The 273566-nt window shown below is 33.3% G+C and overlaps 3 protein-coding genes across 3 annotated transcripts; 1 reads left to right on the top strand and 2 right to left on the bottom strand.

The window, feature by feature from the left end:
* Positions 1-30462: 30462 nt before the first annotated feature.
* On the bottom strand, positions 30463-65833 carry LOC131846159 (innexin shaking-B-like). The gene is made up of 4 exons (XM_059195397.1): positions 65462-65833; positions 39008-39227; positions 33071-33194; positions 30463-31793 (listed from the first exon to the last, which is right to left on the bottom strand). Exons 1-4 carry the CDS (start codon positions 65831-65833, stop codon positions 31388-31390), a joined length of 1122 nt encoding a protein of 373 aa, XP_059051380.1. The 3' UTR covers positions 30463-31387.
* A 251-nt stretch (positions 65834-66084) lies between these two features.
* Positions 66085-194113, bottom strand: LOC131846160 (uncharacterized). Its single transcript, XM_059195398.1, has 6 exons — positions 193878-194113; positions 157848-157965; positions 145628-145802; positions 142128-142264; positions 140935-141097; positions 66085-66195 (listed from the first exon to the last, which is right to left on the bottom strand). Exons 2-6 carry the CDS (start codon positions 157910-157912, stop codon positions 66097-66099), a joined length of 639 nt encoding a protein of 212 aa, XP_059051381.1. The 5' UTR covers positions 157913-157965; positions 193878-194113; the 3' UTR covers positions 66085-66096.
* On the top strand, positions 167056-176167 carry LOC131846171 (uncharacterized). The gene is made up of 6 exons (XM_059195412.1): positions 167056-167121; positions 168006-168160; positions 170561-170651; positions 171545-171691; positions 172815-172934; positions 175937-176167. Exons 1-6 carry the CDS (start codon positions 167056-167058, stop codon positions 176165-176167), a joined length of 810 nt encoding a protein of 269 aa, XP_059051395.1.
* Positions 194114-273566: the final 79453 nt, after the last annotated feature.

Genomic DNA, 273566 nt, shown 5'->3' on the forward strand with positions numbered 1-273566 from the left:
ATGTAGATATTAATTTCTAAAATCCCAAACTTGCTTGTACGGGAATTTACAACAAATATAAGTAAGATATCCCAAACCTAGGATTAACTCAGAAATTACTTTAGAAAATATACTCTAAAGTAGTAACTTTAAAGTCTAATTTACAAAAATTGAAATTTTTGAGTTAATTCATTATTGTTCTAGGTATGCGGTATGAACGATTGTTAGTAAGTGATAACAAGACTACTGTGAATTGTAGTTATATTATGTATATATAACTACAACACTTACTATATATATATAATTAAAGAGTTCACTGAAAACTCGTCTGATTTTTTAAATCTCATAAAACAACAGACTTGTTTTTGTACAATACTATAAGTAGCTATAAAAGCTCCTATGAAATTGTTTTTGATAATTTACACAGAACGTAAAAACGAGATTTCGATAAGTTCTTTAAGTGTGTCTATATAAGACTATATCCATTATAACAATTTCTGCAGCCGACGAAAATAGTTAGGTACACTCGGGTGTACTTTTAATAGTTTTCAATACACTCAGGAACATTCAGTTTAGTATTTTATGACAATTGCAATGCAGTTTTATATTTTATTTCAATGGTATAAAGATCATTTTTGTTATGACGTAAGAACTACAGTTTTGTAAAAAGATTCTGACTAATTGGCTTAAAATGAATAGAAAATACTGAAGCTGTATAAACCAAATATATACAGTAGATTCTTTTGTATACAAGACAAGACAAATGTGAAGAGGTTATTGATATTTGATATGAAATTCACCCTCTAATATAATATAGCAAGGGCTAAAAGTTGTAGTATATGACAGTCCTTCAACTTTGAATTTTTTACTCCAGATAAGATAGTATATGTGTTTGAATATTCTTTGAATTGTCGTCCGTAAAAAACCGGGAACCGAACTCGTAAAGTTAAGCCACTAAAACGTATGATAACGAAACCACCTGCGGTAGTCGGAATGGATACTAATTTACATACAAAAATTAATGCAATCGATGTTTCCTGTCGACTCACATGAATCTATACCTCATACAAATTTACAAAGTTGGTATTATACCCGAATAATTTTAGTATATGTGATGTATCGAATTGTTTAAAATTTAATAGCGTAGAATTTTTAACGATCAATTTAATCGCCATCAACGTTACGCTACATTTTTTGCCGCTCGGTAAAAAGAGTTATTTCATATATATATATCATCTCATATATTCAATATATGAGATCTCTTTTTACCTTTTTTATATATATACATATATCAATAATGAAATAATTCTATATATTATTTCTAAATGTAATGTAGACCTCTACACTGCCTTTTTAAATTACTGTACAATTATTATCATAGAATCTTATGAATTATATCTGCAAACTTAGGCAGCAATATCATGGTTGTATTTTAACAATATGTTCCTTATATATAATTGTTATACATTTATATATAGACCGAAGAAAGTGGGTTGGTAGTAACTTTAAAAACCCAACTAAAAAATTCTTTCAGATTCACATATATATATATATATATAAGTTTTTTCACGATACTACAGCATGGGGTTTTTTAAGAAGGGTATATTAAGGTTTCTTAAGGGTCGGCAACGCGCACACCTGATGTTTCATGCGTCCAAAGGCTACGATAACCATATACCATAAGATGAGCCGCACGCTTGTTTGCCACCACAGTGGTCTAAAAAAAGTTGAATATTGTTATCTATATAACCCATTTTCAACTTTCTTTCTCTTACTACATGAGTTATGAATTTTTGAAACAATTTTTTTGGCTCGGGTATAAAATTGGGTTTGCAAGTTACGATAATGCCGTTTTCTTCCGTCTAGAATTATGTATATATTTATACATAATTTTTGTGAAATTAAACAAAGTAGATCGCTTGGGACCTCTTTAAAATACGTACTGCTTATATTCCTTAATTATGAAGGGATAGACAGCGCCATCTAGTTTCAAAGTCAGCATTTCACATACACTGTGTACTATTTCTGCAATTAAGAGATGTTATGAGTGGTCTGTAGAAACGACTTGATATAAAGTCTCTCAGATACGGTGTAGTTTTTGTCTTGAATTCTCCTATGGATGGCGTTGGGCTGTATCAGATGTTTGACACTAGAAACACTAATGACACTGTCTCATTTTCCATTTCTTGTGAGCTCGATCGCCGTATAATTGTTATTGCATGTGGTTTTTCTTAAATATTTATTGTTATTGTGCTTAGTTTTGGACTAGATGGCGCTGAGTAAGGTTATTATATATTTTATTTATAGCTTAAATGCATTTTGTTTATGTAAGCCTGAATGCCATGCTGACATATCAATCTAGGCAATTTTTCTATTCTATTCTGCTTAATCTTTATAATAATAATCTTAATAATAATTATTCTTTTTTTATGCGTACATATTTTATCGAAGGTCCTACAGACATGGTTAATATATAATATTTCTTAGTATATAAAGTGTTTTAAAGTGCCAAGATGATATACAGTTGTTTGTATAGCATCTATATATATTAGTTCTCGAATATTGTAACAATCTCTAAAAGACATATGTGTACATTTATAATTATATCGTCTACATCAATCGTATAGTTTTACATTTTTTGTATTAGCACAAAATATTTTACTACTATTTTGGTAGGAATCTCAGTGACTGGTAACACTTAAGTGTAAAATGAACGGACTCGAATAGGACTGTCGGACTGCCTTGTTTTTTAATATTGACAAGTTTTGTTAACACTGAAAGTAACATGGTGGATATTATTGACATTTTCGTTAATATTCAAATGTGTATGTATAAATAATATTAGGATTTGAACATTTATATAGTGGTATTGATAGTTTGTATAAGAAAAGAGAATACTGTAATGACATCGGATATAGCTTGCATCGAGGCTGAGTTATATATATAGTATTATAATTATATTATGTATAAAATGGAAAATTCATTGACAGATTGATCAACGCACAGATGAAACTGTGAAAAATATTTTCTCCTATTGGAGATTTAACAGTACTTTGGAAATGGTAGAAATATTCTTAATAGACTATTAAGACATGTATTTAATTTTACAACGATTTTTGTAGTGTTTCTGAAAAAAAAAATATTGATTATTATTGCAATTTAACTATAATTTCTGCTACATTTTGTGTAAAATAAAATGCATGATTATGACTTGAAATACAAAATGGTAAATTTGTGATATATTGCGTATGAAGTAGTTATAGGAAACTGTTAGTGATGGATCGCGTTTATCTCTTTTTAGAGAACAATTTGTGTCTTTTATGATTGATCTATGTTTATAATCAAAGTGATTGGTGAAGTCTTGTGATTGCAACAAGCAGACTCGAATAGTAATTTTTATATTGACGAAGTGGCAATTCTATTTTGAAAATGAAACAACATAATTTAACTTTCTCAAAATGGCTGCCAGTAATAAAATAAAGTTGTAACTTCTTTCTCAAGTGATAGTGTTCATTTTTAGTAGATTTCTCTCTTTGTAGTGTTTGAATGTTGTAAAGATGAATGTTGGTTTCTTGTTTTAAAGAAATTAACATGTGATTAATGGACTATTATAATTAAAAATTTGACAGTGTTGCAAGTTTGTAAAATGACAATCTGTGTTTTTATATACTACTATTTTAGTAGAATATTCATGTCTCTCTGATGAGTGTGAAATTGGTATTTTGATATTATTTCTTTAATTGACCTGCCCTTTTGTATGAATTGCGTTAATTTCTCTTTTATTTTAATAGTACTGTTATGTCTACTGTGAAAGTAAATAATTAATTATCTAATACTAAGTATATTACATTATTTTTAATGAAGGAATACTTTTTAAAAAGTTTTCGATATTATACATGGATAAAGACATCGTAAGCAAATAACGTAAGGTTGTGGCATGCCAAGTTTATTGTTATACTCATTGCAATGTTTGTCTGTTTGTGAGTATTTGTCATGTCTGGGAAATTAAATAGTGCTGATCGAAAACGAACATTATCGTCATGTCTTATAAATGGTTATTTTATAATAGTTAATATATTTAATTAATAATTTGACGTTCATAAGCGGCTAAAATGTCCTACATGAATAAATGATTTTTTAATTGGAATTTGAATATAAGAACATTTTTCAGCAATACATACAGGTTTTTATGTTTTCTTTAATAGAATATGAATCTTTTTGATATAAAGAGTCTTATACGTTTTTTAATTATAATTTATTTACAACAATTATGTTTCTGTCATATTCATATAAAATTATGTAATGAATTTTGAATGTTTTTTGGTGTGTGAGGTATATAAAGAAAATCATTAATATATTGCTCAATTATAATATCGAATCATTGTTGAACTAGCCATCGTAATTTTTCTAATGTTATTTTGTGTTATACATTAAAAAATGTTAATGAACTAAAATTTGTTAATGACATTTATCATTTTTTCAACCAATACTTTTCATTAAATCATTAATTGGCATTCAATCATTAATTTTCAGAATATCGTTACCACAATAGATTCTAAGAGATGATTAATGATAAATTAAACATAAAGGTTCCTAATACATTAATTTTAGTTCACAAAATTCCCAGTTATGACACAATTTACAAGAAGTGATCAGTTTTTCAAAGCACTTATGAATTTTAATCAAGGATTTCATTTCGTTATGAATGTTGATTGAATGATGCGTATGTATGCGTATACGCGAGACACTAGTGGAAATGGAATGATAGAATGAGAATGAAGATATGTCAGATTTTGTTTTTTTTTTATTGATGATAATGGAATTATGCGCACACTTGCGCTAACGGTATAGACTGGTTGGGCACCAGTAGTGGATGTTAATATGAACATGTCAGGACAGTTAGCCTATAGTGATAAGTTCACCAGGAATTTATAATATTGGTTTCGAAAGGAACCGCGTAGAGGTCAACCTGGCATGGTACATTGCTAGCAATGGGGACAACAGTCCATATTAATAACAATCCCCTTTCACCGACTTTGGTGAAGTTGGGACTGTGGAAAATTTACTAATTACGTTATTAGTTAATGGTTTACAGCTTACAGTAATGTTTCTAGAATGGAAGGGGGTTGTTAGTAACGGGAGACGAATGCTATTAATCCCCTCTCTCCATAGGACTCACACTAGAGTGGGTCCTATGGAGAGCGGGGATTATGGTGTCTCCACGTTACTAACAACACCCCTCTTGGGTTGTTAGTAACGTGGAGACAAATACTAATCCACTCCCTCTACAGGACTCAGTTTCTGCCCATCCCTTACTCTAGGTTAATAAGGGATGTTAATATTAAATTAACATTTATAATTATTTAAATTATTAACCGGGTCTTAACACGAATAATTTTATGGCAAATAAAGGTATTTACCTCTATTTGCCACGTTTCGACGTTTCGACTAGTGCACGGCTAGTGCAACCTAGTCGAAACGTCGAGACTACCGTGTTAAGACCTGGTTAATAATTTAAATAATGTATATTATGCACGAAAGTTTAAAATTAACATTTATAATTTGTATATAATGACATTATGAATTTGAGTTGTTTATGATTTAACTTTTTAATAAACTGACGCCTCTGAGTGATAATGATACATATGCTCTGATGACATGTGCCTATGATTTTTTTTTTATTTTCTTAGTTATAATAAATTATGATGGTCTTTGAAAACTGGTCACTGCGAAGACGTTATTTTAAGTATTTAGAAGTTAATTGTATAGATATATAAACTGATATCGCATTTATTTTATTTTGTTAAGTGATTTTTAGATTATTGGAGGCGAGTGAAGAAGTGAGAGAGATTCCGCGATTTGTATTTTATGTATTGGTTATAAAGTTGTATATTGTATACGTTACAATTTTCATTATCAAAGAATATTTTGACATCTCGTATTGTAAGAAAATTGATACGTATATTCTCTGTCTATCATTTCGACGGGTGGAGCGATTTAGCGAATTTTAAAATGTATTTTATTATTTATTACAAAAAAGCCATTATTGCTACTTGATATTTCGTAAGTTTACTGTAATTTTATTATGAAATTATATATTACTTTGATTTTTTTAAAGAGTTTTTTATTTTTTACTCCGAATTATTATCTTTTATCGGTATCAAACTTAATATCTCCAAACCTAATACCCTATTGCTCCAGTCAACAACAGAGAAACGGCGGTCCGTGCGGATGGCGAAAGTCGAACCTCGGACCACCCAATATGTGAAACATCTTTCTCAAAGATGATTTTTTTTGTTACAAATATCGTTCGCGATTTTCGGTGGCTCACGTAGAAAATACCCACACATTGTTTCATTGATAACATATAAACATGGGTAATTAATATTAATTTATTTATTTAGTTATATAACTTAATGCATACAGTACAAAATGTAACAGTACATTTGGCGGACTTAACACCGTGCGGTATTTTCTACCAGTCAACCATAGGTAATGGTAATAATTGTTGGCGGTGGAAATATAAGTACAGATTTAAATATACATCCCGGTATATATTCTGATAACATCGGTAATGTCAAATTTGTCTCGGGTAACATCGGTAATGAAAAACAGACTAGGTATAGTGCACACAGTCTTACTTCCGATGGTTGGTTCGATTCCTCGCACAGTACAAAGATTGTATATTCATAAATATGTTAATATCGGTCGGGGTGTATTCTTTGTATATTATGTATGTATTTACAAAAACAGTGTACATATATATTTATATCAGTTGTCTAGTACCCATATTATAAGCTCATCTTAGCTTGGGACTTTTTGTATGTGATAATGAAATGGTGCACCCGCCTGCGCTAACGGTTTACGCTGGCGGGGCACCAGTGGAGGGTGATAATATGAGCATGAGGTCAGGCAGCCCATCGTGACAAATTACCAGGAATTTAACACGATTATTTTCAGGCAGATCGCCTGAAAATAATAAAAATCTCGTACTCACATTTCAAACTGGATGACCGCTGGTCTGTCTTATCCTAAGTAGGTCTATCTATACGTGAATATTATAAAGACATTTCGATTACGAACAAAATGATTTGGAAATAAAATATTAGGGCGTAATTGCTATAGTATTGCACAATACCCGTAGAATTATTAAAATTTGATAATATAGCGCTTTATTATGAAACAATTACAAGCATATATGTATATATCACGGTTCTCGCCGTCAGTTCTCATTCGTAAAAAAGATATCAACCACACAAGATATTGGCGCGTCGTTTGAAGCAAATAAATTAGAAATTAAAACTCCAGTGTTATTCACTGTTATAGGTCGCCGATCGAGCAATTTCTTAAAGCAGAACCAGAGATGGAGACGTAGCTCGTCGCCAAAATCGGTGACATAGATTCTTTAATTGGTAAAGGTAAAGGTGAGATTTTGAAAGAAGCAGTAGTCGATTCTGATAACGCAGTTGAATTAAGAGAGTCCCGACGTTGCGAGAGGAATAGGGATCCTTCATGCTCTTGGGTCAAGTCCAGAAAACGTTCTAGAAGCAGGTCCAGAGGAAAATCCAGAAGTCGTTCAAGAGACACATCCAGATTGATCCAGTCCAGAGGACATTGTCGAGGCAGATCTAGGGATCGTTCTAGAGGTAGGACCAGAGGACGTTCCCGAGGCGGTTCAGGAAGTCGTAGAGGTCGCTCGAAACTATAATCAAAATTATTTTAACTATGAAGCAACGCAAAACAAAAGATAAAGGAAAGGAAATTTCTATATATTCTTACTTTCCTTACCTTTTATACTTATAACAATAATTAAAATTATCTACTTATCAAGAATATTTGTATAATGGCAAAATAGGTGAGACAGAGGTACCCATAACAAAATGTTTGCCATCTATTCACTTTATCTTAATATTATCTTACACTTATTCGTTTGCCTATTTTGTTAGTGTTACAAATTTTCTTGTAGCTAATGTAAGTAAGTAGTAAGTAAATAAGTAATTTATTTGCTTTACAACAGATAAACAATTATACAAATATAAATATAAATATAAATATAAATATAAATATAAATATAAATATAAATATAAATATAAATATAAATATAAATATAAATATAAATATAAATATAAATATAAATATAAATATAAATGTGAGTAAGTGATATAAGTAATTTGACTGCAGATTTAAACTGCTAACAAAGACAAAGGGAAAGCAATTAGAATTGGTAATTGTTCATCAGAACATACAAAGTTTTCCCGGCAGTGAATTAATTATACAATTATTTTTGGAAAAATACAATATTGACATTATCTGTTTCACTGAACATTGGCTTAAAGAAAGCAATATGATGTTCAGTTTAAATAATTATAATGTTGTCAGCTGCTTCAATAGAAAGTCAGTTAACAGAGGTGGGTCTATGATAATTGCAAGAAATAATATTAAAGTAAAGGAACGTGCTGACATTGTTAGACTTTCTATTGAGTGTTGTACAGAAATCTCATGTATAGAACTAGATAATTATATACTTATATGTGTTTATAGGCCTCCTAATAGTGATTATAATGTATTTGAAGAGGTGATGGAGGATATATTAAAAAAAGTATTTAATAGCAGTAAAAAAATCATTGTGTGTGGTGATTTTAACGTTGATATTCTTTGTGATACACCCACATGTACAAAAATTATTAGTTTATTTCAGTCTTTTAATTTGAGTAATGTCTTTCAGGAACCCACTCGTGTAACCGCTACGACTGCTACTTGTCTTGACAATGTTTTTTGTAACTGTGAGTATATTGAAAAATTAATAATAAATAAACTTCCTTCGGATCACTGTGGTCAAGTTGTTAAGTTTAGTAATCAGACTAAAAAAAATACCAATAATAAAAGATCAAAAAGACAAATAAATGCTTACAATATTAATAAATACAAAAGCACGGTTAAATATAAATTAGACTTAGAGTTACAATCTGTCAGTCTTAATAATCCTGATATTCTTTACACCAAGTTAATTAGTCTTTTGTCAAAAGAATACCAGAATATTTTCAAGAAAAGAGAATATTGTGTTAAATCTAAATTTACAGAATGGGCAACAGTAGGAATACTTAAAAGTAGAAACATTTTATTTGATTTATATGATCAAAAAAAATATAGATTTGATGACAAATTTACAACTTATGTGAGAAATTACTCTAAAATTTTCAAACAAGTTTGTATTGCAGCTAAATCTAATTTTATAAATAAACAAATTAATCAGTCCTCTGACAAAATTAAGACCATCTGGGGAATTATAAACAAAGAAACTGGACGGTCTGAAAAAACCTGCAATCAATTCTCATTAAATTATGACAATAAGTTAATAACAGCAACAAAAGATATAGTTCATATTTTTCAAGATTTTTTTGCTAATATTCCGATTGATATTACATCTTCTCTAGACTCATCTCCAATTCGAGCAAAAACATTACTGGAGGCTAATGTCAGCCCTTGCTCTTTAACATTTAAATTTTCACATGTCAGCCCTTTTCATGTCATAAAAATATTCAAACAGTTAAATTTAAAAAATACGGAAGATCTCTGGGACATGTCAGTTAAAGTAGTTAGTACATTCATAGATATTGTTGCTCCTTATCTAGCTACTATTTTCAATAAATGTGTTAATAATGGCGTGTTTCCTCAATTAATGAAATTTAGCAAATTAATTCCACTCTTTAAATCTGGAGATAGATTTGAGCTAGGCAACTATAGACCAATTTCTATTTTGCCAGTTCTAAGTAAAGTATTTGAAAAGATTATGTTTAACCAAATGTTAAAATACTTCAGGGATAACGGACTGCTTCACAGTCAGCAATATGGTTTCACTGCCGGCAAGTCTACTACTGATGCAGGCGTAGCGCTTATTACACATATATTCGAATCATGGGAAAACTCACAGGATGCTCTCGGCGTTTTTTGTGACTTGTCGAAGGCGTTTGATTGCGTAGATCATGAAACACTTTTGTACAAGCTCAAACATTATGGTATTAGAGATAATGACCTAAGTCTAATGAAAACTTATCTAGAGGATAGGGTGCAAACTGTAGATATTGATGGTGTAAAGTCTAAGGGAACTAATATAAAAATGGGCGTTCCTCAAGGTTCAATATTAGGCCCGTTTCTCTTTTTAATTTATATAAATGACCTTCCCTACATGGTAGAGAAAGTTGCAGATATAGTGTTATTTGCGGATGATACTTCGTTAGTGTTTAAAATTGGTCGCCAATGTAATCAATTAGACGATGTAAATTATGCTATCTCTGCTATACTAAATTGGTTCACATGTAATAATCTATTATTGAACTCCAACAAAACTAAGTGCATTAAATTCACGCTGCCTAATGTAAAACAAGTAAATACGCAGCTATTGCTTAATGATGAAATAGTAAATTTTGTTAATGATACAGTTTTTTTAGGAATAACAGTGGACTCGAAGTTACAATGGGGGCCCCATATTTCAAAATTAGCCAGTAGACTTAGTTCTGCTGCTTATGCAATTAGAAGGATAAGGCAATTAACAGACGTGGCGACGGCAAAACTTGTATATTTTAGTTATTTCCATAGCATTATGTCATATGGCATACTGCTATGGGGTAAAGCTGCCGATATAAATACTATATTTATTTTACAAAAGAGAGCCATACGTTCTATTTATGGTATGGGTTCTAGAGAGTCATTACGTCAATGCTTTAAACAATCAAATATCCTCACCGTTGCCTCACAGTACATTTATGAAAATATTATGTATACAAGGAAAAACTTAGATAGTTTCAAGAAACTTAAAGACTGTACAAGTAGAAACTTACGCAATAAAAATAAGCTAATTTTACCTAAATGCCGTCTACACAAAGTTAGTAATTCATTTTATGGTAATTGCGTAAGATTCTATAATAAACTGCCAGAGTCTACGCTAAATCTTACAGAGAGGCAATTCAAATCTTATATTAAACAAATGTTATGTAAAAAAGCCTATTATAAGATAGATGAATTTATAGATGATAGCAATATATAGCAAGAATAAGTTTATTTGCGGACAACGTTATGATTTTAATTTTCATACTGCTTTCTTGATATATGATAGCGTAGCGGCTTTTGTATTGATTGCCGCATGCATCCTTATGTAAAGTGCGAATACTGTAACTACCATATAGTAATTTTTGTAGCTGTGACGTGGTCGTGTGGAATGAGTAGTCATGCTCACTAAAATGTCCAGACATGTGGCGGCGTGGTGGGCCGGGTTAATGGGCTCCCTAAAATATGGTCGAGCGCAGTGATGGCTGGCTCATCCGTCATACTCGTGAACGAGTGCTGCTTGTAGGGACTGGTCTGCTCTTATCACTACGACTGATTTAATCTTATTGCATATTTATATTTGACCCAAAAATTAGTGCTTGTTGGTAGTTTGTATTCACACGTTTCGACTTGTAAATGTAAACTTACAAGGATTATTTAAAAGAGCAACACACAAGTTTCTTGCTCGTTCTTCTTGTGGTGAGACAGCTTTCCGAACGAGTGGTAGATAAAAAACAAATTGTTATGACTATTCAAAAGTGCTTAAATTAAGTTTATTTGAATAAATGATTTTCTATTCTATTCTATTCTATTCTATTAATATAAATATAAATATAAATATATTTATAAATATAAATATAAATATAAATATAAATATAAATATAAATATAAATATAAATATAAATATAAATATAAATATAAAATATTAACAATAAAAACCCTCACGTCGACAAACTAAATCGACGTGAACTATTTCCTGAGACTGAAGGTTGCATGCTTGCAATACAAGACGAAGTAATACCAACTCGTAATTACAGAAAATATATTATACGAGACCCTAATCAATCTAATGACACATGCAACAGTGCAACTGAAACTATTCAACATATAAATTTTACAGGATATTGCAAAAATATTGCTCAAACTGATTACTATAAATACAATCCCGAAACCGTTCTAGAAAATCACAATTGTAAACTATACTGGGATAGGACTATTCTCACAGATAAGACAGTACACTTCAATAGACCAGATATCACATTACATGACAAAAACTCTAATATCTTATAGATATAGCTGTACCTAATACACACAATATACAAACTACCATTTCAGATAAAGTTACAAAATATAAGGATCTTGCAATATAGGTAAGAACACAATGGCGAGCTGATAACAGTATCAGCTCGCCATTGTGTTCTTACCTATATATAGAAGAAAGTACAATAGGTACAGTATGTACAGACATGTCTGTACATACTGTACCTATTGTACTTTCTTCTACGGGTATTGTACCCAAAACACTTTAAAATAGTCTGCAAACATTAAATATTCACCCTTCCAAAACATATCTCCTACAAAAAGCCACAATATTAAATATCTGTCGCATAACCCGAAAATTCTTAACCTCCTCAACAATATCTTTACCCAGCACAACTTCTCCCACACTTGGCTTTTAAATGTATAAAAGAGAAAAAAAAAGAAAAATAATAATAATAATAATAATCCACGCTTGGCAAGGCCTGCGTGTTTGAACATATTATCCCCCTAAAAAGGTAGCTATATAAAACATATACAAAATAATGATAATATAGTGTGGTACACACAAAAGGCCAGAGAAGGCGTCAATAGTAAAAATAATAATAAATAAATAAAGCTGTGAAAATAAAACATAACAATAATAATGTTTCTTTTTTGCTCTATTTAACTTATCTTCTGCCTCATACATGAGTAATTTTTCCTGTATCTAAATATATAATCCAAGTATATATATCTATAATATTTATTTATGTGTCGTATGTAAATATGTATGTCTAATAATATATAATAATAGTTTGTAAACTAAAATACGCCGCTTATTAACTTCTCAGTTTGCCTTATGGTTGACTGGTAGGGAACGTCCTTAGGTATTAAGTTCGGCATATGTACATTTATATATTGTATTTGTGCATTAAAGTTTATTTATATTTATTTTTATTTAAATAACTTTAATGCACGTCATACACAGGTACATATGGCGGACTTAACTCCTAATGGCATTTTCATTTTCAGTTTAAATAAAAAATATTCCATTCCATTATTAGTAGTCACATTTTTTTAAATAATAAATATCTTGTAAATATAACAATATAAGAGAATGTAACGGAACCTGTACTAGAAAAACCTGTGTGAGAATATTCTCTTCTTCCCTAAGGATGGCTGGTTGGTCTGTAATATTTGAAACGTGTGTAACTTGTAGCACAAAAAATATAACACTTGTCTGCTGTGTTAATGATCTTTCGATCTTAATCGGCTTAAGGTTGGCGTAAATTGTTTATAATCCTATTGTTTTATGAATATTATTTAAATGATCCGTTTCACCACAGATAACATAATAGTTTTACTCTCCTTTCTCCTACAATTTGTTTTCAAAAGATAATCAATTGAGATTTTTGTTAATTTTCGGTCGTTACTGCATTTCAAACTGGATGGAATCTGTCGAAGATTTGATTTATCATAAGTAAGTAATCCGTAAATATTAAAAAGATATTTTGATTTCGATTAAATTGATTTGAGAATTATTATAGAGAAATTGCAGGAGTATTGCATAATATTAGTAGAAATGTTGAAATGTGATATCAAATATTGTGAAATTATTATGAAACTATTGCACGCTTATAAGTCTTAGTTCTTGCCGGCAGTTCTCATTCGAAAAAACGATATCAACTAGACAAGACATTGGCGCGACGTTTGTATCAAGTAAATTAGAAATTAAAACTCCAGTGTTACTTATTCTGTTTTACAGATTACAGATCGTGCAATATCTTGAAGCTGCAAACAGAGATGGAGGCGCTGCTTGTCGCCAAAGTTCGTGACATCGAATCTTTAATTGGTAAAGAGGTGATTTTGAAAGAAGCGGTTGATGCTGATAACGCAGTCGAATCAAGAAACTCTCAACGTTGCGAGAGGTGTAGGGATCGTTCACGTTCTAGGGGCAGGATCAGAGAAAAATGCAGAAGTCGTTCAAGAGGCAGATCCAGAGGTAGATCCAGAGGCAGATCCAGAGGTAGATCCAGAGGTAGATCCAGAGGTAGATCCAGAGGTAGATCCAGAGGTAGATCCAGAGGTAGATCCAGAGGAAGATCCAGAGGGGGGGGGGGGGGGGGGGGGGGGGGAGATCCAGAGGCAGATCACGAGGCAAGTCCAGAGGTAGGTCCAGAGAACGTTCCAGAAGCGGGTCAGGAGGTCACAGAAGCCGGTCGAAACATTAATCAAAATGTTTTAAGTATGGATCATTAGATAAAGAAAAGGAATTACCTATATACCGTTCCTTGACGTTTATACTTATAACAACAATGGAAATCATCTACTAATCAAGAATGTTTATATTGTAGCGACATATATAAAATATCAATAATCTTTAAATATAATAATCCATCATGTAACATTACTAACTGGACCTAATAACTAACACTGTATATTTAAATAAATACTGAAAAATAAACCCTAATTATTTGTCTTATAGAATTCATTTTAAGTAGACATAAGTACTTATCAGTGACATCGTGATATTCAGATATGTGTACTCACAGTATATGATAAGGGTACATAGAATACATATATACTTTTGTACCCATTTTGTATAGATAGTTAATATGTTTCTCACATATCACTGGCCGACCTCAGTGGTCTAGCGGTTTCACCACTTTAGTTTCCACGGTCGCCGCTTCGATTCCTGGCACAGTACAAACATTTGTATTCCTGAGATTGTTTGTATCGGACATGTTGTTTTCTACGTATTTTAGTTACAATCGTACATAGTTGCTATAGAAAAATGTTGTGTTGTCTAACATTTTAGTTTCATTTTTTTGCAACGGTAACACCGTTTATCATCACGTAGTCGTGCACTTTAATCTGATTAATTAATTTAATTTGACTAATCGCCTGACAATAGAAAACAAATTAATCCAAGATAGTGATAGGTTGACTTTGGATTCAAGTCCTAATGCCTTTACCAACCCTATATAAAATTACAGCCATGAAGGTAAATAAACGTAAACACGAAAAACTTTAAACTAATAATCAGGGATGTTAGGGAAGCTCCGTAACCGTAACCGAAACTATCGGATATCCGATATAAAAATTATTCGTAACCGTAACCGAATCCGAAATAAAACTTTCGGACAATATCGGATAAGGGCGGAGCCTAATTGAGACACGTTATGTAACCATTTTATTAGCTGTTTGTATTTTACTTTTGTAATTCCTTAAAAAAATAATATCCGTAACCGAAACTAACGGATAATCTGAAATAATTTCATATCCGCATCCGTATCCGTATCCGGTATAATAATCATTCCTGTATCCGAAACCTATCCGTATCCGAAATTTCATATCCATAACATCCTTGTTAGGCGCCAAGGCAATAGGCGCGCCGCCTTCCTATTATTTTTTTAGTTGAAGCCTACAAAAGTAGCAAAATCCTATTCAGACCATATGCCATCCATTAAAGATATTTATCAAATTATTGTTTTCTATTTTTAAATAATTAAACTGAATAGCAAAAACTATAGCAAATAGCAACACATGAACATACCCACAGTAGGTTTTGTTATTAAATAAATCATTACAAAGTCTCGTATTTGAAATTATTCTCTTAAATCCATTAAATTGACAACATTATATGGCAAACGTGCAAATTCGTAACAAAAGTCCTGCCAAAAATATACTAATCGACATATTGCAGTACTATTTACCGGCCTCGGTAGTCTAGTGGCATAGCAGACCGCCTCATTTCCGAAGGTCGGGGCTTCGATTCTAAATTTACATTACAAACATTATACATGAGGTTTTTTTAATGAATTTTTTTTAAATAAGGTCAAAATAATATAGGGAATGAGTTTGTATCGAAAGTCGTTATTCGTTGTCTATTCCACTCAAAAAAATGGTTTCAGTATATTAATATTTACAACGCCAACTGGTTTAATTTTCATGTATTTCACAAATTGATAGCATATTGAAACGTAAACGATTACCGTTGCGTTAACTAGATGGCGTTGTAAACATTATAGGTTTGGAAATAAAAATAAAAAAAAATTTCATTGCATGTTCTTTTTGGATAATGGAAAGAAGCACTCGCATCTGCTAACCGTATACGCTGGCGGGGCACCAGTGGAGTATGATAAAATGAGCGTGAAATCAGGCCAGTTGGCACATCTTGTCAAGTGAAAATATTCCACGATGGTTTCCAGGGGGAACTGCGTGGAGGTCAACCTGACATGTTACAATGCTAGTATTAAGTCATATTAAAAAATGAGAGTAATCAGTCCACATTACTAAAAATTCCCTTACTCCTAGTCATGAGAACTGGTGGTCATCAACAGTCATCAATGTTTACTCTGGGAATTAAATCAGTATATGAAAAAATGTGTAAAGAATATATTGACGACCTCGGTGGTTTAGCGGTCAAGCACACCGCTTTACGACCGATGGTCGTGGGTTCGATTCCTCGCACGGCAAAAACATTTGTATACATGAGTATGATTGTTTGTGTCGGTCTGGGTGTTTTCTATGTATAACATGTATGTATTTACAAAAAAAAAATATCTATGTATATGTATCAGTTATCTAGTACCCATAACACAAGCTCTAGCTAGCTTAACTTGGGTCTAGATGGCTCTGTGTGAATTGTCCTGAGATTATTATAATATTATTATATATACAAATAATAATAATAATAAATTATTTTATAGAAAACTAGCTACTCACCCCGGCTTCGCCCGGGTGTACATGTATTATACATATATACTTTCCTCTAGAATCAATCTATCTATTTAAAAAAACCGCTTCAAAATCCGTTGCGTAGTTTTAAATGCGTACATAAGGACGGACTGACAGCGACAGTTTTAACGTTCGTATGAAGAACGAAATGAAACGATACGTCAAGTCACATGTTTTGGAGCGACGAGATACTAGGATCGCATATTCCTGTAAGAGATACGCTTAATATAATTTTTCTATTTCATTTTCTTTATCACATTCATCTCTGTAGCTGTTTGTTTTTAGAAGCTGCAAATTTAAGACATTTTCTTCTTTATTGTTTCTACTTTTGCAAAGAAAAGATTCTTTCCCTTTTTTAACGCTTCTCCTTACCTTCGTTCTCTCGCCTTCAAGAGTTACTATGGAAAGATTAATATAGAATGGTGTACCCGCCTGCACCTGGCGTCAGTGGAGCTTGATAAAATAATGATGAAGTCAGGTCAGTCAGCCCATTGTGGTCAAGATAGTTTCAGGGCCCTGACACAACATTGCTGGTAATGGAGTCACTAATTCCTATTACTAACAATCCCTCCTTCCCTAACGAATTTGCCAGAACCACTTGAGGAAGCTTCCTAGTATTTAATATATGGGTACATGTCCTGCTCTACAGCTTAGGAATAAACTTTGCAAATTCGAACATCAAACGTCACGTGTTTTCTAGCGACATGGGATACTAGGAGTGCAGATTCCCGCAAGAGATGTTCCCGTACAGAAGCGCAGTGAATGCGATGTTGTTAACGTGCATAAGGATAGCTTTCACTTTTATTGTGTTTATGTCCCTTTCATCGACTTCAAATAAAAGGAGATAAAGAATTTCCAAAGGTTCTTTAAAAAAGAAAAATTTTAGTATATATAATCTTTGGTACGATCTATGTCTAAGATATTATAATAGAGTATAATATAATCTATGATGTTTATAACGTACTCTGTGCAGTTCATAGAGTCTGTATTGTAAAATGGCGGGAATAAATATATAATAAATCAATATTTAAATACAATACAATTATATTTTCTATAAATTAATACATAGATAGATATAAAAGTGAGCGATCAATTTTTTACATTGTGATCCGAGAATTTTATTGCGCAGGTCATATAATGTTTTCATCATACACGGCCATTCTCATTTCAGATTTTTTCAGTGAAAATTCTACTATGACAACTTTATACAACAAAACTAAACACTTTTGAATCAAATGTCTGAAAATAAAATAAAATAAAAAGTTTTACATATATAAAATGTAACTAAACATACTTTTGCAACTTGTGTCAAAATTAAATATCGGTAAACGGTACAGTGTATTTTCCGTCCCTTTCTTCGAGTTGAAAAGAGATAGGAAAGAGATAGATGTCACTAGTGTAAATATATCGTTAGGGCAGGTCCATACGTACAATATTTTCATCATACGCAGTTTCATATATTCTTGTCGTTTTTTTTCAGTAAACGATTGATAAAAATTTTTAAACCCTTTTTGGGGATGTACGAAACATTTTAGGTATGTAAGAATGAATAAATAAATCAGGTTGATAGAAATTTCTAATATTTTTTTCGTTTGTAATTAACAAACAGATTTATTAATTAAAATAATACGAAAGGCAAAATACGGCATATATATATGTCGATACTTCCATACAACCTTCCATTCCCTTACAACGTTTTTTTCGCATTTAATGCCTATGTCCTTTCTTAGAGGGTCTATATTCCTTTATACGTGTATTCTTTCGTATTATTTAATTAGAAGTTTGAAACTTATTTTTTAGGTTGGCATGTTTTTTTAATCTGCTTATTTCGCGTTCGTGTGTGTCTGGGGCTAGAAGAAAATCAAACGTTTTACGCCAGGTCACCTGTTTTCCAGCGACGTGATACTAGGACTGCATATTCCTGTAAGAGATGTTCCCACATAGGAGCGCTGTGAATGTGGCCGTCGGCCACGTGATTAACGAATACGGTTACCAGGAGTACATAAAGTGGCATGGATTGGCATGGCAGATATGGCCTTTGGATTTTAATTATAGAGACTGGATGATCATGATGGCTTGGTAATGCGTGGGATGTATTTGAGAAGCCACGGGTTCTAAGTGTAGGGAGGGGACTTTGATACGTGGATTGTTGAATTGAATTGGTTTAATGACCTGGCTTCATTCTCGTCCTATCACTTTCTACTACTAGTGTATAGCATCGTACGTAGTTTTACACATTTTTCCCGCGTCTTTACAGTAAAAATTCTATACTATGATACAACAAAACTAAAGACTAAATTTGTACTAAATCTCTACAACTATTTTCGGAATATACGAAACATATTATGTATATATACAAAAAAAATAAAACAGAATGAAAGAAATTTGTAATTATTAATTAATTAAACACAATTTATAATAATTTATTAATTATAATATTAAATAAGAATACGAAAGTAAAAATTAGATGAAAGGTCTTTTTAGCCTTAAGAGTCCGGCCGTACCCGCTTCCTTCCCCGAAGCGGGCGTGTCTCCATGAGCATTTTCCCCAAGTTAAAAAAAGAGAAAGATTGTATGGAAGTATCGTCATATTTAAAGTTAGAGCTTGAAACTTATTTTTTAAGCTGATCTGTTCGGACATCGTCGGCTCGCCAGGCTGGAGTCCGCGAGCGGTGCTGCGGGGCGCGGCTCGAAGGGGCTGCGAATAGCACCGGACCCACCGGCCCTCACCTCTGATCTCGCCACCGATTACGACACGCGCACTCAATATTCTATCATTCTTTGTATTTCATATTTAAATAATTACATCTAATTTAAAAGTCCTTAGTTTAGGACCCTACAATAATGATCCATTTGGTCTTTTGCTGTAGTAGACAAACATATTCCAAATGAAACCTTTTCCAAAAATGCTGCTTGATTTGCTCGACCCTTTGGTAGCGTTCGAGCTGAGTGATGCGGACATCGGTTACCTGTGGGTGAGGAACTGACAGATATGTTTTTTAATCTTCTTATTTCGTTCGTGTCTGACTAGAAAATCAATCGCTGCGCTAGGTCACATGTTTTCCAATGATGGGATACTAGGACTGCATATTCCTGTGAGATGTTCCTACACAGGAGCACTGTGAATAGAGCGGGGCTTCGCCGCGTCGGCCACGTGTTTAACGAATACGGTTACCAGGAGCACATAAAGTAACATGGATTGGCATGGCACATGTACTGGATGATCATGATGGCTTGGTAATGCGTGGGTTCTAAGTGTAGGAGGAGACTTTAACGTGCGGTTTGTTGGAATGAAAATAAAATATATCCAGACTAATAGGACTAACACAGTTTTAAAAATATATTTTCATTATTCTATAATAAACTATAGAAAGGACATCACAGGCTTATTATTGCGAAAAAAGGGTTGTAAGGGGTTGTAAGGGATTGAAAGGGGAGGCTATAGCTTGAAACTTATTCTTTAGGTTGGTATGTTTTTTATTCTTCCTATTTCGCGTTCGAGTCTGACTACAAAATCAAACGCTTCGCCAGGTCACATGTTTTTCAACGACGGGATACTAGGACTGCATATTCCTGTAAGAGTTCAGATTCCTGTAAGAGATATGAAAGATTTTTTTAGCCTTAAGAGCCCGGCAGTACCTGCTACCTTCTCCGGGGCGGGAGGGCCTCCATGAGCATTTTCCCCAAGTTAAAAAAAGGGGAGAGGAAAGGTTGTATGGAAGTATCGTAAAATTATTGAAACTTAATTTTTAAGCTGATATGTTTTTTTAATCTTCTTTCTTATTTCGCGTTCGTGTCTGACTACAAAATCAATGCTACGCCAGGTCACATGTTTTCCAATGATAGGATACTAGGACTGCATATTCCTGTGAGATGTTCCCACACAGGAGCACTGTGAATAGAGCGGGGCTTCGCCGCGTCGGCCACGTGTTTAACGAATACGGTCACCAGGAGCACATAAAGTAGCATGGATTGGCATGGCAGATATACTGCATGATCATGATGGCTTGGTAATGCGTGGGTTCTAAGTGTAGGAGAAGACTTTGACGTGTGGTTTGTTGGAATAAAATAAATCTATCCAGAGTTGGAATAACCATGCTTAAAAATATATTTTCCATAAAAGTATATGTATAGTAAAGGAATATAGACCCTGAGAATGACATATGCCTTTTAATTCGAAAAATGGGTTGTAAGGGGTTGAAAGGGGAGATAAAAGGTTGTATTGAAGTATCGTCATATTTAAAGCTAGAAAAGCTTGAAACTTATTTCGCTAATATGCTTTCTTAATATTTTAATTTCGCCAAACGCTACGCCAGGTCACATGTTTTCCAGCGACGGGATACTAGGACCACATATATCTGTAAGAGATATTCTCACACAGAAGCACTATGAATCGAGCAGGACGTGGCCACGTGATTAACGAATACGGTTACCAGGAGCACATAAAGTGTCATGGGCTTTTGGATTTTAATCACAGATACTGGATGGTCATGATGGCTTGGTAGTGCGTGGGTTGTATTTGAGGTAGGGAAGGGGTCTTTGACGCGTGGTTTGTTGTAATGAAAAAAATAATATTTTATGTCCATATAAGAATCGGTTACTATCTATTCTTAATACCCCTAAGTGAAGTAAGTGGGTAGACTTAATTTTTTTTTTAATTTTGACAATTTTGTTAAATGTGGCATTAAAAAATATATACAACCCTAAATTTTACCCCATCTATCACCAATCCATATCTTTTAATAGCAATTTTCATTTATATGGTGAAACAACTTTTCGGGGTCAGCTAGAAAATGTATAGATACAAATAGCAGTGAGAAATCTTTTGTCAATACTTATTTTATACCATAGAACCCGAGAATAAGATTGCGGCGATGCCGGTGGGCTCACTGACCTGACTTCATTCTCGTTCTATCAAATTCGAATTCAAAAATCATTTATTCATGTAGGACATTTTAGCCGCTTATGAACGTCAAGTTTTTACATTATATTTTTTTTTCCCTACCGTCCAGTTCGGTATATAGATCCAATTGAGAACAACTGGCTACTAGTCATTTTCTCCTAGTGTATATCATCATACACAGTCTTACTCATTTTTCCTGCGTTTTTCACTAAAAAATCTATTATATTACGACAAATGTATATAACAAAACGAAAGACAAATTTGTTCCAAATCTCTACAACCATTTTCGGGATATACGAAACATTGTGTACAATAATTATTACTAATAATGGATAAAACAGATTAAAAGAAGTTTGTAATGATTAATTTATTAAAAACAAATTTTAATTATTTATTAAAAAAATATCATCATCATTACATAGTATAAAACAAAGTCGCTGTTGCTGTCTGTCCCTATGTATGCTTAAGTCATTAAATCTACGCAACGAATTTTGAAGCAGATTTTTTAATAGATATAGGGATTGTAGAGGAAGATTTATATATAATAAATGTACACCCGTGCGAAGCCAGGGCGAGTAGCTAGTATAATATATAATATGAAAGAATAGAAGTATAAAGGAACTTCTTATTTAGTTAAAACGTTCTGAAAGTTACGGTACTCCTATCCAGGTCACATGTTTTCCAGCGACGGGATACTAGGACTGCATGTTCCTGTAAGAGATGTTCCCATACAAGTGCTGTCGATCGAGCGGGCCGTCGGCCACGTGATTAACGAATACGGTTACCAGGAGCGCATAAAGTGGCATGTGGCTTTTGATATTAATTGCAGATACTGCATGATCCTGATGGCTTGGTAATGCGTGGATTGTATTTGGGTTCTAAGTGTAAGTAAGTAAGGGCCCTATTGCTTTAAAACTATTGAGCGCTATATCCCCATACGGAACCCACTTAGGGTATGCTTTTTCAAGCAGCTCTGAAACGTTTACTTGTTTTATGACACTACCAGGATTTAAATTAGCCACGAAGATACTTCTTCATTGTAACAGCTTTTCAATGATTTAAAAAACGATAGATACTTTGAACCGTGGTCTGAAGAATGAAAATAAATTTATTTAAATACTTTTTTTTTCTAAAATAAAAGATTTATTCTGAAATCAAAGAAGGTTACTCCTTATTGCACAAGCTACCTGCCAAAAAATGCCCGTCAAATTCGGTCCCGCCATTTCAGAGATTAGCCGGAACAAACAGACAGGCAGACAGACAAAAATTGTAAAAATGTTATTTTGGTGTATGTACTACCATATTTATATTCATATGCATGTAGTAAAAAACGGTTATTTCAATATTATAAAAAGACACTCCAATTTTATTAAATGTGTATTATATATTCGTTATAATATTTATCCAGAATTTATAATATTTGAAGACTATGTTTATTTTTATGTAACTGGTATGTCAAATAAGCTGATAGCAGTAGTAGTTCACTTGGTGATAATATACATGAACATCAGATTCAATTAATGCAGTGCATTCTGGAGGACTGAGATGTCATCAATGTAAAAGAGAAGGAGCAGTGAATTTCAATTAATCTGAAATTTCACTACCTTAACTCGCCTTTCAACTGAAAAACATTACAAAGCAAGGAGTTTGACGGCAAATTTAGCGAGCTAGAGATACAATAAAATGTTTGTAATCTGTGATTATTATCTCATATACGAGTATATGCCTCTGGAAAACTTTATACTGATTCTTTGCCAACAAACGTACAGATAATAAGTATTTCTATTAAATACATTAGTTCCTTTACTCGTTTCCATATAATGGCGAAAACGTGCTACTTGGAAGCAAGAGTGTCCTGCCAAAAATGTGTTAAACACAACACTTTTGTAAAATTTCGCAGCTGAAATGTCGGAGTAGTTAATGATACAAAATATTGTAGCTTCAAGATAATGTTACATTTGCATGTTGTATATTTTTTATGAAATTCGAAAAGCAGAAATGCTGATGATCCATGTCCAACACCCTTGATGTCAGTCATGCTTTATCAATCCAGATAGATAAGATGGAATACATCTTGTCCTATAATTTCACTGCCAAATCGCTCCTTACAATTGGAACACTACATACAGAGCAAGTTGCTTGGCAGCTGGAAAAGGTGAGACTGAGATACACACGCAGACGACTTTTTATAGTCTACCTCTTATATAGGGATGGCTGGCTGGCATATTTGGGAACGCGTGTTGTACGTAGCACAGAAAAAGAAAATATGACGTACTTATAGAAAGTGTATGCGGTCTGTTGGGTTCATTATCTTCCTGGCTTGATCCATCGTTTTGGTGTCAGAATAATATGTTTTTTAATGTTATTGTTTTATCAATATTACTTAAATGGTCAGTTTTACTATCCTTTCTTCTACAATTTGTTTTCAAAATACAAACAACCAAGATTTTTGGTATTTTCAGTCGATAGTACATTTCAAACTGGATGGCGATAGATTTGTCTTATCATAAGTAGGTAGTACGTGAATATTATAAAGACATTTTGATTTAGATCAAATTTATTTGATCATGAGATAATGGAAATAAGTCTAATGTGCTAGATAAAATGTTAAGGAGAAATTGCAGTAGTAATGCGTAATATTCGTAGAAATGTTGAAATTTTATAATATGATGTGTTATCAAATATTGCGCAATATTGTGAAACCATTGTGAAACATTACACGCATATAAGTCTCGATTCTTGCCGGCATTTCTCATTCGGAAAAACAATATCAACCACACAAGTTATTGGCGCGAAATTTGCATCCAGTAAATTAGATATTAAAACTCCAGCGTTATTCTGTGTTACAGATTCCAGATCGTGAAATTTCTTAAAGCTACAACCAGAGATGGAGGCGCTGCTTGTCGCCAAAATTCGTGACATCGAGTCTTTAATTGGTAAAGGTGCAGTTGAATCAAGAAAGTCCCGACGTTGCGAGAGGAGTAGGGATCGTTCACGTTCTAGGGGCAGGTCCAGAGAAAATCCAGGAGTCGTTCAAGAGGCAGATCCAGAGGTAGATCCAGAGGTCGATCCAGAGGTAGATCTCGAGGTAGATCCAGAGGAAGATCTAGAGGCCGGTCCAGAGGGAGATCTCGAGGCACATCTAGAGGTAGATCACGAGGCAAGTCTAGAGGACATTCTCGAGGGAGATTTAGGGATCGATCCAGAGGTAGGTCCAGAGAACGTTCCAGAAGCAGGTCAGGAGGTCGCAGAGGCCGGTCAAAACATTGATCAAAATGTTCTAAGTATGGACAAAGGGATGCTAAGTATAGATAAAAAAAAGGAATTAAAGGAACCGTTTCTTGACTAGAAGTTTTAATTCTAACAACAATGGGAATCACCTACTAATCAAGAATGTTTATATTGTAGCGACATATATAAAATAAGAATAATCTTTAAATTTAATAATCTATCATATAACATTACTAACTAGACCTAATAACTAACACAATGTATGATTTAATAAACACTGAAAAATAAACCCTAATTGTTTGTATTATAGAATTCATTTTAAATAGAGTTTAAGTACCTACTTATCAGAGATGCGTCATGTTCTTGTGTGTACTTGCAGTCTTTGATAATGCTAGAATAAATATTATTATATATAGTAGATAGTAGATTTGTTTCATCATATCGTCAACTGGTACTGCACTGTACTGTCTAATATTATATTTTGGCAGGATTGTTGTATCGAATTTGCACGTTTGCAGCATAATGTTGCCACTTTAATAGATTTAAGAGAATTTCTACAAAAACGGGACTCCGTAATGATTGATTTATTAAGAAAACATACTGTAAGTACGTTTATTGCATTATTGAAGGTATGTTTATATACATTCCAGGTTGTAATTGCAGATAGGGTAGTTATATTTAGTCCAAGAAAAATTAAGGTGGGACATCCTAATCACTTAGGGGTATAAAAACCTAGTCTCAGATCTTTTGATCAAATTTTACATGTATACTCACATGTCAAAGTTTGATCAAAATCGGCTAAGCCGTTTCGGAGAAGTATAACACAGGGTTACGAGAATTTAAATATAAACTAGCTGTCCCGGCTAACGTTGTTTTGCCTTAAAATAAAAAATAAAAATTTAGGAGTGGACTACCCCTAATTTAGGGGATGAAAAAATAGATATTGGCCGATTCTCAGACCTACTCAATACGCTCACAAAATTTCATGAGAATCGGTCAAGCCGTTTCGGAGGAGTACGGGAACGAAAACTGTGACACGAGAATGTTATATATAAGATGTCATTTCGATGTATAATTACTTGATAAGAGGATTGAATATTAGTCCTCCAGTTTGGAAACACATGACTGTTATCACGGGTGCCTCATGATAACATTGATACTGCTTTTCATGTAAATAGGCGACGATTACCACTTACCATCACGTGGGCCGATGGTTGATATTCCAAATATATAACAAAATATACTAGATGTCATGAAACCTTCATGAAGGAAGCCTGAAGGGAGTGTACCGGCGCTAACTTAGCAGATTGCTGTAGTCAGTATGGTAATCACAGAAACAATATATATATATATATTGTTATATACACATGTTAGTCCTTAAGGTATATATAATATGTGCCAATATTGTTATATAAATAATATTAAGTTGTCTGAAGGAAATAAAAAAAGTAAATAAATAATAATTAAACAGGAAGTAGGTATTTTGTGACTGTCAACGAGATGCATGGGTGTTATCGTTGAAAACAATTAGAAAGCACCATATTGTAATTTAAATTGTAATTATATATTTTTATATAATCAACGATGTAACAAATATTCAAGAAGAACAGAAACAAAAGAATCCTAATCTTGAGAACACAGCGTTCTCTACTTGAAAATTATGAAATTAATTATTAAAGAGGTTGTAACAATTATTTTTGTTGGAGTTTCCAACAGGTATAACAGAAATATTCATAATTAAATATCGGTAGTGCTATTTGACGGCAATTTAAATTTATTAGTTAAATGTGTGAATACATTAAGTTCTGAGTCAGAACCGCAATTTTTATAGAATGTGTTATACTAGCTATTCGATCCGGCTGCGTACGGGTGTACATGTATTATATATTCCTCTTGAATCACTCTATGTTTAAAAAAAAAACCGCTTCAAAATCCGTTCGGACGGACTGTCTGTATGGACGGACAGACAACGACAGCGACTTTGTTTTATACTATGTAGTGAGTGATTTATTTATTTTCCATTGTTAGTTAAATATCTGTATGCTCGTAGACATCGTAACTGCAGAGTGCATTTCAAAGGCCTGCCACTACTGTGTAGCTTATAAAGTACCAGGAATACAGAAAGCACTGCAATTTCGTTCCCACACGACACCCCTCGAAGGTCTATGAAAATGGACATCAATCGAGTATTTCATACAAATATTGAACTGTCCACTTAATGAAGAGCTCAGGTGCATAAACTGTAAAGAGTGAATGACCAGACTGTGCATCAATTGTCGCGTATTGATGTTGGAAGAAGATAGTCATATCCTTCAATAGTGGATCATAAATCACACTCACACTAAGAAATGTTTTTGTACTCACTGGGGTAATAGTAAATCTATGAACAACCATGTAGCTATAGAATACTGTTGAAGTAGCAACTGCACTGCGATATTTGACATATTTTCACTTATGCAGTTTCTGATGTGTGAGAAGAGATTGGATATACAGGTAATTATTAGAGTATTGCGGTGCTTCACACTTATGGATTCCTATTATTTTGAATGTGAAAAGTGACGCCCAAACTTAGCCCGCGTTTTTTTGCATAAACAGTGAAATTATTAAAGTTTTGGATCGCTATTTTCTTGGGAAGGCAAAGATTGGCAATCGGACAAACTGTCTTACTAATTATGAAGCATATCCCAAAACCAATAATTACTCTGCAAAATACGGGCAAAACTATATGAGGACTTTGGCGTCGAAAATTAACTGATCTGACTTCACATAATTTCTATTATTTACCAGTAGTGTCACGCTAGCGCAGCAGCAGGAGCATATAGTGTTAAAGAAAGATAAAAGAGTCATCATAATTTGAGAAGCAGAGTATCTCAATAATCTTAGCATGTATCCAACCTTTCATCAGTAGATATAGATCATATAGCATTCATAAATGAATGTTATTAGAATATGGAAACCAACATCTTACCGCCTATAGAAAATATGAGAAAAATGATTAATATAATTTTTCTCATTTGCATGACAATAATGATAAGAAGTATAGCTCTTTTTCTACAGTAACTAGAATAGCAGAGTGGCCGTAACGTTCCACCTAATGGAGAATGTCTATATACATACATGAACAACACACAGGACATCACGTCATCAAGATGCGCGGGATACCACCCATGCATTGCTCCTTGGAATAGTTATGCTTCCAAATTCTGTAATTTCATAATTTTATGATTGAAGGATGAGATAAGACATCTCATCTTTCAATCGAAATATAGCTTACAAAGCAAGCTGCTAACTGAAACTGAGGTACTTCCGCAGACAGTTTTTTTACAGTCTCTGTTAAGGTATAGTATTTAATCTCTTGTGATCTTTATTGCTTTATATCCTTAGGATATTGAAGAGTCGACCAGGAGAACAAACACAAATATATCAATGCGAGAATAGGAGATTCTAAATAAAACGTTTGTAAATTTTTTGCTCAAGACTATATCCTCTTATCAGAAGAAACCCATGTCTAACATTTAAAGTCCTATGACAAACCGCCAAACAGCATTAAATCCTAATTAGTAGAGATCTATGGCGAATAATTAAGTTATTTATGGGTTAATACTATACTATATTAATAATTTTAAGCATCCTTGAAGTTAGCAATCTAGACGAAACTTATTAAAATTTTTTCTCATATCCCTTCTGATCGATCCCCTATACTATTCGGATGGGAATCGAAAATGTATCGGCCTGAGCTCCTATGTTAATCCCTTGTCCCAATGATGATTGAAATTACAAGAGCCTGAGTAGTTTCTTAAAAGTGGGAGTACTCTTTTTTTTCACAATTCACATAGCGCCATCTAGACCCAAGTTAGTTAGCTAAAGCTTGTGTTATGGGTACTAAATAACTGATACATATACATAGATATTTTTTTGTAAATAAATCCCTATTATATATAGAAAACACCCAGACCGATACCAACAATCATACTCATGAATACAAATGTTTGTGCCGTGCGAGGAATCGAACCCGCGACCATCGGTCGTAAAGCGGTGTGCTAAACCGCTAGGTCAGCCGCCACCGAGGTCGTCAAACTCTTGGACTATAGTTTTATGCATTAAAAATGCATATAGCTGCTCTATAAGTCATTCTGCGGATTTCAAAACGGAAATGTAAGCGAGGTCAGAGATAACTCGCTCCCGTTTTCGTTCATTGAAGCTATAAAAGTGCGGGCGTTGGAGTTATTAAAAAAAAAAAAATTTTTCATCATATGTACTATGCCCTCTAGAATAGGCAAACAAAGTCCATCTCATAGAAATCTACATTGCAAACGGTTTATTTGGTTTATATCCACGAAATTAACTGTTTTGGATTGGGGGATTGGAATGGTGCTTAATAACTTAATTGCTATATACCATGTTAGGTTGACCTCTATGTGGTTGTCTCTGATAACCATCGTGAAAAGTTCCTGGTTAATCCAGGACGGGTTAACTGACCTGATATCATGCTCATCTTATCATCCTCCACTGGCACCTCGACAGCGTATAACGTTAGCGCGCATTCATTAAAAAAACAGTTTGGGATTGAAATCAATATGATTGATACACACTTAGGCAGACAGTTTCGGACTTCGATTCTGTCGGTACTTCTTTATATGAAGTATAGTGTACTAGATTCTTTTGGATTCTTTTTTTGCAAACTCAATTTCATATAAACCAATCTAATTAAGGTATTCTGCATTCTCTAATATGCTTTTCAGAGTTTCTATTTGATTAGGACATTAAATAAAATACATAATACTTCCATTATTATTTATTCGATGTCTCCCATGGTAACTTTCTCATTTCGCATAATCCATTCACTAAAGTATTAATTTTTGGCACGATATTTGGCATTTATAAGAAGTAACTACAATACTGAATATTATCGTGATATTGTGGTGATTAATTATCTGGAATTTTGTGTGTAATTAGGACGTGTATAGAAATAACATTTAAATAAATTAGTTAGGTATATATAATTTTGTAGGGTAATTGTTGGAATATTTCAATATCGACAGCGTTCAAGTAACGCATCGACGTACAAAACTTTTACTTTATTTAAACAGTCAAAAGCAAATAAAATTGGACATTAACATTTTTCGTATCCCAAACCAAATACGGCTGTATGTTCTCATTTCTTTGTTATTTTAGTCAACAAGTTAGAATAATAAATTAGAACTAAAATGATACAAGCCGATTGATTCAGCATTACGGTTAAATACTATTCATATAAACACAACAATAGTTCCAACATTTCATAATCATCTAGCACGAGATAACGAATCAGACACAACAAAGATTTCTTCTCATAATATTTCGATCGAATCTAGACATTAAATTTAGAATTTGGCCCAATTGGTCCTTATCGGCCTTTAATTTTAGTAATAAGATTAGAATTTTAGAAAACAACGGCCAATTTGCACTAACACACTATGCCACTAAACGTGGTCTAGATTCTAACTACTCAATCCTAGTTGATAATACTTTATTTCTTCATTTAGAGAAACTAAAACACTCGTTCGCTCGTTTTTAAAACACAAGCCCCAATTTTGTTACACTTATTCAAAGCATACTTGAACGAGGATTACATTATAAAGTTCACTTAGGATTCTACAGGAAATATTATTAATCCATTAACACCTATAAGTACAGCTTTAATTAATGTAACTGACTCGCTCAAAAATGCTCTGGAAAATAACGTAAAATGTCTTTTGGCACGCAAAGTGATTTTGGTCTGTCCAAATCATAGATATCTGTACGAACTTGAGTAATCCTAACAGTTTAAGGAACTTTTTATTCTCCAACTAGAAAATTTCCCAGTATCTACTATGCTACGTTACATATATTAACCATTAGTTATTGCGTTTATAATTGTTATTGCTTTTATATTTGTTTATTATTTGGTCTGTCAAATCTTTTTGTGAGAAATTGTGTAAAAAAGATAAAGTTGTGTGCCTTATTTGTGTGCTTACATTCAATTTATATCTAGAATAGAGAAAAGATAGCGGTTTGAATTAACTACGAGCAGCAAAACTATGAGTAAAATATTTCTAAAAGTTGAACACTAGTAACTCTAACGGGATAGCCGTCATCACTGACATTTAAAAGGCCTTCGATAGGATTCATCCTGAGATCACGTTCTTAAAGATTAAGTACAAACTATTATTGCGTGTTTAGAATTGCACTGTTACGATTCTTATAATTACAGATAGTATCGCATTAAAGAAGTCTTTGATACACTCCGTAGTATTGTCTATATCAGGCGTGGGGTGCTTCAGGGCAGCCGACTAGGTCCGCTTGTCACGTCTCCGAATTGAACAAAGAGTTTCTTCTCTTTGACTCATTACGCACTTATTTAGTGGTTTCGAGCGTGACTCACACGGGCGGGTCCATGTCGCGCTGCAACGACGTCAGTCACGTGTGGAATACCCACCCGGGGATCGGAGGTCACGCGTCCGGAACACCGTGGATATGATGCTGATAGTTGTGATTCAGTTTGTTGGCAAACTCGTGCATTATATCTCTGAATATCACCGAGTCGAGATTCTCTCCGAGTATGTACAATAAGTACCAATCGCCCATCTTGCTTCTCCTTACTATCGTGTCGACATTGTCGCGTCTGACCAGTCTGAATCTCATGCGCATCATGTAGACACGCATTCTTGGGGAGAAAATGATCACAAGCCTGTACAACAACGTGATGAAGGTAAGGAACCCGAGGATGACGAACCAAAACCAGAGGAAGACGTAGATCTTCTCGTTGACCACATTCAACGGTAGAATACAGAGAGCATCGTGCCGCTCGACTTCGCCTGACGAGCCGAATTTGTTGAATAGCGTGCATTTCACCATTCTGTAATAGATAAAAGATTGCTTATTAATTACAAAATATGGCATGAGTTTTATTGTTTTACTTATTTTAAAATAAATAAAGAGTCTGAAAGAGACTTAACTGCATGAGATCTTTAAATAATTTAAAATTCTGCTGTCAAATCTCCATCCAGTGGCTGCCTAATATATATTAATAGCAGTGTTAAAGAATATGATAACAGGTTTATGTATGATATTATTGCGACTGAAGGAATGTGCATCCATGGCATCCACCGATGAGCGTCCTTTTTATTTTCTAATAATTGGAATAACAGTGAAGCTTACACCAGAATGTCACTGACAGTATCAATACCACGTAAATCACAATACACATTCTGTCAATTACCATTCCTTTAGAGCCATTCTGTAAGCATCACATACGAATTCAAAATTAGAATCTGCGGTAAGATTACATTACAATACATTGGTTTTCTGTAAAACTTAATAGCGTCTGCAGTGCCACACGCTCGAGAGCGGGATCGAGGCACTAGTGTTTTTTTCAGAAATATAGGCAAACTCGATAGCTCAGTAGAAACTTTATATTTGGGAATGGATACGGGTGCCTTGAGTGAAGCGATGACTGAAATGTTGATAAAACGTTTACTGAATACAAATGTTGGTCTCAGGTATGGCTCTGTACCAGTGTCGACTCTGTACCAGTGTCGAAAACAACAACTTGCGCTATCCTTCATTCATTTCCTTTCCGAAGGGCCAAGTGTAAGTTGTCATGCCTCTTTATCATGTAATGTCACTGACATATTTCATTCACTCTTCTATCGAAAGAATCATCTGGAGCTTGAAAAAAGCAAGCGGCTTGCTTTGTTTTCTAGGCAGACTAGCTTTTGCTCGCGGCTTCGCTCGCGTTAATTTATCCCTTTAGGGGTAGAATTTATCAAAATCTTTTCTTAGGGGATGCCTACGTCATAGTAGCTTTATGCATGCAAAATCTCAGCCCGATCGGTTTAAAATTGACAAAGTTTCATACCCTATTTTATCCCCTTGAGGGTAGAATTAATCAAAATCCTTTCTTAACGGATGCCTACGTCATAACATCTGCATGCCAAATTTCAGCCCGATCCATCCAGTGGTTTGGACTGTGCGTTGATAGATCACTACGTCAGTCACCTTTGAGTTATATATTAATATATTTTAAATTTAGATTTAGAAGTCAGTGACTGTTCATAAATCATGGACTTGTTTTAGAATTAATATTGCGAGTAATGCTATAATAGAAGTTGGAGTGTAAAATACTATATTTACCTTGGAAATATGTAAATCATGGGATCCACACGATCCTCCTGGTCCGACTCCATATACGCTATCACGTCTAGTCCGAACGTCATGAACTCGCCGTCGAAGAAACGGTTCATCAGGAACATTTGCCCTGTGGAATAAATGCAGTATATTAATAACAAAAAATGTGTTAATTTATATTTCCGGCGAGGGAAAGATCTGTAAAGAATGAATTTCGAAACACAGATGGGAAGAACGAAGGTACCAATTTATTTTCTTGCCAGATCTTCTCAACTAAAGTAGCCAAACGAACTAGACAATATGGATACTGATAAAAAAAATACATGCGTAAATTTGAATTGTTACACTCGTGAAAGTGACGTGCTCGTGGGGACTGATCTATTCAAGTCAGAGCAGAGATTTAATATATTTTTATTATTCATTCATTGCCTTGCCTTTATCCCATTATTTGGGGTCGGTGCAGTATGTCATTCTCTTCCACTGCTCTGTGTCGGTCGTCATATCTAAACATACTCTTCTTTTATTCATATCATCTTTCACACAATCTATCCATCTTTTCTTAGGGCATCCCCTCCCTTTACATTATTATTTATTATTATTATATTTATATGCAGGTAATTGCTTCTTCAAAGTGTTTCCGCCAATTTTAACGGCGTGGGGTACAAGCTTATTATTCTGTGGGTATAACGCAACTTCCGGTCGCGTTTCCAATAACAAAAACGGGTGCGTTCAGTGCGATCGAAATTTGCTGTCTCCGTTGTCCTTACACGTGTGCGGGCAGGAAAACGGCGGATATGAATTTTCATACTTCTTCACTATATAGTACAAAACAATATCGCTGTCTGTCTGTCTCTATATATGCTTAAATCTTTAAAACTACGCAATGGATTTTGAAGCGGGTTTTTTTTAATAGTTACAGTGATTCTAGAGGAGGTTTTGTATAAATATAATACATGTACAACCGCGCGAAGCCGGAGCGAGTAGGTAATAATCTATTAATGGTATAATGCAAAGTCTCTGTTTTCGCCCATCTCTTTCTACGCTTATTTACAGCTAAGTATCGCTAAAACACGAGAATGACTGAATCGATTTGGCTAATTTTAGTCTTGAAATATTCGTGGAAGTACAGAGAAGATTTAAACGGCGATGTAATATGAAGAAATTGCATGTAAAATAGTAAAATCAACAATTTCATATTCTCATATTCTATTACCTGTCAAACAGGGTGCGTTTAGAAATTTATTGCGCAACTAAACTTCTATAATATTTAATATTGAGGCAGAACGCAGTTCGTGATGTCAGTTAATTGTATTATATATAATTGTCGCCATATTGTAACGATACATTTGCCGTTTGATATATTGTTTGTGCCTCTTCTTTACTATATGTTGCAAACAAAGTATATTCTATCTATTGTTTATTAATAATTTTAATACGCAGAGTAGCAAAAATAGGGGATGAAACTTAGTCAATTTTAAACCGATCGGGCAGAGACTTTGCATGCATAAATTTGCTATGACGTAGGCACCCCCTAAGAAAGTATTTTGAAAGTCCACCCCTAAGGGAATAAATTAACGCGAGCGAAGACGCGGGCAAAAGCTAGTTTGTTTATAAATACATATATTTTCTTCTGTTTGCATCGTTTATCTTAATTATATTTGTTTCGGCATTAAAAAATATATACAACCCTAAATTGCCACTCTTCCACTGTCTCTTCTATTTACCTCTATTTTTTAGTAGTGATAATAATTTATCTGATAAAACAACGTTTGCCGGGTTAGTCGTAACATATATAACTGACAGCAACGTAGCTGAGAATTAAGATAATTTGGTAGCACCTTTACCGCTACGTTAGTATGCAACTATAATAAGTAACAATGGACAATTAACACAGCGCCATCTAATCCCACGGCAAGCAGACCTTGTGTTGGGGACTAGACAACCTACATAAAGACTTAGAATTTTTTTTTTGTAAATACATACATAATATATGTAGAAAACACCCAGACCGATACAAACAATCATACTTATGAGTTTGCACCGTGCGAGGAATCAAACCCGCGACCATCGGAATTAAAGCGGTCTGTTAAACCGCTAGACCACCGAGGCCGTTCCAAACTCAAGTCCAACGAGTTCTTGACGCACTTTTTATGGCCAAACGAGTCCGTAAACATCTTCTTACTGAAATATCAGCGGCACATCTGCCGCGCGCCCGCTCTGAATCGCCAACTAGCCCTCTCTTGTACCGTCCATTGTAAATCATAACATATTGAATTAAAAAGAAACATAAAAACAACATTTACTGCGACAACTTCTAATACCCGATATTGTTGACGTGTGCGATTAAAAATATGCGAGCGTGTTTTGTTTTGGATAGCTTTAATGGCTCATACAGATATCATTCTAAAACTACTCGCACCAATAGAAAAATAAGCACTTTCTATTTATATGTATATTATGTATGTATTGACAAACAAAACATATTTAAGTATACAAGCTAGTAACATCTTTATCATAGCACTTACTTGATATATATCATTATATTTCGCCCAATTTACATAATATCGTGGTAGATTATACTGTGTTTTTTATGATCAATAAGTTACTAGCTGTCCCCACCACTTTGTCCGAGTGGAATAAGTGACGAATGACGAATTTCCATATAAACTTTCACTTTCAAGTTTCTAGCTTTAAAAATGACGATGCAAAGGCCTATACCACTTTATGTGCTCCTGGTAACCGTATTCGTTAATCACGTGGCCGACGTCCCACTCGATTGACAGCACTTCTGTATGGGAACATCTCCTACAGGAATATACAGTCCTAGTATCCCGTCGCTGGAAAACACGTGACCTGGCGTAGCGTTTGACTTGACTCGAACGCGAAATAAGAAGAATGTACTAACCTAAAAAATAAGTTTATACTTCCATACAACCTTTCACCTCCCCTTTCAACCCCTTACAACCCTTTTTCGGATTAAAAAGCCTATGATGTTCTTTCTCAGGGTCTATTTTTTTTTACTAATATACAATAATGGAAAATATTATTTTAAAACTGGGTTAATTCTACAATACTCTGGATAAATATTTTATTTTCATTCCAACAAAACTACACGTCAAAGTCCCTCCTACACTTAGAACCCACGCATTACCAAGCCATCATGATCATTCAGTATCTGCAATTAAAATCCAAAGGCCATATCAACCATGCCAATCCATGCCACTTTATGTACTCCTAGTAACCGTATTCGTTAATCACGTGGCTGACGCCTCGCTCTATTCACAGCGCTCTTGTGTGGAAACATCTCTTACAGGATATGCAGTCCTAGTATCCCATCGCTGAAAAACATGTGACCTGGCGTACCGATTGATTCTAGTCAGAAACACGACGCCAATTTGAAGATAAAAAATAAGTTTCAAGCTATAAATATTACGTTATTTCCATACTACCTTTCACCTCTCCTTTCAATCCCTTACAACCCCTTACAACCCTTTTTTAGCATTAAAAAGCCAATGATGTCCTTTCTATAATTTGTTACTGTAATCCATATTTTATTTTCATTCCAACAAACCGCACGTTAAAGTCTCCTCCTACACTTAGAACCCACGCATTACCAAGCCATCATGATCATCCAGTATATCTGCCATGCCAATCCATGCCACTTTATGTGCTCCTGGTAACCGTATTCGTTAAACACGTGGCCGACGCGGCGAAGCCCCGCTCTATTCACAGTGCTCCTGTGTGGGAACATCTCACAGGAATATGTAGTCCTAGTATTCCGTCGCTGGAAAACATGTGACCTGGCGTAGCGATTGATTTTCTAGTCAGACACGAACGTGAAATATGAAGAAAAAAAAAATACGTACCTAAAAAGTAAGTTTCAAGCTTTAATTATAACAACTTCTATACAAGCTTTCATCTCCACTTTAAACCGCTTACAATCGTTTTAAAAAGTCTATGTACTTTCTTAGAGTAAAGACTATATCTGTACCAATTTTCATGTAAGGTTCAGTACTTTTGGTGTGAAAGCGCGACAGACAGACAGGCAGACAAAGTTGCTTTCGCATTTGTAATATTAGTAAAGAAGTAAGGATTAGTAAGAATAATACTGTAAAGTATATTCAATATTTCAGTACTTTTTGTATGAAATAGTAACAAACATCCATCGATCCATCCATATCCAGTCGATCAATATCTATAGTACAAAACAAACTCTGCTTAGTTTAGGGCCAGCCGGTAAGAAATGGGAGGTACGCGTATCGAAGTCTCTTGTGCTGTGCATGAGTATAGGCCACAGTTACTATCACTTACTATCAGGCGGTCTTCAGCTTTTAAGCCATTGTAGTTACCTAAATAATGTCATGATTATTACCTTATAATTTCTCTACCATTTCTCATCTTTCAAACCAAAAATATAGTTAGGAACGATGCTTGGCGTCTGAAATACTCGTTAGTAAGACAGACGAACCCACTTTGATGACTTTGCAAACTACATATTTATGATTTTCTAATTTTTCCGAAAATTGTTTGAATACTGGTAACACACCCACAATTTGTTTACAATATTACAGATATAACGGACACATACAGAATCAGGAGAGACGTAGTCACACAAACGACTTTTCTAGACCTTTCTAGATGTTTATTACCCCCAATTTGTTTACAATATTACAGATATATACAAATAATGGACGCGTTTCGGAATCGGTGTAGTGTCACAGAAAATGACTTTTCTAGACGTTTCTAGATGTTTATTACCCACAATTTGTTTACAATATTGCAGATATATACAAATAATGAACGAATTTCAGAATCACAGGAGACTTTGTCACACAAAACGACTTTTCTAGACGTTTCTAGATGATTATTACCCACAATTTGTTTACAATATTTCAGATATAATAAAATAATGAACGCATCTCAGAATCAGTGTAGACGTTGTCACAGAAAATTACTTTTCTAGACGTTTCTAGATGTTTATTATCCACAATTTGTTTACAATATTACAGATATAATGGACGCATACAGAATCAGGAGAGGCGTAGTCACACAAACGACTTTTCTAGACCTTTCTAGATGTTTATTACCCACAATTTGTTTACAATATTACAGATATATACAAATAATGGACGCGTTTCAGAATCGGTGTAGACGTTGTCAAACAAACGACTTTTCTAGACGTTTCTAGATGTTTCTATTTTAGCGAACATAGTCGTTTAACTAAAATTGAATATCCTGCGAGGCAGCGGCGGTGAATGTAAGTGGGACGGGAGACGCGGCCATTTCGCTGTAGTGCGACAAAATAGAAAACACGTTTTGTGTATCTATTTGTGTTGTTCTATATGGTATTGAATATTTAAGAGAGTGGAGACAAATTTGTACATTATTTCTACTTCCAAGCAGTTTTACTGTGTGATTTTTCATTGGGTTAATCAATTTTCTGGCATTTAGTTAATTTTTGTCGTTATATCTTTAATTTAAATGTTGTAATTTCAACGACCTCGGTTATCTAGCGATTTAGTGCACCGCTTTACTTCCGATGACCGCGGGTTCGATACCTCGCACGGTGCAAACTTTTGTATACATGAGTATGATTGTTTGTATCTGTCTGGATGTTTTCTATGTATGTATTTATGAACAAAAATATCTATGTTATTGTATCAATTATCTAGTGCCCATAACACAAGCTTTAACTAGCTTAATTTGAGTCTAGATGGCGCTATGTAAATTGTCCTGAGATTATTCATATTATTATTATAATATATATAAACTTTAATTTGAACACTTTTGTATACTCATCTTTTATTTTTAATCTACCGATCATTCGGAAAGCTGTCTTATCACAAGATGAACGAGTAACAAACAGGCGTGTTACATGTTTGAATAAATCTTGTAATTTTACATTTTCTAATTGAAATGTATAAGCCATAAGAACATACTCACCTATAACATTTACAAGAGCAAGTCCCTCGCACAGGTAGTACCTGTACGCCCACCAGTTGTGGTATCTCAGGTTCTCCCACAAGTAGTCCAGGATCAGTTTCTTCTTCGTCTTCTTCTCTATCTCGGTGCACACGCCCACGTCCAAGTCCATCATGAGGGCGCGGATCTTGCCACCCTCCCATGACTTCCACAGCCATCGGGGAGCGTAAAACAACATCGCCTGCAACAACCGATAAAAAAAAATTAATTACTAGCTGTGCCCGTTTTACCCGCGTGTTTATAGCCTATGCCTTATTCTGATGTATAAGTTATAATTACCATAAAGTTTCATCAAAATCCGTTCAGTAGTTTTTGTGTGAAAGAATAACAAAAATACTCACAAACTTTCGCGTTTATAATAAAAATAAGATTATTATACCTTAATATTAGATATTAGGTTATCAATAAAAATAGAAATAGAAATAATCTTTATTCAAATAAACTCATTACAAGCACTTTTGAATAGTCATATTTTGATTCTACCACTCATTCGGAATGCAGGTTCATCACAAGAAGAATGAGCAAGAAACTTGTGTGTTGCTCTTTTTAATAGATGTTTTTTATATAAATACGTATAATATATAAATACGTCAAGCAAACACTTGGTATCCCTCTTTACGGAAATTATCCGGACAGAAGAGTATGTAATTTCGCAAAGTAAACAAAACAAAATAGTTTATATAAAGAAGGAGTGCCGAACGATAGTATTGTTTTATAATTATGCATAAAAATACATTAAATCAAAAACAAAAACGTTACTTGACACACACACGCTTATATACTCCTTTGTTTATTGTCTGTTCTACTATCAGTGCCTGTGATTATAGAAGTATATGACACGAACCTTAATAATCTTCAAACTTGTAATTTAAATCAATTATGGTAGAATTTCGAACACCTAGCGTGCACAAGTTATTTTAAATATGCCAAAAAGGGCAGTCAAACTCAAGAAAAGGTGTTTCACAACCAACTGATATTATAGGTATAGAGATAAACACGTTCAAACATACACTTATGTATAAATAAGTATAGATTGCGAATCCGAAGATAGAATCAGGGAAAATGAAATAGCGAATATAAACTGTTTTATTCAAATGCAAATTATTTTTATTTCATCCTACGTGCACCTGAATCTAGGGCATGATGTATGTTCTAAAATTTATTCACTATTTGGCCGTGATTGATTTACAGACGTCCAAACATTTAACCATACGTACGTCAAAACATTTTCCGAAACTTTCTCATTATATATATATATACCAATATAATATTGGTGAAGAGTTTATTTGTTTGATCGTGCTAATCTCTGGAATTATCGGTTGGATTTGAGAAATTCTTTTTGTATTTGATAATGCAACTGTTATAAATGGAGCTGGTCGGGGCACTTAGCGCGATACAGAGACAAGAGATGGACAAATGTAACGACAAAATGGCAGGGCCCGACAGGCAAGCGAACAGTAGGACGGCAGAGAAAAAGATGGGCAGATGACATAAAAAATATAGCAGGAATAGACTCGATGAGAGCTGCTATGGATAGAGAGGGGTGGTGGAAGATGGAGGAGGCTTTTACCCGAGGGGGGCCACATAATAAGCCACAAAATAATAATAACAATAAACCAAAAGTATAATGTTGGAGGAATATAATGTGGAAGTTTAAGCTATAATAGATAAATAAATAAATGCAACTATTAAAGATGATGATGATGATGTTTTAGAGTGATCCATAAAAATCCCTACATTTTATGGATCACTCCATTCTCATAAATTTGAATTTATAATGAATCTGTATTATTATAAACATGTATTGCTTTAGCACTAGCATATGCTCACTCTATTCTACCAAATCTGAATTTATAAATGAATCTGTATTATTGTAAACATGTACAACATTTATTTGAAGAGAATACGAGCTGAGTTTCTCTTCAGTTCTTCTCATCTCGAAATCATTCCGAACCGACGGTAGTTTTGACATACTATATCATAAGAGTCTGTAATAGACCTACATGAATGAAGATATTTTGAATTTGATGATAGTGAAATGTTAAACCCGCTTCCGCCAATGGTTTATGCTGGAGGGATACCAGTGGAGGATGACAAAATGATCATGCTCATTTTGTCATCCTCCACTGGACATGTCAGTCAGTCCATCCTGGCAAATGGCATTTTCCACAATAGTTTTTAAGACGGACGGTGGTCAATCTGACATGGTACATTGTTAGCAATAGGGTTATTAGTCCGCATTTCGAATATTCCTTTCACTCCTTTTTAGGGTATTTAATATCTCGCTACCATCTTTAGGAGCATAGTAAAAAGAAAAAGTCTGAAGGATATCGCTAAGTGAAAATTAAATAGCGTAGCTTAATCGGGCGATATGATGCCTTCCGATTACTTGTGAATTAAACCGTGGTTGAAAATGCAGGGTTCAGATAGTTTAAATGTTAGTTTGTAGTCAGGTGACACTGTGTCTGTCCCGATTAAAACTGATTGCAAAAACATTGAATGGAGTTTTCGTTTCTATAAGTAAACCTATATAATTTAAACTTAGACAATTACAAATAGACGTATATATATATGCTTATTAACATAAACATTTGTCTTCTTCGGGTTTCGAATCAAGAACCGTCGGTAGGTAAGACAGTGTAATACTACTAAACAATTTTTTATCCAAGATATACATATTTACATCGGAAATAAGAATATCAATCCATTTGAAACGTGGGTGAATTTTATTGAAACCATAAAATTTGACAATAACTGCTGTAAAATCAACAAGCAGATTTTCTTGTCTCAACTTTTTAAAACAATCCTACACGTTTTGTAATAAGTGCAAGCGTTCGGTTAACCGAAAATGCATCTGCGTGCGCGGACATAAAGTTCTAAATTGCAACTGCACGGTTATCAGACGTCAATAAATTCATCGGGCTAGACAGTATCGTAAAGTTGGTGTATGGACATAAACTATTATGAGCGCTTTCATCGGGGATGTTAAATGGTTATATATTTGAGCCGATCTATGAAATCGAATCGTCCACAGATATCTTTGTAAGGTAGGGTGGCCGCGCGTCGGTAGTAAAACGATATTTATTAGCGGAAGCTGACAGATTTGTAATATTATTATTATTTTTATGACTAGAAAAGTACATCAATCTTGAAGAAAAGAAATATTTGACGGTACATTTTGACATTTTATTAAATATCTTTCCATAATGATAACATTTCTTTCAAGTACTTTTACAATATCATCATTGAATTGACTTTATCTCACTATTTTGGTTCGGCATATGTCATCTTCTTCCACTGGTCCCTATCTGAGCTTACTCTTCTATAATGCCTATCATCTTAGACACAATTCATCCTTTTTTTTGTTGACCTCTCACTTTACATCCATACAATCATGTTAATTCGATCTTTCCCCCGTCCAAAACAAACGGGGATGCCGTCAGGCGGGAGTTGGCCTTCAGCCGCTCCATAAGTCCTACCGCGGGTTTGGAGTGCCATCTGCACTCGCCCCTATCGTCCAGTGAAGCTTTAAAGGTCAGCTGTGCCCTTAGAGGAGTCCGAAAAAAAATGTAAACCATTTCCTTTAAGTCATGGTCCGAGAATTTGAAATTTAATCCTTCAACAACATAATTGTTGGTAAACCTAATTGAATACAAGAAGCCAAATCATACAGATAGTTCTCCAAATGACGACAAGATGGCGCTGCTTGTCTGTTTTATAGTTCCACGCACATATTGCAGTGTAAGCGGATTTTATATAGTTTGTATCGAAAATAAAAATGCTACTTGATGTTTTATTACAAAACAACATAAGCTTGAAAGTGTTATTGTAATAGACATATATCTTATTTTATTGAGAATTTTATTACAATGTTTTGTTTATAAAATAAATGCGAGAATGTTGGCGTTATGATAAGAGAGAAAGGGAAAGAGAAAAAGAGAGAAAGCGAGAGATTAATATATAGAAGTTGATACAATAATATAATATAACGAGTTTATCAGAAAATTGGTATTAAGAAGATATATAATATAAGCCTTTAGATTTTCCGCAAGGCCATCTAATGCCAAGCTAAGCAGAGCTTGTGTTATGAGTACTAGACAACTATATACTAGACTAGCTGTGCCCGCGGTTTCATCTGCCTAAAATATATACCCATATATATATGTGTTATTCTAATGCTTATAAGTTATATTACTGTAAAATTTGATCAAGATCCGTTCAGTAGTTTTTGCGTGAAAGAGTAAAAACATATATCTATCTATCTATCTATACTCACAAACTTCCGCATTTATAATATTAGTAAGATAATTAATACTTAGACACATTTTTTTTTGTAAGTACATACATAATATACATAGAAATCACCCAAAACGATATAAACAAGCATACTCAAATATATTTGTACAGTGCGAGGAGTCGAACCCACGACCATCGGAAGTAAAGCAAAGTACTAAATCGCTAGACCACAGAGACCGTCAAGTCAATAATATTTTTATATAGAACTTCCCGCGGCTGTTCTTGACGGAGTAACGAGGGTTAGATGCCGTAAGTCAGTTGATACATATTGAAGAAATGGGCTATAATTAAATTTATTTACTCGAACATTTTACTAAAATAGAAATAGAAATAATTTTAATTCAAATAAACTCAACTAATTGTTATACCTCGACCAGACATAGTCCATCCTAAGGTTGCTTGGATGAAATCGCTATTTAGCGATAAGCCCATTGTTATCTCCATATTGTAATTATGTTGTTTTTTTACTTTTGGTGTACATATTAATTTATGTAATTGTTATATTCTTTCTCTGAGAAGAACAATAAAGAGAATTTCATTCATTCATCCATTACAAGCACTTTATAATAGTCATTTTTTTCTTCAGTAATTTTAACTGTATATAGGATTCTGCTTTCCATATGTAGTATTTGATTTGGCTGTGCGTAAAGCCGACTCTACAAGAGTAGCCAGCTCCTTCTAGAAACGCAGATGTGTTCTAAAATCTTCACATTTGTCTCCGAAAGACCTTAGTGTTCCGAGGATTTAGGTACGTTGGAAAGCCGCTTTTCTTCAGCTTCAAAGCAGCCTCGATATCGAGGACTTTTGTTTTTTCTGTGGTCTAGAATATAACATGTCATATAGACTCTTTAGTATATATTGGATTGGTATTTCCGAACTGATACGATATTGAAGCCTTCAAGACAAAAGCTTCTTATTTCTTCTTAAGCTTTCAAGTGCTAGCTGTCAAAATAACACTTGAACCCCATCTGTGAGACCAATTATAGGACTTCTCACCGATATAGTGTCCGGGTCCAATAATTGGCTCCTCCTCAGACGAGAAGATAAAAGGCTGGCAACGCATTTGCAATCTCCCTGGTACTGCGGGTGATCATTTGCGGCGGTAATCACTTACCATCAGGTGAGCCGCAAATTAATATTATAAATGCGAAAGTAACTCTATCTATCTGTTTGTAGCGCTTTCACGCCAAAAGTACTGAACCCATTTAAATGAAATTTGGTACACAGATATTCTAGACCCTTTTTTGCCATTCAAAAGAAGTCTATGAAGGACATATGTCGGTTGTAAGGGGTTGAAAGTGGAGATGCAAGGTTGTATGGGAGTATCGTCATTTTTAAGGTTAGAAATCTGAAACTTATTATTTAGGCTGTTGAAATTTTTGAAATTCATCATATTTGAAGCAAGAACGATGAAATTTTTTTATTCGGCTTTTATTCGGTCAGATTACTAAATATTTTTTCATTATTTGGTCAAGGCCACGTTTTTATGCGGACGAAGTCTCGGATACAAATTACATATATATATATATATAAGTGTTTGTCAATCTGTGGTCTAGAATACACCAAGTCATAAAGATGTTGTCAGACTTGGCATATGTAAAACTGTATGCAACAAGTGCTTTGACTATATCAGTTTACGCTTGCTCGCTCTGATCGTTCGCGTGTAAAGATATCGATGTCTCGACGAAAGCAGACACTTATGCATTCTGATAAAGGTTTTAAAATTTTGTAGCCAATTTTTAACAAAGTCTAATGTAACGGCAACGGAACGATATTTCGAGGAAATTCTTAGAGTCTCCGTAAAATGGCGGTAATTTGTTATTTGGAAACGAATCCTTTTGCCCTCATGGTTTCTGATAATATTATTCATCGATAATACTAACACATGTATTTTATAATTATAGTAGTATAGAATATATCTCTTTGTAATAAGAGAGAGAGATCGAATATTGTTATGAGGAATAAAAACTCTGGAACCACTACATCAATTTGAGAAATTCTTTCATAGTTTGAAAGGTACATATTACGTTAATACAAGAGTCTGATCTCTGCTTGACATATTATAAAGATACCGCTGTTTAGATGAATTATACATAAAACTTATATACATAGCTGATTTCTTTTTTATTAATCAAATATTACGCATATAGAAAACAGTATAAAGCGGATTTCAACTGTCAGCTGTACTATATTACAGGGCATGGAGTATAGTCAGATTTTTACGTGAACTATTATAATAATAATAATTATTGGAGGACGCTGATTGCATGATGAGATTTAAGGTTTAATCTATAATATATCTTTAACTTCCATTGTCCCACTACGGTCAGCTGACTTAGCACACATAGGTGTCCATATTCAGAGACAGCACCCCAAATAAATGGCCCTGGAGGGTGTAGGCGTGTACCCTCATGCTTCTACAATTGAGTAGGGTGGTCCGTCTACCAACGAGATGGGATCTGCCCTACGCCATCTACAGGGCTGGTCAACGCCACCAGAGTCGAAGTGGATGTTAACGCGACTTCGCAACTCCGGCAATGGTGCTGGTAAGTACACCAAGTGGTGTTTTAGTGAGGAAGAATTCTCCCTGAGCTAGTTCCAGGACTTAGGAAGAATTCATTTTGTTAGTAACAATTACTTAAACTATGTTAGTGAAGAAATGTCTGTCTCACCTACATTTCTTCACTAACATGTCAGAATGGGACAGTCCATTTTACAAGAAAGATTTTGTTTCTTGTTTACAATATATATAAATTGATGGTGAATGTGTCATGATAGTATGAAGTGACCTGACATCATGTTCCATTGGTGTCCCAGCATCAACCGTTAACACAGGCGAGTGCATTCAAAAAAAAAACATAGTCATTAATTATAATTATTCTACAGTATCCAAGGTCCAAGTACACGATAATGACTCACTTGGCACAGGACGGCGGTCAACGGCGCTACGCGTGGTACAAGTGAAAGCGGGTAGCGATTTGAGTAATCAATTCAAACGGGGATCGAAATTATGACGGCCTGAGCCCAGTCGTATCCGTCAAGTAGGAGTTGGCCTTCAGTCACTCCATGAGTCCTTCCGCGGGTTTGGAGTGTCATCTGCACTCGCCCTCTATCGTCCGGTGAACCCGTAAAGGCCAGCTGAGACCAACAACATTAAAGTATTCCGACAAAAAACCATATGTCGACTTTGTTCAAAGTTGTCTACACGGATAAGACTATCTCACTCATTTCAAAGTGTAGAAAAGCAGATTCTTTGTAAGCTGAGTTTTGGAGAGTGAGATATGGTAATAAAATGACAGAGGCATAAGATCTTGATATTCTGAAATGGTAACGCATGAGGGGTTGCCATTGTCCGTGCACCAGTGGGTCGGTAGCTCGTTTGCGAATGGCAAAGTGCATACAAAAATATATCGTCATTTTTCATTTGTATAGTCAATAATTCATCATATTCACCGTAGCTGAAATAAAATATTTATTAAATATTTAAATATATTGAAGGTTTCTTCATTTAATTACTTTTTTACTGCGTCGTAAAAACGACGTAGTGGCAGTTTTTCCAGTTCACATAATTTTTATGTGTAATGTTATTATTACTTTATTTCTAAAAAGCATATTTTTTTCAAAGTAACAAAACTTTTCCGTGAGAAAAATTGTTTTATAACAGGAATATAAATACATATTTAAGATTTTTTCATAGAATGTTGTTCTAATATAATTGTTCTTTTAAATACATTTCAGTAAATTTCTTTTTACTAAAATTTTCTTTCTTTTTACGTATAAAATAATACATATACCTATGTATTAAACAATACATTGCAAAACATAACTGATTGGTCCAAGAACACTACACATCTCAGTAAATCCGTTACTCGCTATAAGTTTATAACTTGACGGTATCATTGTATGTCACATTTCTATGTGTGACTCGTGCCTTTTCAGGGTCACCACAATACGTGCGCGCGCGCATGCAATATGCAAGTGCAGGGGTGTGAATTATTGGGCAGCGTGAGTGAGATTTATTTGGGCGGGCAACATTGAAGTGCGTGCTAGAAATGTTTTGAACATATCAGATAAAATCAAAATATATTAACAACATACAACAACAACACCTGAGATCGGATTGAGATTAAATTTATTAAATTTAACAATTTATGGACACTTAAAAGGCCTGGGATGTTATTATAAGTTTTGTTATTCGCCGGTTCGCATCAAGCAATGCCTTTATCAACTTCAACAGGCCTTCCCGAGGGTGGTGCATCTTTGACATCAAAATTGCCGGATCGAAATTCTGCGAACCAGTTCTGGCACTGGCGTACTGTTAACACACTTCTCCACACACATCGGTCAGTTTCTTTCTGGCTTGAACGGCATTTTTGCCCTTTCTGTAGTAAAACAGTAAGATATGTCGAAAATGCTGCTTATGGCTCTCCATATTTAAAAGGGCACAAACCAAAAACTATTGCGTAGAATTAATTGGAATTTCACACACATAAACCTTGCTATATGAGCTCTCAAAGCATATAAAAATTATGCGGCTTAAGTGTGAAGTTGAGTGCAAAAAATACAATTAAATCCTCAGTCAGGAAGAAACGAAATTACTTTCCGAACAACCTAATATTTATATTATAGGTACTAGATAACTGACAGAATACTTAAAACATGTTTTTATAAATCAAAAATATATTTAGAAAATACCAAGACAATTACAAGCAATTATACTCGTGAATACAAATTATTGTATAGAGCAAGGAATCAAATCCACGACAGTCGGAAGTAAACCAGAGTGCTAAACCATTGAGATCATCAAGCTATTGATTCGAAAATTACAAGTGTACATGAATCAATAGAAGTGATTTAAAAGGTTTCAAATCAAATCAAAAAGGAAAGGAGGTACGTGGCGTACTAACAACTAACACATTCACAATGTAAACTCCCATAAAACTCAAAACATCAATGTACAATCCCGAAAGGGGATCAAATAAGCACGTCCAATAAATCATAGCAGTATGGCAATGTTGCTACGACAAATGACAAGTGTTCCGTACAAATGATGAATGCAATCTGTCACAAAGTGGAACTGTTGCAGTTTGACGGTTTGTACAAGGATAGCTGTTTGCTCATGTTATAGTAGATACCTACTATCTACCTTGATCATGTAGATGTTTGTTTTCTTGATGCCATTGGTGAACTGCTCAATAAAATGGAACGTCTCCGAAACATGTGCATTCGCTTTACTTATCATTTGCTTAAGTTTGACCATATATCTCAACACCGTAACCAGTTAAAATAGTTGCCCGTTCATTTTCGACTGAATGTTTACACTCTCAGTCTTCTGTACAACACCTTGCATAATACTTCTGCACCTTCCTATCTCCGCTAACGTTTTAGTTTTCTCCATCCGACAGAAATGAAAGAAAGAAAGAAAGAAAGAAAGAAAGAAAGAAAGAAAGAAAGAAAGAAAGAAAGAAAGAAAGAAAGAAAGAAAGAAAGAAAGAAAGAAAGAAAGAAAGAAAGAAAGAAAAACATTTAATGTCAACCATTATTACATATACACATTTGACAATATGTATATGTAATAATGGTTGACAATAAATGTTTTTCATATACGTATATACATACATACACACTTAGAACAATTACAATAATTCAATTACAACACTTAGAACAATTACATTAACTCTATCTCAAAATAAATTACTCTTACAGACTCCATTACACTCTGGGCTGGCATATTCTAACTCTTCTTTTAATATCTCTTATGTTATGTATTTCTAATATCTATATCTAACATTTATTTAAAAAAAAAATACGAGCTGAGCTTCTTTTCAGTTCTTCTTATCTCGAAATAATTCCGAACTGACGGTAGATTTGACGTATCATAAGAGTCTGTAATAGACCGATATGAATAAAGATATTTTGAATTTGAATTTTAGAATTAAATTTAGTTTTACTTATAATTGTTTTTTTTGGGTCTTCCGCCAGTGACTTCAATAACTCTCACAAATACAAGTTACAAATGTTTGTATTGTCCGGAATCAATCTAAAATGAAATAAAAATCTATGCTTAGTGAGTATTACAGTGTATCGAAACATGGCCTTGATGGTTTAGCGGTTTAGCACACCGTCTTACTTCTGATGGTAGCGGGTTCGATTCCTGGCACAATACAAACATTTGTATTTATGAATATGATTGTTGTTATCGGTCTGAGAGTTTTCTATGTATATTATGTATAGACATTTTTATGTATCTATGTATTTATATCAATTGTCTCGTATTCTGATAAGCGTGAGACTAGAAGACACAAGCTTGGTGAGAATTGTCCTGAGACAGTATTATTGTTATAAACCCTACGCCACAATCGATGACCTCCAAAATGTCTTCAAGTTTCCATAAATTTAACGATTTATTTGTCATTTCGTTTAGTATGAACAGCCGAAGTACAAGCAATATTTTACCCGTACCGTGATAATAAAAGTGACTTTAAATGACAATTAACTGCTTAATTGCGAAGGTTGCGCACTACTTTTGTTGAATTCGATACTAGTTCTCGGAACACAGAGTAATGTTTGCGCTATTACTCTGGACTTCTTCCCCTCCGATCGATCCCCCGTCCAATTCAAACGGGGATCGATATTACGACGGCCTGAGCCGAGGTTCGAACCCCTAGTGGTGCCTAAAGTCGTATCCGTCAGGCAGGTGTTGGCCTTCATCCGCTTCAGTCCTTCCTTGGTTTGGAGTGCCATCTGCACTCGCCCCCTAACGTCCGGTGAAGCTGTAAAGGCCAGCTGCGGCCAACAGCATTAGAGTAGTCCGAAAAAAAAATCTGTACTTCAAATCGTAGCACTGCGGCCTGCAGAGTGAGATCTGTTATGCTCGATGTATAGAGTTCGCTGCCTAGGCCCGTCATGGATAAGAATTGAAGGATATTCTCAGGAGTGACAGTTATTTCTCCTCAGGATAGGGTGTACTTCCCAAACTTCAAGCTATGTTTCGAATGATATTTTATCAGTGAAAATACTTATTTAATAAAATAATGCTATTTATATATTTATATGTATATATATATAATTTGTAATATTGAAATAACAGGTTTTTTACTACATGCATATGAATATAAATACGGTGCATACGAATATAAAATAATACACCAAAATAACATTATTTGCAATTTCTGTCTGTCTGTCTATCTGTTTCGGGTAATATCTAAAGTGGCTGAACCGATTTTGACGGGACTTTTAGGCTACTTATACCTGTATAATACATGTGTGTTATAGTTAACAACAAGCCGAGAAATTCAGAGATCTGTAATGTACCCGTGCGAAGCCGGGCCGGGCCGGCCGCTAGTTATTATTATAAATATTAGTCATTCAACAATTTATTATCGTTTTCTACGAATTGCAATGCCAAAACGTATACTTTAACACTAAAGGAAGCTTGTAAGTATTGAGTACATTCAATATTGTTGCAACTGATCTGGGATTACGTGTTCAGGAATAAACTCACCTCAATGACGTATATGTACAGACGGTCGGATTTCACCAAAGAAACTGATCGCGTTTACTTCAAACTGATCGCCATTAAAACGTTTAAATATGTTCAATGCTTCATTTTGCATTTCAGCACTACAAATTTCGCTAAACACGTTTATAAATTCTGAACGCTCGATTTCCTACAGTTAACTCTTTAAACGTATTTAAAGCAGCTGTCAGTTGTCAAACAGTCATCAATCAAATTTTTGACAATACAATAACGGGGATAAAAAAAAATTATCGGTAGTGTAAAAGAAATCCTCAATAAAATAATGTTTCATTTTGTTTATAGGTAAAGGTTGTTGTTATATATTTTGTAGTCGACTGTACTTATTAAATTAAAAGCTAAAGAGCTAAAATTATCACATGATTGAATTACAAATATACAATCTAATATATCGTATCGTATATATATCGTATCAATCTAATATATCATAATAGATAAGTAAATCAAGTATCATTTTTTATAAATGCTAAAGAGCTAAAATTATCACATGATTGAATTACAAATATTTTAGTTAAATTATCCATTACATCAAATATTATTTTATGAACGTGTAACACTGTGAACGAATGAAAATCTAAACTTCACTTTGGTAAACGCGATCTAAGTATATGTATATCGTTGGCGAATTCCATTACCCCTCCGATCGATCACCCTCCAATTCAAACGGGGATCGAAATTACGACGGCCTGAGCCGAGGTTCGAACCCCTAGTGGTGCCCTCAGACTAAAGTCGTATCCGTCAGGCAGGAGTTGGCCTTCAGCCGCTCTATATGTCCTTCCGCGGGTTTGGAGTGCCATCTATACTCGCCCCCTAACGTCCGGTGAAGCTGTAAAGGCCAGCTACGGCCAACAGCATTAGAGTAGTCCGAAAAAAAAAAGAATTCCATTTAAAGTAAAACGAGATCAACGTCGTTGTTTTTATCGAGTTTACGCTGAACCGCTCCGATTAAACTGTTTATGTATACTATGATTGGTGAAAAGTTATATTAAATACTGGCAGCATGTACAAATATTATACGCGTTAATGTTTCTATATATATTATGTACGTATAAATCTTATCTAATCTTACGTTGAGAGGGATCTCGGCAAATAACACGTAATTTTTTTCTGATTGAATAAAAAAAATATACTATTTTGGTCCATTTAAGCCAGATTATACATGCTTATTACACTTACAGCAATTTTGATTACTAGTCATAACTCGTCGTAAATAAAAGTACGAAATATATATTTTTACTTTTTACAATAACAATCCAACACGTTTACGTAAGAAACCCACATTTTGAAAAATCCTACATGAGATGGGGGATGGGGGAGGGGTTTGAATAAAATCTCACGACATCTCACCAGGGGGGGGGGGGGGACAGAAAATTCAAGAAAACACTGCACGTAATTTATGACTGATATAAGGGGTTATATCAGTCGTCAAGTACCCATAACACAAGCATTACTTAACTTGGGTCTAGATAGCGCTATGTGAATTGTCGTGAATTGTTATTATTGGAATCCTGGATGCCTACGTCATAGTAGCATTATGCATGCAAAGTCTCAGCCCGATCGGTTTAAAATTGACAAAGTTGCATACAAACTTTCATCCCCTATTTTATCTCCATGGGGGTAGAATTAATCAGAATCCTTTCTTAGCAGATGCCTACGTCATAACATCTACCTGCATGCCAAATTTCAGCCCGATCCGTCCAGTGGTTTGGCTGTGTGTTGATAGATCACTATGTCAGACCTTTGAGTTATATATATTTAGATATATATATATATATATAAATATATCTTCGTTTAATGGGGTGAATAGACTTATTATTAACGTAGTAGATAGCAAATTTCCACAGTATATAAACTTTAAGCAGCATACCCTGATAATATCTAGACTACTACTAAATTCTACAACACAATTCGCGGCTTCATTTCGCAATTTCGCTATCAGCTAGTATATATTGTGTGCACACAATTTACTAGCATCGAGCCACGGTGCCCGCGGGACCCGGGTTCTAATCCCGGCAAGTGTACTCGTAAATAATGTGCGTGCAATATGGACTGGCTGTAATATTGATTGGCTGTAGAAATGGTTCGATACAATATGATATTGGATTGTGCTTTTAATACTACAGCCTGATCTGTATACATGAAACTCTTTATGGTAGCGAATACTATGCAACTCATGATTGATTTGAAAACACCTCGATTATGGACGTTCAATTATACAGAAGTGATATGAACCTACAAATAATAATGATGATAAACAAGAAATGTATGCTAATATGTATTTAATTACATACTTTTAAAGCGTCTTTCTGAAATGAATGTAAAATTATACCACTTGGAATAGCTGTTAAAATCAATCTATGAAAGTAACATAACAGTTGCACTTACTGTGTAATGTGGTAAAGTTTACATTGACACGTGTATATTATTATATTGATACAGTGTGTACACACTGCCTTTCAAATGGTTGTGTGTTCGATTCTCAGGTTAATACAACTTGTGCTTGCGATTTCACCCGCGTGAAATTTGTAGCCCACGTGTTATTTTGAATTCGTCCAATAATTTTTGCGTGAAAGTGTAAAAAACATACATCCATACTCACTAACTTTCGCATTTAATAAAATAATAAATAATATTAAAAAAGATTCATAAGAATGTTCATTTCTATAGGGCTAGTTGTGTATCTACGCATATTGTGTATGTATTTACAAAAAATTAAGTATATATATAAATTTCGTGTTACGTACAGTATTTGTCCGCGATGTGATTCTAAACTACTGAACTGATTTTGATAAAATTTTATACGTATAAGAAACATCTTCTATTTGTTTTACTTACGATAAGTATTCAATCTAATATATCGTATCGTATATATATCGTATCAATCTAATATATCATAATAGATAAGTAAATCAAGTATCATAAAAAAAACTTCAATTCACATAATAACAATATCAACCTTCTGAAAGTAATTAATTTTACGTAACTAAATAGGGTGGCCAGTATTAAAACTAATCTGAACATAACATTAGTATTTAAAAATATATTTCTTTCTTGTACCTATCTAAATCAGCTGCTAGAAAAAAGTCTAAAAATTCTCGACATCGACTATGGTGTGCTTGTGAATGAAATGCGGTTCAAACGAGAAGTCTGGCTATTGTCTATGACTCATCTAACAATATTCCTTTTATTACCAACAACCTCATTATAACCCACTTACTCATACATTCTCAAGGAAACCCCGCGGATGAAAACAACTCGAAGTAAACTATATTTTTAGTACTATTCACTATAAATTAAGATATATGTAATATACAATATTGATACATGTTACAGCTACTAATTAAATTAAATACTTGAGTTATTAACTAATTATATCATTTACATAACTTAATTATAGAATTACTACCTAAAATTAAAAAGCTTAAAATATATAATACAATAACTAAAATATTGTAGTGATTGAGATTCTATACTGGAATTAATATAATTTGATATCTGTAAAATAATTAATAAATAAAAATTCACTATTAGTTACTGATTTGACATAAGTATTATGCTAGACATAGGAAAATATTACTTATTTTTACTGTATCTTGGTATAAATTTCTTTGTGTGAAACTATATGGACAATATTACCTATACCTACATACATAATATACATATAAAACACTCATACATTACAAACAATCATCTAAATATAAATACGTGACGCAAAAACTTTGTACATCTTTTTACGAAAATTGCGCGAATGGAGAAGTATGAAATTTCGCAGACATATAGTTTATATAGAGAAGGAAAATGGCAAATATTTTTTAAAAATTGTTTACTGGAAGAATATTGCAATGTTTAATTTGTTTTAATTGAAATAAAAAAATATATTTAGAATATATTATACACAGATTTTAATAATGACGCCACGGAATGTTCGAGAAGGAGTGCAAAATTGTATATAAAATAACATCGATGTTCTGTGCCTGATGTTCCAAATTTGAATTTTTATAATTTTATTTTTAAATATATTAAATGGCTATTTGCGATCGCAGACAAAAATAATGCATAAAAAAAACAGAAATAATAAAAAAAAATATTACACACGCTACAGTTTATTTAAAACATACACGCATATATACTCTTTTGTTTATTGTTAACTAGTTACCTGCCCCGGCTTTGCACGGCTGTATATGTATCATATAAACCTTTCTCTTGAATCACTCTATCTATTTAAATAAACCGCTTCAAAAAACGTAGTTTTAAATATTTAAGCATATATAGGGATGGACGGACAGCGACATTGTTTTATAGTATTTAATGAAGTCTGTGGTCAAATTGAGAATAGATAGTTTGTCTATAGTATTATTTCTCTGTAATTTTACAGATATCAAATTGTATTGATTATAGTTGAATGTCAACCACTAGGCGATCACTACAACTCATAAATATGTATAAACTTTACTTTGTGCGAGGAATCAAACCCGCGAACATCGGAAGTTAAACGTGTTAAACTGCTAAACCATCGACACTGATGTACTGAGAATTTAATACTATATTTATATTTTCCATGATATTTCCCATATGTGACACGTAAACACGCTAGGGTTGTCAACAATACAAAACAGGCTGTAAAACTAGTGGCCTAGGTCGGCAGGGTTGCCATCAAGCTTATTAAGTGTCGAAGAGCTGATTATGTATGGGCACGACCCACCCGCTCCCAAGTACCTGCCTCTAAGTGTAATTATTACACTGTGTACGCACTTACGACGTGTAACGTATGGGCATGAAATTCTTGCAAGTGTATGACGTAAGGACATATTCATGATTTGTACTGATATAATATTATTAATATTATAAACGCATATATATATATATATATATATATGTAGGAGAAAATAATAATTTTGACATTATTTAAACATTAGTGCAACAACTTGCACTAACCGTGGTCACGAGCTGACTACTAGCTTTATTTGTCATAAAATTATTCGTGTTAAGACCCGGGTAATAATTTAATTTATAATATTAGCAAGGATAGATCCTCTGTCTGTCTAAAGAGAACTCCTTCACTGAATGATATTTTTACATTCCAATTAAACAAACACCTGGCAATGACTCAGACTCATCAAATTACTCATTAAACAAACTCCTTGATTTGTATCCGTACAGCAGAGAAAATATTGCTGAACCGCACTGAATAAATACACTCGAAGTAATCGGAAACGTGTTATGATTAGTTGCACGCAGATAACAATGTTCTAGACTAGCTGTGAACGTGTTTAACCCACGTGATATTTATGACCTATGTGTTATTCTGATGTATAAGCTATAATCCATTGAGTAGATTTTAGGTGAAAGAGAATAGAATAGAATATATGTTTATTGCTGTGTGGGTACATTTTTTTGTAGTTGGTATAACAATATATATAGTATATGTATCAATAGTTACACCCTATCGTTACAAACATCCATTCATCTGTACATACATACTCACAAACTTTCGTATTTATAATATTAGTAATATAATAATCTCAGGACAATTCACACAGCGCTATCTAGACCCAAGTTAAGATAGCTAAAACTTATGCATTGTACTGGACAACTGATACAAATACATAGATTCTTTTTTCGAAAATACATATATATTATACATAGAAAAAACCCAGACCGATACAAATCATCATACGCATGAATACAGGTGTTTATGCCGTACGAGGAATCGAACCCGCGACCATCGGACGTAAAGCGGTGATAAATTACAGCGGTGATATTATATCTTACTAATATTATAAACGGATGTTTGTTACCCTTTCACGCAAAAACTACTAAACTGATTTTGATGAAACTTTACAGTAATATAGCTTTTTTTCAATATTTACCATTGCTTTTATAAGCAGTGGTAAATGTTGATATATCGGTAAAATAAAATAAGATAAGTCGGTATTATGAAACTCAATCGTTCGTTGATTAAACTTATTAACGTGCACGTCAGAACATGTAGAGTCAACACTAGAATCCCGCTAATTTGATCTCAACGAAATGCTTCAAATGAGTAATACTTTCAGTTTTTAACAGATGATGATGAAGCAATGAATAATATTAATACATAATTCATTAACTTAGCAATATTTTGGTATTCTTACTTCACCTATTAACCGATGATGAAGCAATGAATAAATAAATACATACATATTATACATAGAAACTACCAATACAAACAATAATACTCTTGATAACAAATATTTGTGCCGTGCGAGGAATCGAACCGGCGACCATAGGAAGAAAAGCGCTGTTCTATGGCGCTAGACCACCGACGCCGTCAATATATGCAAACTCTCTCCGTAAACTGTCCAACAACTAAATTACCCAATCTAATTGTATAATATTAAAAAATAATAAGCAAATTACTGAACCGTATGTAAAGCGCTGTCGCTGCTCGTACTACCAACATTTTATAAACAAACGAAGGTTTTCATTTTGTCTTGTATACTTGCAATATCCGAATAGCAACGACTATTAGGAAGCAACTCGCCGATAAGGACGAATAAACTGAAAATTAGGTCGCGTTTAATACCCAAGTACGGGAGGTCGGGATGGCTGGCGACCAACAGTCGAATGCTAATCAACCGATATTAAGACACAAACGCTCGTGTTCTTTGTGAACATTTTTATACTGATGATTCCTGTTAAGGTCTCGTTCCGGTGGTGCGATTTTAAAATCGTAGGTACATAGTTTCAACGTCTTCAGTTGATGACTCGTACTGACATTATTTTTTAAATTTCTTATATTTATAACGATTCAGGCTACTATATCTATATCATTATTCTTTTTTAGGAGAAAATTGACAAAGTTAAACAGAGATATACTACTACATTTTTTTTTATAAAATGTAACGAATTTTACGTAGGTCTTTGCTTTGTAGGTATGAGAGAATTATTTAATTTCGTATATAATTAAGAGGTACAATATTCCTGCAATAGTATCATTAAATTACGCAAGTAAACCTTTTTTATTTTGTTATTTTTATAAAATTTTATAATCAACAATATAAATCATGTATACTTTAACAGAATTATTAGCATATTAATTGGAAAGCTAACAATTTTAGTTTCTTAACATGAGTCCACTCATATGCCACCTACTTTATGTTTTAAATACTCTCTTTCTCTCTTGCAGAGATTGCATTAGCGATAAGACCGCCTTTTGTACTATTATTTTATTCATATCCTTTCAATGTTCGTACAATAAAGTAGCTAAATTCGATTCATAATTTCATATATTTCCCTTCTATCCTTAATAGTTATACCGTTAGCCATGTAAGCAATATTAGGTTAGGTTACTCATTCCATCCAGTATAATCTTTGTGTTTTATCTACGATACTGTTTATTTACAAACTATAATTACCATTTTCTCTTAGGCCTCTTTTTCTAGGGCCAACATCATATCTGCCACTTCATGCAAGGTAGTTAAACGAATAGAGTTTTTCTTGTTTTTTTTCCGAGAAAAATAGAAGAAAAATAATTGTGCGATTTGTCGTAACGTAAAATCGAGCCACGGAAACCGCACCCTACAGTGGGAGTCAGCGAGGCAGCATTATCATGTTGTAAGAATTTGCATAGATTCCGCACGACTTCCGTCCGGGACACTAATAAAAACAATAGCCGTTGCCAAAATTAAACATTGCCACTATCGCAACCCACTACAAGGCGATTTTAAGTAGAAAAATACATTTTTACATGCAAAATGTAGTGTTATTACCGTATATCTTTGTGGGAAAGAGAAGGAAACAATCAAGGAAGAGATACGCTTAAATAAGCGGAAAAGATACAATTTATGATCTTTGCATTCAAATTGGACATTCTTTGATATCTTGAAATTTTATTTTGCTCATGTTTGTCCACTTCATTTTGTTGTAAATCAAATATGACTGGCAATCAGGTGTAGATATGCAGAAAATATTTTAGAAAAAAAATAAACTGTGAGTTAATACATGTCTTGATGGGCGAGATAATCCAGAGACAAAATAAAAGGCATGAGATCTTAGTTCTCTGGAGTATCTATGTGTATAACTGTTTTAAACTGTCTCGGTGATTTCTATGAATGTATATACAAAAAACATCTATGTATTTATAGTTCAGTAAAAAGGCACTATCAGTTGTCTAATGTCTAGTGTAGCTCTGCTTAGGTTTGGAACTAGATGGCGCTGAAGGAATTGTTTTTAGATATCATTATATTATACATAAATATAAATCTATTTTTTATACTATTTACTGCACCAATTATAATTACAATTAAAACAAAAAAAAACAATAATACGTTGTAAATAAATACGTTAATAATTATTTATTTTTCTGTTTATTGGTTGATAAACAGAAAAATAAATTTCTTGAAATCTAAAATACCAGAGATTGACAAGAAAATATTTCAAAGTTCCATTGTAATGGTGATATTAGCTCACATACATGTTGATGTAACATGAAACGTATGGAAATTGTATCAAAACCAAGATATGCGGTCATCGACAACATCAAAACAATTCTTGTCTCATTAGGAATTCCTGGAACGGGCTTCCCCGCGTACCCATAACTAACCTGACCCAAAGCTATTCCCGCCCAAAGGTGACCGTTTGTACAGCCAAATATTTTCATTACCCCAAATTCCGGATTCCGTTTTGATTAACGGCCCAGTTTAACGTGAGTTTAACGGATCATTAAAGCGGTACACATAATAAAAATTGTGAAACGGGTCGCGTATATGGCTAATTATAGTGGGTAGCTTTGTTTTAGTTGCGTTTTGTTTATGCTCGCGCGCAGCGTAAGTTGCGACACGGCTGTCGCTCCGTTTTGTTTTACCTGTTGTTACGCGTAGACATAATAAACACGTTATACGCTTGGTAACCGTAAAGTAGGTGAGTTACAGGTAAATGTTAATTTTAGAGATTAAATTTTACAAATTCTGAGATGCGCCGGTGTGTGTGAAAGTGCGTGTTTTTTTTTGCAATTTATTTATTTATTTAGGGATTGTTTTATATGTTACTAATCATATTAATTATATAATTATTGTCCGTGACCGCTGTAGGCACGAACTTTGAAAAAAGGGCGAGCACAGTAGATCTATGTAGGTCGCAGAGTTACAGATCCAAGCACCTGACAATAACCCAAATAACCAAATTCGTACATTATGCTCATTGTACAACCCAACACTAAACTCTGGACTACTACAGCGTCCTCCGGTGTTAATAAATAAAACAAACAGCGATGTTGGATTGTTGAACTTAAAAAGGTGCTTATTTTTAAAAAATGGCGTACATATATACACAGTAATACAACGAAACCTTATCGACGTCTACTTTTAACACAGCGCCATCTAGTATGTAGCGCGAGTACTAAAGCTTCTATATAAAATAACAAACTTATACACTCATCATGACTACTCAAAAATGTTTAAAAAGTTTATTTGTTGAAAGAATTGTCTATTCTATTCTAAGATGTCACGCCTCTTGTCCTATATATCACTGCCTAATCACACCTTACAACGGAAACATCTTACAAAGGAAGCTGATTGGCGTCCGAAAAAGGTGACTGTGGACAAATTAAATAAATAATTATCTACTATAAAAATTTACCAGAGGTAGTCTAGCAGTTAGCATACCACTTTACTTCCGATAATCGCAGGTTCGATACTTCGGAGGGTGCATTTGTATTCGTAATTGTATGAGTATGATTGTTCATATCATTGTCTTGCTGATTTATATGTAGCTTATGTATGTATTTACAAAAAAAATCTATGTATTTATATCAGTTGTTTAGGTCTTAGTACCCACAATACAAGCTTTGAGGTGTGTCCAGGGTTATTTTTTTATTATTTATTTATTTAATTTATAAAAACTTTTTACAGACTACCTCTAGATTTTTTTTATAGTATATTATTATTTATTTATAATCATATCTTACTAGTGTTGCTAGCTGACCCGCTCTTTGTTGTTTGCGTCATTTTTACCCCGGTTTTAGCTACATTTTACACTGCTGCTCTCCCGAAATAGGTGAAACTGAGGTGCCCACGCAGACTGCTTTTACAGTCAACCTCTGGCAATAGAAAAAAGAAAAGATATGTCAGAATATAACTGGCGTCGGCCTGATGGAAAATCGTAAATATCGCAAATAGCTGGGTGACTTTTACAAACAAATGAATCATTACACATCAAAGTCTTGTATTCAAAACTCAACAGCGCATCTCTAAATGTTTGTTTATTTATTTAGAAAGCTTTATTGTACAGAACAAAAGGTATATTTTACATACACAATATTTCAGACACGTCTAATATTCGAGGAACAACGCCTACAGGTAAATTCTACACTGACTTGGTAGTCTAGTGGTTTAGAATATCATATATACTTTCGATGGTCGCGGGTTCAATTCCTCGCATGATTTTGTATACAAGAGTATGATTATTTATTTTGATTTGGTCGTTTTCTATGTACAGTATGTATGTATTTCCAAAAAAAAATTATATGTCATACAATTATCTAGTAGCTACCTACAGCACAAGCTCCGCTTAGATTGGGGTTAGATGGCGCTGTGTGAATTGTTAAGGGTTATTATTGTTATATATGAATTTTCTTGGTAAAGTCTATGGTCAAGCGCATTATATTCTATGTATATTATGTATTTACAAAAAATCAAATCATAGTATCTACTATATTACATAGTATAAAACAAAGTCGCTGTCGCTATCTGTCCATCCCTATATGTATGCTTAAATCTTTAAAACTACGCAACAGATTTTGAAGCGGTTTTTTTTTAATAGAGAGTGATATTATATATAAACCTTCATCTGGAGGTTTATATATAATACAAGTAAACCCGTGCGAAACCGAAGTGAGTAGCTAGTTATTTATATTATTTTTTTTAATTACACACTCTTATGATATGTCAAATCTACCATCAATTCGAAATGCTTTTGAACTAAGAAGAACTCAGCTCTTATTCTTTTCAAATGAACTTGTATACTTGATTTCAAAAACAGATTCATTTTTAACTTCAATTACAGAGACTGTAATGACCTCTATCATATGTTATTGAATTTTTGTCAAAAGGAAATCATTTAATCAATAACCATAACCCGAACAGTTCAGTTCCTACCCAGTTCTATCTTGAACACGATGATCAATGTTCATAAAAGGCCACGATCGATCACGGCGATCGTGATGCAATCGTCACGCGTCATGACCAATGTGACCATTATTCTTTGGCTCAAAATGGGACATTGGTTTGTATAGGTCAATTAATAAAAGAAATAGAAATAATCTTTATTCAAATAAACTCATTACAAGCACTTTTGATTAATCACATTTTGATTCTACCACTCATTCGGAACGCAGATGACGCACAAGAAGAGATAAACAAGAAACTTGTGTGTTGCTCTTTTGAATAGATTTTTTGTTATATAAATAATCAGATAATGTCAACACTATGGATTTTAATTTTAACAGATAGTTAATGAAAGCGCCAGCGCCAGCGCCATCTTGGGACTACATTTTGAGCTAAGCAGAGCTTGTGTTATGGGTACTAGACAACTGATATAAATACATGGATACATTTTTTTTGTAAATAAATACATATTATACTTAGAAAACGTCCAGACCGATACAAACAATCATACTCATGAATACAAATGTTTGTGCCGTGTAATATAAATGCAACTAAATATTTATCTTAATAATATTATAAATGCGAAAGTTTGTATGTATGTATGGATGGATGGATGTTTGTTATTATTTCATGCAAAAACTACTGAACGGATTTTCATGACACTTCATATTAATACAGCTTTATATATTAGAATAACACATAGGGTACAATTTAAAAAGATATTATGTAAATTGAGTAAAATATAATAAATGTCAAGTAAGTGTGATGCAGAAGAATTTACGCGAGAAAGCTTGTTTAGTTATTTATATTTATAGGAGAGAGAGACAAATTTACATTAAAGTAGCTGGTGAAGATTTTAATTAAGAATGAAACTCACAGCACGTTTTTTTATATTCATGTTCGATACAATTATCATCATCACAACCAGCCGGCTCCACTACTCAAATTTGAGAAAATTCGCGTGAATCACTCCACTGAAAATCAGCTTTTTTTTTAGACTACTCTAATGCTGTTGGCCGCAGCTGGCCTTTACAGCTTCACCGGACGTTAGGGGGCGAGTATAGATGGCACTCCAAACCCGCGGAAGGACTTATGGAGCGGCCAACTCCCGCGTGACGGATACGACTTTAGTCTGAGGGCACCACTAGGGGTTCGAACCTCGGCTCAGGCCATCGTAACATCGATCCGCGTTAAATTGGACTATCGGAGGGGCGACCAGCGATGAAAATCAGCGTCGTGGCTTTTGTCACGGTATAATGCTGAGATGGGGGCCCATCTCAGTATTCTACCCACGCATCAGTACACAGTGACGTGGTGACGATGCTCCACAGTGGTGGATATGCATTTTTTTGATTTGTTATTATTGTTTATATCTTATTGTTGATCCTAATAAATTAGTGCTGTCTGGTAGTTTGTATTCACACGTTTCGACTTGTAAATGTAAACTTACAAGGATTATTTAAAAGAGCAACACACAAGTTTCTTGCTCGTTCTTCTTGTGATGAGACAGCTTTCCGAATGATGGTAGATAATAAGAAAAATTGTTATGCCTATTCAAAAGTGCTTAAATTAAGTTTATTTGACTAATTTGAATTCTATTCTCTTTTGTATTGTTATTTCTATTTATATGATATAATAATTTATATGCTGCTGTGAGCATCACTACTGTTATTGTTGTGATTGTAATAAATATTAATCTATTCTATTTAATTTATTTCTGGGACACCGGGACAATCAATTATAAAAAAGGACTGTCCTGTTCAATACGGGACGTCTGGTCACATTAGTCATGACATGTCCAGATGGGTCCAATGACGCCCGTACCATTCATATGCCGGTTTCCCATTTGAGCCGGTATTTACAAATATTTATACTACTTTGATCTGCTGTGCTGAGTAATAAGAAGATTTTTTATATGTAACTAGGCGAAATTGACGGCCACCTGATGGATAGTGACAATAATCACTTATATCACGGTGTGAAGGATGGAGACCAAGATGACGAGCAAAAAGTAAAACGGCACCGTTATAGTTGTAGAATATTTTTGTATTGAATTGACTTATGTTATATAAAAACAATATAATAATTAAAAAAATATAGACAATATAAAGGTATATAAAATAGTTTCCAATACACGGATTTACATGAACATCACTACGGACATCACGTCATCATGTAAGCTTGTGACGCCTCTTATTAACGATGAGATTTTGGTGCCATACCTCGGCCTCGGTGGTCTAGTGGTTTAGCACACCGCTTTACAACCGATAGTCGCGGGTTCTATTCCTCGCAGGGTACAAACATTTGTATTCATGAGTATGATTGTTTTCTATGTATATTATATATGTATTTACAAAAAAATCTAAGTATTTGTTATTATTATTCTTCTGGAGGTCTAAGATGACATGGCTCTTATCCTGAAATTTCACAGACTTCTCCACCCTTCAAGCTAACAATTTAAAATGTGAGTTGCTTTGTGACTGATATACCCACTCAGATTACTTGTAGTAATTTAAAATGGATAAATATAACAATAGATGAAATTAATCTACTAATTTTAAATGTTCTCCATTTAAAAGAGATTCCATTCATAAGAAGAGAGTTATCTTCTTATATATAATATAAAAATGAATCGCTAAATGTGTTGGTAAGCGCTAATCTCGAGAACTACAGAACCGATTTCGATAATTCTTTTTTTAGAATATTCCTTGAATTACGAGGATGGTTCTTAGAGAGAGAAAAATTTTAAAAAATTGCCTAAAAATGCCTAAAAACAACACTTTTCTGTAATCCCATACAAACGATTCTTAATGATACTTAAAAGTCAATTTGAACTTTAATACCATACTATAAAGTTCAAGTGTAAATAGAGAGGTTCCGGGAAGGCATGTGTCATATTAGTCAAAAACAGGTGGTCAGTGGTAAAATGTCACTTGAAATGTACATGTCTCATTGATGTGCATATTTATAATATTACTACAAATCCCGGCGTCCTGAATAGCAGAATAAGTATTAAATAAACTAAAAAATTAAAGAATCGACTGTTAGGCGTTACGAAGTACGCCGGGTCAGCTAGTTGATAATAATCAAAATGTATGTACACAAGTTAATAAGTATAACATAATTAACCAATTTGTCAATTATAATGTAAATGCATATACATAAGTTCATAAATATAACATAATTAACCAATTTGTCAATTATAAACAATGTAAATGCATATACATAAGTTCATAAATATAACATAATTAACCAATTTGTCAATTATAAACAATGAAAATGCATATACATAAGTTCATAAATATAACATAATTAACCAATTTGTCAATTATAAACAATGTAAATGTATATACATAAGTTCACAAATATAACATAATTAACCAATTTGTCAATTATAAATATAATTGTTTGGATGCAGTAAACCAAAAAATTACTTACCTGAAAAAAGAGGCAGAAGCACACCCATTGGTAGTACTTGTAGATCTTTCTATCGCTCATATCCTCTTTGCCCTTCTCTCGGCTATTTCCGATGCCTGGATACGGCACCTCCACGCCAACTTTCTTGTTGAAGAAGCTCTTGAGCGTGTAAGTAGAATGGATCCAGCAATATGTGTTCAGCACGTCCTCGGGAATGTCTTTTGTGTGGATACAATCTATCGGGTTACCCACGTACTGTCTGGTCGTCACGATCAAACTGAACGATATCAGCAGAATAACTGTGATTGAATAATGCAACCTGAACACTGGCGAGTCAATATGTACATAGTTTACTTTTATAAGATTCTTTAAACCTCGAAAAACGTCTAACATTGTAAACGCTTGAGTCTTTTGTCCGTTTGTTTGCTCGGTACGATCACTAACATTATTTTCGTCATTTACTCTATTATTGTTTTAGAAGCACCAGTATTTTGTTTCACTATGTTCGTTAACTTAAGGCACTAGATTTTGGCAGTGGTATTTCATGTCACAAACGTCTCACGTTGGTGTAACTTCTTTGGTATTTTTATGAATTTGAGAAGTGAAAGCACTTGTGACATATTTTCTTCGTTTCATCCTTCGGTTTCGGTGTCTGCTCAGAGACGGTAATCGGGCATGTTTACGTATCGCGGCATGTAGTCATCGGGTCTGGGTTTAATGATTTCGTCGCTGTGTGCAGCTGGGCAACGTGTCTTCTGAGAATTAATGTAAACTTGATATTTGGGTCAGTTGGGAGTGAAATTTATGGGAGATTACGCGATTCGACCGGAGCACCTATTTAACGGTAACAATGTCACGAACAGGTTAATCACGTTGGATTATATGTATATATTTAAGCGAGCAGCGCAGGACCAATCGTCGTGGAGATCTTTGGGGGAGGCCTATGTCCAGCAGTGGACGTCTTCCGGACTGCGATGATGATGATTTAAACTTACTAATTCTATAGTATAAAATTTTAGCCAAATAATCGTGTTACAGCTAGATTCTCACCTTACCGTAGGTAAGTACATAGTTATTTAATTGACGCGAAATTTTTTTACCGTATACCCTCTAAATTTGTTGTCAAATTTTGATTTAATAATTTGAGTTGAATATTTATGTAAGGTACACAAATATTATTAATATGTATAAAGTATTATATTTTAATATATAGAGAAGCCAGTTGTGTGAATCTGTAAATTACATTACATTACATTATTTCCTTCTTTCAAGATTAGGTATAATAGTCTGAATGCAGTTTTCTTCAGCAAGTTAAAAATATTTACTTAATTCTCTTTTACACATGTAGTTATATTATAATCACAACTAATTCATACTTCTTCCTTGGATTTGGGCCCTATCGACGATCGTCAGGCCTATTCTGTCTGATTCCAGAAGAGTTATCTGCCAAGACTTAGAACCCTCAAAATTTTTATAAATCTAAAAGACTACCTAATCTGAACTAGGTATTCAACTAAAATACAACCCAAAAACGAACTAGGTTTTAGAATGGATACTAGAAATAGAGATGTTAATTGAATCAAAACATCATGGAAACATTAAAAGTCGTACGTAATCAAACAAATGGTGTTCACGAGTATGATTGAAATATTAAAAAAAGCGTATAGAAACGTTTATATGGCAGACGCAATATATCAGTTTCGTCGACAGGGGAATGTTATACGGCTTAACGCTTCTTTGAAAACTATTATAACCGTTGGAAATGAGTAATTTTTCTTATTCATCTTTCTAATTTACAACGATACTTACGCGATCGTAAACTATATGTGATTCTATTTGCATTTACGAGCAAAGCAAGTAATCTAGCAGACCTTGTTGCGAACTTTAATACGATTATAAACTAATTGTCTATGCTATTGGCGGGTCTAAAATACCATAAATAATGGATATGGAAGGGATAGTTTTTTAAATTGGAAAAATTATTTAATAGTTGATTTTATACTGTAATTGTCTATGGTATGGTGTGTCTATGGTGGTCTTGAACACCATACAGTGGATATGAAAGCTATAGATTTTTAGATTAAACAATTATTTAAAATTAATTTTATAAACTTATTGTTTATGGTATTGGCGGTTTGAGCACCATAAACAATGGATATGAAAGGTATCATTTAAAATTGATTTTACACTATAGACGTAAAGTGGATATGGATACTTCGTTATCTTATTAAGATTATAAACGCGATATGTATGGATATTGTGAGTATGTACGGATATATGGATGGATGGATCTTTGTTACTCTTTTACGCAAAAACTACTAAATTTAATGAAACTTTACAATAATACAGCTTATATATCAGAATAACACTGGCTATAAATTGTATGCGGATGAAAACGAAGGCATAGCTAATTGTAAACTTAATTTTATTTAAAATTTAATCCAAATAAATTTAGTCATTTAGGCATGAGATATCTTTAGAAACTTGTGTATTTATAATTTTATATATATAGCCTTTTCCTGGATTTTTTTTTCTAGTACTATTATTGACCGGTCTAGAATATAGCTTATTCTTTACTCTGTATGGTATATAAGTCTATGCCAAATAATGTTATAATTAATGAAGATATAAAAGCGTGACAAAAAACATACAATTTACATTTATAATATTAGCTCAGAAAAAAATATTAATAACCACTAAATAGATCCAATAATAATTGTACTATAAAATACCGACAATGTCGATAAAAAAGCAACTCTACGCCATACACAATACAGTGTAAATTCAGTAAGTAACAACTGTGAAGACATCGCTGTAAATTAGTAGTTTTAAAATTAGGCACGTTGTTTTAAAATTAGTGAATACAGAATGGCACGTCAAACAGAACTGACAGACCTTGGTACCGCGTAATGATATAACAGATAGACGTACATTTCTTGTTCTAAGAAATTTTCAGTGGATTCATTCATTATCTTGTTAGTCTGTTAGGTAATTTGAAGAAAATATCTTTACATACCACTTATTAGTGATACGGGTATTTCTTTGGCTACAAATAGGAAGGTGACATTATACATTTTTTATGGACAGGGATGAATGAAAGATAAAAATATATTATCATGAACATATAGATGAATAAGAATGATGTATATATAAAAATATATACATCATTCATCATCGACGTTCATCATCTGTTTCTTCCTTTGGAAGAAACAGAAGATGATTATACTTTTTTTTATATATTACGATGCTAGCAGACAAGCATACGGCGACCTAAGTAAAATATAAAATTATCATGTTTTATGTAACATATACATAAAACATGATAATTACTATTATATACTATTATAATAATATATACTATTATATATTATTATATATGTAAAAAGCTAAGTTATATATATATATATATATATATATACAATATCTTAGCTTTTTTTCAATAAATATATAGCAATACATTAATAGTAAAATAAATGAAAGACCGTAAATTAATTAAATAAAATGCTCTTGAATTCAAATCGTAATTTTACAATATACGCATTTTAACATAATAAACAATTTTCTTTCATTGTAATAAAAAAAATATCAATTAAAATCATAATATCTTTATTCATGTAATTAGATTCATTATAAATTCTTATTATATGTTTACTCGTAATATAACAAAAATATCAAGTATAATATAGAGCAATTAGGTAATTGAGAATATAAAAATAAAAAATATTTATAATCTGTAGACTCGATAAAAAAACCGGCAAAAAAGTATAATAAATTTCGATATCGTGACGTCACCGTTGCCGCCAAAATGTTCATTCAACCGACGGACTATATCAAAATGGAGACTATAGAAATATGCAAAAATAAAAAGCAGTATATTTGTATGATATAATATCACGCTTGAATGGAGAAAATGGGAAATTGGAAGTTCGATATTTGAATATTACATTACATTTTTAAAAACTAAACGAAATATATGATGTGGACTTTATTTTTGACTATTTTTTTTTCCCTCATATTCGTCCATCTTTGTTTTCAATTATGGAACAGGCAAAGATGCTTAGACCGTACAGCCTAATTATTTTGACAAGACGGGACGCATAAATATTTTTTTTTTCAAATACCCGCATTGGAAAATAGTCTAATGATGAACCAACGTTCCGTATAGATATAAACAGCTCTCCAGCGGTTTGGCTGTTTTCTTTACTTTACCTCCGAAGGTCGCGGGTTCGATCCATTGCACGATTCGAAAATTTGTATTCGTATGACAGAAATGTTTCTCTGTTTAGCTTATAACTAGATGGCGCTGTGTGAATTGTCCTGGGTTATTATTATTATTATTAATGGCAAATAAGCTGATGGCCTATCAGAAAGCAAGTTTATACACTATGTGATACCAGTGGCACGCCTCCTTAGTTCACATTCCAGAATACTCAATAATAAAAATATGTCAGGACAATTCACACAGCGCCATCTAGCCACAAACTAAGCAAAGCTTGTATTATAGGTACTAGACAACTGATATACATTTTTTTTTGTAAATACATATACATTATAAATAGAAAACGCACAGACCGATACAAACAAGCATAGTCATGCATAAAAATTATTGTACCGCGCGAGGAATTGAACCCATGACCAACGCCGTACTAAATATTGTTTATATTGTATCAACATCTATTCAAATAGGTATTAAGCCTGCAGTGGTATACAGGAACACAGCATAACAATATGTTTAATCCACATTATTAACGGATTGCGAACTTGACTTTCGTAAAACAAAAAGTTTGAGACTGTCATTAGGGTTGCCTACAAAATCAGAAATAAATCTGAAACAATTATTTTTTAATTAATATAACAATAATCTAAGGTCATATCACACAGCGCCATCTAGACTCAAGTTAAGCTGGCTAAAGCTTAGGTACTAGATAATCGATACAAATACATAGATACATTTTTTTCGTAAATATTTACATACATAGAAAACACCCAGACCGATACAAACAATGATACTCCTGAATACAAATGAGGAATCGAACCTGCGACCATCGGAAATAAGACGGTGTGCTAGATCGCTAGACCACCGAGGCCGTTAAATATACTTTTTTTTCGGACTACTCTAATGCTGTTGGCGGCAGCTGGCCGTTACAGCTTCACCGAATGGTAGGGGGAGAGTACAGATGGCACTCCGACCCCGCGGAAGGACTTACGGACCGGCTGAAGGCCAACTCTCGCCTGACGGATACGACTTTAGTCCGAGGGCACCACTAGGGGTCAAAATCCTCATATATGAAGAACACGACTTGAGGAGGATATAAGCGATGGTTACCGCTTACCGTCAGTTGGGTTGTCAGCTTGTTGATCGTTACATAAAGAAATGTTTATCATTTTTAATTTCAATTTATTTGACAACCCTAGTTCTAGCTCTACTAAGTACGACACAACAGCAATATGTTACTGCGAAACTTGTATTTTGTTATTTATTTACTCATGTTGGAATGTACATGTAGCAAAAAATTGTGTGCACCGAGCTTCGTGGCCTATTAATTTACTGCCCCGACAAGAACAATGTTCATCATAGATCGAAAGACCGAATTTGGTGCTTGAAAAGTATTGTCACAATCAAAATTTCATAATCCCCTTCACTCCGGTGGGGGAAAGGGGATTGTTAGTAATGGGAACTAGTAATCCCCATTGCTAGCAATGTACCATGTTAGGTCAACCTCCACGCGGGGGGGGCTCCATTCCATTACCATCCATAAAAAAAAAAACCTCCACGCGGGTCCTCCTGGAAACCATAGCGATAAATTCCTAGTGAATTTGTCACAATGGGCTAAATAACCTGACCTCATATTAATATTATCATCACTGGTGCCCCGCCAGAGTAAACTGTTAGAGCAGGCGGGTGCGCACCATTTCATTATCATCCATAAAAAAAACCCTCCCGTGCTAGGGGCAAGGGGATTGTTAATAATGTGGATTGTTAACCCAGTTGACCTCCACTCGGTTCCCACTGGAAAACATCCTGACAAGTTGCTGGTGACTATCATTCATAAGAAAACCCTCCAATGGAGGGGGCAGAAGGATTGTTAATAATGTGGATTGTTAACCCAGTTGACCTCCACTCGGTTCCCACTGGAAACCATCGTGATAAGTTGCTGGTGACTATCATTCATAAGAAAACCCTCCAATGGAGGGGGCAGAAGGATTGTTAATAATGTGGATTGTTAACCCAGTTGGCCTCCACTCGGTTTCCACTGGAAACCATCGTGATAAGTTGCTGGTGACTATCATTCATAAGAAAACCCTCCAATGGAGGGGGCAGAAGGATTGATAATAATGTGGATTGTTAACCCAGTTGGCCTCCACTCGGTTTCCACTGGAAACCATCGTGATAAGTTGCTGGTGACTATCATTCATAAGAAAACCCTCCAATGGAGGGGGCAGAAGGATTGTTAATAATGTGTATTGTTAACCCAGTTGACCTCCACTCGGTTTCCACTGGAAACCATCGTGATAAGTTTCTGGTGACTATCATTCATAAGAAAAAAAATTGGAGTGTAATTGTTAGGTGTATATACAGCCTCCTCACCGATTACGTTTTTAATAATAGTTGTTTGACGACCTCGGTGGTCTAGCGGTCTAGCACACCGCTTTACGTCCGATGGTCGCGGGTTCGATTCCTCGCACGGCACAAACATTTGTATTCATGAGTATGATTGTTTGTATCGGTCTGGGTATTTTCTATGTATAATATGTATGTATTTACGAAAAAAAAAAAAATATCTATGTATTTGTATCAGTTGTCTAGGACCCATAACACAAGCTTTAGCTAGCTTAACTTGGGTCTAGATGGCGCTGTGTGAATTGTCAAAAAAAAAAATACATGTTGTCAAATATACATTGACATTGTTGTAAAAGAAAATTATAAAAAGGGACAATACAATTATTCTGCTGCAAACGTACATATTATTTATTATTTAACATATCATCTCACCATCTCAACACAAAAGAACCCCACCACAACAGTAATATTGATATAACCGTAAATAAATTTGGAGTGTCTGTTTGTAATATTGATATAACCGTTCTTTACTACATGCATATGAATATAAATAAGGAACATACACCAAAAAACCACTTTTTAAAATTTTTGTCTGTCTGTCGGTCTGTTTGTTCCGGCTAATCTCTGAAATGGCTGGAGCGATTTTAACGGGACTTTTTTGGTAGATAGCTGATATAATAGGGAGTAACTTAGGCTACTTATATTTTAGAAAAAATCTTTATTTTTTAGAAAAATAAAGTTAAATTCCACGCTGACGAAGTCGCGGGAACAACTAGTTTAAAATATGATTTTACTGCCAACATAAGCATCAAAATTTGAATGCGTTCATTCATTAACAAATATATTAAAGCCACGTTCCATACTTTAGAATTATATTTGCGTTTGTGCTCTGAACGAAACGGCTCTTCGTATCTCATAGATATCGCATGAATAGTGGAGATGTTATAATGAAATGAAACTAATTTTTGCATTAATAAAATATAAATTTAAAAAGACTTTCTCATTTTCAGTTAATTACGCAAATAAGAATGAATTCTGACGCTAAACAATTTGTTTTGTAAGCTGTGTCTTGGTTTGGAGGGTGAGATTTGGCAGTTAAAGTACGAGTTTGTAGGCAATATCTTGTTTTAAGGCTGCATGTCTATAAAAAAATGGTAATATGATATTTTTCTACAGTAAATTATTAAACTCAATGAAATTTGTCCACACAAGGCGACTAATATGAACACACTAACATTTCACACTAGTCAGATTTTTTAAAACAAGTTTATTATCATTACATAGTATAAAACAAAGTCGCGGTCGCTGTCTGTCCGTCCCTATGTACGCTTAAATCTTTAAAACTACGCAACGGATTTTGAAGTGTTTTTTTTTTAATAGATAGAGTGTTTTTTTTATGGATGATAATGAAATGGTGCACCCACCTGCGCTAATGGTTTACGCTGGCGGGGCACCAGTGGTTTATTATCATTACATAGCATAAAACAAAGTCGCGGTCGCTATCTGTCCGTCTCTATGTATGCTTAAATCTTTAAAACTACGCAACGGATTTTGAAGTGTTTTTTTTAATAGATAGAGTGATTTTTTTTATGGATGATAATGGAATGGTGCACCCACCTGCGCTAACGGTTTACACTGGCGGGGCACCAGTGGAGGATGACAAGATGAGCATAAGGTCAAGTCAGTTAGCCCATCGCGACAAATACACTAGAAATTTATCACGATGGTTTCCAGGGGGAACCGCGTGGAGGTCAACCTGACATGGTACATTGCTAGTGATGGAGTCATGAGTCCACATTATTAATAATCCCCTTTCCGTCTAATAGATAGAGTGATTCAAGAGGAAGGTTTATATGTATAATACATGTACACCCGGGCGACGCCGGGGCGAGTAGCTAGTAATATATAGACAGAGACAAGTTGTCGATGCCCCTAAACAATAACTGTTTGTTTATTATATAATTTTATTAAAACAAATTCAAATTCAAATTCAAAAATCATTTATTCATGTAGGACATTTTAGCCGCTTATGAACGTCAAGTTTTTACATTATAATTTTTTTCCCTAATCAATTATTAATATACCTTATTATATATCTAATAATATCTCCATTTTTGACATTGACACAATTGACACAAATTGACACAGCTCCATTTAGGACCAGGCTCCATTTATTTAATGGGTACCAGACATTCATTCATTCATTCATAATTTAAGAGCTACGCTCTTGTCGGTGGAGCTCTTGCCACTTTCCGCGATCTTCCATCCAATGGGTACCAGACAAGTGATATAAATAATTTTTGGACAGAATTACATTATTATAATATACAGAAATACTCGGACTGATAGAAATAATCATATTCATAAACTAGCTGTACCCGCGACTTCGTCCGCGTGGAATTTTATTTTATTTTTCTAAAATAAAAGTTGCCTAAGTTACTCCTTATTACAGCTACCGGTCAATAAAAGTGCCGTCAAAATCGGTTCAGCCATTTCAGATATTAGCCGGAAAAAACAGACAGACAGAGAAACAAACAAAAATTGGCAAAAGCTTTCCGAATGAAACATTTTTTTTTCAATCTACCACAGAATAAAAAAAAATGTGATGACTATGCAAATATTCTTCAATGTAAGTTGATTTGAATAAACGATTTTCTATTCTAAAATGTTTGTACCGTGCGTGGAATTGAACCTGCGACCACGTAAAACCACCGAGGCCGTCAAATGACAGCCTACATGTAATATATATTATTTGTGGCCTATATTTGTGCATTAACGTTTAAATATATACCTTTACGTTATGATTAACAATGAAGCTATTTCAACATTTTCCCCATAAACGAAAGGGTTGCTTTAGTAAGTACCCAATATAGCAAATGTAATAGCAATGAATAAAAGTAGCTATACTACTTTACGAAGACCTAGGAAAGATATTGTGTTTTGAATAGCATACTTCCTATTTATGTTTCTGAACGATGCTTTTAAGTTAACCAAACTTAAAAGACTGTTATATATCTGAGTAGCTTTTGCTCGCGGCTTCGCTCGCGTTAATTTAGTTAGGGTCGGCAACGCGCAAGTGATACCCCTGGTGTTTCAGGCGTTCATAGGCTACGGTAACCATTTACCATCAGATGGGCCGTATGCTTGATTGCCACCATAGTAGTATATAAAAAAAAAATTAGAATTTATCAAAATCCTTTCTTACCCTACGGCATAGTAGCTTTATGCATGCAAAATCTCAGCACGATCGGTTTAAAATTGACGAAGTTTCATACAAACTTTCATCCCCTATTTTATCCTGTTGGGGGTAGAATTAATCAAAATCCTTTCTTAGCGGATGCCTACGTCATAATATCTACCTGCATGCCAAATTTCAGTCGGATCCGTCCAGTGGTTTGGACTGTGCGTTGATAGATCACTATGTCAGTCACCTTTGAGTTATATATATTTAGATTATGCTCCGTGGTATTATAGATGTAATGTTATATATTATTGGCTATAGATATGTTTTTATAATTGTTTTACATATGTATATGTGTATGTATATTATTTATCTATACATATAAATAAAATTGGAGTGTCTGTTTGTAATATTGAAATAACTGTTTTTACTACATGCATATGGATATAAATACGGCACATATACCAAAATAACATTTTTTGCAATTTTTGTCTATCTGTCTGTAGGTCTGTTTGTTCCGGCTAACCTCTGAAATGGCTGCGCCGATTTTGACGGGATTTTTTTTGGAAGGTAGCTGATGTAATAGAGAGTAACTTAGGCTACTTTTATTTTAGAAAAATAAAGTTAAATTCCACGTGAACGAAGTCGCGGGTACAGCTAGTATATAAATATAACTGTTTGTTAATAAAGGTTGTCAATAAATGTTTTTCTTTCTTTCTTTCTTCATATGTACATTATTGTTTGTTATTGTTTATGCTGGTGGTCATACTATTTTCCCAAATTTTAATTTAAAAGAGAATCTGCATTACTGTAACCATGTTTGAAAGGAATACGAGCCGAATTTCTTGTCAGTTCTTCTCAGTTCGAAAGCAATCTGAACCGATGGTAGATTTGACATATCATTAGAGTCTGTAATAGACCTACAGGAATAAAGATATTTTGATTTTAATTTTTTATTTTGTAAACATATTTAAGATCTGTATATTGAGAAGAATTACATTCTCTTTTAAATTGTATCTTAATCTTGAACAATATTTTCTTACGTATGTTTGTCACATGTCATATTATATTATATTTTTGCAAATAAAGTATTGTATTGAATTAAATTGGGAACATGTACATAAATAATAATTCTAAATTAAAGGCTGAGTGAAACCGCGGCACGCAATTAGTACTATAACAGTCGAGGTCATCAATGAACAAACAAAGGACAAACAACAAACACCGTAGTAACCATATGGGGATCAGATTAGCAGATACGAGGTGATTACCCTCATGAAAACTTAAACTGGCCTAATTGAGACTTTATATTCAAAACGGTTGAGCTCAAAACCGTTTATGAGTGTGCGGCCCTATGAAACTAGTAATAAAGTTTGGATCATGTAACAAATGGGTTACGGGCACAGAATTAGACAGAGATAGCAAATGTTACTATCTCATGTTGTATGGAAACTCACTGACATTAGTAGACTAATTATGCCATTCATTGGATGGAGAGGGCTCCATTCATTTATCGGATGGAGCCGTTCCATTTTCAAAATGACATATACGTTAATGTTGTGTGAAAACTAACTGGCATAAGACGAAGAGTAATGCAATGTTAAAAAAGAAAAAAAATATAGAAGAACTTCCATTTTCAAAATAAAGTGCACGTTACTTATATATTATTTTATTTAATTCCGCTATCATTAGCACGTGTGACACCACGAATATTTACTACGGAAACTTGACTACCGTTATGACCTTCTCTAATGGTGATCTCAATATATTTACATTATTTTATTTAATTCCGCTGCCATTAGCACGTGTGAGACCACAAATATTTAATTCCGCTAATGATAGCGGAATTAAACAAAATAATATAAATCCATTAGGTAATGAAATGGACTCTCCCAAATTAATAATCTTTATATTTATACATGATATATATTATTAATATAAAATTTGTTTTATATTATTATAAAAATAGTATGCCCATAAGAAATATACATATGCACCATACAGCTGAAAAGTCGTAACTTCAACTCTGGACACAAACAAAATAACTTTGTGTAAATACACATTTCATAAATAAACATTGTTTTTTTACATTTTTGTACGCATTTGCTTAAGTGTCTGATCACTCTCCGGTGATGGAAACGCCATAAACTTTTAATATACCTAAATTCGTGAACTTAATCAAGGTAATTGTATGTATTTGCTTATGTATCTGATTAACTCTCCGGTGATGGAAGCACCATAAACTTTTAATCTAAGAAAATTTATATGAATATATCCAAATTCGTGAATTTAATCGAGGTAATTGTACGCACGTACGTACGTACGCTTATGGATCTGATTAACTCTCCGGTGATGCAAACACCATAGACATATGTAAATATACGTAAATTAATTGAGGTAATTGTACGTATCTGTGTGACAACATCTGTCTGATTAACTTACCGGTGATGGAAACACCATAAACTTTTAATATACGTAAATACGTGAAATTAATTGTGGTAATATTCATAATACGCGTCAGTGATGGCGGGCAGTGAGTTGGCAGGCGCACCGCATCTGACGCACTCCAATTATATAGCATTATTCATTCAGAAAATCGACCCGGCGATATCTTTATTTACATACATCAAGTGGGAGTAATTGGGGGACAGATTATAGAACGAGTTTCCTGAATATTTTAATCTGTGAAAATGTCTATGATTTATAATCTTTTGTCTAAACTAACTGTCATAATGAAATATTTGAAAGTTTTTGTTTTCATCTCATTTAAATTTGTATATTAGTTAATGAGGCGGTAGATTACAGAATCTATCATTAAGCATTAGTTATAATTTATTTTATTTTAGTAATAAATATTTCTATTTCTATTGAAGTCAAAAGCACTGGATTATATGTTTTCAGAATCTATACAACCCTTATGAGAATAGAAGAGAATGGAATAGAAAGTAAAGTCAATAAGAATGAATATTACGCTTTCAGAATAAATACAGCCCTTATGAGATTACAACTTAAATAAAAAAAAAAGTTAATTTAAGTACTTTTAAATACTCTTTTTTTATTCTATCACACATTAGGAATGCAGATTTATCACTAGAAGAATTAGCAAGAAACTTCTGTATGAAAAATGTTTATTTGAAACATTATTATTTCTTACATCTCATATTATAAACATTATTTCTATTTCTGTCAGTTGTCAGTAACCATAACAAAAGTTCTGCTTAATTTTAATATAGTCTACGTCCTTTCTCAGGGTCTATCTGTGTACCAAATTTCATTTAAATCGGATCAATAGTTTTGGTGTGAAAGCACGACAGACAGATAGACCAAGACTTTTGCAATATTAAAGTATATATATATATATAAGGCTTTTAAGGAAAGTGTTACATATGAATGTGTTATAGGGCAGAGGAAGGCCGAAAAAGAGATGGATGGACTGTGCGAAAGATAATATAGCAAGAAAGAGAGTAAATAACAAGATGACACGAACAGAGACGAATGTAGAGAAAAATATTATACACCAACCTCAAATAAATGGGATAAGGATGAAGCAAATGATGTATATAAGTGTACATTATTAAAGTACTTGACGACCTCGGTGGTCTAGCGGTTTTCGACCGATGGTCGCGGGTTCGATTCCTCGCACGGCACAAACATTTGTATTCAGTATGAATATTTTTATCGGTCTGGGTGTTTTCTATGTATAATATGTATGTATTTACAAAAAAATATATATCTATGTATATGTATCAGTTATCTAGTACCCATAACACGAGCTATAACTAGCTTAACTTGGGTCTAGATGGCGCTGTGTGAATTGTCCTGAGATTATTATTATTATTAAAGTATTGCCAGCATATATGGTCATAAATTGGGGTACTAAAAGAGTTGCCAATAATAGTTATTACCTGGACATACTACCATTATCTAACAAACAAATTATAAAATTAAATTCATCTTGTTTTATTCTACTATATAATGTAATACTTAAAAGTATCGTTTCGGGAACTTAAACAACTGTCCAGATGTCAATGTCGACAGACTGTTGCCTCGCTTGCCAACAATAATCACAATTGACATTGTAAAACACAAGGCTGGGAAAAAATAAAAATATAATAGTAACACGTATGTGGTTTAAGGCGGAACAATTGTACTCATTTTTAATTTTCGTGTTTACATGTTTTACTAATATTAAAAACGCGAAAGTTTGTAAGTAGGTATAGATGGATGTTTGTTACTCTTGCACGCAAAAACGATTGAACGGATTTTGATGAAACTTTACAGTAATATAGCTTATATACTAGAATAACACATAGGCTATAATTTAAAAAGATATATGTGAATTGAGGGAAATATAATGATAAATGTTAAGTAAGTGTGATGCAGACGAAGTTCCGCTGGTCAGCTAGTTATTATTATACGAGTTTTTCTTGAATAATTTTATGGTGATTGATTTTTACCGTAATATTATTCGTGTTAACACTAAAAATATTTATTATTTTTTTAGTATTCTAGTATATGTTAAATATCTTTATCTTATATATAAAATTCTTGAGTAACAATGTTAGTTACCATACTCATCGTGAAACGGATTGATCGATTTTTATAAAATTTTATATGCATATTCAGTAGGTCTGAGAATCGGCTACTATCTATTTTTCATACTCCTAAGTGATAAGGGTTGTCTATCCCTAACATTTTTTTAAATTTTTTAGACAAAGTTTTTTTTTTAGTTTTTATTAAAAATACATACAACAATAAATTCTGACCCTTACCATCAACCCTTATTTTTAATAGCGATTTAATTTATATCGCAAAACAGCGTTTTAGGGGTCAGCTAGTTTACTATAAAATTATTCGTAGAAGACAAAAAGAAAGAAATATATATTTTTTTTCTTCTTTTCTTCATTATGTTACTAGAATGGGAAATAACCCTAACGACCCGACGGCTTACCTGATGGTATGTGTATTTTGTATACAACGCTTACCGTTACATGCAAAATACATGGTCAGCACCAGGTACATATATCAGAGACATTGCCATTAAAAAAAACTAAGATGCCATTGCTCCATATCTTGAAATTTCATTAGCATATTTACCCACCGAGAAACAACGTCTACAGCAAACAGTGCTAAAAAAGAACTAGCCGACTTTGAACCAAGATGATGATTTGTGATGAGACAGCTTTCCGAATGAGCGGTAGATTAAAAGATGATAACTGTGACTATTCAAAAGTGCTTAAATTAAGTATATTTGTATAAATGATTTTCTATTCTACTCTAAGACTATCTATTAAAAGAAATGTATTCCTTCATAGTGCCATCCAGTCTCAAACTAAGCAGAGCAACTGCGGGTACTAAACACCTAATATAAGACACAAAAACAATGGTATATTCAAAATTTATAAACATTAAAAAAAAATCAGACCAATACAAAAATACTTTCAAATTCAAAAATCATTCATTTATGTGACATTATAACCGCTTATGAACGTCAAATTTTTTATATTATAATTTTTTCTCTACCGTAAAAATACTCATGAATTAAACGAATGTATTAGTAAGGAATCGAATCTACGAGCATCAGAAGTAGCGAAACCGCTACACTATTAACATTCGATATACAAACTGATTTATTTCATATATATTATGTATGTATACTAACATTATCCGAGTCCAGTCCCTCAATGCTGGTATTTCTGAAGTCATAAAAATGCCAATGCCACAACCATTTGAGAAACATACACCATCCGGTGTCGTTGACTTAGCAGAAACAAATAAGAACACATTGTAAAGGTTTGTAAGTGATGTAGTGATATACCATATGATAGGTTTGTATATTGGAATCTTTTGATCGCGATGCACTCTACACGAGTTTATTTTTACGACTAAATCAACTTTCTTATTCAAATCAAAATATCTTTATCCATGTAGTGCTATTACAGACTCTTATAATCGACAACTCGGTTAGCAGTTAATATAATAAAATATAGATAATTACAGAAAAATATATATGTATCTGCATTTGTATCAGTTGTCTAGTACATATAACATAAGCTCTGCCTACAGTGGGACTAGATGGCGCTGTGTAAATTCTCCACGGTTATTCAAATTTAAAAAAAAATAAAAATTCAAAAATCATTTATTCATGTAGGACATTTAACCGTTTATGAACGTCAAGTTTTTACATTATATATTTTTTTCCCTACCGTCCAGTTCGGTATATAGATAGATTTATTTAGAACCCACGACCATTGGAAGTAAAGCGATGTGCTAAATCGCTAGATCACCGAGGCCGTCAGTAGTTTCGGAGCCTGTTCAATGCAAACAAAGAAATAATAAAATATCTTTTTTTATAATCTGTACAGACGATAATAAAAACAAACATTGGGAATCAATTCACTGAACTCGCTCGCTGAAACTACAAATAACTGAAATGCAACTGAAGATATAAATAGATGCAAGCTTACGTTACGACTTCAGTATTGCTATATATAGGATTTGGAGTTACTTAGTCTCTTAATTGAGAACAAACTTGTTTTTTTTATGCAACTAGAATAGTAGACAAACTGACGGCGGGCTTTTAGGAATGTGTGAAAAAGAAATGAGAAGATATATTTAGTAACTAGCTGTATCCGCAACTTCGTCCGCATAGAAATTAACGTTATTTTTCTAAAATAAAAGTAGCCTAAGTTACATCAGCTACCTGCCAAAAAAAAGTCCCGTCATAATAGGTTTAGCCATCACGCACAACGGCCCGAATGAGAGGCCAATTGCGGAAAATGGAGTCCAACCTAGGGCTAGCCATTTCAGAGATTAACCGGAACAAACAGACAGACACAGTTCTAGTACTATCATTGGGTTTCATTTATCTATAGGGTCTAAGATCTAGTAAAGTTCAGGTCATTAGTACTATTGGTAATGTTGGCAATAAAGGTATTTAGTGCTGTACTAGTAGTAACTAGTAGCATAGACAAAATAAGAAAAAACATACAAAGTTGGCAATAGGAGCTGTTTCAAGAGTTTCTGATATAAGCACAATCTCAATGAGATGCACTTGTACAGCGCTGGTTTTCAGGCAGCCCTATTACTCATTATACCAATAAGACAATTTTCTACAAGGTAAAATCAACTTAAGAAAGTATATAATAAAGTTTTTTTTAGATAAACGAAGGGCCGAATTTTGCTATGAGCAGATTGTGTAATGTTTGTAACTCTCGGTGTGGTAAGAAACCCCATCAATATATCAATCATACACATTACTATTTCAAAATAAGAAATCTAACCATTACGTATGTAGATTAAACGCAGGGTTGCCAACGTTAAAATATTTAACCTCGTACGGAAAACTAGAAAAATACCGTAAAATTGTATATTAATTCAATTTGACTCTTTTGTCTTGTACATAATCGTATTGTGACCGATTTCCATAGGTCAAAATCTCGTGTGTGGAAAACTTCTTGTGCATTCTCGTAACCCTGACAAAAGGTAAAGAGAAGGAACATTTTGGGGTTTTTAGCTGGTAAGAGTCCAGCAGTTTCCCTAGGGCAGGTGGGTCTCCATGAGGATTTTTCTCAAGTAAAAAAAAACGTACCTAAAGCTAAATAAATAAAATTTATGTGTGTATTTGTTCCTGCTATCTATCCTGTATCTCTGAAACGGCTGGACCGATTTTTACGAGACTTTCAATCTCAGATAGCTAATGTTATAAGGAGGAAGTTAGGCTACTTTTATTTAATAAAATTTCACGCGGACTAAGTTGCTGTTAACAGTTAGTGAAACTATAAAACTAATTTAATGTAATAATTTCACTAATATAAATTTTAAGTAACTCTGTTACTAACAAACTTACCTAAAATCTATATTAGTGAAATGGATATAGCTTATATATAAAATTCTCGTGTCACAATGTTAGTTACCATACTCCTCTAAAAAGACTTGACCGATTTTTATGAAATTTTATATGCATATTCAGTAGGTCTGAGAATCGGCTACTATCTATTTTTCATATCCCTAAGTGATAAGAGTTGTCCACCCCTAACATTATTTCTTTATTTTTGGCCAAAATAAATATAAAACCAAATTTTCACCCTTCTACCATCAACCCCTATTTTTTAAAAGCGATTTTAAATATATATAGCAAAACAACGTTTGCGGGATCAGCTAGTATTATATATAATGAATATATTTTAGTGAAGCACAAATGGATCTCGTTGTCCAAAATCTCCATCTGTACAAAGATTGTAATGTTGGCAACCCTGATTGAACGAATGATGTAACATTCTCCCGCCAAATAAAAAACATCAAAGAGATTACTTATTACGAAAATAAATTGGTGCCATAAATATATTAACGGACAGACACACCAATTAGTAAAGTACAAGCGGACGATGGACAAATGATTACAATTTTATGTTTGATCCGAAGGCTGTCAACTAGTATTACGAAGATTGGCTACACGGCATCTGTGGTACAGCGGTTTAGTACCCCGCTTTACTTGCGATGGCCGCGGGTTCGATTCCTCGTACGGTACTAACATTTGTATTCACGAGAATGATTGTATCGGTCTGGGTGTTTTCTATGTATATTATGCATGTATTTACAAAAAAATATCTATGTATTTGTATCAGTTATCTAGTACCCATAACACGAGCTTTAGCTAGCTTAACTTGGGTCTAGATAGCGCTGTGAATTGTCCTAAGATTATTATTATTATTATAATGACGTCTAAAGATGCCCCTCTCTAACAATATATTTATTCAATAATGGATTTAAATTATTTTGTTAACATTAGTATACTACGATACCGTTATTAGAATACATAAAATGCACTGTACGCATCACTCTGGGTATTTAATATTTTATTTCTTTATAATTGTTTATTTTTTCTTTTATCCATTACGTATATAAACATTATATACGTTAGGATTATTATTTAAGATTATTAATATATAATTTTACTTTTTATTATTTATATACTTTTCTCTTGATATTATTATTTTAATTTTAATTGTATAATATCTGATTTATTAAGTTAATGTATACGTATTTTTTAATTGTAATATTTGCACGTCCGTACTGGGGGCCCAACTGAAAATCAGCGCTGGAAACTATTTCCAGCATCATGCTGAGTTGTGGTCCACATTGACTCCGTTTTTTAATGTGTAAATTATTCTTGTATTTCTTATGTTATTACTGTAAAAACGAGTTAATAAAAATTCTATTCTATTCTATTGTAGTATGTATGAGTGCACACATATTCAGCGCGTGACCTGACCACAACTGTATATTTGTGATATTACACATGCTAATGGTAGTGGAATTAAACAATATAATATTTTAAGTAAGTAATAAAATAGACTTCAGCAAAATAACACCTAAATATGATAAAATTATCGAATTAGCTGTTATTTTGCGGAAGCCCATTTCATTCCGTAATGGATTTATTTGTTTTAATTCCGCTGTCATTAGCATGTGTGAGACCACATATACTTTGTTAATTAAATTATTTTGTTTAATTCCGCTATCATTAGCATGTGTGAGAACATGAATATTCAGTTTGGAAACCTGGAAGCTACTGGAAGCGTTATCTCCTCTATTGGTGATCAAATTCCGACTATTATTAACTCTACTAATCCTTACTGTAATATTATAAATGTGGAAGTAGGGATATTTGTTACGCTTTCACGCAAGAACTACTGAACCGATCATCATGATATATTGTACACATGTTCTTTTCGGTATTAGATACTTTTTATTAAAAAAAATCATATATAAAAAACAAAACAAAATCAACATTTTGCTACTTCAACGCCACCAGCAGCCAGTGAAGTTGGATGGATTCTATGCGAGCGAAGCCGCCTGTAAAAGCTAGTATGGGTATATTGCGATACGTGTTTTGCCTTTGATCGAAGCATCATCAGGCATTGAGTAGAGCTCGGATATGACTCGGAATCTTAGTGTTCGAATACGTTAAATATATATATAACGTATGAATATGATTCACGTGGTACAGTTTGAAGTGTCTCTGAGGATTCCACAGTTTCCGCCGACGGGATGAATAATGTTTCAGTGGAGCCAAACTTGTATGCGACGGAATTGCGCTAACTTTAGCCGTGTCTTTTGTTTTATATCGAAAATGCTAGAAAAATATATTCTTTAGCTACCGATCAGTTTTATTACTAATCTAGCCGTTTACTGTTGATTCACCCTTAATAGATGTAATTATTATATTAGTATATAATAATCAAGGGTCAAGGGTCATTAATAATAATAACCTAGAATAATTCACACAGCGCCATCTAGTCCCAAGCTAAGCAGACTTATGTTATGGGTACTAGCACAGATAACATAATATTACATACAGATACCCCATCCCATACAAGAAAATGGTTCCTTCCTAACTCGGGCTATTCTTCGGGCTATTTTATTTCGCCACCGTAGCCGCTAGATGTCGCTAGATCTGAAGCAGTTCGGATTACTAGTGGGTGCTTAGTAACAAAGCATGAAAATAGATGGCAGTCAATTCAGTCTACATGACATCTGTTTTGCAAAGATATGTATATAATAGATATGTAGGTAACTGTATCGTGTACCTCATTAGGGACGATTCAAGATTCAATGTAAATGTGTATGTATAATATCGTTAGCCGACACTCTGCAGATATGGCTTATGTGTCAATGTATATACCTATTATGTTATGGTTTATTTTACATTCCATGCCTATTTTTTTGATATGTTGTAACGCGTCTGCGCTATACGTATAGCCTGATTTTGATACGTTTATACTCGTACGTATCAAAATCGGGCTATACGATTTTTTATTTCATTCGTTATATGTATGAGACTGATTTTAGCTACAATTAATTTACTGGTATATACCTCATGTATTCTACGATGTACCCCTCTTTTACCTAATGAGAATTCCGCTATATCTTATATATAAATTTTGTATCACAGTGTTAGTTGCCATATTTCTCCCACATTTTGATGAAATTTGATATGTATACTTGCCAGGTCTGAGGTAGGGTTGTTATCTATTTTTTATACCCCTAAGTCATAGGGGTGGCCTACCCCGAAAAAATATTTTTTTGTATTATGGACAATTTTTTATTTATTTATAATGTTACATTGAAAATACATACACGCCTAAATTTTCACCCGTCTTTCACCAACCCCTATTTTAAATAGCGATATTCTTACAAATATTATAAATGCTAAAGTAACTCAGTCTGTCTGTTTGTCTCGCTTTCACGCCAAAACTACTGAACTGATTTAATTGAAATTTGGTAGACAGATAATGTAGACCCTGAGAAAGGCTACTTTTTAATGCGAAAAAGTATTGAAAGGGGAAATGAAAGGCTATATGAGGATATCGTAATTTTTAAAGTCAGATCTTGTAAGATTAAGTGAACAGGGTCGGTCTAGGTTTTTCATTATTAGAAATGTGTAACGGGGTAACACGTTATTTAGTGCGAAATTGTGTATATTACAATAAAATTTAACGAGAAAATATTATAATGATGTCACTCATTGCCTTACTACTATATCGTCCGTTAGTCGCGAACTTTCTGGAAACACGAGAAGCGCTCCTATTGGTCGGTCGGCACGGTTACCGCGCGTAGATGAGGCTCACGGCGCCGCAGCGTAAGTACTTACTATACATACGTAGTATACATATAGGTGTTACAAATGTTTTTATTACGAGTAATATTACTCTGTTATCTAAGCAAGTAATGTGTGCTTATTTTGAACTTGATAACATTCTGAATTACTCGTATATCTTTCAATATCTTTAGCGGTATAAACCAGGTTATGTACTACTACTAGTATTGTTAGTGAGGGATAAAGTTGATGAACAAAAATAAAACAATATTCGTATTAAAAATATATTCATCTAATATTTTTGGCATTATTTTTAAGTTTCTTCCAAATACAAGGGGTCTGACATGGGGTGTTATGTACCTACATTAAAAGATACTTTTTGAAATGTATGAAAGAAACGTATTGTATGAAATTTTTGAAATGTGTGAAATGTATGTACCTACATTAAAAGATAATTTTTGACATGTATGAAATGTATGTACCTACATTAAAATATAATTTTTGAAATGTATGAGATGTATGAAAGAAATGTATGTACCTAGTTACCATGGCGTAACGCCTGGTAAATTGCTGTGTGTGGCACAATAAGCTGACACCGCTACCAGGAACAGCAAATTACCACGAATCGGCACCTAACACCAATTATTAATTGTTATATTTTTACAGTAGTCTTGTTCGATCTTTAGACATAATTATACATTTTATACTTTAATAATTTCATTGTTTTAATTAAATTAAATATATTTTTTAAAAGGCAAATATCGCCCGCCGTAACATAAGTGGCGCAGTCGGTAGGATCGCGGCACTCTAGGACTTTGCAAATAGAAGTCCTCGCGCGAATAGACTCTTCGTGTGTTGAGAACTAGAGTGAACGGTGCTAATCGTAACTATCCGCGATCTCATAATAAGAACTATAACGGCGGCATATTGAAGACTTGCGGGAATCCGGAAAATTGGAGACCTGTGATCGACGAGACCCGAAACGGAGATGCAGAAGATGCTGTGTTGGTGAGTACTCTATTACTTTCCAAGTACATCCTATGCTCTATTTCCTTTCGTATTTAATTATAAGTGAACTTTATTGTGTATCTGTCTATAGGCTCGTATCGCTATAGATTTCACAAGTCAATTTAAAATCAATTGAATTCTGTGTGTATACACGTATTAATAGTAGTATAGTTATTATCATAAATATAAAATATTATTAAAATGGAGTTCGCAGCCGACTATAAGATGATTACTGACCTCATGCCCAAATACGATGGGAACCCTAAAAGATTAAACTTTTATTTAAGAGAAGTTGATAATTTAATGGGACTTATCCACCCAACAGCGGATGCAGGCTCTCTAGCTATAGTTTGTCTTATAAAAAGTCGCCTTAGTGGTGCGGCGATTGACGCGATAGCTTATGAGGAGTCATTAAACAGTTGGCCCGATATAAAACGCGTTCTACTAACACGTCTAGGAGAACCTAGGAACGAGATTCAAGTTATGCAAGAGCTCACACGTATCCGTCGGAATAAAAACGAGGATGCGGAATCCTTCGGTAAAAGGATTAGGGACCTTTTAGATACTCTGTATATGGTTGGGCAACACACCGACAAATCGTACTATGAGAAAATGGCTATTGAGCAATATATCAGTCAATTGGACTTCCATATATCAATAGGCGTAAGAATTATGATGCCAGGTACATTGGAACTTGCAATAGTAACCGCACGACAGGAGGAGACGAAATCAGTTACTTATAAGAATAATTCTAGTTTTAATTCCCAAAACCAACAGCAAAAAGCTACAAAAATAGATAATTATAAACCTAATAATTTTCCACGTCAATTTCATGGTCAAGTAGGTACACCATTCAATTTTTCAACGCAGCCACATTTTTCACGACAAATGCCATTTAATCAATATGTACCTCAACAAAATAATCTCAGCCCGGAACAACGGCAACAGTTAGTTAATTCATTATTACCCTGGAAGAATAGACCAATCCCCGGTAATTTTAAGCAAAACTCAGGCAACTTTAGGAGTAACAATAACCAGCAAAGACAGCCGAACGTTCCACAGCAACAGGTAAGTCCGAATCAACTTACATCTGACGTCACTATGCGATCGGTTAACAAACCGACACCTCCACAATATGCATATGAGGAATTATTCTACACTCCGTACGAAGGTAAGTCCGACACACCTCAGTATTATTGCAACCCGTTAGATTATTATTCCCCTCATGACGAACAGCATAACAATTACTACCCTAACACTAACTTAATAGAAGAACAAATTGAAACATCTCAGGATTTTTCCGAAACTCAGGACGAAGACGACCAGAGTTGATAAAACTAAACCACCAAGATAAAGATCATCTCCCGTACATAATAATCCCCGAGTTTAATGGAAAGTTTCTCATTGATACTGGCGCCTCATGTTCTATGATATCGCCCGATGTCATTCAATACGCGAAACTCGAACAATGCATCGATTACGAACCATTCGAGGTAAAGACAGCTCACGCGGTGACGCAACATGCATATGTCGCTCATTTGCCCCTACCATCAGTCTTTAACTCGAACATCACTCACAAATTTCTCATTTTCGAGTTTGACAATAAGTATAAAGGATTAATTGGATTAGACCTATTAAAATCACTCTCGAGTAATATCGATTTAAAAAATAAAATACTTCGCACCCATACTACTGACATACCAATTTATTTCGATTACCCCAAAAAGAATATTCGATTAGAACCGATGTGCCAAAAAATAATTAAAATTAAATGTAACTACACAGACGGACAGTATATCCATGACGAGTACAGTTGGACACCCGGTTTAGTATCTCCCGCGGCAATAGTTAAAGTTCATAATGGGACATTCCTAACATCAATCATTAATTCAAATACAGAAAAGAAAATTATTACAAACAAATCCCCAATCGAATTACAACCATATAAGCAAAAAGAAAAACCGATTCATTATTCATATTCAATGCAAAGTAATATAAATATTGATAAAGAACTATGTGAAAATTTAAAGAAAATTCGATCTAGCCATATGAACGAAGAAGAGGAACGCGAGATAACTAAATTGTGCTATCAGTATAGAGATCTATTTTATTCCGAAAACATCCCTTTAACCTTCACTCACGCTGTTAAACACGAACTAAGATTAACTGACGACACCCCGATTTTTGTACGTAGTTATAGACAAGCCCCACAACAAAGATTAGAAATTAAATCCCAAATCGATAACCTTATGAAACAAGGCATTATCCGCGAAAGTATATCACCATGGTCATGCCCTGTACACATAGTCCCTAAGAAGCCTGACGCTTCTGGCAAAGTCAAGTGGCGATTAGTCATTGACTATAGGCGACTTAATGATAGGATTATTGAAGACAAATACCCTTTGCCGAACATTAGCGATATACTCGATAGACTAGGACGTGCACAGTACTTCAGTACAATAGATCTAGCAAGTGGGTACCACCAGGTAGAAATGCACCCTCGTGATATTGAGAAAACAGCATTCTCAACAGAAAGGGGACATTTCGAATTTTTAAGAATGCCGTTTGGTCTCAAAAATGCTCCAAGTACATTCCAGAGACTAATGGATCATATTTTACGTGGACTCGATAACGTCTTTACATATTTAGATGACGTTATAATAGCTTCTACGTCACTACAAGAGCACATTAATAAATTAAAACAAGTATTTGATCGTTTAAAAACTCATAATCTCAAAATTCAACTCGATAAATCAGAATTTTTACAGAAACATGTACAATTCTTAGGACATGAACTAACAGCCGACGGACTTAAACCTAATAAAGATAAAATAAAAGCTGTTTTAAATTTCCCTATCCCAAAAACACAGAAGGACATTAAGTCTTTCCTCGGTTTAGTTGGTTATTATAGAAAGTTCATTAAAGATTTTGCTAAATTAACAAAGCCTATGACTATTTGTTTAAAAAAAAATCACAAAGTTACACATACACCTGAGTTCATAGATGCTTTTAATAAATGTAAACAAATACTAACCAACGACCCACTCTTGCAATTCCCCGACTTTGACAAGGACTTTATACTTACCACAGACGCATCAGACTTTGCTCTCGGAGCAGTCCTCTCTCAAGGCCCGTTAGGTTCAGACAAACCTATTGCATATGCATCTAGGACACTTTCTGAAACAGAAACCCGCTATTCAACTATTGAAAAAGAGTTGCTAGCTATAGTATGGGCGGTAAAATACTTCCGACCATATTTATACGGCCGTAAATTTACTATCTATACAGATCATCGACCATTAACATGGCTGATGTCCCTCAAAGACCCAAATTCAAAATTAACAAGATGGAGGTTAAAATTAGCTGAGTATGATTATAAAGTTATATACAAAAAGGGTAAACAGAACACTAATGCGGATGCTTTATCCAGAGCAAAAATATTTCATAATAGCATTGAATCCCTGTTAGTAAATTTCGATGACAACGATGACGACGAAATTATCCCACGTATATTTGAAAACGCACGTAGGGAACTTGAATCTGAAGCTGCTGAAGCTGATCCCCCTGAAAACCAAGTAAACCCTTTAAATGTACAGCCTACAATAAACCCACCTACAGTACAAACACATACATCAACCGATAGTATGAGTACAACTTCATTTGAGCCAGGTCACCTCATATCTACCAAACACACCCAACCAGATAACGACAATATAGGAATTCCAATTATAGAAGACGCTATAGAAAGACAGCAAAAACAATTCTACATAAGGTCCACTCCAGGATCTGTATATAGAGTAGAGGATAGGTCCACAAATTCTAAAACAACAATTAAAGATGTATTTATACCAATTAACAATACTGAACGCGAAATAATAAAATTTCTAAAAGAGCATACTGTAGCAGATAGAGTTTTTCACTGTTACTTTCTCGACGAAAACCTTTATTTAGAATTTTCAAAAATATATACCACAGTCTTTAATGAAAGAGGCCCAAAGTTATTTAGGTGTACAACCCGTGTCACATTAGTAGAAAATAAGACAGAACAACAAAATCTTATAAAAAAATATCACGAAGGTAAAAATATACATCGCGGTATTCAGGAAACGTATAAACATCTACGTAGAAATTATCACTGGCCGAACATGCTCCTATCAATTCAGGCTTTTGTAAATAAATGTGACATTTGTTTAAAAGGTAAATACGAACGCAATCCTTTAAGACCAACATTGATGAAAACGGAAACACCTACTAAACCTATGCAACACTTATTTATGGATCTATATTCTACTGGCGGAGGAACATTTCTCACTATCATTGATAATTTCTCGAAGTTTGCGCAAGCTGTGCCCTTACAAGCCTCCAGCAGCGTACACGTTGCAGATGGGCTACTACAGATATTTGCTATACTAGGTTTGCCCCTAAAGATAACGACAGACTCAGACACTAAATTCGACAACGACATATTAAAAGAAATCTGTGCATCACATAATATAGACATACACTTCACTACCCCATATAACCCCAACTCAAATTCCCCTATAGAAAGATTCCATTCAACAATCGGCGAAATTATACGCATTCAACGCATGACTAACAAAGATGACACTATACAAACACTTATGAGATATGCAGTTATCGCATATAACAATTCCATTCATTCCACAACAGGTTATACTCCACACGAATTACTTTATGGACATACAGCGGCTAGAAACCCATTAGAACTCTACTATAACAAAGAGTTTTACCAAGACTTTGTACTTACACATAGGACAAATGCAGAAGCAGTGCAGCAGTCTGTGGCAGCCAATCTGTCTAAAAATAAAGAACAGGTAATAAACAAGCGAAACCAGGAAGCAGAGGAAATACGTCTGAAGGTAGGTGAAACCGTTTATAAGCAGGTGGCAAAAACAGCGAGAAATGACAAAACAAAACCAGTTTTTAAAGGCCCATATAAAATTATTCATTTACACCCTAACAATGTGGCTGAAATAATAGGTAACCACCCTAATTCCAAATCTATAAGAGTACATTTCAAGTTATTACGAAGACCCCACCTTGTTCCAAGACGATCATCTCCGGAGCCCTCATGCTCACATCAGCAACCACCGTGAAAATCACTCCCATTGATAACTCTAATGGTATACTTTTGCTAAAGCAGGGGTTAGTCCTTAGACAAATAGATACTTTTAACTTAGTATGTGCCTACAACATTAGTTATTTATATACAACTACATTAAAGCTGAGTTCTCTATATGCAAGTACCAAGTTTTATGATGATAAGATAATTCCAGGAGAGTTGCATAAATCATATACAGATCAAATAGAGTATAAAATACAGATGATACAAAGCAAAATCATAGCTATTATACCCCATAATAGAGTACGACGCGGAATTTTTAACGGATTAGGTTCTTTAGTAAAAACAGTTACAGGCAATCTAGATTACGATGATGCAGTAAAAATAGAGCAACAAATTTCTAATCTCAATAATAAAATACATTCTATACAAGAAAAATCTATTGTAATAGCTCAAAAGACTATTGCAGAATTTGCGAATCAATTAGATAAGATAAATCAAAATCAAAATAGGTTAAGTTTAATTATACAAAAAATAACGCAGCATTCTAATATAGTATTTAGACAGTTTAGTTTATTACAAGTTCATATACAAATAGATTTTAGTTTACAGTTAATATTAGATAAGCTAATGATCTTAGAAGACGCTATGGCATTCGCACAAATAGGTATCATGCACCCCAGTGTAATAAATACTAAAAACTTAATTATTGAAATGTTAGATATGAAACGTAAATATAGCTTCAATCCCGTGGCACCGATCTATCTAGAAAATATTCACGAAATAGAAAAGTCTATAGAGGTTAAAGCTTATAGTACAGAACAATCATTAAATTTCATTTTAGAAATACCCTCAGTAGAAACAGCTACCTATGACCTTATCCATATGTATTCTATTCCTAACAAAGACAACCTTACCATTATTCCCAAATCCAAATACCTAGTACTTGGAAAGGGAGAGTACACGTACATAGATGAAGATTGTCGCAGCATCACCGAAGACGTACACATCTGCAAGCAGTTGTTACTGAAATCCTTACAAGACGCTGGAGATTGTATCACAGCAACAATAGAACATAAAATCAACCACGAATCTTGTCCATACGCAAAAATGATGATAAAGAAGGGAAAGTTACAAAATATTAGTCCTAGTAGCTGGCTTCTTATCACCAACACTCAAGAGGTCCTGAAAGCAACATGTGGTACTGAAATAACGTATCACACCCTCAACGGAGTACATCTCATCGCAATCCCCAACGAGTGTTACGTGCAAGTTTTAAATAAAACTCTACAAACTCATAGCAATACTGTAACCATTGAAGACATTATTCCATTACCAAAGCAGGAGGCAATAAGAACAGATGAAATTCAAGCAAAAATACAACTAGAAGACATCTCCTTAGACAATATACATGAACTCATAAAAACAGCGCATTATATACAAGATGATGTGGATAATAATGAGACTTTCATATCACTAAAACCAAGTTGGACTACCATCGCCCTATACCTCCTTGGGTTAGGCTATTTGAGCTGGAAATTAATTACATATATAACTACCCGAAGGAAGAAGATGGCCGCAGACCAGATTGCTAGACCATCCCCGCAGAAGAACAGCGAGACGCGGTTCTATCTAAAGGAGGGAGGAGTTACCATGGCGTAACGCCTGGTAAATTGCTGTGTGTGGCACAATAAGCTGACACCGCTACCAGGAACAGCAAATTACCACGAATCGGCACCTAACACCAATTATTAATTGTCATATTTTTACAGTAGTCTTGTTCGATCTTTAGACATAATTACACTTTTTGTACTTTAATAATTTCATTTGTTTTAATTAAATAAAATATATTTTTAAAAGGCAAATATCGCCCGCCGTAACATAAGTACCTACATTAAAATATAATTTTTGAAATGTATGAAAGTAATGTATGTACTTTTAAAATCACTAGTATCCTGACGACTTAGGCGTAATGCCGGTTAGTTAGGGAGAGAAACACCTCAATGCCTACAATATTCACAATTACCTATCTCTTATTTGTTTTTATAATAATATATACACTTTCGCTCCAAAACTCCCGCTGCCTCTGTTCAATTATCCGTCATCCACTTGTCAATGTCACATAGATTACTTTGGCTCTGGCCTCTGACGTTCCGTTTCAGGTTACATGATTATTGACTTTACCATTTTTAATTAATGGTGCGTCACACGATAGTTAACAGTACCTACAATAAAAGATAATTTTTGACATGTATGAAATGTATGTACCTACATTAAAATATAATTTTTGAAATGTATGAGACGTATGAAAGAAATGTATGTACCTACATAAAAAGTTCATTTTTGAAATGTATGAAATGTATGAAAGAAATGTATGTACCTACATTAAAAGATAATTTTTGACATGTATGAAATGTATGAAAGAAATGTGTGTACCTACATTAAAAGATAATTTTTGACATGTATGAAATGTATGAAAGAAATGTATGTACCTACATTAAAATATAATTTTTGAAATGTATGCACCGTACAATAACAATACACGTTAAACATCATACCACAGAGTCATACGCAAGTTAAAAACAAACTGCTATGATATTAATGAGAAAGGAAAATCAACTTTATGTTATTCGAGTTAGGGTCGATTTGTCTCTTTTTTTAAATACTATTTTAATCTTACCAGTTGCCAGTATTCGAAGACAGCTACGTTTCGTACTCGATATTTTAAATTATTATGTAATCGATTTTTCAGTACAAATGTAAATAACCAACGACACTAATAATGTACTACTATATTCCGTTCTTTGAAACGGAACACTGCTATAATACAAAATAATGAAAATTTACTGTTCACAACGACTCATTAAAAGCATCATCGAATAATGCGCTCTAATAAAATCCTGTTATCGATTATTCAAAAAAATCGATAATACATGTATTTATTTTTAATATGACAACACTTCATACATAAGTATTATTGGAAATAGTATTACTTGCTTGTTCGGCTATTTTTAATTTACTTAAAATTTTTTTATATGTTTAATTTACAATAATAATATATTAAGTGCTTATTATTGGAAAATATAAAAAACACATTTAATTAAGCCGATACAAATGACGACAATGCCATCTATGAAAGCATTTTGAAAACATTGAGCCCCATATTAGCACTGATTAAAGTGTAATTAAGTACTGGAAAATAACAAAATGAGTAAATATATGAAAATTACTTTTCTAAACGCATTATTTCATTTTAACATGTATATATAACTTTTTAAAAATTGATTAAACATTTTTGAAAACACAGTTTTGTTTTTTAAAACGTTTGCAAAACTATGAAGAATTCCATCGATACCAATCACGCCATCTATATGCAACTTTTAGCAATAATAATGGCTACTTCCTCATTGAGTGCCACTGGTACTAGACAGCTGATAAAATTAAAAAAAAAAAGTAATTCAATTGAGTTTCTTGCCAGTTCTTCTCAATTGGATCTATATACCGAACTGGACGGTAGGGAAAAAATTCTAATGTAAAAACTTGACGTTCATAAGCGGCTAAAATGTCCTACATGAATAAATGATTTTTGAATTTGAATTTGATATAAATAAATAATATATATAGGAAACACCCATAGCAATACAAACAATCATAAAGTGAATTATGCATGCGAGGCCTTTCTTTCAAAAACGGTAGTGATTTGACTACGATAAAATTATGGAGACATCTAGGGATATTTCAATTTATTTGAGTCTATCTGAGTTGTGGGTAAACTGTTGAAAATACACTTTTCAACAAATTTTACAACAAGTATATAATAAATCATATAATACTAATAATATAACACAAACTTAATAACACATAGATTCACAGTACATTAAATAATAAAAGTTTTTGATTTGACTTCATGATTTTTTTTGTTTGTGTGTAGTCGATTTTCAAAACATTATTTATTATTATTGCATAATGCATGCGAATGCAATACAATTATTTATAGCAATCCTTAATATATTCATAGATTTGAATAAAGAATTCAGATAGTATCGGGATTGGTCTAAACTATTTCTTTTTTTAAATAAAGAACACATTCGTGACGACTATATAAAACAAATGCATGTCTATTATTTTTAAATTTTGGTATGCAGCAATTTTGCGTTCGGGGTTCTCGCGAGTATACCACGTCGCGCGTCGGTTTGTTGCATCTAAATTATTTACAGAATGCACATGTAGGTCTTAGCTAAATATATATAAATATATTATAGATGAATATATGATAATATTATAACTATGTTTATGGTTAATATAGCATTTGGTATTCACAAATTATTTCATATGAGGTTGATGGAAAATTAAGTAATTACGTAACTCCTCAAGTACATCTAGAATGTAAGTAGTTAAATCATAAACATTGCAGGCTTAATTAGGCGCTGATAAACTTGGTCCATAGATATTAATATACATATATGGATAAAAAAATGTTATATTTATATACATTTATTTATACATAGATGTCTAAATCATTAAAACACGTAGATTATGACAATAAAATATATCAATATACAGTTGTGAACTATCGAAAAGACAATGTAACAAATAAAGTAAATAACATGACATAAAAAGTAAGTACAGTTCTAAAAACATAAATTTAAAAATAATAATAATTTCAAAGAAGTTCGAGGCGGTCGGTCACCAACATAGATAATGTATAGCTTTCTCTGTCTACATTGTCGTAGATATGTCATTGTTTACGTGTCAGGCTCTAATCCCTACATGTCTAAGGACACAATGTCATACAGCCAAGACTCGATTTGAATACCTCATGTAAATCGATCGACTTACTAACGCAGCTGAAGGAACACTACTATGGTTTCCTATTACGATAGGAATTACAAGGAAGTAGATGTAACATAAACATAAAAGTTATATACAAGATGGTATAATATTTTTCAGATTTTTATAAACTATAATGGCTAACAAATAAATAATGTTATTAGACATTTATAGCAGTATATAAAGTTCAATAGATATAAATAAATAAGTGAAATGTACATCATTCTTCCTTTGATATTGAAACAAAATAAACGCACTCATAATTCGTGTAAACATACCGTTTAAAAACGAATGTAGTATAATATTGAGTGCTATTTAGGATTCGAGCGCGGTCTTTGAACGATTGTTTATTTTCACCGACCCCGGCACGATTCGAACCTACTGACTCTATAATCGCGTTAAGCTAATGGGACGTCTATAACTGTTTAGAATATTATCGTTGAAGAATAAAATTGTAATGTAGTTTTAATTAGGCACAGATAATATATGGGTACAGGGTAATTTTTGGCACGAAAATGCAGATTCTTTGCATAGATTAGACAAAACTTTGGACAATGTCTTGTCTATAATTGTTTAGAATATTGTTTGAAGAATAAAAATATGATGCAGTTTTAATTAGGCACAGATAAAATATGGTACAGGGTAATTTTTGGCGCGAAAACGCAGAAACTTGGCATAGAGTAGACGAAAGTTTGTACAATGTCTCCCTCAGGTAATAAATTCCGAACATACGACTTCTAGCATAGATTCAAGCAACAAAATATATCTAGACATGTGTTATGTTGCCCATGGTGTGATGAGTGATGGTAGCTATGTACTTATATGCCCCAAATAACTCGAGTAGAGAGAACGCGATGTATCGACTCGGATCAGTTGATCGATGCGGATTTGGCATGCGATCTGAAGATTGCACCGATGCCAGATTCATCATCGAAACCCGTCAGATTCATTGGTTCGATTGTGGTTTTTGGCTTTTAACATGGCTGGTTTCTCGGTGCAATGAACTCGAATCGAATGTTTGGACAAATATTTGTATAATGTTGGCGCACCACACAAAAATAATCGAGTACGTACATATCTCGAAATATGGTTTATGATATTTAAGACTCTTTAAGGCTCGATGTTAGCAGCAGTTTAGCACGCCGCCGTACTTTTGATGGTCCCGGGTTCGATTCTTCGCACGGTGCAGTTTTATTCATGAGTATGATTGTTTGTATCGCACTGGGTGTTTTCTATGTATATTTGTAAATAGATAATTGACAAAAAATGTATCTATATTGTCTATTATTTTATATAAAAGAATGTTATATAAAAGTGTATTATTTCTTCCTAAAAACAGTATTTCCATCATTATATTTACCTTATATTTACCAGCCCAATATATATACAGTTCTTCACTCAATGTGTTTGTATCAATTGTCCAGTCCCCATAACACAAGCTCTGCATACCTTAGTACTAGATGGCGCTGTGTTAATTGTCATGACATATTTTTGTAAAGTTATGTAATTTTATGTAATTGGAAAACCTTAGAAATTTAATTTACTGTACACGTTACAAGAGAGCACTGACACCTATAGCACAGGTGTAATGCCTAGCTTATGTCATTAGATATGTTCAAGGAAGAAAGCCGTTAGGTTTTAGCCGGTAAGAATCCGGCAGGCTCCATCAGCCCCTAAGCCAATGGGACTCTATGAAGAAGTCGTAATTAAAAAAATCATGTTCCTCACATTGTATTACTCAACTTTCTGTCATTTTGTTCCTAGTAATTTTAATTATTATATTTTGCTGATTTTCTTTTAAATAATGTAATTTATATAAATAGAACATTATTATATTAATATATGAAGCAAAACCTCTGTACTCCTTTTTACGAAAAACATGCGGTTGGAGGAGTGCGAGCGAAAAAAATATGTGCAGAATGCAAATATTTTTTTTAAATTGTGCATAAAAATGCATTTAATCTATAAAAAAACATTACACATACTACTCTGGTATTTGACACAAGCACGTATATAAAACTCGTTTGTTTATTGTTAGTCTGTGGTCAAATTTAGAATAGATTAATATCGTTTTTTTTTTAAATTGTGCATAAAAAATACATTAAATCGATAAAAAAAACATTACACATACTACCCTGGTATTTGACACAAGCACGTATATAAAACTCGTTTGTTTATTGTTAGTCTGTGGTCAAATTTAGAATAGATTAAAATTGTTTGCTTTTAATATTATTTATCTATATATATAGTAAAATGTTAAATTAACTATGGTCGTATTTCGACGAATGGGCGACAGCTCACAGAGAAAACTGCTTCGCAGTGTTGGCGATGAGAAGCGAGATTCACGGATATGATTTTGTACTAAGACTAGAGATAGTCTTAGTACAAAATCTTAGTACTTAGTAGTAGTAAATCTTAGTACAAGACAGGTTGTGAATATAGTACTAACTTCTTTCCTAGTCCGTAAAAGCATATAACAATATAACTGTGGATTTAAATGTCAGAAGCATTTAAGTATTCAATAATAAATTAATATTATGCTTACTCAACAAAAATCATTACAGTTTAGACCGATATTTTTTTTAAGCACAATTGTAAGTTTCGTTTTATGAATAAATATATGACTAAATAAATAACTATTGCTAGCGATAGATCTCCTTTAATATTTCTTTTCTTATTTTGTACTATGTTTTCTATTCTTTTGTCAAATATACTCAAATATATTTGAGTTAAGCGCGAGAGTTAAGAGCTAAGGATTGTTGAGTTCTTTATTAATTTTACCTTATAAAAGATATTGTGTTGCCAGCTATAATATGATCATAAGACAAACATATAAACAGGGATAGCCCGGTAACATGCGCGCACGCAGGCTGTTTCCAAAATAGCCCGCAACTAGGTTAATACCCGCGCACTTTTTTGCCGCGCACCAGACGATATTGATGGGTACAGTCGAGAGGAACTGTCTATTGTCTTAATGTTCATTTATCACTAGCTGTACTCGCGACTTCGCGTGGAATTTAACTTTATTTTTCTAAAATAAAAGTAGACTAAGTTACTCCTTATTACATCAGTAACCTGCCAATAAAAGGCCCGTCAAAATCGTTCCAGCCATTTCAGAGATTAGCCGGAACAAACAGATAGACAGACAGACAAAAATTGTAAAAGTTGTATGTACCATATTTAGATTCATATGCATGTATTAAAAACGGTTATTTCAATATTACAAACGTACACTACAATTTTAGTTATATGTATGGATTTTATTTTTATTAATTATCGATCAATTTTATAGTAAGCTTTTTTGCAAATGAAGTGTTTTACTTCATTTGCAAAAAAGCTTACTATAAAATTGAAGAATTCGATAAAGATAATAATGTTTTTATAGAAAAACTTTAAATCCGTAGCATTGACAATATTATCTGATTACACTAATAATGAGTGCGTAGCGATTTCTATGTTGATTATCGCATGCCTCCTACTTGTTATACTGTAATTATTTATATAAAAAAGACATCTATTAAAAAGAGCAACACACAAGTTCCTTGCTCATTCTTTTTGTGATGAATCTGCATTCCAAATGTGTGATAGAATCAAAATGACTATTCAAAAGTGCTTGTAATGAGTTTATTTGTTTATTATATAAATATTATTTCTATTTCTATTTCTAAAAATATTAATATAACATCACGCCTTCTGATGATTAACCTAGGTGGGGTATCACTTGTCGACGTCGTAGTGATCGCAACTTGACCAAATTACCCACTGTTTCCTGAATATTTGTCAGGCTTCATATAAATCTAAAGGGCAGTAATATAATAATAAATATTATTGAAAAATAATATTATAATATACCTTCAATAAAGTAGTAATACTAAACAATTTTTTGTCCGTCTGTACGTTAAATATGGGTCAGTATAATCATATCACCTTATCTGTAAAACAACGTCTTTATAGAAGATTTCTATTAAAGCTTACGCAAACAACGATTATGTTAGGTGTACGTACTATATATACATACATATATATACACTATACATCTTAATTTTTTAATAATCTTCAATTACATAGTATGAAACACAGTTGACATCGCTGTATGTATGCTTAAATCTTATAAATGACTTAACGGATTTTAATGCAGTTTTCAGCAGAAGATAGTATCTAAATTTGAAGATTTATTCGTGTATAGAACAAGCCGAGAAATTTAAAGATTATTAATGCATCCGTGTGAATCTTATTATTAATATTATAAACGCGAAAATTTGTGAGTTTGAATGGATATTTGTTACTCTTTCACGCAAAAACTACTGAACGGATTTTGATGAAACTTAACAGTAATATAGCTTATACATCAGAATAACATATAGGCTATAAACTTCACGCGTGTAAAACCGCGAGCACAGCTAAAGAATAAAACAAAGTCGTCGCCACTGTCTATATGCTTAAATATTTTAAATGTTGTAACGGATTTTAATGCAGTTTTCAGTATCAGATAGTGTCTCATATTGAAGTTTTACATGCGTGTATATCAAGCCGAGAAATTCAAAGATTTTTAATGCGTCCGTGTGAAACCGGGACGCGTCGTTAGTAATATATAAAAATCACTGAACCGATCACTGTATGATCACTAGTACTGATAAAAGAATTATTCAAGATTTATTTATATACTCGAACAACGATAAAATAACTAATAGAAATATATACTCGATATAACAATATGGTTAAGATTTCCTTAGACCAAATATAGCTAAGAATATCACGTAAATGAGTTTATTTTTGAACGCTTCATGATTTATTTTAAGATATGCTAGTTCTATCGTATTATTTTCCAGTACCACTTTATAAATTATCTATTTAAAAATATTCACTAGGAATGTTATAGAACAGAGCTGTCCAAACCATGGCCCGTAGCCACATGCGGCCCGTGACTTGAACTAATGCGGCCCGCTAAATATTTTTATTTTTTATATAAATAATAAAGTTTTTGTAGAGAGAACATTATTCTTAGATTTTTTTCTAATTCCAAATGATTTGGTAAGTGAATAAAGTTTCTGCTCTTATAAGCATTCACTGCGTCCAGTTACTAGCAATATTGACATTGATATTGACAGATTTGTAAAATGTAAAAAATTATGAAAAAATAACGCAATAATAAAATAATGATATTACCCCTGCATTTTATTTTCATAAATACTTTACGGCCCCTCAATGGATTTAGTCATTTTGTTGGCCCTAAATACTAACTAAATTGGACAGCCCTATCAGTAAGATAGTATATTTAAAAAGAAGTTGATCTGCGAAATCACTAGATTATAAAAGTTAAATCTCTTACTAATATTATAAAACGCAAAATTTGTGAGTATGGATAAATGTTTGTTACTCTTTCACGCAAAAACTACTGAATGAATTTTGATGATACTTTTATTAGGCACATTGATTGAAGTAGAAAAAGTATAATCCATCACATTTAAAATAAGTATTGTTGCTAAGTAACAGTTTGTATGTAACGTGCAACTGCAATCGGAACGAAGTAAATTATATTTACAACTGTATACGTAATCCACTCAATATCTCTATCAACTTTACAGTAATATAGCTTATACATCAGAATAACTTATAGGCTATAATTTATAAAATATTAGGTAAATTAGGCAAAATATAGTAAGTGTGATGCAGACGAAGTTTCACGGGTCAACTAGTGACAAATAAATCTTATCAAGATGCATGAATTCAAATGAATTCAAAACTGCTGAATAGTTAATATAGATTTAAAGTAACACTTGTAAGTCTATTAGCCATATCCTCTCTCCTAAACATTAAACGAGTAACATAAACAAACCAACACGGCCATGTTTGTATACGCATAACTAATATTAATTTTCTAATATTAATCACTAATTAAGCAATACAAAATGAACACGTATACAAAATAAACAACGTGAGCAAAACTGACCTAATTTCTTCAAATCCCGTACTGTACTGTAACATTATAATACCTACATAATTCTTAGAGGTGTTTATATTGAAAATCCTTACTAATATATGCGAAAGTAACTCTGTCTGTCTGTCTATCTGACGCTCTTTAGCTACTACTAATTCGATTTAAATAAAATTTTATACCCAGATAAGATTTTAGAAAGGATAACATGGGGCATGTTATGAAAAATGTTGGGAAAGACCCTGAGAAAAAATATATAGGCAAATTTTTAATATGAAAAAATGTTTTAAGTGATAAAAAAAATAGATGAAAGATTGTATGAAAGATTTTTAAAGCATTAAAAATATTTTTTAGGCTATTAACTAAATATATATAAATATGATATTCAAAGTTTGTAATCCCTTAAGGAGGTAAAATAAAATAGGCAATGAAAGTTTGTACGTAAATTCGTCATTTTTGAAGCGAGAACAATAAAACTATATTTGAAATTGTTGGGTTAGGCTATTAAATATTCTTGGCCTTAAACTTATTTTTAGGTTGTTGACTAAATATATATAAATACTAGCTTTTCCCCGCGGCTTCGCTCGCGTTAATTTATTCCCTTAGGGGTGGAATTTTCAAAATTCTTTCTTAGGGGATGCCTACGTCATAGTAGCTTTATGCATGGAAAGTCTCAGCCCAATCGGTTTAAAATTTAACAAAGTTCCATACAAATTTTCAACCCCTATTTAATCCCCTTGGGGGTAGAATTAATCAAAATCGTTTCTTAACGGATGCCTACGTCATATCTGCCTGCATGCCAAATTTCAGCCCGATCCGTGTAGTGGTTTGGGCTGTGCGTTGATAGATCACTATGTCAGCCACCTTTGAGTTATATATATTTATATGATATTCAAAGTTTGTAAATTATACCCTTAAGGTAAATAAAATAGGGATAGTTTGTATGAAAATTCGTCACTTTTGAAGCGAGAACAATGAATTTTTCTTTGGAATTGTTGGGTTAGGTTATTAAATATGTTTTCTTTATTCGGTCAACGCTATATTCCACTCGGACACTGCTCTATCGCGGGTATAGCTAATACCACATATTTTTAAAATGAATCAAGGAAATCCTGATCACTTTAATAATCTATTTTATAGGCATTATACATTGTTACATCTATATCTATCCTTATATTATTAAAACTAATGTTCATTTTTTAATAATATTTTAACCGACTCCAAACATGAGAAGGTTTGACTGTATTTTTTCCTTGTCTGTCGCCGCAGAATATTGTTCGACATGAATCGATTAGAATTTTGATTTTAGGTTTGAATTTTGTTAAGAAAGGTTTTTGATTAATTCTACCCCCAAGGGGATAAAATAGGGGATGAAAGTTTGTATGAAACTTTGTCAATTTTAAACCGATCGGGCTGAGACTTTGCATGCATAAAGCTACTATGACGTAGGCATTCCCTAAGAATGGATTTTGATAAATTCCACCCATAAGGGGATAAATTAACCCGAGCAAAGCCGAGGGCAAAAGCTAGTTTTTTTATAAGGATGCATTAAAAAAATACGTATAACGGTAAATTTTCATACTTCTACCCGCAACCCCAATTTTTTTTATAGCGGTATTAGTACTTAAATTTATATGGCAAAACAAAACTTGCTGGCACAGCTAGTTTAACTTTAATATAAATCGAATATTAAACGTATAAGAACAGAAGCGATTAGGTCCTAATCTGATAGGCCTGTTATCAAGTCTCTCAACGTCGCTAGGCTACGGTGTTGCCGCGCGCTATCCGTATACCACAAACGTATTTCCAAGTGAACATTGTTATAAATAAACAAATGAAATGTACCAATATTTACTTTACAGTTCAAGATTTGGATGTAGAGAATAGATTTCCGACTAAATAATTGATAAATATATCAATGGTGGATTTAAAACAGTAGACTTACGTTGAACTCTGTCGGCGCGGCGGCGTGGCATTATTTTTTTTTTTTTTTTATATAACACAGGGGACAAACGAGAAAAGATGGATAGATTGTGTGAAAGATGATATGAATAAAAGAAGAGTATGTTTAGATATGACGACCGATAGAGAGCAGTGGAAGAGAATGACATACTGCGCCGACCCCAAATAATGGGATAAAGGCAAGGCAATGATGAGGGGACAAACGAGCATGCGGTTCACCTGATGGTAAGTGATTACCGCCGCCCATGAGCACCCGCAACACCAGGGAAATTGCAAGTACGTTGTCGGCCTTTTAAAAAGGAATAAGCTCTTTTCTTGAAGTTTTCAATATCGTATCGGTTCGGAAATACCATTGCTGGAAGGTGATTCCACAATGTGGTTGTGCGAGGCAAAAAGTTTCTAGAAAACCGCACCGTGGAAGACCGCAATTCATCCAGATGATCAGGATGGTATTTCAGATTATGGCTTTCCAAACTTGACTTTCAACTTTTACTGATAAATATTTAGTTTATTGTTTAACATTAGTCATAATATTTATAAAATTAAAATACCACGTAGATAATACGCGCTCCGTGAAACATGTGAAGATACCAGGAGACTTCTGTGCTTTTGGGAGAAGCTTGTAGAGCCGAGACTATAGTTGTCTCGGCTCTATAAACACAAGGCTCAGATGAGAGGCTGTCGTCTGGGCCGGATCTGGGCTGGAGTATAGTCCAAATGGGGTGGGCAAGTCGCTACAACTGAATTTCACTGTTACATATGCAATTTTACTTTATATTATGCTTTTTCAAAATTGATTTTCAACGAATTTTACTGATAAATATTTTGTTTATTGTTTAACATTAGTCATAATATTTATAAAATTAAAATACCACGAAGATAATCCGCGCTCCGTGAAACATGTGAAGACACCAGGAGACTTCTGTGCTTTTAGGAGAAGCTTGTAGAGCCGAGACTATAGTTGTCACGGCTCTATAAGCACAACAACCCAGATGAGAGGTTGATTGCGGATAATGGAGTCCAACTTTGCATTATAACACTTATATTATACTTATATACTTTACACTATAATTTTGCTTTATATTATGCTTTTCCAAGGAAGGTGTTACATATGAATGAGGATGGTTATAAGGGCAGAGGAAGGCCGAAAAAGAGATGGATGGACTGTGGGAAAGATGATATAGTAAGAAAGGAAGTAAATAACGCAATGACTGCGAAAAGAGATGAATGGAAGCGAAAAACATATTACGACGACCAGAAATAAATGGGATAAGGAAGAAGCAGATGATGATTATGCTTTTCCAAAATTGATTTTCAACGAATTTTACTGATAAATATTTAGTTTATTGTTTAACATTAGTCATAATATTTATAAAATTAAAATATCACGTGTATAATCGTAAATGGGGTGGGCAAGATGCTATAACTAAATTTCTTTGTTACGTATATAATTCAGCGTTAGATTTTACCTTTCCAGACTTGACTTTCAACTTTTACTGATAAATATTTAGTTTATTGTTTAACATTAGTCATAATATTTATAAAATAAAACATCACGAATACCTATAATCACATATGGGGTGGGCAAGACGCTTATAACTAAATTTCTTTGTTACATATATAATTTTGCATTATGCTGCCTATTCCAACTTAAACAAATTTACTGATAAATATTTAGTTTATTGTTTTACATTAGTCATAACATTTATAGGGTGGGTATGTTACTACGACTGAATTACTTTGTTACATAATTCTGCGTTAGTTTTATTAGATTATTTATATGTACTGGCTACTACTCGTAAAATCGTTTGCGTCACATAAGAGAGAGAAAGATCAGAAAAGGAACAATTTCTCCAATTGACTGTAGTACGATGTTGTACAGCTGTACAGCCTTTTTCGATAAATGGGGTATCCAACACAAAATTTTTTTTCAATACAACCAATGAAACTCTTCAGAATTATATCTATATTATTATGGAAATAATGTAGATATATAACCTTAGTTAAGTCAATTTTGTATCTGTTTTTTGCACAATAAACTTATTATTATTATATCTCTGTATATATTTAAGTTTACAACTGTATTTAAAAGTGCAATAAAGAATATAAGATAATGTTAGTATAGATTTGCAGAGATTCGTCTGCTGCTTTTGCTATGACTGTTTTATTTTCTTACTTAATTGTAATTGTTGTCTATAATATCATGATTTTTATGATTTGCCTCTTCAGCTAATTATATTAACACAAAATCAGAAGCATGTAAAGTTTTAGAAGTTTTATTCAATGGACCAACTACCAAGCTTCTTGTCCATTATTTTTGCTTGAATCTGCATTGCGAATGTGATTCAGCAGATTGCAGATTCTATTCTACAATTTCTAATATTAGTAGTCGCCTAATGGTCGAAATTTGGCCATAATTGATTTAAATTAATTAAACAAGTTTCAACATTATTAAAGTTATATTGTCAAAGACTTTAACTTCTAAGTGTGTGTGTGTGCATGCATAATTAAAAAAAATATAAACAATCTGCAATCTGTCATTTAAGCAAAAAACTGTACAAAATTTTTGCTTTCCGTATCATCATTATCATCATTGCATAGTATAACACAAAGTCGCTGTAGCTATCCGTCCCTATGTATGCTTAAATCTTTAAAACTGCGAAACCGATTTTGATGCCGTTTTTTTGAATAGTAAGAGTGATTCTAGAGGAAGGATTATATGTAAAATATATGTACACCCGGGCAAAGCCGGGGCGAGTAGCTAGTTAATACTATGATTATATCTTATAGCTTCGTACAAGTTGCAAAGCAAAAATAGATAAAGTTTAATTGCAATGGATAGAACAATATAGCGCGCGAATATAAATATTCATTTTTATATATAAACTTATGCTCTTCAATATACAAACATTGGCAACTCTCTAAGCCTCCAAATCTTCGAATCCAATAGGATTCAAGATTCCCACGTATCCATCACGTACGAATATATACATCATCATCTGCGGCATACTACAGGATCATCGGAAGATCTCTTCATAAAAAGAAAATTGAATTGAAACGGAATAAAACAACAAAAACAATTCGACATGTGATACTGTATAGTTAGGGTTTATTTGGTACTAGTTCTTCATCTACATACAGATGTAGGTAACCTAAGAGATTGCTTGTTGTGATAAATGGGAATGAAAGTTATTGTACAATAAAGAATATCTAGACATATAAATAAAATTAGAGTGTCTGTTTGTAATATTGAAATAACCGTTTTTTACTACATGCATACGGTACATACACTAAAATAACATTTTTTTAAATTTTTGCCTGTCTGTCTGTCTGTCTGTTTGTTCGGGCTAATCACTGAAATGGCTAGACCGAATTTAATGGGATTTTTTTTGGCAGGTAACTAATGTAATAAGGAGTAAATTAGGCTACTTTTATTTTAGAAAAATTATTTTATTTTAGTAATATAAAGTTATTTCCACGCGGACGAGGTCCGATACATCTAATAAATAAACACCTTCTCCAATTCACTTTCTACGTATCGACAGAAGAAAGCTGTGACAAAAAAAGTGTCAAAAAAGAATATTTATAAAGTTAGATTTTTCAATATATACGACAACTTTATAAAAGAATATTTATAAAGTTAGATTTTTCAAGTTACGACAACTCCGCTTTCTTTCGTCCATATATATATGAAATGTCATGTAATTATTATCTTTAGACTACACATGAATCACCTTATTTTTAATATTACTCTAATGTCAAACTAGCTTACGGCCCGCCTGAACCATTACTAACGTTCCAAAGTACTAAACTGTAACGTAACGTATCATATCTCAATGCTAAATTCGAATGACTGTGCGAAGTTTCAGTCTTGTAGATTTTAATTTTATTTTTAAATTTAAAGTAAAATTAAATTTATTTGCATTATAAACTTCTATAATAGACGTTGGTATTGAACACACGGTATTTGAATTGGCAACGGTTTTAATAAATACATGTGAATTACACTATACAAATTTAATTATATTTTACAATATCAACAAACAATGTTATCTAATCGTTAGTAAAGAATAAATTTAAAATAATGTTAGAAATAGACACCTAAATAAGTAAACAGTGTTAACAAACTGGCTTTTAATAAAAAAACAAATTCAGTTGAGTCTGTTGGCAGTTCTTCTCAATTTAATGTATAGACTGTACTGGCCGGTAAGAAAAATATATTGATACAAAAAAAGTTTTTTGTATAAAAAACTATAACATGCTCAGTAGAATAAAAAAATATACAACATAGATTATTGTTCAAAAAACTTATATATATGTCCTATATGAATAAATCTCTTTTGTAAGACAATAAAAAAATTATAACGTAAATAATTATTTACACAATATTATAATTTATTTACACGCTCATGTTGTTTGTGTAAATAAATTATAGGTTACTTTCTGGTATTATGTTAAAAACATACGGTAATATGTGATTGATATTGTAAAAACAATATTTAAAAGAGTTATTGATGTATTAATCAGAAATAATATTATATTAAAATACCAATTTCACAATATTTTCATTCTTAGTTAGGTTGGTTCAAGACAAACTTACAAAGGAAAGAAAATATTTTATTAAATTCTGGGTTCTAATTTTAAAATTAAGATTTTAAAGAAACTTATAGAAATCATTATAGAATAGTGTACTAAAAAAGCGTACCTATAACGAAATAAAAAAAAATTAAGAAACGTCCATTAGAGAATTTTAGAATAATCTAATCTAATAATTTGTTTTACAATAAAATAATCTATTTTACAATTAAACATTATACATTACATTAAAAAGATAAAAATATAAATATCATTTCATTGAAAAGTATAAAATAAAGTCGCTGTCGCTGTCTGTCCGTCCCTATGTATGCTTAAATATTTAAAACTACGCAACGGATTTCAAGAGGAAGGTTTATATGTATAATACATGTGCACCCGTGCAAAGTAGGGGTGAGTAGCTAGTTATATATACAGGAACAAATTAAAAAATACATAAACCATTATACAGTAAAATCCTCCGTTATTTAGAGCAAAACATTTTTTGTATAAAACAGTGGTATCGTAGATTGTAGAGATTTGGTTTTGTTTTGACAACTCTTAAAACATAACTGCTTTTTGTCTATGATAATTGATAATCATAGACAAAAAAAATATATTTTTTTATGATGACATATTTTTATGTCTATGATAGTCGTCAGTATAGATGTATATATTCTGTGGTCTATTCGAAAGATACATTACAAAAGAAAATTGTTGAATTTATCTGGACTGCAGATGATACTGTAATGATGACGTACCCCGCAATTTAAGGCCCATTTACACCAGAAGTTAGTCGTCCATTTGGACCGAGGCATCGTATTGAAATATCAAATTGAATTTCTTGATTTAATGTGCGCATATTAATTTATTTTCCTGTACTTTGTATTATTGAGAAATTATTTATTAAAATGCATAAATGTGTATTACTCTGTGCTCATAAGATTTTACGTAATGTGATTTCTTTTTTATTTTTAATAGAAACTAATCTATCATCTATCGATACCATCGGTAATCTAGCAGTTTAGTGCAGCTCTTTATTTCTGATAATCACAGGTTCGATTCCTCGCACAGTACAAACATTTGTATTCATAAGTATAATATGTACTTTCACTAACACACACAATCCTTCAAACTGTTAGATACAACACGCACGCTGCTTATCGGCAGAAATAGGCAGGAGAGATCCGCGTGTACAGCTATATAACAGATTCTCTTTGGTAAGATATTCATTAGAATAATATTAAAGTAATTTAATATTAATTAGCGGGTAGCAACAGCTGAGTTTAAAGTTACAATGTTTATGGAGACGCCGATATTGAAATTCAAATTCAAAAATCATTTATTCACGTAGGACATTTTAGCCGCTTATGAACGTCAAATTTTTACATTCTAATTTTATTTTTTTTCCTTACCGTCCAGTTCGGTATATAGATCCAATTGAGAAGAACTGGCAAGAAACTCAATTGAATTACTTTTTTTTTTAAAGCCAGTTTATTTATAATGTATATTTATATAGGTGTCTATGTCTAACATTAAATAAAAATTCAGTGCATGAACAACTATTGCCATGCACACTCGTCATTCAAGTAATCGTTTAGTGAGTAATAGGCTTTGCTCAGTAAATATGATTTAACAGATGTTTTGAATTTATTTAAGGGTAATTCCAACATATTCTTCGGTATTTTATTGTAAATTTTTATACCTATTCCCATAAAAGACCTATTAACTTTTTCTAAACGATACTTGGGGACAGCAAGTTTGTCTTTAAATTACTTTGAATTACGTATGCGCAAGCGCAGCGGACGGTGTTCATGTAGGTATAACCTCGAGTGGGCAACTCGATCGTTTATTTGCATAATCAAAATAGTGCACAGATTAACTAGAACATAAACCTAGACATAATTCGGACTTTAATTTATAAATACTTATAAAGTTCCTACATTTGAAAATAGATCGTCTGGCGTTACATTTTTACCCGCGAAAAGCAAATGGCCACTCCATTTAGCCACGCAAACGCGATCAATAGTATGTAATAAAAAAATAAACGAAACATTTGTTGAAACGATTTATGATTGTAAATAATTGTAACACAAGTAACAGGTTAATGTTAGATTCGAGGATTTTGCCAATTTCAAGGCTCTGCTCAGCTTCCAGCGTGGGGATTTCAATAATTAATTTACTATAAGTTTATTTGAGTAAATGTTGGTTTGGGAATGATATACGATTGATCTATATCGAGAAGGGTTTAGTTTACGATACAATTTCAAGGATAAGTCTTTAAATGAGCCATCATTGATGTATGGAGTATATTTGTTAATAGTTTGTGTATATATTACGTGGCTTCCGATACAGAATGTTTGAACTATTCGTTCATCATTGTAGAATTGAACGTTGCCGTATTAGTACTAGTCAGAATCTATATTAACGATATAAATATTTATTTTTAGTATATACTAATAGTATATATAATTAATCACAAATAAAATTTATTATAAAAGTTGTTAATGATATCTTACATATAAAATTCTCGTGTCACAGTTTTCGTTCGCATACTCCTCCGAAACGGCTTGACCGATTCTCATGAAATTTTGTGAGCGTATTGAGTAGGTCTGAGAATCGGCCAACATCTATTTTTCATCCCCCTAAATGTTAGGGGTAGTCCACCCCTAATTTTTTTTTTTTATTTTAAGGTAAAACAACGTTTGCCGTTAAGTTTGCTAAAGCTTATGTTCTGGGCACTACATAATTAATACAAATATATAGGTTTTCTTTTTGTTAATATATAAATATTATACATAGAAAACCTAGACCGATACAGGCATTCATACGTATAAATACAAATTGTGCCGTGCGAGGAATTGAACCCGCGTATCGGAAGTTAGACGGTGTGCTAAACCGCTAGACCAACGAGGTCGTCATATGACAACAATTAGGATTGTGATTTGTTTTTTAAAAACCACCTGTTCCTAACAGGTTTTGTAAGACTAAGGCTTGCATCACATAGAACAGAATATTTTTTTGTATGAAACTACGTAATCACACATTTGCAACTGTTTGCATAAATTCATTTCGTACGTTTTGTTCTCAAAAGGAAGGTCGCCTAAATTTTTTGTGTAAAACAATGCAAGCTGTCCTTTTTTAGAATCATTTAGGTTGTTACATACATTCAAAAATGGCGCCAACTTTTATAAAATGTAATATTAATTAGTCTATGGTTAGACATATAAAAAAGAACGATACAGAAGTATAAGAGATTAAGCATTTTGATTTGACCCATAAAACAAGCTTTAGCTAGCTTAACTTGAATATAGATGGCGTTGTGTGAATTGTCCTGAGATATATTATTATTATTGCTATATATTTTATTTTCACATTTTTCAGGTTTTTACGCTTTGTGACTTATACCACACGGGCTAAAACCAAGTAAGCGCAGTAAGTACATATATTTATCTTCTATATATATAAAAATAAATTGCTGTACGTTAGTCTCGCTAAAACTCGAGAACGGCTGAACCGATTTGGCTAATTTTAGTCTTGAAATATTCGTGGAAGTCCAGAGAAGGTTTAAACGGTAACAAAATAGGAAGAAATTGCATGTAAATTAGTAAAAGCAGCAATTTTATTTTCCGTACAAACTGCTGATACCTGTCAAATGGGGTGCGTTTAGAAATTTGTTGCGTAACTAAACTTCAAAAAACCTTTGACATTTAATTTTGAGGCGGAACGGAGTCGCGGGGTTAGCTAGTTCTTTATTATTTTTATTTTTATCTTCTCTTTCTCTTCTTTTATAAATTTAAAAGAAGGAAATACTCACCCACACTGGCTTTAGTCAAGTGTGGGCTTATTATTATTATTATTTAAGAATGCTATTCCATTTATAATCTGTATAGATTACGGTACTGTAGCATTACGTAGTACGGATGCTATGTATATGGTTACGTCACTAAAATACGCGCCAAAATATAGTAGGCATAGACAATACCATTGTCTTCTTGTTTTTTTATAGGACAAGATCAAACAGCAGGAAGCTACTAATGACAGCAGCAACAGTCGTAAACATAAAAATACTATTTCATGTTGGTTGCTCTCCATAGTGACCATAGACTAATTAGAGATCGCATATTGCGCGGGAAGGTGAGGCCGTATTACGTACTCGCTAAATAGACATAAGTGGTCATTAGATGCATTCTCACAAGTAAAAGTAAAATAAATGGAACATACACTTATTTAGCACCAAATTCTACGTAATTCAAACGGTTATTGAAATTTTTAAAAGCACAGGCACACAATCAGGCAGTTGTATAAAATAGAGACCCATGTAAAACTATTTAATATACTAGCTGCGCCCGCGGTTTCATCCGAAATTTATAGCCTATATGTTATTCTGATGTATAAGCTATATTACTGTAAAGTTTCATCAATATCCGTTCAGTAGTTTTTGCAGCAGACGAACACTGATTAGATTTTTTGTTTTTTGCAGTAGCATATGCTGATGGTCACTCTATTCTCCCAAATTTGAATTTTAATGACTGTGTATTATTGCAAACATGTACGTTTTTTTGAAAAGAATACGAGCTGAGTTTCTTGTCAGTTCTTCTCATCTCGAAATCATTCCGAACTGACGGTAAATTTGACATATCATAAGAGTCTGTAATAGACCTACATGAATAAAGATATTTTGAATTTGAATTTGAATAAGGCCTTATCACAAGGAAGCTGTATTTTTTAAACTAAAGATCCCTCGTGCGGAACGGGGTGTATCACCAGTTGTATGATATTAGTAGCTGTATGAGATCCATCTATTTATAAATGCTGCTCATTTATCTTGAGTCACGAAGCTTTGCTGTTCATGTAAGCCTATACAGAGGTTAACGGACTGCCTAATTATAACATTTTCAACGACATGTATATGACCTGTAAATCTAGACCGGGAATTAGAAAAAAAATTTATTGACTCAATCGATAAAGGACGTCCATATCTTTTAAATTAATAAAAAGATAAGAAAGGAGAAAACAATACATCTTTTTAATATTATAAACGTGTGTGTATGTATGGATGGATGTTTGTTACTCTTTCACGCAAAAAGTACTGAACAGATTTTGATGAAAATTTACAGTAATATAGCTTATACATTAGAATAACATATAGATTTAAAATTATACTATAAATTTCACGCGGAACCGCGGGCGCAGCTAGTAATTAAATATAACAATTTCAAAGACATGTATATAATGTCTGTATATATAGACCGGGAAATAGAAAACATCTTAACCGACTCAAACGATGGAGGACGTAAATTCGATAGTATATTGAATTATAGAAACTTTGTGTCCATATCTTTTAAATTAATAAAAAGATAGAAAATAGGAAACAATACATCGTATTAATATTATAAAAAGTTTGTGAGTATGAATGTATGTTTGTTACTCTTTCACACAAAAACTACTGAACGGATTTTGATGAAACTTTACAGTAATATAGCTTATACATCCGTATAATATATAGGCTATAAATTTCAAGTGACTGAAACCGCGGGCGCAGCTAGTAATTAATAAATTAGGAAAAAACTGAATCAGTAGTATTGTTATATGAATATTTGGTGAAACTTCGGAGCATTTTCTTTTGGGTTAATTTGCCTTCCTTTAGATTCAAATCATTTTTACACATAAGAATATTATTCACTGAAGTATAAGTTCGTAAATTTATAAAATCATAAGTATACAAAAATAATATGAATAACTAGCTATACTGTAGCTGTAAAATTTATAGCCTATATGTTATTCTGATGTATAAGCTATATAACTGTAAAGTTTCATCAAAATCCGTTTGGTAGTTTTTGCGTGAAAGAGTAACAAACATCCATACTTACAAAGTTTCGCGTCTATAATATGGATGTATCCGAATAAAAAAAAATAACTTAACATGATGTCAATGAAAGCACTATGTAACGAAGTAAAATTCCTCACTTTCTATTTCTAAAACTACCATAAACAATATACCTATGGAGCAGGCAATAGAGTAATAAAATAGTTTACAGTCCGAAAGTGAATACGCGGAATACTCCTATGGGGATTTGGTTTACGGCCACCATCCTGCGGAGTTATGCGGGCGGTTAAAAGGTGGAAATAGATTATCTACTAGGGTCGGAATATCTCATAGAGTCACGTAATGTATAACCTAATAGGTTTTAAATATAATGAACCGCCAAAAACGTAAAAAATAAAAATTATAACCTGTCTATGGAAATTATTTTTAATCTGTGGAATGACGCCTAGGAATACATGTAATGTAGGTAACAAAGTTAAAATAAAATGTTATTTTTTTTAATTTTCAAGCTATTTTAATTTAGATGTATATAATGTCCCTTACATCTATATTAAAAAGTAAAGAGGACATAATGGAATACACGACAAAAAATGCAGCACCAGTGCAGTTGTCTGTCTGTTTAGTATTACTATTATTTAATCTACTACTTATGAGACAAGTTGGTATTTATATTATAAATTTAACATTAAAAAAAAAGTATATTTTATTTAATCTGTTACTACTATTTTGCATTTTTTCATTAATATTGTTTTTATACTGGCCAGTAAGAACCGATACATATTTTAAATTGAATTCGATCGATTTTATTGGCGCCAATTTTATTTTCTATCTACGTTTCTAATATCTGTGAAATTTAATATATATATACATATACTAGAAGTAAACTTGTAACTATATCTGACCTAACTTTACGCTTTGAATTTTTTTCTGAGGTTTTTCTTTAGGAAATTTGTATTTATTAAATAATTTGCTGCCACAGAATATACAAGTAAAAATAAGAAGTATAAATGTATAGACTGCAGACTAATAGAAAGATAAAATAATAATCGGCCTTTTGCTCTGGTTGAGCGATTGCGGTTTTAAGTTCGAATATTTTAGTCCAAAATTTTGTTACCCCATACTGGAGGCTGCGGAAATTTAATGGACCGCTATAATTGTGATTGGGCTCTTCTAAAAATAATTAATTAACGAGTATCTGTCAAGAAAACGGCGCGCGATTTTAGACCTATGCAAATTTTAGGTGGCACCGAGTGCGAGATTTGCATAAATATGTTCTAGATATTCATCACGCAGACTTTAGACTTGATATTAGTGTTTTTATCATGATAAAATAATAATAAACTTATTTATCGTCCACTAGAAACTCAACGCTGATTTTATTTTTTTATTAATATTTTTTTACGGCCACGGAAGTCTAGTATACCGCTTTACTTTCGATAGTTGCGGGTTCCTGGCATGATGGAGCGTATAAACGCTATAAATTCATGGGTTAAAGTAAAATGATAAATTTGAAAGCATCGGAGCATAGTAGTCGAGTACCTCTAAAGGTGGTAATTTTAAATGTGGGCAACACGAAAGAAACCTGTGTTTCCATAATTATATATTTCAGACTGACTTAGTCGACGACCTCGGTGGTCGCGGGTTCGATTCCTCGCACGGCACAAACATTTTGTATTTATGAGTATGATTGTTTGTATCGATCTGAGAGTTTTCTAAATTTACAAAAAAATGTACCCATAACAGCTCTGCTTAGCTCGGAACTATATGACGCTGTGTGAATTGTCCAGGTATATTATAGTAGTAATGAGTTTAAAAATAAATACGAGTGTGAAACAATAAATAATATTAATTACAAAAATAGATAAATCTTTATAATGTTATTCACATAGGTATTAAAACGAACTGAAATATCTGGCATGTGCATTTGGTTAACTATAATTACATTATCTAATAATAATAATCTCAGGACAATTCATACAGCGCCATCTAGACCTAAGTTAAGCTAGCTAAAGCTTGTGTTATTGGTACTAGACAACTGATACAAATACATAGATTTTTTTTCGTAAATACATACATATTATACATAGAAAACACCCAGACCGATACAAACAGTCATACTCATGAATACAATATGTTTGTGCCGTGCGCGGAATCGAACCCGCGACCATCGGTCGAAAAGCGGTGTTCTAGACCGCTATATAATTGTGGGAATCTCATCACAGGTTTCTTTCGTGTCGCCCAGATTTAAAATTACCACCTTTAGAAGTAGTCGACTACTTTGCTCCGATGCTTTGAAATTAATCATATTTCTTACTTTTTTACGGATATATATATGTTACTGTTACTCGCGACATTAATAAATCGGCCATCTTGGATGATCGAATCCAAGATGGCCGATTTATTACTGTCACAATAGGTGCACGTAACTCGACATAAATTGATACTATCTTCCGCATGCAACTGTCCCATCGTCTCCTAATACAAATACCACATAAATATAAGTCGATGGTATTTTTATTTTTACACAAAACCTATGGTTAGGAACTTTAACGGCCGGAATTAAACGTTACCAATAATAATTTAACGAAATGTCAAACATAATTAACATAACATATAACTTCTACCGTTTGCAAAGCGTTGTTGTTTGTGTTATACTGTAAACATAATATAATTGTATTCCTAAGACTGCCTTGAAAAGATTGCTTTCAGCAATAAGGCCGCCTTATTGTAACTATACATGTCCTTTAATATATTGTTTATGCCTTTTCTTTACTGTGTACTTCTATCTATCTATATATATATAATTCTAAATGGGACAAACAAAGACAACGACAGCCTCAGTGGGGTAGGTGATTGTTAGTGGGTGGAACTCATTGCTAACAATATACCATATCAGGTTGATATCCACACAGTTCCCCCAGGAAATAATCGTGATGAATTCCTGGTGAATTTACCGCGATGAGCTAACTGACCTGACCTTAGGCTCATCGTATAATCCTCGACTAGACCCCCGCTAGCGCGGGAAGGTGCACCATTCCATTTTAATCTATAAAAAAACGAATTCTAAGTGACCTGACCTCATATTCATCAAAACATCATCTGCTGGATCCTCGTCAGCGTATACCGTTAGCGCAGAAAAGAGCACCATCATCATCCAATAAAAAAATTACAGGCTCGCTGATCTATCACTTTAGCACACTGCTTTAGTTTCGGTGGTCGCGGGTTGGATTCCTCGCTCGGTGCAAAACATTTGTATTCATGAGTATAGTTGTTTGTAATGGTCATGTTGTTTTCTATGTAAATTATGTATGTTTAAAAAAATATCTGAATATATCTATCAGTTGTCTAGTACCCATAATACAAGCTCTACTTATTTTGGGACTAGATGGCGCTATGTGAATTATAGTGAGATTATTATTATAAACACCAAAAAATATAGAGACTTAGCCACAGGACAGTGTTGCCATGGTATTGTAAATATGTGACGGCCTCAGTAATCTAGCGGATTATGACACCGCTTTACTTCCTATGATCGCGCGTTCCATTCCTATCATACTATTATTAATATATTTGTTTTTTTAGATATTTATTCTCATTAAGAATTACAAATATTCGTTTAACATGAGAACTAAAAATATTAACTTATACTAAATTGAACAGTGGTGAAAACATAAAAGAAAGTATATACGTATAATACAGATGGTGAAGTAGCAAAATCTACAGCACCTACATCTATTAATATATTATTGGTAGGATTGTATACAGATGTAAGAAAAAAGAATGTTGTAAACAAGAAAACACAAACAAATTTAAATGTGGATATAGCATCCAAACTGTCACATCAAGTGTTTATGTCGCTTTTAAAAATTAGGATCAAACGTGATCATTTCGTCGCATCCATATCACTGACGTTATGGGGCAATATCTTATATATAAAATTCTCGTGTCACAGTTTTCGTTCTCATACTCCTCCGAAACGGCTTGACCGATTCTCATGAAATTTTGTGAGCGTATTCTATTCTATTCTATTCATCCCCTAAATGTTAGGGGTAGTCCACCCCTAATTTTTTTTTTATTTTAAGGCAAAACAACGGTTGCTGGGACAGCTAGTTTCTAATATAAAAATTACGTGGCACGTTGTTTTTCCGCGATGGACACTTAAACTACTGAACCGATTGCAATTTTGATTTGCAATTTGCAATTGGTTCAGTAGTTTAAGTGTATATAATTCTAAATGGGACGAGCAAAGACAATGTCAGCCTCGGTGGGGTAGATGATTGTTAGTAAGGTGAAACCCATTGCTAAGAATATACCATGTCATATTGACCTCCACGCGTTTTGCACAGAAAATAATCGTGATGGATTCCTGGTGAATTGGTTTTGTTTGCACGTTGTTTTTAGGACTCTTAAACTACTGAACCAATTGCAAATTTGATTTGCAAATTGCAATTTGTGTGCAATTTAATCCAACTTGGAAGTTAAGATAGCTTACATCTCAATTTATAGTCGCAATATTATTCTATTCAAGAATCTTAGCCACAGCAACGCGTGGCTGGGCCTCCTAGTATAAATATATATATTGATTTCGGTATATATATATTTCGGTGTCCAAACCAGGGACTCATCCAGGGGGCCTCAGGTGATTACCATTAAATATAATAATTCTTTCGAACACAGTGATTAATTGCTACACTTGAATGCGCCCCACGGTGTCGAATAAATTGACCTATTATTTTATACAAATCTTATAAAATATAGAAATGCATTATACCTAGACATTATTTAGAATGTTACAGAATACTATTTATGAAATAATAATGTTCTGTTGTTTTTTTTATAAAGAATTAGTTCTATTAATCGGAAAAATCTATAGACATTTTGTAATTGAATAAATTCATTAATAATGAATAAATTCACTCTATGGCCTATATATTGTGACACGAGAATTTTATATATAAGATGGTAAACAACCAGCTTATTTGGAGGAGTAAGTCCTCCAAATGAGCTTTATAGCATAAAAATTATGAAATTGTATATGCATATTCAGTAGGTCTGAATCGGCTACTATCTATTTTTCATACCCCTAAGTGGTAAGGGTCCACACTTAACATATTTTTTAAATGTTATGGACATTTTTTTTTGTTTTTTTTAAATGTGGTATTAAAAATACAGACAACCCTAAAATTTCACTCGTCTGCCATCAACCCCTATTTATTGGCAGGATATCTTATATATTATAAATGTGAAAGTATCTGTGTGTCCGTTATCTTTCCATGACTAAATTGCTGAACGGATCTTAGTGAAAGATATGAAATAAGAATATATCATAAGGCTACATTTTATCTTAAAAAGTAATAAAATAAGGGGTGAAATAGGGGATGAATATTTGTATAGACGAAGTCGCGGGAAACAGCTAGTTGTTATATATATTAACATCATTACATAGTATAAAACAAAGTCGTCTGTCCATCTATATATGCTTATATGTTTATTTTTTTATTATGGTAAATTAAGTTTAATTATATGTACATTTTATTTGCTCTTTTTTTTCGTTTGTTGTTTATATTGTATTTTTTACATTGCACTGAATATATATGCAACGGATTTTTAAGCGGTTTTTTTATAGATGTGTATATATGATTCTAGCTTTATATATATAATACATGTACACCCGTGCGAAGCCGGGGCGAGTAGCTAGTATTATATATATTATATATGTATGTCGATAAAAACACACAGGTTTAGACTAAAAAGTAACTAATAATAGTGCATACGAGATGCATTGCATGATAGTGAACGTTCAGCAACAACTCATCTATTTCGGTACATTGGATCAATTGAGATTTGCCGCCGTTAGTTCATTGTTTTAGAAGCGGAAATAGTCTTATTACTCACTTACAAATTAAAAGTCAATAGCTAATTAATCCACACATGTAAATAAAATTGGAGTGTCTGTATGTAATATTGAAATAACCGTTTTGTACTACATGCATATGATAAATACGGTACATACACCAAAAAACCATTTTTTACAATTTTGTCTGTCGGTTTGTTCCGGCAAATCTCTGAAATGGCTGGACCGATTTTGATGGGACTTTTTTGGCTGATTTAATAAGGAGTCACTTAGGGTACTTTTATTTTAGAAAAATAAAGTTAAATTCCATTCTAGTATTCAATATAAATGCATTATAATAATAAAATAGATGTTATTAAATTGCAATTATTCTCTGCACTATATATGGTTGCCTGGTAGAAAATGCCGCATGGTGTTAAGTCCGACAAATAATGTACTGTATTATACTCATTCTTCTTGTGATGAGTCTGTTTTGCGAATGAGTGGTAGAATAAAAAATATGATTATTCCAAATTGCTTAATATAAGATTAATTTGATTATTTGAATAAAGATTATTTCTATTTCTGTATCTCAAAAAAAGGTTGAAGGAAGGAAGGAAGGGAGGGTTGAAATGCCCTATTTCAACCCCCATTTCCCACCTTTTTGAGAGTTTATGCATATAAATCGCGGGTATTAACAGTTTACTAGATGCACTATAAATATAACATAATAACATACTAAGGAGATAAATCTGTACTAATGTTATAAAGTGAGAAAGAGAACTTTCAACCCTTATTTCATCTCCTTCCAAATTATGTCTAGAGTAAAATTTTCCCATTTCTGTTTGATGACTCAATCAGAAAAGATGACGTACTGACAGACATATTTTCACTATTAATATAATATAATATAGTATGTAATATTATCTTATCTGTGACTAGCTACTCGCCCCGGTGTACGTGTATTATATATATATATATATATATATATATATATAAACCGTCCTCTTGATTCACTCTATCTAATAAGAAAACCGTTTCAAAATCCGTTGCGTAGTTTTAAAGATTTAAGCATACATAGGGACGGACTGACAGCGACAGCGACTTTGTTTTATACTATGTAATGATATAAGCATGGATGGTTAATTATAACACATATTTAATAATAAACTTTATCAAATCGTTCAGCCAAGATATTTATAGAACTACATATATGCTTCTATATCTATAGGGAAAAATCGGTGCCTAGGAATGGAATGTTAATGGATTGTTATCGGAATCTATCATATAATATACTATATTATATATCACAATTTGATATGCTGTGGTTTTTATATTCACTTAACATTACAGATTACAGAACTGGGGTTATATTAAAAATAATTACAAATTATCTACTTGATATATTGCTAGCTTCAAAATTTTGTTTTTATATATATTTACATTTTTAATTTTAATTTTACGAAACGATTTTTATTCTGTGAACGTTGTTCTGTAGAAATATTATATTAAGTAATAATTAACCCTGGACAATTAATACAGCCATCTAGTCCCACGGTAAGCAGAGGTTATGTTATGGGTTCGATTCTTCGCATGACACAAACGTTTATATTCATGAGTATGATTGTTTGTATCGGTCTGGGTGTTTTCTATGTATAATATTTGTATCAGTTATCTACCCATAACACAAGCTAGCTAGCTTAACTTGGGTCTAGATGGCGCTGTGTGAATTGTCCTGGGATTATTATTATTTATTATTCTGATGTATATGCTATATTACTTTAAAATTTCATCGTAATCCGTTTAGTAGTATCCGTTTTGTGTGAAAGAGTAACAAACATCCATACATACACACAAACTTTCGCGTTTATAATATTAATATGATTTGATATAGGTTTGTATAAACTTAAAATGATAAGGCTCACACAGTTTCTGTATTGTAAATTATGTTATGAAATTAATCCTTACTTCCTTGCTAATATTATAAATGCGAAAGTAACTCTGTCTGTCTGTCTGTCTCGCTTTCACGCCTAAACCATTGAACCGATTTAAGTGAAATTTGGTACACACATAGTCTAGACCCTGACATAGGCTACTTTTTAATGTGTAAAAAGGGTTGCAAGGGGTTGAAAGGGAATATGAAAGGTTCTATGGAAGTATCGTCATTTTACGCGGACGAAGCCGCGGGCGCAGATAGTTATTTATAATTGTATACTTTAGCAGTTATAATATTAGTTAGTACTCCATCTCATTTCCGATGAAGTCAATCAACGGACAGGCAAATTGTAAGAACCGAAGAAAGTGATTGCTCGAACTATTGATGTTTCAAATTGTCTCGTTTCTATCAGCTCTTGGTAATCAATATTTTCTCGTTACTCGCAACAATACCTAGAAATATCTGTTCCAGACGATCTGACGATCTATTGAGGACTGCACAGCAAGAGTAGTACTTAATATTATATTATAAATGCAAAAATATAAATAAAATTATGTTTGATTATTGTGTTCATTAACCATAATACCTAACTTTAATATCTAATGAAGAAATAATAGTAAACTTAGTCATAATTATATTGTATATATTACACGTTAGTAGCTTGAAGTCATATCCTAAGGAAGGTGTTACATATGAATGTGGGTGGTTATAAGGGTAGAGGAAGAAAAAGAGACGGAAGGACTGCGTGAAAGATGATATGGTGTGAAAGTGAGTAAATAACGATGAATGAAAAAGAAAAATGTATTACGCCGACCACAATTTTTTTTAATCTCAGGACAATTCACACAGCGCCATCTAGACCCAAGTTAAGCTAGCTAAAGCTTGTGTTATAGGCACTAGATAACTGATACAAATACATAGCTATTTTTTATTCGTAAATACATAAATATTTATACATTAGAAAACACCCAGACCGATACAAACAATCATACTCAAGAATACAAATGTTTGTGCGAAGAATCGAACCCGCGACCATCGGACGTAAAGCGGTGTGCTAGGCCGCTAGAACACCGAGGTCGTCAAGTAAATGAGATAAAGAAGCAGATGATGATGAGTAGAGTAAATGAAATATAATAAAATCTATTCTTGGAATGAAAGAGAATAATAGTTTTATTTTCATTAATCAATGTTTTTTTTGTAAATAGTCATTTCAGCCGTTATTGACACATTTTAAAACATCATCTAGCTAATATTTGAACGATCGTTTCATATCAATCAGCGTTCAAACGATCAATCGGACAGCCTAACGAGTGGCGGGAAACAGCACCGATAACGCGGCCATTTTGTGGACCCGACCGTCACAAAATGGCGGTATAATGTCGACTGTAAATAACTTGAGGATGTTTTAATGATGGGGTTTTGAGCAACTTTTTATATTCGCAAATGAGATAAAGGGAATTCATTTTAGGGCCGCGTAATGGATGTTGATATTCACTGCTTCAAATTAAGGAGCTGGATAGTTTTAAAGGTCATTCGACAACTCTATTAAATGGTTTTAATAGTTGGTGAAGACATTAAAATGGTTTTAAAATTATTAATTACTCTGTCTTCATTGTTTGTCATTTATAGAGGACTAGCAGGATAGTATATTATGGCCGTTAAATTAATAGTTTAACTTTATTAAAAAAAACACAATTCTAAAAGCACAGTATCCTGTTTATTTCCAACTTACTACTTACAAAGAATTACGTACGACGTAGAAAATTTCTTTATTAATTTCAATTTTTATAACGCGAAGTATTATTATATATAGGTATATAGCTACATTTCCTATCAGCAACTGAGTCAAAGAATTAAAAACAGTAGTCTTCTAAGGTATATAAAAATGAGTAAATAAATAAAACTATTCAAAACTGCAATATTCCATATTTGACAGTTGTAATTTGATAAATGTAAAGATGTATTCGTTTCATTGTGACCGTTTCACTACTAATCGTCAAAACAAATCGTTACGAAATTTGAGGTAAAAATAAATCAATAAAACATTAAATTTAATTTAAAAAAAATGCAGAAAATAAGGGGATTACGTAAGTAGTTTCTTAAATGAATAAATTTATATATCTTTCGTTTATTATATAAGTTTATTTATAACTTAATATAAACGCTTTTGAATTGTCATATTTTTTTCTACCACTCATTCGGAACGAGAGAGAGACTCATCACAAGAAAAATGATCAAGAAAGTGTGTTGCTGTTTTAAGTAAATGCACATTAACAAAGAGATATTGTATTTATTGCTTTCAGCCAATAAGGCCGCCTTATTGCAACTGTACATGTGTACTTTAATATATTGTTTATGCCTTTTCTTTTCTGTATATTACAAATAAAATATCTTCAAGATATTATAAATGTGAAAGTAGTTCTGTCTGTCTGTCTCGCTTTCACGCCAAAACTACTGGAACGATTTAGATGAAATTTGGCACACAGATAGTCTAGACTCTGAGAAAGGACTTTACTTTACAATGCAATAAAAGGGTTGTATGGGGTTGAAAAGAGGGATGAAAGGTTGTATGGAAGTAACCTTCTTTTTAATGCTAAAAGCTTGAAACTTATTTTTTAGGCTGTTGATTAATTATAAATAAATATGACATTCAAAGTTTATAAATATGTTTATACCCCTTAACGGGGTACAATAAAATAGGGGATGAATTTGTATGGCAACTGGACATTTTTGAATCTAGAACGATGAAACTTTTTTCTTTACCTTTGTTGGGTTACATTATTAAATTTCATCAAGATCTAATACACAGACGAAGTTGCGGGCACAGCTAGTAGTGTTATATACATCCATAATATAAGTATTTGTAAGTAATAATCGAGTTATTGTAATCATATTCTCATGTTAATATACCAAAGTCCGTTGCCTGTGTTAGACAAACTACCTGGGACTTTGAATGGATGATTTGTCGGCACTTTGCCTACGACATCAAATACCCATTGTCCTACGTGAATTAGAGAATATTTCTATTGAAAACATTAATTTTGAATATGGATTTTATCTATATTAATTATAAATGTGTATGTTTAATGTTTAATTTTATGTAACAAGTGAAGTGAATTCACGTTCCATCTGGTGGTCCTTCAGCTTGTGTCAACCCACCGGATAGAAAGCAGCAACTGGCAGTCTCGACATGAGTATTATTACAGACCTCTTATCGTCATATGACGCGTGTATACTTCTTTTTAATTGCTATTTCTGAGTGTTAAGGTATAATTCCGCTATTCCCGGCCCATCTGAGTCTTACAGGCTGAATGTAGCTTACAAAATAATCTGGTAGATATCAGAGATAGGTGAAACAGAGATCGAAGCCTCGAAAATGATAATGTGATGATTATGTAGTCCTTATATTTCTAGCCCTTTCCGCGGTTTTGTCTGCATTTTTCAAATAAAAGATAGGCCATGTCTGTTCGTGCGACACAATCTGTATTTACGCAAAATTTCTGTTTAGTCGTGAAAATGTAACCAATATACAGATGGACAAACAATTTCATATTTGTGTTATTAGTAGAGAATAGATATGAAGAATATATATATAGCACACACTAAAGATTAGGCAGTATGGTTGCGGACCTTAGTCTGCTCCGATAGGACGAAAAAAAATAAAATAAAATAGGCGACTACCACGAACGGCCGAGAATGTAATCGATCTAAAACTGTAATGTTAATTTGCAAAAATCTCGTTCCCAATTAGCTGTTATGATGTACATCAGGGTTGCCAACCTTCACATTTTTTACATCGTAAGTAGAAATAAAAATATTGTTAAAATCTATTGCATTAGCTCAATTTGGCTCTCTAACCTCGTATTTTGACAAATTTTTTTTACTCAAAATTCGTACAAACTTTGAGGATAGAAATGTTCGCGTATCGAAGGCTAAAATCTCGTATTTTTACGAAGATCCTATTACGGTTGGCATCCCTGGTTTACGTAGTAATTCGACGTTCCACCGATATTGGGTCAACATTGTCCAAACGCCTCGTCCGATGAACTATGAGTATTATCGCGTGCGTTTCGCAACGTACGTAAATTATTGGGCGTTAGATCAGATCTCCAGTCAATTGGGATGCCGATAAAGTCTAATGATTTTGGCGGGAAGACATTATTTCTTGTAACTTTTTTTATGACGAAAGTAACAAACTTTTTTCTTTTGACTTAATACAAAGATGTATATTCCGAAGTGCGATTATACATGGCTGTATGGGTTTATGTCTTTTCCAGAAGAGTTGAAGTAGCCACTAAAATTTTTTTTTAATTATATAAATTAAAAGCATAATAGTTATTTTTCTCTATGGTTTTATACTTTTATTTTTCATTATTAAAACTTATGAGGTAGTACAAGTATAAATAGTATAATTCAAATCTTAATATAGTTACTGACATATAGGTATATTTAAAGAGAAATCTCATAATGTTACATGTATACTAATTTTCCAAAATAAAGAGTTTCTTTTTCTGTTTGGTTGAATGCACTAATTTTCGGGGCTTTTTCGATAAATTGACTATCGGACACTAAAATATTTCTTCAATATCAACCTACTGGTTGGTATTGAAATATTTTGGTGTTGGACAGTTAATTTATCAAATAAATCTACAGGCTACATCACGCTATGGCGAACAGGAGCTGAGTATTAATGTAAAACTTACGCTGCAGCTCGGGTCAGATATTTATTTATATTTATTTTTTAACGAAGAGAAACAACTCTTATTTATACCAAATTTATAGAAAGAGAATAGAGATCTAAAACACTATACTATACCAAGCCGCTTGGCCAGTATGATGATAATAGGTTAAATACACCTCTTTATGGAAAGAAACTCGTTCTCCATAGGATGTTAATTAATTGTTATAATGAAGTTAATATTAGCATTTATTATTTACCTTTACTGAAGTAGACGAACCTGATTTATGAGTATAATTCATTTTCTTCCTTATTATATTACGTCTACCTAGGTTTTAAAATATATTAAACACAGTTTAAAAAATACGTCAATAAAATCTACAGTTAACTAACCGTTTTTTTTCTTATTTATTCCATACTTGGTCCTCTGCTCTCTATCTGGACATTACGCATAGTGTAGGATTTACTTATTTATAATCTGTGTCTTTTGGTTTAAGTTTTTTATTCTATAATAGATAAACAAACAAAGAGGTAGATCTTAAATCTATGTATTCATCTTATCTTTATGTTCACGATCGTGTAATTTTATAAAACAGCGAGACTCGTTACATCAGGTTACTGTTAGTCATAATCTTAGATCAGGTTAGTATTAGTCATATAGGAACTGAGCCATCATTTAAAAAGAACTAAATTAACTAATCTCAATATATAAATGAACGTAAATGAAAGAAACATATGATGTGTCGAGAAGAAAATAAATTTCCCGACAATAGACTCACTTGTCTTAATAAAGGGAAGGAATCCAGTCGCTGGCGGTGGTTAACACATAATTTAATGCACGTTTTTTATTTTGTCATTAACCTTCGAGGTGCTCCGGTTTCGAATCGGCAACGTTTTATTTTTGAAACACGGTTACGCGCCGCGCTGATTAGCGACTAAACGTTTAACACGTTCAGAAAACGCCATTTGTCTGGACGCACTCACTGGCCGGCAGTCACGTGTGGCCCATCACCGGCTCGTGTCGCCAAACCTCAATAGCACTGGCCGCAAAAAAAAAGTTCAACAAAAAAAGTTTATGTCAAACAAAAACGGTTCCGCGATTCACAAACGTGCAACTTGTTTCGGCGGGAGCGGCTCGCGGGGCGGGCGCGAGCGGCGCGCCGAAACGTTCGCGTCGACTGGCCGGCCTCACTGAAAAAGCTCCTTACGTTAAATACATACAGGGCCGATGTCGATGTGCATTCTATTTTTAATGTTAAGTTGGCCGTACGGCACGCGCGTGCACCGCCCGCACGCGTCCAATGCCTACATTAACATCATAATATTTGAAGTTATTAGGTCACCTGATGAAACGCGTTGCGGCACCGGCCACCGGCAATACACATCCTACTGGAACGAGGATCTCCGTTGCCGCCGTATATCCGTCGCCGGTTGCATGCACCTTAAATATATAATATTTCACACGTCGTTTGCTGGAAGAATATTAAACAAGTCGTATGCAAGGGTTACAATGTTGGAAGGGCTCCAACAATAATAGAATGTACGTTTACGGTCTCGCTAGGACGCGCGACGAATCCACTCATCCGACAAGATCTCTTTTTATTTACTGAGATAACATATTTCATTACTGTACAAACTATAAAAGAGCGATAAATATCGACTTCGACATTATACAGATTTATCTCGCTATTCCGTGTACAAATAAATCTCTATAGTTTTATATTTACTGAGCCGTTCTGTCAAAATTCTTTTTTAAAAGCGCGTCGGCGTATCGCTGTCATAACTTGTCAGACTGACATCAGACGCTGACAGTTGTGACGCAACGTGCACACAAAATTAACAATATTGTATTTATCTAGTAGTATTGTTGAAAAATAAAGAAAACTGACACGTTAATTGCTAGTTTCACTATGTTAACTTTCCGACTAATTTCATTCAGGCACATAAAGAATAACGAGACGTCAGTAGCCATTCAGCCTACAATGTTACGTGTACTCTAATACTAATGAATAAAGGATGTTTTGTTTTGAGAATAATAGTAAAAGTAGACTAGTAATTATTCTCAGTCTTAATTCTTATTTACTTGTAGAAAATTTTGTCTTCCGGAAGAGCAACATGATGTTATGCTGTTCATGTCTATCGACGATTCCATCAGGTGTACCGTCTTACATTCGATAATCGCGGGTTCTATTCCTCGCACGGTTGTATTTATGAGTAGATTATTTGAATGAATCTGGAGGTTTTTTATGTAAATTATGTATTTACAAAAAAAAAAAGTAATTATATCAGTCGTCTAGTACCCATAATACAAGCTCTGCTTTGCTTGGGTCTAGATGACGCTATGTGAATTATCGTGAGATTATTATTGTTATAAACAGTATACACAAATAAGTTGTCTATGTTACAAAAATAAGAAAGTTAGCGACAGGATAGCGTAGCTATGGTATAGTAGATATATTATTAAGCATTAATAAAACATTGTCACTTTGCTGTCAATGTGCACAATATGTAAATTACCGTGACAGAACTATAAACAGAGCATGTAATGTTATGATAGTTAACTCATATTATCAAATACGATAGAGCGTACGATGAGGTCTTATATTACATTCTTAAACTCATTTATTAACATAGGACCTTTCGGCCTCTTGCTGACATCATATTTTTTATCTTTATTATCGTTACTTATGTTGAGACGAACTGGAAACTGGTACATTATTTAATGAGTGAATCTGAGTAATTTTTAAATATTACATAGCATTTAAGTACACATTTAATTAATAATTGTATAATATTAGATGTCTAATGTGACATCTAATATTATATAATTATTTTGTAACTTATTTGATGATCGAATTGTATAATTTAAATTAATGTATAACTCTAAATGTATGTACCTAATAGGTTGATCATAGAGTACTTTATTAATCGTATTTATACCACCCTTTGTACTTATGTATTATTATTATATTAAATAAATAAATAAACATATTTAACACATAAAATCCCTTGCTTGAACAACTAAAGCCATACAAGATTCTCTCCCAATTAATAGTTCATAGAGTAATATGCTTCATTCAATAAGTATTTCTTAACTTTCTTTTTAATTAAAAGGTACATAGAATGTGTTTTGGTATCATATTGTAAAATTTAATAAACTTAGTAAACTATTATTATTTATTTATAACTGTGCCCGCGGTTTCACTCGTGAAAATTATAACCTATGTGTTATTCTGATGAAACTTTAAAACAATATAGCTACATTGTTTTAAAGTTTCATTGATAGATATATAAGAATGTTTATTTGTATATACATATATACAAATTACAAATAGTATATAATATAAATTACTGATATCCATTCAGCAGTTTTTGCGTGAAGAAGTATCTAATATCCATCCATCTGAATAGATGGTTGGATATTACATGAGTGTGCACTCACAAAATGCCACATTTATAATAACTAAGAACGCAAATGCATATTCAATAAATTTACAATATAATAAAAAAACAATACACACTTATAGTGTTAGATGACTCATTCTATACAAATATCACAAAACCCAAAATCATCCGTACTGTCAATTTGTCTTAATTTAATAAAATTATGTAAATAATACGCCAAAAACGTTTGCATGTCTTTTAATTTGTTAGAACTTAATTAATCATAATGAAATTTGATATAAAGTAGCGTGACTCTATGATATTTCTTAAGTACGTCTGCTAAATATTAACTCTTCTATTACACCATGTGCAGTGACACCATGACAGTTTTATTAATGTTTCGTTTCACTCTTAAAAGTCGCCGCGATTTACAAAATATGACTTAGTATTTCAGCTGTACCACATTCGCAATAATTACATCATTAATAACTGTATTAACTTAAATGTAGCAATTGTTAAATTTAAAATTGGTAAGTTTTACCCCCACTTTGCTACAGCGCACACAATTTAACTAGAATAAAGTCCTTGTAGCGTACAGTATGTGTACCCTAGGTATTTAACTACATATTCAAATTCAAATTCAAAAATCATTTATTCATGTAGGACATTTTAGCCGCTTATGAACGTCAAGTTTTTACATTATATATTTTTTTCCTACCGTCCAGTTCGGTATATAGATCCAATTGAGAAGAACTGGCAAGAAACTCAATTGAATTACTTTTTTTTTTAAATCCAGTTTATTTTCAATGCATAGATATTTATATAGGTGTCTATGTCTAACATTAAATGAAAATCCCGAACATGAAAACTATTGCCATGCACGCTCGTCATTCAAGTAATCGTTTAGTGAGTAATAGGCCTTGCTCAGTATATATGATTTAACAGATGTTTTGAATTTATTTAAGGGTAATTCCAATATATCCTTTGGTATCTTATGTCTTTAAATCTAGTATTAATATTATGAATATTGCTGTTTTTTGGAAATAAGTCAAGATTTTTATGAACATATAGGATATTTGAATATATAAATTGAAAAGCAACGGTGAGAATATTTGCCTCTTTGAATTTCTCTCTTAATGAGTCACGACTCCTCATACAGTAGATCACTCGAATGGCACGTTTTTTAATATGAATATATTTTTAATATCTACCGCTTTTCCCCATAATAATATTCCATAAGAGAGTAAACTATGAAAATAACTAAAATAGACCAATCTAGCAGTATCAGTGTACTGTCTAACCTTACGCACGACAAAAGTTGCTGAACTCAGTTTCGCTGCAAGACTTTGAATTTGTGCACCCCATTGTGTTTTATTATCTAATGTGATTCCTAGAGTCATATATCATATAGAGTCGTTACTTGTCTATGTACCTATAGTTATAGATCTAATCACAAAAGGATAACATTTGATACAGAACAATCATGATAATAACAAATACCACGATAACATGATGACATGCTAACACGAATATAATGCTGATCCATAGCCAATATAGAGTTAAGTAATCACTTAACACTTGGAGCGAGTGATTGGTGCGTGACAGTAGCTTGTATTAGGACGGCAGGCAGCCAATCTTGCTACTTCATTGGCCTCTCTATTATCCATCACGCCATTATAGTACTCGCCAATGATATTGGTATATTTTTTTATGGATGATAATGCAATAGTGTGCCTGCGCTAACGGGTTACGCTGGCGGGGCACTAGTGGAGGATGATAAGATTAATAATGAGAACGTGACAAATTCACCAGGAATTTATCACGATAGTTTCCAGGGGGAATCGCGTGGTAGTTAACCTGACATGGTACATTGCTAGTAGTAGGGGTGAAACCGATGCAGATAAGCGTGGAGTGGTGAAATATTCAGGAATGAAAAAACGATTGAAGTTTACAGCTGTCCGTGTCGCTTGCGCATATATAACGTGAGGATAGTGGACGCGTCCGGAAACACGCGAGGGAAGTGATAACTGCTATAGGTGTCGCTATCTCCGCACAAGCGGTGGGATCAATTTAATTAACAAATAAGTAGGTACAGGTAAGTAACATAGAATCCTATAGATACACCCTACAAACAAACAATATATTTTAACAGTGAAGTATCAATTTATACATATATGTAGTAAAAGGTGGTAGGTAAGTGCTCATTTATATAATAATAATAATAATCTCAGGACAATACACACAGCGCCATAGACCCTAGTTAAGCTAAAGCTTGTGTTATGGGTACTAGATAACTGATACAAATACATAGATTTTTTTTTTCGTAAATACATACATATTATACATAGAAAACACCCAGACCGATACAAACATTCATACTCATGAATACAAATGTTTGTGCCGTGCGAGGAATCGAACCCGCGACCATCGGTCGTAAAGCGGTGCACTAGACCTCTAAACCATCGAGGTCGTCAATATTTGTATAGTTATTTCTATATATTGTTATGTGTTTATTTTTATTAATATTTTAATGTTTTATTTTACAGGGCCGGTGTGCAGTCGCAAGGTAGGTCGTCTACAAGGGGATTGTTAGTAATGTACTATTACTAGTTAGTAATGTGGACTATTATGGTAATAGTCCACATTACTAACAATCCGTTCCCCCTATATTGGTATATTGTACTTATTAGTTTATTTTTATGCGTATAAAATGTTCTAATGGCTAAGATGTAATTTTCGTACAACACATCTGCGCGGCAGAGAAATTTAAGGTTAAAAGGGCATGACATTTTAGACTTCAGGAATAGCAACGAAATGTTATAACAATGTTTTCTTTTACAATATTCACTCAAAATACAGAAAACAGTTCAGGGTATAAAGGCATATTAGGCGTCAGGAATAGCAATGCACCACCACTAACAATATTTTCTGAAAAGATTTACTCAAAAATAACGTGTATTTTAGAAATTTAAATGTAATGAAATTTGCCATGACTAATATTTAATTTCACCAATAAATACAGACTGTATGTGTACAATATATGTGTACTTTATTTATTTAATACAACAAACGATTAAAAATACAAATACAATAATAAAATAAAACATATATAAATATATATATATATATATAAGTACAAGTACAACATATCATCAGATGATATATTTTAAACATAAATAATTCAAATAATTTTAAATAAAAATAATAGTTTATTTTTGTTAATTTTATAAAAAATATAATTTCAAACTTTTTTTACTCTATCGACACATTCGAGAAGAATAAGTGTATTGGTATTATAATAGGTAATTTTGCACATTTTTTTATTATACTAGATAATTTTATACCATTCTTTTTTTACATATTCGTTAAGAGATCCGAAACATATTGCTAGAGGTCTAACCATGCTACAAAACGCTACGGAGCTACGCGCGTAGCACGTGAGCTATACGAGTTCTGTAACATGAAACTGTATAGCTGTATAACTATATAACTGTATGGTTACATTCTCCATTCATATAAGATAGAGAAACCTTAGTAGTAGTAGAGTAGAAACTACTGCATGCTGGTTTTGAGAATATTATAAATAAATAACCCTGGACAATTAAAACACCATCTAGTTCCGCTGTAAGCAGAGCTTGTGTTATGGGTACCTACTAGAAAACTGATATAAATACTTAGATATTTGTTTTGTAAATACATACATAATATACATAGAAAATAACCAGGCAGATGCAAACAACCATACTCATAAATACAAATGTTTGCACCATGCAAGGAGTCGAACTCGCGACAATTGGAAGTAACGCTTTACTTCCGATGGTCGCTGTACTAAACCGCTAGAAACATTGTTTAAAATTGATGTTTAAGAAAAATACTTAACGTAGTCCAACCATTCTCGAGTTTTTCGCTTAACATTTAATGCTGCAATTTTATTATATATGTATAGATAGAGTTAGACAGACTTATATCAAGTATCTATAAGGTTATATGAAACCAATTCACAACGCGACCAGTAGAGTGATTTGCAATAAATATGCTATAAAATGATAAAGGATTGTGTACACTTGCGCGGCTTCCGCGCTGATTGATTGGCGGCTACACTAGTTGCTACTTCGGGTTATATTTGTATTGTAATCCCAAAAACATTGTATTCTGATGGAGTACGTACACGCACATATATATACACTTCATAACATATATTTACTTCTTTATTTATTATATTTATCTAAATATATATAACTCAAAGGTGATTGACATAGTGATCTATCAACGCACAGCCCAAACCACTGGACGGATCGGGCTGAAATTTGGCATGCAGGTAGACGTTAGGGGATGAAAGTTTATATGAAACTTCGTCAATTTTAAACCGATCGGGCTGAGACTTTGCTTGCATGAAGCTGCTATGACGTAGCCAGCCCCTAAAAATGGATTTTGATAAATTCCACCCCTAAAGGGATAAATTAATACGAGCGAAGCCGCGAGCAAAAGCTAGTTCTTTATAAAATTGTCTGTGTAATATTGGCGAGCTTATCGCCATATGGCATTCTACACCAGTTAACCATTACGTACGAGCAGAAAGCTGTTAATGGGCAGTAGTGAAAAAAGAGAAACCTATAACTTTAGCAACACCAGGAGAATTGCAAGTATGTAGCCGGCATTTAAGGAAGGAATTAATTATTTTCCTGAAGGTTTTAATATCGTATCGGCTCGGAAATATTCAACACCATTGCTGGAAGATAAGTCCACAATGTGATTGTGCGTGACAAGAAATGTAGATTTAGATAGATTTTTCTTGCAAACCTATACAACTCGATGTACACGTTCACATTAAAGTTATATCTATCTATTATTAAACAACAATTTTTTTATTAATTTTATTTGTTTCTCTATTAATGTCTTTATTATTATTATTATTATTATTTTTTTTTTCTCAGCTATTCTCATCTCCCACTTACGGGCCGAAAGGAGAGTGCAGAGTGTTATTATTATTATTTCCACCGTTTCACAATATAAATATTGTTATATATTATTATATCACCAAGTCATTTGTTCACACAATTGAATTTTTAGACATTGTTTACTGGGCTGTTTCAAAATTTTCTAACTATTGAACACGTATCCAATATAGTGGATTTCTGTAGTTCAATGTAGCTAAATTTCCTTAATTGCAGTTGATGTAATGACGAATGCAAGTGTGTGTATGTGTGTGTGCATGTTATTATTATTATTATTCTTTATTTTTTCTCAGCTATGTGTGAGTGTGTGTGTGTGTATTATTATTATGTTCATTATCACATTTTTTGCATTGTGATATTAACTAGTACTTCAGCCGCGATTTGATATGGCCAAAGTTTAATTGTTTAATGTGTTCCTCTGGAGGGGGTGCTAAATTACGAAATAAAAACATATATATTATATTATATTTTATATACATTAGTTAGTAGTTAATACTTAGATATATAAATTAAATATATGAATAATTTTGAAAACTGCACTATTGGGTAGCTTAAGTAACCATTAGACGTCTCTAAGTATAAGGGTTGGACACATTTTTAGTTTGAAATACTCGTGAACGGGTGGTCAGCTCTGATAACTGTGACAGATTTTTGTTACTTAAGTAACTATTTATTTACTTATACTGTCACAATTTTAGTAGTTTGGTGTTAAAATAAGTTAAATAAAATCCGGATTGTGTGAAAGAATATAATTATGTGACATAAGTTATGTAATATATACTGTTAGCACTGTAGTTCATAAGGAGGTTCTTTGTCCATACACAAAATTGCACAATTTAGCATCTAGTAGCACAGAATACTCACTGCCCTGGAGTATCCTGCGTCACACGACGGCAGTCGACACGGATACTAGCGGTGTAGGCCGTTTAGCACTCAGATCAACTTTGTTATTCGGCAGTTTGTATTAACACAAAATTTTTAAAAATGTAATTCGTAACAACGTATATTTAAAAGCAATACAAAAGTTAGTTTGTAGTTTCAAATAGTTTCAAGTTTGCACATTCTTCTTGTGCTGAGTCTGCGTTCCGAATGTGTGGTAGAATAAAAATATAGACTATACAAAAGTGCTTATATTAAGTTTATTTGCATAAAGATTATTTCTTTTCTATTCTATTCCATATTCTCAGAAACCAACGGCCACAACAAATCTTGTTTATTACATTTTAAAGGGTAAAAAAAGTACTCCGTAATACTGTGACGTTTTCATACAGACAACCTTGACTACATTTTTATTAGAATCAATCAGTTTTATAACTTAATATCTGAGGTCTGTAGGTTTATAATATATTTGTGCGCATATGCGCGCCAGACTGTATGCGCGGTACAAGTAATAAAAAATAAGCGTTATTGAGAAATTAATAATTAATTTCTTAATAAACGAACATTTTTATTATACACAAGTCCCGGAAACGACAGAGTTCTATTATATATATTCTATGTTACATTGTACATATGTATTTGTACCGGTAAAGTAGAGTAGAATCAAGACTATTAACTACCGTACTAAGATCTCTGCGTAATCCTAACAAACACACGTGAGTAGACTCAACTAGTCTACTCACGTGTATCTAAATAAAATATGACAAAAAATATGACACTCCAAATTATTTGGATAAATAATTAGCAACGCATACCTACCTAGCAGTATATAGTCTATATATGCCTGGAATATCATGTTACTATTAAATTACAATGGTGATATAAAAAACTATAATTAAGTATATATAATTCTTCTTATTATCAATTCAAATATCTTAGTAACTATATAACATAGCAATACATATGTAACATCCTAAATATTACAGCAGCAACTCAGACCTGTCCACATTAGAAGACAATCAAAACATACAGACAGACAAATTCAAAAACACATACACAAACATACAAACAGTTAAAACTCCAGTGCTTCCAAACAATTTAAGTAACATATCTATGTCCCACTATGGACATAGATATGTTACTTAAATTGTTTATATTCATGTTACTATCATGATTAGAAATCGACCATACAAATTATATATAATCGCCACCGCGTTTAACTTAGAACAAACGCAAAAAGTATATTAATGAACAATAAAATTAATAGAGTAACCCTGACGACTCAGGTGTAGATATTAAAATTGTTTTGTTGCAGTGTTTAATGAGTTTCACCATCTGAATGTTTATCATCTATGCACACGTGCTGGCTAGACATTCAGATATTTATATGAAGGGATGCTCTAAAAAAAGTATAGCAGATTCCGTTTAATAAAATAAAAAGTAAACATAATTAATAAAATGAGGATAATGACAACTTGATGATCTGGATCTCCTGAACACTATTATACCTTTCGATGCTCGCAGGTTCTATCGTATCAGAACTCATTATTCAGTCATGAGAGTTATGCTTAGAAAGTTTTTGGTTTTTCAAAACTTTAAAATCATAACTCCCATGACATTCAGTTATTCCCATGAATATCATTTCTGACGACGATGACGACCTCGGTGGTCTAGCGGTCAAGCACACCGCTTAACGACCGATGATCGCGGGTTCGATTCCTCGCATGGCACAAACATTTATATTTATGAGTATGATTGTTTATATCTTTATCTATATTAGTATAGAGTTTTCTATGTATAATATGTATGTATTTACAAAAAAAAATATCTTATCTAGTACTCATAACACAAGCTATAGCTAGCTTAACTTGGGTCTAGATGGCTCTGTGTGAATTGTCCTGAGATTATTATTATATTATTCACTAAAATATATTAAGAGTTTTTCAAAACTTTAAAAGCATACTGTACTCATTAGTATGAGTACGCTTATTAGTGAAATTTGTTTAAAATATTAAATTATAAATCTGGTAGAGTAGTAAAATATTAATCAGTCACTATTCTCATTAAATTCTCACTTAACTTATCTTGAAAGTTTTTCAAAGCATAACTCTCGTGACTTTCACCAACGTGTACGCTGCAGTTTTATGTCGTGCGACACGCGTGTTGCTTTACGACACCCACCTGTGCATGTGGGTCGTCACGGCCCGTCAATACGACATCTCGTGTCCTGTATATTGGGGGATTCTTGAATTTCCAATGACACTTCAGAGTACCGTAAAACTGCTTAAGGGTTCACACTTATAAAATGTTTGCTTACTAATACAAACCTACGAAATGATTACGAAAAAATTGATACACTGTTCAATTAACAGAATAGTTTTATTAAAAAAATATAATACTAATAGAAACGTGAAGTCTATAAAATGTATATAAATACTAATAAAAGTATTTTTTGCTGCATTTCAAGAAATCAACCCTGCATGGGTTAAATTTGAACATACAATAAGTGCCAAGGGGTCATGAGTACCCGCAACACTAAACAAATTGTGTGTATATTACCGGCCTTTTAAAAAGGAATAATCACTTTTCCATTGCAGGAAGGTGATTCCACAATGTGGATGTACGTGGCAAAAAGTTTCTGAAAAAATGCACATAGGAGCACCGAGGAACGCCACTCATCTAAATGATCGAGATGGTATTTTAGTTTCTGGTGGGTACAGTATTCAGGTCAGGGGTGGCGAACTTAATTAGACCCAAGATCTCCTGTTTACTATTGAAACCTTGTGCGATCTACCAATTACATACTTATTGAAATCTTAAATGAAACATAAATGTGAAAATTATTCTTAGTACTACTAGGTACTTATTTACCTTTATTTTAGTGTGAGTATTGTGTCTTAGCATCTTCCACTACATAGTTTAACATAATCAGGTTTGTGGTTGGAAATTGCCAACCTTTTTTACGAGTACATTGCGCAGTCTGGTCTATGTATTTATATTTTTTGCCTTGCCACGATCTAATGGATTGACAGTCCTGTTGGCCACATCTGGTATTGGTAGTAAATTTAGCAGCTGGTATTAATCTGCACTTTGGAGGACAGCCATCCATCCACACTTTCAAGAAATCACCTCATACATCGGAAAGCGACAGATATGATTGCACTTATAATAACTGATATGACTTACCTCAAGAAACACAGTGAAAGCACACCCGATACATCAGAAAAGAAGAAATATGATTCCACAGTAACTGATATGACTTACCTGAAGGAACAGAGTGAAGGCGACCCACTGGTAATATTTGCCGTACTTCCTAGGCGAGGTGCCGGCTCCCTTCACTCCCGGGTATGCACCCCCCGCCTCGCCAGCCACAGTGAAGGTAGAGTGAATCCAGCAGTACGTGTTCAACACATCTTCTGGTATATCCCTGATAGAAGAAGAGGTCGTGGCTATAATAACTACATAGTATAAAACAAAGTCGCTAATGTATGCTTAAATCTTTAAAACTACGCAACGGATTTTGAATCGGTTTTTTTAATATATAGAATGATTCAGGAGGAAGGTTTATATGTATAATACATGTACACCCGGGCGAAGCCGGGGCTAGTAGCTAGTCTATAGTATAAACTGAAGTCACTTCCGATGTCTGTTCGCTTAGAATCTAAGAGCTTTTAAACTACGCAACGGATTTTAATGAAGTTTTTAGCAATACATAGAGAGATTCAAGAGAAAGGTTTATATGTATAATACAGGTGCATCCAGGTACCAGCCGAGGCTGGTAGGTAGTTTATTATTATAAATACTACTAACTGAACTACTTAACATTATTTTTTTAATTTGGCTCGTTGTATACAGTTATAAAATATAGAATAGTTTCATTAAGTGACCATCAATATTATTTTCGAATAAAAAGTACTAGGAACATTTGGCGGAATCAGCTAAATTATACAAATGTTATAGTTACCAATAGAAAACAATTATATATTTCGTTATATTAATGTGAACCAAAAACTTGTACAAAAAACGGGTACACCGTATAAATTGCGCGGACAGATGTGTATGAAATGCGACTATCAGTGCCTGTGATTAAACTATGTACTAGGCTGTACGGTCTAAGGATCTTTGCCTGTTCCATCATTAAAAAAGATGTCATTCAACTCCTAGAAAAAAAAAGTGACAATAGTACCTTAATAATATTCAAATAATTTAAATAAAATAAAATCGAACTTGGACTGCTATGCGGCCATTAGTATATGTAAATATATTAATCTAGCAATAACATATCATTTGGTAAAAAAAAAATATAATCCCATAGAGAAATATTCCGTATCCGTCCTGAAAATCTATTTTCATCCACTCGGTAGATTATTCACGATCAGCGCCATCTATTGTCGAACATTGGAACTACGTCGTCACGCTCGTCACGTATGATATATATAAGACTTATGGACACGAACCTTGTATGTATACAGTCGATTGGATTGCCCACAAGATGGCGCGTGGTGAGAGCAGCGCTCGCCGCTAACAGCGCTGCAGTGGTTGCTCCGCAGTGCAGGCGGAAGGCCACCGAGTCGATTTTGGGGTTAACCCCTTGCTGAATAAAACAAACACAAAATCAATAATCATTCACATTTGACGGCCTCGGTCTAGCGGTTTAGCACGCAGCCTTACTTCCGATTCGCGGGTTCGATTCCTCGCACGGTGCAAACATTTGTGTTCATAAGTATGATTCTTTGTGTCGGTCTAGGTTTTTTTCTATGTATAATATGTATGTATTTAAGAAAAAAAATATCTATGTACTTGTATAAGTTATCTACTATCCATAACACAAACTTGGATCTAGATGGCGCTGTGTTAATTGTCCAAGGTTATTTATTTATTTATTGTTAACTGTTCACATGGTGTATATTTAACTCTCTAAATGTATTGATTTTTAATTAATAATTATCTGTAGGTGTATATTTTATAAAATTGCTGTTATTTTTCGGAAGAAGAACCACAGTAAGCAGAGTTTGTGTATGAGTACTAGACAAATTATATAAATACTCAAATATTTTTTATTGTCAACACATAAACACCCAGACTGATACAAACAATCATACTCATGAATACAAATAAAATCATAAAAAACCCGCAACCATAGGAAGTAAAATGTGCTAAACTGCTAAATCAGCGAGGCTGTCAACGCCTACCCTTACTACACGCTTCAATAGAACAAGAGGCCATGACGGCCAGACATACGTCTTATTAGTAAATGTAAAAGTTCTTGTATGTGTGTCCCCAACACAGGTGAGAACGATCCCCAAACATGAAACCTGGATCGTGGTTCCTTTGGCAGTTTTCATAAAATATCGTAAGTATATTTATAAAATAATATACTTTAGGGGTGTCCGGTAAGTGGTTGGAACCCTACTAAGTGTCTGGCAATGAAGAGCGCAAGTTATAACACGGTTACAAACAATATGTAAAAAAACTGAGTTTCATAATTTAACGAATTTGATATGAAATTTTTTACACCTTTGTTACCTGTTACCAGCTAAAGCAACCACGATCCAGGTTTCATGTGTGGGGATCGTTCTTACCTGTGTTGGGGACACACATACAAGAACTTTTACATTTACTAATAAGTCTAATGTCTGGCCGTCATGGGCTAAAAGTATTTACAGTTCCAAAAAAACGTTATCAATGAAGAAGCAAGCACCTAATTGTTTGTTTACATTGAAAGGCGTGATAAATTAGTTAAAAGATAACGTTTGAAGAAAAATACACGCTATCTGTTTCACACAAGGTCTGTTATTACGTAGGTAGAGCTGAAATCACATCTCGCTGTGAAGACTCGAGCACGAACATCGCTAATGTGCCGGGCTGGCTTGTACAAGTGTTTCATTAACTTATTTATCGCGTTCGCCTAGACACGGTCGTTACCCTCAATCTCTTTGTAGGGGGTAGCTACCCCCGCATAATATATCAATACAAGGGTGAAGGGATTGTTAGGAATAACGAGACCCCTCATTGCAAGGAAGATGTTAAAATCGCCATATATACATATATATATTGTACTAGCTGACCTCGCCAACGTTGTTTTGCCATATAAATTAAAATCGCTATTAAAAAATAGGGGTTGGTGGTAGAGCGGTGAAAATTTATTGTTATGTATTTTTAACTCATTATATAAAATAAATATTGTCCAAAAATTAAAAAAAATGTTAGGAGTGGTACTCCTTATCATTTACGGGTATGAAAAATAAATAATAGCCGATTCTCAGACCTACTGAATATTCATATAAATTAAAAAAAAATCTATTAAACTGTTTCGGACGAGTATGGCAACTAATATTGTGACACGAGAATTTTATATATAAGATTTGTGCATTAAAGTTTAAATAAATAAATATTTGAACACTCTCGTGGTCGCCGGGACAGTTATGATTGTGATCTATTACAAATGTTTGCGGTTGCAGCTGATAAGTGATTACCGCCGCCCATGAGCACCCGCAATACCAAAGGAACTGCAAGTGCGTTGTCGACCTTTTAATCTTATATCTACTAACCATTATAATTAATTCCTGGTTAATTAATCACAATGGGCTAACTGACCTCATCTTATCATCCTCCACTGGTGCGCCGCCAGCGTATACCGTTATCGTAGGCAAATCTACCATTATTAACCTTTAACTGCTGTTAGCCTTTCACGCAGAAAAGAATATCCATGTAAATGTACAAAGAGAACGAGAAGGACCGCGCACGGTATGAAAATGTTTGTATTTATAAATGTTAAACGTGTATTTGGTATAAATAATCAGTGAAACTAGAATTCTTATTAAAAAGAAGAAATGTCATGAATGATGCAGACACAAACATGCAATTCCTCAAGATTGCCTTCCCGTGCTAAATCTTGCGTGCTTCTAATCGCGTAAAAAATGTGTCCTGTAAAGCTATTAGAAAATAACAATGGAAAATAAAGAAAGGCCTGAACTCAACACCTTTTTTTTAGACTATTTTAATGATGTTGGCCGCAACTGGTCTTTGAAGTTTCACTAGAAGATAGGGGGCGAGTGTAGATGGCACTTCACCGCCGCAAAAGTATTCATGGAGCGGCTGAAGGCGTCCTACCTGACGGATAAGACTTTATTCTGAAGGTAGGGTTCGGTTAGGTACCGCTAGGGGTTCGAAAATCGGCTCAGGTTTGTAATTTCTAGATAGATCTGGGAGATCCGTTGCTACCATGGGCGTAGCCAGCCATGAACCTCAGAGTGGGACAGCAGCCTAAAACATTATGTAAATAGCAAACTGTTGCCGTGCCCTTATCTCGATTAAGTTTTTCATAAAAAACGGTTACAGCCTATAGCACCCTGTATCTCTATGTTATTTCTTGTCTCAACTGTCGGGTACGAACTTTCCTACGGAGATTCAGTATCTTAATTAGTACTTATATAATTTATTTTTTTAGGTTTGGTTAGATACCTTACAGGTCAGAGCTAGGGTGGGGCAAGCGCTGCACCTTGCCCAACCGCAGTTGCGGTCAATTTAATTTTTTTCTATTTTGATATGGACCACCTTAATAGACCTTAATAGAATTTCTGTTCTTCGGCTGTTTTTGGGAACAACACTAAAAACAAATACTCTAAATCTCCTTTCTAACATATCAACCCTTGATACTCCATGTTTCAGTTTTAGTCCAGTTACCGATTGTGATATTGAAAAGAGCTTACTGACAATACATTCTGATGCTTTAGGTTCTAACGGCATTGGTCGTACTATGGTCCTACCTATCCTTGATATTATCCTTCCAATGACCTTCATTTTCAATAACTCATTGTCTTGAAGTGTTTCCTTGTGGAAAGATGCTGACATTATTCTTCTTCCAAAAAAAATGTACCTTTTTCTGATTACTGACATACCGCCCTGCGGTCATGGTTTGCCATCAGATATGTTGAAGCATGAAGTAATGACTCACCCCTCCAGAGAGCAGCGCGTATATGCTGGTGAGGATCTCCATGGGCCTGCGAGGCTGCGCAGCGCGCTCGCGCCGCCGCCACGTGTGCGCGGCCGCGCCCCCCGCGCCGCCCGCGCCGCCCGCGCCCGAGCCCGCGGCCCCGCGCCACCGCCGGCCCCACGCGACGCCCGACTCTCTACAAGAAATACCAACATTCAATAATCTTTACATAGTATGAAAAACAAAGAAAGAAAGAAAATAATTTATATATATGGTCCGGCTCGAAGGACCATAAAGATGTATGAGTCTGCTGCTGTCTGTCCCTATATATGCTATATCTTTAAAACTACGTTACAGGCGGTTTTTTTAATAGATAGAGATCACTCTTAGAGTGATTCAAGAGGAAGGTTTATATATATAATACATGGGCACCCGTGCGAAGCCGGGGCGAGTAGCTAGTATTGTATAAATGATAAGTTCCGGACTGCTTTCTAACTTGATTATTCGAGTGTACGATGCTTGAGTGTAGACTGAACGTTTTGATATGTGGACTGATGCTTGCTTAAGCAAACATCAGTCCTCAGTCATGTACTGAAGGAAAAATGATCTGGGCGTTATATCTAGTAAATTACGTAACGGATTTTAATGCAGTTTCCTCGCGAACGAAGTCGCGGACACAGCTAGTTTCTTATATCTTTGCTATGATTATTTTGTATTCGCCAAACAAATATATTTTCTTTCTTTCTACCTCGATAAAGCTTATGATACATTATACAATTTGTCACATACCTACGACATATGTAAGGTCCAATAGTATATAAAATATTAAAACTCATCTATTATGCATTGCGTATGTATAGAATTCTGCGGGTACCGCATAAAAGCATTAGAGATCAATCCCAAGGGAATGGTGGGACATTCTTCTATCAGAACTGTACGTGATTGCTGACCAAATTGTCAACCTTGTACCTACAAGTGCTATAGTAAAAAAAAAAGTTCAAATGTCATTTTTTTTATTCTTATATCTTATTCTTCACTAACTACTCCGAGACAAGTAATATAGTTGTATAGTTAAAAATAACCTAATTTTTATTCTTATTTTTTTATTCATTACTAGTTACACCGCCCCGGCTTCCCGCGGCTGTACATGTATTATACATATAGTCCTAATTTTTTATTCTTCTTTCTTTATTATTTCCTAACTAACCCGGCTTCGCACGGTTCTACATGTATTATACATATAAACATTCCTCTTTAATCACTCTATCTATTGCTTAAAATTGCATTAAAATCCGTTGCGTAATTTAAAATATCTAAGCGAGCAGACTACGGTAGCGACTTTTTTACATAAGTATTCTATGTAAAGATTATGCACACACATAGGAAAAAAATGTTATATGTTATGTGAAAGGATAAGTCTCGGTAGTCTCGCGATATATAGCACACCGCCTTCTTTTCTGATGGTCGCGGGTTCTGAAGGTCCACGTACAGTACAAACATTTATATTCCATGTACCTATGTAAAAATTGTGTATTAAAAAAAATTAATTAAGTAATTGCCATTCATTCATCCATCCAGTGCCATCCCGTCCAGAACTAAGCAGAGCTTTAGTTATGGGTAGCTAAACAACTGATATTAATACATTTTATTTTGTAAATACATACATAGAAAACATCCAGACCGATACAAACAATAATACCTATGAATATAAACGTTTGTACCTTGCGAGTAATCGAACCCGCGACCGTCAGAATTAAGATGGTGTCTAAACTGCAAGAGCACAGGCATTGTAAGATAATTACGTAAGATTTATTTATTCTTTTATTGCACTTATAAAATTGTACAATGTGGCGAGCTAAATTCCATATGGGATTCTCTACCATCTAGATATTGGGTAAAATAGAAATACATAGTATTACCTAACATAGGCCTTCAAAATTATTTAACCTATATATATACATACATAAAAATAAATATATACCTACTAAATAATTACAAGACTTAATATCTTAGATATAAAATTCTCGTGTCACAGTTTTCTTTCCCATACTCCTCCGAAACGGCTTGACCGATTCTCATGAAATTTTGTGAGCGTATTGAGTAGGTCTGAGAATCAGCCAACATCTATTTTTCATCCCCTTAAATGTTAGGGGTAGTCCACCCCTAAAGTTTTTATTTTTATTTTAAGGAAAAACAACGTTTGCCGGGACAGCTAGTATAACTATAAATATACACAGCATATTAATACACCAAAAAAAAAGAGATATGACAAAGGATATACATAAATATACATATATATATTACGACAACAACAGCCAGTTAAAAACATTTTGTTCATTCAGAAGATAATCAAAGATTTTCATTTTGGAAACAGGCTCACTTGCTTACGTAAGTAACATTTACATGTGTAAAGTTGTCGAACGAATCTCCCAAAAGAAAACTGAATATTTTCGTTAATATCATTAGTTGAATAAGAAATATGCACGTACGTTTCTGTTGCGTATTTTGTTTTGATAAATTCAGTTAAATACAGTCGGTTCAGAATTAGATCGATGGCTACTGAAATTTTTGAAAGACTATAAAATAGTAATTCTAAATTTGTTTAGGAGTTCAACGGCTATACTCCCTATATATACATAATAATATAGGGAAATAATAAATGATAAAAAGAATGAATAGAAAAAATGAATATTTAAAAGTCAATATAATTTATAATAACTATAGCTATTTAGTTTAATAATTTTTTTTACGTGGCAATTGATGAAAACTGTTTTAATTAATTTAAATGTTAAAAAAATATTTGTATAAATTTTGGACCGTGAAGAATTGTTCCCAAAAGTGGCAAAATGATATTTTTTGATAGTACGTTAACTTCCTTGAATTATACAATATATTGATGTGTAATTTGGAACGTATTGTGATAAAAATATACATACATATATATGTACTTGCTTAAGTAACCGAGTGTCCTAGAAAAATAAATAATAATAAATCTTTTTTTGTGCATAAAAGAAACAAACAATTACAAAAAAGAAATAAAAAAGATGCATAAAAAAGGCGGCCGTATCGCGTAAAGCAATCTCTTACAAACAACCAAGAATATATAATTTTTAAATTCGAATTTAAATTACTAGGTCTAGTGTTACCATTAATAGCAATGTACAATGTCAGGGTCATCTCGACGCAGTCACCCCTCGAAACCATCGTGGTTAATATTTAGTAATTAAGTGTTGTTTTGCGTACGTCCATTTCTATTATTCGATGGATTTACGAGTTTAATAACTTTTTGCCTCGCACAACCACATTGTGAATCACCTTCCAGCAATGGTATTTCCGAACCGATACGATATTGAAACCTTCAAGAAAAGAGCTTATTCCTTTTTAAACGGCCGACAACGTACTTGCAATTCCCCTGGTGTTGCGTGTGCTCATGGGCGGCGGTAATCACTTACCATCAGGTGAGCCGCATGCTCGTTTGTCCCCTGTGTTATAAAAAAAAAAAATCTTTTCACCTGATGATGCCTCGTTTAAAGGCCAAACACGCCGATAATGATCTGAGTTTGTTAGTGAGAAAGGTCGTAACAGTTCCAGTAGCGGTGGTCAGGTTTCCGAATTGTATTTTTGTGCTCTCACACATGCTAATGGTAGCGGTATTAAATATATATAAATCTATTAAGTAATATTCCTTTCATTCTATCTTGCGCCATCCACCATCTTCTGCCTTTTCTCCTCTACCCAAAAGTTCTCAAATGTCTTGATAAGACCGCTTTTTATACCTGTACGCTCTAAATATTCTGTTTTATTGTATTTTTGTATATATATGTATAACATCGTGGTTAATTTTTAGTGGTCATTATGCTTAGATGATGATGCATATGCATTCACCATTGTAGCGAACTCCTTGATAGGTTTTTATACCATTTTTTAATTTTATAATAATATTCCTTGACATATTCTTTATTGTTCACTTTCTATTATATATCGCTATCATACTAGTCGCATTTTATTTAATCTCCGTATTTTCCTCATTAAAACCCTCAGCACCTCTCACTCATCAGACACATTTGATACCTCCGCTTCACCATGATGGTCTAACCCACTTGACTTCCTCGTCCTATCAACCCTGGTGCCAACAGCACAATCGGGTGTTCCATATTCAAATAAGAAAATGCCTCTTACATCTATAAATAGTTTGTTCAACTCACCAAACTTAGAGAAACAGAGATTGTGTGAATTGGAATAATTATCACAGATTAAACAAACAAAACGGTCGGCCGGTATCGAGGCTTGCTTGTGTGAACACGTGTTCTATACTGAACCCGATCTTAAAGGTTTTAATGAAAACGAACGCGGCTCATTGAGATTTGTAAAGGCTAGTGCAGCACCAATAGATTTATTTACTAATTATTTTGTATTTTTTATACTACGGTAATGGCAAACAAGCATTTGGCCCATCTGAGGGTAAATAGTTAGCGTAGCCTATGATCGCCTGACAGCAGTATCACGTCTGCTTTGCCGACCCTTAAGAAACCTCCAGAAACTCTTCTTAAAAATCTTAAATTCGTAATGCTGAACAATACTTACAATATTAAAAGAGTAAAAGGCGAATTTCTGGCTCGTTTTTCTTGTGATGAGACTGCTCTCTAAATGAGTGGTACAATCGAAAAATATATGACTATTTAAAAGTGAAAGTAAAAGTACTATATTTCATCATCTGCTTCTTTCTTATCCCATCGATTTGTGGTCAGCGTAATATATTTTTCTCTTCCATTCATCCCTGTTAGCAGTGATCTCGTAATTCACTCCCTCTCCTGCCATATCATCTTCCACACAGTCCATCCATATCTTTTTCGGCCTACCTCTGAACTTCAATATAAAGGAATACTTATTTAGCATCCCTTTGTTTTTTATATTTTTATCCGCGCTTTTAATTACTATCTCATTGATTTCAATAGATGGCGCTGATTGTTAAAAACTAATAAAAATATGGTGGATTGTGAAACTGAGATTGCGAGTGACAGTGTTAGAAAATAAAAGTGTTTTAGTGGAAAAAGATCAACAAATACACTTTAAAAGTAGTTTCTTTGTTTTACACGTAATGTTTCTTTCATTACGATAAATTGATTGTAATTTGTTTGTAACAAAAATTGTGCCCGTTTATAAACAAAATGCTAAGTTCTACAGAGCAACGCATGGTTTAATTTGTCAAGAAATCTAATAATAGATTAATTGTCTTATATAAGTATCCATAACAGTACTATGTTTATGTGTGCCAATATGAACTCGTCCCAATGATTTTAGGTGAAATAAAATAAATTGGAATTTATCCAAATTTCCCGGGCCACTGTGACAAATGTACTATTGAACGTCTTGTGTAGATAGTGTGGATTTAAATTAAAATTCCATTATAATAAATCAACTTCTTTCAATAAAAAAACTTCATTAAAAATAATCACTAATGACGCGTTTGTTCTAAAACCTATTTTTACATTTTATATATACTTATATATATTGTGTAGGAGGTCAAACGTCCATATTACTCACGTGGTGGTAAATGATTGCGGTCGCCCATTTTTTTTTATTGAGGGTTTTGGCTATTTTCTGGTGCTTAAGACCTGTAGTACTGCGATCTACATGTACATCTATAGAGCTCGCCCTTTTTCAAAATCGTTACCTAGACCCGACAGGGACAAGAATTGAAAAATATTCTTAGGAGCGATGGTTTTTATCTTCTCAGGATATAGTGTATACTTTCTAAAGGTATTTGTGTATGTATGTGTATTATTATTTTATTATATATGACGGTATCCGCAGAAAACCTGCTATGCTGAGCGGAGACCTATTTGGTACTGTAAAATTAATATAAACCGATAAATTGTAAATTAAAATTTAAATATTATTATTGTGTACCAAATAAACAAATTTCTTTCTTTCTTTCTTTTCAATGGAAATATTTCAGAACGGTAGTATGCTCCATTACTATGACTGACTACAACAATGAGTTTAATGCATATATATATAATTTAAATTATACTTATCAGAAAACAGCTTTGAAATGGGGATAAAATAGGGGAGACTACAGTATATAAAATATTATACGAGTATGAGTTACAAAATACTATTTCTGGGTTGATTCTACAATTTATAAAAGTCTCTAGAACTAACAAACTTAGAATGTTAAAACGGTTTTGCGCATGACTAGAAATTCAAACGGTCACATGTTTTTCAGCGACTGGATACTAGGAATGCATATTTCCAAAAGAGATATTGCAACCATTTTCGGAATATACCAAACATACATTCGTGTAGTATTTTATAATAATTTCCACGAAGACTATGAATCGGTTAGCAATTTCTAATTGATTCATTAAAAGACTACAAAATAAATAATATTACTACAATAGTTGTGTGAAGGTAAAATTAGGATTATTTTTAGTTTACAGCATAAAAATGTTAAAACGTATTGCGCATGACTGGCTAGAAAATCAAGCGGTACGCCAGGTCACATGTTTTCCAGGGACGAGATACTAGGACTGCAGAAACTGCAAGAGATGCTCCCGTACAGAAACGCTGTGAATGGAGCGGGACGTCGGCCACGTGATAATGAGTTCCGGGTACCAAGATCACATAAATTATGTGGTATTTGATATTATAACCCCAAGATAATTCATACAGCATCGTCCAGTCCCAAACTAAGCAGAGCTTGTAGTACTAGACAACTCATAAAAATGCATATGCATTTTTTTTGTAAATACTTACATCGTAGACATAGAAAACACCAAGAGCAATAAAAACAATAATACGCATAAATTAATTATTAATTTATTATAATCACATAGTATAAGTCATAGAAAACACACAGACCAATGCAAACATTTACACTCAATACAAACGCAATCGAACCCGCGACCATCGGAAGTAACGTCATATGCTAAACCACCAGACCATGTCTTGGATTGTGAAGGACCGTCATTCATCCATACGGTCAGGATGGAATTTATTTAGCGCCTTATACGATGATGAATTCAGCAGTTAGTATAAAAATATCACGACTATATTCACTAATACGGTAGTCAGAGTTACATAAGCATGGCCGATAGTCTACATTTCAACGTGGTTGTGTAATAAGTACTTAAAGATGTAAACGCTAACATATTTACACCTACGTTAGTATCTTGATGTATCCAGTCTATGCCGGATTGTAAAGATGCCAAAAAAATATATTTTAAACAGGTATTTAGTTTATATGATAGCTAGCTATTGCCGGCTGCTTCATCTGTGTTTTTTATAGACCGTAATATATGGTGCTATCTATGTTCATATCATTTTTAGTAAGCTCAGTTCTGCCGTTTATAAAAGAAAACAAACAACTGGACACTCATACAAACAGACAAGTAGGCAAGCATACAGACAGACACAGATTTGCATTTATTATATTAGTATGGATTTACTTGTGTAGATATAAAGTAGCTTGGGTATAAAAATTATATATTATATATTCTTGACGCATGCTCAAGCCAATAGCTCGATGGTCTGGTGGTCTAGCGATCTAAACTGCACACTGCTTTACTTTCGGGTTCGATTCCTCGCACGGTACAAATATTTGTATTCATGAGTATGATTGTCAGTATTGTTCTTAATGTTTTCTATGTATATTATGTATGCATTTACAAAAAAATATATATCTAAGAATTTATATCAGTTGTCTAGTACTCATAACACAAGCTTTGCTTTTGCTGTGTTCAAGGGTAATTATTGCCCCACTGCTAGGAATATACCCTATTGACTATAATTTTGTATGGTTCTCCCTGGAAACTATAGTATTTGATTTATGACGAATTTTATACGTTTTGCTAACACACATTTCATCAAAATTCACTGGTGCCGCGCCAGCATACACCGTTGGTACAAATGAGTGCAATGCTTAATTATCATCTAATAAAAATAAAACACAGCAGGTATTTTAATAATAAATATGTATGCATGTATAGATTTATCGTTCTCTCAGGATAGTAAAAAAATATTAAATTAGGCAAAAGAAGTCGCAAATAGTTTTCATTTTATAATAATTTGTGTAGATTTACTGAATTAGGAACCCATAATAGTACCTTGTGGAACTCCCGCATTATAATTAGGTAAACATCAAAACACATAAATTACTAGAATACAATGTGAACTACAACTTAATAAAATAAGAATTATATTACACTGTACATTATTGTTTATTTAATAAAACTTTTATTATTATAACTTGAAAGAGAACGCTAAATAAATAATGATGTGGTAATACAGTCAAACGCTTCTCTTCAGTCAAAGAGCGAATGAATTATGGCCAAACAACTGGCACTGTTGTTTAGGATCTCTTTGTCTGACGGTGTGATAACTGGTGATTCAGATGTATATTTGGAACTCGGTCAAGTCTGAGAAGCGCCACGTTTGTGTTTATTCTTTTTACATAGTAATAAATGACCAATATATTTAACATCAATATGTTTATATAACACTTGTATATTTTTTTATGTAATTGTAATGGTAAACAAACCGACAGCTCACCTGATGGTAAGCGGTGAGCATCATTTATAAACTTTAATAGTATCACGGACATTACAAAATATTGTACTTTGTGACGTGATAGAGGTCAAGACAGAGGCATTTTTTTCGTTAATTATTTCCTTCCGGCCGAAAATTTTTAAGATGCTTAAAAAAGTAGTAAAATAAAGGTATAATTTTAAGTAAGTTATATCAATAAATAATAAATTTATTTATTTAAAATATACATATATATAAAAATAGTATTTCTTTTCCAAACAATTGTTGATGGTAAATACAATTATTTAACAGTTAAAAAGTAAGAAACTATCTCCCGTTACTTTATACTAGCAAAAACTATGATACCATAAAGTAATGAATATGATTATCATGATGTTACTCCTTATAAAATTGGCTATCTGCGATTGAAATTCCCGTTAAAATCAGTCTAGCCGTTTCAGAGATTAGCCATATTAAAGCCAGAAATAGTTTAGGCTAAATATGTAATTCTACATTTTGATATTTAGATCTATATTGTGTTTAAGAAGACATTTTATCTACCATATTTGATGCAGTAAAGTACATATATTATTATTATTATTAATTTAGTGTAAAGCTGTTTTAATTACAAACAGACACTTAAATTTTATTTGTTTGTATTTTTATACAACTAATACATGAGCTTTGTATAAAAATAGTACCGACCATAAAGATCGACTATCGACGTTCAAATCCAAGATTAGAACCCGGACTATAATAGACGGCGCCCTTGTCACTGCACTAATCCACACATTTATTAGTGATCCCAACCTCTAATAAAGAATAGTTATTTTTGATATTCAGATAGATGGATCTCGAGTATAGTTTAAGATTAAATTAAGAACCGTAACTAAAGTTCAGTTAAGAGATTAATACAGATTAATTTAGGTTACTAATTGTTTAATATTCAACCATCGCTCCTAAGAATATCCTTAAATTCTTGTCCCTGGCGAGAAACTTTAAAAAAGGGCGAGCACAATAGATTTATGCAGATAGCAGTGTACCTGAAAATGGCCTAAAACCCTGAATAAAAAAAAATAAAAATTTGTTTCTAAATCTGGTCAGTTTTTTATTTTTATTCTTAGAAAGCATTATGTTTTACTTTTCAAGTAAGGTATATGTCGTCGCAACATATCTATATTTTTTTTTACTTATTATATTTTTATAACATATTTGTGATAATTGAGTAAGTGATCACTTAAATGTTTTCAAAAAAAGCTTTCATGACTAGTTAGTTAATAAACGCTGTTATAATTTTAATGATTATTGTAATGGCAAACATAATCTTTTGTTATTTTGTATATAATTTTGCTTGTTTTTAATTATTATACGACTACGATGTCGCTCTAATCACGGTCTACGACACAAAAAAGTTTGGGAACCTCTGGTGTATGGATTAGGACATACAGGTACTTTGCAACATATATTTTGTAACAACACTCCATTACAGTTGATGCATAATAAAGATATTTGTATGTATTTCTATTCAATGTTGCTAATATTACAAACACGAAAGTTTGTGATTATGAATGGATGTTTGTTACTATTTCACGCAAAAACTACTCATCATATTTTGATGAAACTTTACAGTAATATATAAATGAAATAAACCATAATAACACGTAGGCTATAAATTTATTGCGCGTGTAACCGCGGGCACTGTGTATACTATAATTATACTCATTCTATATATTTATAAAGTAATATAAAATAGGGAGTATTGAAACGAAAATTAAAAACGCTGTATAAAGTAAACAAGATATTGTAAAACGCCAATAGCTCGTTAAAGTTTCAAATTAGAATATATCACTGTTTACATGAATATTCAAGTAACCTGCAACGTAAGGTCAGTCGCCAATAAAACTGTCGCAGTTTTACCGTAGGCTGTAGGCAGGTTGCACTTGATTAATAGTGTAACCTGTATCTTTTTTTTGTATATGATAATGAAATAGTGCACCCGCCTGCGCTAACGGTTTACGCTGACGGGGCACCAGTGGAGGAAGATAAGATGAGAATGAGGTCAGGTCAGTTAGTCCATCGTGATAAATTCATCTGGAATTTATCACGATGGTTTCCAGGGGGAACCGCGTGGAGGTCAACTTGACATGGTACATTGCTAGCAATAGGGTCGAGAGTCCACATTAACGTTACCTTGATGACTGTTCTCGATCATTGGACCTCATTATCCTATGTTATCGATCATTGGGCTCCCTAAAATATGGTCGAGCGCAGTGATGAATATTCATCCGTCATACTCGTGAACGAGTGCTGCTTGCAGGGACTGGTTTGCTCTTATCACTACGACTGATTTAACCTTATTGTATATTTGACCCTAATAAATTAGTGCTGGTTGGTAGTTTTCTATATATAATATGTATTTATTTACAAAAAAAAATGTATCCATGTATTTATATCAGTTGTCTAGTACCCATAACACAAGCTCTGCTTAGTTTGGGACTAGATGGCGCTGTGTGAATTGTACTGAAATATTATATTATTGTAGTAATATAAAAAAAAAATATTCTTGCATACAGAAAAATATAATAGTTTAAACAAACAAAGATCGAATTGCTTTAAGAAAACATTCACCGATATTCATACACATTGAAAACGAATAGCGACGTGAATAAATAATCAATAGTGAAGATTAATCAAATATTTACTGAACTGAACTGGAATGATCAAACAAAATATTCAAAAGCCATGAATAAAAATATGAACACCAGTTAGGCAGTCTAAATAATCAAAACCGATAAACGATCAGTAAAAATAATAACGCTATGAAACAATTTTAATACTCTGTGGTTAATAATCTTAACATCGCATACAGCTATGACTAGTACGTCATCTTACTGCGGACGCGCGCCGTGTAATATTGTGTATCTGTGGCGCATTACGTTTTGAGCGGGAAAATAAACTTCTTCTGCAGATATACTGATTTTGTCCTATTCTTAATTATTAATTGGTTTTACTCCATTCTGGAACTCATTGAAAAGGAATAACAAATCGAAGAAAGAAATAATGAAATAAAAATGTGAAAATCAATTAGCAAATTTAAATAATTAATACCGATAAAGGATCAGTAAAAATAATAACGCTATGAAACAATTTTAATACTCTGTGGTAAATACTCTTAACAGCGCATACAGCTATGACGCGATCGTCCTCTTACCGCCACAGAATACGCGCCGTGTAATATTGTGTATCTGTCATGCATTACGTTTTGCGATGATATTTAAAGATGGTAGATATGCCACGCGGTATTGTACAAGTTTAACAATATAATAAAGAAAAATAATTGCATCAAGTTTTCCATTTGACAGCCTCGGTGGTCTAGTGGTTTAGCACACCGCTTTACTATCCGATGGTCGTGGGTTCGATTCCTCGCACAGTACAAACATTTGTATTCATGAGTATGATTGTTTGTATCGGCCTGGTGTTTTTTATGTATAATATGTATTTATTTACAAAAAAATATATATCCATGTTTTTATATCAGTTGACTAGTACCCACAACACAAGCTCTGCTTAGCATGGGACTAGATGGCGCTGTGTGAATTGTCCTGAGATATTATTAATCACTACACAATTACATACTTTTCACGCAGGACAAATGGCCTCGCAAAGTCCGGAGCCTCGCAATGGGCCAGGCGACACTGTGTGTTTATATTACCTTCTGCTATGAATCCTCTGCGATCGAACTCCAGTGTCGGGCCGTCCTCCAGAGGTCTTGCCCATCGGGGGGTGGCGCTGCCCTCACGCCCTCGGCGCCATCTCGCCTCCTACGACAACTGGACAACAAGAAATATATTAAATTGCGGCGTAATGGGGTCAATGACACTTGCTAAACGTTATATTATAGACTTGAAGTATTTATTGTACCAACATACTCTAATTTGAACTCTCTGCTATTGTAAGAAGACTTCATTTTGTATATGTGTTTTATAAAAGATTTACCACTGATAGATCCACTGTTTTGGGGAAGAATGTAAATTGTTAGATTTTATGTCTCTTTTTGCTATTTTATTATCATAAAAATATAGGTATATGATATAAAATAAAGGCATATAATTTTTTTAAGGAACAAGAAGTATCTACAAAATGTATGTAAGTAGGTACTTTTTATTGTATAAAAAAAAATTGTAACAGGGTTATAATTTTTTTGGGGTTCAGGGTGACAATTAAAACAGCGTCATCTGAGCCCAATATAGCAGATTTTTTTTACAATGTATAACTAAAGGATGAAATGGATGAAAAAATAAATTCTAATTATTAACACTAAAAACTGTATTTCATTCTTCTCCAGTTATTATATTGTATACAAGTCAATACAAATACTACCAGAAAGTACAAATCACCAGAAAATATCTCATGTAACGTGTAGAATAGTTACATTATAATAAATAATATTTTACATATAGATTTACAACAATATAATATGACTATATGTATGTTTGTAATACCTAGGGTTGCCAACTTTTAAAAAAAAAACGTATATACTGGTTTGGATAGGAAAAAAATAAAGTATTAGGAAAATAAAAGTATTTTTCAAATTTTATTGCTTTAAAAACTTATTTTTGTGTGCTTTTAACACAAACTAACAATTTTTTCTTATCTTTAAATATTGCAAAGTTTCACAATTAACAATTAACATTTAAATTTAAATAAATAAACAATTCATTTGTAATCTTCAATTATAAACAAAATCAATATCATTTTTTGTCGTCGATATGAGCTGTGACAAATGTCAAACTCACAACTAAGAACTAAAATAAAAAGCTTAAAAAAAATAAAATAGAATATGATAACTAAAATATATTATTAAAAGTGGTCCCTTTACAACGTTCGTCTTTGAATAGCTAGACTAATTCTTTGTCCAAGGTAGCTGCCAGCTCTTCGGTCTTCTGTGATGTCGACTAACCTTTTCGTTATTTCTTTGAAAAGTCTACAATTAGGTTATGTAAATACTAGTTATATAATAATATGTATAGTAATATAATACTACAAATGTAACACAAATTAAAATATATATACTCACAACTGACATCTAACATTTCGTTCAGTATAAATCGTTAAGTTGTTTCCCAAATTTTGTATATTGGCAAATGCGCAGACGTGCCAAGCCATAAAGAAGAAAAAAAAATCATTAAGTATTCATGATGAGTATTTTGTTTTACGCATCACAGTAAAGCTTGAAAATAAAGTATTTTTGAATACTTTATTTGTATGTAAAAGTATAAAATATAATTATCTGAAATAAAGTAGGATTCGTTGTTATAATGAATGGTTGGGAACCCTAATAATACCCAATACACACATTATTCCTAGACCGAACACTACATTTCCCTTCGTATATCTGAAAAAACCGCATAAACCGTCTCGTTTATCATAAAAAGAGTGCGCATTTTAAACAACTTGACATTTTGACATTCGCTTCTATAAATAAACATCAGTTTCTTGCTTGGAATTTCTAGCTTCGTATTTTATAACAGTATAAACTTACCGTCATTCCGTCCGTCTAATCGTTAGAATGAATATTTTTTTTATATGAATGTTGCACCCGCCTGCACTAACGGTTTACGCTGGCGGGGCATCAGCAGGACGATAAGATGAGCATATTATTATATATATTTGTGCTATTAGAGTTAAAGGATAGTCTTAAAAGCGAGAGAGAGCGAGAGATTTAAACAGGAAGCAAGGGATGGTTGCTAGAGAAGAAGAGAAGACTATGTCGAATAAAGAGCAACCCGCAATAGAGAACTTTGCTGGACATGAGAATTTTGGAAAGGCGAGGAAGTTGCTAAATATATTAATAAAAATGTAGAAAGAATACAAATGTATTATAAGTGTAGTACTTATAATATTTCTGAGAACACTTGAGACCATTCCATTAGTTTACGTCTCCACTGACATAGATTTATGTTCAATGTAAATGTCTAAATCCCGACTCCGCGTTTCTAATAAACTTCATCATCATCATCTCAATAACGGAAGACGTCCACAGCTGGATTATTTCATCTCCCGACGATACTCACTACCTATCCAAATGCCTTCCAGCAGATCTTCAAGATCGAAGGTTTACGAGGTCTTCCCACTCTGTGTGTTGCCAGTGGTCACTTACGGCACAGAGACGTTATCTCTCCTACGTGCTATGTGGCTGCCCATTGCCAGCTTCAGAGTCGCAATTCTTCGGGCTATGTCGGTCACTCTGGTTCTTCTGCGGATCTCATTTCTGATTCGATCCGCAGAAGAACCAGAGCATAACCGATATTGCCCCCGAAGAAGTGACTTTGAGCTTGTTCATGGGTCCATAGTTAGCGACCACGTCTCTGCGTAAGTCAGACTGGTAACATATAAACATTGGGCGTAGACCTTCGTCTTGGCGACACTGCGGAAATTTAGACGAAAATATATATCGGAGCTTCCCGAACGCTGCCAAACTAATCTGGTCAATATCTAACTAGTACAGTTATTTCACCGGATCGCTACCTATATATTATACTACAATAAACTATTTATTATGTAGCGACACCTCATCACATCATACATTACGCTGCAATGGTTAGGTGATAACTACCGCGCTACATAAGCAGTTTCCTCGTCAAAGGGAATAATTTTTAAAAACCTACACAGTACACTGCGATAAATAAAAATAATCTTTAATAGAAATAGAAATAATCTTTATTCAAATAAACTCATTACAAGCACTTTTGAATAGTCATATTTTGATTCTACCACTCATTCGGAATGCAGATTCATCACAAGAAGAACGTCAAGAAACTTGTGGCTCTTTTTATAATGTTTTTTTATAAATAAATAATTACAGTATAACAAGTAATAATGCGATAAAACATAAAAAAAAATAACGCAGTCATTATTAGTGTAATATTATTGAAAATTTATCTTTTTCCCATAGGTGTCCACTCTTTGAATTTACATATTTTTGAAGCCAATTGTATAAGCAGAAATTGGTGGTAATTAAAGTACTTATTAAATTCGTAATGTTATTAATCAAGTAAATATAATTTCCAAAGCAATGCACAGATCATAACGACATCGAGTTTCGTTAAGGCGCACCGCAATTGGTCCGAATCTGTGAATAATTCTTGGAATTCTGATCATTTAGTTTATATTCAAACTAATTAATTATTTTTGTTTAATTAATTAAATTAATAAATTAAGCAAAATAATATAAATTCATCAAGTAGTGAAATGGACTTCCGCAAAATAACAAATAATTCGATTAAATATAGTCAAACTCAATTATTACAGCTACTCGTTATGTTTTTTTTTTTATATTCTTTTAATATTACCACAGATAACATAATATCATCTATTTCCGATGATAGTTTCTGCATCTCTGACCAAGACAATACTATACATAGTATATCGACTCTGAGCCGTCTACGTCTCTGCAGTGGCCGATATTCACAATTTGGTGACTAAAATACGACTGAAATACATTGCATACACATCTGTATGCCAACGTTTAACAGGCGACGTGCTTTGAAATATGGCCGGTTGCAATGTTTACCAACTAGTTACTGTTTAAAATGACATAAGAAGACAGCATTGAATGGCATATCGTAGTTTATACACGCTGCCACAACGTCGTAATGGCATTTTGTATTTTTTAACACTAATAATCTGTACATCAAGATTTGACAGCTATAAATTTAAACAAAACTAATCTAGGATTTTTTCGGAGTATTTTATCAGAACTTGTATCGAAACAATCTGTACTAATTTATAAATTTGTAGATAAAAGGTTATATATTTATTTTTACTTTCGTGTTTAATACACATTATTTATATTATTAACCGGGTCTTAACACGAACTAAGAGTCAACTCGTGACCACGGCTAGTGCAACCTAGTCGAAACGTCGAGAGAGGTAAGGTACCTTTAATTGGCATAAAATTAGTTCGTGTTAGTCCGGTTAATAATATAAATAATATATGTAATATTTGTTTTACAGCAAATTTAAATTTATATATAATATAAATATTTAAGTGTATAACTGATTGCGAAGCCAACACGGAGCTAAGATGTTCACTATTGTGATCCCAAGCTCCTAAATAAATTAAAAAAAAAGAACATTTGACAGCCGCCGCGTTTGAGATATGGCCGCATATGTTTACGTGATTAAGTTATGTTTACTAAATATTTATTGACTGTAATTATTTAAAACGACACAGAAAAAGCATTGACGTGTACATTAGTATAAACATACTGACGTTTCAGTATTTTTTTTCGCCAACTGTCATTTTCGTACTTTTAACATATTGCTCGCAATTTAAGATTTATTTTGACTTCATGTGTATAATAATTCTTGTATATTTCGGGAAACGTTCTAACCATTGGATTCAAATTTTATATAAGATTTATATTTTTTAAGTTTATCTCTATAGATGTCTTGATAAAAAACACAATTACACAATATGGAAATTTCTTGAAAAATTAGGCAATTTGCAAAATAGAAACGTCTTTTAAATAGGTGTCGTGATAAAAAAGGCCACTTCACAAGATGGAAAAATATTGAAAAAATACGTAATTTGTAAAGTGAAAACGTTTTTCAAAGAAGGTCATTTTCGTATTTTTTTACATAGGTGCTGGAATTATTGTTATTGCATATGGATATATCAAAACTCGAAGAGATGCCGTTACCTGTTACTATGAATAAAAGTTACCTATCTACCAATAAAATATTTTGCGTTTTTTATATTTAATTTTAATAGGTCTCCAAAAACGTAAAATTATAAAAAAAAAATAACCATGTGATCGTCAATCGCGCTGTTTCTATAGAGTATAAGAAAGTATAAATCTTCTAATAAATAATATAACAAAATATGATATTCCATCAGGGTTGGCCGCCGAAATGGCCAGTCGCAGCGATCGAGCGCTTTACGACGGTGTATCCGCTGCCTAAAAGCGATTCCGCGGAAAACTGGCGCGGAAATTGAATCGCTTCTCATTCGGAGATCCCGCGGATAAGTTTGGACGCCATGGCGGAAAACGTTCCGTTCCGTATCGGACGAACGATAATATAAATGTGTGTACTAACTTATCATTTATTTTTTTAAATTACAATAATTTAGAAAAATATAAAATAATCTTAATTTTTTAGAAATATTCCTGCAAAAGCTCTATAACCTGTTAACAATTGACAAGATCTTTTATCTTATTTTTTATTTTTAATTATTGTATTCCAATTGCAAGAAAAGAAATATTCTAATTGTATATCCAGTCAATTATGTACTTTTTTTTGTAATTGGTCCGTGGCTGAGATTACAGATACAACGCAAATAGCCATTAGATATGTTTTAGATATAAAATTAATCATTTTGAAAATAGAACGGCGAACGCAAAGCGGCGATATTGTATTCTTTTTGTACAATTATAGATTCTTCTGGTACCTTCCACGATGTCAGCAACAGAGACATCAAGTTTGTAATTATTCTTATTTATCCATTTTATTTATACATTAATAGATGAAGCAAAAACTTTTTACCTCTTTATACGAAAAATGCCTAGACAGAAACGTATGAAATTTCGCACAATTATAGTTTATTTACAGAAGTAGTGCAGAATGGTAAAACTTTTTTTAAACTATCCATAAAAAAATATTAAAGTAATAAAAACAACATTACACACACTACCATGGAGCATAGAAGTGTATTATATTCAAATACAAATTAAAAAATCATTTATTCATGTAGGACATTTTAGGCGCTTATGAACGTCAAATTTTTTATATTATATTTTTCCCTACCGTCCAGTTTAGTATATAGATCCAATTGACAAGAACTGGCAAGAAACTCAATTGAATAACTTTTTTTTTAAAAGCCAGTTTATTTACAATGTATATAGGTGTCTATGTCTAACATTAAATGAAAATCCCGTACATGAATAACTATTGCCATGCACGCTCGTCGTCAATTAAAGTGAGTTTAGTAGTGCATATTGACAATAGAAAATCATTTATTCAAATAAACTTAATTTAAGCACTTTTGAATAGTCATAACAATTTGTAATATTGAAACCTATAATTTAAATCAATTATACTCGAATTTCGACCATTCGGTGACCACTAGTATTAATTATTACAACATACAACATCTCTATCAAACATTAATATGTGGGGAAGAATAATATAAATTGTAAGTGTAATTTTCGAAACTCTATCAATATTGAGTAGCCGTTCTACCTGTGCCTAGCGAGATTGCCTGTTGCCTAGATTTACTGCACAGATTCCGGCAATAAATACTGGCAGTGTCGCAACCTCTTTTACTACCCAAGCGAAACTGCTCGACATATTGCATTTGGCCGATGAGAGTTATTCTAGAAATATATACCAATGCAATTGATATATTTTTCTATTATTTTCTGATATTTTTTTTATTAATAACTAGCTGTTCCCGTGACTTCGTCCGCGTGGAATTTAACTTTTTTTAAATATAAGTAGCCTAAGTTACTCCTTATTACATCAGCTACCTGACAATAAAAGTCCCGTCAAAATCGGTCCAGCCATTTCAGAGATTAGCTGGAATAAACAGACCGACAGACAGACAGACAAAAATTTTAAAAAACTTTTTTGGTGTACGTTCCTGTGGTATATTCATATGCATGCAGTAAAAACGGTTATTTCAATATTACAAACAGACACTCCAATTTTATTTATATGTATAGATAATAATAATAATCTTTATTTACTGCTCACAAGGAAACTTACAATATTAAACAAAGCAACAAAAGTATATATTTAAACTTACAAACTATTCCTTGTGAGAGTCTGGAGTCTGAACTAAGTCGAAACCTGTACTACAGATCTCCAGGCTCTCTCCGAGGACTTACTATATTATAAGTTTACTTTATATTTGTATAATTCATAGTTTAAAATTGTGAAAATAAATGAAACGCCATGATGGTATTTTCACATCTCTCTAATAATACTTTTATTCATAAAACAAATGAATGCGAAGCGCATTTCAAATTCAAAATAAATACAAAAGAGTTTTTATGTCTACAATATTTATTATTATATCGAAACACATACTCGGTTTACTGTTTTCTGTTTTGTGTTTATAAATAGATATGAAATTGTTATTATAATGAAATTCTGGAAATAAATGAAACGCCATGATGGTATTTTCACATCTCTCTAATAATACTTTTATTCATAAAACAAATGAATGCGAAGCGCATTTCAAATTCAAAATAAATACAAAAGAGTTTTTATGTCTCCTACAATATTTATTATTATATTTTGCCCATGGTCTCCTCGAAATACTGTCACACTGTTACAACTACAAGGAGTCTTATTTTCGGTTTACTTTCTCCTGCACTAATATACATGTAGTTTGTTCCCAATGCAATTGATATGTTTTTCTATTCTTTTCAGATATTTTTTTTTATTTACTTTATATTTCTATAATTCATAGTTTAAAATGAAACGCCATGATGGTATTTTCACATCTCTCTAATAATACTTTTATTCATAAAACAAATGAATATGAAGCGCATTCCAATTTCAAAATAAATACAATAGAGTTTTTATATCTTGTACAATATTTATTATTGTATTTCGCCCATTGTCTCCTCGAAACACTGTAGAAATGTTACCACTATGGCAAGGAGTCTTGTTTTCGGTTTACTTTCTCCTACACTAATATACATGTAGTTTGTTCCCCTAATGTTCATTTACATTATCTTAGTGATAAAAGTGATGATAAACTGTATTCTTACTGCGACATCTTCCGCTTAGCATATAGACACATTTTTTATCTGTATTCTACACAACTACAGTTTATTCTTATACTACGATGGTAGCAAACAAGCATAAGGCCCACCTGATAGTAAATGGTTACCGCAGCTTATGGACAGCTGAAATACCAGGGGAGTCACGTGCGCGTAGCGGACCCTTAAGAAACATTAACTATGAAAAACCACATGCTATAGTCTCTTTAGGAAACCTCGAGAAGTGGTTTATTGCACAATATAATCATACGCAGGAGAAAGCTCCTCTGAAACAGCACTGACCGAGACCACTTAGGTTCCAGCGTGTGGGGATGAATTCCCTATCGATGGTGAGCGGTGTGATGGTAAAAGTTAGTCGTGACATATCGAACAATTCTTCAAAACACAGTCCATTGTATATTCGGTAAAATACACAAGTACGATGCAAAGTCTAACTACAGTTACATTAATTTGCCTACTATTTTTTTCGTCTAAACGTTGTATAATTATAATTTATTTATGTAGTATAATAAATATAATTATAATAAAGCATCATAATTTGTTTAACTTATATCAACTGGTGATTTGTATTACAGGTTATGCTATCTCAGACACCAGCTCCTCACAGCAAATCGATTAAAATAATAAATTTAAGTATTTTACTATAAAAAATGCTACATGTATTGTCGCCATCATGTTTGTGAGGAGAAATAAATAAAAAATAAAAAATCATAAATCAGTTACATATGTACTATGCAGCTCATAAATCCACACCAAATAAGACCAGAAATAATTTCACAAGCTTTGTAACAAATCCTTTAACATCACGCCCACAATCCGACTGAGTGCCGAAAAAAAAACAATTTAGCTATTTGTTCACAGAATAATCCCGTATCACTGTTTTACGCCTTTTTCATGTAAATGCATACGTTTTATTTCCCGGGGATCACTTTAAAAACTTTTTAAAACCGTGACAGTTAAAATACATTTTTAAGGCGGGCAACGGGCCACAGTTGCGGTTCGAATTCCCGCTGCGGAATTTTAAAACGGCAAATTCGTTGAGAATTCCCTGTGTCCGACAAAGATACGGTTTGGCTTTAAAAATAAAATGTGTATAGGCAGTTAAAGTGAATATTGTCAGCGGGAATGGAGGCGCGCGAGATGTTCATTTTAGTTTTCTTGCTGCAAACTGTCTGCGCTAATGTCCAAGAGGTGATTGTAATTGTTTTGTACCGCTTTTATTGTCCTAGCGTGTATTTGGAACAATTCTGAATACACCCAACGAGGCGGACGTGCAGCGGAAAAAAAATCAGCGCGGAATGAAGCAGCATTCCGTTTGTATGGGATATATGTGAAATACTTATTGTCCGCCGCACTTGTGCTGTAGTTAACAACTCGAATTCCCATTTTATTGCGCTTTATAAAATTATGGAAGAGTTTTATGTCTAATAAAAGATATGCAAAAATGAGGGGACGTTGAAACTTCATTTGAAAGAACTGTCTACAATGGCTACTGGTATTAATATTACAGTAGTTTTTTTGTCTATCTATCTCTATGATATATTATGATATATCTATGATACAAAGCAGGTACGTCTACCCTTAATGCTCCTGCGTAAATTATTAATAATAATAATAACTCAGGACAATTAACAAAGCGCCATCTAGTCCCAAGCTAAACAAAACGCATGTTATGTATACTAGACAACTGATATAAATACTTAGATATACTTTTTTTGGAAACATACATAACATACATAATAAATACATAGAAAACACCCAGAGAAATACAAACAATCAAACTCGTGAATATAAATACTCGTATTTATACCATGCGTGGAATCGAACCCACGACCATCGGAAATAAAGCGATAGACCACGCAGGCCGTCAATTAGAAGAAGAAAAAATAAAAAACATGTGTATTATGAAAGAACCCCAAGTATTATTGTTTACGTTTCTTTCTCTCTTACTCCTATAGCTTATTATTATAAATAAAAGACTATCATTTATCTAAACTAAAATAAACAAAATCAGTCAGTTACCTAGTTGTTCATAATTTATTTAACCTAACCTAAATACCCTTTTATTTGCTCAGAAACATTTCCAAGAGAACCGGCATCTGGCCAAAGCTATTGTAGAAGCGTTGCAGGACACCAGATTCGACGAGGAATTGCTATTCGACCTGAAGAAGGATAACCAGATATACCTCAATCGCACCATGTCGCTCGTCATCAAATACATCGTTAAAAGGCATGTTAAATATATGTATATATATATGAATACGTGAAACAAAAACTTTGTACCCTTTTTTACAAAAATTCGCGGATTGAGGAGGTATGAAATTTAGCACATTTATAGTTTGTATAGAGGAGAGAGTTTTTTTAAAACTATGTATAAAAAATACAATAATTCAATAAAAACATAACATTCAAGTACATTCAAAAAGGCGTTTTAAAAATATATACATTAATACGTGAAATAAAAACTTTGTACCCCTTTTTACGAATATTATCACGCGGATGAAGTGTGAAATTTCACACATTTATAGTTTGTATAGAAAGGAAATGCAGAATGGTAATATTTTTTAAAAAATTATGTATAAAAAATACAAAAACATTAGGTACACTCTACCATGTATTTAACATACGCACGCAAATAAACTCTTTTGTTTAATATCTGTGCCTGTGATTATAGTATTATAATCTTTGACAATAAAACTCTAATAATGTTTAGACTTATAATTAAAATTAATTATAGTCGTATTTCGACCTAACCTCATGCCCATCTTATCATCCTCCACTGGTTTACCGTTAGCGCAGGCGGGTGCACCATTCCATTATCATCCATTAACGGCCTCAGTGATCTAGGTGTTTAGCACACCGCCTTTTAATGACCGTGGGTTCGATTCCCCGTACGGTACAAATATTTGTATTCATGAGTATGATTGTTTGTATCGGTCTGGGTATTTTCTATGTATATATTTTTGTATTTACAAAAAAAAACTATGTATTTGTATCAGTTATCTGGTAACTATAACACAAGATTTAGCTAGCTTAACTTGGGTATAGATGGCACTGCGTAAATTGTCCTGAGACTATTATTATTATTAAAAAAAAATCTCCATCTGGAACAACAATCGTGAAAATCTATTATTATTATAAACTCACCTATAATACTTCTTCAGTAAACTCTCCGTATTAAAGTGTTCTTATATAAAACATTCTCTTTTCATGGAGACGCAAATGTCTGTAATTCAAGTAAAAACGAAAAGTTCGTTAATGTTACCCACTTAAATGACTGTTCAGGCTTTTGTGTTGCCATCTGACAAATCTCCTAGGTGATATAAAATAGTTTCTTTTATCTTGTTTTAATTTTACATTCCCCTTACAATAGTTGTGAATTAATGAAAGACTCAGTAAGTTTTATTACTTTTTCTTATGATATATTTCAAGAGTTAATTTTTATTATTTTATGGACGGTAGGGAAAAAATTAAAATTATAATCTGTAAATTTGACGTTCATATGCGGCTACAAAGTCCTACATGAACAAATGCATAGTTTTTGAATTTTATTACGAAATTCGAGTGCGTTTGAACCGAATCGAAACTGATGTTAAGTGATGATGCGGTCTAAGCTGTTACAGTAACCTCAAACAGTTCCCTTCACTCTTGACGTGAGAGACCCCATGTTGTAAGAGGCAAGAAACACTAACGCTGGGAAAGAGTTTCATGTCTATTCAAAAATTGTCATTTTAAGTTTGTTTGAATAAAATTTATTTCTATGTTCAAATTATCTAATAACCTTGCAGTGACTTCTAAACCTTTTCTTGATGTTCTAATTCAAATTCAACAGTTATTCGTTTATGTCGGACATTTTAATCACGATTTCTATATTTCATCAATCATGATTTTTATATTTTCTTTTATCTACTGTACATACCATTTTATAAATCAATACGGAAATAGGTACCATCCACATTAACCTTATTTTTTTAACTCTACCGTCCAGTTTTGACTACGATGTCAGTCGAGAAGAACTGACAGCAAACTCGACTATTATTATGTCTCTCTCATTAATTAAATGTCAATCTAAACTTTAACGTAATTTTTGGAGGTCAGGAAATGTCGATAATTGCAATTAATAGATTGCTAAATAATGTACCCGGGATGTTGAATGACTTAACATAGCCCTAGGATGTTCTGAAATTTCACAAAATAGTGTGATACATTTGACCTTGTATATTCTCACTTCCATAATGTTCTATTATAACCTTATGTCATTTATTTTTAATTATAGTTTTATTAATGTATTAAATTTTCGGTTGTCGCCATTATCGTAAGACAGTTGATTGGGGGCGCCACTGTGTTATGCTTGCGAATCAGCAGCGTCATCTGCCCACACTTCCACTTTGAAATGTGTGAAATTAGGAATAGGATGGTAGGTAGGAAGAAAGACATTCTAACAAAGTATTTGGTGCGGAACGTTAATCTTTGTTAACTAAACCTATTACTTAATGGATTTATATATTTTTTTTTTATTCCACTACAATATTGTAGCGGAATTAGGGTAAAATAATCCATTAAGTAGTGAAATGGACTTCCTCAAAATAATACCTAATTCATTCAGATATATGTAATATTTCATGTACAGGGAGGTGGACAACTATAGGTCTAGACGCACAGATGCCATCAGCCGGCGTATATACTCCTCCCTCATTATGAAGTTGATAGACATTGCAAAGGTAAGTCGATTATTTTAATTAATCGCAATACAAATTCAAATAACGGTTTTGATGACCTCGCTTGTCTAACGGTATAGCCTACCACCTTACTTCTGATGGTTGTGGATTCGATTTCTTGCACGGTACAAAAATTTGTACTCATGAGTACAATTGTTTAGTTTAATTACAACTATGTAATATGGACTCATATTGTACGGGACTATATTATTTATATAAAAATATAGAGTAATATTAAAATAGATACAATGAAAACATGTAAATTGAACGCTAAAGCTACACCTCTTAAACAACGCTATATCAAGTAAAATAAAATAATAAATAGCAAACAAATGTTGTAATTGAATTTGAATTTTAGTGTTTGAAATGTTAGGTAATGATATTTAAGACAACCTCGGTGGTCTAGCGGTTTAGCACACTGCCTTACTTCCGATGGTTGCGTGTTCGAGTCCTCGCACAGTACAATCATTTTCTCGTGTATGATTGTTTGTATTGCTCTGAGTGTTTTCTTGTGTTACATACAAAACATATACATATTTTTATAACAGTTTGCTATTGCTAGCAATTGGGTCAAGAGTCCACATCATTATGAATCCTCTTTCCCTACTCTTAGGTAAATTATGAACGATTGAAAAACATATTTAAGTTATTAGTTGTCTAGGACCACAACACAAGCACTGCTAGCATGAGACTAGATGGCGATGTATAAATTGTCGAAGAATATGATTAATATTTAAAAAAAGTGCTTTAACTATTATGGATATTACTAATAATAGGGATAGGGATAGGAGAATAGGGATATTACTAATAATTAAAGAAAAAAAATAATTGTAGTAAATTTGCAGAGTAGTAGAGTCCTGAATGTTCTAGTAATGATATTTACTGTATTCTTTCAGGACCTTCCTCGTAATACAAGTGCAGCCAGTCGCATCGACCTAGCTCATCGGTATTACATGTCGGTCGAAAGTCGGGACATGCACGACCAAATGGCCGACGTGCAAGTATTCCACGCATGCGCCAGACTCTATGATATCATGTTCACTGTAAGTACTGCCGACAGTATCATTATTTTAATGAAAAATGATAGAGAAATTTGGCACACATAAAATTTATATAGAAATGCAGGAAGCTACTTTTTTTTTAAATTATGCATAACGTGAAGAAAAATCTTTGTGCCACTTTTTATGAAAATTCCGCAGATGAAGGAGTATGAAATTTCGCATAATTATAGTTTATATAGAGAAGGAGTGCATAAAACAATTTTTTTTAATTATGCATAATGCATAATACGTTAAAGAAAATCTTTGTACCCCTTTGTACTAATAATATGCGAAAGGAAGAATATGAGAACACATAAAGTTTATTTAGAGAAGAAATGCAGAATGTTATTTTTTTTATATGTACAATCATTATATTAATACACTAGCTGTACCTGCGACTTCGTCCGCGTGGAATTATACTTTATTTTTCTAAAATAACAGAACAGACAGGCAGGCAAAAATTTTAATAAGTGGATTTTTGGTGTATGTTGCGTATTTATATTCATATGCATGCAGTAAAAAACGGTTATTTCAATATTACAAACAGACACTCCAATTTTATTTATATGTATAGATCAAAAATAATTTGTGCAGTCGAAGGAATATGAAACGCACACTTATATTTTATATAAAGAAGGAATGCAGAATACTTACATTTTATTAAAATTGTGCATTAAATCAATAAAAAAATATTACACATAATTACTATGTATGTGACACACACACGTATAGAAGTTATAGTCTTTGACTGGATTGGTTAGTTATAGATCTTAATAATGTTCAAATGTTAAAGTTATAATTTAAATTATTGTAATAAAGTCAATGACAATTTAAAAACAACTATCCAGATGATGTAATTTTAAAATATTGTGGTGTACTGAAGAGGTTAGATGACATTTACTTAGATATTTTAATGACCTTAAAAAAAATATAGGTTCACTATCAGAATTTAATTATTTATACACTTTATTGCACTAAATACATAAAATAATTTCCATACTATATTTGGACAGATAAACAAAGTAAAGATAAGAGAAACTGTATTATTTTTTGGTACCTGTACCCTTGATTCGCCGCCACCTATTAAATAACTTAAAGATTTACATTATCGTATTTTTTACTTCAGACACCAAGAATTCTAGCTCAACTCGGTAAATTTGATGATCTAACTCCACGACTGTTGGTTCGGAAACTAAAGGCTTTAAAGGTTAAACCAGTGCATCTTGGCGTGGCTTTACTTGTACAGGTAACTGTCGTTTATTTCTACCCATAAAATTATAGATATACTATGAAAAACTTTCTATATAACGCACTATAATACAAATTGAGGTTGAATATCTAGTGCATAAGGTGCTATGTTTTTCAATTATATATTGCAGTGATAAAACAATTTAGAGATAATTTGAGCAAACCAGTTCACCTTGAAAAATATTAAACTCTCTTCTAGGGATAAGTTCTTAAAAGAGATTCCAATATTTTTCCATTCAATGGTATGGAGTGGGTAATTAGTGCAAAATATAATTAACAAATAATAAAATATTTTAATTCAGGGTATAAAAGAACGAAACAAACTAAAAGCAGAATAAGTCATACCGTCTAGTCCCAAGTTAGGCAGAGCTTATATTATAGGTACTAAACAACTGATAAATACATAGGAAACATATATATATAATACATAATATACATAGAAAACACTCAAACCAACACAAACAATCATACTCAAGAATACAAAATGTTTGTACCGTTCGAGAAATCGGCGACAGCAGTATGCTGAACCGCAAAACGACCGAGATCATTATATATTAACAGATCAATTAAATTACATTAAAATGTCGATAAGGACTTATTAAAAATAATCATAAAACGAGTGAAGCTGAAGAAGAAATCTGTTCTGTAATAAAGCTAATCTACTGCAGTTTATTACAGTCTATATTTTATGTTGAAATATTATAAGGTCCCCGCGGGAATATCCAACAACCGGGATGGGTCTATCTTCGATATTTTATGATTTACTTTCTTTTATTACTGTTGCCACTTACCAGAATATAAGATATGTAATATAGTATGAATCGGTGAAGCACGAATCGAATTTAAGCAAGCTTTATAACTTGCTTTATTAGCTTAAATCTAAAGTTTTATAATTTACAATATTGCGAAAAATTTGCTAACTAGGACTGGCCCCTAAATGCTGTAAGCCTTGCGCTCTTTTATGAAACTACCAAATAAAATGAGACAGTGAATACATCTATAATATAATAATGACCCAAGTCAACTTACACAGCGCCATCTAGTCCCAAACTTGAAAACTGTATGTAATTTTTTTTATAATATTTTTCTATTATACTTATAAATACAAATGTTTGTGCTGTGCGAGGAGTCGAACCCGCGACCATTGGAATCGTTTGTATTGATTTGGATAGTTTTTATGTATATCATTATATAGTCGCTGTCGCTGTCTGTCCGTCCCGATGTATGCTTAAATCTTTAAAACTACGCAACGGATTTTGAAGCCGTTTTTTTAATAGACAGAGTGATTCAAGAGGAAGGTTTACATATATGATACATGTACACCCCTGCGAAGCCGGAGCGAGTAGATAGTTAAGTATAAATTTATATAAAAAAATATCTAAAAAGTATCTGTATATCTATCTGTTCTCTAATACCCATAACACAAGCTCTGCTTAGCTAGGAACTAGATTGCGTTGTATAAATTGTTCCGGCATATTATTAGAGATTTCATATTGACGATCTGGGTGGTCTAGCGATCTAGAACACCTTTACGTCCAATGGTTGCGGGTTTGATTCCTCGAACGACATAAACATTTGTATTCATGATGTTTGTAGTATGATTGTTTGCATTATTCTGGGTGTTTTCTATGTATATTATGTATGTATTTACGAAAAAATATATCTATGTATTTGTATCAGTTATCTAGTACATATAACGCAGGATAGATGCGGCATAGTATTATTTGCAGACGATACTTCATTGATTTTTAAAGTTAATAGAATGACTAATAATTATGACGATGTAAATAGTGCTTTGCGGCGTCTCCTGCACTGGTTTACAACTAACAATCTTATGTTAAACGCTAAAAAAACAAAATGTGTTAATTTCTCTCTGTCTAAAAGTTTTAATACTAATTGCAACATTAAATTAAATGATGAATCTCTCAAATTTATAGAATCTACTGTCTTTCTAGGAATCACACTAGATAATAAAACACAATGGGGTGCACAAATTCAAAGCCTTGCAGCGAAACTAAGTTCAGCAGCTTTTGCCGTGCGTAAGGTTAGACAGTACACTGATACTGATACTGCTAGATTGGTCTATTTTAGTTATTTTCATAGTTTACTCTCTTATGGAATATTACTATGGGGAAAAGCAGATATTAAAAATATATTCATATTACAAAAACGTGCCGTTCGAGGGATCTACTGTATGAAGAGTCGTGACTCATTAAGAGAGAAATTCAAAGAGGCAAATATTCTCACCGTTGCTTCTCAATTTATATATTCAAATATCCTATATGTTCATAAAAATCTTGACTTATTTCCAAAAAACAGCAATATTCATAATATTAATACAAGATTTAAAGACAAACTTGCTGTCCCCAAGTATCGTTTAGAAAAAGTTAATAGGTCTTTTATGGGAATAGGTATAAAAATTTACAATAAGATACCAAAGGATATGTTGGAATTACCCTTAAATAAATTCAAAACATCTGTTAAATCATATTTACTGAGCAAAGCCTATTACTCACTAAACGATTACTTGAATGACGAGTGTGCATGGCAATAGTTGTTCATGCACTGAATTTTCATTTAATGTTAGACATAGACACCTATATAAATATACATTGTAAATAAACTGGCTTTAAAAAAAAAGTAATTCAATTGAGTTTCTTGCCAGTTCTTCTCTATTGGATCTATATACCGAACTGGACGGTAGGGAAAAAAATAAAATTATAATGTAAAAATTTGACGTTCATAAGCGGCTAAAATGTCCTACATGAATAAATGATTTTTGAATTTGAATTGAATTTGAATTTTAATTTGAACAAGCTTTAGCTAGCTTAACTTGGGTCTAGATGGCGTTGTGTAAATTGTCCTGAGATTATTATTATTATTATTATATTATTCACGCCGTAATACTACTTCGTAGCTAAGTTACTTTGCCATAAAGCAAGCTTGGCAACTGGGAATATACCTCAATAAATAAATAGTAAAATAATGATTCTCTTTCAGTACCACCTCAGAAACACTATAAACTTCGCAATAAGGTCCAGAACCATCGATGTACTCACTACCAAGCCTCAGAACGTGGGCCCACAAGTGGTAGATATGCTGAAAGACCTGGCCTCCCGCCTGCTGCCCATAGCAGAGCTATTGGACGTGCATCTGGCCCACTCCAGCCCTGCCTTCAAGGACACGTGCCCCTCGACTTGGTTAGGTATAGTTAACAATAAGCAGCAGTGATGTTATCATACTAATATCTTAATAATAAATGAAATATAACAACCAGAATCATTGGTAATCAACGTCTTTGTGACAGACCCATAAGCTTTACGGCGAGATATTGCATCTCAGTACATTCTCTACCGCATATACGGAGAGCGTTCTGAGGAATTGTTCGGATTTATACCAGCTGCTGAATTTCACTACTAGAAACTAAAATACCATTCTGATCGTCAGGAAGATGATGATGGATGATGGTGGTCCACTGTGCGTTTATCCAAAAACGTTTTGCCATGCACAACCACATTATGAAATCACCTTCCAGCAATGGTGTTTTTTTTTTTGTGCAAACGGCGATCCGATAGTTTGGGGTGAAGAAAACAGTTTATTCCCGAACGACGGTCTGAGACCGACAACGTAGCACAGCTTATTAGTTAACTCAGTACAATCGGTGTTTCCAAACAGACGTGATATGGAAACCTTTAATAAAATATACGATATTAAAACCTTCAAAAAAACATCTTATGTCTATCAAAAGAACAGGTGGGAATTCTCCTAGTTTTGCGGGTGTTCACGGGCCTAATGCTATAAAAATAAAGCTACATGATTATCCCGCTGGACAATTCACAAAGCGCCATCTATTCTCAAGCTAATCAGACCATGTGTTATTGGTACTAGACCACTGTCAATTACTTAGATATATTATTTTGTAAATACATCCATAACATACATGAAAAACAGCTAGACTACCGATATAAACAATCATATTAATGAATACAAATCGCACAGGACAAGGAATCGAATCCGCGACCATAGGAAGAAGTGGAGCGGTGTGTTAATCGCTAGATTACGGAGACCGTAAAATAATAAACATGATTATAAATATTTCTACTATATGGACGTCATCGATAGTGTTTTGTACCTGGCTACTAATGCAGACGTTACTCCAAGTACAACATTTAGGGCAAATGGAAGATCAGCATCTGGCAACACTAGAGCTAGAACTCCTACGATCTTATTTCAAATTCTCCCTTGAATACCTTGAATAGCCACACTTTTTATGCCTATACACCTACTACTCTTCTCGGAGAATTGAGTGTTGCAAGCAGAGTTGCGGCATACCGACAATCGTGTAGTTTTATTGTAAAGCGAATTTATCGCCCATAAATCGTACACAGATATATCGATTGAACCTAGTATCGATTTTGGGCCACGAAATAGGCGTGCGAATGATCATTGTTTATTATTTCATTACATACATATGTTAATATTCACGGTGTTTCCATCGCCAGAGAGTTAGTCGGAAATATACATTTAAACAATGTCTGCAATGATTTGATTTGAAGTCAGATCATTTAGATCTGTATTAAATTTTGAATTGTATCTTTTTTTTATTATTTATTGATTTAATAAAGGTAAATCTACTTTATTTTTATACAATGACTCGCCAAACTGCAGAATAATTTCTTGGCATCATCGTCATCTTGAATTACTTTACTATAATATAAAGATAGAATTTGTAGAATCAAAATATTCAAAAGTGCTTGTAATGAGTTTATTTGTATAAAGATTATTTCTATTTCTAGATATTTTGAGAAACTGGTAACTTTATGGACAGTTACGTAATTCATATTATTTCTTTTTTATTATTATTTCTATTTTATATTACAATTTGTATTAATTGAAAATTTATTAATTTTTTTGTTAAATATAAATCATCATCATCATCATATTACGAGAGAATGGTTTTGGCTTCAGTGTTTTTTTTTGTTTGTTAAATATAAATGTTTTGTTAAATATAAATCAATCAATATATTATTCATGTAGGTCTATTACAGACTCGTGTGTTTTATCAAATAAAGGAAACAAAGAAAATGAAACTGTTTCGAAAAATCAACATTTATGACTACGTTTATGGAGATATGTAACGATCTCCATCTCAATGCAATATAACCTGAATTAAAAAGCATAAAACAGTTAAAATCAAAATAAAACATTGTTACAACATTAACAAAAACGTAATAAATCTCCCGTCACAAAAATGTCTGTTGCATAAGTTGCATCATACTTTAAAAAAAACATAATCACATTGTCTTTGACATAAAAAGAGAATTTCATTATTGTACGAGAACACACATTGCCACAAAGAGATCGTTAACAAAAATTTGAATAAAGAAAAAACAAAATTAGCCGTGTAATAATAAAAGTTTAAGTTTGTTATTTTTTTCCACAAATTTAATTAAACACCGTTCGTTTCGTGGCTCCGTTGTAGCTGTAACGTATGCGCGCACGCAGTCCATTATAAACAATTTACGACCGCAGGTTATGGCCCTATAGTTATTTTTATGAAAATACCGTTTGTTCTGACATAAAATATCGTATTTGTTGTGCTGTCAAATAGCCAGTTGGGCGATGGAATGGAGTTCATGCGTTACTTCCGATCTGATTTGAATTATGTACGACATATTTTATACGTCCTGAAATTGTGTAGTGGATGAAAAAAATTGTATTGAAGATATATGAGATTTTCCATCTCAATAACGCACTTATGGACCCGTGCACAATTATTACGGACTATGTAGTTAACCTAATAATAATAATAATAATAATAAACTCTTTATTGTGCACATAGAAGAAATACAATAAGAAAAATAAAACAATAATTAGAAAATCATGAACAAAAGGCGGTTTTATCGCTATAAGCAATTTCTTACAGACAACCTGCAAGATAGGACTACCGTACACAGAAGAGGGAGATGGCACACACAAAACACTATAATTAACATATAACTTTTCTCTCTATTATTCACCTTTTTTAATTAGTTTTCAATTTCAATTTTTACAAGAATGTGACGGAATGTTTTTAAAAATGCGGCTTAGTATAACTCCCTGAGTAAACACATCATCCTTCAATTCTTACCCTGATGGGTCTAGGTAGCGAACTTTGAAAAAAGGGGGAACCCAATATAAGTCGCAGTGTGACCCTGTCACAAAGCACATGACAAAAGCAGAAACTCAGTAAATAAAAAGAAAAAACACATCATCATCATCATCATCATCAACAACACGACATGCAGTCCCTTGCTGGACGTAGGCCCTCCAAAATACGCAACTGAACTTAATCTTCAGCCCTTCTCTTCCAATCTTTACGCACCACCTAGCTGCGGGCAGGACGCCCGCAGCTAGGTGGTGCGACGACATACGGACACTACGTTTGTCAATTCGCGGTTTCCACTCTAGAACACATTAACTCCAGCGAGCATCGATTCTGCGATTAATATGACCAGCCCACTGCCATTTCAACTTGCAAATTCGAAGAGCTAAGTCAGTAACCTTAGTTCTCTGGCGAAATTACGTCGTTTCGGATTTGATCCTTCAGAGAAACTCCAAGGATTGATCTTTAGCGTGAGCTTGAAGCGTTTGAGCGACTGTGAGTAGGTGGACCCAGTCGTATCGTCAAAATCCACGTTTTTGCTCCGTAAAGCATAACGACTAGGATGTACTGGTATGATTTTCCTACTGTCACTTCAATTGCAAATTCGAAGAGCTAAGTCAACCTTAGTTCTCTGGCTAAATTACTTCATTTCGTATTTGATCCCTTAGAGAAACTCTAAGCATAGCTCGTTGAGCGATTTTAAGTTGTTGGACTAGTCGTATCGTCAGTGTACTCGTTTTGGCTCCGTAAGTCATAACGGGTAGGATGTACTGGTATGACCTTGCTGCCACTTCAACTTGCAAATTCGAAAACCTTAGTTCACTGGCGAATTATTTCGTTTCAGAATTGGCCTCTCAGAGAAACTCCAATAGCTCTTTCCATATTTCGTTGAGCGACTTTAAGTTGGTGGACCAGTCTTATCAAAGTGTCTACGTTTTGGTCCCGTTTCTAGTAATTCTAGCGAATTATTTCATTTCGGTTTTGAGCTCTCAGCGAAATTCCAAGCATAGATCTTTCCATAGCTCGTTGATCGACTTTGAGTAGGTAGACCAGTCGTATCAGGTAGAAATGGTTATATACCTTTGTTTTAATGAGGCGATAACGAGAAGACTTGACGAAATTTCCCAAAGGCTGGCCAGTAAACATAATGTCTGCCAATTGTTTCAAAAGAATGTTACGATAGGCTGCACTTGTCTAGCATGTTTATTGGTTATAAACGATAATATGGGCTACAACGCTGCAAACACTTTGATCTCGATGGAGTTTGAATCACTTTGAAGTGGTGCTGTTACATTTTATTGCAATTGTATTGTTTGTACCTTTGTTCATCTAGTACGATCACTCACGTGATTTTTAAATGACGTAACAATATATATAGATAGATAGATTTAGTAAAGCAATAAATTTCTGAACGAACCCTGTTTGACAGGTACGAGCAGTTTGTATGAACAATTTATTCATATTTTACCATCATTTAAACTGGGACTTATCCGAATATTTCAAAACTAAAATAAGCCAAATCTGTTCAGTATTTTTGTTCAGTATTTCTCGAACTGTGAATTTAGCGAAACTAACGACCCTGTTTGACAGGTACGAACATTCGTATGAGAAAATATTTTTATATATATACAACTTTCCTTGACTGCCCCTAATATAAGTATTAAATGTCCGAAACTAACGAACAGCAATTCATTTTTATATATATACATAGGTATTAAATGTCCATAGATAAGACTACGGAGGCATCAGACGTTATTGCACGCATTTCTGTACAGATGGTAATGGTATTACCAAAGATATTTGCGGCCGTACGGTCGTAGAAAGCACACTGTGGCCAGCTAATTACCCGGGAAGTTACTCGGAAGTACGTACACGAACCGCATTGCGTGTCTATGGTTTATTAGCCTCTATGGCTATGTGAAATGTAGAGGCTTATTTGTATCTGTGGGAGTTTGACTATCTGTAAATATTAGGTTGATGCATAAATACGTCTTTTTTCAACAAATTTTATTTAACACCGCGTTTTCATCCGCGTGAACTTTATAACCTATGTGTTATTCTGATGTAAGCTATATTACTGTAAAGTTTCATCAGAATCCGTTCATTAGTTTTTCCGTGACAGAATAACATCATACATACTCAAAAACTTTCGCGTTTATAATATTAATAACTTACTACTCGTCTAGGCTTCGCTCGGGTGTACATGTATTATACATATAAACCTTCCTCTTGAATCACTCTATCTATTAAAAAAAACCGCTTCAAAATCCGTTAAGTAGTTTTAAAGATTTAAGCATATATAGGGACGGACAGAAAGAGACTGCAACTTTGTTTTATACTATGTAACGATAAGATAATAATAATATTTAGACAAAAACATGTTTGAACGATTATTCGATGTGATGGATTACAATTATTGCTTTTTTATATGAATATTTATATATGCATACTCTCTAATTGCATTGTTTTTACTTACGTTTATCTTATATAATAATTTATATGGAACTGTCAGTATCGTTTTTATTATGTTGTGATGTGTGATGTAATAAATGTTATTCTATTCTATTCTATATGTAATTATATAGTGATGACAATAAACTTAAATATGTAGAGAAGGTTATTTTTATGCAAAAATAATAAGCAAAACTCTACTTTTCTCTGATATAATTATTTAATTATCGATAATTATGCATCAACCTAATATTTTACAGAAAGACAGACATATCCATGTCCCTTCTTGTGTCACTTTGTTAAAAAAACTATATTTGTAAAAACTGCCACAACTTTTTTTATAACTGAAGTTTTTACGAGTTTCGATAAAGTTGTGGTGATTCAAATTTCATTTAAAAAGTTAGTGTTTACAAGTTTACTTGAAAAAAAGGGTTAGATATTCTTAAAAAAAAGGTTCGCTTCTTAGTACTTAACTTTAAACTACATTCCAACTTGACTACAAAGTCAACTGACAGTAGATTTTTTCTTATCATAATAATAATAATAATCCTGAACAGTTCTAGTGGATAAAGTAATGTTTTAGTAGCTAGACGGCGTGGTTAATTTAATCGACTTATGTATATAAAAGGAGGCAATTCTAGCTTCTAATTTTGAAAAATTACATTTTTCTATTTAATCGACGAAAAGTTGGAATCGAACCAGCGACTATCGTAAGTAAGACCATAAATATAAGACATGTAATGGTATATGAATGAGAATATATTGATTTGTTTTCATTGTTTAAATCCTAATAAACCACACAGAATCTGTTTATTTCTATATTTTATAACAGATTCTTTAGGTTAAGAAGCAGTACTAAAGTATAGTTGTAAAGTATATTATACGCGGCAAAATTTTACGATGTACTTGCATTCTCGCCTTTGAGCTGCCGAAATTCGAATAAAACAGATTTCATTGCAGCGGTACGGACCGACCGACTATGGTGGTATAAAATTCGTATTATATCACACTAAACAATATTACCAATCTATATATTAATACTATTTTACAAAAATAAAAAATACGCAGACGGAAGAAGATATAATTTCGCACACTTATAGTTTACTAGCTTTTGCCCGCGGCTTCGCTCGCGTTAATTTATCCCCTTAGGGGTAGAATTTATCAAAATCCTTTCTTAGAGGATGCCTACGTCATAGCAGCTTTATGCATGCAAAGTCTCAGCCCGATCGGTTTAAAATTGACAAAGTTTCATATAAACTTTCATCCCCTATTTTGTCCTTTTGGGGGTAGAATTTATCAAAATCCTTTCTCAGTGGATGCCTACGTCATAACATCTACCTGTATGCCTAATTTCAGCACGATCAGTCCAGTGGTTTGGCTGTGCGTTGATAGATCACTCAGTCACCACTCAGTCCACCTTTGAGTTATATATATTTAGACTATCTGTGCTTGCGGTTTCATGCACCCGCGTGAAATTTATACCCTATACATATGTTATTCTTATGTATAAGCTATATTACTGTAAGGATTCGTCGAAATCCGTTCAGTAGTTTTTGCGTGAAAGAGTCACAAACATCTGTGACACGTATGTTCTTAACATTTGTATTCATAAGTATAATTTTTTATATCGGTCTAGATCTAAATACATAGTCTGGTCATAAATACTTTTACAATTAAAAATAAATAAAACAGTACATTTGAATTTGGAATCTGTCATTCTTTTATGAATGTTCATTGTTTTCTCATTTTCGCGGCAATCGGTTGTCAAATATTTTCGTTTTATTAAAATGGAGTGGGGTGATAAAGAGAACTGAATCGAAAGAACCGGTGGGTATGGAACCAAATATGTTTTTTTAAACCCTCCATCCACTTGGTATTAGTCAAATGTTTCTGTACCGACCATCCGTACTAATATTATAAATGTGAAAGTAGGAATGTATGTTACGCTTTCACGCAAAAACTAATGAAACGAACATAATCAAATTTTGTACACATGTTCTTGATGGTATTAGAATGAACATAGGATACTTTTTATTTAAAAGAAAAACCAAAAATATAAAATATTAACATTTTGCTACTTCAGCGCTACTCCAATCAATTTACTTATTTAATAGATTCAATGCCAGCGAAGCCGCTGGTAAAAGCTAGTAGATAATAAAACTAACTAAACTGCTACGTAGTTATACTATATTATCTGTGGCTTTACAGAGTATAAAAGTAACAGTGTAGTTTTATTATCTACTAGAGATAATAAAACTAACTAAACTGCTACGTAGTTATACTATATTATCTGTGGCTTTACAGAGTACACGCACTTCATCCCTGGTGAGGCTTTAAGCGCTTACAACCATGATATAAGGTGTTCGGAATTTTATCTGCCCATTCTCAGCGACGTAGGCATCTTAATCGCCCCGGGGCTCCCACGAAGTCAGCGCGCATAAATCTTTAGAGCTTATTTGTTGGGAAAAATGTTTGGGACCAGTTTGGTATTGAGATATATTCGAAGATTCCTTCCAAGACGATTTGTAATTGATTTTCTTAAACGCAGTCAGGGATTTCCTGCGGCCTACGAATTTATTGCCGGACTCCGTAGTCTAGCGGTTTGCCATACCGCTTTAAAGTAACCAAACTTAATACTTTACATTTAATAATTTGGAGTAATTGAAAAGAGATAAACTTTGTCATTTACACTGAATAATGTGGATAAATAGTGAGAACTATGACTATAATATCTTGTGTATAATAGAAATAATCTTTATTCAAATAAACTCATTACAAGCACTTTTGAATAGTCATATTTTGATATGTGTATTCTTTTATTTAAAAAGAATTATGTGATCGTGCGATACAACTAATATTTCTATATTTACGTGTATTTGTAAGTTATTAAATAATATTTCATGCTAAATATACCATTAATGCAATCAACCATGATATTATTATATTAATACTTGAAGCAAAAGCTTTGGGGTACAAACAATTTTTACGAAAATTGGGCGGCCGGACAAGTATGAAATTTCACACACTTATAGTTTATATAGAGAAGGAGTGAACAATACTAATATCTTCTTTTAATTATGAATGAAAAATACATTACATCAATAGAAATAGAAATAATCTTTATACAAATAAACTTAATATAAGCACTTTTGAATAGTCACATTTTTTTTATTCTACCACTCATTCACAAGAAGAATGAGCAAGAAACTTGTGTGTTGCTATTAAATAAAAAAAACATTACACATATTTTATATATAATTGATACACACATGCATATAAACTTTTTTGTTTATTGACTGCCAGTGCCAATGATTATAGAAGTATAGTCTTTAACAATAGAACCTATAACGTTCAAATCTATAATTTAAATTATATATGGTCTAATTTCGACCATTAAACGAGCACTAATATGTTTAAAACATTGTTTGTCTCTTAGGTAAATATCATTACATGGTATAAAACAGTCGCTGTCCCTATCTGTCCCTATGTATGCTAAAATCTTTAAAACTACGCAACGGAGTTTGACGCGGTTTTTTTAATAGATAGAGTGATTCAATAGGAAGGTTTATATATATATAATATATGTACATCGTGCGAAGCCGGGGAGTGTAGCTAGTATTAGAATAATATACAGTCGAACTATGAATGTCTTTTTTAAAAACAGAGATTAAAAATGACAAAGATGCAATATGTATTTGATAGCCAAAGTTACTTTCAACATTCTGACATCTTCGGGTAATAAATTGTTTATTGTCGATGGAATGTTGTAGCGTGTAGCTAAATGCAATAAAATTGAAACTCCTTGTAAACTAATTTAAATATGTATCTATGAATAATTTCATTTATGGCATACAATCATGCGAATGCCATAAACCACTATAAAGTCTATTTTCCATGTTCATGATGACATGAATTTCAAAATTGAGTCATATTTATAAATAGTCAGGCAATGATAAGTACTGCGACATTGCAGCTTAATAATTAAAAACGAAATTATAAATGCGAATTAATAATTCCTCCTTTTGAAAAAGCACAAGCACAATAGATTTATGCAGGTCGCAGTGTTACAGGTCTTAGCACTTGACAATAGCCCAAAACCCCTAAATATTCCTCTTATTTTTTAAATTTAGGCTACTAATGGCAATAGTTTTTTACAAAGATCTTTATGTAATTTGAAAACCTTACTGATAAACTACTTATATGTATATATATATAATATATACTTATAAATAGCATGGGATTATATCCTCTTTCGAATTTGTTACTGGCAGCTTTTTTATAATATTTTTCATCTCTTTTATCTCTTTTATATTTTATAGAATTAGTTAGTTACTAAGAGAGTACTTCTTCCGCAATAAATGTAACTTTCTTTTCATTAAAATAAATATAGATTCTAAAGTAATAATCGCCTAAGTGACTCCTTATAACATTAGCTACCTGCGAGTGAAACAGCCGTCAAAATCAGTCCAATCGTTTCAGCAAGAACAAATTGACAGACAAAATTAGTTAACATTATTTTTTAGAAGTATGTATGTATATACTTTCATATTCATTTAATGAAATGCTGTTAATTTGAAATTACAAACAGACAATTTTATTTATTTGTATAGATTAGGTGTCCCTAATTTTTATAACATCATTGCATAATATAAAACAAAGTCACTGTCTGTCCGTCCCTATGTATGCTTAAATCTTTAAAACTACGCAACGGATTTTGAAGCGTTTTTAATAGATAGAGTGCTTCAAGAGGAAGTTCTATGTGTATACATAACACATGTTACTCTACAAAATGACTTTATTAATTTTTGAGTTTATAAATCAAAAATAAAGTCTAATAATTCAGACTACGAAGCCTCGTGATCATAAGACATATAATATGCCCCGGCACCGCACACGTCCACTGCACATGACATGTTATTATGAGAAACGGACGTAGAGATATACCTACAAGTTTTCAGTTAGCAACTGTCAACAGCAACTTACTGATAAGCCTTTTCAGGACAATATGTGGTACAAATGTTCCCACTCAACTAACTTACTATAATAATACACTAGAGATAAAGTACTCGCTGTTTTTTTACGGATGAAATTAACATACACTTCTCTCAAAAATTAAGAGAACAGAATTTTTTTCCAAATTTATGGGTGTTTTTCAACAGGCTGTATTTCAGTGAATAATGATCGTACAGGAAATAAAAATATATGCTCATGAACATTAAAAATTCTAGTTTTGAGGTTTTTTAGGTAACAATTTTTAAGAGCTTCGGTTCTCATACAATCCTGAGATGAAGCACGAGAAAAAAAAATATAAATCTATTACATTTTAGTTTTACTTTATAGTCATGGTAAAAAAAATTGATCTATGCCAATATATGAGTCACATAGCCTGTACATTCAGCTTCAAAATGCTTTTTTCAGGACTCTGATATAACCGTTTCTCTCTGAGATATCGAATTTTGGATGCAAAAGGATCCTTTTTTCAACTATCGATATCTCTGTAACCACTGGTCACACTGCGAATGGAGAGCTAATTTCTTTATTTGTAGAAAAGAAAGATTTTCCGATAGTACACACAATGTCGTGTTTGTCTAAGACTAAATTTGAAAAAAAAAACAAATAAATGTTCGTATATATTATGACAAATAATATTAATATACTCTCAATTTGATCACAGACTTAACAATAAACGATAAATAGATTGATAATATATAAGTGTGTATGTCAAATATATAATATACACAATATTATATATTTGACATACACACTTATAATGTAATGTTTTATTTATTAATATAATACACAGCTAGTACTAATATACAAAAACAAATAAATCACTGTATTCAACTGAAATTCGTGAAGTAATTTTATACACTCCACGTTAAGCACGCGCGTAATCTTAACAAGGAAAATTGAGATAAAAAATGCCCCTTCTCAAGGTGTAAGCCGAAATAATTGTTTGCTAACACCATAATTATTACATAAGCCCTCTCTAATGGCCCGTTAAGATTTTGTCCCAGTTCGCAATAAAACAAGTGAAATGTTTTTGTTTTATAAAATATTTCCTTTCTTAATTCTGTAAAGTTTGGTATCAGCGGAGACTTCTTTGGTCACAGGTGAAGGGGATTACGTTTAATTCTAAAGATAAGTTGAAAGAGACATATTCTAGATGAAGGCACTTTATGGAGTGTTTCAACTCTACTTTGTTTTGTTAACTTACTGCTATGTAGGTATACTAGCTGTGCGCGCGGGTTCGTACTCCTATATGAGTAGCTATATTATTTATTACTAGCTACTCGCCCCGGCTTCGCACGGGTGTACATGTATTGTATATACAATATTATAATATAATGATTCAAGAGGAAGGTTTATATATATAAACCTTCCTCTTGAATCACTCTATTTATTAAAAAAAACAAGACATAGACAAGAGCATAGTTTTAAAGATTTAAGCATATATAGAGACGGACAGACAGCGTGAGCGATATTGTTTTATACTATATAATAATTATTAGAGATTTTAAAGTAGACAACAATTTGGATAAATGTTTGAGAGTTGTGAATACGAGAGTTTGTGCTATTTGCATCTTAAAAAAGCGAAGAAATTGCGGGAAATATAATACGTTTTCCTGTAAGCTCTTAAATAATATTATCATATTATATTAAATATCTCATTTGTACAATATTTGATGGGCTCGGTGGTCTAGCGGTACAGCACACCGCCTATTTCGACGGTCGCGGGTTCATTTCCTCGCACGGCACAAACATTTGTATTCATGAATATGATTGTTTGTATCGCTCTGGGTGTTTTCTATGTATAATATGTATGTATTTACGAAAAAAACAAGTAAGTATTTATAACAGTTGTCAAGTACCTATAACACAAGCTCTGCTTGGGTTATTATTATTATATTTTGATATATAATAAGAGCATGTAATGACAATAATGTTTTTGTTGAAAAAACTAAAATAATAGAGCTGACAATATTCTCTAATTGCACTAAGAATAAGTACGTAGTGGTTTCTATATTGATTATCACATGCCTCTTACTTGTTATTGTGTAATTATTTATTTAAAATAACCTTTATTCAAAAGAGTAACGCACAAGTTTCTTGCTCATTCTACTTGTGATTCTTCTTCAGAATATGTGGTGGAATAAAAATGTGACTATTCAAAAGTGCTTGTATTGAGTTTATGTGAATAAAGATTATTTATTTTTCTAATACATAGACAAACATGAATAAGATATTTTATTTGAAATTTTGCTATATGTTTTCATATTTTGAAAACATATAGCAAAATTTCAAAATTAGAAATCAGAGTTTTCTACAATGATAGGAATCGTGTGAGCCCGGGGCGCATCGCTAGCGGATGGTAAAGGGTTGAACCGCGGCTTATCCTGCCTCTATCTTCATAAGCATCTGTATGATATTATTAGGCAATGTGTCAGCGGTTGATCATATTTTGAAAACATATAACAAAATTTCAAAATTAGAAATCAGAGTTCTCTACAATGATAGGAATCGTGTGAGCCCGGGGCGCATCGCTAGCGGGTGGTAAAGGGTTGAACCGCGGCTTATCCTGTCTCTATCTTCATAAGCATCTGCATGGTGTTATTAGGCAGTTTGTCAGCGGCTGATCACGCTCGTAACACGTTATCTGGCCGGCTCCGCTTTATGGTGCGAACACGCGCGGATATTGTGGAAATGAGCCCATACTCCGTAGATTTATACCTAGTCTAAATCCAGAGCAATCGCTTACAACGAACATGATATGTTATAATTACATTCATATGATGATAGTAGCAATAATAAATGATCTTGACCAATCTTAGCAATAATAAATTTATAATTGTACCTTTGTAATAGATGTTGGAGACGAACTAGCTTGTGGCTCATCTGATGGTAAGTGATTATCACCGCCCATGAGCACCCGTAATACCAGGTATTGCAAGTGTATTGCCATCCTTTTAAGACGGAATAAGCTCTTTCCTTGTTTGTGTGTGGCAAAAAGTTATTGTTTCTCTGTTCATATACATATATTGTAACTATATGTTATGTAGGTCTTAACACGAATAATTTTATGATAAGTTTTCCTCGGTACATCTAATAAGTTGTCATTCTGGAAAACTATGTCATCAACTTTCCTACATCCGTACCAATTTTATATGAGATATGGATTAAAAATCCCATTGCTAGCAATGTACCATGTCAGGTTGACCTCCACGCGGTTCCCCTAGATACCATCATGTCAAATTTCATGACATGACAATGTACCATGTCAGGTTGGCCTCCACGTGGTTCCCCCTGGAAACCATCGTGATAAATTCTTAGTGAATTTGTCACGATGGGCTAACTGACCTGACCACATGTTCATCTTATCATCCTCCACTGATGCCCCGTCAGGGTAAACCGATAGCGCCGGTGATTGCTCCTTTCCATTATCATCCCTAAAAAAAACTCATATCATCCTCCACTGGTGCCCGCCGTCGTATATCATCCCTTAAATCGAAATGAAAATACATTAGTAGAAAAATTCACTTCCATGAGGTAACATTAATCGCTACCCTCGCACAACCAGAAGACTTTTACCCCACGTCCCAGCGCATTTGTCTAGTTCTCTCCACCATTCTTTTGCCGTTCAGGTTGTCAAACTTTGATCGACTTTCCCCTTGATATCAAGAGAACACAAGATATTCTTTCAAGCGTAAATTGCGGAAGTATTATTCCAATTTCTAACTATGTGTCCATATATTATTTTGCACAAAGTCCCAAGTTGATATAATATTATCTTATTAGCTATTATCTGATCATGTTATAGTCGGGAATTTAATCTCCGCAATGTATAAATTTGGCGGGCCTATGTCCAGCAGTTGACGTATTCCGGGCTGCGATGATGATGATGATGATTGTATAAATATTTGTATTTGACAACCTCGGTGATCTAGCTGTTTAGCATACCGCTTTACTAAATATACGGGAAACGCTGCAGATATTAAAAATATATTCATATTACAAAAACGTGCAATTCGAGAGATCTAGTGTATGAGAATTCGTGACTCATTAAGAGAGAAATTCAAAGAGGCAAATATTCTCACCGTTGCTTCTCAATTTATATACTCAAATATTCTATATGTTCAGAGAAATCTTCACTTATTTCCAAAAAACAGCAATATTAATAACATTAATACTAGATTTAAAGATAAACTTGCTGTCCTCAAGTATCGTTTAGAAGTCAATAGGTCTTTTATGAGAATAGGTATAAAAAATTACAATAAAATACCAAAGAATATGCTGGAATCACCCCTATATAAATTCAAAACATCTGTTAAATCATGTTTACTGAGCAAAGCCTATAGTTTTTCATGCATGGGATACATTTTTTTTCGTAAATAGATACATATTATACATATCTATGTATGTATTTATGAAAAATATATATATATATAAGTATTTATATTAGTTCTCTACTACCTATAACACAAACACTGCTTATCGTGGTCGTACTAGATGGCGCTGTGTTAATTGTCCAGAGTTATTATTATTGTGATATTTACAGGTTTTTATTTGTATGGATATATATTATGTTTTAATATGTCTATGAGTTGTTATAATTAATAATATATTAATCTTTACATCGTATCAAAATAAAGTCGCTTCTGCTCTGTGTTCGCTTAGATCTTTTGAACTACACAACGGATTTTAATGCAGTTTTCAGCAATAGACAGAGCGATTCTAAAGGAAGTTGTATATGTACAATATATATACACCCGTGCGATGTCGGCCCGGGAAAATAGTTATGAATAAAATCCTTTTTTTAACTTATTAGGTCACTAACAAGGTTTACACCAACACAATTACATATAACATATTACAAATTTTAAATGTTCGTTGACGACTATCCATTAGAGAAATAAGTGTTATGATGCAACCATTAATAGGCGCAATATTCAACCCTCAACAGCGGTAGCTGATCGGCCTCGTGAATAGTGTTAATTAAAACAAATTCAAACATCTATAAAAACAGGAACAACCCGAGAATGCCGCTGATAAAGCTAACGAACCGTTAAATGAGGGGCCGGGAGCACCCCCGCCGTCATTAACCGTCGAATGCCGCGGCAAGAACTGCCCAAGTGTTGTAAAAAGTTGAACGCTACACCACTCTGTCTATGCTCTCACATAGACCCATGTCTCACCCTCTGGTCTAGAGTGTGCAGGTTTTGTTATCGGTCAAATAGGGTTCGATAACAAAAGAATGTCTTTTTTGGGATGCGTTACGGGTTAACGGTGATTTGAACTGTTGAAATTAAAATGGTGGGTTAGCCCAGAATGACTTCTTTAAACCGTATTTTTTGGTTCCTTAAATAAACTCGGAGAGGGAGACTAACTACCATAGTACTTAAACATTATTCAATTACTTCAATTTTATACTATCTTATTAATATCTATACATATAAATAAAATTGGAGTGTCTGTTTGTAATATTGAAATAACCGTTTTTTACTACATGCATATTAATATATATACGGTACATACACCAAAATAACATTTTTTATCTGTCTGTCGGTCTCTGTTTGTTCCGGCTAATCTCAGAAATGGCTGGATCGTCTTTGACGATACTTTTGTTGGCAGGTAACTGATGTAATAAAAAGTAACTTAGGCTACTTTTATTTTAGAAAAATAAAGTGAAATTCCACGCGGACGAAGTCGAGGGAACAGCTAGTTATAAATAAAGTTTGTGAGTATAGATGAATCTTTGTTACTCTTTCATGCAGAATGGATTTTGTTGTAAATTTACAGTGATATAGCTTATACATCAGAATAACACATAGGCTATAAATTTTCACGCGAGTGAAACCGCAGGCATAGCTAGTAAATATATAACTAATAAATAAATAAAACATTATTACAATCAAGTAAATATTAAACATAATCAAAGAAACCGCGTCTCTTAAAATGATTAGCGTTAACGACTATATAGCTGGGCCCCTTTTTATTGAAATTGGGTAATTTGCACATTTTGCAAACATGTAAATAGCTGCCATAAAAATAAATCGATACATGTTAATGTGACATTTATTATTTTATATGTACTATATAATATCATATATATATATATATATATATTATACATATGAAAGTTAATTTTATATGTAATAGTTTTTATTACCGAAAATAACTGGCAATAAAGACAAAGTACTTAATAAAATATAAATATATTTCTCTCTGCAACTCACAGATTTAAAAATTAAAACGTAATTTTTGGTAATTGGGGGAAAAGGTTGAAAGATTGTTCGTAATGTAACTGTGAACTAATGACTCCATTACTAGCAATGTTCCATGTTAGATTGACCTCCACGCGGTTCACTCTGGAAACCATCATGATAAATTTCTGGTGAATTTATCATGATGAACTAACTGACCTGACCGCATGCTCATCTTTTCATCCTCCACTGGTGCCTCGCCAGATGCAACAAAAAAATTCTCAATAATTCCTAATATAAGTGCATTCCTAATTACTAGTGCATGCATTACGGACTTACGCGGATCCACTGTCCATCCAAAACACTGGCAACACAGAAACAAAACACAGAACACGGCAACATTACGTTCCAATTAATCAGGGACACAATTTATCAAGGACACAATGTCCGTACCGTCAAAACTGAAATAGAAGCACTTGTTATCCCAAGCGCGGAGCCACGTGCGTCGCGCTGCGCATACTAATCATATCTGGCAAATATTTTCTGCAATAATATCAAATCTTATTTAAAGCTATCACCGTACACTTATAATTAATGACCACAGATCAAAAATTAAGCGTAGGTTAATGTTGACAGTTTAAAAGGGCTATCTGTCTTTTTATAAATTAGTTCTGACTATAAAGACACGTAAAAATAAATGAAAATAAACTATTTTATTATATGCAAACTATATGTCATTTTTATTATGTAAAAATCAAGGATTTATGGCAAGTAATTAATAATATAAGAATTATAACAATAACGAAACGCAATAATAGTTTTTAAAAAAAATGGAATCCGTTTGATTAATAATTTAATGTTATCAAGTGCCAGTTCAGGAAATTTAATAGTATATCTCTAGTTTTCTATTATATCTGATTATGTAAAGGTAATAAAATAAGTACTATAGTTATTCAAATAGGAGAACTGTTATTGCTCTATAAATTTCAACCTACAAGTACAAAAATAGTTCAGGATTATGTAAATATAGTTTAACTATAGTTATAACGATAATAAATGCAGTTGTTTTTGTTCAGAAGTCACAACAATTGCCGACATTCATCACGGATCATTATTTTTATCAGCTCGAGTTACTTGAACGCACCTGAAGGAGCGCGCGAAGATCATCCGTCAACCGCGCTGTCACACCGGTTTGCCGCCAAAACTGTGCGCCATTCAGCCAAATCCATTCACACATACACTTCATTGTCCTTGAGCACAGAGCACTTATGTTTTTTTTAAACGTCGAGCCCTAGATGTGTATGACGTGATTGGTTTTTAATTATTTTTAGGTCACATCTTATTCGAGGGACGTCCGCGCGTAGGTGTCGACCAACGCGTGAAAAGTTGTAGGGCGAACTGGTCTCGGGTCGGGCGCGATGTCGCCGCGTGTTTTCCTATTCTACCGGTGTTTCTTCACTGAATTGTGTCATATTTTCAGTGGACACTGGGCTGGGCTATTTTTAATTGTCCCAAAAATTGGCTGCGATAAATAAAAATAAACATATTTAAGTATAGTTATTCGGATTGCTGCTCTATATGTGATTTAAGTGATTTATTTGCGGTAATATTTTGCTCACATACCCAACTGCTTGGGTTTCACGTAATATACTTACCTGCTATGAATTGAGTTCAGAATATCAAACTACACAAACGTGTTTCTTTACATAATAAATGACAGTACTCATGTAATATTCCGTTAAATTTGGCGTTAACTTTTCTGTACATTGCCACTATCTTTAAAAATGGACTAAATAGTTAAGTATTTAAGATATATATACGATATATTATATATACGATGTGCTTCAGTAATTTGGGTTGCCATTATTAAACATAGCTTAATATAGGCAACCCAAATTGCTGAAGCACAAAGAAGAATAAAAAACATCCTATATAGTTTTAAAAATACTGCAATCATAAATTAGTTTTATCATTTATGTTATCTGTGGTTTTATTAATATTTCAAAATTGTAATATACAACCCATAAGCTATTTAAGAGATAGCTAAAACAAAACTAAAATTTTATGTAATCAATTACTTTCGTAAAATTTTGGCTTGAATAGATTTAAAGCGTAATCTGTAAAAGATATAATTATTTACATAACTTTAAAGAACATAATACCAATGTAAGTGTACTATTTATTGCGGACTTAACACCTTGCGGTATTATCTACCAGTCAACCATGAGTGGTGCAGTGAATGATAGTTGAAGATATAAATATAAATAAATGATATACCAATCTGAAAGCCAATGATAAAATATATATATAAAACTAACACGGAATACATCACTACATAGTATAAAATAAAGTCGCTGTCGCTGTCTGTCCGTCCCTATATATGCTTAAATCTTTAAAACTACGCGACAGATTTTGAAGCGGTTTTTTTAAATAGATAGAATAGAAAAGAATATCAACATTAAAATCTCCACACACAATATTTTTTTAAATACTTTTTTAATACATCCTCCATCACCTCTTCAAATACATTGTAATCACTATTAGGAGGCCTGTAAACACATTTAAGTATATAATTATCTAGTTCTATACATGAGATTTCTGTACAACACTCAATAGAAAGTCTAACAATGTCAGCACGTTCCTTTACTTTAATATTGTTTCTTGCAATTATCATAGAGTGATTCAAGAGGAAGGTTTATATGTATAATATATGTACACCCGTGCAAAACCGAGGCGAGTAGTGTATTTATAAAACTAATACGAAAAACTTTACAACCTAAAGGAAAAGTGGGAGACCGAATTAAGTTGGTGTCCACCACGCTTGCGCTAACGATGTAAAGTCATTCTTCATCCGTAGTGGACGGGAATGACAATGAATCTTGAGCTCTATTCTCCATTTCGAGCAATCTTCCGTCACGACCATGATTTTATGCCCCTTTGCACAGTTATTTCACAGCCATTACAATTAAAATTTTGAATTAGAATTTTATTGTTTCTCTCTTTATATACATATAACATTCTTAAGTATGATTGTTTTAATCGGTCTGGGTTTTTTCTATGTATAATATATATGTATTTACGAAAAAAAATCTATGTATTTGTATCTGTTATCTAGTACCCATAACACAAGCTACCTATATGCAAAAATTGAAATTACTAGCATAATTAAAGAAATATATATATATATAATATATATTATCATTATAATTAGAAACTTCATTATAATAATCTGTTATATATCGTCTCAAACATATAGAAATTAACATATATTTTATATATCCTTTTATAACAAACAAACTTGCAGTTCGAAGTTAACAAAAGGATATTTTTCTATATATAACTTAGAAAGACTAAATTTTTTTTTCTATTAGAATATTAATGATTTTTTGGTAGATAACTTGTAAATAATAAAATCAGTAAAAAATATTATTTACACATAAATCAGAACAAAATATTCAAAATAATGAAGTCTGTTAAAACCACATCGTTATTTGCTGCTCGCTATCAGTATCCATAGTGCTCTTATAATAATATTATATTAAACTTTATTGTGACATTATGAAATGCAAAGGAATAAATAAATGAATATTCTTTTCATATCTTTCTTTTCTTTGACATTTTTTTTAATGTACAAAAAAAAATATTAACTATGAACTAGTCATACAAGGCACATTCAGTCACTAACTAAAGGATTCTACTATATCTACTAAACAACTGATACAATTACTTTAATATACCTATAAAATACTCCAAACAGTCCAAATAGTCCAAATAGTCATATAATAAGAATATTTGTATTATGCAGGAATCGAACCTGCGACCATCGGAAGGTGAAGCAGTGTTGTATTTATAGATTTTATGTGTAACAGTTACAGAAATAGTCTTTATATCCAATTTTACGATAATATCGGAATAATAGTGTTCAACGTAACTTGTATTCTTGGAGCATCTGTTTATTATCAGTAGTACGTTTTACTACTCGCATCACTTAAGACTCGGCCGTAAGACGTAGATAGGTGATGCAAATACGTCAATTTACGTGATAACTAAGCATGTGATTAGTTAACTATTTGTTGGAACTATATAGTGAATTGTGTTGTTTTTTTTTATATTATAAAATTTGAGCGCGTTTGACCGCAATCTCACCTGATGTTAAGTGATGTGGTCTAAGCTGTTACACGCAAGCTCAAGTAATGCCTATTCACTCTTGACTTGATAGACCCAATGTTGTAAGAGACAGGAAAAATAGACGCTGGTAGAGAGTTCCACTCCTTAGCTGCTCGCATAAGGAAAGATGACGCAAAACGATTAGTTCGAGCAGCTGGGATGTCAATAGTGATGGGGTGGAACCGCTCTCTACGTCTTGTTGTACGTTGATGAAACGGATTTTGATTTGTTAATTTGTTGTTTGTTGTATCTAAGTCTTTGCGAATGCAATAGTAACTTTTCGTTAAGTTGTACAGTTCTAGTGGACTATCACCGCCATCCTACGGCTCCGGTATGAAGGGTATCTTCGGGATACCTTGGATAACAAAATTATAACCGATAATATCGATTTTGAGTCCAAAAATGTCGTAGAAAATCATATGAAACGCAAAAAGAAGTTATCTCCTCTGTTCTATCAGATATCACGTGATATCTGATAGAACATTTTGTTATCCAAGGTATCCCGCAGACTCCCCTCTTACCGGAGCCGTAGGATGGTGATTTCCATATGAACAAAAGAGAAAACATCAAAGTTTGAAGCAGAAGAAGAAGGAGAAGGCGGATGACCTAAAATCTCAGATTAATAATGATTTCTTATTTCTGTTTCCATTACTGCAAAGTCAGTTAGAAATAAAAAGAAGAAAGAATAATTATATCTCATAACTATTCACATAGCGCTATACAGTCATAAGCTAAGCAGAACATGTGGTATAGGTACTAGACAACTGATGTGAATATATAGATATATATTTTTATTAATAAATACGTAATATATGTACATAGATATCCCAGTAAACCACCACCATAAATGAAGTACTGCTATGTGTTAAACCGCTAAAGACTCCCGATGCACAAAGATCTGGAACGGGCGACACAAAAAAAATAAACGCAATGTTTTTATGTCACTCATATGTCCTTTAGATGTATGTCAAATTGTAACCTACTATTTTCATTGATGTAACAAAAATTATTTATTAAACCAACTCGCTCCTGCACTAAAATATCACATGTACTATTGATTTTTCTCTACCCTCTGAACAGTGTTCACGGCCATTTTATCTACGACCTCTCCGAACATAAAAGTGAGTCATGATGACTAACGCTTGACTAATTTGTGAGAGGGGATTATTAGTAATGGGGACCAAAACATAGAAATCCTACTTTAATCTGTACTAGTACCAAATACTTTGAATAAGACATTATATTGCTACGGAAAGCAAGAGTGCAAAGACCACCTTCTGTTATGAACAAACAAACTAACAGTTAAAGCAAGGTACTCCTAATACTCACATTGAAACTAATAGATAATGTTGCCATACTAAAATAATACTACTGGAAACCCAGAGCTTAGTTTTATTTTAATTCCTTTTATTTGTTATACTAGCTGACCCGCGCAATTCGTCTCCATTTCATTTCCCCACCTTTGCAATATTTTTCATTGCTTTTCCGCTCCCGTAATGTTTATAATCCTTCCTCGACAAATGGACTATCCAACACAAAAAGAATTTTTGAATTCGAACCATAGAAGTTCCTGAGATTAGAGCGTTTAAACAAACAAACAAACTCTTCAGCTTTATAATATTAATAATATAGATTATTCTTTGCACCTCTTATCTCTTATAAATCGTCTTTCAAAATTATAAGACCATCGTATTTCTGGATTGTTTCTTTCTTATATACAATTAAACAAAAAAAAACAATCTTACATCTTGGAATAACTTAACTTAATAAAATGTTTTTTTCATGCAAGTGTTTGAGGAAAATTATAGGGAATGCAACCCCATATGAAACGAGTCGAGCGCCTGTACGAAAACGATACTGACGTCACGTGTTAAAGGGCAAAAAGTACCAAGGCACCACGACACAGCAGGAGATGTCACTTTCATAATCTACAAGCAAATCCAATCCTTAACCCCAGTGCATTGATTCCAACTAGCAAGGCACCCAAAGAATCCTACTGCGGCAAAACGTCAGCATCACATGAAATGCAATCTAAATAGTTTGACCATAATGCATACTTTTGGTTACCAGCGTACGGTACGTAGCAGTTCGAATTTTCGAAACATTTCCTGGTCCTCTGCTATCTGTCCGCAATATTATTCCAGTGCAAAACAACTATAATCCCTTGTCATAAGGATTTTATTGCTCTCCCACCGCATATGCTTTATAACATTTTCGAAGTGAGTAGTTAAATTGCATATTTTGAGCAAGAGGGGTAGAGTCTGTAGGGGTTGAATGACATGACAAGGACAACACATGCAGCCGTCTCTCTCGTTCATTTGATTAACGACCAAGAGCGTTGGACGTGGCAAGTAATTACGGAGTATCGGCAGATTTTTCTCAGTTAATTATATAGGATAGAAAATAAGTAAAGTTTTCATTCGTTATTGGGGTACGATTGTGAGAGAAATTCGATTTTCAACATTAAATATTTGGGTGAATATTACTTTTGCGAAGTAATTTCAATGTATAATGTTTCTGGGTCTTGGAAATTAAAAAAAGCCCGATATGATTAGATAGATGCTACGGTTTTTATGGTTTAACCTGCAGTGTAGCGGTTTACATTTTCATAGTCGCAGGTTCAATCTTTTATAAATTATGTAAAAGACTGAACTCGTATTCACTAGTATTATTCTTTTGTTGTGTCGGCTATTAGATTGTGGAATTCATTACCACACGAACTGCGTGATAGCTCTAGCATTGGTAAATTTGAAAGCCGCTTAAAAATATTACCTTTCACAATTATACATATATATGTATTACAATTATATATTACGGAAACTTTATATTTTATTTATGTATGTACAATTTATATATGTCTATATATTCATATATTTGTGTATGTTTATTCCTTCTTATAGTGTGACTTATTATTATTTATATAATTTTAATGTTTTCTTTTCCCTTTTTTTTCTTTTCTCGTATACGTATGTATGGCTGATCTAATGACCAAATTATCCTATAACATTTTCTAGGTTTGTTGGAAGAAATCTCTTTTTAGATAAGCTCGCCTCATCCGTCATACTCGTGAACGGGTGCTGCTTGTGGGGACTGGTCTGTTCAGGTTGCGAACACTGATTAGATTTTTTGATTTTTTTGATTTTTTTTATTATATAGCATATGCTGGTGGTCACTCTATTCTCCTAAATTTGAATTTAAATGAAATAGTATTATTGTAAATATGTACAACATTAAAAAAAATACGAGCTGAGTTTCTTGTCAGTTCTTCTCATCTCGAAATGATTCCGAACTGACGGTAGATTTGACATATCATAAGAGTATGTAAGAGACCTACATGAATAAAGATATTTTGAATTTTAATTTGAACTTGTGCATTACTGCTATTTTTTTTTTCCTGTGTGTGTACAATAAAGAATAAAGAGTATTATCATTTCATAACTATGTTAGTCTATATGGTATTCAGAATATAGGCTATTAGTAGCCTGAATTCAATAAATAAGTGTATATTTATCCAGTCAAGTTGTATTTCTATAATATATACGAATAGTATATTACTAGCTTTTTTTATAGCATAGCGAACAAACGAGCTTGCGGATCACCTGATGTTAAGTGATTGCCACCGCCCATGAACACTCGCAACACGAGGGAATTGCAAGTGCGCTGCCGGCCTTTTAAGAACGAATAAGCATTTTCTTGAAGGTTACAATATCGCTTCGAAAATACCATTGCTGGAAAAGGACCAGTGTGTAGTATATCTTAATATTATTATGTAGAAAAGTTACTTTAGTTAGTTTATTTACAATGTATGTTATATAGGTGCCTATGTCTCCATTAAATTAAAATCCCGTGCATGAACAACTATTGCCATTCATGTCATCTGTAAATCCATCAGTAGATGTAATAAAAAAGTAGGCTATATGCAAGAGAAGCATGCGTAGTAAACGCATACATTTGAATACTTATATGTATGTGTAGTAAGCTATAATAAATTGCGGTCAAAAACCGCCACGGGACGGCAAAGTGAAAATGTTTCTTCATACTTCACCACTTCATTTGACGGCCTCGGTGGTGTTGCATACTGTTAAAAGACGGACACCGTCTTTTAACATTTACTTATGAACTAACACAACGTCATGGTAACATTATCCAATGTTAATTATCAAACTCAAATTCAAAAATCATTTATTCATGTAGGACATTTTAGCCGTTATGAACGTCAAGTTTTTACATTTTAATTTTATTTTTTCCCTACCGTCCAATTCGGAATATAGATCCAATTGAGAAGAACTGGCAAGACACTCAATTGAATTACTTTTTTTTTTAAAAACCAGTTTATTTACAATGTATAGGTATTTATATAGGTGTCTATGTGTAACATTAAATGAAAATCCCGTGCATGAAAAACTATTTCCATGCACGCTCATCAGGGTAATTCCAATATATCCTTTGGTATCTTATTGTAAATTTTTATACCTATTCCCATAAAAGACCTATTGACTTCTTCTAGACGATACTTGGGGACAGCAAGTTTGTCTTTAAATCTAGTATTAATATTATGAATATTGCTGTTTTTTGGAAATACGTCAAGATTTTTATGACATATAGGATTTTGAGTATATAAATTGAGAAGCAACGGTGAGAATATTTTCTCTCTTAATGAGTCACGACTCTTCATACAGTAGATCGCTCGAATGGCACGTTTTTGTAATATAAATATATTTTTAATATCTGTCACTTTTTCCCATAATAATATTCCATACGAGAGTAAACTATGAAAATAACTAAAATAGACTAATCTAGCAGTATCAGTATTAGTGTACTGTCTAACCTTACGCACGGCAAAAGCTGCTGAACTTTTAGGAAGTGAAAGGCTCCATTCAGTTCAGTAAACACAGCGTAATAAAACCTTATACTAATTTTTAGCCAACATTTAACACATACCTCTTTACTTCTTATGATGCACAGTGCAAACATTTAGTATTCATGAGTATGATTGTTTTTGTCGGTCCATATTTTTTCATGTATACATATATGTATTTACAAAAAAAAAGTATCTAAAGTATTTCTATCAATTATCTAATATCAATAGTACCTGTAATACAAGCTCTGATTAAATTGGGAATAGATGACTTCAGACGAAATATATATATGGATTGATATTTCAAACTAAACACAATACATAGTAAAAAAAAACTTAAGATATATCGTGTGAAAAAGATGCTATTATATTAATATTAAAAATTGTATGTCATTGTCCTTTCGATTATGACATCCTTGTAAGAAAGAAAGATACTATCTATAAATAAAAGACTTCTAAGAAAAATATCACAATGACTGAAACGTCTCGTCAGTTCACGTGTTTTGAAGCGACGGGATACTAGGATTCCAGGAGATGCAAGAGATGTCCTCTCATAGATGCAGGGTGAATCGAGCGGGACGACGGCGACGTGATAACGAATACAGTTACCAAGACCACATAAATTCTGTGGCTTTTGATAGTAATTGTAGATACTATATGATTATGATGGCTTGGTAATTCGTGGGCTGTATTTGAGAGGTCACGGGTTCTATTGTAGGGGTTAATTTTGGCGCGTGGTTCTGTCGTTTTGAACTACTCTTACGTTATTACAGATTCTTCCCGGTAACTTCATCTCAAATGGATTTTTTTATAGAATACAGCAGCAATAAAATGTTATTAATATTGAAAACTATTTAATTATTTTTTCAATTTATTAATTAATGTTTGTACCTTTACAATGTAAGTTTTTTAAGAGATGATAATGGAATGGTGCTCCCGCCTATGCATACACTGGTACGCATTTTATGACGATGTATGGACATGTAATGCGCAGGAATGAGGATAATATTTTAAGAAAGGTGTTACATATGAATGTGGATGGTTATAAGGGCAGAGGAAGGCCGAAAAAGAGATGGATGGACTGTGTGAAAGATGATATGGTAAGAAAGGAAGTAAATAACGCGATGACTGCGAACAGGGATGAATGGAAGCGAAAAACATATTACGCTGACCACAAATAAATGGGATAAGGAAGAAGCAGATGATGATGGTTTCCAGGGAGAACCGCATGAAAGACAACCTGACATGATACAGTGCTAGCAATGGGATCTTTAGATCACTTTACTAACAATTTCTCCTCTATATTGTTAGTTTGTTTATTCATTACGGAAAGCGGTCTTTGCTTTTCGACAAATGATCTCTCTCTACCCACTCGGCGAAGACTAGTTATATAATATCCTATTCATAGTATTTAATACTCGTACAGGCTAATATAGGATTTCAATGCTTCTATGGGCGTGATTCTTGTAAACCCGTCGGCTGAACACGCCTCTGTAAAGACTGCATGGCATTAGAAGCCTTGTAGTGGCGCGCGGCGACAACGCGATTTACCTATATTAGGTTTTTGGGTCAAAAATGTAAGTACATATTACTTACAAGTCCTTTATATATATATATATATATATATATATATATATATATATATATATATATATATATATATATATATATATATATATATATATTAGAGTAGATGACCCCGCGATTAGTCCTCCTCAGATTTCAATAATATGTCAAAGATTTTTTAAAGTTTAGTTACGCAATAAATTTTTGAACGCACCCTGTTTGACAAGTGCGAACAGTTTATATGGTAAATTTGGCTGAGCTGATGAAAAGTGATTAGCTTCTATACATAAACTGAAGAAGGATGTTAGTTATGTGGACTAACAAGCCCACTGCTAGAAATATACCCTGTTAGATTAACCTCAAACCATCGTGGTAAATTGCCATTTGCCAAGATGGACTAACCAGCATGACCTTTTCACTTCGTGCTCATTTTATCATCCTCCTCTATTGTGCCGTCTAAGGTGCATGCGTAGATGCTTAGCGTATACTGATAAGGTAAAAAATACGGTTAGATTTCTCATGTCAATAACATTAGTAGACGAATGCATTTCTCACAGCAATCTCTCCAATAGAGAATCCGAATCATCGCAAAACATTTTCCCTCCCATTCTCAACTATGCTAACGTCTGTTTCTTAGATGTGATTGAGGAACTTCTATATACACTTGAGTGTTTATAAAAAAATTGCGATAAGTTTTAATTCCAGTTTATGAATGTCTTTGGAGTCCTCGTTCATTTAAATTACTCCTAAACCTTCTTAGAATAATCTTCTGTCTTGTCCATGCTCTATAATATTCTTCATAATTCCAACACTACTGCCTACCTTCGTTCCTTTCAATTGTTACACCCTTCTCCCACCTCAAATGCTTTTGCTGGAACCACTCGAGGTTTCTATAGATTCCTAACAGTAGGATTCAAAACTAAATTATAGCTAACTAACTCTCTTTTATATCGTACTACGTGCTGTGAAACCTCCCTTGGCATCATCAAGTTTCAACCGACAACTCACGTGTTTTAGAGCGACGGGATACTAGGACTGCAGATTCACGAGATGTTTCATATACAGAAGCAGTCTTTCTTTTGTTTTCTAGTATAGATTCATTTAGTTTCTGTTTATAATAAACGAAAGTTTAGATGAAATAAACCTTTACAGATGTACTTTCAACAACATATCTAATGGCAATAAAGCACTGTTCAACCTACGAATTTCATCCAAATCTCTGCAATTATTTTCAGGATATATTTTATGTATACATATTTAACAATAACATAGGGCTATATCCATATATTATAAATCAGACGGATAGAAATTTCTAATGATTGATTACAAACAATTTTATTTACTCAAATATTACAATTAAGAATATGAAATTATTTAATACGCAGCATACTTCAGAATAAAAAAGAACTTTGATCCTTTACTGATGTCTCATAAACAAAATATATTTTTCTAAACCGTTGCAAGTCTCTTTAAAAATACTCTATTTTCAATAAATATATATGAATTCTAGGTATAGTACCGGACTGCACTATTTTAATAGACACGTATGAAAAGCACTATAAAATCCCAGAGGATGTAGGAGGTGTTTCATCATACAGACTACGAAGATCTTCATATATTCGAATAACTAAACGTGCAATACTGGTAGAACTCACTGTTACATGGAGAATAAATATACCTAAAGACCATGCAATAAAAGCAAATAAATATTAGGAATTTAAGAAACGTAGTAATGAAGAAGTGTAAGTAAGTGTATAACAGTGAAATCTTTCAACAATTTTCTAAAAGAGCTGCTATAAGTTCTATACCAAAACATGTATCTAATTACACAATCTTAATATAATATTATTAATTATAAACGCGAAAGTTTGTAAGTGGGTGTTTGTTACTCTTTCACGCCAAAACTACTGAACGGATTTCGATGAAACTTTGCAGTAACATGGCTTATGCATCAGAATAACACTTAGGCTATATTTTATATTGAAATTTAACGCGAGTGAAACCGCGGGCACAACTAGTGAAGAATATTTTATTTCGTTCTTGCGCAGGACGAGCTTGTCATGTTAGGTCACATGTTTTCCAGGGACAGAATACTAGGAATGCAGTTCCTGCAAGAGATGCTTTGACAGAACAGCGCTGTTAATCGAGGTGCCGAATCAATCGATAGTCGGCCACGTGATAACCAATAACGGTTACCAAGAGCACATAAATTATGTGGCTATTGATGACAGTGACGTCAGTTTGGGGTTTCGTGGATTGTATTTGAGTGTTCAGTTGCGGGTTAAATATTGGGAGTTAAGTAGGAGATGTGGTTTTGTCGACAAGCAAATAAGATATGTAAGAAATTAGTTTAGAATCAGAAAGTCCATATTATATAAGCTACATTCTTATAAATTCCATAATTAAAAAACATTTAATTATTTTTTTTATTTATTTATTTACAGTAAAAGATGCATGATATACAGGCATAATACCTAAATTAATTACAAACAAATTTGTTTATTATATTGCACAATAAATAACATTTTATGTGATATATAATAATATTGTTATTTTATACGACAAGAACATATAATAAATAAACGTTTTTGCGCATGATTCTAGCTAGAAAATCAAACGTCAAATCAAGTCACATGTTTACCAGCGACTGGAAACTAGGAATGCAGATCCCGCAGGAGATGTTACCTACAGAAGCGGTGTGAATCGAGGAATTAATCGGCCACGTGATATCGAGAAGCGGTTACCAAGATCACATAAATTATGTGGCGTTTGATATTAACCACAAATACTGAATAGTCATGATGGCTGGTGATTGGTGGATTCTATTTTATACCAATATTTATGTTATTTATCCACATCCCTATTATCTTCTACCGGCGCCAGGTACGCCACACCACAAATTTATGAAACAGAACTTCACACTTATTTTATGTACATATTACATTGGTATAGAGTTAAGTTTACTATTCGTAGGTAGTACGTACACCGTAGATACACCGTGTAGTCTTTTAGTGAATAAGAATTCCACATACTTCGACAAACCTCCACAGAGAGGGACGGTACTTTGAAGAATTTTACACACTGTAAAAAAAGGAAAGTATCCACCAAAAATAAACCTGATGGATAGGAATTTGTAATGATTAATTAGAAACAAACTTTTATTTAAATATGATAATAAGGAATATGAAAAATAGCATGTTAGCGAAATGTTAAACTTCAAAATATAACGTTCTTGTCCTCATGGAAAACTCACTTTCTCTCTCTCTCTCACACATACCCACTCTTTCTCTCGTTTCTTCCATCTCGTATGAGCGCGTATGTCTGTCTGGCTAGAAAATCAAACAACACGTGTTTTCTGGTATGGAATACTAGGTTTGCAGATTCCCAAAAGAGATGTTAACGTACAGAAGTAGTATGAATATGGATTGGTTTTTTTTTCTTTTCCTGTCCCATCATAAACTTGATAAGAGTTAAGCTCTGTTTTAAAAATATTCTATTTTCTATAAATCTACATAAATATATATAACTTTAAGGTGACTGACGTAATGATCTGTCAACGCACAGCCCAAACCACTGGACGGATCGGGCTGAAATTTGGCATGCAGGTAGATGTTATGACGTAGGCATTCGTTAAGAAAGGATTTTGATTAATTCTACCCCCAGGGGGATAAAATAGGGGATGAAAGTTTGTATGAAACTTTGTCAATTTTAAACCGATCGGGCTGAGACTTTGCATGCATAAAGCTACTATGACGTAAGCATCCCCTAAGAAAGGATTTTGATAAATTCCACCCCTAAGGGGATAAATTAACGCGAGCGAAGCCGCGGGCAAAAGCTAATATTTATATATATTTATATACAAAATAACAGTGAACGATGTCTTACATTTCCTAGGGCCCCGAAACGATTATACTGGCCCTGTGCATACCCTATAATTTCACTGCCATATCTTACTTTCGACAAAAGAATGCAACTACTATTTGTTATTCACTAAGGAACTACTTACGTACAATGCATTTACTGTTCATACACAGGGTTTGATAATATTCCTAAACAATTCACACAGCGCTATTTAGTCCCAAGCTAAGTTGACCTTGTGTTATGGCTAGTAGAGATTTTTTTTTTTTAATACGTATATAACATAGCCAAGAGGGAGAAAATGGATTGACAGTAATATGGACTGCTGATTCCATTGCTATCAATCTATCATGTCATAATACTTATTCTCTCTCTTTCTTTCTCTTGTTTCTTCTATCTCGTATGAGCGCGCATGTCTATCTGGATAGAAAATCAAAACAACACGTGTTTTCTGGTACGGAGTACTAGGTCTGCAGATTCCCAAAAGAGATGTTCCCGTACAGAAGCAGTGCGAATATGGATAGATTACGTGTAGCATACGTTTTTTTACTTTTGAGGTTTTAAAGTGTGTTAACAGCACACATAGCCTACAAAGGCCATCTACATGTTTCGTTTGTAGGATGCACTGATGTCTAGAAAATCGAACATCGCATCAGGTAAAGTAATTAAAATGCGGATATTTTTTTTTATTTTATTCAAATGCATGAAAAGTCCATGACATGTTGACCTCTGGAATGGCAATAAAAGAGTGGTATCACGGGTGACACATCATTATGATGTATGTGTTCATGTATAAATAACGGTTACCGTTTTTATAGTTAAACTAGCTGTCCCGGAAACCTTGTTTTGCCTTAAAATAAAATAAAAAATTAGGGGTGGACTACCCCTAACATTTAGGGGGATGAAAAATAAATGGCCGATTCTTAGACCTACTCAATACGCTCACAAAATTTCGGAGGAGTATGGGAACGAAAACTGTGACACGAGAATTTTATATATAAGATTACACGATATATTATTATATCATAGAATAAGAACGTTAAACTACTAGAATGTCAAGTCAGGTCACATGTTTACCAGCGACGGGAAACTAGGAATGCAGATCCCGCAGGAGATGTTCCCTACACAAGCGGTGTGAATCGAGCAGGTCTTGCCACGTGATAACGAATAGTGATTACCAAGATCACATAAATTACGTGGCGTTTGATGTTAATTACAAACGCTGTGGAGTTATGATGACTTGGTTATTCGTGGATTCTATTTGAGAGGTCTCGGGTTCCAATTGAAGGAACTTACTTACGCTTGATGAGTATGAAATTAGTTTATTTTATATATATTCCTCTTCTATTCTTCTTGGAAATCTTCGTAATTAATTACTGGGGAATTCGCCATGGTCCGGTAGGTTAACTGATATGGCTTCATTCTCATCCTATCATCTTCTACTGACGCCACGTCACTGCCTTTAGAAAAATTTATGAAACAAAACTTAACACTCAACTTCATCCCAATTTCTACAACCATTTTCTGAATGTACAAATCAAATTTATTTTATGTACATGTATGCATATTATAATAATATAGAGTTGTGTTTACTGGTGTTAAAAAAAACACACCCTATACAGTGTGTTTTTTTTTAATGGATAAGAATCCCACATACGCTCTTCAACGTTCCTGTTGGGAGACGGTCTTTTGAATATGTTTTTACACTATAAAAAAAGGTCCACTAAACTAATAAGTAGGAATTTCAAATGATTTAATAGTAATATTAAAATAATATTTATGAAAATATTACATAGTATGGAATATGTTAAACTTCAAAATATAACGTACTTGTCCTCATAGAATACTGTCTCTCTCTTTCTCTTGTTTCTTCCATCTCTTACGAGCGCGCATGTCCTAGAAAATCACAAAACACGTGTTTTTTGGTACGTAGTACTAGGTCTGCAGAATTCCAAAAGATATGTTCCCGTACAGTAGCAGTGTGAATATGGCTAGGTTACGCAGCTTTGTAGTGTTGAGTGATAGTTTTGTAGTGTGTGTGCAACATACGCACTACAAAGGCAGTTTACATGTGTAGTTTGTAGGGTGCACTTATTAGTCAGTCAGTCGAAAATCACATCAGGTAAAATAATTAAAAAGCGGATATTTTTTATATAATTCAATTAAAGGATCAACGAAATTGTGGTATCACGGGTGTCACATAACGTTATGTGTGTTCATGTATATAGGCGGCGCTGACCGCTTTTATACATAAATTATTTTTTACTTTTAAATATTACCTCGTTATTCTGGGAATTTAAATATAATGTGGACATACATGTTCTTTTAAGGAAGATTGGTGATGTGGCAATTAAAATCATGTATAGTGCAGACATAACAACCTTAATTAATTATAAACTAATTACTTTATTACAATATTACACAATATTCATATTTTATATGACAAGAACGTGAAGAGGTTGCGCATGTCTCTAGCCAGAAAATGATACGTTACCGTGGTCACATGTTTTCTAACCACTGGAAACTAGTAATGCAGAACTCGCAGGAGATGTTCCCTACAGAAGTGGTGTGAATCGAACAGGTCTCGCCACGTGATAATAAATATCGGTTACCAAGACCACATAAATTATTATATGTGCCGTTTGCTATTAAACACAAATACGAGTCATGATGGCTTGGCGATCCGTGGATTGCGTTTGAAATAAATAGTTCAGTTACGGGTTCTAATTGTAGGGTAGGGCACGTGGTTTTTTATGTATGAAAATAAATTTATTTTATACTATTATAATATTTATCCAGACATCACCAGTGCCACTTACGCAGTGCCATTCTGGAGGACAATGATATCGTACCTCAGTTAAAATGTAATTTGATGACCTTGTTTCCTCCTTCAACTGAAAAACATATTTCAAAACAAGAAGTTTAACTTTAAAATAGGTGTGACTGAGGTGCCAACGCTGAAAATTTTATTAAATTTTTCAGCATTGTTTATTACCATATTAAACAATAATTATTTCATAGCAGAACGTTAAGACATTCTTGCACATGACTACTACCACAGATAACATAATATTACATACTACTACCAACTATAAAAACAAACGTCAAGTCAAGTCACATGTTTTCCAGCGACTGGAATCTAGGAATGCAGATCCCATAGATGTTCCCTGCAAAAGCACTGTTGTCAATCGAGCAAGTGATAACGAGTAGCGGTTACCAAGATCACATAAAATATGTGGTGTTTGATGTTAAATACAAACGCTGGAGACTCATGATGGCTTGGTGATTCGTGGATTGTATTTGAGAGGCCACGGGTTCTAATTGTAGGGTCTTAGTCACGTGGTGGGTATGAAAATGATGATTTATCGTCCATGGTCCGGTAGGCTAACAACCCCTGGCTTCTTTGTCTTTCTATAATCTACTACTGCGCGTCACTGCCTACAGACAAATTTATGAAACAGAAGTTCACACTAAACTTCATCCCTTCTTCTTCATCTACAACCATTTCCTGAAAGTAGGAGTCATATATTTTATGTACATGTATGCATATTATATTAGAATAGAGTTGTGTTTACTGGCGTTCATCGGTATACAATGTGGTTTTTTTACTGGATAAGAATTCCACAAACCTCCTCGTCAACCTTCCGTTAGGAAGACGTTCTTATGAAGATTTTTTCATACTATAAAAAAAGGTTCGCCAAACTAATGATAACTAGGAATTTCTAATGTTTAATTACAATTATCAAATAATACGAATAAATAGTAATATTTATGAAAATACTACTTAATATGGAATATATGTTAAACTCTCTCTCCCTCTTTCTCCAACTCTTCCATCTCGTATGAGCGCGCATGTCTAGAAAATCAAATAACACGTGTTTTCTGATACGGAGTACTAGGTTTGCAGATTCCTAAAAGAGATATCCCCGTACAAAAGCAGTGTGAATATGGATACGTTACGTAAGCTAGGTTTTTTTACTTTCATGAACTTGAAAAGAGTTAATTGATTTTCAAACGGCAGTGAAACTCTGTATATTATAGAGAGGTTTTGTAGTGTGTTTACAGCAAACACACTACAAAGGCTGTCTATATGCTTAGTTTCTGGGGTGCACTGATTGTTGATAAATATTTTTTTGCTTTAAAATATTACCTCGTTATTCTGGGAAATATACTTATACTATACTCTTATACTCTGGGGCAGAAAAATCCTCGAGTGGCGACCGCGGACCGGAAGACGCAGCGCGGGAAGGCCTGAAAGGTGGACCGATGATCTGGTCAAGATCGCTGGAAGACATTGGATGCGAGCAGCGCAGGCCCAATCGTCGTGGAGATCTTTGGGGGAGGCCTTTCTTCAGCAGTGGATGTCTTCCACGCTGAGATGATGATGATGATAATGATCTGGGAATTATACATATTATTTACATGTTCTCTGTAGTAAGGTGGGTGATGTGGTAATTATCATCATGTATATTGAGCCATAACACCTAAATAAATTACAAACAAACTTGTTTATTACAATATTAAACAATAATTATTTCATAGAAAAAGGTTAAGACGTTCTTGCACATGACTACTACCACAGATAACATAATATTAACATACTTACTAACTATAAAAACAAACGTCAAGTCAAGTCACATGTTTTCCAGCGACTGGAAACTAGGAATGCAGATGAGAACATAGGAGATGTTCCCTGCAGAAGCACTGTTGTTAATCGAGCAGGTCTTGCCACGTGATAACGAATAGCGGTTACCAAGATCACATAAAGTATGTGGTGTTTGATGTTAAATACAAACGCTGGAGAGTCATGATGGCTTGGTGATTAGTGGATTGTATTTGAGATGCCACGGATTGTAATTGTAGAGTCTTAATCACGTGGTGGGTATGAAAATGAATTTATTTTATATTTATTCTACTCTTATATTTATCATAAGGGGACGTGCGGTCCATTTACGTGATCATTAATGATATACACGTATATACACGTATTTACCCTTAAAAACTATATAATTAATTGCTGCGAAATTTGTCACGGTTCCGTCCGCTCAGTGACCTGTTCTCATATTATCATGACATCTCATCTTCTACTGGCGCCACGTCACTGTCTATAGACAAAATTTGTGAAACAAAACTTCACACTAAACTTCATTAGTCTTTACAACTATAAGATATTCAACTGAGTTTCTTACCAGTTCTTTTCAATCGAAACTTTAAAAAAAATTGACGTTCATAAGCGGCTAAAATATCACAATCTTTGCATTTGAATGTGAACCATCCACAGGTCACATGTTTTCCAGAGACGGGAAACTAGGAATGCAGATCCCGCAGGAGATGTTTATTACAGAAGCTCTGTTAATCGAGCAGGTCTTGCAACATGATAACGAATAGCAATTACCAAGATCACATAAATTGTGTGATGTTTGATATAAACCACTAATACTGGACAGTCATGATGTCTTGGTGGTCCGTGGATTATATTTGAGACGGTTCTGTTTCAGGTTCTAATTGTATTAGGGATACTTGGTTTAATGAAAATAAACTTATTTTGTACTGTTATAGTAATATTTATCCAGATAGTAACAGATACCACTTACTCGGTGCCATTCTGGAGAACTTACATGTCACGCCTCGGTTATCTATAAATCCGCTGCCTTACTCATCCTTCAACTAAACAAAACAAGAAGTAGAAGTATTTCATAGGAGAAAGACGTCAAAACATTCTTGCGAATGACTTACCTAGAAAATTAAACGTCAAGTCACATGTTTTCCAGCGACGGAAAACTAGGAATATACAGGATCCCGCAGAGTGTACCCTACGAAGAAGCACTGTTATTGGCCACGTGATAATGAATAACCATTACCAAGAGCACATAAATTACGTGGCGTTTCACATTAATTGCAAATACTGGAGAGTTATGGTAGCTTAGTGATTCGTGGATTCTATTTGAGAGGCCACAGGCTGTAATTGTAGGGTTTAAATACGTGGTGGGTATGAAAATGAATTTATTTCATCTTTATTCTACTCTATAATATTTATCATAAAGGTCTATAATATTTATCATAAAGGTGCGGCCCCATTGCAAATGCTGATGTAAACCATCACGTAGTTACCTTTGGAAACGTTCATAATTAATTACTAGGGAGTTCGCCACGGTCTGGTAGGATGTCTGACCTGGCCTTATTCTCATCCTATCATAGTTCTACGAATATATACGTACCACAGGAGCTCGTAGGTACACAGTGTAGTTTTTTAGTGAATAAGATTTCCACACACCCCCTCAACAACGGCCGGCGGGGATTAGGTCTTTCGAAGATTATTTACACACTATAAAAAAAGGAATAATACAACAAAAACTAAATCTGATAGATAGGAATTTCTAATGATTAATTATAAACTATTTATTTTAATACAACATAATAGAGAAAATAAAATAATAGCTATGTAAATATTATGTTAAACTTTATAATATAAGGATTTGTCCTTATAGAAAGCTCACTCTCTATCTCTTTCTCTCTGTATCTTCTATCTCGTATGAGCGCGCATGTCTGTCTCGCTAACAACACGTGTTTTCTGGTACAGAGTACTAGGTCTGCATAATCACAAAAGAGATGTTCCCGTACAGTAGCAAATTTTTAAATACTAGCTCGTTATTCTGGGAATTTAACTATAATATGGACATACATGTTCTTTTAAGGAATATGGTGATGTGGCAATGTATAGTGCAGACATAACACATAAATAAATTACAGACAAATTTGTTTATAAAATATTACATGATATATTATAATTCATAGGAGAAGAACGAATGTTCTTGCGCATGACGTGGTGTACCACATTAAACGTCAAGTCAGGTCACATGTTTACTAGCGACGGGAAACTAGGAATGCAGATCCCGCAGGAGATATTCCCTATTGAAGCGGTGTAAATCGAGGACTTGCCACGTGATAATGAATAGCAGTACCAAGATCACATAAATTTTGTGGCGTTTGATATTAATTACAACTGGCTTCTTTCTCATATTATCATCTTCTACTGGCGCCACGTCACTACCTACAGGCAAATTTATGAAACAGAATTTCACACTAAACTTCACCCCAATCAAAATCAGTACAAATCATATATTTTACGTACATATAGGCATATTATATTAGAATGGAGTTGTGTTTACTGGCACTAGAAGGAATTTCTAATGCATTATAAATATCAAATATAATATGAAAATAATACATAATATGGAATATAACATATATTCAAACTTCAAAATAAAACGTTCTTTACCTCATAGAATACTCTCTTTCTCTCTCTCTCTCTCTTCCTCTCGTTTCTTCCATCTCGTATGAGCGCGCATACTGGCTAGAATATCAAAACAACACGTGTTTTTTGGTACAGAGTACTAGGTCTGCAGATTTCCAAAAGAGATGTTCCCGTACAGAAGCAGGACGAATGGATACGTTCGTAGTACGTACGTAGCATGTGTTTTTTTTTGAGGTTTTGTAGTGTATGTACAGCACACAGCCTACAAAGACTGTCTACATGTTTAGTTTGTAGGGTTGCACTAATAGATTTGTTTATTAAAATATTACACAATATATTAATTATAGCATAGGAAAACTACGTTAAAACGTACATGCGCATGACTAGTGAGAAAATTAAACGTCAAGTCAAGTCACATGTTTTCTAGCGACGGAGAACTAGGAATGCAGATCCCAAAAGAGACCATACAGAAGCTTCTCTTTATGAATCGAGCAGGTAGGTATTCTGCCACGTGATAATGAATAGCAGTTACCAAGATCACATAAATTGTGTGGCGTTACATATTAATTATAAATACTGAACAGTCATGATGGCTTGGTGGTTCGTGGATTGTATTGGAAAGGGTTCGGTCACGGGTTCGGTGGCAGAAATAGGTGAAATTGAGGTACACACGCAGATGATTTTTATAATAATACTTTTAAATATTAACGTTGCGTATCGTACATTATTCCAATATGGGGCATAAATTTAAGTTAGCCGTTTTATAGGGACTTACTTTGACGCGTGTGGGTATGAAATTAATTTATTTTATATTTATTCTTCTCTTATAATATTTATCATAAAGGGGGCGTGAGGTTTCATTGCAAACGATGATGTAACCCACCACGTAGTTTCCCTTGAAAACCTTCGTAATTAATTACTTGGGAATACTCCACGATCCTGTGGGCTAACTGGCCTGGCTTCTTTCTCATGTTATCGTCTTATACTGGCACCACGTCACTGCCTACAGACAAATTTATGAAACAGAACTTCACACTAAACTTCAGCCCAGTCTCTACAACCATTTTCTGAATGCACAAATCATATATATTACTAGCTGACCCGGCAAACGTTTTTTTGCCATATAAATTAAAATCGCTGTTAACAAAAAAAAAATTGTGGTAGAAGGCTGAAAATTGAGGGTTGAAAGTATTTTTAAATGCCACATTATAAAATAATTTAAAAAATGTTAGGGGTGGACAACCCTAGACAACACTTAGGGGTATGAAAAATAGATATTAGCCGATTCTCAGACCGACTGAATATGCATATAAAATTTCATAAAAATTGGCCGTGTGAGTATGGTAAATAACATTGTGACACGATAATTTTATATATAAGATGTACATACGTGTATGCATATTATATTAAAATAGAGTTGTGTTTATTGGCGCTCTTAGCTATACAGTGTGGTTTTTTCACTGGATAAGAATCCCACACACCCCCTTGTCAAACTTCCGGTAGCGAGACGGTCTTTTGATTTTTCACACTATAAAAATGGTCCACTAAACTAATGGATAGGAATTTCTCTCAATTACACTATACTTATAATTACATAATATGGAATATATGTTAAACTTCGCAATATAACGTTCTTGTCCTCTCAAATACTCACTCTCTCTCTCTCTCTCTTCCTCTTATTTCTTCCATCTCGTACGAGCGCGCAGTCTGTCTGACTAGAAAATCAAAACAACACGTGTTTTTTGGTACAGAGTACTAGGTCTGCAGATTTCCAAAAGAGATGTTCGTACAGAAGCGCTCACACACTACAAAGGCTGTCTACATATGGATGCGTAAAGTTGCATACGTTTTTGTAGTGTGTGTGCGGCACACAGCCTACAAAGGCTACGTGTTTAGTTTGTAGGGTGCAGTGATAGGGTAGAAAATTGAACGTTCGGGTATTTATTTTATTTTATTCAATTACAGTCAGTACTCCGGAATGGCATTAATTTAAATGATAGGGACAATAACGGGCCATTGTTCCTTAAACAAACACAAATATTACACAAATAAATATACAAAATTGATGCTACAGACAGTCCCCTTTGTCGGGGCTGCTTTAAAGCTGAAGAAACGGCGGCTCACGTAATCCTGGAGTGCACGGCAGTGGCCCAACAACGAAAACAAATCCTCGGAACGGTGTGGTCGCTCCGTGAAGCCTGTGAAGACACCAGGAGTCTGCTGCGCTTTTGGGAGGAGCTTGGCTGGCTACTTTAGTAATCTGGCTCTGCACGCACAACGGCCCGAATGAGAGGCTAATTGCGGAGACTGGAGTCCAACATACAATACAATACTCTGGAATGGCAACGAAAGAGTGGTAACATGGGTGTCACACCATACGTTATGTGTATTCGTATAAAAACGACGGTTACCGTTTTCATACATACATATTTTTTGCTTATAAATATTACCTCGTTCTTCTGGGAATTTACTATAATGATGATGATAAGGAAGATGGGTGATGTGGCTATTATCATCATGTATAGTGCAGACATAACACCTTAATCAGATACAAATAAATTAATATTACAAATACATTAATTATTTCATAGGAGAAAAACAAACACTAAAACATTTCTATGCGGCTATAAAATTAAACGTCAAGTCAATTCACATGTTTACCAGCGATAGGGAACTAGGAATACAGATCCCACAGAAGATGTCCTACTGAAGCGGTGTGAATCATCGTAGGACTTGCCACGTGATAATGAATAGTGTTTACCAAGATCACATAAATTGTGTGGCGTTTGTTATTAACCACAAATACTGGACAGTCATGATGGCTTGGTGGTCCGTGGATTGTATTTGAGAGGGTTCGGTTACAGGTTCTAATTGTAGGACACTTGGTTGTGCCGGTATAAAAATAAATAAATACTGTATATCATAATACGCGGTGGCATTCTGGAGAACTAAAATAACTAAGTTACTTGTACTTCAGTTACGTGTAAATTCGCTGAATTATCTCATCCATCAAATGAAACTATTCCAAAGCAAGAAGTTTGACGAAACAATATATGAGTCTGAGGTACCCACGCTGACAATTTTTTACAAAGTATAATAAATAATGCCTTATTGAATGTTGTACTACAATTTTTCAGATTCTTAAAGCAAATATATGAGATATTTTTATTTTTACAGGAGAAATTATTTTGGTGTATGTACCGTATTTATATTCACATGCATATAGTAAAAACCGGTTATTTCAATATTACAAACAGACACTCCAATTTTATTTATATGTACAGATATGTTTAGCAAAGAAACAACGCTTCTCAAACAATCTCAACATACGGTATAATGTTCTCTTGTCCGACTAGCTAGAAAATGAAACTGGCACAAGTTTTCCAGCGATGGAAAACTGGGAATGCAGATCCCAAAGGAGATGTTCCCTACAGAAGCGCAGTGAATGAATGAAGTAGCGAATGAATGAAATAGTGAATGGAGTAGGTGATATCGACGAGCAGTTACCAAGATCACATAAATTATGTGGCATTTGATATTAATTACAAATACTGAACAGTCATGATGGCTTGGTGATTGGTGGATTGTATTTGAAAGGGTTCTTATTGTAGGGACCAAGGATTTAGATATCCATAGTTACATAATATATACTAGCGACCCGCTCTGTCTTTATACGTCAAGGAAATGTGCGCCCCATTGCAAACAACGATGTAACCCACCACGTAGTTGTCCTTGGAAACCTTCGTAATAAACTAGCGATTCGCCCCGGCTCCGCACGGGAACAATGCTGATACTATTATAAATATAGTTACGTACTACAGAATGTCCTTATAAACAACGTTTACAGCTCTTTTGTCATTAGAAAGTATAAATATCATTCGTTTGGCGCTGCTGGAGTCGGCCGGCCCGGTAGTGCCACATCACAATGTCCCTGCATTTTAAATCTGTAATATCTTCGGATATACTCATTTAAATTACGTGCTGTAATGATCGGCCAATCTATATTAATTAGATAATGTACTTAAGGTACTTAATTGGATGAATTTTAATGCTGTTTTGGTTAAAATCGCTTCCTAAATAAGACATTTTTCACGTAAAATGTAAAGGATAAAAACTGGTTATTGTGGGTTATCCATTTTAAGATGTACAATACCAGTACATTATTTTGATATTTGGTTGGCTGTATCCCACTAGACAGTGGGGTTCAGCCAACGTTGGCAATGTAAGATTGTAAGAGCAAAAAAATGTGTTTATTTACGACATGACTCTCCTCTCTAAATTTATCAGTGTTTCTCTACAATATTATGCATGTATTATACATATAAACCTTCCATACATATATATTTACATATAATCACTCTGTCTATTAAAAAAACATTTCAAAAGACGTTGCGTAGTTTTAAAGATTTAAGCATACATAGGGACAGACAGCGACAGCGACTTTGTTATATACTACGTAATGATAATCATCATCACTATCACCACTATCACAGTGATGATAGTGATGATGGTTATTGGAAATCACCACGATCCTGGGCGCTAACTGACCTGGCCTTATTCTCATCCTATCATCTTCAACCGGCGCCACGTTACTGCCTATAGACAAATTTATGAAACAGAACTTCACATTAAACTTCATCCCAACTTCACAGTAAACTTCAACCCAGTCTCCACATCCATTTTTCGAATGTACAAATCATATATATTATGTACATGTATGCATATTATATTAGAATAGCATTGTGTTTACTGGGGCTCATAGTACACGGTGTGGTAGATAAAAATCCCACACACTTCCTTAACAACCTTCCGATAGGGAGAAGGTCTTTTGAATATTTTTTCACACTATAAAAAAATGCACTAAACTAATAGGTAGGAACGTTCTTGTCCTCATAGAATACTAACTCTATCTCACTTTCTCTCGTTTCTTCCATCTCGTATGAGCGCGCATGTCCATCTGGCTAGAACACGTGTTTTTTGGTACAGAGTACTAGGTCTGCAGATTCCCAAAAGAGATGTTCCCTTTCAGTAGCAGTGTGAATATAGAGAGGTATTGTAGTGTGGTACAGCACACACACTACAAAGGCTGTCTACATGTTTAGTTTGTAGGATGCTAAATGGCTAAAAAAGAATTAATATGCGGGTATTTTTATCATTTTCTTCAATTACAGGAAAAGACGCATGACATGTTAGTCCTCTGTAATGACAACGAAAAAGTGGTATATACGGGTGTTAAAACATAACATTATGGGTGTTGATGTAGGCTAGCTTTTATACATGAACACAGTAGAAGAGCGGTGTACCAAAACTTACTTTTTTAAATGATACCTCGTTATTCTGTGGACATACATGTTCTTTTATAGAAGATGGGGGATGTGGCAATAATCCTCATATATAGTGCAGACATAACACTTTAATTAAATAAAAACAAATTAGTTTATTAACACAATATTCTTATTTTATACGCAAGAAGAACAATGTTAAGACGTAGCCAAAAAATTGAACCCGTCAGGTCACATGTTTTCCAGCGACCGAGAACTAGGAATACAGATCCCGCTAGAGAGTTCCCCACGGAAGTGGTGTGAATCGAGCAAGTCTTGCCACGTGATAACGAATATCGGTTACCAAGATCGCATAAATTTTGTGGCGTTTCACATTAATTGCAATTGCTGGAGTGTCATGATGGCTTGGTGGTTCGTGGATTGTATTTGAGAGGCCACGGGTTGTAATTGTAGGACCAGGTCACGTGCTGGTTATGAAAATGAATTTATTTTATATTTATTCTTCTTTTATAATATTTATCATAAAGGAGGCGTGAGGTTTCAAAGCAAACAATGAAGTAACCCACCACATAGTTACCATTGGACCTTCGTAATTAATTACTGGGGAATTCAACGCGATCCTGTGAGCTAGCTGATCTGGCCTTAATCACATCCTATCATCTCCTACTGGCGCCAACTCACTGCCTATAGACAAATTTATGAAACAAAACTTCACAGTAAACTTCATCTCAACTTCACAGTAAACTGCAACCCACTTCAACTTACCAATATGTGTTTTTATGTACATGTATGCATATTATATTAGACATGTTCTTTTATAGAAGATGGAGGATGTGGCAATAATCCTCATATATAGTGCAGACATAACACATATTATATTAGACTAGTATTGTGTTTACTGGCGCTCGTAGGTATACAGTGTGGTTCTTTTACTGGATGAGAATCCCACACCCTCCAACAACATCAGCAACCTTCCGGTAGGGAGGTTTAGAAGATTATTTACTTTATTAAAAAAGGGCCACTTAACTGAGTAGGGATTTCTAATCATTGATTACAATCATTAAATAATAGTGATAATAAAATAGTAATAATTATATACTATATATTAAACTTCAAAACAGAACGTTTTTTTGCCTTAGAGAATACTCTCTGTCGATCTCTTTCTCTCGTTTCTTCCATCTCGTATGAGCGCGCATGTCTATCTGGCTAGAACACGTGTTTTTTGGTACAGAGTACTAGGTCTGCAGATTTCCAAAAGAGATGTTCCCGTACAGAAGCGATGTGAATGAATCGGAGTAGGACGTCGGCCACGTGGTTATGAATAGCGCTTACCAAGATCACATAAAGGTATGTTGTGTTTCAGATTAATTACAAATGTTAGAGAGTCATAATGACTGGATGATTCGTGGATTGTGTTTCGAGGTCACGGGTTCGAATTGTAGAGACTTAGACGTGTGGTGGGTATAGAAATAAATTTCTTTTATATTAACTCTACTCTTCTAATAATTATCATACTGGACTGTATCCGATCCATTACCGTATATATATGCATATTATATTAGAATTCTGTTGTGTTTACTGCCGCTCGTAGGTATTTTACTGGATAAGAATCCCACACACCCCCTCGTCAACCTTCCGGTAGGGGGACGGTCTTTTGAACATTTTTTCACACTATAAAAAAAGTTCCACTAAACTTTTTCTTCTTCTTTCGTTTCAACGGCAACTAAATATATTCTCGTTGCCACGAAACTAATGTGTAGGAATTTCCAACGATTAATTAATTACAATCATCAAATAATAGTAATATTTATGATAATATTACCATAATATGAAATATATGCAAATATTATGTTCTTGTTATTCTCTCTCTCTCTCTCTCTCTCTCTCTTCTCACTCTCTCTTGTTTCTTCCATCTCGTATGAGCGCGCATGTCTGTCTGGCTAGAAAATCAAAACAACACGTGTTTTCTGGTACGGAGTACTAGGTTTGCAGATTCCCAAAAGAGATGTTCCCATTCAGAAGCAATGTGAATATGGAGAGTACAGACACTACTAAGGATGTCTACATGCATAGTTCCTAGGATGCACTAATTGGCTAGAAAATCGAAAATCATATTAGGTTCAATCATAAATATTTAAAATGAGATTTTTTTGTATTTTATTCAATATAATAAAAAAAATTCACGATATATTAGTCCTCCAGAATGACAACGAAAGATTGTTTTATTTCGGGTGTCAAAACATAACATTATGTGTATTCATGTATAAAGGCTACGGTTACCGCATTTAGGGACAAGAATTGAAGGATATTCTTAAGAGCGATGGTTTTTATCTCCTCGGGAAAGAGTGTAAACTTTCCAAAGGAGATATTTCGTTTATGCATGAGTGGGCTACAACCACATATGATAATGATAAGGAAGATGGGTGATGTGACTATTATCATAATGTATAGTGCAGACATAACACCTTAATCAATTACAAACAAATTTGTTTATTAAAATATTACACGACATATTATTTCCTTTTTCTCCTCCGATTGATGCCCCGTCCAATTCAAACGGGGATCAGAGCGGATATTGCGGGATATTACGACGGTCAGAGCCAAGGTTCGAACCTCCTAGCGGTGCCCTCGGACTAAAGTCGTATCCGTCAGGCAGGATATGTCTTCAGCCGCTCATAAGTCTATCCGCGGGTTTGGAGTGCCATCTGCACTCGCCCCCTACCCTTCAGTGAATCTGTAAACGCTAGCAGCTGATGCCAACAGCATTAGAGTAGTCCGAAAAAACAAGGAGAAGGCAAAATAAAACGTTCGTCAGGTCACATGTTTTCCAGCGTCCGAGAACTAGGAATACAGATCCCGTAAGAGATATCCTACAGAAGCGGTGTGAAACGAGCTGGTCTTCCCACGTGGTAACGAATAACGGTTACCAAGATCACATAAATTATTTGGCGTTTGATATTAACCACAAATTCTAGGCAGTCATGATGTCTTGGCGGTCCGTGGATTGTATTTGAGAGGTCACGGGTTGTAATCGTTACTTAGTTTGTCAGGTAGTGGGTATGAAAATGAATTTATTTTATATTCATTCTATACTCTTAAATATATTTATCAGAAAGAGGACGTGCGACCCATTAGTAGGGAAAAAATTATAAAAAAATTTACGTTCATAAGCGACTAAAACATCCTGCAATTTAATGATTTTTGAATTTGAATTTGATCGATTTTCCAAATATACGAATCATATATTTTATGTACATGTATGCATATTATATTAGAATAATAGAGTTTTTGAAGATTTTTTCACACTAGTGTTTTGAGTAGACATGCTCACTAAAATGTCCAGACTTGTGGCGGCGTGGTGAGCCGGGTCATTGGGCTCCCTAAAATATGGTCGAGCGCAGTGACGGCTGGCTCATCCGTAACACTTGTGAACGGGTGCTCCTTGTAAGGACTGGTCTGACTGATTTCCTCTTATTAATTGTTTAACCAGTTGGTTATATATTCAATATTTTTTCTATTTCAGTATTTAATTGAATTAGTGCTAATTGGTGGTTTGTATTCACACACTTAAACTTAAAAATGTAAAGTAATAATAAAATTATTTAAAAGAGCAACACGCAAGTTTCTTGTTCGCTCTTCTTGTGATGAGACAGCTTTCCGAATGAGCGGTAGATAAAAATGTGATGACTATTCAAAAGTGCTTCAATGTAAGTTTATTTGAATAAATGATTTCTATTCTATAAAAAAAGTTCATTAAACTAATGGGTAGAATTTCTAATGTTAATTTACAATCTTCAAAATCTAATTATAATGAAATAGTAATATTTATGAAAATATTACATAGTTTGGAATATATGTTAAACTTCAAAATATAACGTTCTTGTCATCATAGATTACTCACTTTCTCTGTCTCTTTCTCTCATTTCTTCCATCTCGTCTGAGCGCGCAGTCTGACTGGCTTAAAACACGTGTTTTTTGGTACGGAGTACTAGGTCTGCAGATTTCCAAAAGAGATTTTCCCTTACTGAAGCAGTATGTTCAATATCCGGTATTGCACCGGACTGAACTATTTTCATGGACACGTATGAAAAGCACTATAAAGTCCCAGAACATGCAAGTATTTGATCTTTCAGAATAGATACAAGTATATTCATATATTCTAAAAAACTAAACGTGCAATACTGACAGATTTCACTGTACTATGAGAAATAAATATATCTAAACACCATGTAAGTGAAACAAATAAATATTAGCACAGAAAACATAATATATTAGGAAGAAATGTAGTAATGAAAAAGTGGTTGTTAATACGGTCTACTATACGGTTATATACGGTCGAAGTGGGAGCTAAAGTTACATTCTCTCTACAATCTTCTAAAACATCTTGGCTTGTCTAGAGCTGCAGTAAGTTACTAATAATACTAAAACTTAAATGAAGAAAGAATATGAAAGAATTATTTTGTTCTTGCGCAGGACGAGAGAATTTAAGTCACATGTTTTCCAGGGACAGAATACTAGGAATGCAATTCTTGCAGGAGATGTTTCCTGACAGACCAGCGCTGTTAATCGAGGTGTCGAACATTATTCGTCTCTGTCAAATAAATTTTTAAAACTACGCAACGGATTTTGAAATGTTTTTTTTTAATAGATAGAGATTCTAGAGGTAGGTTTCTATATATATTACATGTACAACCGTGCGAAGCAGGGGCGAGTAGCTAGTACATATATATAATTGCGCAACGTTTCTCAAAAGTTATCAGGATAGTCGGCCACGTGATAACGAATAACGGTTACCAAGAGTACATAAATTATGTAGATTATGACAGTGACGATGGTTTGGGGATTCGTGGATTGTATTTGAGAGGGTTCAGTTACGGGTTCTAACAGGGACTTAGGTAGGAGACGTGGTTTTGTCGGTTAGAATGGAAGATTTGTGTGAAAAGAGATTGGGATTCTAAGAGCCCATGTTAAATGAGCTACATTCCTATAAATTATTAATTAGAATTTCATTTTAAATTATTGCACAACAAATAACCTGAAATAAAAATATTGTACGAGATATAAATAATTATGACACACATTTTTGCAGAAAATTAAACGTTCGGTCAGGTCACATGTTTGCCAGCGATGGAAAACTAGGAATACAGATCCCGCAGGAGATGATCCGTACAGAAGCGGTGTGAATCGAGCAGGACTTGCCACGTGATAACGAATAGCGGTTACCAAGATCACATAAATTGTGTGGCGTTTGATACTAATTACAAATGCTGGAGAGTCATGATGGCTTGGTGGTTCAGTTACGGGTTCTAATTGTATTACACTTGGTTGTGCCGGTATAAAAATAAATAAATGTGATATACTCTATATCATATACGCGGTGACATTCTGGGGAACTAAAACGTTGTACTTCAGTTACGTGTAAATACACTGCCTTATCTCATTCTTCAAATGAAACATATTTCAAAGCAAGAAGTTTGACGAAAAAATATATTAGTCTGAGGTACCCACGCTGATAATTTTGTTCAAAGTATATACCTAGTCCAGCCATAAATTCTTTTACAAATGAATATGCATTTTATTTTTAATGAAGTAATGTAATATTATTAAAATGTATACCTACATATTTATTAAAGTCTCAGCAAAAAACGAAAGGATAATCTATTCGAAAATGCCACCATTGGATTTTATACATGCCTTTAATCTATGCACTATTTCCAAGGGAAATTTCGCCACTCAACATTTGTTTGCTCCAAAATTTTTTTAAGAGACTCAAAGTCGCTATATTGTTTATTTCAGGCCATGTACTCTGAATATGACTATTATTTAAATTCTAAAGGGTTGAGGTCTGAGCTAGACGAGAGCCAGTCTTCAGCTCTTTTAAAATCCGGAACGTTGGTTTCAAGCCATGCTTGGATAGTTTGTGCCTTGTGACCAGGCGAAGATTTCTGCTGGAAAGTCCACGACATGTTTTAAAAAGTGTATTACAGAGAGGTTTCATAACATGAACCAAGATTGTATCTTCATACAATTTGGCTGAAGGTTTCACTTCTTCTTCACAAAAATGTAGTTTTGTGAAACACTAATAAGACACACCCCACCCAACCATCACTGACGCAGGATGATGACCATGTTTTAGTTCTCTGACCACTTGAGTAGCTTATTTAGCTCACACTTTATCATTTTCGACGATAAGCACCGAGTTTCATGTTTTGTTTTTAATACGCTACAGAGTCGCGAATATTTGCTTCCTAATGGGGTTTCTAATTCTGGCTTTAACAGCATTAACAGCCTTTGTAGTTCTAACAGCACACGGCCTCCCCGATCTTTTCTGGTCTTCGACAGACGAAGTGTTAAAGTGTTAACAGATACTAGATAGTACAATATACGAAAATACAGCTGATACCAAGTTCTTGATGTGTCTAGAATATGACCGCCGACTCCGTACCCACTTTGTGCAAGGCGATTACTGCAATCCTATTTTCTTTAACACCTATATTGTAATTTGATAATGAATACGAAGAACTATGTGAAATGGCGCAAAATCTAATGAAGTTTTTAGGTGTTCCAAATTCAATATAATAGAAAAGTTGAAAAAAAGGAAAGTTTTTATGTAACAGTATTTATGGCCAGAGTAGTTATACCATATATAGCATTATGTTATACTTCAATATAACGGTACCTCATAGAATAGTAATTCTCTCTCTTTCCCACGTTTCTACCATACCCAATGAGCGCGCATGTCTGGCTAGAAAATCAAACAACACGTGTTTTCTGCTACGGAGTACTAGGTCTGCAGATTACCAAAAGAGATGTTCCCGTACAGAAACTGGATGAATGGATACGTTACGTTACTATCCCATCATGAACTTGAAAAGAGCTAATGATTTTCATGCGTCAGTAAAGTTTTGTTTAAAAAATGTTCTATTTTCTATAAATATGTATATATTTAGATACACTTAATACCTTTTTTCAACAGGTTTCTGAGAATTGTACTTCCGAGGGGGCCCGGACTATACGAGCCCTGCCCATGCCCTGTAATTTCACTGCCATATCTAATTTTCCTCACAGAAATACAGCTGATGTGCAAAATATACTTACTTATTTATTATTCTTGTTATTTACGAAATTTGAATTCTTTAAATTTTTTTTTTTTTTTAATTCCATTGATATACATATATGCATACTCTATAACATAACTGAAATATAACAATAATAATATCCCAGGACAATTCACACAGCGCCGTTTAGTTCCAAGCTAAGTAGAGCTTGTATTATGGCTAGTAGACAACAGATAGGTATAACTACTTAGATACATTTTTTAATACATACATATAATAATAACAATAATAATAATAATAAATCATTCCAATCGTTATATCGGTGAACGGCCTTATCCCAACCAGTCTGGAGCAACATCTCAGACGGTTGGGATTCCGAGGCGGCTCACTTCCGGGAAAGATGCAGAAAGCGGTGCTCTTAGATTCTGCCCGCATTGTACGCCGGTTTCTCCCTGCGGCCCTGAACCCCGGCCGACTGTGCTTCAGCCGGGGGTAAGTTGCCATCTCCTCTCCTTAAGAGGGGAGATGAGATTTTTTTTGGAAATATAAAAAATAATAATAATAATACACACAATATACAAAGCACCGTCAATGAAAAACTAACAAAGTATACAGATCTAGCAATAGAATTAAAAAAACAATGGAAAGCACACACCATCCACATATTACCCATAGTTTTGTCATCCACAGGAATTATACCAAAAACTCTTATCAAACACCTAGACACGTTGCAAATCCCCTCCTCTACAATAGACCTATTACAAAAAGCCGTCATTCTCAACACATGCCGTATTGTACGGAAATTTCTGTCGTCTTCACTTTCATCATCCACATATAACTTTTAAACTCATCCACGCTTGGCTAAGGCCCGCGTGTTTGAATGTATTACCCCTGTAAAAAGGGAGATATATAAAATATATGTATATAAAATAATAATAATACACTTAATATATCCAAGAAGGAGGAAGAAGATGAATGATGAAAGAATGTCATATGGTCAACAGTCCATATTATGAAATATGGACTGTTGACCATATCATATGACATAGTAATATCACAGATAACATAATATTACATAGTAATATGGTCGTTGTGAAACCGCGGGCAGTGCTAGTTAAAAATATTCTATCTCATACGTTCGTCAAAGATAATAAGGAGTCAAATGGTAAAACAATTCCTCGAATCGGTTCAGTAGTGTCAGAGCAAACAAACAAACAATCATATCGTCCCTCTTAATATTAGTAGAATTAGTCTTCGTAACTGTGTACTGCACACACACAATGAAGGCTGGCTACATGTTTCATTTGTAGACTGAATGGCTAGAAAATCGAACATCGCATCAGGTCACATGTTTTTTAGCGTTGGACTACCAGGAGTATAGATTGCAGCAAGAGATGCATCATCACTCTTTATATATCAGTATAGATAGGCTTTGTAATGTGTGTACTGCACACACACTACGAAGGCTTTCATTTGTAGAGTGCAACTGAATGGCTAGAAAATCGAACATTGCATCAGGTCACATGTTTTTCAGCGATGGATTACCAGGAGTGCAGATTCCAGCAAGAAATGCACCATCACTCTTTATATATTAGTATAGATAGACTTTGTAATGTGTGTACTGCACAAACACAACGAAGGCTTTCATTTGTAGAGTGCAACTGAATGGCTAGAAAATCGAACATCGCATCAGGTCACATGTTTTTCAGCGATGGATTACCAGGAGTGCAAATTCCAGCAAGAGATGCATTATCACTCTTTATAATATTAGTAGATAGGCTTGGTAATGTGTGTACTGCACACACACTACGAAGGCTGTGTTTCCATGTTTTTCATTTAGAGTGCAACTTAACTGAATGCCTAGAAAATCGAACATCGCATCAGGTCACATGTTTATTAGCGATGAACTACCAGGAGTACAGATTGCAGCAAGATATGCATCATCGCTCTTTATAGTAGTGTGTGTACTGCACCCACATTACAAAGGCTGTCTACATGTTTCGTTTGCAGAGTGCATTGATTGGCTAGAGAATCGAACATCGCATCAGGTCACATGTTTTTAGCGATGGGCTACTAGGACTGCAGATTGCATAAGAGATGTCATCGAACATAAACCGTGTGAATATGAACAGCGTATTTTAATGATTTTAAAGTAATAGAAAGAAAGAAATAAAGAATTGCACTGAATAAAATATTTTTCTTTCTTTCTAAAAAAAACCAATTAACTGTTTTTAATACATATAGTGAAAAGATATTAGATGCATTAAGCCTGTCATTAATAGATCAAAAAATAAAAGGCTGCAATGAAATATTTGTTTAATTTGTAATGAAAATCGATTTCAAATATTATTTTTAATATTTTCAAATAATCCTTCTAAAATATTATAAACACGGAAGTTTGTAAGTGTATATGGATGGATGTTTGTTTACTTCTTTCACGCAAATACTACTAATTAGATTTCAATGGAATTTTACAATAATATAGCTTATACGTCAGAATAACACATAGGCTATAAATGTCACGCAGTCAAAACCGCGTGCATAGTTAGTCTTATATATAAAGTTCTCGTTTAGTTACCATACTCCTCTGAAACGGATTGACTGATTTTTATGAAATTTTATATGCATATTCAATAGGTATGAGAATCGGGTACTATCTATTTTTCATACCCCTAAGTGATAAGGTTGTCCACCCTTAATATTTATTTTTTATTTTTTCGACATAATATTTTATTTTCATTTTATAATTATTCAGGATTGAAAAATACATACAACCCCAAATTTTCACCCTTCTATAACCAACCCATATTTTTTATGACGTTATTAATTTATATTGCAAAACAACGTCTGCCGGGACAGCTAGTAAATATATATACCCAATTGAACTATTTAACATTCTCAAGTTAATTTTATGACTCACTGAAACGTTTCAGTTTATATTATACAACGGATTAAATAAATGCATTATAAGCTGTTCACTAAACTGACTAACGGTCGTCCGAATAATTCATTGCGGCAATAAAGAATCTTCATTACTGTTATGTGTCATAAAAGGTAATTAAGCTGAGCATATATTATGCAATTTAATCATTTTGGGCTCCATCAGGCTTCTTTAACATATGTAGATAAAATTAATTGATCTGTTGTTAAACTCACTGGTAGAAGATATTTTTTTTCGTAATCAACGGCCTTATTTATTTGTATCAGTTGTCTAGTACCCATAACACAAGCTTTAGCTAGCTTTACTTGGGTCTAGATGGCGCTATGTAAATTGTCCTGAGATTATTATTATATTTTACGCAATTTAATCATTTTGGGCTCCGTCAGGCTTCTTTAACATATGTATGGTAGAAGATATTTTGTTTAATAATCAAAGGCCTCGGTTATCTAGCATACCGCCTTTCTTCCGATGGTCGTGGGTTCGATTCCTCGCACGACACAAACATTGGTATTTATGAGTATGATTGTTTGTATCGGTCTGGGTATTTTCTATGATGTTCATATGTATGTATTTAGGGAAAAAAAACTATGTACAAGCTTTGCTTAGCGTGGGACTAGATGACGCTGTGTGAATTGTCCTGATATTTATTTATTATTATTATTATTATTACAATAATATATCCCCTGAGTTATTGTCTATCAAATAGCATAGAATAAATATTAGGTGAAAACTATATAAAAAACTTCATATTTGTAATTAGCATAGAGTAAATATTAAATATTACATATTTTCTATGCAAGTACAGAGTCAGTACAGTGCTATATGCTATATAGCATATGGTAATTGCGTGTTTGAAAGAAAAAATAAGACAAAAAAAATAGTACCGAATATTATACAAGACAACATAATACCTTCAGTACTTTAATTTCGAGATTATATACTCGTAAATAATAATTAATATACAATAATAATATGTCCTCTATATTAATATAATATTATTCTATTCAAATTCGAAGCAGAATAACTTATCGTAGCCTGTTGGAAAAACAAATGTAAAGCATAAAAATAATAACTTCTTTTCCCTCCATTTTTCCAATGCACTCGGCAGCTCCATCTATTCAAATTTCTACGCACTATCATTCGTAGCGTTGACTCGTAGCACTCACTGCGTAGCATTGTATTGTGTCTCATAAAAAACAACGCCATCTTTTAACAAATTCAGCTAACAAACATAGCCTGCTCACGCAACCACAACAGCAGAGTCAATAAATTCATTTAAATTTGGAAGTTTCAATTTCATTCTATTTTTCCTATATCATAACTGAATTTCTACAAACTTTATAGGGGTATGATTACAGAATAATGCCAATTTATTATTCAATAATCGACTTTAACGCATAAGTATTATTAATTATAATTTCTTTTTAAAATATTGCAGAACAATTTAAACACATCGTTCGCTGACGCTCTGCAGACACGGCTAATGTACCTATGTATCTATGTACTATGTTATAGCACAGATAATATAATATTACATAATATTAATAAGATATTATGAAAAGGACTTTAACGCATAAGTATGGATTAGCTGTTCACGCACCCGGGTATTTTGTATATAAAATATGTATATGAAATATGAAATAAATATATTATTTCATATTTCATATACATATTTTATTGTATTATTCAATTTCAATTATTTAAATATATTCGAAACAATTTTAACTATAAAATAATTGTAAATATTTTTAGAACAGATTTTTAATTGTAATGTTAATCATAGACAATTTAAAAAGTTTCCTTCAAACTGGCTAGTCATCTATTTCTGATTGTAACTACATATATTTTATTATTTACTTTTTACTATTTTTTATTTATATATTCTTTTGCAATATTGTATACATGGCGGACTGATGGAATTCTTTACCAATTACCCTCTAGTTGATCAGAGATAATAAGGCGGTGCAATTTAATAATAGATATTAAAATATAATATAAATATATAATAACATAGGCAACAAAACTAAACACCAACCTCTATAACAGCAGTTTTCGGAATTGTAAAATCGTATTTTATGTACAACATATACGAGTATATTATAACAGAATAGAGTTTTGTTGTAAATCGATTGAATCAAAATTATATCAATTAATTAATAATAAAGAATAAATAATATAACAATAGTTGATATTCTTTATTTTAAGAACAGGTACGTATTGCGCATGTCTAGCTGGAAAATCAAACTTCACGTCAGGTCACATGTTTTCCAGGGACGAGATACTAGGACTACATATTTCCGCAAGACATGCATACAGATGCGCTCGAATCAAGGGGGGGCGTCGGCCACGTGATAATGAGTTATGGTTACCAGGGTCACATAAAGTATGTGGCATTTTACAATGTTATTAAAAATATTCGACCCTGGACAATTTACACAGTGTCATCTAGTTCCCAACTAAGCAGAGATATCGATTCTACAATATATAACAGGCAGTGTTGTAATAAAAAATAATAGCTAATAATTTTATTACTTCATTATAATATATATAAAGGTCACGAGGTGACCGAAATATGGGGGGTGATGTCCACCGAAATCATTCCAATCGTTATGTCGGTGAACGGTCTTATCCCAACCAGTCTGGAACAACATCTCAGACGGTTGGGATTCCGAGGCGGCTCACTCCCGGGAAAGATGCAGAAAGCGGTGCTGTTAGATTCTGCCCGCATTGTACGCCGGTTTCTCTCCCTGGGGCCCTAAACCCCCGCCGACTGTGCTTCTGCCGGGGGTATGTTGCCATCTTCTCTCCTTAAGAGGGGAGATGAGAATTTTTGGAAAAAAAAAAAAATAATAATAATTTTTAGTTAGTAAATAGTTAATAAAAATAATAGTGATTTTTACCCGCAATGATAAGTCTATATTACCCCATCAAAGGGAGATATATAATATATATATAAAGAAATAATAATAATAATTCCAGGACAATTCACACAGCGCCATCTAGTCCCAAGTTAAGCTAGCTAAAGCTTGTGTTATGAGTACTAGATAACTGATACAAATACATAGTTTTTTTTTGTAAATACATACATATACATATTATACATAGAAAACACCCAGACCGATAGAAACAATCATACTCATGAATACAAATGTTTGTGCCGTGCGAGGAATCGAACCCACGACCATCGGACGTAAAGTGGTGCTAAACCGCTAGACCATCGAGGTCGTCGTATTATATGATGTAAGCTGTAAAGTTTCAGCAAAATCCGTTGGTAGTTTTTGTATGAAAGAGTAAAAACCATCCATCCATACTCACAAATTTTCGCATTTATAATATTAATATAAAATTTAATTATGGAATAGGAAAAATGATATTTCGATCTCTGAAATGGCAACGCATGAGTGGTATCGTGAATGTAATACGTTTTAAAAAAGTATGAATACATAAAACTTGATGTTCATAAGCGGCTACGCCTACATGAATTTTGATTTCATCCAACTTCTGAATTTGTTCTTTTTAATTTTTATTATAAATATTTTACGGCTCTGGATACAAGTCCTATCATTCTTGTTGTTTAAGTATACTCTCGTTTCTCCCGTCCTATGTGAATTATTGACAAGCCTGTCTGGCCAGAAAATCAAACGTACGTCAGCTCACGTGTTTTTCAGCGGTGGGATACTAGGACAGCAGATACCCGCAAGAGATTCTCCCGAACAGAAGTGATGTGACTCTATGGACACGTTACGTACTTTAGGATAAATAAAACTTTTGACTTTTGCTGATGTTCATTGGTCAACTTTAAAAAAGTTGATGATGATCTAACGCAAAGTTTTGTATAAGGATATTCCATTTTCTATAAATATTTCTGTATATAGATACAAAATTTTAAACAGAACCCCAAGAACTGAAATGTCTAGCCGCCCCAAAAACCCTCCAGCAAAAGAGTGGAAGACAAACTGGGGTTTCTAACCAGTAATAGTCTGGAAGTACCACTTTACCGACATGATTCCCCAGAGACAAAAAACAAAAATGGACTCTGACACTGTTTTACCGACCCTGTAATTTCATTATCATGTCTCACTTTCCGAACCAGAAGCAGTTGCTATTTTTATTTTTTATTTTTTTGTTAATTAGCAAATTGATTTATGCAAACAAGAAAAATATTGAGATATTATTATATTGCCTTTAGAAGGTAAGCCAATAAAAAAATGAATATTTTTAAATTGGTCTTGATATTGAAATTCACTTTTAAAAAGATTAAATGAAAAGTACTCCTAGTTTACACTGTTACAACACTATTTTCGACTTACAGCTTTGCATGTGTGCAACCGTTGCACTCGCCGTGTTAATTTTGTTGCTGCCTCACTCTTGCACCGCTAGTTTGGGACGCAGTTAGTAGAATACAAGAGTATTCTCCTGACTGCGTCCCGCTCTGACTGCACACTGCCTGAAGCTCCGTTGACTCCCGAAGTCCTATTACGTTCGCAACAGCGATCCACTGACCGTTGCACTAACCGCAAAAAAATTACCATCGCCTCGAAGGAACCAAATGAACAGCTAACTGTTCATACTAAATTAAGGATATAGATACTAAAATTGGTTCACTAGTTCACAGAAATGAATTGAACGGAATCGAATCGAATACGAGACACAAATATTCCGTTCAAAAGTGCTTATCATCACATGTCTTTCTCTTCCATTCATCTCTGTTCGCAGTCATCTTGTCATTTACTCCCTTTCTTACCATATCATCTTTTACACAGTCCATCTATCTCTTATATTGTATTGTAATGTGTGAAAATTGTGATTGGTACAATTTATGCTGTAAATAATATAATTGACGTAGTGGAGTAACTTGAAACAATCATGCTCGCTGTAAAGTTCAAACTTGAGGCGGCGTGGTGGGCCGGATCGATGTGCTCCCTCTAATATGGTTGAGTGCAATGATGGCTGGCTCATCCGTCATACTCGTGAACGGGTGCTGCTTGTGGGGACTGGTCTGTTCAGGTTGCGAACACTGATTAGATTTTTTAATTTTTTTTTATATAGCCTATGCTGATAGTCACTCTATTCTCCCAAATTTGAATTTAAATGAAATAGTATTATTGTAAATATGTACAACATTAAAAAAAAAAATACGAGCTGAGTTTCTTGTCAGTTCTTCTCATCTCGAAATCATTCCGAACTGACGGTAGATTTGACATATCATAAGAGTCTATAATAGACCTACATGAATAAAGATATTTTGAATTTGAATTTGAACAGATACGACATATAATAGTAATTTTCAAGAAAAGAACTTATTTTATTTACGTCTTAAAAGTCCGGAAACGTATTTGCAATTCCCCTGGTATTATAGGTACTCATGGGCGGCGCATAGCTTACCATCAGGTGAGCCGCAAGCTTGCTTGTCCCCCATGCTATAAAAAAGGTGAAGCGGCATGCTAACCCGCTACATAACCATAACAACTATGTCAGTACGTGGTGATCACGGAGTTATGTGTCCTTTGTGATTATTTACTGGGGAATTCGCCTTGATGCCAGAGGGTTACCAAACTGGCTTAATTCTCGTCTTATTTTACCCAAGTGCGGTTTGACGAAAGTTAGTAATTTGTCTTATGAAATTGCGTAAGATTTTTCAACAAACTGCCTGAGTTTATACTCAATTTGCCAGTAAAAAGATTCAAATGTCTTATAAAACATTTTCTTTTTAAAAAAAGCTTGTTATAAAATTGAAGAATTTATAACTGATAGTAATGTTTTTGTTGAAAATATCATCATCATCATCATCATCGCAGCCCGGAAGACGTACACTGCTGGACATAGGCCTCCCTCAAAGATCTTCACAACGATCGGTCCTGCGCTGCTCGTATCCAATGCCTTCCAGCGATCTTGACCAGATCGTCGATCCACCTTGCTGGAGGCCTTCCCACGCTGCGTCTTCCGGTTCGTGGTCAATTTGAAAATATCTAATTTTGAGTTGAAAATATCTAACTTTAAATTTATAGCGCTGACAATGTCATCTGAATGAACAGAGATTAAGTACGTAGCGGTTTCTATGTTGATAGTCACATGCCTAATCCTTGTTAATGTAAATCTAATTAAAACAATATTTATTTATAAGAGCAACACACAAGTTTCTTGCTCATTCTTCTTGTGTTGAGTCTGCGACCCGAATGAGCGCTAGAATAAAAAAATGTGACTATTCAAAAGTGCATATATTGAGTTTATTTGAATAAAGTTTAAAAAAGTAATAAAGTTTAAAGGATACCATACACTGTCAATGCAAATCATAGAACAGTTTCATCATACATATTTTACACGATTTTTCAGTAAAGGGCTCCTTTATAGACAAACTTAAAAAGCATAAACAAATACATTTGATACAAGTCTCTACAAACATTTTCGAAACCTACGAAACGTGAAATGAAAATGAAAATATAATAATAAATAGGTAACCCTGGACAATTAACATAGGGTCATCTAGTCCCAAGCTAAGCAGAGCTTGTATTTGGGTACTAGAAACTGTTTTAATTAATAAAGCACATTTTTTGTAAATTTATACATGTTATACATAGAAAACCAGATCAATACAAAAATTATACACTTTATACGTATATTATATTATTATAGAATAGGGTGCTTGCAGGATGCACTAACTGACTAGACAAATCGAACATCACATCATGTGGTCACGTGTTTTCTAGCGACACGGGATACCAGGACTGCAGATTCCCGCAAGAGGTTCACGTACTGAAGTCGTGAGAATATGATAGCTAACGTACTGGTTCTTTAGGGTAAAAAATAGTTCTTGACTTTTACTGATGTGATTTCATGTTTGAAAAGAGTTAATGATTCTCAAAGGACAGCAAAACTTTGCTTAAATAATTACTATTATCTATAAATATATACAAATAAATACAATAGAAGTGTTTGTAATTTCAAATTAACAGTTCAATCTTTAAATGCATACAGGATATAAAGGAATTAAAATCATTATTGGACCTAAGATGTTCACTAAACGACTAACGGTCGTCCGAATAATTCATTGCGGCAATAAAGACTCTTCATTACTATTATGTGTCATGTCAAAAGGTAATTAAGCTGAGCATGTTTAATACAATTTAATTATTTTAGGCTTGGTCAGGCTTGTTAAACATACATGGATAAAACGTAGACAAATTAAAAAAAATATCCCACTAGTATACTCTCTGGTAAACTATATTTGTCAATAATAATAATATATACATATATCACAATGCAAAAAACAGCAATATTATATACCTGTCGAAAGTGAGTAAATATTTACAGGAAGATACAGGAAAGTAAACTAATTTAAGATATTAAATATTAGAATTATTTATTCAATGTGATCCGTAACTGTAACTTATAATACCGAATAATTTCAAGAATATAAAATGAATAAATAAATAATAATCATATGTCCCCCATATTTAAATAATATTTTTCTATACAAATACGAACCAGAATAACTTATGGTCGTAGCCTGTTCGAAAGAAAAAAGTAAAGCATAAAAATAATAAATTTTCCCTCCATTTTCCTACGCGCTCAGTAGCTCCATCTATTGAAATTTTCATGCACTATCGTTCGTAGCGACTCGTAGCACTCATTGCGTAGCATTGGATTCAGTATTTCTGTAAACAACGCCATCTATTGATACATTTAACAATAACAAGGAAGCACTGTACTAGAGTAAAACAATGCTAGGATTGCTACTTCATACCTAGTACTACTACCTAGTAGTCGAATGATTCCTGACCACGTAGTTAGTTTTATTACTTGATATTGATTAAAAATAACCAGCTATATAAATTTATTTAATTAAAAAGTCGATAGATGGCGGTAGCCGTCTTGTCTTACCTGTTTAATAGGTAATAATAACTTTCGTAGAATGTAATCTACATTACAATTACCAATACGTTCAGAATATATGTTAATATATATGTTTTTAATATGATATACTTATTTGTTTTCTGTTTAAATATATTGCTCTTTGCTTGTCTAGTTCTGGATATGGGCTCAAATAACTACAATACATTTTTTCTATAAAATAATGTAGTTGTTTATATTAACATTAAATTGTAATTATTGTTTAAATTTAAATAAATTCTTCAAATCTCTATATTTTTAAACACCATTTTAATACGTGTTATTAATAACGGTATGGTAATTATGTTACCATACATACTTAATTAATGTATACAGAAAGTAATATATTAGTAAAATAAATATATAAAAAGTGTTCTGCTTATTCAGATATAAAGTTTCTGACTTCTTAGCATTCTTATTAGGAACTGTTCCTAAAAAGACTTGATGAGGTAGGCTTACTGCGTGCGTAAAAAACACAAACAAAAGGTAAAAAAAATAACAAAAAGTTGACACTAAATACATATGATCTAAGTCTCTAAATATATTTTTTTGGGATATACAAAGTCTATATTTTATATATAATAAGTATAGTATATTATATTATATATTATAACGGAATAAGGTCGAGTCCACTACTAATAAAAAAGATAGGAATTTCTGATGATTAGTTAGCTACAAATAGCTAAAAATTATAATCCTTTTTACAGAGCTAAGTTTCTTGTTATCATATAATATATATACACTCTCGATCCTTGTATCCTGTATTTTTTATTATTATTTTCTTTTTAATTTTGATTTATGAGCCAGAAGACAACACGTGTTTTAAGCAACGTAATACTAGACCTGCAGACGCCAGCTAGAGATGTTCCGTGCAGATGTGGTGTGAATATAGATAGTTTACCTAGCGTACTTTACGATATAACAAACTATTGACTTTTAGTGATGTCCCTTGATCAAGTTGTAGAGGTGATATTTTCAATCCTTTCAATTTTTTCTATCACAATGAAAAATAGTTCAAAATACCAGTGAGCCATCTTTTTCAAAATATTGAAGAGGGGACCGCTTAATATATTTCATACCTAGGGGCCCTATTATACCGGTTCTGTCCATACCGTGTAATTTCACTGCCATATCTCACTTTCCATTTAAGAATTTAGCTTCTATATGCAAATACACGTAATTATTATTTTTAGTTATGAAATTAATTTTCTATAATAAACGTTAAAACGTTTAAGTTAAGTTTAAGTTTAAGCGGCTAAAATGAAACATCACAGTTCACATGTTTTCAAGCGACGGGATACTAGGACAGCAGATTTCCACAAGAGATGTTGTCGTAAAGAAGCACTATCAATATGAAGTTCAGTGTAGTGTGGATGTAGCATCTATTTAGTTTGTGTTTAGGATAAAAGAAAGTTTTGCTGTTCAATGATGTCCCGAAACTGCAACGAAACTGTGTATGATATTCATTTTCATCCAAACCTTTACAATCGTTTTCGGCATATGTATACGAATCATATTTTATGTATATTACAATAGGATAGGGCTGCTATTGTGATTCCACAAAGGATAAATCAGATGTGTAAGAATTTCTAATTATTAATTACAAACATATAAATACATATTTATTGAAATATACATACATATATATTGAAATATAAAAATATACATATAACAGAGAAACTAAAAATATTATTTATTTGTTATCTTGTAGGCAGAAAAGAATGTTAAAAACATTTATTTCCTCCTGGCTAGAAAATCATCGAACAGTTCACTTGTTTTCTAGCGACGTGATACTAGGACATCAGACTCCTGCTAGAGATATTCTTGTACAGAAGCGGTGTTAATATAGAAGTAGTTTTTTACGTAGCTTACTTTGGGGATATTATTTTTTCTGTGCTTTTAGGCTGAAATAAACTATTGACTTTTTCTATTCTGAAATTTGAGCGCTGTGGACCCCAATCTCACCTGAGGTTAAGTGATGATGCTGTCTAATCTGTTACAACTTGAAGAGCTGCCGCAAACGACAGCACAGCTATGTTTATAAAATATTGTTTTCTATAAACATGTACTAAGATAAAAAATAACAGTGAGCGATCTCTTCTCAATACATTTATTTAACAAGGGTCCCCCAGGATCGGTCCATACCCTGTAATTTCTCTGCCACATCTCATTATTCATATAAAAATGTAGCCATGTGTAAATTATATACAATTATTTTTCTTACTAGTTAGGAACTGAATTTCTATAAAAAAAACTTTAAAATATCACTCTGAGTTCCGGCTAGAAAATGATCACGGGTCACATGTTTTCAAGCTACGAGATACTAGGGCAGCAGAATGCTCCTGCAGATATTCCCGTACAGCAGTGGTGTGAATCATTTACGTAGAGTACTTTAAAAAAAAATAAACTGCTGACTATCTCTTAATCAATTTGAAGAGTTGATGATTTTAACAGCTGTGATTAATTTTTCTGTTTCAAATTAAATGTACAAAACAATAAATATTATTATTTTAATTAATTAAGAACAGAATTTCTTTAAATAACTTTTATTGAGATATATTTACTGAGTAAAGCCAATTTATTATTCACTAATGAGTTACCTATATTGCATTAACTTCGTTTTATGAACGGGATTTTAATAATATTTATATATGATATATACTCTCTCTTATATGAACAGAAATAGATACACAATAATATTTCTTTGTATAATATTAAGAGACCTATGCTTGATCATATATATAAAAATTCAAAGCTAAAGTGTATCTTGGACTTAGGATTTAGGTCGCCAACCTATGTGCGATTTAATTCTATATATATAGGTATATGATGATCATTATTGAATAATATATAAGGGTAGATATTCCTTATACCTGGGTAGATATCCTACTAATAAGAATGTCTAATAATTAATTACAAACAATTTTTTACTTTATTCTATATTTATCTATATTTACTTTATTAAATTTAATAATAAAGAATATGGAAGAATATGTAGCTGTGTAAGGGATATTTAATTTTCACCTCTACAGGGTCCTCTCGTAGCATTTTAAGCTGGAAAATCAAACAACACGTGTTTTCTAGCGACGAAATACTAGGATAGCAGATTTCGGCAAGATATGTTCCTGTACAAAAGTGCAGTGAATATGGATAGTTTACGTAGCGTAGAATGTAAAAGTATCAACTTCGTTGTTGTTTAGGATAAAAGGAAGTTTAGATGAAAGAAATTTTTACAGACGTCCCTTCATCAACTTGAAGAGAGTTAAGTATTTTGGATTTGGCAGAAAAACTAAAATATAGCTATTCATTCATAAATGTCATCCAAATATCTCCCGAATCCAGAAAATGAATGTTTTTCCGGATATAGAAAACATATTTTTTGATAATGGATACGAATTTATAATAAAATGAAATGGTATTTACAATGATTAAATTTATTTCCTGAAATATTATATAATAAACAATATGAAATGAAACAATATATGCTTTTTATTTTAGAAAACACGTATGCGCATGTCTGGCTAGGGTACGCCAGGTCACATGTTTTCCAGGGACGAGATACTAGGACAGCAGATTCCCGCAAGAGATGTGCCTACACAGAAGTGCTGTGAATTGGAGCGGGACGACGGCCACGTGATAAACGAATACGGTTATTAGGAGCACATAAAGTGGCATGTGGCGTTTGATAGTAATTACAGACACTGAATGATTATGATTTTTTGGTGATTCGTGGGTTGTATTTGGGTTTTAATTGTAGGGGTTGTAACTTTGACGCGTTGTTTTGTTCCTATGAAGATGAATTTATTTATACCGATATATATTAACTATTACAATATTTTCCCTGCTCGTTAAATGAATCTAATTTCACCAGTTTCTGGCAGTTCATAAAACACGCGTGCGTTATTAACGCAAATAGCGAAGTTATATTCTATAACCACGCTATTTGCAGTTTTTTGCTATCATTAGGTATATATTTTTTTTATCAAATTTCTAACTTACCGCCGCTTCTCGGGACAGCCAGCGAGCAGTTTTATGACTGAGTTTATTTCAAATCAAGCGTGTTGAAAAACGTATGATATACGTGCGTATTCAACACACGACTCTATTACGCCTTGTGTGTTATAACCATCACAACGCATTTGTATCGTAATATATTATATTATTATACAGAATTTATTACTTACGAGTAATTATATTCTGTAATGTATACTTATTACAGAATATTTAGACCACTATTTAATATGAAAGAAGAAAAAGAGCAAAAAGAAAAAGAGCAACACACAAGTTTCTTGCTCGTTCTTCTTGTGATGAGACAGCTTTCCGAACGAGTGGTAGATAAAAAACAAATTGTTATGACTATTCAAAAGTGCTTAAATTAAGTTTATTTGAATAAATGATTTTCTATTCTATTCTATTCTATTCTATTCTATTCTATTCTATTCTATTCTATTCTATTCTATTCTATTCTATTCTATTCTATTCTATTCTATTCTATTCTATTCTATTCTATTCTATTCTATGGTCAACATCCACATTACTAACAATCCCCTCGAGCCTTTGAATCCCCACAGACCTGCATCTGTGTGCCACAGCAATACAAAAGGCTCGAGGGTATTGTTAGTAATGTGCATTGAGGATTTTATTGCTAGCAATGACCATGAAAGGTTGGCCTCCACGCGGTTCCCCCTACAAAACGTGATAAATTCTTGATGAATTTGTCACGAACAGACCTGACCATCATGCTCATCTTAACAGCCTCTACTGGTGTCCCAGCGTAAACCGTTAGCGCAAGCGGGTGTACCATTTCATTATCATCCTTAAAAATAACTATGACCGCGATTTTTAAAAAAATATCACACATTCACCCATGTGTGATATTTTTTTAAAAAGAAAAATTTAAAAAAAGTAATCCAAATACAGAAATAACACAATATTTTATTCTAAACTTCGCCACTCTAACATACTTTCACATTCGACATCATACTTTCGAAGTTGATCTATCTGTAAAGTGATTACATCAACGTCATCCGGACAAACAGAAGGATCAAAATCAATTGTCTCATCGTAATACTCAACAGAGCTGAACTGGTACTCATTTGTCCTTCTTCCTTGTCCCTTTTCTTCATTGTCAACCTTACTACCTTTATTTAGAGTATCTTTTAAATTCGCAGTTGTTGCCACATAATCTTTCTGATCATTGCTTAACGATTTATTTGTTTTCTCATTATTTGTTTCTGTGGCATTTTCAACAGACTTTAATTGACTTTCCGACGTATTTGGATGTTCGGAGATTGTAACTTCTGTATCAGTTTCTTGAATTACAAATGGATTAGATATTTTCTCCTTTATATATGTTTTGTCCTTAACATTGGAGCCAGCACAAACTTCAGGTATTAAATCATTTTCATCAACAGGCAATGCATCTGCAGATACGAATTCAACCAATGCACCGTCACTCTTCAGTGTTTTTCTATATTTCTTCACTTTGTCATCAAATGTTTCGTCTTTACAATCGCTTCGTCTGCTCTCAAATTCCATATCTTTCAAATGTGATACGTGCCAGTCTTCGTCGTTCAAATTGTCAATGAACCGTCTACCATCATCGTTAATATTCATTTTATGTGTTTCAATTCTTTCATGTTCATGATTATCATGTTTCTCGTCGCTAACAATATTATCTGATTCAGCGCTAACTAGTATAAAACATAAAATAATTTGTGTCAAACTCATTTTACATATAGCTGTTCACTTTAGGAAGGAAACGTTGGCGAGATTAAAATGTTTAATCGTAACTGTTATGGTTGCAACTAGATGAGCGTGACATAAATAAACTCAAGGACGTTACAATGTTTTGAACGCAGTAATAATTTCAGATTTCACTTTGTTACCGTTCATAATGTAATACAGTTTTACTCCAATAGACTATTGCTATTAAGTAAAAACCATATATGCAACATGGCCCTCACTGGACACTGCAAATTGAATAGCAAACTTAGACATGTGCTCAACAAAAATCTGCAGATTTTGCCAAGCTGAAGAGGAAACGCCTCTACACATCTTATGTGGTTGTAGCCCACTCATGCGTAAATGAAATATCTCCTTTATTAATTTCAGATATATATATTTCACTTTGATATTTATTGACATAATAGACATACTCCTAAACTTAGGTTATTGATTAGTCTATTGAGGAGGCTAGTTCACCTACAATCTTTACTGCCTTTAATTTTAATATCACATTTATTTTAATACCTGCCAGTGAGAGTCCCGTTAAAATCGATCCAGCCGTATCAAAGAGAAACAAATAAATATAATTACTTTGATGTAAGTGTACTGTTATATGCATTTAGTGAAAAGTTGTGACGTTGAAATTACAGACGCTTATTTTTATTAATCGATTTACCTTCAATAAGGAATTAGTATGCATTACGATAATGACCAATGTGTAATCTTAATCAGGTACAATCAAGATACAATTCGAAATCAACAATCTATAAACACCGATAATTCAATCCAAACAAGTAAAGCAAATGAAGATAACGCGTCACTAACCTCCAAATTACGGCGTAATGAAAGAAAATATAGTGAAACCGTCCATTAGAGGTATCGTTGACAGATCGTTATCTTTACCGCGCTAACTAATCTATTCAATCTCGGGAACAGCCATAACTACCCTTCAAACGATGGGAAAATACTTCAATTACCCTCCCCCCCCCCGGCCCCCGCCCCCGGCCCGCCCCGCTCACCCGCGGCTCCCCATTGCGAAATCAAAACAGCCCAATTACCTCACAGCACGACCTCCACCCTTTAATAAACCCTCGTTTGCACAAATCTGAAATAAAGACGCGGATAAATAATCACGATTTCGAAACGAAAAGCCCCGAGAATTAGCATCTCGTTTGAATAAATTGACAGATAATGCGACTTTGAGACCCCGTCAAAGTTGTCTGACTATTTGACTCTACATAAAAAAGCAAAAAGCGCTTTAAAGCGGAATAGAATTCGGTAGTACAAGTATTGTGGTTATAAACAAGAGCGCTGCAGCGCTTCGAGTTCAGCGGCGATGTTAACAAGCTGCTAAGAGATGCAAATTGACAGCGGTTGGTAGCTGTGATTCGAAATGGCGCCAAAACATTTGCATAATTTGTTTCGAATGGAATGGTTTGTTCTCAATGGTCGTTTGAATGGTGCATGATTGAAAAGCTGTGAGTAATTTTCGGTCGTCAATTTACTGTATCTAGTTTCAACATGCTATAATAATATTTACAACAAATTTAAACTATTCTAAATATAATATAGTAATCTAGTACAAATTTACACATAATTTCAGAAATATTATATGTAGTATTTTTTCCAATTGAGAGCTCTTATTTAGTGTTAATTTGTCTTTGATTAAAAGGATTATCGATAATTTTTGTTTTCGATTACAAAATTAAAAAATATACCATGATAAATATTTCAGATTGTAAACACAATATTTATTGAATTAATGTGTAATTATAAGTAATAATAAATATTTTTAATTACTACCATAAAAAAGTAGAATTTATTTACAAAAATATAATTAAGTACCTACATATACAGATCAAATTTAATTATTTAAACATTTCGGATTTAAATAGAGAGCAATATGTCTGATAGGAAATATATGAAATAATAATGGAACAAAATACATATTTCATAAATAATAAAAAACACTATCCATAATGAATCGAAACACTTTTTTTACAGAAACATTTAGGTGCCTACTCTTAAATATTAATATATACAATTAATCACTAATTAATAAAAAACAATATTGCCTAATGTTTGTGTACTTATAAATATATAATTTATATCGATACGGGTTCGATTCCTCGCACGGTGCAAACATTTATATTCATGTAAATGATTGTTTATATCGATCTGGGTATTTTCTATGTACATTACGTACGTATGTACAAAAAATCTATGTATTTATATCAGTTGTCTAGTGCCCATAACATTAGCTCTGCTTACCGTGGGACTAGAGTTAATTGTCTAAAAACTATTTTGGTTTATAAAAACTTTAAATATATGACTGAAATATATGTGGGTATGTCAAGTTTGCATAAATTTAGTTTAGTTAGCATGTACATTTAAATTAAAAAAAAATCCCTAAATTTTAAAAGAAATAAAAAAAAATTACAATGTCTTTGACTACTTACCCATTACTGTACATTTTATGTTGTGAATTTCCATAGACAATCCAACATAATTAGCATATTGTTCGCCATCTTTTTTCCTGTTTAAAAGTACATAAACTATACATCGTTTTTTTTATTGTATACATTCCTTTGAAATTAAACTTTAATGACTTTATTTTATAGTCTTTTTTTCCTTATATCGCTTACAATTGCAATTTATTTATTGCACCTCTGTGATATAAAACTAAACATTATATTTTACAAAATTATACCTATGATAGTTATTTTAAACTTTCGTGTTTAATATACATTATTTACATTATTAACCGGGTCTTAACACGAAACATCGAGAGAGGTGAATACCTTTATTTGCCATAAAATTATTCGTGGTAAGATCCGGTTAATAATATAGATAATGTATACCTAAAATATTAAAAAAATCATTCTACAATATATTATAACAAATATATATTAAATTAAAACAAAACAGTAACGATCAGAATTGCCTCTTCACTATGAAAATAATTACATTTTGGTAATAAATGCAAGAAATCATGTTCAATACATAGAATTACAATAAATTTCTTCAACTCATATAATGTAGAGGGATAACATTATTAATAATGAGGACTAGTCCCCCAGTGATGACAAACTGACCAACACGCGATTTTTGTAAACAACGAGTAATAAATTCGTAAATGATTCTGTATTTAGACAGAATCATTTACGAATTTATTGATTTCCAATTTTCCAGTGATTTCCAAAATGGTCTATATCGACCCCCAGGAGTCTATGACAAACTGCAAGGGGTCTACAACAGCGGTCATCTTGTTGTTTTTACTTTATTTTTTTAACACTAAACTTTGCTACAGTTAGTAATTTACAAAAAATTAATACCAGGTAAGAATGGGGAAAAACATGGTAAGGGGTCTACGACACAAAAAAGTTTGGGAACCTCTGGTCTAACTGGCCTGACTTGATTCTCCCAGCAGTTAAACTAGTGACCCGCCAGCGTATACCATTAGCACAGGCCGGTGTACTATTCCATTATCATCCATTAAAAAAAGCGCTAACAGGCCCGACTTTATGCTCCTATCATCCTGAACTGGTGACCCACCATTTTAGGATGATAGGAGCATAAAGTTGAGCAGCCAGCGTATACCGTTAGCTTAGGGATACCATAACAATCCAGTAAAAAGGGCTAACTGGCCTAACTTGATCCTCTGGCCTGACTTGATACTCACATCATGCTAAAACGGTGGCCCGCCTGCGTATACCGTTAGCACAGGCGGGTGTACTATTGCAATTATTTTCTGTATATGTATGTGATGCAATAAAGAGTGTTAATAAATAGATAAAATATCATCCATTAAGAAACGGCTAACTGGTCTGTATTTATGCTTCTACCATCCCAAACTGCTCCCAAAGCCTCCAAAACTTTATGCTTCTGTCATCTTACATTAGTGAAATGACAGCGTACTCGTATACTGTTAGCACAGACAGGTACTGTTTCATTACCATCCATTAAAAAACTCACAGATGGCAGTGCATATACGTAGGATATGGTGGGAGAAGTGCGCACGCCAGCGGCAGCGTGTGAGCAGACAACTCGCGGTCCCCACTTGCTGCCTGCGCTCGAAGCTGTTCTAAACGTAGCTGATTTTGACGCTTCCATTTTGTCCTAGTAGAAAATATAAATATCATTCATTTACCGTATAATCCTAGTTCTTAACGAGTAAACGGCTGAACAATTTTCAATAAAGAACTAAAAATACTTCATAAACGGAACGGAGAAGAGGAAAAGGGGATTGCTAGTAATGTTTACTGATGATACTATTGCTAGCAATGTACGATGTCAGGTTGACCTCTATGCGGTTTCCCCTGGAAACAATCATGATAAATTCCTGGTAAATTTGTCACGATGGGCTAACCTGACCTGATACATCTATCATCCCACACTAGTGCCTCGCCAGCGTAAACCGTTAGCGCAAGCTGATGCACCATGCCCTTATCTTCCATATATGGGACATTTTTTATCTCATAAAGACGGACGAAATATATTTGGCGGGCATATTTTTATTACTATTTATATTTCAATCAACTTTTTATGACTACAGAATGCCGATATATGTCGATATGATTCATTATCACGGATCTACCAACGATGATTTTAATGGCCCCCAACATGGGACAAAGTGAAATATGTTGAAAATACTAAACTATATATTCAGAGATATTAAAAAACATAATAATATTTCATAAATTCACAATGTGTACACATTATGAATTTTATGGTACCATGGTAGATTTTTTAGATCGTTTCAAAACCCGGCTAACTATACTATTAAAAGATACACTTATTTCGGAAGCAAGCATTTCTAGACAACTTTTATTGAATTTAATTAAATAAAATAAAGGGAAGTACCTTTATTTTATTTTATTAAATTCAATAAAAGTTGATTTTAATTTCTCTCATATTACACTCCATATAAATTGCATTAATATATTACACAACTCGAACAGATTGAAGATCGCACTCTTTTTTTCGGACTACTCTACTGCTGTTGGCCGCACCTGGCCTTTATAGCCTCACCGGACGATAGGGGGCGAGTACACATGGCACATGACTTAAGCACATGACTTAACTCCCTCCTGGTCTCCTTTCCATATTTATACACTACACGTATTGGTGAGAGCACAACGATGGTGCCACCAATATTGCATAATATTACAAATTAGTCAACTCTAAATTTATATGTTAACCTAACAAAAGTAAGTATATATTCAGTCTCACCTGCGATTCTGATACCATGTCTTGACCTGAGTTTCGCTGAGACTGAGGGCGTCGGCCACATCCCCTCTGTCAGCAACACTCAGGTACTTTTGACACCGAAACTTGCGCTCCAAATACGCAAGCTGAGCGTGTGTGAAGGCTGTCCTCCTGCGACGCGGTTTACGGCCGCTGTTGGATGGTACCGCAGGTCGATTTGTGACTTGTCTTTCTATAGACAGACAGCAGTTTTTTATTTATTAAGAAACAACACAGTATTTATATTTTATATAAAAAACGATTGAAAGAATATATAAAATAATAATGATTATAATTTCAGGACAATTCACACAGGACCATCTACTCCCAAATTAAGCTAGCTAAAGCTTGTGTTATGGGTGCTAGATAACAGATACAAATACATAGATTTTTTTTTTCGTAAACAACATATTATACATGGAAAAGACATTAGATCACATCATACTCATCATGAATACAAACGTACAACATGAAAAACAATTTTTGAGCCGTGTGAGGAATCGAACCCGCAATCATCGGAAGCAAGGCGGTTTGCTAAACCGCTCCACCACCGAGCCCGTCAATATATATATATATATTGTTAACGCTTAGTCCTTCTGAATGGCAACGCGATAAGGATACCACGGGCACAACAATAGGCCCTCAGTCTGTGTGCAATCCAAATTAAAAACAAATTAAAATTACCTGACGATTCTTGGGATTCCATTTGCGAACTGCCAGCAATCACGGAGGCCGCAAATCCAGCCAGCAATTGTGATTGAAACGTACTCTTCGATAAATCCATAGACCGACCATAGATACTATCTGTGAGTGATCCGCTGATATGTCCAAAAGGAGCACCTTCATTACCATCCTCCTTGCTCTCTGATCTATACAAGTGAAAGAGGCCATTATCGTATAGTTTCATTCGTTCATTCGTTCGATTTTCAATCTCGATGTCGTCTTCTTTAAACGGCGAATTGTAATTCGAATGTGATAGTCGATTGTTCACATTATATTCAAGTGGTGATGATCTTTCGGTTTCCTCAGAGTCTGCTGTCTTTTGATATTTCTCCGTATTGGTTGTGAATGCAAATTGGCTTTTTTTTGGGGTTGAGGTTTCGCTGCGATTATCGCCAACAGATATATCGTCTTCTACGTCAGATGCTTCTATGATACTCGCTGAGGGTGAAGCACATCTCCTCCCCTCTTCAGCTTCAAGGATATGAATCGGTCCTTAAAAAAAAACAATTACTATTAAATATTCCAAAACACATTAAGGCTTCGCACAGGTACAGTTATTATTAATAATTATTATGTAACTATTTATTGGTTAACTAGTCTGTTCTTATCACTACGACTGATTTAATCTTATTCTGTATATATATTTGACCCTAATAAATTAGTGCTGGTTGGTAGTTTGTATTCACACGTTTCGAATTGTAAAATGTGAACTTACAAGGATTATTTAAAAGAGCAACACACATGTTTCTTGCTCGTTCTTCTTGTGATGAGACAGCTTTTCGAAAGAGCGGTAGATTAAAGAAACATTGTTATGGCTATTCAAAAGTGCTTAAATTAAGTTTATTTGAATAAATGATTTTCTATTCTATTCTATTTATTCGGACAACAAGATCCATTTGTGTTAGTAACAGAGTAACATATAAACTATGTTAGTTAGATTATACATTAAATCAATTTAGAATTCAATAAATATTATACAATCTTTGATAGTGATTATATAATACTAGCTTTTGCCCGCGGCTTCGCTCGCGTTAATTTATCCCCTTAGGAGTAGAATATATCAAAATCCTTTCTTAGGCCTACGCCTATACGGCCTTATGCCTACGTCATAGTAGATATATACATGCAAGTCTCAGCCCGATCAGTTTAAAATTGACAAACTTTCATCCCCTATTTTATCCCTTTGGGGGTAGAATTAATCAAAATCCTTTCTTAGCGAATGCCTACGTTATAACATCTACCTGTATGCCAAATTTTAGCTCGATCCGTCCAGTGGTTTGGGCTGTGCGTTGATAGATCACTACGTCAGTCACCTTTGAGTTATATATATTTAGATTTACTGAATTCTAAATTGATATAATGTATAATCTTACTAACATAAATTATAAGTTCTAATAACAATCACAATTAAATTTTGTTATAGAAGAAGTTCTATTTTATGTTTGTTAGTCGCTAATAGGGTTCATTCCCGGGAATTCTCGGGTCGAGAATTCCCGGGAAATCCTTGGGTTCTGTTCCCGGGAAATCAAGCTCGAGAAAAGTCGAGAACTCGAGAAATCAAGTACCTATATAGAAATTAAATTGACTTTTGTTGTATTGCGTGGCGGCACAATAATACAAGATATTAAGGTTTTCTTTCATGTATATTGACGCGATATTTTAAGTTTTCCATTTTGTAAGCTAAGTAACCCAAAGAAAAAACCATGCACATGTATTACGGTTTTCGAAAAACAAATGCATGAGTGAATAGCCGTATAAATTTGAAATTGAAATTTCTAACCAAAGAGGAGATATTTAAGATCAAAGTGGCCAGTACGACAAAACGCTAATTTCATATTTAAGAACCTAATATATTTCAGTATTTAAAAAAAATGGCTTCTTCATAATATGCATAATGTTTTTAAACATACCTACTCAATAAAAGTTTTATAATTAATTTTATAGTTAAATTTTATAATTAATATTTAACAAAAAATGCAGTGATTTTCGTCTCAATTGAAACCACTGAGTTTTTTGACGTTATTGGAACAAAAAATAAACCAAACGTACGTAAATGTAAATTTCTCGACAACCCGAGAAGACCCGAGAAATTAACCTCGAGAATTCTCGAGACCCGAGAAATTGAAAAGCTCGAGAAATCATGAACCCTAGTCGCTAATAAGGTCCTTATATGTGAAATATTTTAAAATCCGTTAGTTATTTTTTGTTTACATTAATTTATAAAAAAAATACTTTGTTATTTATGATATTAGTTTAGATTTAGACGAGCCAAATGAAGTTAAAGCATCGTTTGACACTAGAATTTGACAAGTTGACACTTCAGGAACAAACGTGGCACCACAAAGGCCGAACCTCGCATAAAGACCTCAGTTTTAAAAAAGGAACGGCCATAGACACGAGTTTCTGCTCTAATTAATGCCTCGGGGCGTTCCGTTTCGCTCTCGAGCAATTGAATACAACGTCTGTGAATGGTGTGTTTTAGCGCGCGCGGGAAATTCTTGTCTATGTCTTTTAATTTGCGTGAAAATGGTGAAGAGTGGGCATTCGTCATTCAGAGCACGGAGGCTTTTCACATGTTTTCCATCACTAAACTTTTGTGTGCATCAGTAATAGCGTACGGATCACGATTACTTGTTATTTTGCGTAAACCATGAGGAGTGGAGCAAGTCGAGAGGGTCTCTCGTTATAATTTTGCATAAATATTGTTTAGCGTGCTCTCTTCGGTAGAACGAGCCGGGGAAGTGATCTTAATGTGTTCGCATGAATCTCTCCACAAAAATATCGTTAACGAATACCGAAATACTTGAGCCCTATATCGTAGGTACTCTACTATTATATATCATATTGATATTTATTTTTGTATTGGATACTAGCTACTCACCCCGGCTTCGCCCGGGTGTACATGTATTATTCATATGAACCTTCATCTTGAATCACTCTATATGTTAAAAAAACCGCTTCAAAATCTGTTGTGTTAAACATTTAAGCATACATAGAGACGGAAAGACATCGACAGCGACTTTGTTTGGTACTATGTAATAATGTAACCAAATATGTATATAACATGGCGCTTAAAGTTTTAAATCCGATCTAGAATTTTTCAACAATTCAGATCTAGAAGTAGCTTTGACGTGGTCGAGTGGAATGAGTAGTCATGCTCACTAAAATGTCCAGACATGTGGCGGCGTAGTGGACCAGGTCATTGGGCTCCCTAAAATATGGTCGAGCGCAGTGATGGCTGGCTCATCCGTAATACTTATGAACGAGTGCTGCTTGTAGGGACTGGTCTGCTCTTACCACTACGACTGATTTAATCTATTGTATATTTATATTTGACCCAAAAAATTAGTGCTGGTTGGTAGTTTATATTCACACGTTTTGATTTGTAAATGTACACTTACAAGGATTATTAAAGAGCAACAGACAAGTTTCTTGCTCGTTCTTCTTGTGATTATAGAAAATTAACTGAATTTAGAATAATAAAAAATAAAAAATTGTTACAAAACCTACCAGACAAATATACATTCGAACGCAATGATAGCTGACTCATCCGTCATACTCGTGAACGAATGCTGCTTGTCGGGACTGGTCCGCTCTAATCAATACGACAGATTTACTCTTATTTAATTACTCAACCAATTGGTTGTTCATTTAATATTTTGACTCTAATGAATTAGTTTTAGTTGGTAATTTACATTCACGTATTACAACTTAAAACTGCAAAGTTTCAACTAAATTATTTAAAAGAGCGACACACAAATTTCTCGCTCGTTCTTGTAATGAAGTAGCTTTCCGATAAGAGGTAAATAAAAAAAAATAAATTTCTCGCTCGTTCTTGTAATGAAGTAGCTTTCCGATAAGAGGTAAATAAAAAAAAAAATTCTCGCTCGTTCTTGTAATGAAGTAGCTTTCCAATAAGAGGTAAATTAAAAAAAATAAAGAATGACTATTCAAAAGTGCTTCAATATAAGTTTGTTAGAATAAAGAATTTTCTATTGTATTCTATTCTAAAATGTAACGAGCCCTTACATATAGACTAAAAATGAGCGTGTGGGTAATATTTGTGATGCAAATTTACCGTCGCTTTCCTTATGAAGACATTTTTGGTCATATTTTTGTATCTATATAAGCACGCCAAGCAACTTAGTGGCTTATGTCTTAAGATATAAGGTTTTGTTACGGCAAATTACACTAACCAAGAGAAATAATATTTTGTCTACTTATTAAATCTGCATTAAAATTAAAAATCAACTTTATGTTATTACCCGCAAGATTGTAAATGTATTGATAACGGTCGTGAGGTTTCTCTCCCAAAATTATTTTCTTTTGTATTTTTTTAATGTAACGACCATATTAATAGAAATATAGTAAATAGAGTTGACAGAAACACGCCTAATTACTTATGAGCACTGCAGTATTTATTTATAGTTACTAACAGTAAAAATTAATGAACATAGAGAGATGATTATAATAATAATAATAATATAATCATTTATTCAGCATAAAAAAAGAGTACAGAGTAAAAAAGAAAACTTAAAAACTAATAATTCGCTATGCTGAAAAGGTTTCCACTCAGCTGGTGCTGCAGCGTGTCACTACAACGCTGATTTTCAGTGTATAGACGTTATAGCAGAGCGCAGTGATAGAAGTGATATAGAACAATTGTAAGTACAGAACATCATATTTTAAATATCATAATATAAATACTGGGTCAAATAGTGACTCACATTGTAGGTCTAACACTAACATATAAAATAACTGATATTATGATAAATAACTAATATCAGCCCATTTCTAACTGGCGCGGGTTCGAGTCCTCGCGCAGTATAAACTTTTATATTTTTAAGAATGATTGTTTGTATTGATCTGGGTTTTTGTTACGGATATTATATATGTATTTACAAAAAAAATTAAATATTTAATCAGTTGTCTAGTACCAATAACAGAAGTTCTGCTTAGTATGGGACTAGATGGCGCTGTGTTAAATGTCCAGGGTTATATATATTTATTAAAAAAAAAGATGTTTTGAGATTTTTCTTGTAGAATAAAAGATTGTCAATGTTTGTATGGTATTTCAAACGACGCTGTTTCATTCGGATGTAACAGTGTCTTTGTCAGGCGCACAGTGGGCTGATTATCTAACTTCCATCGCAACGATTTTCGTATGTAACATAGTGAAAATGACGTCATCTGTCAATAATGCGATTACATTGACGCCATTTGACGCTGTCAACTAGCATTGCAACGACGGCTGTATGGGCTTAGACTCTTGGCCTTTCCATTACGGATGAATAAAAAACAAAACAAAAAAAAGTAAACGCAACTTTACATATCGATAAAAATTATTTCTATCGAATGTCTATTTACTAACCTCGTAAACAATTTCATATACATAATAAATGTTATATAATTTGCCCACAGGTTTCATTACGGTATTTATATTTGTATTCATAAGTTCATACTTACATACAATCGTTTGTATAGTTATATGTAACGTAATTAGTACTATACCTCGGTGGTCTAGCGGTCTAGCACACCGCTTTACATCCGATGTTCGCGGGTTCGATTCCTCGCACGGCTCTAACATTTGTGTTCATGAGTATGATGAGTATAATTGTTTGTATCGGTGTGGGTAATTTCTATGTATAATATGTATGTATTTACAAAAAAAAAATATCTACGTATTTGTATCAGTTATCTAGTACCCATAACACAAGTTTTAGCTAGCTTAACTTGGGTCTAGATGGCGCTGTGTGAATTGTCCTGACATTATTATTATATTACGTAGAATATGTACAAATTGCTAACTATCAAATTAGACAAAGACTGTAATTATAGTTTTTTACGTGAAAATATATCTTACTAATATTATAAACTCAAAAGTTTGTGAGTACGGATGGTTGTTTGTTACCCTTTCACGCAAAAACTACTGAACGGATTTTGATGAAAATTTACAGTAATATAGCTTATACATCAACACACATAGGGTATAATTTTAAAAAGATATTATATCAATTGGGCGGAATATAATGATAAATCTTCTTGGGTTCATTACAAGATCAACTAAAAACTTTCGGCAGAGTAGAAGCTTAATTAGTATCTATTACTCACTCGTACGTAGTATTTTAGAATATAACTTGGCTATCTGGTCTCCCTTCTATAGACTACATAGCAACCGAATTGAAAGTATTCAAAGACGTTATTTAAAGATACTTAGCTATAGATGCGGCTTAGGTCGTAAACTTACATCTTACAGTGAACGTCTGAAATACTTTAATCTGGACCCTTTATATATAAGACGACAAAATAATGGCCTAACCTTGTTACATAAATAATTTTATACATTTTGTACCAAATGGTACGTGATGATGCGGCTCGAATGCTCAGATGGTAGATGATGATGGCTTCAGCAGATTACGGGGTGAATAAATGATAGATTTCGCTTTATAGTCTCGAATTTAATGGCAAATATACTATTTATTACAAATTTGGTGGAGTGAACAAAATGTACGTTAGATCGATCGGTTGATATTTTAAGTCTGTGTCTGGACTCGTCCACTCTTCTTTCTCTATTAATCCAATAGTTCGAATGTGTCGCCAATACAATGAAATATAGATATTTTCCATTCGACGCTAGTCCAGTTCCGGAGACAATTAAATTTCCACCGTAAAGAGAAATTATATTTAACATTGTACCAATTTTCTTTTCTTTAATATAAATAAAATTCGGTTAACATGATAATTCATTGCATTACGTAGTTATATATCATTTTCTGTTTAGTTTACTTTTTATTATATAACCTTATCTAGCTATCTAGCGTATATTGAATATATAATTTAGCTCTTAGGCATACATAGTGTTGGATTACAATCCAGTTTTGTACCGAACTACACGCTCCTAGTTATATTATTATATTGACTGTAATCTGTTTTGTATGCTAATACATAAATAAAATAAATAAATGACAAGTAAGTGTGCAGCGGACGACCTTGCGCGGGCCAGTTAGTAAATAAATAATGCTCGATTTACCAACGTTAAGTACAAATTAAAAGGTCTTACCAACCAAACGCAAAAAAATTACAACTATAATTTTAATAAAATTACAAGTTTTAAATGTACATACAGATTTATTTATGACGGCGAGTAGCTATCGCCCCGGCTTCGCACGGGTGTGCATGAGTTGCAGATTAAAACCTCATTGTTAATTATTTTTTATAGCCATATACTTTGTAATGTTTCTGTCACAGTTCTTCTTTTGTTTCTTCATTGCATTTGATCTTTTGTCCAGACTTGTGGCGGCGTGGTGGGCCGAGTCATTGGGCTCTTTAAAATATGGTCGAGCGCAATGGTGGCTGGCTCATCCGTCATACTCGTGAACGGGTGCTGCTTGTGTGGACTGGTACCTGCTCTAATCACTATGACTTATTTTCTCTTATTAATTGTTTAACCGGTTGTTGTATATTGAATGTTTTTTCTATTTTATTATTTCATTGAATTAGTGCTAATCGGTGGTTTGTATTCACACACTTAAACTTAAATTGTAAGTAAGAATAAATTATTTAAAAGAGCAATACACAAGTTTCTTGCTTGTTCTTGTGATGAGACAGCATTCCGAATGAGCGGTAGATTAAAAAAAAAATGTTACGACTATTCAAAAGTGCTTCAATGTAAGTTTATTTGAATAAATTATTTTCTATTCTATTCTATTCTTTTCACAATATACGGAAGCAAATTAATTTCATTTATCCACAATTACCTAGTTTTATTACAATCACCATAATAACCAACTGAGAAATCCATAATACTCCCCAGCATGTATTATACATATAAACCTTCCTCTTGAATCACTCTATCTATTAAAAAAAACGGCTTCAAAATCCGTTGCGTAATTTTAAAGATTTAAGCATAGGGACGGCCCCGACTTTGTTTTATACTATGTAATGATTTTGGTAATATGTCTAAATAACATTCAACAATGTTGTCCTTAAAAATGCAAACCATGAATCGGAACTGAACACGTGACAAATTAGCGATGTCCCCCGTCGAGCACTTTAACATCGACACCCTAGTGTCCTCGAATGATTTGCGATGTATAGGTTTTGATACTTTATTTATATTAATATAATTCTTTTGTATGTTTATTTGTCATCTAACTCCTGCTAAACAGTTTGAACGATTTGCAACGCAACTTCTCAATTCTACGCCACTTTTTATGCGTTATTATGTTATTAAATATTAATACATATAACACAAAACTGAAACGATATCTCGTTTTTTTTCTTTGATTAATGAGTTTTTGGTTACTTAGCTACTTTAAAAGATTTTATAATATTATATACCATTATAAATACAACACTGATCAAGTGGCTTACATCGTGCTACAATTGTTAATCTATTATTTGTAGGGTGGTTTGTTTTTAGCGAACTCTGAATAAAACAGGGCGTGATCATTTCTGACTGTACAAAAAATTAGAGGCGAAGCCGGCTTCGCACGGGTTTGAACAAAAAATTCAATAATTATAAATTTTAACACACTCATGTACAGTCGTTATTAAGTAATACAAGATTTTGCTTTATTGTCAATAATCTCCGTAGCCATATAAGGATTACTTTAGGTATTTTCATACATTAATTATGTGTTCGTGTGTGTGTACGTACTAGTTAGATAATTATCAAAGGTTTAGTGACAGACGCAATGCATTCCACCGCATTGCTTATCACTTTAACACCTTGGCTGCAGAAAGTAAAATCATAATTTCATTGCATTATTATTTCATTGAATTAGTGCTAATCGGTGGTTTGTATTCACACACTTAAACTTAAATTGTAAGTAAGAATAAATTATTTAAAAGAGCAACACACAAGTTTCTTGCTTGTTCTTCTTGCGATGAGACAGCATTCCGAATGAGCGGTAGATTAAAAAAAAAATGTTATGACTATTCAAAAGTGCTTCAATGTAAGTTTATTTGAATAAATGATTTTCTATTCTATAAACCTTCATCTGGTGTCGCCAGTTGCGGAGCAGATCTATCTCGACCCACCAGCACAAAATATGATGTGTACAATCTTTTTTGTACTGTTAGAATAACCTGGAACTTAACGTCCTTAGGTACTATTAGCCCCGGGATCAATCAAACAGGAAATAAAAAATAATCCAGGAATAACGGAAGGTCGAATGGGGAGATAGTTTTCTTAGGCCGCACCAACTGAACCTCAGGTAGACCGATGTGAGCCTCTTCCGTAGTGAAGGTATGAGTGGTTTGGGCTATTGTCTGGTGCTAAGACCAGGTGTAACACTGCGACCTGTATAGATCCATTGAGCTCGTCCTTATTCAAAGTTCACTACCTAGACCCGTGAGGGACATGTTCAGGCAAATAGCTGAACTGATTTGAATAAACATTTCTGCAGATCACATTCTAACTAACACCTAGTATACTTTTTTGTTTTAATTCATGAAAAGTCATGGCATACAGCGTTTCCGCAACTAGTTTTTATATTTCCACGGAATTGGATACGCGTGCCGGCCACGTGCCCGTACAAGTGGCGGCGTGCTGCGCTCAAGAGCATATGCAAGTTTATTGCAGAATAATCATCGAACTATTGCATAGTAATCATCGATTGTTCGGACACTGACGTGCACACTTGACTCTTTCAAGTCCAACCCCTCCATTTTAATAAAGCCAATATAGATGCTTTTAATTTGTAACTTACGTGGTTTATTGTGTTTAGAGGAATTGTGGTATTTGTACAAAAACGCGTATTTGGATGTTTTTTGCCTTTACAGCTTTACTGAATGATAGATATATCAATATAGTTGAGTGCAATGATGGCTGGCTCATCCGTTGTATTCGTGAACGGGTGCTGCTTGTGGGGACTGGTCTGTTTGGGTTACGAACACTGATTAGACTATTTGCTTTTGCAATAGCATAGCTGATGGTCACTCTGTTCTCCTAAGTTTGAATTTAAAATTAATCTGTATTATAACTATTATTGTATTGTAACATGTATAATATTAATTTGAAAAGAATACGAGCTGAGTTTCTTATTAGTTCTTCTCATCTCGAAATCATACCGAACTGACGGTAGATTTGACATATCATAAGAGTCTGTAACATACCTACATGAATAAAGATATTTTGAATTTTGAATAGAGAGCGAGTAAAAATAGCACTCTAGACCCGCAAAAGGCCCTGAAGTCCAACTCTTGCCTGATGGATGTCTTTATCTCTCGTACTATTGCCTCCAGCAGGATGCTTAGCAAGTTGTTTGTTTTCTAGTGTCTATCTTAGTCCCCAGGAGCGCATAATGTCAATTACTTTGTCGAATTATTTTGCGGAAGTTCATTTTACAATGAATGGATTTTTTGTATTATGCTTGCTGTGCTCGCTGTTTCATCCGCGTTAGATTTCAATAAAAAATATAGCCTATGTGTTATTCTGATGCATAAGCTATATTACTGTGAAGTTTCATCAAAATCCGTTCAGTAGTTTTTGCGTGAAAAAGTAACAAACATCCAGACGGTCTCGGTAGTGAAGTGGTTTAGGTCGCGCCGCCTTACTTCCGATGATCGCGGATTCGAATCCTCGCACGGCACAAACATTTGTATTCATAAGTATGATTGTTTGCGCCGATCTGGGTAACTTGTATTTGTATCAGTTATCTATTACCTATAACACAAACTTAGCTAGCTTAACTTGGGTCTAGTTGGCGCTGTGTTAATTGTCCTGAGATTATAAATAAATAAATAAATAATCTCAGGACAATTCACACAGTGCCATCTAGACCCAAATTAAGCTACCTAAAGCTTGTGTTATTGGTACTAGACAACTGATACAAATACATAGATATGATTTTTTTTTCGTAAATACATACATATAATACATAGAAAATACCCAGACCGATACAAACAATCTTACTATGAATACAAATGTTTCTGCCGTGCGAGGAATCGAACCCGCGACCATCGGAAGTAAGGCGGTGTGCTAAACCGCTAGACCACCGAGGCCGTCAAATTTATTGTTATTATGGTATTATACTCTCAAACTTTCCTGTTTATAATATTATTGACATTGTTTAATTCCGCTACCATAAGCATATGTGAGACCACAACTATTTAGTAAACATCCTATGTTTTAGGAAACATCCGTTCAAAGTCGGGGTGAATCGGTAGTATACAATAAATAGAAGAAGAACTAGTTATAAGGAACAGTGGAGTGGCGGCCACTCGATAAGTGCTCGTTAAAACTATGAATTCTTCTCGAGCATCCGAAGAGAGAGGGTCAAACGACCTTCATTTTAGACTAGATGTATCCTCCTGGTTGCTTGTGACAATAAAAAGCTATATATGTATATATATATGTATATATATATATATATCGCTGGTTCTATTTATGCAAACGTTTGTATTCATGACTATGATTGTTTTTATCGGGCGTTTTCTATGTATATTATGTATGTGATTTATAAAAATATTTAAATATTGTCGCGTACAAGCAGCAACAAAACGCAACACAAAGGGTCGTTCTGATTCGATTCAAATACGCAACGTAATGTAACAGACTTAAAATATCAACGTTTAACGTACATTTTGTTCACTCCACCAAATTTGTAATAAATAGTATATATGCCATTAAATTCGAGACGTTATCAATGTATATTACATGTAATCTGATTGAAGATAAAACCATATTTAAATATATATATATAAAATATTAGTTGTCTAGTGTGCCCAGAAGACAAGTGCTTAACTTGGGAGTAGATGTCTGTCCTGGATTATTATTACCACAGATAAGAATAGAATAGAAAATCATTTATTCAAATAAACTTAATTTAAGCACTTTTGAATAGTCAAAAATTTTTTTTTAAATCTACCGCTTATTTGGAAAGCTGTCTCATCACAAGAAGAATAAGCAAGAAACTTGTGTTTTGCTCTTTTAAACAATCCTTGTAAGTTTACATTTTACAAGTCGAAACGTGTGAATACAAACTACCAACCAGCACTAATTTATTTAGGCTCAAATATAAAAACACAATAAGATTATACTACATACATACAAGATAATACAGTACAAAATAATACTACATTAGTATTCATTTAACAACAAACTATTTTGTTTTTAAACTTTAATAAGGTACAAACTACGTACGTTTTATCGTAATAATAATTTATAAAAAAAAGCCGGTTTCTTTATAGAGAACGTTTAGAAGAATTCGTAAATTCCAGAACCTTTGTGCTGATTCGACATTTCACAAATAAGTTTTATACTATGTTAATACATAAAAATTACAACGTTACAATTATTTTGTCGAATTAGAAAATTAATTGTCACAGCATTAAGACTGGTTCCGGACACTACCCATTAAATTCATTTGCCTTTTTAATGCGTAAATCGAATTTCCCCAACTGCGAAACATGCAATACTATAGAAGATCTGCATCACATATTAATGGAGTGTCCAAGAGGAGATGTTAAAAGGGAATTGTATTTGAAAAAATTTGGACTGAATCGGCTTGATGCTGATATGTGCCACGGTATACTATCTGATCCTGTATCGTCGCCAGCAAAATTTTTATTTTCATTGTACAGTAGAAGATAAGTGTTCAAAATCTACCCTGTATCATCGTAAGCACAGATATTATATTATATTAGAGTTCGTTAGTTTTCTGTTCCCGCGCGTTCCCTTCCCCTCCCTAACTAGTAACAAACGGACCGTAAAGTACCGCATTGTGTTGTGAATTAAAATAAATTAGAACTGTGTTAAACCTACTGTGAAACTGGAAAGCTAGCGAAGATACCTTCGAGACCCTGAAGCCCAAGAAATCCGCAGAACCATAAAAGTAAATGACTGACGCTTCCCTAACATTTTGGTAGCAGAGTAGTTTCCCAAATAATAATAAGATACGTTATAATAAAAGTCCCTAAATAAATGTAAGAATAAAAAAAATATTTTGTCGCCTAAGTACCCGGGTGAAACCACCTAATTTACCAGTCTTTAGTTTATATAAAACAAAATCGCCTCCGCTGTCTGTTCATATCTTTTAAATTACGCAACGGGTTGTAATGCAGTTTCCAGCAATAGATATATAGTCCAGTAAAATTTTAAATCAAATAATGATGTGACCAGTTTTATTGCAATATATAAAAATAAGTCTGCAAATATGTGAATTCAGAGAGAAATTTTGAAATTTTAAGTTGACCGGAAAGCGAAGAAAATTTTTAAAATGAGGTGAAAAATGCGTTTTTCCAAAATAACTCGATAACGGTAAGAAATCTGAAAAAATGCTTTAAATAAGAGTTGTAGAGATAAAAATTCTGCACAAAACAGGTCCTCTTCATTTTTTCATTATCTTCTGTTATTTAGCCACAAAACTTAAAAAAAACTAATTAATTAAAACTGACAGCTGATCGGTCTGAAACAGGAGAAACATGTACAATAGTATTGTACTCTGTACTAACTTATTAATGGAAATTAATGCGCCGCGAGAGTTCGTATCCCGCATTTTCCGTGTTAAATAGTACTCTTAGTTCTTGTCATGTTGGTAAATTAGGTCCTAATTTTATGCACCTACATGTCGAGTGCGCTCGCGCACTTGCAAATTAGCAGTTAATTAGCCAAGCTACGAACGTGCGACTGACACTTGAACACGTATCCCAGTTGATAATGTATTGAATATTCATACGTGTCGCAAGTTTGTGGTTTTCCAAAGTTTTCTTTAATATTATTAACTACGGATGTACATGTTTTATATATATAAACCTTCCTATTGAGTCACTCTAGGTATTAAAAAAACCGCTTCAAAATCCGTTGCGTAGTTTTAAACATACATAGGGACGGACAGACAGCGACAGCGACTTTGTTTTATATTATGTAATGATAATATAGCTTAAATAGGAACGGATTTGGATAAATTTGAATTGCTCTGCATTGTCAAAATATCACCAAGAAATTGAAATCATATGTAATTATAGGCACATACTTTTTTATAGTTCAGAATCAACAAGCTTAAACAGAGAAGGATTGAAGATCGTGCCCAGTGGCGTACCTTGGGAGAGGTCCATAATAATAATAATAATATTTCAAGACAATTCACACAGCGCCATCTAGTCCCAAGCTAAGCAGAGCTTGTGTTATGGGTACTAGACAACTGATATAAATACATGAATACGTTTTTTATGTAAATAAATACATATTATACATAGAAAACACCCAGACTGATACAAACAATCATACTTATGAATACAAATGTTTGTACCGTGCGAGGAATCGAACCCACGACCATCGGATAGTAAAGCGGTGTGCTAAACCACTAGACTACCGAGGCTGTCTATTATTGCAGTGGACTGCAGTGAAGCTAATGATGATGATGATGATGAAGAAAAAACTGATGAACCTCATGATGTTCATCGGCCCGACCGTTTCTTAAAGCGATATATTTCAGAAGCTACAAACAAAATGTTAGAAACGTCATTTACTAAAAGTACAACAATTGTAATATTAATTGGGAATAGTCTAGGAATACACAAAAAACACATCATTAATTCCTTTGAAATACTTTTAAGTCTTTCTGTAAAAAATATAATATTTTGTGCACTCCCTTATTCTGTTTATCTTAGTACAGAGCAAAATAATTACATTCATAAATTGAACAATTTAATATACAATATGACATATTATAATAATGATGTTATTCGTTTTTTTGATATTAATAAATTTATAAAACACATTAATTTAACTAAGAATACATGTTCAATATATTTATTAATAAATTTATTAATTATATTAATAAATTTATTGACTTTCAGAATTAATTCTATTTGATAGCAAAATATATCAATTACATTTTATTGATATTCAAAAGTTATAATTATTTATCATTGTTATTAATTATCTATTAATTGGACATACTGCCACAATTTTATTTATTTTGTATAATGTTTTTCTTGTCATGTAATAGTTTGTAGTCTTAAAAATTGTTACTGGATGTATTAGGTGTCATGTTAGAGTATCTAATAAGTAGTGTACATAACTTACACTAAGTATCATACTGTAGATTAATTTGACTTGTCATAAGTGTCTGTGATGGACCTACATGAATAAAGCTATATTTGATTTGATTTGATTTGAGCTACCTATGATATCAATTCAATAATTAGCCTAAGTAGTTTTTAGTGTTAATTTATCATGGAGCTGAAGATTATATTGGAACTTTGGTTATCAAATTTATATCTGGCCATATAGAAGATATTGCCACTAAAATTTTATATTTGGAAACGTAGTGTATTCGGTGTCTTCTATTGTTCGTAAATTTTCGCTGTTGACATATTAAAAGTTATATGACTATTCAAAAGTGCTTGTAATGAGTTTAATTGAATAAAGATTATTTCTATTTCTATTGTGAGCGTTTTACTTATTACTAATTATACATATTTTACTTTTGTATTTCACTATATTTACACTGCGGATCCCCTACCAATTATGATTAAATATTTTCCTTTTTTCCTTTCAGCACATATTTCGAATACTAGGAATTACAATTTTACTAATTATTATAAATAAAATATGTACATATATATTTTACTTTTGTATTTCACTATATTTACACTGCGGAACCCCTACCAATTATGATTAAATATTTTTCTTTTTCTTTTCAGTGTAAGAGGATTCGAAATATGTGCTAGGAATTACAATTTTTACCAATTATTATATATGTACATATTTTACTTTTGTATTTCACTATATTTACACTGCGGAACTCCTACCGATTATAATTAAATATTTTTCTTTTTCTTTTCAGTGTAAGAGGATTCGAAATATGTGCTAGGAATTACAATTTTTACCAATTATTATATATGTACATATTTTACTTTTGTATTTCACTATATTTACACTGCGGGACCCCTACAGATTATGATTAATTGTTTTTTTTACTATCAGTGTAAGTGGATTTATGTGCTAGGAATTTCCAAACTAGTCTAGTACTTCTAGTCTACGTGGAATATCAGTTAAAAAAAAATAAAGAAGAATAATTATTTTTGTAAATATTCTTAACTAGCTGCACCCCGGCTTCGCCCAGGTGTACATATATTATACATATAAACCTTCCTCTAGAATCTATTAAAAAAAAAACCGCTTCAAAATCCATTGCGTACTTTTAAAGATTTAAGCATAAATAGGGACAGAGAGACAGCGACAGCGACTTTGTTTTATACTATGTAATGGTACGCCACGTATGGTCTTGGCGTATTAAAAATGGTGACTGAACTGAAAATGTGGACTTATGATCCCATTGCTAACAATGTACCATGTCATGTTATGAATTAATCTAGGGAAGTAGTCTCGACAGAGCGGTTTCCTCCCACGTGCACTCAGATTGTGGAATGAACTACCTGCCGAAGTTTTCTCATGAGACTACAGTATGGGGTTTTTCAAGAAAGGTATATTAAAGTATCTTAAAGGTCGGCAGCGCCCACTGGTGTTTCAGGCATCCGCTACGTTACGGCAATCATTTACCATCAGATGCCCGTATGATTGCTTGCTACCATATTAGTATAAAAAAATGACAGGTAGACCTCCACGCGGTTCCCCATGGAAACCATCATGATAAAATTCCTGGTGAATTTCTCACTATGGGCTAACTGACATGACTTTATGTTCATCTTATCGTCCTCACCTGGTGCCCCGTCGGTGTACTGTAAGCGCAGGCGGGTGCAAAATACCATCTTCATAAATAAAAAAATACTCGTATAATAATAGAGTGGATTTTGTTGTGAAGAAATTAAATGGCGGAACTAATGCACCGATTTCAGATATATTTTCACTGTTCGAGAGGAATATTATAGAATAACATCTCACAAAGTTATGAACACTCGGACGAAGCTACTAAGCTAGTTGCAATAAGAAACTCTCCTAAAGAATAATAAAATTAACCCTGATCATTTCACTCAGCGCCATAAAGTTCCAAACTAAGCAGAGGTTGTATTAGACAAGTTATATAAATACATAGCTCCATTTCCTATTTTTGTAAATACATACATAATATTGACAACACCCAGACCGATACAAAAATCAGATTCATGAATACAAATATTTGCACCGTGCGAAGAATCGAACCCGCGACCATCGAAAATGTAGCGATGTACTATACAGACCTCCGAGGCCATCAAATGAATAATAAACTTCTTTACTTTTTTTAAATTGTAATGAACTGACCTGCAACTCCAGCGACGCCTGGTCGCAACACATCACCAAGGAGGTCCTTGATTAAAAACGACTTATGACTGTCCTGCATCATCGTATCCATTTAATCCGTAAATAAACAAACAAATATTTAAATTGTTGTCTTATTTATTTCAAACTGTTCGAGCATCTTTTCACAATGCGTATGCCTAATAAAAGTTCATACGAATAAAAAAAAAAGTTTTATCATTTGTTGAAATTTTGTCAATTGCCAAAAATAATAACTCTTTTATTATTTTAAAACTGTATTAAAATTATTTATTCTCATTAATTTTATTAATCTGTGCAAAATCTTAATAATGATGTCTGACAAATCAAACTTCACATTGGTGTTACACTTTCCCGCGCATACGTACCGACTGTCCGCCATATTCGAAAAATCGTAGCTCATTCGAGAAAATCTTTTCATTTAGCTACGCCCTACCCCTAACCGATGTTACATACATTTTCTTGCGGTTTTGGCCCAAAATACCGCTTAAACGGGGTTTAAATCGCGTTTAGCATGCGCAGAAATCGACGGGCGTGGCTTAAACGCTCCACCCTGCCAGGACCTACCAATAGAGGCAAAGACCCAAAGTTTTACAGCCGAACAGTTTCTAAAGCACGCGTCGAAACGAGGATTGTAGTTATTGAGTTGGTTTTTTAAAACACCGTTTTGAATGTAAATCGAAAAGTTAAGCGCGTAAAGAGGCTGGCCGCGGGTCTCCAATTAAATTGATAGTTGTCGGTCGAGTGGGGTCTCGGGTTTTTTCGAGAGGTGTATTTCTTTCTTTAGGTTTCTATTTATTTATTCTATAATTGCTATACATGTGTTATTGTACATAAAATACTATACTTTAAATAAATTACTACATCTGAGCGAACATTACAGACCTATCGAAGTACTATTTCAGTGATTACTCTCATAAAAATTGCCTTTACAATAAAAAAAAAAATTGTCGTGTAATAAATATGAAGTAATAATCTTTTAAACAATTTAATAAATTTTGTTTATATACAATTATGGGCACGTATCATACATATATAGGTATTTATCTATACATCTATACATATAAATAAAATCTGAGTGTCTGTTTGTAATATTGAAATAACCGTGTTTTTACTACATGTATATGAATATAAATACGCTTATTACAACAAAATAACATTTTTTACAATTTTTGTCTGTTTGTTCCGGCTAATCTCTAAAATGGCTGGACCGATTTTCACGGGACTTTTATTTGCAGGTAGCTGATGTAATAAGGAGTAAGTTAGGCTACTTTTATTTTAGAAAAATAAAGTTAAATTCCACGCGGACGAAGTCGCGGGAACAGCTTGTTTATTTATATTAGATTGGTTGATTGGCAACGAAACAGAATACCAAGGCCTAGCTGAAACTGCTGAAACAAAGGTACCTATATGAGGAAAGGAGATTGTTAGTACCTAATAAACTCTTTAGAATATTATGTTCCTAGACCGCAGTGGGGGATAAGCTATGTAGGTATTTTGCTTTATTATTATTTTGTTACTCGATGTGCCCGGTTGTGTGCGGTTACACCAACGTTAAATTTCAATAAAAAATATGGCCTGTGTTATTCTGATGCATAAGCTATATTATTGTAAGATTTATATAATTGTATATTGGTAAATCTAATCCTCCTAATAAAGATGGGTGACACTGCATGTTGTCAACTCACCCGGCCGGCCAGCGGTGGTTCTGGGCCAGACGGATAATTGTGTGCGGCAAATTGTAACATCTCGGTTGGAGTTGCACAAAAGTGGAAATTAAATAAATATTATAATATTAAAGTAAATTAAAAAAGGCACGGACGAATATGTCTGTGGAAAAATATATTTTTAAATAAAGAAAAAAAAAAGCTATATTATTATAAAGTTTCATCAAAATCCAGTCCAGTAGTTTTTGCGTGAAAGAGTAAACAAACATACCTACTTACAAACTTTAGCGATTACTATATTATTAAGATAAAGATATTTTTTTCTGTCTGATTTTCTTACACATTTTATTTATGTAATTATTAATACATTGTGTTATTTATATTTATATGATATAATAATTTATATGCTGCTGAGAGTATCATCACTGTAGTGTTGTGATGTGTGATGTATTAAATATTATCTTATATATAAAATTCTCGTGTCACAGTTTTCGTTCCCATACTCCTCCGAAACGGCTTGACCGATTCTCATGAAATTTTGTGAGCGTATTGAGTAGGTCTGAGAATCGGCCAACATCTATTTTTCATCCCCCTAAATGTTAGGGGTAGTCCACCCCTAATTTTTTATTTTTATTTTAAAACAACGTTTGCCGGGACATCTAGTATTCTATATATTTATTATATATCGACGACCTCGGTGGTCTAGCGGTCAAGCACACCGCTTTACGACCGATGGTCGCGGGTTCGATTCCTCGCACGGCACAAATATTTGTATTCATGAGTATGATTGTTTGTATCGGTCTGGGTATTTTCTATGTATAATATGTATTTACGAAAAAATATCTATGTATATGTATCAGTTATCTAGTACCCATAACACAAGAGCTAGCTTAACTTGGGTCTAGATGACACTGTGAATTGTTCTGAGATTATATATTAAAGGAATCTTTTATAATATGTAGTATAAGAATAAAAACTATTCCGTATTATTAATGGCCCTATTGTTTTTGCTGGTAATATAGTTAAGTACCATGTCTCCATGCGGTCCTCCTGGATTTTTATTTCACTTTTAAATACAATAGTAAACTTAAATATATAGGTACAGAGTGAGCAAAGTTGGACTTATCTCTAAACGAGATTTCTACCAGTCAACCCAACAGTGAGGTATAGCTATTAGTGAGTGGGTAACACATGTGCAATTATATATATAACTTATATCATTAATTTTTGTATATTTTCATATATAATAATCTCAGGACAATTCACACAGCGCCATCTAGACTAGTAGTCTAGTTAGTAATGTGGACTGATCTTATTGCTATCAATATACCATGTCAGGTTGACCTCCACGCGGTTCCCCTGGAAACCATCGTTATAGATTCTTGGTGAATTTGTCACGATGGGCAAACTGACCTGACCTCATGCTCATATTATACATCAGATTTTTATCATCTATAAAAAAAAAGCTTGTGTTATAGGTATTAGATAACTGATACAAATACATCGATTTTTTCATAAATAAATACATATTATACATAGAAAACTCATGAGTACAAATGTTTGTGCCGTGAGAAAAATCGAATCCGAGACCATTGGAAATAAGGCCGCGTGCTAAACTGCTAGAGTACCGAGGTCGCCTATTTATATAGGTATGAGTTCATACTACAGTAAAGCGTATTATCTCTTGTCCGCACAATTCCAACCCGGAAGTGTGGAATGGTGCAGACAGTCATTCAAAAATGGTCTGGATGAACTCTTCTACACTAATATTATAAAGAGATAAACTTTGTCAGATTGTAAGAGGTAATCTTTAGATTTACTGAAGCGATTTTGAATAGCACATTTATCGAGGAAGGCAATAGGGTATATAACATAACACTATGACCAATAGGAGCGGAGCTACATTGATAATACAGCAAAATACGGAGTTGCCACGCACAACCACATTACAGAATCTTCCAGTAATGGTTTTTCAGAAACGATACGATATTGAAACCTTCAAGAAAGAGCTCATTTCTTCTTAAAAAACCGTCAACGTACTTCCAATTCTCCTGATGCTGCGGATGCTCATGGGCGGCGGTAATCACTTACCATCAGGTAAGCCTCAGCCTCGTTTGTCTCCTTTACTTTAAAACCACGCGGTTAACAATTGTATTGTTCTCATTACAAACAAACAGTCGTGGACGTGGACAATGTGGACAAACGGTCCACCGGTGCTATAAAAAAAATATTCACTGTGTAATAAAAAAAAATTAATAAAATCTTTACTGTACAATAACATATTACAAACAAACTAATAAAATATTTTAACCCATATTAGTTTAATAGACGTCTCTTGTCAAATAAAAGTTTCTTTGCAAAAAAGCTTACTATAAAATTGATGAATTCCTTAACGATAATAATGTTTTTATAGAAAAACTTTAAATCCATAGCACTGACAATATTATCTAATTACACTAATAATGAGTGCGTAGCAATTTCTATGTTGATTATCGCATGCCTCTTACTTGTTATACTGTAATTATTTATATAAAAAAAACATCTATTAAAAAGAGCAACACACAAGTTTCTTGCTCGTTCTTCTTGTGATGAATCTGCATTCCGAATGAGTGGTAGAATCAAAATATGACTATTCAAAAGTGCTTGTAATGAGTTTATTTGAATAAAGATTATTTCTGTTTCTATTTCTTGTCTGCCTTCGAAGTGCGCTTATTGATAAACTATAATTTCTTAATAAAAACGAGTACCTAATCCTGTATATCGTTCTTATAAAACAATTATCTACGTTTATTATAATATTAATTACATACATTACGAAAGTAATTTCATTCATGCGGTTTTAATTAAACCGAATGTCAGTCGTCTAGCGCAGCGATCAAGAGTGCAGAGGCGGTATGCGTGCGCCAGTTGTATTTTTTCAAATGCGTTTCAATCTTATTTTGTTTTAAATAAGGATAAAATTGGTTAAAAAGAAGTCACGGTTTTGCGGGCACAGATCTGTGACAAGACGGTTTAAGAGGCGTGCACAGATCTGCGTTAAAACGTTCGAAGGATTATAATATAAAGCTCTGAACTTCTGCCGTCGGTAACTCTATGGGAAGAAAAACATCTTATCTCCTTCATACATAACATTCACTTATAAGTACAAATCCTATCCATCCACAATTAGTGAAATCTGTAAAAAATATTTATTTTTTTATTTCATTTAAATAACTTTAATGCACGTCATACACAGGTAAAAAGTACATATGGCGGACTTAACACCTAATGGCATTTTCTACCAGGCAACCATCAGTTGTGCAGAGATAAGTTGTTGGCGGTGCAAACAATATTATAATATTTTATAGAATATACATGAATAAATATATATATATATATATATATATATATATATATACACATGTAAATACATAAATATTCCTACAAATATACACAAAAATATATCCTCCAAAAACATCATATAGATACCAATTTTCTTTGAGATATTCTCACCTGCTTTAATGTGTGATTTATCATTAAACAGAAATTAATTTATACGTTTATTTTTTCCATATTACTTAAATATGTCCCATTCTATATGTACATTCGTTTCAATTTACAGAGCGATACTTTAAATAAATTACAGAACATGGACATCTCGCTACCATATAGTAATTTGTGTAGCTGTGACGTGGTCGTGTGGAATGAGTAGTCATGCTCACTAAAATGTCCACACCTGTGGCGGCGTGGTGGGCCGGGTCATTGGGCCCCCTAAAATATAGTCGAGCGCAGTGATGGCTGGCTCATCCGTCATACTCGTGCTGCTTGTAGGGACTGGTCTGCTCTTATCACTACGACTGAATTAATCTTATTGCATATTTATATTTGACCCAAAAATTGGACCAGTTGGTAGTTTGTATTCACACGTTTCGACTTGTAAATGTAAAACAAGGATTATTTAAATTAGCAACACACAAGTTTCTTGCTCGTTCTTCTTGTGATGACATTTCCGAACGAGTGGTAGATAAAAAACAAATTGTTATGACTTTTTATAATCTTAAATTAATATATATATATATATTTTCTATTCTATTCTATTCTCGCCGAGCGCTACTTAAAAGTGTAGGAACAAAAATAGGACACAGAACATGACTACTCAAAACACTAGGTCATAGCTACTTACAATTGCCATCTGATAGTTATAGTATTCACATTTTACATAAGAATGCATGCGGCGATCAATACAAAAACCGCTACGATTTCATATTTCTAAAATAATTAAATCAAGAAAGCATTGGGAAAAACAAATTATAACGTTGTATGCTAATCAACTAATTATTTACTTGATATGTTGTCATCTATGAATTCGTCTATCCTGTAATAGGCTTTCTTACACAAAAATTGTTTAATTTATTGCAGATTCTGGCAGTTTATTATAAAATCTTACGCAATTACCGTAGAATGAATTACTGATTTTGTGCAGACGGCATTCAGGTAAAATTAGCTTATTTTTATTGCGTAAGTTTCTACTTGTACAGTATTTGAGTTTTTTAAAACTCTCTAAGTTCTTCCGTGTCTACATGATATTTTCGTAAATGTATTGTAAAGCAACGGTGAGGATATTTGATTGTTTAAAGCACTGACGTAATGACTCTCCTGAACCCATACCATAAATAGAACGTATGGCTCTCTTTTGTAATATAAATATAGTATTTATATATAGCAGTATGCCATATGACATTATGCTAATGGAAATAACTAAAATATCTATTTAGCCGTCGCCACGTCTATTAATTACCTAATTCTTCTCATTGCATATGCAGCAGAACTGAGTCTACTGGCCAATTTTGAAATATTGGGCCCCCATTGTACTTTCGAGTCCACTGTTATACCTAAAAAAAACCTGTATCAATAATAAAATTTACTATTTCGTCATTAAGCAATAACTGTGTATTTATTAGTCTTACATTAGGAAGTGTAAATTTTATACAATTTGTTTTGCTGGAATTTAATAATAGGTTATTACATGTAAACCAATTTAATATAACAGACATAGCACAACTTACATCGTCTAATTGATTACTTTGACGTCCAATTTTAAACACTAACGAAGTATAATCCGCAAACAGCACTATATCTGCAATTTTCTGTACCATAAAGATGAGGTATATAAATTAAAAACACCGTCAATATCTACAGTTTGGACCCTATACTCTAAATAAGTTTTCATTCATTTTAGATCATTATCTCTTATACCATAATGTTCGAGCTTGTACAAAACCGTTTTATGATCCACGCAATCAAATGCCTTTGATAGGTCACAAAAAACTCCGAGTGCATCCTGTGACTTCTCCCATCATCATCTGCTTCTTCCTTATCCCATTTATT

This window comes from Achroia grisella, unplaced genomic scaffold, assembly GCF_030625045.1.
Source record: "Achroia grisella isolate CSIRO2021 unplaced genomic scaffold, CSIRO_AGI_Agris_v1 utg503, whole genome shotgun sequence".
Taxonomy (NCBI): Eukaryota; Metazoa; Arthropoda; class Insecta; order Lepidoptera; family Pyralidae; genus Achroia; species Achroia grisella.

Coding starts and splice junctions, on each gene's coding strand:
- LOC131846159 (XM_059195397.1), bottom strand. CDS start 65,833: ATGTTAGACGTTTTTCGAGGTTTAAAGAATCTTATAAAAGTAAACTAT. Junction 33,195..39,007: donor TGCTCTTGTAAATGTTATAG/GTGAGTATGTTC, acceptor TTTATTCCACAG/GGCAAATGTTCCTGATGAAC. Junction 31,794..33,070: donor ATGATTTACATATTTCCAAG/GTAAATATAGTA, acceptor TATCTATTACAG/AATGGTGAAATGCACGCTAT.
- LOC131846160 (XM_059195398.1), bottom strand. CDS start 157,912: ATGGGCAAGACCTCTGGAGGACGGCCCGACACTGGAGTTCGATCGCAG. Junction 145,803..157,847: donor CAGAGGATTCATAGCAGAAG/GTAATATAAACA, acceptor TATTTCTTGTAG/AGAGTCGGGCGTCGCGTGGG. Junction 141,098..142,127: donor ATCGACTGTATACATACAAG/GTTCGTGTCCAT, acceptor TTCTTCTATCAG/GGATATACCAGAAGATGTGT.
- LOC131846171 (XM_059195412.1), top strand. CDS start 167,056: ATGGAGGCGCGCGAGATGTTCATTTTAGTTTTCTTGCTGCAAACTGTC. Junction 168,161..170,560: donor ATCAAATACATCGTTAAAAG/GCATGTTAAATA, acceptor TTTCATGTACAG/GGAGGTGGACAACTATAGGT. Junction 170,652..171,544: donor AGTTGATAGACATTGCAAAG/GTAAGTCGATTA, acceptor GTATTCTTTCAG/GACCTTCCTCGTAATACAAG.